The sequence below is a fragment of the Syngnathoides biaculeatus genome, chromosome 19 (assembly GCF_019802595.1).
Source record: "Syngnathoides biaculeatus isolate LvHL_M chromosome 19, ASM1980259v1, whole genome shotgun sequence".
Classification (NCBI taxonomy): Eukaryota; Metazoa; Chordata; class Actinopteri; order Syngnathiformes; family Syngnathidae; genus Syngnathoides; species Syngnathoides biaculeatus.
The window spans coordinates 5,754,909-5,968,600 of NC_084658.1; the positions used below are offsets into that span (position 1 = coordinate 5,754,909).

Genomic DNA, 213,692 nt, shown 5'->3' on the forward strand with positions numbered 1-213,692 from the left:
CTATATATATTACGCAATTTAAAAATCTTTCACAGAAAGTTGCCGCATCCGAAGCTCTTTCGGTGCATTTTAAAAATGTGCAAGAATCTACTATCACTAAGGGATTAAAAGGCTTGACTGCCACATGAGGAAACAGCACAACTTCAGCAGTAACTAAACATGAAAGGACATTGGGAACGACAGAGACTGAAATGATATGCGAGACTTTCTGAGGTGGTTGAATCCCAATACTTTAGTGGTTTCAGTGAACAGAAAGAGGATGGATAAAAACAAAAAAATAAACATTTACAAAGTTTTTCTGTGTGAATATATAATTTTTACAATGTAGTTGTGTGTACAGTATACCATCAGGCGTGGCTCGTGTATGGAAAAAAAAAATAAATAAAAGTGCTACAGATACTGGGGGAAGTCGATTAACCGGTACGTACTGTCGTCCAGAAAATACTGTATATCTAGTTAGAACTTCTCAATCTCACACAACAGCTCGGGGAACTTCCCTGGTAGAAAGATCACCAAGGTCCCTGCCTTAAGCAATTTATATTAGTCATTATAAGGGTCTTTTTGCCATTCTTTGTCTGGCCCCTCACATAGGAACCGTTTGTCATGGGTGACCCAAGCAGAGGCATGAAGCCCCCAACAACTTACCCCCGAGGATCATTGGGAGACAAAAACCCCTCAGTCACGAAAGTGTTCAGTTAAAAAAAAAAAAAAAAAATCTAGAGTATGACAAAACCACCTGTTGCAACAATTTCTTAAAACTTCAATTAAAAGTCACAAAAAGATATCATTGCTGAGTCTCTTGTGTTCAGTTAAAAAAATCTAGAGTATGACAAAACCACCTATTGCAAAATTATCTTAAAAGTTTAATTAAAAAAAGTCACAAAGATATCATTCCTGGGAAATGAAAACGCACCAGATAGACTTTTGTTCAACCCACATGCTTTCCTCATATGATCAAAGTAGACCAAGGTCCACTCAACTTCAATAAAATCTAGAAATGTCACCTGACCTTTACACGATTTCCTCCTAAGTCTGACATCATAAACACTGTCTGTGTGCTTTCAAGTGTGCTTGTCAAGCTGTTTAAAGACGTCTGCCAGCTAATCTTTATTTCATTTGTAGTGAAATAGGCAAATGTTTGATGCTATATATATATATACACACACACACACACACACACACTGTACATACCTGGACCGCAATGGGTGGTGTACATATAATTTTGAGCTGCAAGGCTGGTTTGACAAGAATTCAAACATTATGAACATCAATTTGTGTGAGATACAGCCTCCGCTGAACTCTTCAGCGTGACACACCCTAATTCAAACAGAACTACATGGGACATTTTCCATCCTAGAGGCAAAATACTCACATTTGTCATCAAGGCTGCAAAGGGACGATGATATTTTCTGTTTTAAACATTTGTAAACTCTTCTTTGTGAGTCATTTTTCATCCACGCAAAACCCTTAAGACGGCAGCTTCCTGAAAGTGAATTTCCATCTAGATGAGTGGTTCTAAACCTGGGTTAATTCAAACCCCAGGGGTTGGGTGAGTAAGTCTCAGTGGGTCGGCAGTGGTCACAAAATAAAAATTTTTCTCAGTGTGTGCATCACCTCCTTTTACCAGGTCGTACAATTTGTGACAACTCTCCAGAACAATAATGCTCTATGTCATTTGGTGTCAACAATTCATAGAAAAGTTTTGAGATATTCACACTGTTCGCAATAAAGTATCTTTGCAAGCAATGCTTTTTGAGGATGGTAGACGTAAAAATGAATGAAAAGACCAGTGCGCAAATTATATGAGTGGCACTAGCCAAGGTCAAGCCGAGCATTCCTGAACTTATCTCTGGAAGGCAACAGTACACAACAAAAAATTACACTGTTTTGCAGTAAATATCCATTGAGTTAGGGTTTTTAAAAATTATTTTACACTCATGATTTGCTTTTTTTGTTCTTTAAACACACTTTTGTGTGCAACTCAGCACACTTCATTTGCTGACAAATGTACCTTTGTTTTGAATTTGGGATTTTTTTATTTATTTTTTTAAATCAAATTTTTCCAGCAACAAAGGATTTAGTGAATTAACATATGAAACTTGCAGGCTTAGTATCTTCTAAAATTTAAGAAGTATTGCTCTAGAATTCAATGATTCTCGAAGTGTGGTACAAGTACGTCCTGTCTGGTGCACAGATGTCAAACTCATGGCTAGATCAGACTGACTGAATCATTTTATGTGGCCTGCAAAAGCACAAGATGTGTGTCAACTAATGTGATTCTGCTTGAATCAATACCCAAAATTCATCATATGCAATGAAGAATAATGTTGCGATTTTTCAAGCCAGTTTTTTGTTACCAAACACCTGCTGACACTAACTGGAACAATAGTTGAATCATCTATTATCCTTGAATTCCTCTGATTTCAAAATTAGTTATCCATCATTGTGTTGTGTACACATAATCGTATGAGTAGGCGATTGAACATTTATATAGTTTTACAATAACATCCCTCTGAGGGAAACCATTACTCCAATGTGGCCCATAACATTTAGGCATAACTTTAAAATCCCTAAAATAGTGGTAGATTCACTACGGAAACATGACGGTAAATACATTTTTATTCAACTTTATTGTTCAAATTTGCAAATCTCTGCCGTGCTTATGAAAAGTCATTTAATTCATTGGTTACCGAATGTTAATGTTGACCATTGTGGTGGTACTTGATGGAAAAAATATACATGTATTTGAGAACCACTACTCTGTAATTGTGAATTATCTGTCCTTTTAACGAATTACAATTCGTGTCTAATTCATGTCATGTTCAAAATTAAAATGTATCAGTATAAATCGATTTTCTGAAGCGTATTTTGGATAAAGGCGCATTGAATGTTTACAGTGCAATGGTGAATGATGTTTTACACTAAATGGCCACGTTTAAGTATGTTATCGTATGATTATAATTGCATCATTAGTGTGAAGGACACGAATGTATACAATTAGCCGAATGGCTACGCTAGCTTCAACAGGTGGCTCATCGGACAGGTAAAGTCGGCTGCTCAAAGTTGGACGGCTTCGTTGCAAATGATAAAAGCAGCAGGTGTGAGTTCTGTACTAGGCGGCTTCCCCTTAGCCAACTCCGGAATACCCGCTGAGGTTCGCTAAAGTCGGCTTTCCTTATTCCGTTGCCGTGTTAGCATCCGCGAGGTCCAGGTTAGCTTTTACATTTCAGCAGGAGCACCGAGGTCGTGCTCGCAAGTAGCGGGGACTTTCGTTGAATAAACGGTATGACCAAAGTATCACCAAAGTAAAACTAGAGAATAAGGAGGGAAGCTCATCATTAAAAAAAACAACAACAAAAAGTATCGTACCTGTACTGTTGGCTGTGTGTGAGGTTCTGTGGAACTGAATCAGCTGCCTCGCACCGTTCCTGCCACAGCCAGCCCCACTTAGGAACTGCCTCACCATAACAACCGGACTTGGAACCTCGCCTCCCGCTCTACGCCTCCGCTAGGCGGCGTCAAAGTCTCCGTGTCAGAAGGAGACAAGCGATAGCACAGACAAATAGCATCATCTATTGGGGAGATTCTAGAACTGAAAAAGAAATATAATGGGGAAAGTTTTTTTATTTATTTATTTATTAGCACAGTGGTGCCTCGTTCTTGACCACAATCCGTTCCAGAAGGCCGGTGAAAAGTGAAACTTTCGAAATCCAAACCACGTTTTCCCATTACAATTAATGGAAAATGAAATAACGTGTTCCAAACCCAAAAAATACTTTTTTAAAAGTTTTTTTTTTTTAGCTTTTCCTGATAATAAACTGCATAGTAGAAATACATGTATAGTTTAAATACTTCCATCAATCAATTTTCTTTTTCTGCCTATCCTCACGACAATCGTGGGGAATACTGGAGCCTATCCCAGCTGTCAACGGGCAGGATGGAAGTTTGAATATTTAAAGTTTCGTGGAAAGTTTAGACTCTTCCACAAATGTATAATAAGAACTGTTCCACCCCAAATTGGTGGTGCAGAGCGTAAGCCTACACCCTCGTATCAGATGGTTGCCAGTTCTTATCACTACCCAAACGAATGTCATTGTTGTGATTGACTAAACCTACTTTCTCTGCAAATGGATTGGAGGATCTGCAGGTACAGAATGGCAGCCACGCTGCTGTCAGACTGCTAGGAAACTGCAGGGAAACTGAATTTGCATAAGTAAAGTACTTTATCACTATACTGTGCAACTGATTAATGCATGGAATTTTAAAGTGTCTTTTAGTCTCTAGTAAAGCTTTATATACTGTGAAAGCATTATTGTTATTATGTTTCATCTCGGGACAAGCAGGATGCATCCCTGGATAGCTTTAAGGGGATTTTTCCCAAACACAATCGGCGAAAACTGTTGTTCAAGAAAGACACTTTCCCATTCATATAGTTGCCAATTCTTTTTAGGAATAGCCAATCCAGGCTGAAACTATCTGCGACACTCCAGAACACAGGAAGAGATGGAGTGGCCGTTTGTATTTAAATCACTGAGCACTTCATGGTGCATGCAAACAAACATTATGGCTTGTGAATGAGTGAGAGTTTTGCCTGCATGTTGGATTTCAATCTGACACCAAATGCTGCACATCAAATCCACCACATGAGTTTTTTGGGAGAGTTTTGAAGAACTGCATTAAAAGTGTTAAAATACACATACTGAGTGGAAACCACTAGAGGGAGACACTTTTGTGCGTGTGTCTGTGCAGGAGTTCAGAGAAGTAAATCACCAGCAAGTTGCAGCAGGTGATGAAGGTTAAGGAAGTTTTCAGAAAACCACTTAAGACTGCAAATGTCACTAAAGCCGCAAAGTCATGTGGTAAGGCCTACTGAATGAGTTTCATATGAATTTTTAAAAATCACAGGAGTCTGTGTACAAACATCATCTTCTTCTTTTCCTTTCGACTTGTCTAAAAAGTAAATAGTTGTACCTCTATCTTATGAGGCCTATGAAGTGGGGTCAATTCGTACAAGAAGTATTTACAAGAATTACTAGTCAGAAATTGGTATCTATTGTCAATATTTGGCATGTGAGGCATGTAAGGTGAGGTTAAATTTAGACGTTTGAATAAATTGGTCAGTATAAAAATATTTAACAAAAGTAACCACACTGGTGTGGCCATGGGTCAACCTCGGAAAAAGTTTGACTGAAGTAGCAATGTGCCCCCTAAATAGTATTTTTTTATTGCAGGGCTGTAAAGTGAGGTAAAAGATGAGAAGAAATGTTTGAATAAAAGGCCACTTGCTGTAATTGGTATGTATTAATATTTTCGCTCTAAGGAATTTAATGTGAAGTTATATGACCCTAGTGAGGATAAGCAGAACGGAAGGCGAATGAATGAATTTTGGGACATTATGAACAACCACTTTCTTTGATGTATTTATTGATTTGTTTTGCGATAAAATGCTTCAACATGTAATATTTGGGAGATTTCTCTGAATATGTTGCTGTGCCTTCTTATTTGGTATTGTGTTCCATCACTACTTGTTCTCTTGGATGAAGGGCGCTCTTGTGAATCTTGTTTCATCTCAACAAGGGTTTTTAACAATTTATAGAAAAATGTGTCAGAAGAATGTCGGGATGACAAAATAACTACTTGCCAAAAATTGTATAGATGTAGGTTTAGTCAAGATTTGCCATTTAAGTGCTGGAATGCATGAGAAATGTTATAATAACCACTTGTTAAAGTGAATTTGACCATTATGTACAGTGTGATTGATTCAAAGCATAACCACGAATATTTGATTTAACAGCCGTGTGAAGTCAGAGGAAATTGAGATTTTTGTTGATTCGTGGCTTTTCCAAGGGAATATTTAGCCCCTTTGACAAACCACTACAAGATTGTCCTTGTACAAGGTGTGAATGTTCTGTCCATCCCGAACACTTCGCAGCTTGTCAGCCCCCCCCCCCCCCAAAAACCCACAAATGGGTGTTGAATGGCCCCCCAAATCCACTCAGATGCTAAGCAGCTTCTCTACTTACTTGGTCGTCAGCCTGCCGACGGGGTTTCTCCTAATCCAACTTGTTTTCACTGTCTTGCTGGGAAACAAGAGTCGGCACATTAGCACTACGTTAATTGGAACAAAAGACGCGCATTCCCGAAACTCTCAACTTTCTCGGTTGAATGACTTACTGCAAAGTCCCCCCAAGAAGTCCAGCTGGAAGCAAGATCTCTGCAAAACTCGAGCCTTCCTTTGCTGCATCTGCTCATTCATTTAAGAAATAATTTGCGACGTATCGAGCTGTGGAACACGTTTAATTGTAAATATTGGAAAACAATATCAGAAAGTGTGTGATTTTTAAAATTGTACTAACTTGGTAATATATTGGTGGGTGTTATCTGCAAATTAGAGATTCCCTCTGGAAGAAATTGTGTATTGGGTGTAAGCTTCAATGGAAATTTGTACCCATATATACATATATTCGTCCTTTATAGAGAGCCTCCGGTATCAGTTTCAGTACAAAATTCTATTTGAAATAAAATGTTCATTATTTTTTGCACTTTCCCTGACGAAACGCACCGGCTGCGCGTAAATCTTTACGCGCATCTCCAAAATCCGCATCAGTTGTTTTGAAAGTGGGAAATTATTACCATAAAGGTTATATACAGGTTCTTAACATACCCCCCCCCCCCCCCCCCAGCAATCAGTCATCCTGCTCTCAGATAACGCGTCATTCTCTTCTCGATTACGCAGCGGGATTGACATGAAACTGTTAATTGTTTGCTCTTCAAATAGTCCGCCTGGAGCCAGCAGTCTGCCACAATTTAAGGACACACATCTTTGGCCGCCCTCCCCCAACTCCCCACCCTCTGTCCTCCTGTCCGAACGTGCAGGAAGCATCAGCATGACAAAGCACTGGCCAGGGCACAGCCCGATGGCACCGCCCGCTCGCAGCCACCTCGGAGACCACCACCTTGACTTGAGTTGTCCGCCCGGCCACGTAGCCCGGAGCTCCACCGTCCTGCCCTGGAGCCACCAGCACCATCCGGCTCAGATGGTCCCCCGGCACCCGCCACCGAGCTTCTCCAAGCCCGCAGCATTCCCGCCGCAGGAGCACACCAGCGGTGCATTCATGGATGATCATGTCGGAGCATCAGAGCCGTCGTACGGGAACGCTCGCGATGCCAACCCCAAACAAGAAGCTGACCCCCGGGAGACGTGGAGCGGCGAGCGCTCGAAGACCGGCGCAAGAGGCCCGAAGAAGAAGAACTATCAGCGGTACCCCAAACCGCCGTACTCGTATCTCGCGATGATTGCCATGGTGATCCAACGCTCTCCAGAGAAGAAGTTGACTTTATCTGAGGTAAACACAATTAGAATACAGGACCCAATGTCGCTTTGGCCGTCTTACGCACGTTGGATGTTTGAGTAAATGACTCAGGACAAATTGAAAGCATTAGAAAAAAAGATGTAAATGTTATGTCAATACACGGCAAGACAGAAAACAACAAAGCTTGTTGACACAATGCCAGTCGTGGCATTATTGGGTTTGCTGTGATAAGCCCAGTTCCACTCCACTGAACCCAGATGCTGATATGTAGCAAGGGGAGGATAAGATACAGCACTCGAGCCTCAACATGTACACTTTATCAAATAGGAAAGTAAACTGCTAATAACGCCAAGTTAAATTCGACATTGGTGTCATCTCATGCTATAAGTGATTTTAGAATGTGTTTTGCTGGTCTTGTTTCAGATTCTGAAGGAGATTAGCACCCTCTTTCCATTCTTTAAGGGGAACTACAAAGGCTGGAGGGATTCTGTGCGACACAATCTTTCTTCGTATGACTGTTTTGTTAAGGTTTGTATGGGAACACAATTGAATAATGCTCTCAAATTCCTCTGGAGTTGAAGACTACTATAATATTTTATCGGCAGTGCCTGGATTAATGTAACTGGACTGAGGTTGACAGTGTGACAAGTGTTGCAGCGTATTACCAAGTCACATTCAGTTGATACTATTACACAAAACATGTTTCATATTGATCTTCTGAGTCAAAAATAATTCATAATGTGGCCTAATTTTAAATTAGAATTATTTTAGTTTGGAATGACATATTAGTTGTTAAGAGATGCATATGGTTTAAAAAAAATCTTGTCTAAATGTCAAAATAATTCAAAATGTACATACACAGTAGTTGATAGAATGCTCTAGATCAGTGATTCTTAAATACCACTAGTGGTACACAGGCTCCCCCAAGTGGTTTGGGAAACATCTATTAAATTAAATACAAACAAAATGTATCAAAATTTAAACATGTGACACTCTATTCGAATAAACCTTGTAACTATGCATACTATGTGCCTCTTCAAAATTTCTGTTCAATTCACTACCAAATATAAAAAAATACATTCATTTGTCGTTAACTTTTAAGCCAAAAGGAAAAGTTGTATTAGTGCATTACATTTAAATTTAATCTCATTATTTGTAATACATTTTTCATTGAATAACAACGATAGTTTTTCTAGTTGTTCTTTATAGAAGTGCAGTGCTTAAAAGTGTGCAGTGGATTACAATCATAAATATACTGTCTACATGATCTTTATAGGATAATATATTGTTTGAATAAGTGCACTGTTTGTGTTCAAACTGCGTAACGTGTCTTGCAATAACACTTTTTACAGATTAAACCACTTTGAACTAATACATTACTGTATTATAATGTTGGTTATTTTGTGGTGTAAAAGGTTCACAACCGCTGCAATAGATTATGCAAGAAATTATCAAAATGTTTCCTCAAACATGGTCTATTGTTTTGCAATGCTTTTATGGAAAAACATCATGCATTCCTGCTCCAATTTTTGAAATCATTTTCTGCCATTTTCATGTAGCAGGAGTTGTTTAAAAAAAATAAGGGATCAGTTGACTGAGGTCATGGTCAGCATAATAATAATTTTTAGCATAACTATATAAATACGGTGCTTCAATTTACACATTCTTAACTCTTGCAACAAGATTGTTTGCTGGTCTTTTGGCCGAAACCTCAAACCATTTTCAAGATTCTATTCAGTTACTGTGAATAAATGTGAAAGGGGGTCAGCCCAGCCCAACTGGGTTGTCAGGTCCGAATATTCATGATTCATTTATACTTCCACCCTTGGGCAGGTGTTAAAAGATCCCAACAAACCTCAGGGCAAAGGTAACTTCTGGGCTGTGGAACTGAGCTGCGTTCCTATGGAACTCTTAAAGAGGCAGAACACGGCTGTGTCTCGCCAGGACGAGACCATCTTTGCTCAGGATCTGGCTCCTTACATCCTGCAGGGCCACAAGCCGGAATCCCAGCCAGCGCCCCCCACCGACCCAGTGACAACATTCCCTCCCACGAACCTCTCCCCACCCCAAGAGGACTTGTTCCGACCCAAGCTAGACTCATCCTTCGCTATTGACTCTTTGCTCCACAGCCTTCGCCCCAACAGCGGCTCAGGGGATGTGGACATGTGCTGTTGGGGTGAGACGGCACAACCCCAGCTGTCGTCCCCTCCGCGTCCCCGCTATGCCTCTTCTGCCCGCAGTGCTTCTGCCAGCTCGGCTAGCCCAGCCTCAACGTCCTCATCTTCCTCTGAGGAAGACTGGAAGGGGGGGTCCCTACATGGGAAGCGTATCTTTCCTGATGGTCAAGCCGTATCAGACGGTTATGAGGAATATAAACCCCCACTACATAAGTCAGCGCGGCGGGATGCTCATGCACCACCTTGGGAGTTGCCCACCTCCTACGCCAAATATGCCCCACCCAATGCAGTCGCCCCACCAAGCATGCGGTTCAGCAGTGGGCCTCTCATGCCCCTACATGGAGGACTTCCTCTTTATGGCTACGGGAGCTCTCATGTGGCGCCGGGTCACTTTCTCAGCCATAGTTACTGGCCCATCCTTCCTACCGGACGGGTTCCTGTCCAACCCCCACCGCTCATCATGGACCTGGACAACATGCTGCAGTCTGTGCCACCCAATAAGAGTGTTTTCGACGCACTAATGCCACCCAATCAAAACTCACATTACCAGCCACCCAGTCAGTACACCTTGCAGAATGGGTCATCCTTAAACCTGTACCCCCAGTACTGACTCCAGAGTTAGTGTCTTTTATGAACTGTCACTTTATTGCATGCAAACGATAATGACATTTCAGCCACTGAGGGCCAACTCTTAAACATGGACTTGCAGCTCCTTAAAACTGTGCAAAAGGTGCAAAAGTAAACAACCTTTAACTGTACAACCAAACATATCTACCTCAATCTTACACGGAAAATTTGCATTTTCTCACACAAAGCTTTCTCTTTGCACCTTACTTGCATGTTTTTTTTTTTTAAAAATTGGTAAGATTATCTTTATTGGACAGCGGTATGTTTTGTACAAACTTTTATGGTTGAGTGGAAAGGATAAGGCAGTAAATGGTGCATAAAATGAAAACCAGTGGTGCTACAAACTCATTTAATACACAACTTTTCTCCTGTTTTAATGGTGCATCGAAGGCACAGAAGGCCAGAATACATTAGACAGAACTTTTACATGCAAAGATAATTTATGGATTATAGAAGTTGTAATGTTCATTTAAATATTGCTCAGGGTTTTTATTTTTATTTTTTTTTTTTTTTAAAGGAGATGTCAGACCAGTACCTCATATTTGTGTTATTGACAACGTGGAGTTTGCCCTGTGGGGTTTATTTGCACTCTTTTGAAGTTGGGATTGTCTACCAAAAGAAACTTTGTCTACCTGTATCGACAGCTAAATATTTTTGTTTTTAAAAATAGATGGTCACCCTTCAGCCTCAATTTTGTCTCTGGGGCTGAACTGTATCAAGAATGTCATGGTGCTGAACAGGGTCTATAATAAAATGCTGTTTTAGTCAGATTGTCATTTTAGTGTTAGAAAAGGTAAACCTTTTCCCTCCCCATATTAATTAAAAATCTGACATTTGTTAATGTATTCTATGAATTAGAACTTTTTTGAGTAAAAGATGAAAAAATATATATTAATAGATTGTTGTGAGATTTCATCCTCAAGGCTTTAAAGCTATGGAAAATTTGAATGTTCTGGTTGCTTGCAAAATTATTTTGTCTTTTTACCATGCAGAGTTTTTTTTTTTCTATTATTACCATAGTTTGTTCTGATTAAACTGAAAATGTGTCTGCATTTTACAGAACAGTCTTGTAATTTTTACTTTGTCCAAAATTAGGCATGTTTGGTGTCAATGAGACCACAGCTCTTTCGAGCTTTGAACTGATAAACCAAAAGGAGATAATTGTGGGTAGGCTCAAAGGGGGGCACATCTCCAGTCTTCATCGTGCCACAGATGGTGTTTCAGTACAGGAATTGTGATCCATAAACAAGGAAACTATATCTTTGATCAACTGTCCACGGGCTCCGGATTGGAATTTGGAGCTCATGCAAAGAACCCATCTGATTTACATCCAAAATCCAGGAGCCGTCAACCTCCTGCTGCTTCCTCCGCAGTGGTCGCTATCTCTTTATCAGCAGCCTACGCATGCCTGCACTCCCTCACCATGCGTCCCTCTGCATCATTCCTCACCCAAAAAAGGGAGGAGGTGGGGGGGGGGGGCGGAACAACAACACCACCCCCACCTACTCCATCCAAGACAATGCTGGGCTACACCTCAGCAATCACACACACTTTTAGATGGATGACCTTTCCCCATTGTACTTGGTTACAAGAGTAACCACAATATTCAGTTTTTTCAAACCCCAGTTAGGGGGAATAAAGTGTTTAATAATTTTGGACTGTCCTATTTTTCCCCAAAAATATTCTCTAATACACAAACAGAATAAATGAAAATTTTATTCAACATGGGTCATGGACCAGGCGGCCCAGTGGAGCAGCTGCATTGACCTCACAGTTCTGAGGACCGGGGTTCAAATCCTGGCCCTGCCTGTGCAGAATTTGCATGTTCTCCCAGTGCCTGCATGGGTTTTCTCTGGGCACTCCGGTTTCCTCCCACATCCCAAAAGTATACATAAATTGGAGACTCTAAATTGCTTCCTCCCCGATGACAGTTGGGATTGCCTCCAGCACTCCTCCAACCCTCGTGAGGATAAGCTGCTCAGAAATAAAAGGGTCATGGGCTGTAATACATCTAGAAGTGGATGCCAATAAACGAATAGTTGCAGGAGTCGTCCCCCCCACCACAATAGTTAATACACAAATGACTCATTACTTGAAAATGAAAAAAGGTATAAATGGTGGAAGGTTTGCTGGTGACCCTAAATAAGTTTTTAACGCCCTTCTGGAAGTTAATCCTGTATATAATTAATGTATTTCAGCAATGTGCATACAATGTTCCCTCCCTTTATTATAGTTCACCTGTAGAGTCCTTTGTGTATTTAAAAAAAAAATACTAGCCTAAAACATTAAAACTAAAAAAAAAATGTAAAAAAATCTACAGTGTATGCATACATTATTTTCTAAGAGCTTAAAAAGTGTTTAAGTGTATACAAAGTGTCTAAGCGTATGGTTTAGGGTAACAGGAGGTTCATACGCCTTTCAAACAATGTAAATAATTTGATAAAAACGTGGTCGTCATGCGGTAGATTTCACCTATCGGGGGGGTGGTCCAGAACCTAACCCCCATGATAAACAAGGGATTACTTTACGTAATTCACTCACTGAAATTCTCGTGGGTACACCAGCCTTTAAAATATGTGGATGATAAACAATAATACCATTTCAGTGAGAGATCTGACTTTAATGTCTCTTCAATGTGCCACACGTCTTTGAAAGTCCACATTTGAACACAATTATGTAATTGCTTCAAATCACTCCACCTTTCCACCTGTATTTGCTTTACTTCTTCTCAGTCACACTCCCTCTTGGGCCATGCGGTATTCAAAGACGCTGCCTCTCTCAGAGAAAGTCTCATTCAAGCGCCTGCGCTTGGTCTGTGGTTTTCTATTTGTTTCCTCCTCCTTCCCATACCCCCCACCCCCAGGGGTATATAGGCAGAACATGTCCTGTAGAGGGAAAGAGACACAGGTAGTGTTGATTTAGCATAGGGATGCGAACAGAATTTTTACCAGGGGCCACATGAGAAAACCAGAATTGTGTCAGACTGCCGCACCATTGATAACTTGAATTCTCAACTTTGTCCTGGAAATCCTGAATATGGTCTCTCAGGACCCAGACGCTTTTCAGTATTTTGCCTTAGGCGGAGCCATCTGATGTCACGTACATCGGAGATCTTATCCAACATCAGAGAAAAATAGTCCTCAATCCACCTCGGGAGAGTGGAACGTTCTCAAATGCTCTCCTCTTTTCTTGAGACATATCAGCGCAACAGAGTCCAATAAGCCCTCGTTAATAAATTCACCGTCAGAAAACGCTCTAGTTCTTTGGGTGACATTGTGAGAAATGACATAATTTGTCCTGACGGCTGCATCTGTAGGTGTGCAACGTTTTATGGAAAAAAGACAAAAAAAATGTTGTTGTGATTGCAGTTTTGTAAGTAACGCAACAGACTCCCTTGCGCGCATCATGATAGGTTTCGGTATTCATCCTCATATTTGGTCATGTAGTGGTGATTCAAAGTGTAGTGTTTTATCACAGCGATCTCTGTACCACAAATTAAGAATACGCTTTACCTATGACTTCTGTAAAGAAGTACTTGGCAGTCCATCACTTGCTGCTGTTTACCGACACTCATGGCTCATGATCGCATGTGCGCCCACACTGAGTAAACACTAACGTAATGGTTTTCAAAATAAAAGCAACACAGTTGTACTGCCTGCACGGCATTCATATTTTTAAAATGCATTTTCTAGTTTATGATTGGCCTCACACGGACCAGACAGGTTCAGCCCTCTGGCCAGATGTAGAATGCCCACGTCTGATCTAGCACATGGGTTCCCAACCATCAGGCTGACACAGTTCAATGTCTTTCACACAAAGGAAAATTTCCTTGATCAGCTATGATAAACTAAGAAAAAAAAGCAACACACCAAAATGAAATTTATGGACAAAAACCCAATAGTCAAAACACAAGAAGTCATTATCAAAGTGAATGTGTAACCGCTATTCGTACAAAAAAAACAAAATTCCAACCCACAGCACTATACAATTAAAATATCAAACACATCAAACCGACAAATTATTATTTAGAAAAGTACGCCAATTATTAGTAAAATGGCATTTATGGCCATGACTGCAGCTCTACCAATCTATGGAAATTCACTCCCGTCACAATTTGTTTGAACATCCATATTTTTTTAAATTGTGTGAAAAACATTACAATTTATTGTTGCAAGTTATATAATAGGGTGCAACTAATTATCTTCAGTTTGTCAACATAATTATTACTCTATAATTGTAATGGTTAAAAATCATGACTTCAAAACATGTCAGTTCACTGCATTTGTTGCATCAACTGTGCACTGGTTGAGCCATTTGCAGCCAAATGACTTCTCTTGCATGCTCTTTTTGTGTTTTTGTATCCGCTATTGCTGCCAAAATGATACAAATTCCCCATTGCCGGACTAACAAAGGTTATCTTACACTATTAATATTTATGAGATTCATGTACTTTTAAATTTATAGGCCGATTTACTCAAGTGACATTAATTCATTCCAGTTTCTGGGCCCTGTGTTTATGTACCTGCATAGTGTTATCATATATTTCAGTGTTGTCCTCTTTGAACATGGACTAATTTGCCTGATTTTGTGCTCTTCAAAGTTGACTAATCTCCACTATAATGCGGATCCAGCGAAACGATAACTTAGCAACGGGCTTCCCCTACATCTGTTTCCCACCTTATCCTCCCTCTGTAATGGTTGGTTCTCAAAATGTAGTTTTTTGATTTTTTTTTTTTGTGGCGTCGATAATATATACACGATAGAATTATTGTCGTACCCCCGGTTGAAGGCTGACACTGGTCTTGCCACCCAGACTGAGCACTCTGCCATCAGCTCTTTGGAGCATGTTCAGTCCCGTGGCACCATCTTCACCTCCTGACCAGAAGAGAAAGAGAACACTGTCCAAAATGGTCACACAATTTAACATAAAGCCATTTTGAATACAGGTTCACTGTGTTTACCCTCAAGGCCATAGGGGCGCGTGGATCGCCTCTCACTTAGTACAGAAAGGACCACATTGTCCCTGAACAAGAGCTTCCGAATCACACCGTCTCCTCCACGGTATTTCCCTGCACCTCCTGAAGCGGGTCGCAAAGAAAACTGCTCCAAAATCACTGGGTACCTTATGGAGATGCACAAAACAATCAAGAAATTCACAAAATGATTGTTCCTCTTCACTTGTCTGGAGTGAACTGTTGATTATTTATGTTGTCAAACTACTGATAAAAACAAAGTGCTTAAGAAAGCTGCAATACTACATTATATGATGCTTTGATACTTGTTACACAGAATTTAATAAGAATATTATTATTGAAATAAGTATACCTATGTGAATGTTTTTCCACATTTCCACAGGTTATTTCAAGCTTTAGCAGGGACACCCAGACTCACTTTCCCCAGCCACTTCATTCAACAATTCCAGAGGGATCCCAAAGTCTTCCCAGTGTAGCCGAGAGACGCAGTCTCTTCACCATGTCCTGGGTCATCCCAGGGGTCTCTTTCCGGTGGGACGTGCACGGAACAACTCACCAGGGAGGCATCCAAATCAGATGCCCCAGCCACCTCATCTGGTTCCTCTCAATGCGGAGGAGCATCGGCTCGACACCGAGCCCCTTCCGGATGACCAAGCTTCTCCCCCAATCTCTAAGGGAGAGCCCGGACAAACTTATTTCGGCTGCTTGTATCTGGGATATTGTTCCTTCGGTAACAACCTACAGCTCGTGACCATAACTAAAGGGAGGAATGTAGATCGACTGGTAAATTGAGAGCTTTGCCTTTAGACTTAGCTCCCCCTTTGCCACAACGGACCGATACCAACTCAAGTCCAACCCACTGCCTGCAATGCGGACCAAACTCTGACACCGGTCGTACAGGGACCGAATAGGACGCATCGGGGGTTCAGTTCCCCATACTCCCAAAGAACCCCCCACGGGACTCCCCAAGGGACACGGTCGAACACCTTCTCCAAGTCCATAAAACAGTGTAGACTGGTTGGGCAAACTCCCACGCAGCCTCAAGGATCCTGGCGAGGGTGTAGAGCTGGTCCACTGTTCCAGGGCCAGGAAGAAAACAACATTGCTCCTCCTGAAAGAGATTCGAGTTCCTGACGGACCCTAATCTCCTGCAGCCCTGAATAAACCTTACCAGGGAGGTTGAGGAGTGTAATCAACCTGTAGTTGGAACAAATTCTCCGGTCCCCCTTCTCAAAATGGGGGACGTCCACCCCAGTCTGCCAATCCAAAGGCGCTGTCACCGATGTCCACGCGATGTTGTACAGGTGTGTCAACCAGGACAGCTCCAAAACATCCAGAGCCTTTAGGAACGTCATTTGTTGGACATAGCTGCTACATGCCGGCGTATCCTCTTCCCCTGTGCTTTGCGCTCCCGCTTTGGAATGCTTGGGCATGCAATTTTAGTGACAGTGAACACACATACCAGAATATTCCTCTGTCACAGCTGGAGGATCTGGGGAGTTAGTTTTGGTTTGGTGACAATGAGAGACAGTTTTCTTCTGAGAAGTTACTGTGGCAACGAGATTGAAGCAAATATGTTGTCAGACTGTGTTCTTGGTGCACCCACTAAGTTGAAGTGTGAACATAGTGGTATTGGGTCATCGTGGCAAGAATGTATGGCTTGTGCAGTTATGTCATCCAAGCTTCATCTCCATTCTATCCTCACATGTCCACCTCCCATGTACATTTTTGTTCTACAAAGGCCAAATGTAGACCATAAACTGCTGAAAGAGGCAACTACAGAGAGCCTTTGGTTGAAACCGGTGGGTTCTGGATTCGAGCAGAGGATCTTTTCAGCTGTGGTAAACCACATCATCATGTGCCTCCTCTGTCTCTGAATCAGCTGCTCGGCCTCCGGTGGTGAGTCGATATATTGTCCTCATCTACTAAAAGAGAAGAATCAGCAACTGGCTGTTTACTCCTCATCGTCAACTTCTGGGGAGGGAGTCACTTCTACTTGGGTATAAGTTGTCTTTTCTTCCAAGGCAGGATTTCTCCACATATTGTCTCAATGAAAATGACCTACTTTGCCATTTTGCCAGAAAGAAACAAGTAACTGTCAGACTTACATGGCATTAGAATTGAGTGCACCAGCATAAACTCCAGATTTACAAACAATGTGTCAATATGTGTCGATCTTTGTTAGGCAGGATGTCTTGAATTCTTCTCCTTGTTAAGCAGAGAGTAACTCCACTTCTTAAGATGACACAAAAAAATTCATTCAACATTCATTCCCTCCTTTAAAGTGCATAAAATCGTCTCTTTCGGAAATAAAGAAACTAAGTCTATTATAAAAAAAATGTGCCATTGGCCAAAAAAAATGGATAAATATTGTAATTCAAAATGGAAAGTATTTAGAATCAAAGTACAAACTCCAAATTGTGTTGTATAATACATTAAAAACTAGGAAACACACACACACACACAGAGGGTGCTGACAGGATTCAAACCCCCTTAAATTTTCCCACTTTTTTTTTTTTTTGATATTGTAGCCATTTGCTAAAATCATTTAATCAATCATCTGCAAGGAATAATGCCAGAGGATCCTCAAACCCTGGTCTGGAAAACTTGTTACATCATTCCTAAAAAGACTCATGGATGTAATAACTTAAAAGGGTACATCTCCTAAATACTGAGCAAAGGGTCTGAAAACTTATGGCTGTGTAATATTTCAGTTTTTCTTTTTTAATAAATCTGCAAAAACTTAAAGAATTCAGTTTTTTTCCCTGTAATTATAGGGTGTTGTCTGTACATGAATGAATAAGTGCAATAGAATGCAATAGAATGAAAAATGTAAAGGGGTTTGAATACTTTTGGTATCCTCTGTATATACAGTACAATATATATTGATAGGTTGGTGGATCTTTAGATGGCCTGATCAGTCGATCCATCGATAGACACATAGTACATATGTAATTACTAGAATTATTGTTTTTCATCTCACAAGATCTGATGTCTTACCTCTTTTCTAAAATCTCTGGGTCAGTAATGCGGGTGTTGGTCATGTGACTGTGAACACCACTTCTCCCATTCCAACTTGGCCCTGCCCCAGCACCGCCGGCGACGGTCTCATAGTATCCAACCTTCTCGCTGCCGAATGAAATATTGTTCATGCAACCCTGATAACAAAGACATGGGTTGTCATATCGGGGTCATGTTTTAAAATCAATATGCTCTTATGAAGTGCCACCATCTTATCGAAGCCATCGTCACCTGAGAGGCGGCGCAGACCTCAAACGCTTTAAAAATGACATCCACAACTCTCTGCGACGTGAGCACATTGCCGCCAACCACGGCAGCATTTTGTGAGGGTTGCAGGATGGAACCTGGAGGGATGATGACTTTGATTGGGGCAAGACAGCCCTATATGTGCGGGAGGGAGAAAAAACAAAACAGGTTGTACTATGACGCTCCACTATGCACAGATAAATTAGATGGAGGGAGAGAAGCATCAGACCTGATTGAGGGGGATGTCCTGACCCACCATGCACCGGAGGCAGTAGATGAGGGCAGAGAGAGTAATAGCTCGAGGAGCATTGCAATTCCCCCAAACCTCTGTCCCAGTCCCGGTAAAGTCAAACACCGCAGTTCCCTGTAGTGATTAAAGGCTATAAATGCTAACATCTTCAACTTTGGGGCCGATTCCATGACAATGCAGTGAAAGGTTAAAATTGTATTTTGGTCATGTGTTAAGATGGCAACAGCTTTTTGAAGTTGGAATATGTGTTTCAAAGTGGAGGTTTTTGACAACAGTGTTAACGCTTTCCTGCAAACTCTCAAAACAGTTGTCAGTGAAAGAAGACATTTGGGGACTTAATTTCAGTGTCACCATGTGCGATTATGTTACAGTCAAAATATTGGAATTAACTTGCACCATCTACTGCACTGTTATGTCCAGACGTTTTTTGTCCTTTGCTGTCTTTTGAATACCCTTCATCAGCAATATAAATCCATCCATCTTCTAACCCGCTTATCCTCACAACGGTCGCAGGGAGTGCTGGAGCCTATACCAGCTGTTAATGGGCAGGAAGCGGGGTACACCCTGAACTGGTTGCCAGCCAATCACAGGGCACACACGGACAGACACCAGCCACACTCACAATAACACCAGGGGCAATTTAGAGTGTCCAATTAATATTGCATATTTTGGGTTGTGGGAGGAAACCGGAGCGCTGGGAGAAACCCACCCAGGGACGGGGAGAACATGCAAACTCCACACAGGCGGGTTCGGGATCGAACACAGGACCTCATAACTGTGAGGCCAACACTTTCCAGCTGATCCAGCTGGTAATGATCGTACTGAGGAGGAAATATGACAATAGATAATCCATTACGTAAACCTACAAAATTTATTGAAATCCACCAGAAGAGCTCGATCAGATTCTGCATTAAAGTACCCAGCAGTATAAATATTGTGCAAAAGTTTTAAATTTGTTGTTTTACAGTGGCATAATGACTATATTTAACGAGAATGCCACAAGGTAGATCGCAGACCTCCAACGTGGCTGACCTCTTAATAAAAGTAAAAACAGTTGAAATAACTTTATATTGGGGTTAGTTAGTTTATCTGGGGGCGGCACAGGGGAGCAACTGGGTAGAGCGTTGGCCTCACATACTTGAGTTCTAATCCCAGCCCCGCCTATGTACAGTTTGCATTTTGTCCCTGTGCCTGCATTGGGTTTCCTCCTATGTCCCAAAAACATGCATTCATTGGAAACTCTGAATTGCCCCTCGGTGTGGTTGTGAGTGTGAATGTTGTCTGTCTCCACATGCCCTGCAAATTGGCTGCTTCCTGCCAGAAGATAGCGAGGATAGACTTCAGCACTCCCACGATCCTTGTGAGGATAAGCAGCTCAGAAAATGGAGGGATGGATAGTTTATCTGGTTGTTAGTTAACATGCAGACTACTTCCTTGTTTATGGAGGATAGACAACAGATGGGAGCATCCCTGTGAATATTCTCATTCTGCCAGAGTTTAGTACAGTACTCGATATGAATTTAGAATGCAGGCAGAGTAAGTCATAAAATGCAGTAGTGATGTAGTAAATGGACACTGTACTGAAGAAATATAAGCATGAAATCCACAACATTTTCAGGCATTGTATTGTTTGTAATCGTGTGCAAATGTCTTCTGTTTAAAAGATGGCTGCAAGGCACAACTTTTAAAGTTATCACTTAAAAAAAAAAGTCTCATGGCATTGTGCCAAGCCATTGACAAGTCATTATGTTGGCTTCAGTAGATTATCACCTCGTCTTCATTAATGTTGACCCGCAGTCGGATTGGGGTGCCATCATCCATGAAATCCTCCGACTCCACTTCTAAGGAGCCTGTCTGTTGCCGTCGGCGACGCGCAAAGTCTCTCAGCATGTCCCTCACTGCCAGCTCTGCGTTACTCTGCAATAAGCACAGGCCGTGTCATCACCGGGGGGGTCAACTTTCTACTGTTTGCTCTCGGAGCCATTATTACCTGGATGTAGCCCATATAGGCCTGAACTACAGCCAGCCCGTAGCAGTCAATCAACTCTCCCACCAGCTGACTGCCTCTCCGGTTGGCCGCGACCTGAGCGCGCAGGTCCGATAGGTTGTCGTGGAGATTCCGAGTTCCAGAGGACTCTGGGTATTGGGCTGGAGCCATTAGAGCCTCAGTCACAGCTGATGTTGGGAAAGTGAGGATTGCCAAGCAACACAACAGAAAAGTAATGTAAAATGTGCAGTTGCAAATACTTCATCTGATGGTAGCATGTGGGTATTTTATAATTACCAATATATTATTTCATAAAGCATTTTAACCTCATGAAATAGAAGATACAGTAAATGTTCTGGAGAAACATTTGCAATGGTATTAGTGAAGAAAAAAATAAATATTGTCACCAGCATGATTATGCTAAGGCATATCCATAGCACAGGAATGGGTCTTGAAATAAAGAGTCTTGAAAAAAGACATTTCTTATTCATGAGTCATACGTAATTTGCTGACTAAATGAATGATGTTAATCCTCTTGCCAAAAAATGTCTTGAACTCAGGATTGTGTGGATGATTTTAATTTATACTTCACATTGACTGAAGCACCATAGAGACAAGATTACATCCCAAATGCTAGAAAAAGTTACTTTGACAAAATACGGGAAATATTAAGTCATTTATGTAGCCACATTTTAGACCTTTGGATTTCTGTTACCACAAGTTATATATGACAATATATATTTGCTGTAGCTTTGTGTAGATATGAAATGTTGTGAAATGAATATGCACAAATACAACTGAATCCCATAAAATGATTTTTAAAAAAATTACAAAAAAAATGGCCCAAATGCGGCGGCACGGTTGGTCAGCTGGCCTCACAGTTCTGAGGTACAGGGTTCAATCCCGGACCCATCTGTGTGGAGTTTGCATGTTCTCCCTGTGCCTGCATGGGTTTTCTCCTGGGACTCCTGTTTCCTCACACATTCCCAAAACATGCAACATTAATTGGACACTCTAAATTGCCCCTGGTTATGATTGTGAGTGCGGCTGTTTGTCTTGATATGCTCTGCCATTGGCTGGCAACCAGTTCATGGTGTACCCAGCCCCCTGCCCGTTCACAGCTAGGAAAGGCTCCAGCACTCCCCGCGACCCTCGTGAGGATAAGCGGCAAAGTAAATGGATGGATGGACGGATGGCCCAAATGCTCTTGCCTTACCTTCTTCCTGGAAGACTCCACCCGTGACAAGTTTGAAGGAAATGAAGACGGCGCCCTCCTGTTGCAGAGAGGTGGAGTGTGGGGGCATGGAACCTGGAGTGATGCCTCCTATGTCTGCATGGTGCCCCCTGCTGGCTACAAAGAACACCGGCCCACTTACGCCTTTCCTAAACACCTGCAATTGAATTCAGAAGTGTTGGTGTTGGAGGGGAATGGAAGTAAAGAAAAAAAAAGCATCCACAGGACAGGGACTGACTGGAGTGATGACTGTGAGGTCAGGGAGATGACTGCCGCCGGCACACGGGTGGTTACTCAGAATCACATCTCCCTCTTTTAGGTCCCCCCTCAGAGACTTGATCTAAACAGAAGAGAAGAACTGAATATTTCTGGTTGAACCAGCTTGATGGGAAAGCTCGCAAAGATTCCATACCTGGTACTGGACAGTCTCCTGCATGGCACCAAGATGGACAGGAATGTGGGGTGCGTTTGACACCAGGCCCCCATCAGGTCCAAACACAGCACAGGAGAAATCAAGACGCTCCTTGATGTTGGTGGAGATGGACGTTCTTTGAAGTACTCTGCCCATCTGTTCTAGAGAGCCACAAAGGTGGACCACAACAAATCAATTTTTTTGCATATGTGACTTTGGAGGTCTTTGCAGATACTGTTGTCAGCCAACCTGCTATGCTCATGAAGCGATGGGAGAAGATGGAGAGTTGTACTGTGTTGAGCTCTGTGCCGACTGCGCAGTGAGGGTCGGAGCCTACCGTCATGCAAACATCACCCCCTTCTGTCAAACAGGCCTCACAGCAGGGTTCCACCAGGATTGTACTGGGGAGGAAATGAGACAGTAGATAATCCATTATGTACACCTACAAAATCTATTGAAATCCACCAGAGCTCTATCAGGTTCTGCATTAAACATATTAATACAGTACTTATGGTTGATGAAATATACTTATTATTGTTTATACTGAAGAATACAAATGAATCACACTTTTTATATTTTGGTTACTTCATTAGTTACATGAAAGGGGCAAACTATTATAAACACAAACGTGAATAACTAAATTGAATCAAAACTGACCATCCTTTTCATAATTTTTTATCCAGATTTCATCAGATTGTGCAGATGAAGCTATTTTGATGCCAAATCATGAGTTATATCAAGCATAAATCAAGTGACTGTGCCTGTTCTTGTCAATGATGATGGCTGGTCCTGTGATGGTGTGACCACAAAGAAGTTCCTCCCACAGATACACGGATGTGTCATGGTAACCATCCTCAAAGTAACATTTGGTCATCTTGAGAGAAGGAAAAAGATGACACATTGCCATTAAGCAGAGCACATTTCCAAAACACAATTGTTTATGATTTGTTTTCCGATCAAGTGAAGAGTGTAGAATGAAAAGCTGGGTAAGATAAGATAATTGAACGCTTGCATTGGGCTAATTTTCCATCCGCACATAGGCCATTATTTACTCAAGGTTTGTGTGTGCAAAAACAGGCTCAAACTTGATTGCACACGAAAACAGATTTGGAAGCTGATCTACTAACCGGGGGTACCCAGGATTTTCCAAGATCTGTCAAACCTCCTAAATTGTCATACAGTTCATTTTCTTCATTCTGGTGGACTAACAAGGCGAAGTAGTGTGCATTGCGTTTACTTGTGATGTTTGCTTGCGAGCGAAGTCCTCATTGTATGTACAGTACCAGCAAATGCAAACTCACTATGCAAGAATTGCATAGTTGTTAACTGCAATAATTAACAAATAATTGTCAACCGGACTGATCTAAACCGAGAACCATAACCACAAAAACTGTGATATGAACTGAACTATGAATTTTGTGAACCGTTCCACCCCGAGTGAACACCCACCTGTATATTAAAAAAAAAAAGCTAGTAATAATTAATGTTTCAGAGCAAAAGAAAAAAGTAATTTCATCTACATTTCATGTTTCTGTGGCAAATGAAAAGGGGGAAACAGACCCGGGATACTTTAGGTTTAGGAAGTCATTTACATTCAGACTGAAAGTATGAAATTTTGTGTATTCTTATTGGTGTCCAATGTCCAAACAAGTCAAATGTGACCCAAACAATATACAAAGGTTAAAATGAACAAGCTGGGTCCATCAAAATGAATGATCAGCTCCATGTTTGTGTGTTAGCAGTCGGGATATTATTTGCTTGAGTATTTTGCAATGAAGTCAGAATACCGTGACAGGTTTAGCCTGACCGCGTCCCTTCTTTGGTTTGTACATCACTTTGATGCCAGACTTGCCACAGCCCCTCACTCTGATGTCATCTACCATGATGGGCCTCTCTGGGATGGTGAATCCAAATTCCTTCAGATACCTTGACAAGAACAAAGCTGAATGTAACACTAGCAGACACGGTTTAAATCTTATGGCACAAACCTTTGAGTAAAGGCACTGCGGAAGTCACCAGCTTTCGAGGTCCTCTCATTTCGGGGATAATCAGCTGCTGTCACCATGAGGGCGCAGTCTGTGCCCTCATAGCGCAGGTGGAGAAAAACCTCAGTGCTTATTTGGCCACTGAGAGGATACAAAAGACTACTTTTAATGCATCTAACACATTCATCTTGCAAGAAGCAAAAGTGGGAACAAGAGTAACAGTATGAGACAGAACTACAGTGAAGAAAAACGGTATTTGAACACCCTGCTATATTGCAAGTTCTCCCATTTAGAAATCATGGAGGGGTCTGAAATTTTCATCGTACGTGCATGTCCACTGTGAGACAGATAATCTAAAAAGAAAAATCCAGAAATCACAATGTATGATTTTTTTAACGATTTGTGTGATACAGCTGCAAATAAGTATTTGAACACCTGAGAAAACCAATGTTAATATTTGGTACATTAGCCTTTGTTTGCAATTGCAGAGGTCAAATGTTTCTTGTAGTTGTTCACCAGGTTTGTACACACTGCAGGAGGGATTTTGGCCCACTCCTCCACACAGATCTACTCTAGATCAGAGAGGTTTCTGGGCTATCGCTGAGAAACACTGAGTTTAAGCTCCCTCCAAAGATTTTTTTATTGGGTTTGGGTCTGGTGAACGGCTAGGTCACGCCAGAACCTTGATATGCTTCTTACGGAGCCACTCTTTGCTTTTCCTGGCTGTGTGCTTTAGGTCATTGTTGAAAGACCCAGCCACGACCCATCTTCAATGCTCTGACTGAAGAAAAGAGGTTGTTCACCAAAATCTCACAATGCATGGCCGCGGTCATCCTCTCCTCAATACAGTGGAGTCGTCCTGTCCCATGTGCAGAAAAACACCCCCAAAGCATGATGCTACCACCCCCATGTTTCACAGTAGGGATGGTGTTCTTGGGATGGAACTCATAATTCGTCTTCCTCCAAACACAGTTAGTGGAATTATAACCAAAAAGCTCCATTTTGGTCTCAACTGAACACAAAACTTTCTCCCATGACTCCTCTGTATCATTCAAATGGGCATTGGCAAACTTGAGACGCGCCTTGAGATGTGCTGGTTTAAGCAGGGGAACCTTCCGTGCCATGCATGATTTCAAACCATGACGTCTTAGTGTATTACCAACAGTAACCTTGGAAACGGTGGTCCCAGATCTTTACAGGTCATTGACCAAGTCCTGTTGTGTAGTCCTGGGCTGATTCCTTAACTTTCTAAGGATTGTTGGGACCCCACGAGGTGATATCTTGCTTGGGGCTCCACTCTGAGATTGACCGTCATGTTTAGTTTCTTCCATTTTGTAATGATTGCTCAGTGGACCCTTTTTCACCAAGCTGCTTGGCAATTTCTCCGTAGCTCTTTCCAGGCGTGTGGAGTTCTACAATTTTGTTTCTGGTGTCTTTGGACCGCTCTTTGGTCTTGGCCATGTTACAAGTTTGAGTCTTACTGATTGTATAGGGTGGACAGGTGTCTTTATGCAGCTCATGACCTCACACAGGTGCATCTGATTCAGGATAATACATGGAGTGGAGATGGACTTTTAAAGGTGGACTAACAGGTCTTTGAGGTTCAGAATTCTAGCTGATAGACAGGTGTTCAAATACTTATTTACAGCTATACCACACAAATAAATCATTCTTAAAAAAAAAAAAAAAAAAAAAAATCATACATTGTGATTTCTGGATTTTTGTTTTTAGATTATCTCTCTCACAGTGGACATGCACCTATGATGAAAATTTCAGACCCCTCCAATGATTTCCAAGTTGGAGAACTTGCAATATAGCAGGGTGTTCAAATACTCATTTTCTTCACTGTACATTGGTGGTAACCTGTTGAATCCGCGCGAATGTAGTGTGTCGTGGCAGCGTTGTGAGAGCAGGTCAACTCTACGGTCAAGCTCGCCGAAAGAATTCTTTTCGTACTGAAGCGAGCACGGCTCCTGCACCTCCTCGACAACGTCCGCTAGAGCCAGACCGTATGCTGACAGAACACCACTGTACCTAAAGATGTCAGCAAAAAATATACAGCATAGCAACCATTTGATAACAGTGCAAGCGAAAAAGTGTTTTGTGTTTTTGTGCCACTTCATTTAACACACACGTTAGGTACACTTGCACAATCTAAGGCACAATCTACTAAAATAAGAACAAGTGTAACAATTGATGGGACAATGGATGGGATGGATACGTGTTATTTGCTCACATTAAAAGTGTGTAGCTAATAAACTGTCTCATGAGTGCAAACGGAAACAAGAGAAAATAAGTTGTATTTATCGTTTTTACTTGTGTATAAAGACTGTCTTCATCCCAAGGGATCGGGCGATTGCACAGGCGTGCTGGCCACCAGCGCCCCCGAAACACGCTAAAACATGCTGAGATGTGTCATGGCCCTTTGCCTGAAGTGCACACATGATATAGTTAACATTCGACATATTTTAAACATTCTAATACAAAAGAGTGCACCATCACTTCAGCACCTGTGTCAGGGCTCTTATTGGCCGACACATGGCCTCATTTGCCACGCGGATGAATCCCATGGCCACATCTTCCAAAGTCATCTCAGATTGGCTTTTGGACAAAGTAGCGCTCTTTGATTGGTTTGTGCCATTTGCACCAGGCTGAAAAAAAAATAATTCAATTCTGCCTCATATATTATGCTCAACATTTAAAATGTAACCTTTAGCAAGATAAAGCGGAATTTTGATAAACACTTATTTTTCCACTGCAAATGACAACATAATATTAAACATTTTGAAACTGAAAAAAGGTCCAAAAATGTGGTATCAACATAAATATTAGTACTTGTGATTTGTTAGAGGACAGGAAATGGTTAATCTCTTGGGTCAGATGACGGAATTGCGTCATCGTCTGGTCGAGGGATAGAGGTTCATTCTCGCCAGGTCCAAATATCTTTGGAAAGAAGGAAGGGAGGAGGCGGCCTAGACCTAAGTTAGCATCTGTCACAGTCAGCGGACCACCTAGGAAAATCAAACAGGAATACAAAATATAGGTTACAACGTTTTACCAGTTCATTCCACATAGTTTTTTTTTTTATGTCCCCCCCACAAATGACATTATTTCATGGTCTAAGAAGATACATCCAATTTTAAAGAAATGTGCAAAAACTAAGTCAGACATTCATATTTCAAATGATATGAAATTTGTTGGAACACCCTGCATTTTAAGATGTACGGATGACTGAAATGAGACCTCTCCGAAACAAGTAAAACAGTGATGGTTCTGTACAATACCTTTCCGATAGCAGGCCGGTCCTGGATGGGCACCAGCAGACTCCGGCCCAACCACAAACATCCCCGACCTGACAAGGAAAGAAGAATGAGAAGACAATCACCCTCCACCAAAGAGAGAAGACGTTGTGCCAATATTTACAACTGCATGTACACCTAACACAATCTCATGAAACCCAAAGTACAGACTGTACTTTCTTTCACTGTGAATAATATACAATATAAATTTGGATTACTTAGGACAAGAAAAAAAACACGGCCAAAATCTTTTCCCTCTTTTTTTGTTTCCTGTTTCTCCATCATTTTTATACCGGAGCAGTTTCACTATGTCACAGTGGAGTTTTTGAGCTACCTCTGTGATTTCTTAGTATATTAACAGAGAATTTTATTGAGGATCAGAGTAGATCAGTTGAACAGAACAGAATTTCTAGAGGGGTGAAAGAGACAAAGAAAAAGCGCAAAGACAGAATGACAAAAGTAAATCATTCCATATTTACAACAAAGAAACAGTCTGTAGCAGTACAAGGAAGGAAGGAAGACAACATACAAGCCAAAATAGGAGAGGACAAGGACAAGAGAAAAAGCATAGAAAACCAGGATAATGAACCCAGCTATACAACTGAAATGTGGTGGGAGTAAGTGAATCATAGAAGTCGAAAGAACAAGATTATAAGTGGGGGGATAAGCAAGCTCTTCATGTACGCTTGAGTTATTGTTGCAATAATTGAGTAGTTCCACACCCAGTGAAAGAATCCAAAGCGTGTGTTCCTACAGACAAATGCAGGAGAATTCACACCATTGTACATACAAAAAGACTGACAGAAATGTCCTATAATTGCTGTGTCCACAATTTGGAGGCTAAGGACCCCATCCAATCAATTGACTCCTCCGTGGATATTGCGCAATCCGCGTCACTGACCAATCAGAGGCCAGAGATCTGCATAGCCCAAAGCCCGTTTTTGCTCCCGCCATTTTCTCTGACAACATTGAATGGTCCAGTATAGGTTTAGTTAGCGTTTTATCGCGTATTTGGGTTATTTAACAAATAATATGGTTAAGAGGTGTAGTAACGGACTTTGTAATAGTGACGACAGGTATCCTGAAAGGCTAGTTGGTGGAGTTCGATTCGTACCCTTTCCAAAACCGAAGACCCAGTACGAAAAATGCCTTCGATGGATCAAACTTTGTGGAAGACCGCATCATCAACTAAATCCATCTAATATCAACCGGAACACATGTTTGCACGAAGGTATGCCCTATATTTGATTTTCAATACATGTCTCGTATAAATGAATTCGAAGTTCTTCGCTAGGATAACACTGCTGCGTGTGAACGATTGCCACACTTATTCTTTGTTGAGCGAAATTTAGCGATGATCGGAATGCACAAACGTATCGATTTCTTGCTGGCTCGCGGCCGAAGCTTAACCAGACTGTGTTTGCACGAAGATATGCCCTAAATTTGATTTTTAATACACGTCTCGTATAAATGAATGAGACGTTCTTTGCTAGCATAACATTGCTACGTGTGAATGATTGAAATCAGAAGCATGGCGTCTCTCTCAGTTAAGAATGTATTGTATTTCAAATCTATAATATATCGTTGATTTGAATGAAATCAGAAGCATAGAGTCTGTCTCAGTTCAGAATGTATTGTATTTGCCATTTTTACTGTTTGTCTTACGTGAGCGCACGTGGCGTGACGTCACTTCAGGAGGCGTGGTTAAGTGCCCTGTACGGAGGGGTCAATTGAGGACAGAACCGGGCCCAGGGGTCCACCCGAGAGCAACCCTGTGGACAGGACACATCGCAAGCCGAGGGACCCAGGGTGCACCGTTGACCCTCTGAGGCACCCCGACAAGAGGTCACTTTGTGGTGGTTACAGGGACCCAATGCCCTCCCTCTTTATCCTACTTTTATATTTCTCAATAACCATTGAACATACAGTATGTGTTTAAGCCCTAAATGTATATTTTGTTTTAGTGTCTTTTTTGAGCAAGTACTAGCGAGACTTCAACTACTGGAGGAAAATTCCTTGTGTTTTAACATCATTGGTCAACAAAGACAACTGATTCTGATGTTGTCATCCATAGAGGAATCAAAGAAATCAGCCTAAAAAATAATCTGCTTTTAATATATATATATAAAATTGTCAGAAAGTCCAATCCACAATCCACAGATGAAGAACCTACAAAGTATTTGTGTTTTGTTGCTTCCTACCAGCGGTCAAACGATTCCCGTGACAGACCTGAAGAAGAGTCGCGACCCCCCGCCTGCCGCCACAGTGTTGATGTCGAGCTGAGGCGCTTGCAGGGTGACTCCAGCTGTGGTCGCTTCAAACACGTGCTCAAACTGGCCCGCGTAACGACTCACATCAGTCGATGTTCCTGCAGGAGTACAGAAGGCGGCAGTTTTTATTTTTTGTTGTTGTGGACATAGAGAGCTGTAATTTTTTTATATCAAATATTTGTATACAGCTCTGTAAATATACAAGCACAGACTTACCACCCATATCAAAGCCAATCACAGGTCTCTTCTCCATCTGGCTGTAAGAAGTGACAGCGTAACCCACAACTCCCCCGGCTGGCCCAGACAAGACGGCGCGCGAACCACAGAACTGCTGCATGGGAGTCAGACCACCGTCTGACTGCATGAACAGGACATCCACATCCTGATGACAGAAGGTAACATAAGATTAACCTGATTCTGTAATGCAACAATCATATGAAAAATGATCCATCCATCATTTGATCTTACTTAAACATGACATAGTCAATATACTGCATCTGAAGGCGTAATGTTTTACCATTGCCCAACCACATTCACCAGAAGTAAAATGAAAGGGTGCAAAGTGCGCTTTTCAATTTGTAAAAACATGTACAACGTAGTAGTATTTTTACGACCGTGTCAGGGTTCCAGATTCTTAACGGACTCTGGATACTGCAATATTATACTTTAGAGTCTCAGTTTTACTGTAGCACCCCATTTCTATAGGTCCTCAGTGTCTTTAGGTTTAAACCTGACTGTGCCAAAAGACACTTTTCCAAAACTAATATGAGACCTTCATTCTCCTTCACTGTGGTTGTTGTATGTTTTCATCTCATATTCCAACTAATGCACATTCATTGCAATATTTCTGCTATTGTCTCAGGTGCTGTTGTTCTTTTTTTTGTAGAGTGGCGTGGGATTGAAACATGCAGTAGAGAAAACCAACATCGAAGAGCACTGCTCTAAATGCAGTTTTTGTAATGCTCTACCTTTGATGCCAGAGCCACCTTGTGATACACACCTTTCACAATAAATAGGCCTCTATGATAAAAGACAAAAAGAACTAGACAGGTTCAAAGTGATGTTCCTGATTTTGCAACGAATGTGAAATTAACTATCGTTCGTGTCACAAGTAATATAGTAAATTATGATGTATACAAGCGGCCGAAATCAGTTTCCTCCGTAGGGTGTCTGGGCTCTCCCTAAGAGATAGGGTGAGAAGCTTGGTCATCCGGGAGGGACTCAGTGTCGAGCCACTGCTCCTCCGCATTGAGAGGAGCCAGATGAGGTGGCTGGGGCATCTGATTCGGATGCCTCCCTGGTGAGGTGTTCCGGGCATGTCCCACCGGAAAGAGATCCTGAGGACGACCCAGGACACGCTGGAGAGACTATGTCTCTCAGCTGGCTTGGGAACGCCTCGGGATCCCTCCGGAAGAGCTGGAAGAAGTGGCTGGGGAAAAGGAAGTCTGTGTATCCATGCTGAAGCTACTTACCCCGCGACCCGACCCAGAAAAGCGGAAGATAATGGATCGATGGATGGATGGATGATGTATTTTGTACACATCAAATAATCACTACACACGTTCTGTTAATGATGACAATGACACTGAATTAAAACTGCATACCTTCAGGGCACCCTTAAAGCCAGAGGTGAAGCCTTTAAGGTACTCCCGGATTTTGGGAGTGAGGTAGGCATCGGCGCAGACGGTGTACCCTCGGGGGACTGCCCTCACCATGGGCATGACCTCAGAGGACAGAGACACTTGGGTGAAGCCCAGCTGACGGGCCAGGGCACCTACAGCTTTCTCATGCTCAGACCAACTGAGGGGTAAAGAAACAACAGAGACTTTGGAATTAAAATAAACTACAACATTTTAGTCACTATGATGCACATGCGCAGTTCCAGCTAACTTGTGTCATCAGCTTACAGCGCCCAAACCAGTTTAGAAAGAAAAGTGTGCAAGCAATAGGTATGTCTTCAAGGTCATGTTAACATTATGAAAAACGAATTGCTGAAACCCAACAAAGAGAGCTTGCCATTCGGAGGCTCAAATGAACTTAAGAACCGACGAAGGTAGTATCATGTATAGTAATCTTCTGGACCTTGGAGTCCATGAATGACCCCACATAGTATCAAACAAGCCACTGCACTGACGTGTAGGAGTGAAGCAGAAGCACCGCTAGACTGGTGATTCCACGGGATAGAACTCCTCTCAGATCCTTCTCCACACGTTCCAGATCAAGCTCCCGCCACACCTCCAGACTATCCCCGGTGCTGCCTGGCGATAGACACCCAAAAAAGTAAATAAACACATTCGTGAGTCACATGCTCATCTGTACAAAGCGAAGGAAACACTTAAGGAATCTTGACATCTGCCCTGCTAGGTTTGATTGAAGTGAACCATAGAATTCACACCTGACTCCCACCGGATTAAAATAAACATTCTGACACTATTTAGAGGTGGTGAAATGCATGCACAGATTTCTTTGATGTACGTGTGTGAAATTCACGTTTATCTTGTGTGCAACTACTATTTGCTGTTGTAAAAGCATAACTCTCGTTTTAGGAGTAATAAATGCGTTTTCCATTCGAATGGTGCCAGCACACATTCTATTGAGGTCTTCTGCTTATGAAATGAAAATTGACATTCAGACACAGTAAAGATGAAGTAGTGATAATGCACTTGAACACAATATCATGCGCTCATACTGTCGGGGTTTCTTCTCTCATATGGATTCTTCTTGCCTCTGCTCTGCAAAATAAATACATAGATAACATTCGAAAAGGGAATATGTAGAGTTTTTTTTTTTTGTTTGTACACCTGTGACAACACGCTTAGGATCCTTCCTGGGGAGCCGGCAGCCATCTTGCTTGAGGACAACACGCTCGTCTACCTCGATAACCTCCTCGTACAGCACATCAGGCACTGACACCTCCTGCAAGTGAACGTATGCACATTATATGAATTGTTATATAAAAGTGGATAAAGTAAAGGAAGTAATAAAAGACACTGGACCGATAGGAAGGCGCATATTGTTACTGAGGGCAGAAGCCTCCCACGTCCAAATTTGGAAAATGTAATATTTGTTCAGGCAGGACAGTGGAGTAACTTGTTAGAGCGTTGCCTCACAGTTCTGAGGACTGGGGTTCAAATCTGAGCCCCGTCCGTCTGAGTGGAGTTTGCATGTTCTCCCCATGAATGTAAATTCTCATGTCACTATTTTCCATGACTTCTGATTTTAAATGCAATTATGAATAATTGATATATAGTAAAACAAAATAAACATTGGGGAAATGCAATATGAGGGTCGGGGGTCATACATTTATTTCTATGATTTTTACGGTCATTACGGCCAACTAAAGGACGCCATAACTAAGATGTGGCCCGTGCTGAAAATTAATTTTACACAACTTGCTCTCAAGGACAGGTGTCAAACTCAAGACCCGGGGGCCAGATGCAGCCCGCCACATGATTTTATGTGGCCCCCGAAGGCAAATCATGTGTATCAACTTCCATGGTTTTTGTTCAAATTTGAACCAAAATCTCAAACTGTTAAATCATTAATGATGACGTTGAAATATTACAAGCATTTTTGTGTTACCAAACATCAACAATAGTTGAAAAACCCGTTACCCTTGATTTCTGGCTCCAAAACTAGTTGATAAACTTAATGTGTAAATATGATGGGTCAATTAAAGATTTTCGTGGTTTCATTCATAATGGCCCTCTGACAGAAATCGTAATTACAATGTGCCCGATAGAAATGAGTTTGACATCCCTGCTCTAAAGTATTTAAAATGTCTTGCTTTCTTTGGTGACACAATGTTAATTGCTCAGCAAAGAGTTTTGTTTAGTTTTTTTTTTACATGAAGAACCTGCCCAAGAAGCTATATGTTGTAAATAATAACTTCATAACAGAAGGTTTACAGCTCTATTATGTTTTTACACAGCTGTAAAATATATGGACGGCACTTTACATAAGCACATAAGACTTCTGTTTACAGGCCCTTATAGATAAGGGACCGCTTAGCCATTAATGGTTCACTTGTTAGAGGGCAAACTCTAAGACAATTGTTTGAAAGATGACAAAATAACCCTGCTTATCCCCTCCCTAATGCTTCCAAAGTACCACAGATTCCCTTCAAGGTACAAACAGTAGTTTGCCTGTTTGTAGCAGTGTGAGATTGACCAACCAAGTCAAACAGCTTAGGCCTGGCCTGCGTTCCAATGTGCAGCAAGTCTTTGAAGCCTTTGGTGACAAGCAGAGCTGTCCTTTCCCCTTCTCTCTCCAGCAGCGCATTGGTGGCCACCGTGGTGCCCATTCGAATCCAGCCGATCCGAGATGTGTCGACGGGCTGGTCGCGGGGAAAAGCACATCCCGTTTCCTGCCCGTGGAAGCAGACGTGACGTAAACTCAGTTCAGAGACATCACATATGTACAAAGCAATGACATTGGTGAAAAATACAGTATCTTTAAAGTAAATTTGTGGTTTTTTTTTTTGTTTTATGCAAGAGCATCAATGAAATCCGATACAAGACTTAGAAAAAGATTTTATCATTTTTGATAGACGCAGTCTGAAAGATATTCTTTTGACAGCATGCTTATTACTGTGGTTGTAGCAATCACTACACATGCTCAGGCATGGTTACCTCCTCCATGACTCTACGGATACCCTCAGTGGGGGCATCTTTGTAGTTCTGAGGGTCACGCGAAAGCAGTTTGAGGACCCTTTCCCGGCCGTCTGGTAGTCGAGCAAATACGTCCGTGAAGGTTCCTCCTCGGTCGATGGCGAAATCAAACTTCCCTTGAGTGTGGGCCATGCTGAGCACTGTGGATACCCGGTACAAAGTATTAGTGGCACAGAGTACAACGGCGACACCTAAGGCAGTGTTGAGGAGTAACTAATTACATGTAATGAGATTACGTGATTTAATTACTAAATGTATGCCTTTGTAATCCAATACAATAATGGGGGGAAACATGTTAAGAAATTACAAATCAGATACATTTGAAAAATAGTAGCAAAAGCTTTCTTTTTTTTTTCCACCTGTTTCTAAAGATGAAGCATGTGATTGGCTCGCTCCGGCAATTAACCATTCGATCAGTCTCTAACATGGCAATGTTTTTGCCAAATATGACATCAAAATGATCCTTTGTGGGGCAATCTATTAGTTTGTCTTGAGATTTTGAAAAGGTTAAACCAACAGTTAAACTTTGCGCACATAAAGGAACACAGGCTTTTGAACAGGTTTGTCAATAGAATTGTTCACATTTATAATTGAATCAATATGGCATGGCGTGGTGGGTTTCCACATAATGTAATAAACACATTATGCTCATTTCATCCTGTTTCGTTATCAGTTTATAATTTGAGTAAATAAACATTGTGGTTAATTTCAAAACAACGACTTTTAATTTTAATTCAGTTTTTAATCCATATCATTATCTTGTTGATCCATATATACAAAATTAAGTACACATGCAATCAGATTTTATGCACTATGCTTATGATTTATAAATGATGCTCAGCATTTGAAAACAACACTGCAATTGTAGCCATACATTGTATCATTTAAATAGGCAAACAAAATATTCTTCAACGGGAAGTCTGGACAAATATGACACGTGTTTAAGCGAGAGTAGCACATCCAAAAACCGAACAACTGTACATCTTGCGGTGAAGGCAACCGTTGAGGATAAGCGGCTTGGAAAACGGATGGGTCGAACGCAAATGTATCACTTTACGCCGTCACGGGAGTAAGCACGAAAGACTTTCAACCTGATTGTAGTGCAAGTAGTATTTTTGGTTTGGGATTGGAGAGGGGTCTGTCTCCGGAGATACTATTGTGTCCTTGCGTGTTCAGTGCTTTCCTAACAGTGAAATGAAAGGAGATCTGCTTTAACTTACCTGTCAGTCGTGTGTTAATCGCCAATAAGTCGATCTGTCAACTCTGAGTGTCCGACTCCCCAGTAGCTTCTTATTCAAACCAGCAACACACACCAACACGCACACACACACGAAGTTGGAGCTCCGCCCCCAAACAGCAAATTAACGACTGTTAGGGACACAGCGCGTTTAAATGAAATTCCTTAAATACCAAGTCTTCATTGTCTTTTTTTTTTTTTTAATAATAGGACGAGACAAAAAGTAACGTAAAGTCACAAAACACGTTGAAACTTGGGATTTACGAGGTATTTTGAACGTACCACAAATGCACGTTACTCACGCAAACCTTTATAGTAAAAACAGAGCAAATATAATAATTTCGTGACACATCATAAAAATTGTGTCTTTGATTATGGACAAGATTCCATGACTGAAACCGCACACTTCAAAATTAAAGAAATAACTTGAACCAAATATTACCATAAACTTAAAGTGAATTTCGATTTGCGAGACCTTTGTGCCGGCAAAGCTTTTATATATATATATATATATATATATATATATATATATATATATAATGCTAGCGTCAAAAGATGATCAGAAGCACTGTCATAGATTTACAACATCAATTATAATATTTATTCCATAAATTTGTCACAATGAATTAAAAAAAGCGCATGCTTTTCTTTTCGTACTAGTTCCCGTGGTGAACGTGGGTGTTAGGAGTTTATGTCCAATCAGATTTCACCTTCCATGTCCTGGCCGGGGTCTCTGACATAGAAAAACGTTCATAGATAAATCTGGTGAATACAGCAGTCTGGCAAACTGACGTATCTATTTGGCGGCCATGTTAGGAAGGTTGGCGTTCCCATAGAAGGCAACGCATGGACACTGAAATCAAGTAATAACATGCTTATACCGCAATTTTTTTTCAGTTTTGTCAACAGTTAAGTCATTCCAGAAGTCGTTTCGTATGCTATAAATAAAAATTTTTCAAAACATGGTTAAATATGCTAAGGATTTTTCCTCTGGTTGATCATGCCAGAACCTGGTACAGCTTTCAAATTCGAGCAAAACACAACCATAGTAAATACCATTAACGTTTGTCATTACATGAATATGTAATACATGAAGCTGCATCGACATGTATGCTGTTCTATTCCGTTTTTGTGTAGTATTGATGTTTTTTTCCGATGGTGCCATCGGAGTGCTGAACTGAACCCGCTACTGATGCAAGTGTATATCTCATACAGTATCAGTAATACTATCCCGAGTATTCATCTGATGACTGTAAATTCCAGACACCTCATGAACATCATTGTCTTTGTTCAGGTAATATTTTATATAACTTGTATCTCCAGTGATTAGATTGTACAGGTATACCTTAATAGTTAAGTGTTCTTCATGTGGATTAAATTTATTGTCTTGCCTAATTAACACTTCGACATTAGTAACATATAATTAACACCAGATATCAGTTGAATAGTATGTACCGGTATCCAAGGTTCTCCCACAAAATGTCATTGTTTAAAGGGTATTTAATGAGCATTAAGGCACACCAGACACCACACATTGATGACATTTGATTACATATTAAGACAGTGCAGTATTTTGTATGGCTTGTCAGTGCAGGATAGTCATCTTTCTCAGGAGGAACCCTGTTTTGGGTGAGGACTTTTTTAAAAGACTACCTACTGTTCACATCATGCATTTGAAGCGAACAGTGGCTTGATGGAAGGAAAGGATCATTAGCTTATTTTACAGTTTACAAGTGACAAGCTTCCCGATTAATATTACACGAGTAATTCATACGCTACTCACTCAGTACACTATGAGTTCCACATTAACTTTATATGCTTCTTCATCAGCTGCTAAAAGTATGTCAAACTGAGACATTCAAAGTTTTCATTCAGCAGGCAGAAACTCAAATTATGGAACAAAGCACACATGCTTACAAGAACAAAAAAGTATATATAAATACAGTGAAGAAAATAAGTATTTGAATACCATGCTATATTGCAAGTTCTCCCACTTAGAAATCATGGAGGGGTCTGAAATTTTTTTTTTATCATAGGTGCATGTCTACTGTGAGAGAGATAATGTAAAAAAAAAAAAAATAATAACCCAGAAATCACAATGTATGATTTTTTAAATGTTTTATTTGTGTGAAACAGCTGCAAATAAGTATTTGAACACCTGAGAAAACCAATGTTAATATTTGGTACAGAAAGAGGTTCCCCAAAATCTCAGAATACATGGCCACTGTCATCCTCCTTAATACAATGCAGTCGTCCTGTCCCTTGTGCAGAAAAACACCCCCAAAGCATGATGCTACCACCCCCATGGTTCACAGTGGGGATGATGTTCTTGGGATGGAACTCATCATTCCACTTTTAAAGGCGGACTAACGGGTCTTTGAGGGTCAGAATTCTAGCTCATAGACAGGTGTTCAAATACTTATTGGCAGCTGTATCACACAACTAAATAGTTTAAAAAAATCATACATTGTGATTTCTGGATTTTTCTTTTTAGATTATCTCTCTCACAGTGGGCATGCACCTACGATGAAAATTTCAGACGCCTCCATAATTTCTAAGTGGGAGAACTTGCAATATAGCAGGGTGTTCAGGTATTTCATTGCACGGGCACAAGGATGAACACCCTGATTGAGAGTTTGTGCAGAAGTAAAAGGCAACTTTGGTATAATGTATTGCATCTTGGTACAGTATGTCAAATTCACACATCCCTGGAAGTCTACATTTGCAGGAGATTTTTTTTTTTACTGTTATCAATGATAATTTCTTTTATGTTATTGTGATTGTGTCAAACAATTGACAGTGATTTTTAGAAACAGTCGAAAAAACGTATGCATTTCATGTTTCAAGCATTTAAAGTCGGTTTTTGGCTAAATCGTTCTTCTTGTACTTCATATGACAGACAATATTTGGTTTCTAGGTCAATCATTTCCACACAAGACGACTCAGTGGCAGTTTTGACATTTTGGATGGCATTTTTGCCGGTTGACATTGCAGCGACATCCTCCGCTGGTGTCACCGGGACCCTTGAAAAACACAAAATCGGATAAATTAATATTGTTTCAGTTGCTATACAAAAATCGCGTGATCATAAAATGGCATTTACGAGGGTGTTTATTAGTGTCATAATTGTTAGAAAAAACAACAATAATAAAGAAATGACTACTTTTCTAATCCTGATTTATAACTCACACAGAAATATGGACCATAAAGAACGTCACAGATTACAGTGTAACTAACCACTCAAGTCGAACACTCCGGTTACTAATCATAAACTTCCTTGGGGGAGCGCTCAGTAAGCTTCCAAAGTATAAACAGTGTGAGTTTTTCTTTTTTCTTTTGATTTTTGCATTTCGGTGATGGTGGGGAACCTGTTAACTACAGTAGAACAAGTAACAAAACTTTATTTATAGAGCACGTCACTCAACAATCATGGCTGTAAAAAAACTGCTGTACATAAAATCAAACATAATATTTGTACAGGGTATTTCAAAGGTTACTTTGTATTGTTTAAAGGAAATGTAATAATGTAGATGACATTCAAAGGGTAAAACCTACATTGACTGAGAATATTTAATTTGGAATCCATCCATGCCTTTTCTGAGCTGCTTATCCTTACAAGGGTCCTGGGAGTGCCGGAGCCTATACCAGTTATCATTGGACATGTGGCGGGGTACACCCAGAACTGGTTGCAAGCCAATCTCCATAAATTAGTGACATGCCTTGACGCGTCTACACAACAAGGTTGTGGGATCTCCCAAGAATTGAAGAACCCATCACAAATGCATATGGTTTTATGATGAACGAAATATTATCAGAATGTATGTGGAAAAGCTGGCTTGCTACAAAAAATGTGATGCACAGGTTGTTCCACTAAATTATGGATGAATCTGAATCATTCATCATTCCAAAACAAAGATGGTACCACAAATAGTTGGTTAATATAGGTTTTATCCTGTGAATTTCATTGACTTTGTTACAATTAACATTTCAATAACTGTAAAACCACCACCAAATTGACTTTAGAAACACTCGATATATAAACCAATGAAAATTGAAACGTGAACACCTTGGAAATAAACAAGTGCCTCAGAACGTATTGCATTAGACTTTGAAGTGTTCCCTATATACGGTGTAGCGCGTCAGCACATTTTACCTTTGGACCCCAACGGTGCCCTCTGGTGACCCAGCAGATTTCTGTATGACAGACAGTACAGCGCACCCAATCACATCCATCCCTCTTTTGCACAACGATGCCACATTGGGGACAGTGCATCGCCTCCCCAGATTGCACCAGAGTCTGTGAGTGAAACGCAAAATATGAAATCAATATGAATACATGCTGATAATCCTGTACATTTAGCTAACCTGAAGTAGATGAGTTGTCCTCCGTGCAGCATAGTCGTTAATAGCGCGGGCTGCAAGATCATCCTGGTATTGCTTACAATTCATTCCATCGTGAATCGCCTGAGAAAAGCAGTGTTATTGTATTATTATTATTGTGCAGGCATACCTCATTTTTTGGCCAGTGACCATTTATTCTCATAACCCAGAGAAAACCCTTGCGAGGACGGGGAGAACATACAAACTCTACACAGAAATGCCTCTCACTGTGAGACGGCTGTGCTCACAACCAGTCACCAAGATACTCTTTTCACTAGTAATCAAATATTACAGGGGTGCCTTGAGATAAGAGTTACATTCTTTTTATGACAACATTAATAACGCAAAAACAATTGTATCTCAGATCATCTTGTGACCCAGCAGGAATGGAAATTTCATGAATCCGTTCCAGCCTGCTGCCTCCCCCAAAACAGGAAAATGTATATTTTAATGAAGAACAATGGTAGTCCACAATATTGTAATTATACTGTAATTATAGCGGGGTCTGAAATTAGGAGTGCCATAAAACAGCTTGAAGCTTCTTTCCTCCTTGTAAGGTCGGTTGAGTTCACTGCACCTATAAAGTGCTCATATCTCAAGTCTCTGATCACAAATCAAAGATATTGGTGAATGACGCCTCGTACTTCAAGGCATAATTTGATTTTATTTTTGTGCATCATTTTCAGTGCTTATTACCTTGCAAATGAGGCAATTTTGCTTTGTGCAGACGGGGCAGTGATACACATTGACAGTGTCCTCGTACACACACCAGCCCGGGCAGTCTGCAGTGGCACAGTGGTAGCTGCCCTCACATCGGGACTCTGCCACGGACAGACTTCTTTGCAGCCAGCGTTGATACTCCTCCGGTGTGACCAACTTACAAAACAGAAGGAGGAAAAAAAGGTCAGAAAAAGGCAGTGCAGCACCTCTATAGGTGAACATCTGAGAAGTGTTGCATAATGTGACACAAAACCCCATCAAAATAAAAAAAGTAGGCACCAGTTGACATGAGGCTGCGTTGTTTTCTAATTCATGCATTAATATTTCAGCAAAGCAAATGAGTAGTTGTGAGCAAGGCTGGACCACGGCCAAGAGGGGCGTGGCCTGGCTACCCCTCCAAGCGGTTTCATCTCTGACACCTGTCGCCAGTCACAGCTGTGTCAAATGAGGCACTGTGATTAGACAATGATTAGACAAAGTTGGAGTTTTGTCACTGGTTTTTGACAGTTCGTTGAGTATGCTTTCCTGCATCCAGGGTTACTCTGCCACTGCAGCATTATAGTCCAGTCACGCTTTTGGTTATGCTCTTTAGTTAACTCATAGTTATCGGACATTGTTTCTTGTGTTTTGGATCTTGCCTTCTTAGACTGTGTTGTCATGCACAACCTTTGTTTATAATAAAACCCACTGAACATCATGTCCTCGTCTTGGAGTCCTCCATTTGGGTCTGCCTGTGCATCGTTGGTTCGTGACAGTAGTTGCTGTCGAGAAAAGTTAAGATGCCGAAACATTGTGTGGCTGTAGGATGTTCCAACAAGAATAGAGAGAGTTTAAGCAGGAATGGACAAGACCAGAGAACATGGGACAACTGGGACCCCACAGCCTACTTGACACTGTGCAGTGCACATTTTCACTCTGGTGTGCTTCAAAATGGTACTGGCACTCCCAAGAGTGTGTGTGTGTGTGTATATATATATTATTTTTTTTTTTACATTTTTATTTTTATTTTTTTAAATATATCTTGCACCAGGAGTGAACGTGTTATCTGGGCACATGACCTTTCTATTATTCGATACATTGTGGAAGCCTGCTGACGTTTACTGGAGTAGAATACTCATAGCCACTAATGGCCTTAATGTGATGCGTTTCATTGTTTTTACTCACAGCTTTGATCTCCCTCTCTTGCAAGGAGCATGTACAGGCATATGTGTCATCTCTGTAAGGGCAGGAGACTTCCGGCTCCTCACTCAGCATAATGACTGAGCGCAAACAATCTCTGCAGGAAAATACATACACACATTTAATTTCTATTCTTGAATGATCAATACAAGAGCCGCATTAAAAATAATCTCGAGAGATAATGCTCATCGAATTATACAGTGTTACCTCTACTTACAAAATTAATTCAATCCAGAAATCTTTTCGCCATGTGATTTTTTTTTTTTCCCAAGTGGAAGCACTTTTCACATGTAAATAGCCTAATCTGTTTCAAGCCCCACAAAATACACATTCAAAGTAGGTAATGTAAAGAATAACAATGCTTATTGACCTTTGGGGTTGGGCAATTATGTGAAGAGAAGGGTGAGTGAGAAGCGAAAGGCATGGTGGACAACAGATGAGAAGTGGTTGTTTCCAGATGTTTCGTAAAGTATCAATCCAAGGACATTTGCCTTTGACGGCTTTTAATAATCTTTTACAAATGTACGAGGCAAGCGTCATTGAAGTGAGTGACGGCCCAATTAGTGAACACTTTGTCCGGATGATTCTTTTTGGCGAATTGTTATCCTGAAATTTCCTTTGTAACAAGACATAATATTTTTCCGCTGAGGCGTTTCGTAACCTGAATTTTTCATTACAAAAGATGTTCATAAGTAGAGGTACGACTGTACATCCATCCATGTTGTATACCACTTGTCCTCATTCAGGGGTTTCTGGAACCTATGACAGCTGATCCGGCACTGGTACCAAGACAATTTTGATTCTTCAATTCACCTTGTTTTTATGGAGGAGATAATCAGAATAAAAACCACACAAGGACAGGGAACATATGCATAGTCTACGCTTAGATGTTCTACAGAAGACAGGAACACAGATCTCAACTGTAAGGCAGACATATTAACCACCATGCTGCGGCGAACTAAAGCCACAAAACTTGGAACACAAGATCAAAATGTATTATTGTTGCGAGGGTACACTAATGCCGAGGCCGGTGTCTGTGGAATGCTTTCCCCTTTTAATATCCCATTATAACGCATTTCAAGGGACCTAAAAATGGATTGTCTTTCAACTAAAGAATCCAGAAATTCACATTTTGTCTCTGTGCCCTGTTATCGGCTGGTGACCAATTCAAGGCATACCGCGCCTCTCAAACAAAGTTAGGTGGGAGAGTGTTCAGCTCATTCATACCCCTAGCGAGGGTAAGTGGCACAGCGGATGGATGGGGTACACATTCCAATTCTCGTCCTTACTTGCAGAAGCAATGGAGACATTCCCTGAGCATGGCGCCCTCTCCTGCTTTTAGCTCTATATAGCAGATTCTGCAGTCCAAAGGCTCAGGATTCGGCACTAAGTCCTGGCCGTCCATCATAACCAGCTGGGCAAAATTCTGCTGGCGCTCCACTTCTCTTGCCTGGGACAAAGGGGTTTTCATTGGGTGTCAACTTCTCCCAACATTAATGGCCTAACTTAAGACACAGATGGTTATATGTAGTAGGACTTGTACTACACAATCTATTATCAATTATCATATAATAATACATTACTATTGTACATTATCTAACGTACATTTTTTATTGAGATTTATTTGGTTGACAAAATATGTAGATACACATGGATAATGTAAGCTTAACATGATCATCACATGGTTGGCCATTAATCACAATGATTAATGGGTGAACTTGATATTTTGGTTTGGACTCAAATGTTTGCATTTGCAGCAGCTCTCGTGGCAATGAGCGCAATGAGCCTTGTGTTTTTTTTTTTAATGTAACAATGGTATGAAATTGAAATGAATGAATTTATTGTACAAAATTTTTAGATGCCCAAAATGACAACTTCAAATTTCAAAAACGTTTATTGTCAAAAAACTCGTCACAGTTAATGATTCACTGGCGCCTGTGTATGCCTTTGAGTGTGTGTTCTGGTCCAGGTTTAGAGTAGTAAGTTGTTTTGAGTGCCTGCACTCCTCAGCGCTCTCTTCTCTCCTTCTCCTTCAAGAAAAAAAAAAAAAAAAAAAAAGAGACAGAAGAGAAGAGAGTCAGCCTGAAGTTTGTCAACTTGCCACTTCCTAATCATGAAGTGTTTTTGCTCCGAAATATACAATATGAGCATTTGCATTGATAAAACTTTACTATGACTTATGCCTAATTGTACAGCTGACTTTTCTTTTCAAGGGCAACTCCTACACGTTTGGTGTTATACTTTCACAGAAGGAATATTCTACCTGCTGGTACTGCATAATGGCATCCTTCTCCTGCTGGAGGCGTCTAAGCTCCAGTGAGTCGGGCTGGTATCCGCCCGGAACAATGTAGGTCACAGGGCGGTTGGTACTGCAGATTTCACAGCCAGGCCGCAACGGTTTGTTGATGTAAGTACAAGAAGGACACGCCCAACCCTGAAGGAAAACATGGGCACTTTTATTATTTATCTTTAGCTGTCAATTTCAAATCCTTATAAATACAGGTCATCACTTAAATTAAACATCTCAAAAATGCCTTTTCTTCTGATTGGCAAACACTGTGTTGCAATAGTAGTCGCCAATCAATACCACAACGCCACACGACTTTCAAAGCATAGGTCTGTAAAGCTCGTTTACAATTAAGTTTGAACCGATACAAGTCCTTGCTGCTATTTGAGGATAGACTTCAGTGTAGACCCAAACTTAATTAAGCCAAGGCAAATTATTTTAAATTGCACAAATGTCAACACTTCACCAAACAAAAATCGCAAAAGTCACATGGATACAAAACATTTACACACCCTTGTTCAAATCAAAGGGAAAGTGATAAATCACTGAATTTTCTAACAAGTTGACTAAAAGTCCTAAATGTCAATAGTTGAGACAGACGCATGAAACCTTTTAGCCAATGAACAGTATGTCCTAGCTGCACTTGTGTCTAGCTGGTCATATCATCATGCATGTTTATGTGGCTAAACCTTTAGTCACACTTGCCAGTCCTCATCATTGGGAATTCGATTTAGCATTTAATTTTCAGGGACAAGGTTGCCATTTAGAGCAATATTGGCTAAACAAGAAGTAAATTAATAGAGACTATGGCCAACACAACACAGGATATAGCTAAAAAAAAAAAAAAAAGCAAACAGCTTTCCTGGAAGCTGGGCCTAAATGGTGTGATTAATTGATAAGAATAAATTTTTATTTTTCTATTGGACTGGAAAAATAAGAACCTTGAATCACAAGAGAATATTGACTTATTGATTTTAACTTCATACCTTGTAAAAATGTAATACGGCATGCCAGTAGTGGTACCACTGCCATCTTTGTCAGGTGAGTATAGAGATAAAATGGAGAGGGCCACAAGTGACACTTCATCACCATGATGTGAGTATAAAAGTGGTTGACATGGTAAACTATATTAAATTTTGATTCATGTTCTTATCAATTATAGTAAATGTGTTCAACTGATTCACTGATTTGACAATCCTCAAAAAGGATCTTAAGGACTTCATACAGATCTTTCTCAAATTCAAACTTTTAAGTTGAAGATAATATTCGAAATCTTCGGTTGTAAATGTTAGTAGGCTAACTAGCTGTCAGATAATTTTCATTTCAAAAGACAGGACAAGCTGGTCTAAATTACACAACGCCCTACTTCGTGCCACTGCCACTCGACATTCCGATCAAAGTGGGATTAGTGGCTCGTGTATTGAAGGCAGCTAGCTAGCTATGAGAACTTCTGTGAATCACAGGATACATTGGCCATCAACACTTCAAACATATGTCGTCTTAATAAATATACATGCTTCAATTCAGCCTCAAGTGTCATTTCCCCCGATGCGCCGCTCCCCACAACTGGGAAATCCTGTGAGCCTTTCTGTCCTGTTTTGATTGGGCAAGGTCCTTCACCTCCGCGTTGCGGACACAGCAGTTCGACGACATTTTTGTCGGTCTTATTGCATGCACGATGGTGTGAATTCAATTACATGAGTCCATAGGCACACACCCTTGGGATTCTTTCATTGGGTGTGGGACTACTCATGTACTGCAACAAATAACTCATGTATACATGAAGAGCTTATGTATCACCCCACTTATAGTCATTCATCTTCTAGGCTTCTATAATTCACTTAATCATTCCCACCACATTCCAGTTGTGGAGCCTATTCACGATGGTTGTCTTGAATGCTTCGTCATCTGTCTATGTCCTGTGTCCTGTTCTAGCTTGTCTTGTTTTTCCTTCATAAGGTGTAGCGCTACAGTCTCACGCAACATCCATATATAATGTTTTTGTTGTAAATATGGAATGATTTCTAATTCTGTTTACAGGTAGCGCTTTGTCTTTCTTTTTCTCTCTCTCTCTCTCTCTCTCTCTCATGCCTCTAGAAATTCTGTTTTGTTTGATTGATCAACTGATCCTCAATAAAACTTCAATTAAAATATAAAAAAAAAAATCACAAAGGAAGCTGAAAAACTCCATTGTGATGCAGTAAAACTTCTGGCATAAACGGGATGCAGATTCACTATTCTGCATCCAACAGGCGAACAGGACAAAAAAAAAAGATTAAGTCATGAAAGTTTTGGGGCCATCTCACACTTAAAACTGTCAACAAACTCATACAAGAATTGGGTGTGCTTTTATTGTGAAATAGTGGCATGCAGATCACAGGCAAGATCCCATGAGTTATAATGAACTCTGATTCAAGGACATATGCACTGTGGATGGGTGCATTGGTGGACGTGCACGTGTCATAAATCCAGCATTGGTTTTGTGTGTACCTTGAATTTGTGTGCAGACGAAACACATTTGCAAGCATTAACAAATAACTGTTCCATCCATCCATTCTTCCTAAGCTACTGTGTAGAGGGGTGTTTTTAGATGAGTTTTAAAATACATGCAGTTCTTGTTGTAGACTTCATTAGATTGCTGCACTTACTGTTGAGATTGAAAGTATCTTTCTGGTGTGTTACCTGAAAGGAAGCTGGATTTTTGCCCAATTCCCCATCTAGTTGCGGCAACTCTACACTGGGGACGGTGACTTTTAGCTCACTGGGGTTTCCGTTCTGGAACCCTATGCAGACAAAAATGACAAATATAAATACACTTGAGTCGCATGTCCTATGACCGATGCAAAATCAGTGGTGTCACTCACCAGCGTTGGTGCAATTTAATTTAGCTGGCAGGGTTTTATAAAGTTTCCCTTCTTGAGATGCGATACTGTTATGAGAGGGGTGATGGAGAAAGGATGCACATGGAAAAGAGTTGTGGAGGAGTGCACTCTCCTGGTCTTGTTGGAAGAGTTGGCGAGTCAAGTGAGCATTGCATGCTGACAAGAGGTACAAAAAAGCTGTGTCGCCATCCTGACGAATGCCGTATGAAGCCAGGGAACGCTGATTAGTGCACAGGCACTGGCCAATGACCCAGCGCTGCACCCATGGGTGAAAGCCATACTCTAGAAACATCTGAGGTGTTGGACATGAAACAATCAAAGGGGAAAAAAATTGATTCACAACAACAAGGAAAGGAAAGCACATAGGACACTAACTTGCTGTTTCAAAGCTGCAGTAGTCATTACAGGAGAAACTTTCATAGTGATGCAACATGATGAAGAAGAATCCTCTAATACAACAGCCAAACTGTGAAGAGAAAACAGACAACACTAAAGAAACTCTCCCCCTCAGGTCAATACTGACACTCACTGACTGACTGCATCATTAGGGACAAAAACAAAATATGAGATCTAATACAAGAGTTGCAAGTTGCTTTTTTTTTTTTTTTTTTTTTACAAAGGCCTCTTCTCCACTTCCTGTCAGAGCTGGCTTTTTCCAGGCTCTCTGTTCTGTGTGAAAAGTATCTATATGGAATTGGGAGTTGGGATGTTTGACACAAACAAAGATTTTTCTGAGGTAAAGCCCAAGCATGACAGTGGTGTGGGACCAGCAGCACCAAGGTTAAATAAGCTACATCAATTAAACATGATGGTACCGTCTTAAAGGCTTCAATGTAGTATCACAAAAATGGTCCACTAAAGGGCATAAAGGACCAGTCTCTTCATAATAGCATTTTATCCATCTTTTTCATATATCCATTTTTTGATAAAGGGTTTTGAGCTGTGCTGTTCACAATGTGCATCATTTATGGCATGAAACATCATTCCTATAAATCAGCAAGTCATACTATTTAGGTTTCTTGTCCAGACCAATTCTGTTAACAACCAACCTACTTGATTTCAGTGTCTTCACATTGTCGTATGGAGGGCTGGATCTTCAGCGCAGCATTCTGCCAGGAAAGCTCGGTAGCAAAGATGGAGGCCAACTTCAAGTCACCAGCCTTGATGGCTCGGGTCAGCTCGATGCATGAGTTTTCTATCAATGTTTACATACATGCATGCATTCACATCCAAACACAAAAGGGCCAACATGAGGTAAAAATCTAGACAAATGTATGAGCAGGATTGTGCTATGAATGTATAATGGAATGAACGCATGGTGAGTTCCTTTCTCGATCTACCAGACTGCTCAAATGAGATTTAAAATGGGCCGCACACACCTAACTGCTGCAAAGATGAGGTGTTCTGAAATTGAAGACTCTCTCTGTTATCTTCACCAGCTCCACCTGAAACACAAAAAACAGTGACGGAAAAAAGAAGCCATGAAACGACAGGAGCAGTAAAAAAAATTACCACCAAAAAAAGTCCTTTCATTCCTTTCACATTCAGGTAACTGCTACTTTAGCTTCTAGGTATACCAAAAAAAAAAGTACAATTATGAGAAACAATTTGGCATATTACAAGAATAAACTAACTAGAATATCTGATTACAACGCACAAAAGAATTTTTTTATTTCTGCATCCACAAATGTTGAGTTGAAAGAAACAGAACAGTAACATAACATTTATTCATTACTGTATTTCCTCTCAATGAGTCTCATATTTCATGTGCCAGTACAGTTTTAAAATGAATACCTAAAAATATTATCTTGAAACTAGGTAAATGAATACAAATGTTTGTATCTCAGGGGCAGGCATTCCAGAAAGTAAGTTCAACACGCTTTAAACCTGAGCTCCCATAAACCAAACACAGCTGCCACCCATAAACACTCTTTGTAGTGATTCTCAACCAGTTAGTGTGTCACAAGAGATCATCAGGGTCACGTCAGAAAAGCATACAATTTCACTTAATCAGTCTGAAATATATTTATGAGTAATGTGCCTTTGTTAAACTATTTAGTAAATGGTGCCGGTCTCACCTGGAGTAGTATTTTGTAACCTGTGGAAGTGTTTAATCTCATTGTATGGCAATGACTAAAGGGGTCCCACATGGGTCAATTCTTGGACTCCTCCTATTCAGTCTGTATAAGATATACTTGGGCCAAATTCTTCAGAACCTTAATGATGACTTTCACAGCTATGCAGATGACACCCAGAGTTATATCTACCAGTGTCTTCAGATGACTTCAGTTCATTTGAAGTGTTGTGTCACCGTCTAAAACAAATAACTGGATGAGTCAGTTATATGAACAAAGACACAGGAAGTGCATCATGGGTGACGTCCCTCCTAGCCAATGGGATGCCAGAACAAAGCTACGGCGATATCCAATGGGAGACCAGCTCTATCACACCAAACAAACCAAGATACAGGATGTTTATGTTCGGAGGAATTTGGGGAATCCAGCAGCAATTTTTTCCCTTCCGTATCCTGAATTTCCTTCGTGACTTGAGACAACATTTTTCTGAGAAGGTGTTTCGTAACCTGAATATTTCATTAGTAGAGACGTTCAGAGGTACCACTGTAATTGTTTTTGGTAGTAAAGAAAATTGGATTTCTGTTCCTAAATACAGTGGTACCTCTACTTATGAATGTCTACAGTTAATTTATTTCAGTTTGACCAACATAAGGAATACATTTCCAAATTTAAATTATGCAGTAATGACCCCATATTTTTGAGTGTGCATAAATTTTAAGACTACTGTATTCATTTTTGTACTGTTAATCAAGGTCACCGTAGTGACTGCAAAACAATAATTAGATAACATGGTATTAATTCACAGCATCCTGCTAAGTGATGTGGCAGTAAGCAGTTAGCTCAACTCCATATACAGTACACCAGATGTTTTACAAAACAGTGAGGTGGAATGCAGTGCTCTATTAGTGTTCCAACATTGACAGGACTCGAGAGAAAAGCGGTCTAAGCTGAAGAGGGACATGTTAGCCGCTCATCCCCAAGTTGCCACGCACACACATGGATAGTACCTCTTTACAACTCCTTCAACTAGGTGGATTGTGGGAAAAAAATATTTTGCATTTTTTGCCAAGGTGTGTGTTAAGTAGTCTCAGTCTCAATTTGATTTTAAAAAAAAAAACAACTTTAAAATAAAACTTAAATTTATGATATAATTTTCAAAACATTTGAAATACTTAAAAAGTAAAAAAAATCCTCACAACTTCACAAAATCCCAGTGCCTGTGGTGGAAAATGCCCTGCTTAGAACTCAATTGGGAGTCTTAACATGTCGGCAGCACACTGGCGGTTGCAGACACTCTTTGAAGACAAAAATCCGCAAATAAATACAACAAAATAAGCTATTACCGTGCATGGACGGTGTTAGCGGTGTGGGTAATTGCCATTTTTAAAATGGTGGGATATTGTCAAAAGGGGAATACCAAACAAGTTGATTCAAACAAAACATTTCTTCTTGAGTAATATTTTTTTTAAATTTACAACAATGTAAAGTAAAATGTTGAATTGTCATTCTAAAAGGTTATTTTTAAAGTAAGAATGAGAATAAGAATAATAAGATAATAATAAGAATGAAAGAATTAATTGAAAAAATATTAAGTGCATATTTTATTGTATTACTGTTCAACAAGTCAACTAATTAGTCCTTACAACCAACCTATTTCAACAAGAGTGTGAAAAGCGGATATGAAGTGTGCTGTCATGCTTTATTCTTTTGTATTTTGATGGAAGAATAATTGAGTAAATTATTCAAGCAATCAGACTATTTAAAGAGCAATTTTCATACAATGACATAGAACCTTACAACAAGTGGTTTATACATACAGGTAAAAATAAAAATGTATTAATGTAATGGGAAAACTAGGAACGGTTTTTAACTTTCACACAGTCTCACTTGCATAATAAATTCAAATATGCACACAAAATCGGACTATTTTGCAATAAAAATGTGAACATAATTTGGAATATAAATTGTGGGTCAAAGAAAAAAGCAAGGGTTGCTGACCTTTGTGTGCTTCTTTCAGTGAAGTCATCATTACAGTGGCCCACTGCCGGGCCTCTTGCTCAGAGCCGAAGTTGAAGCTGATGCGATCATGCGGAGGTGCTGCCAGACTGAGCTCGTGGCATTTCGGTGCTTTTACACGATAGTTCACAGATCTCAAATTATACTCTGCAATGGTCTGGAGAAAGCGAGAACAACAACAATGAGAATAAGACTACAAAAATATCTGATCCAAGATGATGCCATATTGCCCTACTCCAGTCTAAAAAATTTCACTTTCTGTTTCTGGAAGCTGTCACACCCAAACACACCTTGATTGTTACATTGTGAATTCTTACTTTCTGTGGCTTTCAATGAGTCACTGATCAAGACTTCAATTTAGGTCAAGAATCAACTTGATATTGCATGACACTGGATCATTCTATATATTAGCTCAATATGTAGTGTAGAATATTCAGATTTTCAACACCTTGACACTCACTCGATATTTATATACAGTATGTACAGAAAGGGGGTGGAGTTGAGATTGTTTCACAGCAAATCTGCAGCCCAAGAGAAACTTGGAACTCGGCCCACTGAAGCCATAAAGCGCAACCAAAGCAAAATCAAGTTCCTCTGTGATGAACTCACCAGGCTGCGACCATTCCCGCAGCAGTCTTGGAGCGAAAGACGGAATTCCCCGGACTTCTCCGGGTCCACACGGAGCTGCAGGCGAAGGGATTCGTCGCCTGCTCCCGGAATACGCAGCGGTCGAATAGCAGAATGGCACAACGACACTCGAACCGACATGAGGACGGTTTGACAGTTGGGTTGTGGGGGCGACGCTCCATACTCGACAGGCGGAGGAGGTTCCGTCACGACATTGGCGGTCCAACCGCCCGAACTTAGAGACATAGTGTCAAGGAACGCATTTAGAAGGGACGCGAACACAACCTTGTCTGTTCTTGTTCCACCTTGCAATGTTCTTTTCCTCTTTTCTACATGATTTGAAGCATATCACCTCCTCACCGACAAACAGGAAGCAAGTGCGTGGGCCTGTCAAATGTCAGTTCGTCGTGACCCAGATGGTCTCCTACTCTGCTATATTTTCTAGCTCCTTTTGCGGCAGATTGCTTGCTGAGGAGATTACAAACTATAAAACGTTTTTTTCCTCAGAAGTGTCAGTTTCTTTTGGACCGTCATGTTTTACATCTTCTTCGGGTTGTTTACTTCCAGACAAGGCTAAATGTTAGACACTGCCACCCATTGGAGAAGTATGTAACTACACCTTAAATTATACCTCATGCTTGCATCCAAAGTGCTTCAAGTTGCAAATTTCCTTCATAACATCTTTCTCCAGGTGCAGGGTGGCACATTTTTATACTTTTTTTTTTTTTTGCATGGTAATATTGTCTCCAACGTGACGGACTGCAACAAACGACAACACAAACTGGATGTGCCACTGCGCACGGTAAACTCCAATCTCGTCAGTCACACTGGATTTAAATGGCAATAGAGTGATGCTTTATGAAGTATCGAGGATCCTGTTCATGGAAGTCATCCCTGCGATCAACACCATCATCCCCGAACTCCTCTCCTCCAAGCTTCTCCAGCTTAGCGTCTTGCCAGGCATCTGCAAGTGGATCTAAATTTTCCTGACGGGCAGGACATCGCAGGTGAAGCTGGGGGACACCACCTCATCCACACGCACCATCGGCACCCCAAGGTTGTGTCCTCTCCCCACTGCTCTTCTTCTTTTACATGAACGACTGCACCTCAGAGCACCCAGCTGTCAAACTCCTGAAGTTCACAGATGAGACCGCAATCAAAGAGCTCATCAAAGATGGCGACAAGTCTGCATATCATCAGGAAGTGGAGTGACTGGAGCTTTGGTGTGGCCAACATCAACACACTAAAGAATGTAGAAATGATTGTGGACTTTAGGAGGCTTCCTTCACCACAGCTGCAAGTCATGCTGTCCAATTGTTCTGTGTCAACTCTCGAGACCCTCAATTTCTATGGAATTAGTCTCACAGTAGCTGAAATGGGAGACGAACATCAACTCCATCCTCAAAAAAGCCCAGCAAAGGATGTACTTCTTGCAGCTTCTGAGAAAGCACGGCCTGTCACAAGAGTTGCTGAGACAGTTCTCCACAGCGGTCATTGAATCAGTGTTGTGTACTTCCATCAGAGTCTGGTTTGGGGCTGCCACAAAAAAAGGACAAATTCTGACTACAGAGGGCAATAAAAACTTGTGAATGGATTGTTGGCACCACCCTACCAACCCTTGAGAACTTGCACTCCACTCGAATTAGGACAAGTTCCTATCAGACTCTCCACATCCTGGCCACCAGCTCTTCCAACTCCTTCCATCGGGTAGGCGCTACCGATCACCACATACCAAAACTAGTAGCCATTCCAGCAGCTTCTTCCCTCTTGCAATTAAGTCATTAAATTCCTAAATTAACCTACAATTCCACTTCCAGTTTTCTGCTTTGAGTTGGTGGTGTCACAACCTGCATTCAGGTAAGAGGACAGTCGAAACACAGTCAACTAAGCCCACAACATGTTTTGAACACAATTTACGAGGCGATTAACAAAATATACTGTAGCAGGTAAAGGTAATGAGTTGGCACACACGTTTGGCCCGGCCAAGTTGTGAATCACTCGCCTAAGCTGGTCCTCTTAATCAATAGCACATTTCTCAATGGCTTGAAGCAGCACAATGGAAAGATGCGGGGGTATCAAAAAAGTCATTGACAACGCAAATCACAATTTCTGAACCACACTCGATTTGGAGAGCTCATAGCTTCAAAAATAAAGAAAAAGAATGTAAAAATCTTACATTGAAGCAATTATCTATTATAGGATTCCATTTTTAGAGGTGAGGTGAAGTCATTCAATCAGCTGCTGATGACAGTTGTGGTGATGTTTTTCAAGATCCAGACAAGACAAAGTATTATGGCACGAGGGAAAAAGATTCTTCCAATTTAACCTTTGGTTTCCTTATTCTAGGAAATGCTAATGATTTAAAAATTCAGTTATAAACAGATGCAGACACATTCCATAGTAGTAGTTTTGTTTCCCCCCCAGGCACACAGGGGTGATTTCAGACATTTTTGGACTTCGTGAAATGCAAAAAGGTGTTTACACCCAAATATGTTTTGGTTCAAAAGCAACTCTAATAAATGACAACATTACCAAATTTACATTTTAAATGGGGTACTTTCCATTCAGTGGACACTCAGGTCACAAAACAGATTTCCCTCTAAAGATGACTGTGTCCTGCCTTGGACAATCAAAAAGATTGATGAAAGGGCCATGAAAAGACACCCACTACAGTTGTGGATCACAGTCTGACAGAGATGTACTTGAGGTGCTGGGTTTCCCCATGTCGACTAATTTAAAGTTGTCTTCACGTCATCAACTTGCTGATGGACGCCTATGCTGCGTGACAGACGGTACGATGACTCCAAAAGGACACGTTCATTTGCAAAGGGCTTACATCCAGGAGTGGGAAGGTAAGGGCATGAGTGGGTGCGGGGGGGATGCATCCTGTGTGTGTGGTGTTTGCGTGTGTGTGTGTGTGTGTGTGTGTGTGTCTTTATTCATCATCCAACAGGCACATGAGAAGCACAGAGATATATAAGATGCTGCACACCTGCATAGCTCTGACTACGGACATTGCCAGCTGACCTCAACCTCTTACCAAAGTTCAGGGTAAGCTTCAATTGCTCTTTTTAAATAATGTTACAATTAATAATCATTTACCATTATGTTAGATACTTGGAAATGAGAATTTCACTCCATTCATTTGTATTTAATTTACTACTCTAAGCAATGTATTTTTCCCCCACAGCATGAGTTTATTATTGTATTAAATAATTGGATTCATTATCACGAGAAAAGTAACTAGTAACTCATGTGACTATTATTCAAAGGGTATTATGAGATATTAGTCAGAAAGCATACATTTTGTCCTGAGTTGATTGTGGATGCAAAGTTCTCATCTTGAACTAAATTGTAAGAAATGTCAGAAGACAAATTTGTTTGGATCTGTGCCAGATTTGACATTATGCCAAATTGGTGTTCTTTGAGATTTAGTCAGTCAACATTTTCAAAAAGAGTTGTATCTGTAATTTCTCAAGCGATAAAATGATGTAACATCAAGCGCGGTTGCCCTGGACACAAATACATTTTAAATTGTGCAGTAGCAAGTGCAGAGGAGAACATGATTTAGTCAGCAGAGCCTCTCACCACCTGTTTGAGCATGCGAAGTGTGTATGAGGTGCCTGACCAGCCCCTTCTTGCAGTGCCTTCGACTGACTCCTCAACATGTTGCTCAGGAGCGAGACCGTCCGGGAGCATAGCAGACTGCCGGCATCTCTGGCTCTCTTCCTCGTCCTCGTGCTCCTCCTGTTCTCCTCCTGCAGCCTCAGCAGCGCACACAGCACCACGGTGGAGCACGACTTCCACATTGTGCACAACGTCGACAACAGAAGTAAGCTTCAATTGAATTTCAGAGGCTTTTCATTTCATGCTTTAATAGTAATGATATTAAATCTTATTTTCATTCGTATAAAACTCATTTAAGAAAGTGGCATAACATTTTAAGACATGATTAAAATAGTTTATATCACAACTAGTTTTTGTAGGCATAAAAAATTAGATTCTAAATTGTACATCTATTTAAAAAAAAAACTTTTCGAAACCTTTGTAGTAACTTCAAACAGAGCTATACAGCAACTGTTCATTCTTAAATGAAAAAGCCTGAGTTGAAGCATGACAAATTTATTTTATTATTAACTGCACTGGTCATACATTTTGTTACTAAATATAATGTAGAATATTGGAAGATCATGTATATACCAGTTTTGACATGGACTTTCATTGACCTTTTAGAGTTCCACAATTTGATTAACGTACATGAAGCTACAGGTGTGAAAAGTCCCTCCTGTAAACTTTGATCCCAAATGTATATCATACCGTATTTTTGATAGAAATGATGCACCTGCTTGTTGTCCAGGTCCAGAAATCGACCCCTTCTGGTACGTGGGCCGTGGCGTGAGACCCATCGGGCGGTTTGGGAAGCGACAGAGCGCTGTTGAGACAATGGGTGATGTGGGGATGCAGCCTGTTGTCAGGATGCTGGCGCTGCTCTTCAACAGTCTGCAGAACAAGGAGAACCTGCAAAAAGAGCTGCATGGAGAGACCAGGGACTGGCTCCCATGACAATGTGCATCCCTCGCTTGCATCAAACCAAAAAAAAAAAAAACTTTGCTTTGCTTTACACAACACGCTCATTTGGTGTTTCTCTCTGGTGATTGTAAATAAAATCAATCTGCAAATGTGTTTGTGTACATTCAGAATGACTAATAAAGGAGAACTTAGTGCTTAGGCATGACTGACTTATTGATGCAAAACATCACACATCCAAAGTGTTTCAAGTTGCAAATTTTATTTCCTTCATAATACATCTTTCGCCAGGTGTAAGGTGGCACATTTAATGAATACTTTTTTTTTGGCATGGTATTATTTTCCCCAATGTGACAGATTGCAACAAACAACTGGACATAAAGTGGATGTGGCACTGCGCACGGTAAACTTCAATCTTGTCAGTCACACAGGATTTAAACAGCAAACGAGTGATGCTTTATCAATTGTACTATTAACGTGGGACATAGTTCCATAAATTCCCGTGTGAAGTCAGTGTTATACTACATTGAAAAATGATTAAACTATGATTGGTCAATATACACATTATAGCATATCCATTTTTTTTAGTCCATACATATACATACTGTATATTAAATTCGGAGATGAGATTTGTACAAAAATACAGGACACAGATTGGACCCTTTTAACTGTGCTTCTCATGGCATTTGTACATCACAAACATGCTTTTATATATGACTCCAAGAATGGCAAAAGATGGGATTTATGTGCAAAAATACATGAAAAGGTTGCAAGGAGGTGTCGCTCACAACAAGAGGTGGAGCAAGTGCACAGAGGCAGATGGATTGCGCCCTATTTTTTCCATTTTCCACCCGCCAGTCAAGAAATCAATGCTGCACTCGTGAAATTCTAATGGCTGGAATGAGGAAAGAAAAACGAAAAAAAAAAAAGCAATATTGTCATGTCAAATAAGAATCATGATAGCCTTATTTCCCCATTATAACATTGTCCTCAAAGTTTTAAATGCAGGCATACACTGAAAGCACTTGGAATCTGAACCACTGAGGGGAAAATGAAGCTCTCTTATTTGCGATATGCATTTAAAAAATGTCCTAGAAGTACAAAAATAAATTGCATGAAACAAAAACTGTGGTTTCATGACTGGTAAAATCTGCCCGCTAAAATCTAAATGTGACATGAAAGTTCGGACAGAAAAATATCCCGCTCAAACAAAAGGCCACTAAGTTGAAAAGTCAGAGAAAATGAGAGTAGAAGAAGAGAACACTGCAATGGATGGCTGGCTCGTATTTCACCTTCACACTAAAGATGAAGGCCAGACGATCGTAGTTTCTTGTTGATTCATTAACGTGATAGTGTGCACCTTCGGTAATCACTCATTAGTATGTCACCTGCGGGTACTGTTTAATTAATCTTGAACATTTTGGTAAAAACTCTTATTTGCATTCTAGAAGAACATTAGATGAGAGAATGTGGTGTCACAAGATATTACATTAATAGACTTCTTGCTTCTCTCTTAACACAATGTGCTAACAATGAGAAAATAGAATAGAAATTTAAGCTATATATGTGCACCAAGCTAGTAGTTCAATATTTAGAGGAATATTTTATTTTGTTGGTTTCAAGAAGCTAAGCTACTGGCTAGAACTCTCATCTAAAGCTCCACAAAAGATAAGAGATGAGCACCAAAATGCTTTGCGACTAGTTTGTTTTTGCGATATGATAACAATGACAACAGACCCTTTGGTCATGGATAAGATGCACATTTCTGACCTTGGAAATGTGTATTGGAATGAGAGTTGAGTTTGGAAGAATTTAGTGTACAGGTACACTGAAATGTGATATCACAACTCCGGCGCCCATTGTGAATATCAAACGCAATGGCAGTGTTACCCCCTACCTGTGAATTGCTTCTCCTGAATGGATCTATTTTTGCAGATTTTTTTGTTATTCACACAAAAATTAACACCACCTATTTGTTATTTTTGGAGTTCAGGCCAAAGCCTCGTCTAATACAAATAATTACTTTGGGGCCATCTTGTGGTGTCTTGGAAGTGTGTTGAAGTGAGGAGAGGCGCTTCATTGAGACAGACCAATGCACCCCATAATAGAAAAGTAGTGGTTTGCCACATTCTTGTGGCTCATGTGCCTATCAATAATTATTAACTTATTTAGTGGCTGTGTCAAAGATTTTTTTTCTATCTAGGACCGGGCCTGATCCATAGCCTCTGCAAATAGGAAAAGATTACGTAAAATATATTTATCTGCAGTTGTTTGGGTCATCAGTCACATTTATTTATTGTTGTTACTACAATGTTTTGATGTCAACCTCGGAAGGTCCAACCAGGATATTTCCCACTTCCTGGAATGATGATAAAATGCTAATTGTCCCCCCGGAATGGGAATTATCATCTGATAGCTGCGTGTGTGCAAAAGAACAATCATTCATGAAATCTTGAAGGGGGCTTCATACCCAGGACCCATGGGACATTCCAGCCTGAACTGTGGGTAAATGTCTTACAATTGTTAGTATTAGATAGTGTAATGACATTGTCTATCCTAGTCACGGTCGATAATAAAGTTATATATCCGCACACAGAGTGTTATTGAGAGGTTTTAAGGCAGAGACACAGATTGTCCACTTATCTTTGCTATAACATCCCATCAATGGCATGAAAGGGCTGAGTGCTTTGGGGGCCGCAACAGGGCAGGTGGAGGCTCCTGTTTGGGGTGGAGCTGGAGGCGGACGCTGAGTCAAGGCACTGGATGAGTGGGTGAGAGGGAGGGTGTGTGTGTGTGTGGGGGGGGGGGGGGCCTTGTCCACAGGGCTCTGGTTTGTGGCCCTGAGGGACTTGTGCTGCTGCTCCTTTCTGATCGACACTACGGCCGAAGGACTTTCACTGACTGTTCTGGCTCCATCTTATCTGAAATGGGACAATTTTAGTATATGGTAAAAAGGGTGGAAAAAAAGAGCACAAGACATGTGAGTCACTTATATACAGAAATTCATTAATGACAGTAGAAATGTGTTCAATACCCCACAAAACCCCATTTGATTTATTTTACAATTTTCAATCAAACTTAAAAAAGGAGGAAATTAATTTCTCTATCCAGAGTGACATAAAACACTTCAACATGTCAATACTTATCCCACTTTTAATATTGGGGTGGAGGATACAAAAAGAAAATACTTTTTTTTTGCAGAAAGCTCCGTAATTGATGGCAGATGACAAAAATAGCTTTTTTTTTGTGGTAGGAAGAAAGTTACTTTTACCCATCAAAGAGCACAAAAAGAAAATGAATTTCTCAAGTAAAAGTGGTAACATGGAGATTTGAATTTGAATTTTTCCTTCTGAAGAACATGATATTATGCAAACAGTTGAAGTCTCCAACCATGTGCATTCTGGGGCTCTGATGTATTTTTTTTTATTACTGCAAACAAAAATCAATAAATATTAAACAAAACATTTTGCCTTTGTGCTTTCAACGGTTATTCTAAAATTAGCGACTTGACTATAAACAACATAAATTCTTTAAAGTCTTTTGTTACTCCATGTTGATGCGACTAAAGCAAATCTGAATCAGTAGCATATGAGTTGATGCTGGTGAGGGGGAGGGGGGGATCAGAAAACAGAAAAATAAATAGCTATTCAGTGAGATTAAAAGGAGTCTACTTCTTATTGGTTGATAAAACAGGCTTGCTCTCTTGTTGTGCAAGTTTCCATTTGGCTGCTTTACATCTAATGGAGCTTTTCAGCTAATTATCCCGCCGGCCAGCAGACATATTCACTTTTACTTCCATTCAGCTAGCAAGGTTTTGTCTTTGCACAATAAGGGAAATGCGTGATATTAAGTAAAAGTGAATAAAGTGTCTCTCCCTCTCGCACACTGACACAACACACACACACACACACACACACACACACACACACACACTTTAAGGAAAATATACTTCTTCAAATTAGCTATTATTTTGTACATTTTTTTTTAGTGAGCTATCGAACAGATCTTTCACTAAACAAGAATCATTTGGGATAACATGTTTTCTTCTTACTACTTTTTTCCTTAAAATATATAAAAATCTTGAAATTAAAAAAAAAAAAATTCAAATACAGTAAGACCAGCAAGAGCATGTTGAATTATTTATACTGAAATACAAATCTTTATTTGGTACCTTTGAGTGGAGGGGCTGGCAGCTTCCTCCTCTGATGGCGTGAAGAGTCCAGGGTTTGTGGCTACATTGTCAGTCAAACAACAGACATCATCATAACTCTACTAGATATGCTCTATATAGCAAATTTAATAATGTGTGCTACATGATTAGGTACCTTTGCTGTTGGCTTGAACTTGGAAATGTGATTGCACACAGTCACATTTAACCCTGCTGTTTTAAGAGCCGATATCCTGGCCTCAATGTTGGATATCTAAAAGTAGAAATAAAATGCAAGATAATTGATTAGTTTGTAAAATTCTGCACTGATTAAGACAACTTGGGCACATAGGGATTACTTGTATGCATGTTTATACAGTTTGAAAGTAAAGTAAAGGCTCATTTGGGGTAGAATGTTTCGACATTATCATCCAGAATTCCCTCTTCCGAGCCAGTTTGTTGTGTTCTTCCAGAGAAGAGCCCAAAGCATTTCAAGGCCAGTCAGATCATAGTTTTCCTATTGGGTTAACACCAGGGGACTACTCCCGGTGGGATATGCCCTGGAAACTCATTTCGGCCACTTATATCCAATTTAGCTGTTGATCTCTGACTTCATTCCTCCCTCACTCGTGAACAAGATACTTTAACTCCTTCACTTGGATCAGGATCTCATCCTAGACATGGAGAGGCACTCCACACTTTATGCTCAAGAGTTGGAAATTGCCGCTTGATAAAGTCATAAAATGTAAACACCAGACATACTTACTGAGCCCACCAAACCGGACACACACAAAGCCTTGGCTCTGCCTCGAAATATCTGTCAATTAAGGTTATGAAAACAATTAGTGCCTAAGGGGCAGCCTTAGCAGTGTCCAACCCTAATTGGAAATTAATCTGACTTACTGACAGACTGCATTCGGACACCAGTTGGAAAGGAACCAAAAAAACCAAGACAAATCTGAATTTCTCCAAAGCCACCCAGATGTTCAATAGCCTCACATAGCATGGGAGCATATTGCTAAATTCCCCCACCTTCACCAAGCAGTCAGCTTGAATTCTATTTGATCTGTTCCATTACTAACTGTGATGACCAACAAAGAATTTTTCTCCAGTACCTGCATTTCAGATTGTTGGACCTGCGCAGCAGCAGTAGCCACCTGGTCTTCCAGGAAAGCCAGCTCTGTGTCAGTGGTCCCACTGCTGATATTGCGGGCACACTGCTCCAAGTCACCAAGTGCACCCTCGAGGCCATACACGGCACCAGCAGCCAGGTAAACCTTCAAGGTGACAATCATTGCGGTGCGATTAGCACTGGAAAAACAACTTTAGGTCATTGATGTGAGAGAAAGCATTGAGAGTTACATTCTCCTCCATTTTGGTGAGCCTCTGGTCCAGTCTGCGGGTCTCAGAGCTGCTGGAGATGGTGGACAGGCTCTGAGTGTCTGAGGGCGTGCAGCTATCCCCTCCTGCCTCACTGATCAGCTCCTCGGTGGCGTTCAAAACCTTCAACACCTCTGTGGTGATGCTGCAGAGAGAGGCCGCCGAGTACTTCTGTGTCATTTGAAGAACACAAACAACATAATTTTACTATGAGCTCTACCATGAATGTTATACAGTGTGTCCACAAAATATTACATGATACAATATTGGGATGTCTAAACTAATTCAAACAATGATAAATATGACCAAAGATTGTCATGTGTAATGGTGAACCAGTATGCATGATCACTCAAGGCAAGATGGAGGGAGGGGAAAGAGCTAGATTATTTCATCAATGTTTGCAGTGTAACTAGAGTTACCCTCATTTTAATTTATTATTATTATTTTTTGGGGGTAACCCTATCTACCCTCCTTCCAACAAACAAGGGACACTCTGGCGCCATCGGGTTGGATGAGGGCTGCCTGCACAGCAGGCCCTGCAGGTTGGATCGGGGGTCAGTCCCTACGGCACCCACCAGGTAGAACAGGTATCAGGGACTGCCCTGAGTCCCTCGGTGTGGGACGTGTCCCATCCAAAAAGCTGCTCTTGGGTGGACCCATGGGCCCCATCCTCACCTTCAATTAATTGGTTGGGTTCCTCAGCCTCCCCCTTGCAGGCACAGCAACTACAGCAGACTTCTGTCAGTCTTTGTGCATATTCATTTCACTGTATCCGCAGTCACACACCCATTGGACTCTTTCAGTAGGTCTGGGGCCACTCACTTATTGCGAGAACCCATGAAAATGCCAATTTTTCACTTATCTCATCCAAGAGAGTTTTATAATTTACATAATCAATCCCACCACACTTAAGTTGTGCAGAGGGTTCATGAACGTTGTCCTGGATGCTTCTTCTCCTGTCCTTGGCCTGTATTATATCTTGTCCTGGCCTTCTCTCACAGCCCCATTCAATACTTATATTTAAAGTTTCATTGTTGTAGATGTAATGACTTACTTTTCTCATCGTGTTTACAGTTCGTGCTTTGTCTTCAATTTCTCTCTCCCCTTGAGAAATTTTGTTCTGTTGGACTGATGATCAACAAGGATTCTCAAACTTCAATTATAGTACTAAGAAACTACAACGGAAGCATAAAATCTCCACTATTAGACAGTAAAACTGTTCTGGCATAAAGTGATACAGATACTCCAATCTCCCTGAGCTACAAACTGAACAGGACACAAAAGTCTCCAATCAATGTTACCTTAAATGTATATTTTTGGATTGTGGGAGAAAACTCCTAATTATTAATAGTATTAGTAGTCTTTCACTGCTGCATTATTGTATTAGGAGTGGCGACCCCTAACAGGACAAGACGAATGGAAAAGTAGTAGTAGTATAAGACGTAGTAATCTTTCTGGGTTCAAATTTGTAAAACAGTGTTTTATGTATTTCAGAAAGTGCCCGGTCAAAGCTTAATGATGTTAAGGGTGTAAGTCTGAGTGGTATATATTCTCAGAAGTACATTGACCATGAAAAGGAAGAGACAGAGCTGTTCTCAATATGAAATGAATCACTGGCTGAAGCTTTAATTAGTAGATGTATTGATCCCTCTTCAACACATACTAATAGCGTGACAAAACAAAGAGCTTGAGCTGCTAACACCAAAGAGGATGTAGCTTTTATGGTTTTGTCGTTGGTTAATTAATGACATTTTTCCTGGACTAGAAGCATTGGCTTTTATATACATTTTATTTTCAGTTTTACAGACGGACCAAGTTTTTAAACCGATAAACAAGGGTAGGATTGAAAAAAAAGTCAAGCATACAGTAAACAATTTGTAATAACCGTAACCCTAATCATGAATAAAACATATTGACAATTATGTTACATAGATTTAAAAATATTCTCCCTGTATCTATGTGGGTTTTCGCCAGGTACTCTGGTTTCCTTCCTCATGCAAAAACATGCATGGTATTATTTTATGTTTTAATTAAATCACTCTTGTGGAAGCATTTCATTAAAAAAAAAAAATTATATATGTATATATATATATATTAGTTGCTGAAAAAAAAAATGGGATTTGTAGGAACTCTTAAAAAATGCTTCTTCCTCAATGTCTTGGCACTACAGTGTTAAATGGCAGATTGAGAATCTTTTATTTCATCAAGGTCCAAGTGGCCGATGGTGCTTCCTAGAAGAACATCTTTGAGGTGGAAGACCTAGATGTATTTATAGACACTGTACTGTGTTACATCAAGAACTGCGTGGACATCGTCACAGTGGAAAGACGCAACCGGGTCTACCCCAACCAGGAACATTGGATGACCAAAGAGGTGAAGCAGCTACCGAAGGAGAGAAATGTCTCCTTCAGAACTGGCGACAGGCCTCACTATAGCTTGTGCCAACCTGAAGAGAGGCATCAGGAAAGCAAAGGAGGATTTTAGGAGGAAGATCGATGACCATATGGACAGCAACAACAGTAGGCAAGCGTGGACGACAGTCCAACATCTCACCAACTACAAACAAGTCATCAGAGCTGCTGAGAGCAATGCTAAGCTGGTAGAGAAACTGAACCTCTTCTATGCTCGCTTCAAGACTGATCCACCAGGAGAAGTTACATTGGCATCAGTGACCGCAAGGAGTCCTGCCCTCACGGTGGGGGTGCATGGGGTATGGCGCACACTGAAGGGGGTCAACCCACGGAAAGCATTGGGCCCCAATGTCATCCCAGAGCAGGTTTTGAAAGATTATGCAGACCAGCTTGCTGAAATGTTTACCACGATTTTCAACCAGTCACTGACAGTTTGCAGTCCCATCCTGCCTGAAGACTTGTCATCCCCGTAACCCAAGAAACAAATCACAACCATCCTAAATGACTACCGGATGGTAGCACTCAAAAAACTGGTTAGGAATCATCTCATATGACCTTCATAACCTTGAGCTTGGTTCCATACCAGCTTGTCTACAAGGCAAACAGATCAGAGGACACCGTGAATACAGCACTCTACACAGTTCTGTATTCACGGCGCCCTCTCCTGGAAAAATAAGGTAATTATATCCGGCTTCTTTTTGTGGATTAAAGTTCAGCGTTTAACACAATCCGACCACATGGCCTAGTAAGAAAACTCCTGAACTTCTGTCTACCACACGCCTCTGGATAAAGGACTTTAACAACGCTCACAAAAGTTCAGGATTGGCCTCCACACCTCCAGGCCCCTCACACACCTCAAGCTGCGTGCTGAGCCCCCTGATTTTCACCCCCTACACTTCATACTATCCCCCTATCCGTACCAGCAACACCATTAAGTATGCAGATGACACCACGAATTGGAAGGAAACCACCAAAATAACTGAGATGGTCATTGGGAGTCCTCTGTCCACATTGGAGGATCTTAACAGTTCTTATTGCCTCAGGACAGCCAATGCCCTCCTAAAGGACTCCAACCACCTGGGCCACTCGCTGTTTGTGCTACTGCCATCGGGAAGACTGTATAGGACCAATAAAACTGAGACAAATAGACCGCTTCTTTCCAACTGCTGTGACAGGCCTAAACAATCCCTCTAATGTGTGAAATACTGTATACCAATGTAACAACTCCAGTTTTCAATATAGACATCTATCTTGTAGTAACTCACAATGCGCAATATTTAATTCAAACCTGACTCAAGTTTGACACATATGCAGTTCATACAGATTGTATGCAATAGCCGACGACACTCAAAAGGCAGCACAATGAGCCCATCATATGATATTGTTTATTCAAGTACCTACACACTTTGTGGTTGGGACCAAACCACTCAACTTGAGCAAAATAGCTGAGTGATCATACAGTTTTGTCTTGGCCAAAACTAAAACTTTTGCATCAACTGCCAAACTCGGTGGAGTTCAGTAATATATGGCTTTGATTTGAATTGAATTGTGCTGCATTTGTGGTCAGAATTAGGATGTATCTCACCAACCTTCATGATTGCTTTCGTGACATCATCATCTATGATGAATGTTGTGAATGCTTGGCCACCACAAACCAGTTATCCCTGTGGTGAATTTTCCAATCGTATAACCCCCTGGCTATTATGATTATAGGCGTAGATAAAGTGCTATTGAAGTGCACACTATTTACCATTTACAGTACCATAGATATAGTGCACTATGAATTAGAGGAAAGCTGTTTTCCAAATTTAAATTAAGGAGATCCAGTCAGTGATCCAATCAGAGCAAGAAGTTATTTACACATCAGATATTAATCAGAAATCAAGCAGTCTTCTCTGTGAGCCATTTTGGATCAATTACAATAGCTCAAAAAAAGGTTAGCCTGCAGTGTTGGACATTCCTGTCAATTATAGTTATATACCACACATCATACAGTGAAGTACTTTAAAGTGATCATAAAGTAATTACAGTTTCCAATGCACCAAGGTATTTTGGTTGACGTCACACAGAGTTACTGTATTTTGCAGAAGAAGCCTCATGGCTCCCAGCATGCACTGTTCTGATGCTGATGCTGATATAGACCCAAGGGGCTCTAAAGTGTGCACGAGTTGTAAATAATTGACTTCGAATTGTCACCTTGAGTTAAAATAGATTGTCACCGATTGATTTCTGAGGAGTCATGTGAAACCCACCAGAAATACTGTAGCTCACACGATTACATGTCACACATACTGTCAGGGCCAAGTCTTACTGGTGCAGACTTGTTACTGGCAAGTCTGGTAAATAAGTCTGACACTGCTCACACAACACCGACACAGGACGTGTATTTTTAAGACTATTGAAAAAAAAAATTGGGCCTCTAGAGTCCTTGTGTTTGCATCAATACCAGCCACAATATTTGATACAATTGCAAAATCTAATACGATTCTGTAGTTATTTAAAAAAAAGAAATCATCAAAATGATGTACAGCAAGAACATCTGTTTTTTAGCTAGGTAAGGGAAAGTAATTAAGTATCTGAAATATGGGAATGATATTTGTCTGTCGGTTTATACCACTGCAAATTAATGTACAATAAAAATCATGAAAGTACTTTTAAAATCAACAGCTTCGCTGACAGTATCGATTCTTGAAAAGGCATGTACAAATACAATAACCTATTGTGGCTGGGCTAGCAAATGTGCAACATCTGTTCCTGTAGTCGTTCTTTATGAATTATTAGATAGCTTTGTAAAGACAATGTTTCATATTTCTTTAACTGTTTATAGTACGATACTATTTATTACGCATATACATATTACGCATATTGTGCAGGTGGCCATTGATGTTATTCGAAATACTTTTTCAATAAAATTGAGTTTCACTATTGTGAGAATTAAATAACATTACCACCCAAATTATATTGTATTTACCATTCAATATATTTTTTTTTTCATTTTTTTCCTTTTTAGTAGAAATAATTTTACCATGGTCTTTGAGATAACGACATAGAGGATGAGTGAGTGCCCAACAAGTAGTACAGCTTATGACGGTTGTTCTTTCTCTCAGGTACAGACAAAAACCATGATGACACTCCCAAGAATGGACTATGGCACCTCCTCCTCCCCCCTGTGAACACGTAGTCTACCACAGGACTACATTTGAGGGAAGGCTGAGTCATTGCTGCCTGAGAAATGTCACTAACACCACAGTGTGAATGATAGAGACATAAGACTCATTGGTCGGAAAAGTCCAAAGTAAGTAATAGATTTGTAATATGCACGTAAACAAATGTGTGAGGATTTTAATCAATATAAAAGCTGCACTGGCATATTTTCTTAACGTCCAGATATCTCACCTGCCGTAAAAGAGAGGAGAGCAATTGAAGCTTCTGCCTTTGCTTCAAGTCATTATATGTCACTCCTGACACACGCACACACACGAATAAGGAAAGATACAACCAGGCCAATGAAAATCAGAAGTTGAGAATTGAGAAAGAGAAGTAACAATGGTTGCATCTCATTTGTTGGTATGGAGTAATGGAAAAATAAGGCTGGCAAAATGAACAGGAAAAAACAAATTTGAGGAAAAAAAAACAAGCCAAGCAGATAAGTAGCATCCTAAACGTCCCTTCTGTCCTCTCAACTCCTTACCTGGTTGTCGGACAGCACCACATCCTGGGAGGATGGCGTAACGGCAGGTGAGCTGGCAGCACTGGAAGCGCTCCTCCATTCTGTCATCTCCTTCTCCAAATCTCGCCTGTGCTGTCTCTTGTTTTTTCTTCTCTCCCCTCTTTTCTGCTCCTTCTCATCTGCAACCTCATCCAAACTGCCCCCTCTCCTCTCCGACCTCCTCTCCTTCACCCGGCCTTCTCCACTCAGTGGCGGACTTTTTATTGACCTCTCACTTATCTCTTGACCAGTCACTTGACCAGCTGGTTCACCCGCTTTTTCCCTCAATCTAAAACTTAACCTTGGATTCTCCCTTTCCGAGTCTTTCAGCTTTTGTCTGCCACTGTGTTTCTCCATGAGCTCCTCCTCAGACGAGCTGCTCTCTCTGCTGTTGGTGCGGCTCCTGACCAGTTTACTAATCCTAGATTGGAGTTCTTCCTTCAGAGGCTTTCCAGACATGGGTCCCAAAATGGTCAGGTGGGGCCCTGGAGCCAGAGAGTCTGGTGAATGTGGGCTACTCGGGTCCTTTGAATTCAGGATGACTTTGTCCAAGTCTTGGGATTCGGGGGTGATGGCATCGAATTTGAAGGCTTCCGGTGCGGCTATGCTCATTGGCGCAGAGTCAGGAACAGGTTGGTCTTCACTTAGCCCCCTTTTCAGTAGATCATTCAGAAGAAAACCACTCCTCTCCTTCAGGAGAAAAATATTCACACAAAAATCAGAACATATTAAATACTCAACTATAAAGACTATTTGGTTGACAACAAACAACACAGATTCAGGAGTTTTAATAGTAGACATGAACAAGGCAGTGCAATAGTGCTTAGCACATCTCCCTCAAACTTTTGGGATTCTGGGTTTAAATCTACTGTATATCCGTTTGGTTCTTGGCACCTCCAAGAGCTTCTGGTCGGGTGAATCTGAAGCAATGTACAAGAGTGTAAAGGTGGAGCAACTCAGAGAGGGAAATTGGAGAAAAACCTTTCAAGATTAAAAAAAACCATACAAATGGACTCAAAAGTGCACAGGAAGTAAGGGAAAGGAGGCCAGAAATAGGGGAATGTGGTCCCTAATACATGCTCCAGTTAGGAAGTGAGGTGAAGAATTCTGCGATAAGAGATGTCTCAGGGAGGACCAACTCACTCCAACAAAGTTTTTACTTTAGCCAACTGCCTAAAATGAAAAAAAAAAAAAGATGGCTTGGGCAACTACACTAATTTGCCAATTCAGTTTTAAAATCAATGTCCATTAAAAAAAAAAAAAAAGTTCAAGACTGTTGGGTTTTCGTCGTGTGTCAAAGTGTCCAAGTCAACAGAAGGAATGGAGGTGAGGGGTAATCAAGGGGTACTGGGACCAAACACGATAACCCTTATTATCTTATCATTAAAATTCAAAAGCTTCAATGGCATTCAGGCTTTAATGTCCTTATGATATAACAAAAGAGGCTTCAAGGAGAAGGCATTCTTTTCTTGAGTGGGGCATAGATCTGTCATCTGCATAACAATGAAAAAAAGAAATCAGAAATGACATGCTTTTGCAGGATGGAGCAGAGTGGCAGCGAATATAATGAAAACACCAGGGGCACCAAAAAAGAACCTTATGTGGAACTCCATAAGGGGCAGAGTGGGACTTCAAGCCACGAAGGCTTCCAACTCAAAGTTCTGCCTGCCAAATTGGACCTAAACCACTCAGTAGCCTACAACTAATGCCCACTATGTGCCTCAAACGAGCCAGAAGAATACTGTGGTCCACAGAATCAGATACTGTAAAGCTTGCGTGTGCCAATCATCCATCAGCCATTTCTTTTTCCGAACTGCAGATTTGCTAGAACCTAACCCATCTGACTCTGGGGAAGAGGAAGGGGACACCCTGGAGTTATTGCCAGCCAATCTCAGGGCACAGACAAAAACAACCATTCAAACCTATAGGCTGTTTAAAGTTCTTTATTATAACCAGCATGCATGTTTTTGGGATGTGGGTGGAAACCAGAGTACCCGCAGAAATCCCACGCATGCACGGGGTGAGCATGGTAACTCCACACAGATGAGACCGGATTTGAATCTGGGTCCTCAGAACTGTGGGGGCATGTGGCAACTAGTCACCTATCCTTCTGCCATGCTGCATCCATGTTAGGGCATTATACATTTGAAATAGTTTGGTAAAAATTTGCCTCATTACAATAACATTTATAAATTATCACATTAAATTGAGCATGAATTATTTAATATGTTTTAAAATATATTTTGCATACATGTAAAAACTGCTCAATCTGCTCAGTTTAAAATTCATGTCTGGTCCTGTAGTAAATATACAGTATGTGCCCTGCGATTGGCAGGAGACTGGGGTGGAGGGTGGACGCCACCTCTTGCCAGAAGTCACCTTGAATGGTCTCCAGCAAAAGAACTCTGCTCGAACCAAAGACGTTATGCGCCTCCCAGTGGCGAATCAAGGTTTCACAAAAACATTTTAAGATTACACAAGTAATAAATGTATGAATATAATGTAATATAACATCCAACCCTAATGCTGCGCTCCACCCGTTTCTGTTTTAATAGCCTGTGCTTTCTTATGTATTGTATTGGTTGCTTCAAATGAATTGCCTCGCAGGAGTACCAATAGTGGCGTTTCAATTGAATTTTTAAAAAGAGCTTTTTACCACTGATAAGTGAATATTTTTAAGGTCAGGAAAAAAATTAATTCTGAAATATCTGACTTTTTCAGGAAGGCAAGAAAAGAGTATAAACAAGTAATGTGGCAACAACATTTCACTGTTGTTGGAAGATCATAGCAAAGACCCCTCTTGCACTTTTCGTAAGCACACAGTTTGCACAGATGCTATTCATACCACCCTATGATATACAATATAGGAATTGGTATTACTAAATTATGTAGTCAGCTATTCATTTCTTTGGCTTTTTGACTCGAGAACAGCATTTCTCAGCATTCACGTGTAATCACTAATTTGTATTTGGTACAATACATTACCTGAATGGACTGTTTGTAGTTCTGACTCCCGGGCCTGCTCTCATTGGATGAATCTCTCTTGCTTTTACGGCGCCGCCGTGACCTTCTGACCGGGTCATTTTGCCTTTCTTCCGCCTCGCTGCTGTCACCCATTACCTGCAAACGTGGATGTTGGTTAAATAAGTTATTTACAGGCCGGTATTTGGTAGGTTAAAGCTTGACTCAATTTACTGGAAAGGGTAAATGCAGAGTTTGTACTACAGTTACACAAAAACAATTGACAAGCATATAAATGAGATCCAATGCAGATAATGCTCAATTTAGTTGGAGAGGTATTAATTCAACCATTTACATTAAAACAATATTGACTGCACTTTGCAATGGCATGCAAGTACCATGTCGTACTCAGAGGTGCTTCTCATAATCTGGTTACTTTAGGTAGTAGCAATAAGAGTAGCATCTCTGAGTACGATGTAATCCAAGTTGAGACCACTGCAAAGTACATCTATAACATTTTTTGTACTGCATCAGAAATTGGGCAGGCATACCTAGTACGACTGATAGTGAAAGTGTTTTTTTGTTTTTTTTTAACAATTTTCATAATCTAAAATATATAATAACGTGAAGGCAACACACCTGGGGGTTAAAGTTCACATCCAGCGCCCCTGAGAGAAGCGGATATGGAGAGAGGTTTTGGTGTAGGTTTTGGTGGTAGAGTGGTTGGTGGTAAGGGTGAAGATGCGTGTCTGACAGTCCTTTCTTCCTAAGCAGACCTTGAGGCGGTTTCTGGGGACACGAGGACCGCGCCGATGACGCCTCTGAGTCAGAATTGAGAGTCTCCGTGTTGGTATACTGGCCAGAGGAAGGTGAGGTCACGGGCAGATGCTGCGTATATGTCCATTCGGGGTCATGCTGGGAGTCCGTGTAGTAGGTCTCATCGGACAGTTTACGGCGGAACTGTTGCAATGCTGCTCCCCAGCTGCCTTGGTCGCCCTCCTCAGAGTCAGAACCCATTTCGTCGTAGGCAGAGATGACGCCGGACTCCTTCTCCAAGACGCTGAACACCAGGCTCTTCCTCTTGGTGAGGAGGCTGGGACGAGACAGTTGAGAGCTGTGGAGAGCGAGCCAGTTGCCGTCTGGACTTTGGAGGACTGAAGATGCACCTGGTTAAGTAAGACAAATCATGTTTAATTACAAAAAACTTTCAAAGAAACTAACATTTGCAACACTATACATTTGTTTTCCATTTCCTTAGAAATGCATCGTAGATGAACAAAACGGAGCACCCAGTGGCTCATCTTTTCTCCTATGAAAGGCAGTTGAAGAAAAAAAAACAAAAAACACATGGGACACCCTTTGGCCCCCTCCCCAAAAAGTCAAATAATCAAATGAAATACCATTTTGACCCAAGTAAAGTAAATCATTAATAGATGACAAAATAGTTTAAGGTAAAAAACCAAAAGGATCACAGAAAATCTAAAACTCAAATGAAACACGAGTGGGATGGGATGAATGTAAAAAAAGTAGCTTTGCATCAACAGAACCCACTTACCCCTAGGGGCAGTCTTACTCGAGTTTGCAAACCATTTTTATTTCAACATTTCGATTTTAACATTAGTTGTGTATCCTTTTACTGAGCATTCTTACTCTTTAAAGACAGAAGAGGATTGTGGAACACGTTGTGTTCAATTCACAAATAAAGACGTGTTCTCAAAAAAAAAAAAAAAAAAAAAAACACTACCTGTATTTTGCACACCGAATAAATGCGTTAATCATCTGTAACCTAGTGCGATACAAGAAATAAACTGTCATTACTGGAATTGTCCAGACGGTCGACGCTCTTCCAGGTAGGCAGGGACGTGGCTTTAGCCTCCCTCTTCAGAGAGGAGTACTCTTGTAGGCTACCACCCGCGCCGACAGCCTCGTCTTGAGGAATTTTCTCGGGAGAGTCGTCACTGGTGAGGGAGAAGGCTGAGCGTGAGCGCTGAAAACACACACACACACACACACACACACACACACACACACACACACACACACACGGCAAGAAATGTACATAAAGGAGCATATCATGGACTAATCCCAATAGATCCACTTGATAGTTCTGTTTTAAACCACTAAGGAGAAACCTGAGCTGAAAATGTAATCAGTAGGTGGCGCTAGAGGAAAGTCAATGAAAAGCTAATATTGAGGAAAGAGGTTCAGTAATTGTTGATGGATGCAACGCTGACATATCCTCGAGCACAGGCCACATGGAGCCCAGTGTGTATTTGCATGCCAGTGTGTGTCTAATTGAGTGTGTTTGAAGGGAAGCTGATAAACAGAGGCTGTCCCGTGGCGGGCTGAGCTGCCGAGGAAGGATCCAAACGCATTCCACGGAACTTTGATCTCGACACTGTAAAACAGCAGGAAACGAAGCAGGGAGACGCTGGGAGCTCAGCTTTGATACTTTGCTCGAGCACAGGATGATGACAAATGTCACTGATGACAAAAAAAAAAAAAAGTCCCTGCCGGCGAAGTTGTGTGACTAACAGTTGATGTGTAACTGATGAATAGAAATATGCAGCACATACTTTATCAATTTCGTTGTCTGCAAAGATAATTTGGTGTTTTTATTTTTTATGAGAACTTATTTAGAACATATATAAAGTGAATACAACAGGTATTGAACACTTAGCACGTAGCTTCATTTTGTTTCTACCCTCAATTCTCATTCTTTACGGGTCTGTCACAAAATCATCCAGACAATAAATGAACAACAAAGTCACACACAGTCTTTTTCCACTTCGAATGTTGGCTGTATGGTGCGTTTGTGCGGTGCCGTTGACTAACCGAGAGGCTGAAGGATGACTTGAGTGCGTCCGAAGGTCCTTGTGAAGACGTCTGGGGTTGTGAGGGTGAGGCTTGTTCACTGGTCTGAATCAGGGACTGAGGCTGAGGCCAGACAAAGTCATACTCTGTCTGCATCTCTGAGCGCTTCCTCCTCTGGATGATCTTATGAAAACCAGGCAGTAAAAAAAAAAAAAAAAAAAAGTTTAACATTATTGTACATATTTACTCCACAAGACATAATTGACAACTGAATTCTAAGTAAGACTACTGCAGCAATTCCGTAGGTCAACAAACCAATAAACAACTGAGACAAGATATAAATATTTAAGCTTTAATTGCTCGATTTTGAATGGATTTGAATCCTGAATGTGATACGCAACTGCAATCCAATCATTTTCACATGAGCAAAAGTATTGGAACATGTGATACTGTAGGTGTGATTTGTCCTATCCAACTGTGTCTTATTACAGTGAATATTCAAACAATAAATAGTACTGTTTCAGATTTGAATTTGTCCCTGTGAAGATTACATTTATAATTGGAGTATAGTAGGAGTAACCAACGTGAAACCAAACAGCTACGGTGGGGAAAAAAATGTAACCTCACGGAAAATAAAAAATTAATCAAAGTCAACTATTTGGAATGCCCTAACGGAGAAATAAACCACTGACACATTGTCAGCAATTAAAAGCCAAAAACAATGTTATGACATCACGCAACAACCTCAAAAGGGCAGGAATGAAAGTATCACATTATAATATTTAGAGGAGACTATGAACCAAAGTACAGTGGCTACAATAAAAATATGCAAACCACACATTATCTCGAATAAAAGAAAGGCAAGGATGAAATCTGTTGATAAGCAAAGAAATCAGCCTAAAAAAAAAAAGTACTGTACTGTAGTAGGTTATTGAACTGATGAGGCAAATATTTCCCAAATTGACAGAAGGAGAAATATTTGGAGAAAGAATCTGGTCACGATACCAAACATCCAAGGTCATCCAGGCACGTGTTCATTCATCTTGATGGATAATGTATCACAATGACAGCAGCACAATTAACTTAAAGGTCTACCAACATGTATGGCATGATTTTTAGAATTTTTTCAATTTAAAAAAGGCAGCCGGAATGGACCCATCCCTTTTTTTTTTTCCCCCCACCACACGGCATGATGTTGTCGTATATGAATTTTGGTATCTCCCGCCATGAAAATCCTCTCGGGGCATTCGTTTTGGAGAAGAAGCAGGAAGTGAATTTTTTTTCCCCCCCAGACGCCCACACTGGCGGGTTCGTGTGTTTATACCAGATTTACTGGTGGGAAAGTAGCTGTTTTTTTTTTTTGTTAACCAAAATTTCGTCTCATTGTATTGCTGGATATTGCTTGAACACTCAGGACGATGGATTCACTCTTCACACTTTTCCAAAAGACACGGTTAATCGGTAAAAATGAATTGCACAAGTGCAAAGGACGAGAGCTTTGTGGGTTCCAAATGCTAGGTAGGTGTATATACAGTTTAAATATTAAGAGATTAAAAAAAAGTAAGTGGGTTTGGTGGAGATTGGGTGGGGGACTGACGACGTAACCCTCTCAGAAGTAACAAAAGATCCGCGTCATAGTAACTTAAAGTACGTAAGTCAGGGGGGCTAAATGAGTCGTTGCTCGCGGCTGCGCCGTCGTTGTCGCCTACTCGGAGGTGGATCGGCCGGGGAGGTGGTTTGGCTTCGTGCGGGAGGAGAAAGGAGCTCCCTGCCCCACCAGCCAGTTACTTAGCCTGGCATTGGTCCTCCTGAGTATGCTACATACTGTCATATATAGTTTCGGGGAGTCTGTTGTTAGTTAGAAGTGATCATCATATCATCTAAATTTGGTTTGAAATGATAGGGTAATATTGCCCCGGTCATGTCACTCGAGTGAGAGATGTTCTCTTCTTCGAAAAGAGCTTTCCATGTAAGAAGGGGCATCGGAAAAATCCAAAAATCTCTGTTGTTCGTCTCCCATAGCAGGTGGCACAGCGTCTTTTCAATGGCAACTGTCCCAGTGTGACAGCTGTAAATGTAAATTTATAAATGTAAATGACATGGCAGGCAATATGGCTACCACTGGGATGTTGAGTGAAACTTCCGCAACTTTGCGCATGACACGCTCCGCTAATTTTTTTTTCATATAGACATTGAAGTGAATAATAATATATGTAATTTTCAAAACAATCAATTTTACAAATGTATATAGGGATGTCGGTAGACCTTTAAAGTTTAAAGAAAAGTACAGCCAGTCTGATTGGAAGATCTTTATCAAGCAGCAAGTTTGTCTTGAAACACATTGTTCAATGATGCAAAAAGTGGAAGATTTCAGACTATCCAAGTTGATCTTTAGACTTATACTTTATAGAGAATGCATTATACCTGTTACAAAATTAACTACTGGTAAAAGGATTCAACACCCACCACCCAAACAAAAACTAAAATAAGCTCCAGTGAAACAAAAAGGAGCAAGGATTTAAAACCAAATAACTTATTCACTTCTATCTTTTTTTTTTTAAACCATGTTTCAATACTCACCTAAAACGTGTTCTTTTTCAAAGAATACCATCTTCTTACTTGAATCAGATACAGGTATGAATACCTGGAAATAAAAGCTAAACTATTGTTCTCTTGTCTTTGACATTTTTTCAGTGTAAAGCAAAAACGAATGAATGGGCCGCAACAGTTCCAATTTTTTGAGATGGGAGCGTAATGTATAAGTTTGGGTAGAAGGCAATTTTATGTATTATATTTATATTCTACACAGTGAATTTACATTTTAACACAAGCGTGTGTTGCTTCTCTACCTGTTAGGGCGTTAATAAACATGAGGAAATCAACCAAGTCAAATACCTTTTGTACAATGGTTGTGGCAAGTTCTTCTATGAGCTCTTCTTTGTGATCCCGCAGATACCTAGCCTCATTTTGCTTCTCCTATATAAACACACATACAAGTATGGACACTCATTAAGAACAACAACACGCATGCTGTTTTGAAAACATTGTGTTGACAAGACAATAAGGCTCAGCTATGAAATAACACAGTTCGAAATCCACTGATTGAATCACTCGGTGTTCAACCGTACTGTAGGATTACAGAGTTTACTGATGTCCCTAATGTCATGTGGACTGAATGTGTACAGTAAGTGTGATTATAAAGTGATGGCTAACCACAAAGGCATCCTTGCAGTGATTGCAAGACTGGAAAATACTCAGCTAAGCGAGAGCGACAGAAGGGCGAGAGGACAGAAGGGAGTCAAGACCGAAGGTCTCACCAAACTGTCGCTGAACTCCTCTGCTTTGGCAATGGCTTCCTCTATGGCTTCCTCAGCAACGCGCAAGGCAACAGTGAGTGTCTCAGCCATGCTGTGTCCTGATATGACATACAAGATAAGTACACCTAGATTAGTGATGCCCAACTAGGATGCAGCGTACCGAGAGAGATCACCACGGGTGTCGCAGGAAATGATCAATTTTGAGTTATTTTGATGAAAAATTAATATTTATTGTAAGTATGTTTGTTCAGCTATCTATGCTAGCTACATATAGCGAGAGGAAGAACAAATGCTCCTCCATTAGTAGGTAACACAAACTCGTGGACTTGCTGGTATTCATTAAAAATATATAAGTCTATGATTCTTGTTAAAATACATTTGTGTCTCAAAACATCTTTCCTTATTGAAATCAATGACATGAAAAAATGGAAATATAGCAATTATAACATACTTTATTCAGACAGTAATTAGAGACGTTTTTGTCACATTTTCACCTTCAAATGTGAGTGCCTTGGCCTCCTGGGGCCAGTGTAAGACAGACACCTATACAGTGCTCTTCATTGAGAGGTCAGTCTCCTCTCAGCTAAGCAGTATGACACTGATATTGGTCCTTCACAAAAGATTATAAGCAATACATGTCTGTCTGTGTTTGAGCAACATTTGCGTTCAGGTATTTGTTTCTGAAGAGCGTAATAACGCCACCAAATAGATGTTGTTAGCCAGTGTACCTATGACATTTTCCATTGTATGTTAGCATTCAGGCAACTGAAAGTGTGTGTGACTGCTTTAAATACATAACGTGAAAATCTCTCTTTTATGCTTAGCTTGACAGAAGTCTTTAATCAAGAGTGCCGATAAACAGGTTGAATCCTCTTTTTGGATGAATATAAAATATCTGACAAACTGTAATAGAAAAAAAAAGGAGTGTATCAAGAAGGCAGTGTCTTCACCTTCACTCTGTTTGTAGAAGACCGAGTCACTGCCACATATGCTGCCATCGTTGTCATTGCCGAAACTTCCCTCGTGGATGCTGCTTTCTAACGGGAAAGAGACGTAGAATTTGCAAGTCCAACTTCCAATCTAACACCTTGTCACAGTAATGCAAACACTGTTTAGATTTAAGTCCACTATAATATTGCATGCACACAATGCCACAAATCCTGCCAGCCCCTCGTACTCCTCAACTGTATTCCTAATTACATTTTTATTATCTTAACAAAATGGCAATGATAATTCAACACTCAAACAGTCACTCATACAATTCAGGGCAGGTCTCTGAAGGAGCAGAGCAGCTATATTTATGTATAAGGCTCTAGGAAAATTCAGGAGATATTCATGTGACCTAAATGCAAATGTTGTGATCACAAATTTATTAACAGGGTTCCTGAAAAATTAAATGTGAATAACAAACAGGTTCTTACATTGTTCTGAGCCTTTAAAACATTCCTTTAGGGGATCATTACCTCCAGCTTGTTCCCATATTCTACAGTCTTTTCAACCATACGGGTGTAGAAATAAATATTACAAATGGATGTGCAATTTTAGAAGCATATCTGAATCAGCCACGGTGAATTATGTGTTCACTATTTCACCTCATACTCTCAAACCTAAATAAGAATTCCAGAGCAAACACAGTGAGCCATAATTGAGTCATTGTTACAAACCAAAACGTTTTTCAATTTTTTTGGGTGGGATGCAGGTGGGGGGAGGTGACACTATTGCATGGTTTTGGTAGGATTTTGCCTTTCCGCAGTCAGAAACACTTAATGGCCTCTGCCCAAACAAACTGTCACCCAGGCAGGAAGGTGAGCCAAACTTCAACATTGTGTTGCCATTTCATGAGAGATCAGTTTACTCAAAAGTGTTCATCTCAGAACCTTGTCCCATCGTTGCTTGTCTGAATCTGTGACCAGTTCTTTTAAGGTTGACGAGGAAGTGGTTGCATACAAACGTGCTAAAATAAGACCATAATAGTCTATGTGGGGGCATGTGTGTGTGCTTCCATTAGCATTTACTGTAGCTCTACACTCTTTGTACAGCCCCTGATTTGTGATATCCCTCTTAAGGTATATCATACCATTCCCATTGTCCATGGTGTTTTCCTGGGAGATACAAATTACTGTTTGGAAAAAAAAAAAGTGGGGTGTGGGGTCGCAGGAATTTTTCTTTGAGGAACAAAGTGTTATTGTTGTTAAAGGGCCAGCTACTGTACCAAAGTACAACTTTACAAGACTGCAACTATAAACTGCTGCTTCAAATGAGGAGACATTTATTGATAATTAATCAGAATATAATTATATTTCATTCTAACAGTAAGGACATTTATAGTAAACTGTAGGGCAATATTATGTATATGAGATTTAGTGTACTGAATCACTCAGATTTTAATTGTCTTGCTCTGTGGCCATTTCGCAGGAACAGCATGAAGGTTCTTGGTTCAAATTTGACCCTGGGCATGTTAAACTAGTCAAAAGTGTCAGCAACATGGGGCGCGCGTGTGTGTGTGTGTGTGGGGGGGGGGGTCCTAATAATAGTAAAATAATGAGTCTGAGCTTATCTGAGCCTTAGCTCATATAAGATGGCCTGACGCAAAGTCAAAAGGTAAGCTGTGGGCCGACTGACCTTTCAAATTGGTTTTTGTGAATCATATAAATGTTCTAGGTACATTTTTATATCTGTAAAGTTCAAAAGCAAGGGTATGTGAGGGGGTGGTATTTGTACCCGTGGAATGGGAAACATAAATGTATGGGTGAAACGTACATGCAGGTTTGGGAGCAACACATGCTACATGTGTGCCTTTGTAATAAATGAGTGTGGATAGGAGATTGGTCTCCCACCAAACCAGGGGCGTCATGTACAAAAGGTGCGCACGCACAAAAACGTGCTGTACGTTCTTTTACACTGCAACATTTAGATGTATCAGGATTGAAATGAGCATGGAAATGTGCTGTCCCTCACGCCAATCTCATGGATGGCGTCCACACATTTCTGCAGTTGTTGATGATATCTGTAATGCTTTCCTAGCATTAACATAAATCTGCATATCAGAAACAATTGGCAATGAACAATTCATATCCGGCAACATTTTATTTCAACAGTCAAATAGAGACAATGACTGAGAAATCTCGAAATGAATCACTGATATTTGTGAGGACACCTATTAATTGATTAAGGCAATCAAGTATTCCACCTATTGTCCTCACAATTCCGTCATGACTCCAAAACAAGAATTAAAAAAGTAAACTAAAAAATAGAATATATCCATTGGTTGCACCTGATTAAAATGTTAAAATTACATTTATGTCACTGTAACATTTTAATCACACGCAAATGATACATATTCAAATTAAGTAAATCTTTAGGAGTCTTTTTTATTATTTTCTTTTTTAAAATCAGTCTGTAAGGGTGCCACAGCAGCCGGTTGTCAGAGGATAATTGTGTTATTGTATGGACATTTGTTATAAAATACATGGCATTAACCTTGTAGGGTGATCAGAGTCAGCCATGTCACCACCAGCACCACCACCCCTGAGAGAGCAGTGATTGCAGCAACTCTTTTTATTTACATTTCGCACAACGTCCCAACTTTATTTGTATTGGTTTGTGTTATGTCAATGCCGAGTCCTGTGCATGGTGTTCAGTGCTGTTTAAATACACAACTATATTACAAAAGGCATCTGCCTTTTGTTATTATAGCCCTTAGGTGCGTCCAAACACTGTGGATATTGAGTATTATATGAAGAGAAAATAAATACAAAATGAGCGTGAACTTCCCTTCATGCTAAAGTACCCGAGGCGCTGCTAGCGTTTAGATCAGGCAGAAGAAAGCGGAAAAAGTCCAGACGCATTTCTTTCAATTACAGTGGAGCATCTGCCAGCAAATGTCTCATTAACAATGCTTTTCACAACAAGGGCTGGAACTTACAGGATTTCAACAATAGACGAGGAAAGTAAGGAAGCCTCCATGCAGAACTATATTAGTTTTCCGCTAAACTTTATCATACTGAGAGGTGCTCTATTATTTTACTACTACTTTTTCTTTCGGCTTGTCCCATTAGGGGTCGCCACAGTGTGTCATCTTATTCCATCTCAGCCTATCTCGTGCATTCTCCTCTCCAACACCCACTGTCCTCATGTCCTCCCTCACAACATCCATCAACCTTTTCTTTGGTCTTCCTCTCACTCTTTTGCCTGGCAGCTCCATCCTCAACCCTTCTAGTAATATTCTCACTCTCTCGTCTCTGAACATGTCCAAACCATCGAAGTCTACTCTCTCTAACCTTGTTTCCAAAACATCCAACTTTGGCTGTATTTCTAATGAGCTCATTTCTAATCCTATCCATCCTGCTAACTCTGAGCGAGAACCTCAACATCTTCATTTCTCCCACCTCCAGTTCTGCTTCCCGTTGTTTCTTCAGTGCCACCATCTCTAATCCGTACATCATAGCCGGCCTCACCACTGTTTTATAAACTTTGCCCTTCATCCTAGCGGAGACTCTTCTGACACATAGAACAACAGACACCTTCCGCCAAGTGTTCCACCGCACGTGTACCCGTTTCTTCACTTCTTTACCACACTTCCATTGGTCTCTGTTGTTGACCCCAAGTATTTGAAATCATCCACCATTGCAATCTCTTCTCCCTAGAACTTCACTCCTCCTCCTCCACCCCTCACATTCACGCACATATATTCTGTTTTACTTTGGCTAATCTTCATTCCTCTCCTTCCCAGTGCATGTCTCCATCTTTCTAACGGTTCCGCCGCCTGCTCTCTGCTTTCACTGCAGATCACAATATCATCTCCAAAGATCATAGTCCAAGGGGATTCCAGTCTAACCTAATCTGTCAGCCTATCCATTACTATTGCAAACAGGAAGGGGCTCAGCGCAGATCCCTGATGCAGTCCCATCTCCACCTTAAATTCTTCTGACACACCAGCGGCATACCTCATCGCTGTTCTGCTGCCCTCATACATGTCCTGTCCTATTCTAACATATTTCTCCGCCACACCAGACTTGCGCATGCAGTACCACAATTCCTCTCTTGGTACTCTGACATGGGCTTTCTCTAGGTCTACAAAGACACGATGTAGCTCCTTCTGTCCTTCTCTGTACTTTTCCATGAGCATCCTCAAGGCAAATAATGCATCTGTGGTACTCATTCTATGCATGAAACCGTACTTCTTCTTCTTCTTCTTTTCCTTTCGGCTTGTCCCGTTAGGGGTCGCCACAGCGTGTCATCTTTTGCCATCTTAGCCTATCTCCTGCATCTTCCTCTCTAACCCCAACTGCCCTCATGTCTTCCCTCACCACATCCATAAACCTTCTCTTTGGTCTTCCTCTCGCTCTTTTGCCTGGGAGCTCCATCCTCAGCATCCTTCTACCAATATACTCACTCTCTCGCCTCTGAACATGTCCAAACCATCGAAGTCTGCTCTCTCGAATCTTGTCTCCAAAATCCAGCTTTGGCTGTCCCTCTAATGAGCTCATTTCTAATCCTATCCAACCTGGTCACTCCGAGCGAGAACCTCAACATCTTCATTTCTGCCACCTCCAGTTCAGCTTCCTGTTGTTTCTTCAGTGCCACCGTCTCTAATCCGTACATCATGGCCGGCCTCACCACTGTTTTGTAAACTTTGCCCTTCATCCTAGCAGACACTCTTCTGTCACATAACACACCAGACACCTTTCGCCAGCTGTTCCAACCTGCTTGGACCCGTTTCTTCACTTCCTGACCACACTCTCCATTGCTCTGTATTGTTGACCCCAAGTATTTGAAGTCGTCCACCCTCGCTATCTCTTCTCCCTGTAGCCTCACTCTTCCCCCTCTACTTTTCTCATTCACGCACATATATTCTGTTTTACTTCGGCTAATCTTCATTCCTCTACTTTCCAGTGCATGTCTCCATCTTTCCAATTGTTCCTCTGCATGCTCCCTGCTTTCACTGCATATGACAATATCATCTGCGAACATCATGGTCCAAGGGGATTCCAGTCTAACCTCATCTGTCAGCCTATCCATTACCACTGCAAACAGGAAGGGGCTCAGAGCTGATCCCTGATGCAGTCCCACCTCCACCTTAAATTCCTCTGTCACACCTAAGGCACACCTCACCATTGTTCTGCTGCCATCATACATGTCCTGTACTATTTTAACATACTTCTCTGCCACACCAGACTTACGCATGCAGTACCACAGTTCCTCTCTTGGTACTCTGTCATAGGCTTTCTCTAGATCCACAAAGACACAATGTAGCTCCTTCTGACCTTCTCTGTACTTTTCCACGAGCATCCTCAAGGCAAATAATGCATCTCTGTGGTACTCTTTCTAGGCATGAAACCATACTGTTGCTCGCAGATACTTACTTCTGTCCTGAGTCTAGCCTCCACTACTCTTTCCCATAACTTCATTGTGTGGCTCATCAACTTTATTCGTCTATAGTTCCCACAGCTCTGAACATCCCCTTTGTTCTTAAAAATGGGAACTAGAACACTTTTCCTCCATTCTTCAGGCATCTTTTCGCCCGCTAGTATTCTGTTGAATAAGTTGGTCAAAAACTCCACAGCCATCTCTCCAAATTGCTTCCATACCTCTACCGGTATGTCATCAGGACCAACTGCCTTCCCATTTTTCATCCTTTGTAATGCCTTTCTGACTTCCCCCTTAGTAATCATTTCCACTCCCTGGTCCTTCACTCTTGCCTCTTCAACTCTTCCTTCTCTCTCATTTTCTTCATTCATCAACTTTTCAAAGTATTCTTTCCATCTATTTAGCACACTACCGGCACCAGTCAACACATTTCCATCTCTATCCTTAATCACCCTAACCTTCTGCACATCCTTCCCATCTCTATCCCTCTGTCTGGCCAACCTGTAGAGATCCTTTTCTCCTTCTTTCGTGTCCAACCTGGTGTACATGTCTTCATATGCCTCTTGTTTAGCCTTTGCCACCTCTACCTTTGCCCTACGTCGCATCTCGATGTACTCCTTTCGCCTCTCCTCAGTCCTCTCAGTATCCCACTTCTTCTTCGCTAATCTCTTTCCTTGTATGACTCCCTGTATTATGGGGTTCCACCACCAAGTCTCCTTCTCCCCTTTCCTACCAGATGACACACCAAGTACTCTCCTGCCTGTCTCTCTGATCACCTTGGCTGTCGTCGTCCAGTCTTCCGGGAGCTTCGGTTGTCCATCGAGAGCCTGTCTCACCTCTTTCCGGAAGGCCGCACAACATTCTTCCTTTCTCAGCTTCCACCACCTGGTTCTCTGCTCTACCTTGGTCTTCTTAATCTTCCTACCCACCACCAGAATCATCCTACATACTACCATCCTATGCTGTCGAGCTACACTCTCCCCTACCACTACTTTACAGTCAGTAACCTCCTTCAGATTACATCGTCTGCACAAAATATAATCTACCTGCGTGGTTCTACCTCCGCTCTTGTAGGTCACTATATGTTCCTCCCTCTTCTGGAAATAAGTGTTCACTACAGCCATCTCCATTCTTTTTGCAAAGTCCACCACCATCTGCCCTTCAAAGTTCCTTTCCTGGATGCCGTACTTACCCATCACTTCTTCATCGCCCCTGTTTCCTTTACCAATATGTCCATTACAATCTGCACCAATCACAACTCTCTCGCTGTCTGGGATGCTCAGAACTACTTCATCTAGTTCCTTCCAGAATTTCTCTTTCAACTCTAGGTCACATCCTACCTGTGGTGCATAGCCGCTAACCACATTATACATAACACCCTCAATTTCAAATTTTAGTCTCATCACTCGATCTGATACTCTTTTCACCTCCAAGACATTCTTAGCCAGCTCTTCCTTTAAAATAACCCCTACTCCATTTCTCTTCCCATCTACTCTGTGGTAGAATAATTTAAACCCTGCTCCCAAACTTCTAGCCTTACTACCTTTCCACCTGCTCTCTTGGATGCACAGAATATCAACCTTTCTCCTAATCATCATGTCAACCAACTCCTGAGCTTTTCCTGTCATAGTCCCAACATTCAAAGTCCCTACACTCAGTTGTAGGCTCTGTGCATTCCTCTTTTTCTTCTGACGCTGGATCCGGTTTCCTCCTCTTCTTTGTCTTCGACCCACAGTAGCTGAATTTCCACCGACGCCCTGCAGGTTAGCAGTGCCGGGGGCGGGCGTTGTTAACCCGGGCCACGACTGATCCGGTATGGGATTCTTTAGATGAACGCTCATATTTGTTTGGCACAGTTTTTACGCCGGATGCCCTTCCTGACGCAACCCTCTGCATTTATCCGGGCTTGGGACCGGCCTACAGATTGCACTGGTTTGTGCCCCCATAGGGCTGCATTGTGCATGAAACCGTACTGTTGCTCGCAAATACTTCTGTCCTGAGTCTAGCCTCCACTACTCTTTCCCATAACTTCATTGTGTGGCTCATCATCTTTATTCCTCTAATTGCTCTATTATTTTACTGATTTTATGAAATTGAACTAGGTAATCACAAAAAGAGAAACAACATTGTGATCCACTGCAGTTCCATAATGGGGACAATTATAAACAAGCAGTCATTGACATTCGTGCAAAACGGAATGTTTACAATGGTTCTTGTACAATAATGGCCATCATATATTTTGGAATGGTGTATGTGATATTCACATTTACAGGGGACAATAATGGCTTACAAACACAATGAGCAAAATACTTTCATGTTAGATGGTAGTCATTAACGTGATTATGGTCAAAAGGATGGCGGGAGTCAGGCCTATCAACCCAACACATGACAACAAAACATGGTTCTTGAAATGTTGGGTTTATCCTTCACTTACTGGCTGGGAATGAGTTGAGTAACTCGCAACATGTGTAATTCATCCTGACAGCGACCGTCAAGTCAGAGTAAAATCTGCCTCATCTGACGAAGGTCAGAGTTTCAGTTCACTCTCCTCTTATGTTCATATGTCCGCAAATGCGGGAGAGCAGACTTTTTGTCCAATTACTGCACCAACTGTCACTTTTACTGCAGACATCCAAGACAGTGACTGTAGGCTTCTATTTAACATTCTGCCCATCATGCATGATATTCTGAGGAACAAAGCTTTCAGTTGAATGCACAGACATGAGAAATGATGACTTCCTTCTCAATGTTTCAGCATCTCCCGTCCAATGAAACAATCATGTCAAGCCCTTTCTTTCACTTCCTTCTCATATAATTGTGACATAATTGAGAATGGAAATGTGACTTTGCTTGCTAGTTTCCTTCCTTTTTTGATCTTTTTTCCACCTTGCACAGTATTACTCACAATGCAAGTGATTTAAAGGAGCTACAAGTTTTCTTGCCTCGGTTTGTAGTACAGGAGTCAGTATTTCACTTCAAATGACGTAGCCAAAATTAAATTCAAAAGGAAGTTGAAAGTGAAAATTTTGAGAGTGGAGACTATGAAACATATGATGTGGTAAAGAATTTCCAGTGATATACAGAAATCTCCCCCTTTTTTTTTCTATATTTATTACCAGGTCGCTTGAAAACTGAGAAATGTGTGATTGTAGCACAATTTTCATTTTTACTGACTTTTTTAATTCACAGTAGATAAGTACAATATGCTAATGATGGTTTGGCTTATGCTATTATACATAATAAGTACCCTACATGTACTTGGTTTAAAATAAACTTGTCATAAGTAATATTCTCAGGTTTTTGGCATCGGCAATACATTGTTTTGGAATTCACAACTCTCCAAAATAATGAAAGCGCAGCATGATTCCACACCCCTGCTTCCTTGCTGTTTTTGTCTATATTTACAAACTGAGAAAAGCACATTTTTTTTTTAGGTGATAGTAAATTTGGACAATTCCCAAGTTTTTAAATCCCTACTGGAGGTGGAGGAAGTGGAAAGCCACCCACAGATGTTTGCCACGAATGGAGAACAAACAAATGTTAAGAAAAAAAGTGGGACAACGATAATCCCTATTTGAAACAAATGTGATTTGACGGGAAGAAAAAAAATCCTTCCTGCGTGTTACACTTAGACTCATCGCCCTTGCATCTCATGGCAACCCAAATAAAAGTGGTGCAATATGAGCAAATATGCATCTACAGAAGCTGATACATCTACTTTTTTTTTTTAAAGATATGCTAAAACAAAGAGGAATAGACAAAAGTATCAAAATGCGCTTCTCCCAGTTTTCGGGCTCACTCCCACAGGTCCTCAAATAAACTTATGAACTCTTTGAGGGGTTGATTAACATTCTGCAGAATGCAATGTGGTGTGAGGTGAGAAAGTAAACCCAAAGTTGGCACTTTCGTGTGGAACAAGGTGCGCCTAGCTGGTTTTGATAGCTTAGCATAAAATCGATCTGCCACCTTGAATGCTCGACTTTGCTTTTTGCTTCATAGAAGTCTTCCAAACTTGAACCTGCAAAAAGCATTTCTCCAAGTCACTCAGCAAAGAAAAAAAAAAGTACAGTAAATTTTTTTTAATGAAACAAGATGACCAAGTTGTCCTTGGACGTGAATGTGCGCTTGTCTATTCATCCCCTGCGATGGGATGATGACCAGTCTGTGGTGAACTATCCTCTTGCCCAAATTCACCTTGGATACCCTGCAGTACACTCACAACCCGTATGACGGTAAGCGATATAGAAATTGGATGGATAATAATCATACTATAAAATCTCAAAATTTTGTTCCATTTTTTTATTCTTCAATTATTTGAAAGAAATATACAATAGCCAGACGACTACAATTGTTGAGTATATTTGGAAAATTATGTCCCTTCTGAGGATAAACGGCTTGAAAATGGATGGATGAATGTTTTAGCTCACAAATGGGTGACCTGCAAAATAATCAGATAAACTGCCTTAACTTTTTTTTTTTTTTTTTAACTATCCTCCACCCATATAAAATCCTACTTAAATGTCTTGAGGGCATGGTCATGATTCTGTTTGCCCAATGAAAGAGCTAAAAAAATATATAGATTTTGGTCAATTTAAACTAGCTGCATCCTCCTGTTCTATGACTGTAATTATAGTTGAAATAATAAATCAGAGATAGGTGTTGTATTCATCTTCTGACAAAATTTGAGCCAAGCTTGTACTTCTAAAGATTACTGCATAAGGCAGATATTTGTTTTTAATATTGTAACATCCTACTTTATATTAATGTCCAAATTTGTGTGTTTACTTACATTTTAGTGCAGCATTTAGAAGAAAAATAAATTCAATAACTGTCATTACATAACTTTGTTGCTCTCCTTCCAGAATGTGATTTATGATGTGACACAAAAAACTTGAAAAAATGGCCTCTGATGGAAATATGGGCAATACCTCAGGCATATGAAACATTCTCAAACTCTTTCCCATTGACTGCTGACACTTGGGTACATTTTATATGTGCTGCAGGTACAATTTTATATAATTTCTTTTCTCATCACAAAAGGACCGATCTTCACAGAATCATTTGTCGAGTGGCATGAAACGGCGCTTGACGTGACGGTTGTCAAAAGAGCGGCGGTTGTTTTACATTGATCCCGTGCCCACAGTGAATGTGTGACCTTCAAACCGACAGCGAGCGGGAAAAGTAGGAGAGCCATAGTGGCCTTTATGTACATCATCAGTGGAAGGAAATAATTGCTGGAATTTAAAATTAAACAAGATACATTAAAATAATAATACACTGGATATTTTTGAAACAGCATCTTAATTGCTCTATTTACTACTCCTGCTAGTACCACTACTAATAAACTTCATCACTCTGGCCTGCTAAATAATGCAGACAATGTCTCACAGTCCCTCCGCTGCCCAGAACCTTCCCCTCATACCAGTTTAGCCCAAAGTCTGACCTGATTTATCCCCTCAGTGCTTCCTTCATCCATTTAATCCCGCCTACTGGGGTTGGAAATAATGCCCAGTGGAGACAGACTGATCATGTTGCAGCCGGGGTCAAAACAATGCAATCCGGAGGGGAGGCAGAATGGATAAAAGCTTCCCTGCTGCTGCCCACTACAGAGCGAATCACTGAGAACAAAAAAAAAAAAAAAAAAAAAAAAAAAAAAAAAAACACATACACAGATGCAGCCCCTTTCACGTATTAGCCAGCAAGGCATGGCTGCAGGGAAACCAACGCCACATGGAAACGCGCACAGCACACGCTGACAGGAAAGAATGAGCTTACCTGGGAGATCAGATAGCGCTCCTCTCTCTATAATGTGCTTCCTATATAGTGTCTTCAAAACCTTAGCGCTGCCGAACCTCTTGAAGCGCCTCTTCACATTGTTGTAATACCATTCCAGGGACTGTGTCCTCAAAATCCTGCAGACATAAAAGATAAACCCAAATGATTTTTTTTGGATTGATTTCTTTAAACCCCTCCCTCAGAAAAACTACTTTCAAAGGCAGTAAATATGTCACCATTAACGTTGCGTCTGGATGAAAAGAGAGCAGAATGCTGCAAGCTTACACTCGACTGCGTGACCAAGTCAGCTTCAATCATTATGTAAATGTCTGCATATGTATATATGCAGTAATTTTTCTTTTAAAGATAATGGTGAAAAAGTGACATTTCAATCATAAATGATTAAATACTTGCACGAGGACCTCAGCTTTGACTTTTCAAGTCAACAGAAAGTGAACACAAGCAAAGTGGTAGATTTTATGAATCAAATCCTCATCACCAACAATTGGCATACATTTCTAATTGTCATCATCTTTGTCATTGTGTATAAAGATCTGACTAACGAGACCTGGTAAAAAAAAAAAAAAAAAAAAAAAAAAGTCCTGCAATCTCAACAGCAGCAAGCTAAAACTGCAACATGTTAAATCATCTAAGAAACTGTCAGTGTCTAAATTTGCATTACATTATGTTAAATCACCATCTTTTAACATTCAATACATGTTTGGGAAACGAGGACACGAATTGATGAAGCTTTGTAGTTGAAATTCTTTCCCCATTCTTGCTTGATGTACAGCTTCAGGTGTTCAACAGTCCAGGGTGTCCGTTATCATATTTTACGCTTCATAACACATTTTCAGTGAGAGACATGTCTGGACTGCAGGTAGCAGGCAAATACTTGCGCTCTTTACCATGAAGCCACACTGTTGTAATACATGCAGAATTTGATTTGGTATTGTCTTGATTAAATAAGCAGCGGGGCTCATGAAAAAGACGTTGGTTGGTTGGTATGTTGAATGTTTCCCCAAAACCTGTACGTACCTTTCAGCATTAATACTGCAGATGTGTAAGTTACCCATGCCATTGGTACTAAACACAGCTCCATACCATCACAGATTCTGGCTTTTGAACTCAGCATACATAATAGTCCGGATGGTTCAGTTTCCTCTTTGGCACAATGTCTACAATTTCCAAAAACCATTTGAGATGTCGACTTATCAGAGCACAGAACACTTTTCTACTTTGAATTAGTCCATCTTGTATTAGCTGAGGCCTAGAGAAGCTGGGGTCATTTCTGGATGTTGCTCATCAATTGATTTGATTGCATAGTAGTTTTAAGTTGCACTTGCAGATGTCAGTCTTAATGAAAGCAACAGATTTGCTGGCGTATAGGGTCTAAATGATTTTGGAAGTATACTTGGTGACGTCCCTTCTCCACGATAGTTGTTAGTGACAAATGTGTTAGTGAAATGCTTACGGAATACAAATCCAGTAGAGCTCTGAGATCGACTGACTCAGGTCAAATAGTGGAGTGCAGAGTCCAAAGTAAACATGGTGAAGCAGCATTTAACTATTATGCTGCACAGAAAAGAAATAAGTTGCCAACAGAGGTGAGGTCAGCCCAACTGTGAATGTTTTTAATTCCAGGTTGAAAACTTTTTTTTCCCCCCCTCATGCTTTTTAGAATATATATATATATATATATATATATATATATATATACCCACACATGTATGTACACTTTTGATCATATTACTTGCACTCTATGCAGTTTTAATTGTCTTTTTCTAATATTCTGTCATTTTTATGTCATTTGAAATGTTTTATCTGTTTTCAATTTCCTTTAATCATGTAAAGCACATTGAGTTACATTGTGTATGAAATGCGCTATATGAAGAAATTTGCTTTGCTTTTGTGCCTGAAGTTGTCTTGTGATTACACATTAGCAATGAAAAAATATGGGTGTAATATATTGGTGAGGAGGCCTCGTAGCTCAGTGGTTAGAGCACTGGTTTGGTAAACCAGGGGTCGTGGGTTCATATCCCACTGGGGCCTCCACTCCCTGAGAAGGGTTGCGTCAGGAAGGGCATCCGGTGTAAAAATTGTGCCAAACATATATATGCATTCATCTGAGATGATACGCTGTGGTGACCCCTGTGGTGACCCCAAAAGGGACAAGCCGAAAGGAAAACAAACAATATGTGGAACATTTTAATTGGTTTTGCCCATCCTCAATAAGAACCAGCATGCCATTCAGTTTGACTGTACTTTTATGGTATTTTTCATTTGTCAATAAAGGAAAAGGCAAGCGAAAGCAGGAGTAAAAGAATAGTATCCAGAGTGGCCCCGAGGGCTCAGTGGCCTGCCCCCTTCCCTCTCAAACACCCTTTATCCTTCTCAGTGCATTTATTATCATATGAATCTTTGTATCGATCTGTTTGATGAGCCTTAGCTCCTTAATTTTCTTCCTCACCGCTTATTGCACTTTTCTGGCATGTGCAATATATGCAGCTGCACAGAGCGGCATGACTGGTGTGTGTGTGGTGTGGGATCACCCAGAACACAAACAAATCTACACTAGCAAAGGCTTCACACTTACTGACATCTGAACTAAGAAACGAACAAAGTAATGTATGGAATATTAATGATCATGTAAATCAACCTACACCCCCAACACATGCAGTCATGTGCACAGAACAATGAATGCATTCCATAAGGAGTCTATTTTTGTTTAAATTGTTTGCATATTCTAGTGCTGCTTAAATTTAATACATAAAGATGGACTGCTGAGTATGCTCAAAACAGAAAAAAATTATAATTTCTGTACAATAAAAATTAGCAAGGCATCGAGGAGCGCAAGGGATTTAGGATGAAAGAAGAAAGGCTTTGCAATGAATGAAGCCTGAAATCACTTCCCAAGTGAGGTGGTTAAAAAAAAAAGAAAAAAAAAAACGCAAGAAGCGGAGAGAATACAAGCTTTCAAGTGTTGTATGAGCTGCACGAGCTTATGGGAAAAACCTGCATAATGAGACTGGGAGAGTCCCATAAATTCTGAGATGCTGCATGAATAAGTGAAAGGGATTTCTATGGATACTCTACTCTCTGGATCTACATTTTCTCCCATCATCTCTCCCCTCTCATTAGACTGGCTGCAATGCTGGGAAACCTGCTACTCATCCTCCTTGCAGCTCTTTTGCCTTCTGAAAGAGCTCTATTGAATTATATTTTGGGAAAACGTAATAAAGTTTGACTGAGGTTCTGCTTGCTGGAGGAGTGACTAGAAGAATAACGATCAACCCATCAAACCCTCATTTAATCAGAAAATATAAACGGTTGGAAAGGACAGCGAAGATTGGTGAGAGTGAAGAACAACTGTCAGAATACCAAGTGAAGTATTCCGTGGGATTTCCATGCATATTATGGTTTCCATCACCAAAAAAGTTGGGCTAATTAAATATTTAAAGAGGGAGTTCTCAAATTAAAAATACATTCATACATCACTGACATATTTGTTAAACTTGTCAGCATAAATCTGACAGTCGAACAGTAGTGAAATAATGTGAAAAAAAGTCATGGCCCTATGTTGTACCTCTAATTATTTTTTTTAGAAACCATAGTGCCTGAGGAAAAACAATCATAGACAGGTGCTGTGACAGACTATCATTAAGCCAATCAATGTAGTCATGGGTACAGCTCCCCAACCTTGCACTGAAGTGTTTCTTTGAGCTTTGCTGAAACTAGCCAAAGGCAACTGAGAGGATTCAGAACTGATGTGAAATTAGCATAATTTCTGCCTGACAGGAAGGTAGTTTTCCTCTGATTTTGAATTGATTGTACATTCTCAAAAAATAAAGCTTAACTTGGTGAAACTCTGAAGAGGCCCAAATTTGTAATTTTGTACACCAGCATACCACCATCTTATTTAAAAAAAAAAAAAAAAGAATGCTGAAAACCAGATGATTTCTCCACGATCCCACGATCCCAGCCTGGCTTCTGCGCATGGATCTTTTTAAACCATCTGGCAGCAACTAGACGCAAAAACTGGCTCGTGACCTCAGTGGGAAGCCGGTGGAATACTGATCACCTCCCCCGTGGTGCTCTGATTGCCATTCACATAGGACGACGAATGAAGACAGAAGCCTTCTGCAATTTACAAGGATGTGAGTGAGAGATCCAATTTTACAAGCATGTGTGCCAGCATTTTAAAAAGGAATACTACAGTACATAGGTACATTACTTTTATTTACCCATGTCATTAAAATTTCTGCATTTCAGAGTAAGAGCACCTGGCAACAATTAAGTACTTTTCCTTTGCGAACAAAAGATCTTTATTACAAAACCCCAAGCTGTTCTGCCTTAGGGATAAGCACACGGACGACTATCCAGAGTACATTCATACTACACTTGCAGAATTCTGAAAGATGCTTCAAAGTGAAATTCGAAATCTGTTGAAACAGTTCGGAAGTAAATTTTGTCATGACCCACAAAAGTGAGATAATTTGCACAGCCCTTGGGACCCAATGCAATACTTTTTGGAACAACATCTGGAGTGCCGGAACTGCAGAAACTCACCAGTGTGGGAAATCTAGATACACAATAGCCTGCAGTAACATTTACCACCAAACCTCACCAGCAGGCTATTCTGTATGGATGATGAAACCTGCAATTCCCATTGCAGGGGGCGCAATCCACTAGGGGGCTTAATAATAACAACCTCTTATCAACATTTGCAATGTTTTGTCCGTGTAAAATGTCAGTGCCCCCCGCCCTGCCTTCCACTCAAACTTGAACAAAGCATTGCACTGCATACACACCAACATTTATTGGGACTGGTGTATCGATTAGGATCCATGTTGAAGTGCAAACCGTCGCTTCATAATGGAGTGCGCGGTGAGCTCAATTGATGACAACAATGATGAAACAGCAGATTAAATGTCTTAAACCTGATCAAGCTCGGACACTGAGGGTGTAGAGTAGCTGTCAGAGCCCACATTGGTAGCCTGTTTCAGGCATTCTGACAAATACAACAATTTAACTTTTATTTTAGACATAATGCTTAATCAACTTCATTGACATTTGAAAAACATTGACATTCTACTGTGGTGGTTGTTTGTGGTGGGTGACGTCACCAATGAATGGAAAGCAGAGGGAGGCCAGAGGGTGGAAAAGGCAGTAGCCATGTGAGAGATCCAAAGTAAAGGTCATTGCAGTGACTGGCAGCATAAAAGGCATGGGAAAAGTGTCAAAATTTCTTTAAAGATATTTTTAGAAGTCCTTGGCAGAAGCACACCCCCAGTCTATATATTATAGCCCCTCAAAATCCTTAATGGGCAAGGAAAAGAGGCAGCAAACTGTTCTCACCTGATAAGACAAGCAGCTCTGTGAAAGCGATTATTTCACTTTGCCGGTGCACAGAGGTCCACGGAATAGCTCCAGACATTGAATTTTGGCATGTGCACCCAATAACTTCCAAATTCAACAGGTAGACTAATCAGACAGGAAAAGCTCTGTCTTTATGTTCTTTACAAAGTGCAAATTGTGCCTTGATTTGAGACTCAGACAAACCCAAGAGTCAAAAGATGCGAACAGTGAAAATTGGATTACCAAAATCACAATTAATATTACAGATGACCAGCTATAATCAGATTGTTCATCAGCTGTTATGCATTGATGTATATTTTGTTGTGGGATTTATTTTATTTTATTCTTTTCACACAACTTTTGAAATGTTCACAACAAAATACATTTAAGTTCAAATCAGAAATACCAGTTTTAGGCCCATGTGAATATGTAGTAGTCAGGGCTTAACTAACATTTTTGCTCACCAACCAGTTTGGTTTGTGGTTTCCCAGAGTTACTAGCCACTCAGCATTATCACAAACCACAGTTTTGCTGTTGGATAGCAGGGGTTATGTGCAACGAACTTCCACATTTGGTAAAAGAGGTTCAAGCAGTTCTTTCTGATTCAGGTTATCAGACATTTATCACCTACAGTGTTCTTTGTTTTACACAAGTTGTCTTCAAGAGCTCCGAGAGATGACAATATCTGATGTTTAGGTTTCATGTTAACATACTGTATATATCATAAATGTAAAAGTAAATGAGACGTACGTATTTAACTTTTGCCCATAGACACCAGCCACAGACTTTTTGTAAATAAACCCTGTATAGACACACACACACACACACACACACACACACACACACACACACACAAGACTACATGAATGGTTAACGCTACAGGTCATTATCAAGTAGTCAGTTTGTAGGGCTATGCTCCTTTGTGTTTTTATTTCCTTTTTTCCCCCTTTTTGGAATGAACAATATAAAACATGAACCAGCCTTATAGGAGTTTCTGAATACGTCCAACTATTCTTTTTACCGCATCCACCCTGGACAAAACAAATTGACTCATGTTCAGACGAACCCACCTTTCTCCCCAACTTAATAGATGGTGGAGGTAAAGTTTGTCAGACTATTCGTCACAAATATCCCAACAGAATACACCCCTTCCTTTGAAATTGTGACCCGTATCATTCAGTACCCTGAAGAGCATTTCACTGGAGAAAAGGCTGCAAGGCAAGCCAATGAAGACAGCTGTGTCACTGCACTCCGAGCAATTAGGAATAAAATGAATGGTTCAACAGGCCTCTGGATGGCCCCGCACAAGAGAGCATAAAGTTAGTCACACAACACAAATCAAGAGACAAAAATCACTCCAGCCTTTGTCCTCAGTGTCATTGCGGCTTCATGTCCCTCCATCTGAGCAATGTGGTTAAGGGGAATTAGTAGAAAATTATAGAGAAGGTGCACTGTACACTTTTCCAGTAAAATGAATTGTGTATGCGCAAAGACCCAACATAGCATGGTTGACATATTGTGCCAAGAAATATAAATATAGATATGCAAGTATCATTAATCCTAAGTCAATTATGAGATCAATATTTAAAAAAATTATCACAAAGGGATTACATTTAATGCAAATATAAAAGGGGAAATATAGTGTATGCTAATGGGAAAGTTTTTAGCCGTGTCGTGCCACAAAAGCCTAAATGGTGTGAGAAGTGACTGCTATGCACAGTGGCAGGCCGGGTGGCAATGAGTCAAAAGCACTCAAGCACTCCGCCGCACACAAAATTTCACACTGGGGCTGAGAGTCACAAAGTGAATCCCTCTGGATCAGACCAGATGGTGACAGAAGAATTGGGACTCATGTTGGTTGATTTGTGAGGTTCAACGAACAGATGCAGTTTGGGCAATGATACACGAAGAATGGAAAACGAAGCCAATGTTTGACAAGTACTGGAGACATCATGCATGAAGCTGTTATTGACATTCCCATGCATAACTGTCCGATTCTACACCGCTGTGGCAATATCCCACCTCACCAGGATCTTCTGTTACAGATCTGATGAAGCTATTTAATCATCTTTGAAAAATACCATTTTGTAAATTGTTATCCTTTGCTCCTTGAAACATTATCAAATATCAGCCTTTAAATTGCTATCTGAAATCGGTTTAAAATGTGAGGAAATGAAATCTCAAGAACAATTCATAGACTATATGGAACAAGTTGTGTTGGTGAAAAACCAATAGATTCATTCATTCAATTAAAATTTTACAAAGATCCGGCAGCCTTGTGATCAGAGTTCACGGAGTAAGTCAACATATAATTTGCAGGGATTGCCACTTGAGCTGAGGGATGCTGGTTTTGGGCGTAATGACACCCTTGTTTTGCATCTAACATGGCCAGAATACATAGTCGGTGCATCACTCTGACAGATGCTTTAGAAAACGGTCTGTTCACTGTAACATTTGACAGCAGAGTTCAGGGAATTCTCATCGGAGTGAAGGTAACTGCAAGCATTCCTTTAAGCCATCACATGAGCCATGATCCAGAGAACCCCCCCGCTCAGTCTGGCAGACAGGGCGTGGGAGAGCGATGGCGATGATGAATCAGTGGCATTACGAATCACAAAACTTAACACACACATTTCAGCACAAACCCCTATCGCTTCTCTCATCCAGGCTTTCCCATTCATTGCACGTGTGTTTCCACAGGATTTTAAAGACAAAGACAGATGGCAAGAAAGATGGGGGTGGGTGGGTTGCTTTAAAAAATACATTTGTAAATGTTCTAGGTGGACAGTACGTAGAAGTACGCACGGATTAAAGGGTGATGTAAAATGAAAGCAAATCCAATGATCCTTATAATTCAGTAAGCCACTAAATGATTTACTCCACTAGTCTGCTTAACTTTTGCTTTTTTGTGATGGAACCACCATCAAGGGTGATTCTAGGGTGACAATGCGGGAGCTTTATTTATGTTACACTATTACGTTTCAGTCAAGTCTGGTATTATTAAACACTATTTTTAGCTTATTTAAAAAGGAGCACACTGCAAATTGTATCTAAAGTGTTGGGGGTGCTGAGATTCACTCTAGGGGTATACTCCCAAAAAAATGGACTATAAAAGTCTAGGAGTAATGGTAATAAAGTGTGATGACAACCATAAAAAAAAACAGAAATGGAACATGCTGCACTAGGAAAGGTTATGGCTCCTCAGAGGGCGAGTTGTTTGACTATTTTTGTTACGTGGTTAATCAGTATTACACTTTTATAATAATTTTAAATAGTTACCTATGACACTGAATGTAGAGTTAAGGTTTTGATGAGTCAAGAACAACTTATTTCCCATGGTAAGCATTGTTTTGAAGAAGGGAGAAAAAAAAACTGAAGCCAAATACACACCCCAAAAGGATTGCTTTCCACTTTTGAGGTGTCACGGTGACACTCACGACCATAATTGTGATTTTTCGACTTTGGATTAAATAGGTACCTTTTTAAATTCTTTCCTCTAGACACGTTTCTTTTACAAAGCGTGCTAACCACGTCCTTGTCCCATAGCTGGTCCCCACATTCTTGTCAAAATGAACCTCATATTTAATAGTGTAGACACTGATAAATACTGGAAAACTGGTTTTCCGTGATACAAAGTGCTCACGCACAGATGGCCACAGTTTTCGTCACCCTGCAATGATGAGAACATTTCATGTGGAAAAGGTTGTTGTTGCTACCTATAGGAGTGGGCATAACAGATTGCCTATGGAGAAATTAGCCATACAGGTGAAATCCCGCACCATCCATCTTCTGTAAACTCCATTAGACTCTCGACCCAATCACAAAAAGAATACCCTTTCAAGTTCCCTGTGGAGTCAGTGCAAAGAAACAAATGTTGTTGAAGGAATCCATTTTCTCCGCTAGCAGATATGGTTCACTTGATGTCCTTTAATTATCCTTGGCACGTGTTAAAAAAGTTAAACGTACCCACTGCCGATTCAGACAACATGAAATGCTGCACGGTAATGACAACAAAACGCAAAGATCACAGGTTGCGCGTTGAGCATCGGCATTCAATGCTAAACCTCCCTCCGGTTGACAAATTTATAACATCTACCTCAAAATAAAAAATCTACTCTGCTTCTCAGTTCATTTGCCCGCTCGCTTTCAGATCAAGCAGCATGTGTGTGCAAACATCTCATTGCTGGCCAAAGCAGGGGAGCACTGTATTATTCATACCAATGCTGTCATAGTGAGCAATTCCAGCCATGACAAGTAGAAGAGGCGAGATGGGGGGGGGGGGGGTGTAGACACCAACTCTCCCTCACTCTCTGTTGAAATTCTTTTGAGTATTAGCTCATCTCTCAGGGTGATGGGTCCTATTGTGGTGGGGATGAACAGCCATTTCATGAAGTACATCAGCACATTCATATGAGATCAAATTCAACAGCTGTATTAAAATGTCAAAATAATACTTGGTATTGACCAACACTGTCAGGAAACTAATTTCTCCATGAACGCAGGAAAAGAGACTTCTCACTGAGAATTGATTTGACTGCTAGATCGAAACAAAAACTGCTTAAATTACAATACTCTGGGATTTGTGAGCTACCCCCGACCGTAATGTTGCTGTGTAAACAGCAAAATATTGGCACCGTCTGTTTCGTCCCACTGGTTTCTGCTGATAAGATGTCAGAATAGCTGAGTTGGTTTCAGAAGGGAGAGGAGACTGAGGTGAAACCACTGTGCAGAGCTCGGCTGGTAAATGAGCACCGATTGTGTTGATTTACACATACTCTAATGCACTTTGGTAATGAACCAAAGCAAGTTTGAACATTATTAAATTAATAATAGACTCAATTATGCTTTAGCAAAGATGCTAATGTCTCCAAACTGAGAAGCCATGTTTGGTCGATAGAGCTACACCATATGGGATCAAATGTGTTGAATCAAGAGACCAGCAAGTATAAGCTTTACACCTCACAGAAAAACTTTCATCACTTAAGAATGCAGGGAGTAATTTGTGCTACAAACTAAAGCATTGAGATGAGTACCGCTAACACGGTCCTCCCTTAACCTTCATTTCTCCTCTTGAGTAAAATTTACCGTACGCACTACTGCTTCCCTGCCTGTTTGAGAAAGCTTCTAATCCCATCTATGCACCAAGTGTCACATACACAGAGGCAAAAGCTATTTACACACTGGATTCCTCGTAAATTGGTGCATCAGTCGCATACCAGTAGAGCTGAGATTTATTTACCTGACCCTTTCCAACGGGTCCCACCCAAGCATCTTATTTTGTGAAATGTATGCGCTTACACAAAACAAAGACAAAACCTCACTTTTAGATAATTAGATTTGCAGCAATTACTTTAAAGATCATGGGCGTGGACAAGGATTCTGCGGTCTGAAACAACACATTCAGGTCGTCAGCGTTTACGCCTCGGAAGGATGAAATTCACCAGGTTGACAAAGCTGCTTTAGTGCCTTGCACGAAGACTCGCAAGCTGTAAGGTTGGAAGAATGCTGCCTCATAGAACGTATTGATTATTAAGAAAGGGAAACTGGTCGATGCATTGTGATGTCATTTCATGCATGAATGCAGAAGTAAATGGGATTCCACAATCTATCCATACAGTTAAATACCCACAGTTGTACAAACATATTTTAATATATTAGTATCCCCCTTCAAAAGACATTAGTCAACGAGTCTGTTGTAACAGAAAAACACCTCAAATTAATACCTGGCACCACCTTTATGACCCTGCCTCAACTGCCAATTCTGTCCACATTTCCCAGTCGCATGAGTATCCCAACCACACAGCTGCTTCTTCTAAAGAAGGAATGACGTTCCTTTGAGGACAACAATTTCCAAATTCTGGACTGGGAGGACTGATTGTCTGACAGAGGTATGAAAGAAGCCAAACAAAGCGCTCTCTCTCAAACTGAAGTTCACACTGTTACTTAATCATCTGCATATAAAGGAATACCATGAAATCCCTCCCCAAAAGATTCTTCCAATTCTATGGGAAATGTGTTCAGCAACTTAAATATTGCTGCCAGGCATTTAAAAAAATCCACTGCTATATAAGATTGTCATTCACTAGCCACACCTAGCAACAACAATTATTTGATGCACCACCAGAAACATAAAATAGAGGCCCCGACAAGCATTTAGAACTATAGAAGCCTTTGGGGTACAGGTGAAACAAAAACCAAGAAGAATCCAGTTGCCTAGGTTAAATTTTTGCGGCCCAAGTGAAGTATTTTAAAATACACACAGCAGTCTAGATGATGGATGCATTAGAGGGACAGCCAAAGTTGGATGTTTTGGAGATAAGATTCGAGAGAGCGGACTTTGATGGTTTGGTCATGTTCAGAGGAGAGAGAGTGAGTATATTGGTGGAAGGGTGCTGAGGACAGAGTTGCCAGGCAAAAGAGCGAGAGGAAGACCAAAAAGAAGGTTTATGGATGTGGTGAGGGAAGACATGAGGGCAGTTGGGGTTAGAGAGGAAAATGCAGAAGATAGGCTAAGATAGAAAAAGATGACACGCTGTGGCGACCCCTAACGGGACAAGCCGAAAGGAAAAGAAGAAGAGAAAGAAGTCTAGATGATGGTTGCATTGGGACAAGCATATTGGGTGATGGCCAGCACAGAGCTGCTCATCTCAGGAGGCCCAGGACTTAACACACCTAATAACATCACATTCTTTTAAACTTAATGAGTTCAAAAAGCTCTCATCACTCAAGCGGAAAATTGCAACGAAACACAAGCTGGCCTCTCTGCAGCGAAGCCTCATTTTAAATGCTGCAAAATTGGAGAGGAGGTGCAATGAGGAAAAGGCCCAGAGCAATGCACAAGCATGCATGTTGATGAGGAAATGCATGCAAATGAGTGTGTGCTAACTATTTGAAGTACCATGGAAGGGTAGAGAGCATATTGTTCAGATTGTAGTTAATTTAAAGCAACTTTATTTGAATATGGGTGAGTAAGTGGAGCAGATTACATGGTAAATGTTTTGGGACACAAATGCATGAAACAATTGGTGTTAAGGCTCGGCCTCAGTTCTCTACCCCCCCCTCCCTCCCCCCACATCCATACAGTTGCTATTCCGCTTATCCTCTTGAGGGTCGTGGGTGAGAAAGACCCTATCGCAGCTGACTTTGGGTGAGAGGTGGGGAACAACAGAAACCGGTCACATATAGACAAAGGTTCATACTCACATTCACATCTATGGGAAATTTGAAGACAAACTGCATGTTTTTGGAACGTGGCTTGACGACAGAGTAACCACAGAAAACGCACAGAAGCGTGAGGAGAACATGAAAACTACATGCAGAAAGGCAGCAACTGAAATTCAAACCAGAATCTCAAAACCTTGTAGAAGAACTTACCACTCACCAATATGCTGCTCATCTTACCCAACACAGAGTTAATTCTTCATCTTAAAGACATTCAGCACTGCAGTGCTTCTGATTTTTGCAGAATAGGCCATGTTGGATGGGTTCAGTCTACTCACGCGCCCTTCACTCTATTGCTTTTGCATACAGACCAGTGTTACACAAATGTCCGTATGACTGTTAAAAGTGACGTATGATGGCTAAAAAGACTGGAAAGTTATCGGGGCTCATTAGATGAGGTTTCAAGAAACCAAACTGTGCTTTGATCGACAATATCAACCCAAACACCTTGGAGAAACAGCCACAGTTGTTGCCGTTTGGTTGATAATTGATCATTTTTCTCGTACTGGTTATTGATCACAGCTGGCAGTCAAAAGAAAGACGCTTTACAATGCTCACTTTTGTTTGAGCAACTGATAACATAGCAGTACACCCCCATTCATACGCCTTTCTGAAATGATTTCTGGTTAGTTGTGGTTTGTTTACTTGAATTCACCCATCCAAAATGGCGACCGCTTCCTAAACCGGAAGGTGTGTGACGTCTGTGGAAAACTATCTATAGGTTGGAACTCCATTCTGCCCCGACAGGACTGTGCCCAAGTGTACACAGTAAAGTCAATGACATGCTTTGATGAGTTTGGTATAGAAGCGCTTGAGGACCAAAACTCTATCAAAACAGAAACCCTTCTGTTTAATATCAGACCAATGGATAAATGTATTAAAATGCCCAAAACACAAATCTTTGAAGTTTTACCAGGAAAGTGAATTACGGCATATGTCATATTTTCAAAGGGGAACAACTTTTGGTGTCTTTCATTTCAGTTCCTGTCAGTCTCACTTCTCAACACTTTTGTCCTTCTTCCATACTTTTCCAACGTCAAGAATCAGCAGTCAGCATAAAGATAGAAAGCAATATACTTCACTCTTATGAGAGCAGAATTTCAAGTAGATGAGGGGAGAACGTTTAATCACTTTGAAAAATCGCTGTCAGTTCAGTACTGTACTTCTAAGGAGGATTGGTATTGTGGTGAGCGATCAGAGAATGACTTGGATGGGGAGTATGATGAAATATGATTGTCCATTCAACACATTTTAGTCACTGCAACTATAAATTATTAGAACTATGCGAGGAGAAAAATTGTGCAATTATAACCCCCCAACCCTAACCCAATGACAAACACTGCATTTATTTGATAATAAGTCTCAAGATTGTATCATTTCTTTAGAAATGCTGCTAGCCTATCAGGAAATGAGACTGGCCTCACTCCAGTATGCCCCCGCATGAGAAGATCAAATTAATCTTTCGGCTGTCGTAGAAACACAGAGCAAACGGTGCAAGAAGGAAAGAATTTATCGAGCTAAAACACACCTAAATAATTCTTTTTATTCGATGGCTTTGTTTTGTCCATACTTTATGACTGCACAATTACAATTATGACATTTTTGCTGCATTAATTTTTAACATCGAAGATGGGTCAAGTTATTTCTGGAAAAAAGAAAGTACTTTCACATGAATCCCAAAATAAGTTACATTGCCTATTCCAATTGTGCCTTTACAAGTATTAACTAAAAACAGATAATGGATTGCTACTAGTCCATTAAAAAAAAAAATCCATGATTTATCATTCCATCAGAAAGCTTTGAACGTCGATAAGCTCTCCCACCAGAAGGCCAAGAGGTGAATCCATCTACTAGTTAGATTCAAGTCCCCATCTGGAGGAGTATAGCATTCAAAAGCAACAAAGTCTTTGAAAAAGATTTTTAAGTGTTAATAGAATAGTTAGAAGTTTGAAATGGTTTAGAAAAGAGAAACATCAATGGGATTATAAGTAGATAGGGATGGAACTCTTTGCCAGGCAGTGTTAAGTAGGTTTTTGCCTTAAAGGAAAAAAACGAAACAAAAAACAAAAAAACAGGGGGTTTTGTTTCTGTTCTGCCTCACTGGTCATTTATACCATAAACCGCTTTAAGAATCATGAGAATTCCAATCACTTGCCTGAGTACTACCAGCCACAGAATCACCAGATCATCGACTGATAAGAGGCAAGGCTGCAATGACTGAGCTCATAACTGGACCTCAGATTATAGCCCATTCAAATCTTGAGCCACAAAAATCCACATATACTGTGCGGTATGTAGTAAACCTGTCCGGGTGACACATGAGCAATTGGAAAGACACAAATAAGTTGGAGGAAAAACCTGCAAAATGCCACATATATTTTATCAGGGCCAAAATTTGCACACCCACAAGGAGCAAACAGCTTCTCTTTGTGTTTAAGAGCACATTCCTGCTTGCTTACCTGGACAGCAGTGATTTATCACCTGTAACATAACCTTGCTCCCTATCATGACTGGCAGGGGTTCTCACAGCGAGGAGCACTTACAAAACGGGAATCAACGTACAAACTCTCGCTGAAACAATTAGGACAATGATGGATTGCTCGGACGTTGACAGACAATTAGCTTTGAGCAACGTCTTCCACGCATAGACGCTCTGGTGTCAGGCTATGTTTCAACAAATCGCATCACGGCATTCAAATGGATCGGCAAAGCAAAACGTCTGCATTCTCAGAATTTAAATCTTCAGTGTGCATAGTCTGGGTTCAGCAATCCTCTGTGTGCATTTTGAGTCACAACTAACTGTGCCAGCACCAGGAGATACAATCAACCCCAAAGAATGATAAAGAGACCAAAATGGTTGTGCTAACAGCAGTTGGATGTGGGAGAGAATGTGATCTTTGATGATGCTGTCTATGCTGCACCTGGCAGGATGAAAAAAAAAAATTTAAAAAAAAAAAAAATTATATATATATATATATATATATATATATATATATATAATATATATATATATATATATATATATATATATATAATATAAATACGATTTATGATACTAAAGAAAGAAAACAAATTGGCAGTGAGAGTACACTATCTGTAGTAATGCATGACTCTGTGACCAAAAATCAGGCAGAAGTAGAAGGATCTATGAAGGCAAATAATAGCTGTATTTGTACCCTCAATAGTGTAATTGACATCAAAGACTTCTCTTTCCCTGTTTTGGTGAAAACAATTGTTGCAGTATTTCATTTGTCACAGATTTTGACACTGTCATCATGAATCCAGGCAATGAGTCACCATCTCACTGTATAAAAGTGGAGACAAGTGTGGGACAATCCCATTTCATTGGATTCTGATAAAATAAATTCTGTGGCACCATTTGTGTGGAATCTGTGTGTCTATTATCTTTGTGCAAGGGTACCGAAAAAAGGGTCCAGGTGTTAAATTGGATCTACTGAACATTAGAAAAATGCGTCTCCATTGTATTGCAGTTCCTTGTTTGCTATACAGTTAAATTTCTTCCAGCCTTGATTTTTCTTTATGATTGTTCTGTTAAGGGTTGCCACAGGTTGTCAACCTTCATCTAATGCCTACATTTGAATACAAATTTGGTCTTTCACAATGGCACTATGTCAGACTATTAACCATAAAATAGTCAGAGATGGGAAACACTACACATATTCAGATATTACCATCTTTTGTCTTTTATGATCAGTTGGCTACATCTCAAATCAAATACTTACACATACCCCAAGTAGGTGGGGTTAAGGTGTCACTGCTACCGGATAAAAGTGAAAGCCTATCTCCAACATTCTTCCTTGTAATAAGTCCTCATTTTTCCTCACTGCATCTATCAACCTCTTTTAGGTCGTCTTCTCGTTCTCCTACCTGGCAACTCGATCTTCACAAACTCATCCTCTCCCCCCTGGACATGTCCAAACCATCGAAGTATCCTCTCGCTAACATTGTCTCCAAAACATTTAATCTTGGCTGTCTCTCTGATGAGCTCATTTCTAATCCTATCCAATCCTGGAGAGAACCTCAACATATTAATCTTGGCCATATCCAGCTCTACCTCCTCATCTCTTCCCCCCCCCCCCTAAGACATACATCACCTTTCCAAATGATCCTCAACCTGCCTCATGCAGATCACAATGTAGAAACTCGAACCTGCCAGTTTATCCATCACCATTGTCAAGAGGAAGGGGCTCAGAGCTGATCATTTATTCAGTTCCATCTCCACTCTAAACTCTTCTGGACAACCACAGCACACGTCCCCCCTGTACAAAAGCTTTCGTATGCCCTGTATTATTATAACATCCTTCTTAGCATCTAACATCTTCGTAGACTAAAGAATACACACTTTTTCCACGCAATACCAGAGTTCCTTTATGGGTATCCTGTATTTTTTTTAGTTCCTCATGTGCACTGCCAATGTAAATACTGCCCCTGTGGTCCTCTTTCTTGGCATGAAACCTTAATGCTGCTCACAAATACAGTACTATACTCAGTTTTGTCCCGAGTCTAGCCTTCTCTACTCTTTCTCATGACTTCACTATATTGATTTAAACACTACAGGCAGTCAACACCATCTAATCCTTAATCACCCTAACCTGCTGCAAATCATTCGTCTCACTATCTCCCTGTTTGGCCAACCTGTAGAGATCCTTCTCTCCTGCTGAACTGTCCAACCTGGCATAAATGTCATCCTGTCTCTCTTGTTTGGCCTCTGCCACATCTGCCTTCATTTTACGTCTCATCTTCTTGAAATGTTATCCTCTCAGTGCAGTGGAACATTTACCTAATCCCTGTATGATCATTTGCACTGCCTGGCTCCAACACCAGAAGTCATTCTTCCCTTTTCTACCAGAAAATACAACTCCCCCCACCTGTGTCCTTCATCCCCTTGGTAAAAGTGGTCCAATTCTGGAATTCTGGAAACTCTTCCTGCCTACCAAAATCCAGTCTCAATTCTTCTCTATCTGAAAAACACCCTTGCTTTCTCAGTTTGCCACACATTGTTCTATGCTTTGCCTTTGTCTTCTGCAGCTTCTCCTCAGCCAGGGACATCTATTTACTATTTAGCCACATTTCCTGCTGCTATCTTGCAGTCACTGATCTTCACATTGCATTGCCTGAACAAGATGTAGTAATTGTGTGGTTTTATCTTTGCTCTTGTGGGTAACCCAAAATTCTTGCCTCTTCTCATTGTAGACGTGTTCACTACATCCTTTTGAGTACCGCCATTTGCCCCTCTAGGTTCCTGTCCTCTGTTAAAAAAAAAAAAAAAAAACAACTTCTCACTCACCCTTCATTACAACTGTTGCCATCGCCAACACGGCCATTGAAATCTGCTCCCAGAACTAGCCTTGCTACTGTGTCTCCTTCCAAAATTCATCTTTCTACCTGTGGCCCATAACCACTGATAACATTAAACATAACACCATCGATTTCAAGCTTAATCATGTAGAGGAAATTGTGTTAAGTTGTCAAAGAAATATGCAATATAAATAAATTCAAAATTCTTTTCTGTGCTTGAGTCTCACTCAATCTGACACCCTAACCTCCAGGACATTGTTAAACTCTTCCTGTCCATACCATGGAAAAATGTGAACCCTTCCACTAAATTTCTAATCTGACTGCCTTACGACCTGCCCTCCTGGATGCACCACGTCGACATTTCCTCATGTAGACCAACTGGTTAGCTTTACTGACTATGATGTTCGCAGATATTGTGATCTGCAGTGAAAGCAGGGAACAGGTGGAGGAACAGTTAAAACACTGGAAAGGAGAGGAATGAAGATTAGCCGAAGTAAAACAGAATATATGTGCTTGAATGTGAGGGGTGGAGGGGGAGAAGTGAAGCTCCAGGGAAAAGAGATAGCGAGGGTGGATGACATCAAATACTTGGGGTCAACAATACAGAGCAATGGAGAGTGTGGTAAAGAAGTGAAGAAACAGGTCCAAGCGGGGTGGAACAGTTGGCAGAAAGTGTCTGGTGTTATATGAGATATATGTGTCTCCGCTAGGATGAAGGGCAAAGTTTAAAAAACAGTGGTGAGGCCGGCCATGATGTACGGATTAGAGACGGTAGCACTGAAGAAACTACAGGAAGCAGAGCTGGAGGTAGCAGAAATGAAGATGCTGAGGTTCTTGCTTGGAGTGATCAGGTTGGATAGGATTAGAAACGAGCTCATTAGAGGGACAGTCAAAGTTGGATGTGAGAGATTGCAGATTTCGATGGTTGGGACATGTCCATAGGCGAGAGAGTGAGTATATTGATAGAAGGGTGCTGAGGATGGAGCTCCCAGGCAAATGAGCAAGAGGAAGACCAAAGAAAGGTTTGATGGATGTTGTGAGGGAATACACGAGGACAGTGGGTGTTAGAGAGGGAGATACAGGAGATTGGCTTTGATGGAAAAAGATGAAACGCTGTGGCGGCCCCTAGCCAAGCCGAAAGGAAAAGAAGAAGAAGAAGTCCCAACATTCAAAGTTCTTACTTTCACATTTAGACTGCACGATTTCCTATTCTCATCCTTTTTTCTTGACTGACAGTAATTGAATTTCCACCGGTGACATGTAGGTGAACGGCAGTGATGGTGGTCATTGTTCTGGTGTAAAATTTTTGGGATGAAGACCTAGGTGCTCAACAAAGTTCCATACAAGATGCCATGGATGATTAGGTGGCATCATTCTATCGGGCTGCAATGTTTGCTTGCTTTTGCACTATGGAGGTGGAAATAGCCTTCGAGGGGGGGGGAACTACGCGCACATACAGTGGGACAGAAGAGAGACACAGACATGTAAATTATTAAAGTTGAGTCGTGGGCGCTGGCTGCTTTGTGGCACTGTAGGGCACAGCCTCCTTTTCCAAGAGCCCAATTTTGCTTGCTGGTGCTGATCAGAATACTCTCTAAAGGATGACCAAAAAAGACCACCCTGCCTCACATAACTGCAGGTGCTTGTCTGCAGGCAGACAGAAAGTTCATGGAGGTGCTTAGCAGGGGCGTATAAACATACACTAACAAGTAACTGTAGTAGAATTTTTCTGTGGTGCTTCAATACATAAAGAAACAAGCAGGCAGGTGAAGATCATCGATGGGAATGCTTCAACAGTAACTAAAGGGCGTTATATTTTGTCACATTGATCCATTCAAAACAACACAAATACAACTAGTTTCGTGCCAAGAGAGTTGCGCTGTACTATATGGTCGAAGATTCCAAAAAAAAGAAATGTAATAGAAAATGATGTCGCTATGTTGGGTGTGAAAGCAGCCATAAAGACCCAATGGTGCACGGTACTGTTACAATATGGGAAGCCATAAAAATTCAGTGAAAAGTTCCATGTAAACAATTGGGGCAGCTGAATGGTGAAATACTGTGCAATTTCCAAGCTTACAGATGTGGAAAGGAATGCTAGCAAAAGTGCCAAATAGCTAATAAAAAGCAATTTGTATTTACTGTGTTATTAGTGCAAAGCCTGTGCTCAAACTGGTAACCTCATAAAAAGAGGGCTGTGTGGCTACTTAGTCGAGTGTTATTAGAGGAAAGCACATTTGTGAGCTTTCCTACCATTGAAAATTCTCATAATAGGTGGGCATTTGACAGCACGGTGGGGTAATGTTTAGCACATCTGCCTCACAGTTTGGATTTGTATCCCAGTCCTCAGAACTTTCCTGCGAGTGTGAAGTTTGCATATCCTTCCATCCCTGCTTGGGTTTTTTCCCCCCGGTACTCTGTTATCTTCCCATGATCCCCGCGTCTCGCCTGAGGATTTCTGGGATGAGCTCCAACACAGCCGTTACCGTAGTGAGTATAAACTGTACAAAAAAAATGGATGGCACACATCTGTAGACCAACATTTTCAGTTTACAGATGATGTCTTCTTAATGAAAAAGGCATTCACCCTAAGTAGTGTTAGGTTGGGACAGAGACAAAAACGTGGGCTGGTGCTTAGATAAGTTAATAGTGTAGAAATAGGGAGCATATCATGGGGTCGAATACATTGCATTAGTGAGCTAGCTCATGCACTAAGTTCTGCTTTTACATGCTTTTTGACTTGAGTACTATTAACACTCATCCCACAACTACTCAGCTATTAAAACAATGCAAAAGCTATGATTTAATTAGTGTTCTGTCTTGTGTGTGAGCATTACTGTGTTACACCGTCGTGACAGGGTCTCACCGGTTGTGGCGGTTCATTTTCGTCTCCACATCACACTGAGTCTCTTGGAAAGTGTCAGTCAAAAGTGAAGCCGAATCTAGTTTTGTGGTAAGTGATTGTGTTCTGTTTATGATGCATGTGTGTGTGTGTACTGTATGGTTCTTTTGTGCCCTGCACAATGCCATGTTTTTCTGCAAATTAAGGATGTTTGTAGATGCTGTAAATGTAAATGTGTACAATGTGCAACATTGCTAGGTAGATAAAAAGAAGAAAGCAATTCAAAATTTGAACTAGAAACAAATGAAACAAGGAAAGCAAATAAATCTGAGGGTCTAGCATAGGGAAAACGTAAATTCAGAATTTAAAGATGCTTTTGACCATTTCTTTATTAATTAGGAAGGACTACTCACACATCCTTCCCAGTCCGGCTGCCCTTTCTTTCTCCTGCTCTCACTCTCGATCGCTCGCTCTCATCTCACTTAATCATCTGGTATTTCTCTTTAACAGTTCCCCAACTGCTTGCAGCTCGGGGCGTGAATGTTGGGCGTGGGGGGCATGCAGTTCGGGGTGGGGGTGGGGTGAGGGGGAGTCTTAAGATTCCACAAAAAAATATTTTGGCTTGTGTGTGCTATTAGTAGTCGATGTGACACGAGGGTTCTTAATTGATCCAGTCTGCAGACAGGAGCTCGCTCATAAGTGAAATTGGTTTTTTCAATGTTCTATTTTTACTATTTATAACACCCTAACCACGATTAGTGGTCAGAACAAATATAAACTTCAGTCAAAACTTCCCTCAAATTCTTCAAGCTTCTCAAAAATAAATTATTTTAATCAATACAAGTGTTTGTCTAAAGATGCATGTTAAGTCATTTTTAGTAAGGTATATTTATTTTCTGTAATGTGTTTTTAAATGTCTGCTCATTGTTTCAAAATGTTTTTAATTACGTAAAGCACATTTATGTGTCGTATGATTTGATGGGAACCGGTTCAGGGTGTATCCCGCCTTTTGCCCAAAGATAGCTGGGATAGGCTCCAGCATGCCCGCGACCCTAGTGAGGATAAGTGGCTCAGAAAATCAAATAACTTTGTCTTGCCTTGGCGTCACAAAAGATATAGGGCAAATGAAAGGTTCTATAGTTTGTAGCCCGTATTTTTAAAATAGCTTTTGTGACACTAGTCCTGGAACTTTTCTGACACACCTCTACGTAATGAAGGTGAGGAGGCAACTTCAGCCTCCGAGAGGTGTGCATGTTTGCTATTATTACAAGTCTAATTGATAGACAGACAGACAGAGACAGAGCGAGAAAGAGAGAGAGAGACAGAGACAGAGAGAGAGAGAGAGGAGAGAGAGAGAGAGAGAGAGCGAGAGAGAGAGAGAGAGAGAGAGCAAGAGAGAGAGCAAGAGAGAGAGAGCGAGTGAGCATTTGGCCTGTTCCAATGGGAATTGGATTTACATTTGGATCCTGCAGAATGCCGTTTGGAAATTGCAAAGCTATAAATGGGGATTTGATATGAAGGGCATGATTTTTAAAGATACAGAGCACGTTTTTATCGCCATGTGTACAGAAATCCCTCCAATTTAACCATTTTACAGTAACATGAGTCTGTGACTTGATTCCTCTCACCCAAAATTCATTTGATGTATAGGGTCCGAAAAATGTAAACTCATCTAGGGTTATTCGTCAATAGTTACCCAAAAACAAACCCAAAATTGTCTCTTAACTCCTGTGTGACATCACCAAATGTTCATTTTTAGGGGGTTGGACGAGATTTATGAACAATTGAATCATCTTTCTGAAAAGTGAAAATACTTTTTAAGCCTCTAACTCTTGTATAAGCTTTACATCATTGTTTCTGATGGCAAACCACCACCTGGAGAGAATAATTCTTGCTAAGAGCAGATTTAAGCCCGCTTAATGCGGTAATGATAAGCGCTGCGTTTACATGATGCTGGTCGACGGCAATGTTGTGACATCGGGCCCATCTGTGACAGAGTCTAAACCCCTAATGAGAACATTTCTGAGCCCCTTGGAAGCGCAGCATTCACAGATGCCAAGCTCCAGCGAATGCGAGGGTATGGGAGGGGTGAGACGAAACCTTGCCCACCTTATTCGAATGTCATATTTCTTCCTCCTCATACTGTAGTACCGCCTGCTTCGACATTTCTCTCGTGTTTTATAAACCAGCACACGGTTAGCAGAGCTCCCTCAGTATACAGCACAAAAAAAAAAAAAAAAAAAAAATCAATGAAAGACAAAAAGAGGCAGTGTCAGGGGAATGGATGGAGAAAATAGGGCCAAGTGGAGGGGCAACATATTTTTAGACAGCATCCTGTCAACTACTAACATCCACATCCTGACCTCTCCAACATCTGCTTTGAAATAAAGTGATAAAGATGAAGGACATGCAACATTGTGCATAAATATCTGATGCCTAACAGAACTTCTTACACCCCTCCTTGCCTATTCATCAAGTAAGAAGTGGGTGCACTAATAACCAAAGGCATTGGGGAACAAAACACACGCTTCGCAAATATTAGCTGCCTTCAAGTTTAAATGCAGACTGTGCTTGCATGGATGTGATAAGACATATACAAGCATGAGTCAAGACCAATAGTCCAACTATATGTCCCATCACCTTAATATTCCGAATGTAAAAAGAGAATATGACAGATGGATGTCAATAAAAGGCAAATAACATTTTTTTAAAACGCTCATAGTGGGGACGCCCTCAAAGTCCCCAATGTGTCACTTTACTACCTTGCATGCCTCTCCTCCTTTAATCATCCCCATTTTCCTTTCATAATTGCCACCTGTGTATTTTCAGCCGCCATCCATTCTCCATTCACCCAATTCTAAAAACAGCTCCCATTCACTTAAATCTCTCTTTTTTCCTGCCCGTGTGGGTGCATGAGTACCAACCTGCCCTTCTGGCATGCGGAGCACAGCCAGGCTTTGTCCTTCTTGTTGTAGTTGCAGCAGGTCTTGCACACGTTGTACTGGCAGTCCAGGCACTCACGCTTGGGGTTGAGCAGGAAGGTGAAGGGCACGCAGCAGCGGATGCAGCAGTGCTCGTTGAAACGATGCTGCTTGGAGAGGATGGAGCATCTGCTGCCTTCCTCCGCCAGCTCCTGCTTCATCTCACTAGAGCCGAGCGAGCAAAAGAAAGAGAGAAAACGATAGGGAGGGGGGGAGAGGAGGGAGGGAATAGAGCATCTGGTCAAGTGGTAGAATATGACTGCGATGTGGAATAATAAGCAAATTTAAAATACGTTAACAAGGGAAGGTGTGCAGGGGGAAGTGGACAGCATTTACCACCTTCCTCTTTCTATGTCACTCTTTGTACGCAGGTTAAGTGAAACAAGGACTGACATTTCAATTTGGAAGGCCCTGTCATGCTATGCTTGCCTACCGCAGACAGGAAACAGTGGAGGGGCAGTCTGTGCATCATCACCGCCCCCCCCCCCTGCATCCTCAACAACAGAATGAGCCACCTCAATTAATTAAGGCATAGGCAGCATGAGAGTAATGATAATGAAAAGGCATAAATAATCCTGCTTTGAAGGTCACTTGCAGAAAGGGGGCGGGAATGAAAAGATTAAACAGGGTTTAGGCTTTCGCAGCTTCAAGAATAAAAAGTACCCCACACCCTTTTGACATTAATGAACAGCAGCTGCCATAAATACTGACAAATTAGATATTTTCCTACCTTTCTGTTTTTAGAACAGAACCAAATTTGATACACTTGGCGTTGATGTCATTACTGTTGGCAACTTATTCAATTTGTGTCCAGCATAATAGCTAAATACTGCTTCACCATGCTTGCGGTGGACTCTGCACTCCATTCGATCTCAGACCTCTACAGATACTTTTCACTGACGTCACGATGACAACGTGTTTGTTTCTTTTGGACGGCAACATGAGTCTACATATCATGGCTAGGAAGCGATAAATGTATACTGTAATATTTTGGCTATGGTTATCATTTGATCTTTTATCTTGAAAGTCCTTTGACAAACGAACACTAATTGTGATTGAGGCACTGGCGTGAGGAATAAAGAAAGAAGAAAGAAGGCAAGAAGCCACATGAAACTCGAGAGCATTGTGTCGATGTCAGCGGGGTGTGACGAGACAGGACGATAAGGAAGTAAGCTAGAGAGGTTGGGGGCGGGGGCCGAAATAAATATCACCCACATTAAAAAGTACAGTTGGACTCACGTCTACGTTATTCAATAACATGACAGCAAGATCATAAAATGGTGTCAAAGTGACGGTAGTATAACGACGGACTCACGGGAAAGAAAAAATAAACGAACGAAGACAATGAGGAGGCATTCGGTGTTCCAACTCACCCAATTTACCAGATGCGTGGCAGAGATTCAAGCAACATGGGAATTAATGTTCATGGGACCGCTTAAAAAGAGCAGGAGAGGAAAAGTGCAGTTTCCTCCTGCTGTAAAGGACGGGATGTCGGCAATACGTGGACACTGACCGGAGACGAAGAAGTTGCTAAAAATTTATTACGAAAAACTCTCTGATTACCTCACTCCGAAAGCAAACCCCATATTTGCTAAATATAAGTTTCGCAAGAAGGCACAAGGTAACTGAGTCATGTGAGCACTTTGGGACTGAACTCAAGCTCTTTGTTAAAGACAAAACTACACAGACCACGATGAAATGGTCAGAGACCGCATACTTTTTGTTACCAACTCACCGAGTCTGCGCGAAAAGTTACTCAGCCAGGGGAGCTGGCACGCTCAAAAAAAAAAAAAAAAAAAAAGGGGATCGACACAGTCAGTTCCCATGAGTTAGCAAAAGTTCAGCTAAATGCTTTGGCTAGCGACAGCCACGAGGTTCACATTATCCACCGCAAAGCTGGAAAACAAAGTTTCACTGCAGGTGCTAGTAGGCATATTGACTGCCCAAAGACCTCCGTAAAGATATGAAACAAGTATGGAGGATACCACAGTAAATTAGCTTAATGCCCAGCAAAATGTAAACAATGCCTGAAATGTCAGACCCCTTTTTCTGTCTGTTCTTACAACCATAAGCCACACAATGAAATACCATAATGAAAAGGCTGTAAGACGCTTATAAGCAAGCCAATATTCACAAAAGATCACAAAAACACACAAGTTGAATTGTAGTTTTGCCATTCAGCAGGCGTGGTAAACAAAAGTCATGTGACTCAAGACGTCACGTGAAAACTATATTGGGTTTGTACTCTGTAAGCATTTGTTTCATCTATTCAAGACCTCAACAATTTTGTGATTTATAGATCAGTAGCAGAATTTTAAAATATATTCTAAACCTGACTGGAAGACAATGTAAGCACGAGAGAATTGGAGTTATTTGCTCTGACCTCTTTGTTCTGGTCAAAACCCGAACTGCAGCATTCTGAATGAGCTGCAGCTGTCTAATGCTCTTTTTGAGGAGTCCAGTCAGAAGAAAAGGCAAGATGCATAGTCTACGTATTAACACATTGTAAATGGATGCAGGCTGAAGGTGAGCTGGAATTCAAGGATTCATGCAGCACCTTTCTACTTGCATGCATATATATATATATATATATATATATATATATATATATATATATACACACACACACACACACACATACATACACACACACACGCACAAAGTCACTGTTGGACAGAAAGTCTAAATATAATCAGTCTGCCCCCAATTTGTTTGTTATTATTAGGCCATGTTAACTAACTTAAAGTTGTGAAAATAGCTTGAGGGAAAAAAAAAAAAAATCAGGCAAGTGTAATACTATTTCAGTTCTGTGGAAGCCATGCAGAATATTTATTAACTGTATTGAAAATCTGGGATTTTTTTTTTTAAACAATAATGAGGTTAGAAATATTTGAGTGGGCCTCTTTTGTTAAAATCAATTACTGTAATGGTTTGTTGCAGAAGAAAGCTCACTGACCCATGGAGGTACACTAAGTCTGAGTGCAGATTAAATGCCTAATACATTGGTTTAGTTTGCTTTTGTGATGTATTAAAGACTTACTATGGTTAGGGGCTTGGTGTGAGCACAAAATTTGATGCGAGGTTATGGGTACACAGTGACGTATCCTGCAATTTGAATCAATGACTGGGAACTCAGGTTTTGGATGTTTGAGGATTCCACCCCACAGCTCCAATTTATAGTCAAGTAAAGGCTACAAGGTGTGAACAGAGAAAACATCGTTTATCGAACATGCAAAAACATATGCAGCTATATTAAGGACAGACAATGGACAGACAACCTTCAACATCAGTCAGCAGTTGATGGGGTGCCTATGTGGGGGCGGGGCTGCTGCTGCTACATTATTCAATAAATTATAAAAGGTTGCTCCTTAACAACACCCGCGCCTGACTCACTGATTGCTTTTCTTGCGCATCAGGAGATGTAGACTATTAACAAGATGAGAAAATCATTTCATGCACTGTGTCAGAAGCTGTGGGGGTGGATACAAGCCAACATGTATCATATCAAAACAATGTACTGTATGTGCAGCTCGCACCATGCATCAACAGGCACTTGTTTGATTACCAATATTCAAGGACAAAAATCTCCTTCATTCCTTCCCTTTGTGCTAACTTTCATCTTTGCCACCAAATTTCTCATATAAAATCATCATTTACGTACAATCAGCGGGAGCTTGATGAGTGCTTGCCTAGAAACATGCAACCATTCAGCCAGTGCACTCCGAAATGTTTACAGAGGGTCATATTAACGCCGAGCCTTAAAAGAATAAAGTTGTGACAGCGGTTTCTATTGTCACGCATGAACTTTGTACTTTGGCTTAAAAGTTAACACGCGGGAGTCCTTTCAAGCCTCATGAGCATGCAAGTTTAAAGGGCTTGGGGTGGTAAGTTTGGTTTGCCCTTTTTGGCTATTTAGCTGAATATTTCAACTGCTTTATTTGATATGATTTGTTCCTTGACTTGACTCCTTGATGCACGTTAGTCTACATGTATGCTGTCCGTGGTGCTGAAGTTGTGAGGCCAGCTTTTTCAGGTTTGCCTCTTCTGTTGGCCTCACCGAGTTGTTGTGGACCAAGTAAATAGCAAGAAGTAATACGCAGTAGTTGTCACTAAAGAATTCGTTTCATTTGGAGCAATGTTCTCATCTTAGAGTATCTCACTATTGCACATTGATTATTAGGGTTGCTGGAGTCCTGGAGCCTATCGCGACTATCATTGGGCAGGAGCCGGGGTACACCCTGAACTGGTTGCCAAACAATCGCAGGGTACATGGAGACAGAAAGCAGCAGCACTCACAATCACACCTTTTGGGATGTGGGAGGAAACTGGAGTGCCCGGAGAAAAACCATGCAGGCACCATGCTAACTATCTACAGGCAGGGCTGGGATTCGAACCCCAGTCCTCAGAACTGTGATGCCAAATCGCTACACATTTTCCACCATGCCACCTATCATGAATCCTTGAAAACTAAATGTATCATAGATCATGATTAAAAAGTCACGTTCTTGTCACACAATGGATCTAAAAAAAATATATAGTAATGCCTGTAAAAAAAAAAAAAAAAGACCTCATTCCATCCTGATCATGTTTAGTATATATTGCTCCTAAATTCACTGATTTAAAATCACTTCGTGGTCATGCCAGCTCTCACACTCGACCTTCTCACTCACTGCAACTCTCAACAACATCTGCAGTTCCTTGGTTGAGTCTCCAAATCCCTTTTTGAAACCAAAAAGAATTACAGGACAGCTTTTTGAGAACACCACGTTATAAAATAAAACTGACAACAAACGATACTTTTATCACACAGTCTCAAACTCCTCTACTCAATGCGCCAGGCTGCAGCGTATCACCTCCTCCGCCACAGACTCGTGACAGTTTTGCATCTGCATTGACAAGAGCCAAGCAGTCAAGACTGGAAAACAGGGCTCTCGAGGCTCAGTGCTCAGACAGCAAGCAACCATAGCTTGCAGGGCGCCCATCTCGTTTAATGTCAGAATAGACTTCATTACCTACTTTTGCACTACATAATTTACAGTCCGCTAACAAAATGTAATCTTTTTTAACTCAAAGTAAACTTCACCTGGATCCTACACCCCCTGCCAGGAGTTGCACATACGTCAGATTGGTAAAGAAGTATTGTGGCGTAGTGATGGAAAAAAAAATGTTTAGCTCGAATACAGCAAAGATGCCTCCATGTGTACTGGATCTAATTATCATCATTAAATGTTATCATGTACAAGCTCGAACGACATCAAGAGATGAAGCATAGAGATTTAACAGTCCTTCAACATGTGTAACGTGCGTGCTTCAAATCGATCTTGGATACGCGCTACTTTGAGGAGTACAGTGGGGAAATAAAGGCACTTGGTAATTGTGAATTGATCGTGAGCTTTCCAACAGCCTAACAGAGCAATTTCAAAATGGTACTTTGATTTCCGGTGTCCACCTGCTACAAAAGCACAGACCCTTTCTCGTTTTTCCTGCGCAGTCATATGAAAATAACCTCCAAATAAGCTCCAAATGAGAAGTTTCTTGAACTAAAGCATACACAAGGTAACTCAATCCGCTTTACGTGATTAAAAGCAATCAAACGCAAAGAAATACATTTGAAAACAGAAGTAGGCAAGGTACAGTAGGTGTCTGGATTTCAAAGTACGATTGACAAATCTAATACGGAAAAGGTTTTATCCAATTTGGAACGCTAATTCTAAAAATAATGCTCACAAAAAAACCTAAGGTGCCTCTCATAGTCTGACTCTACAGCACAAATATACATGTAACAACACCTTTTATTCCAGTTTGGCCTGCCCTTCCTCTCTTTTACACAGCGGCGGGGAGAGAAAATATATCTTTGGTGAAATGATGGAACCATGTAAAAGCTTTCAGGAGTTCCCAAATGGTCACCTTTTGGACATTGTACCAGCCCCTTCTGCATTGACTCAAAAGTGGGTCAGTACGGAATTGCGACTGACACACACTAAACTGATTATTCACACAATGTATGCCAAGCTTAGTGCAGCCAGCAAAAGTAATTACAAAAGCGCTGTGATCTTGAAATGTTTTTTTTCTTGTATTGTTAATTAGATTGTTGTGAACAAAGGCATCCAATTCCACAGAGCATAAAAGAATTGATAAGGAAACATTCTCAGCTGTTCATGCAATGCATGAAATATTCAAATTAGAGCAGAAAAGATGTAAATAATGTGTTTTTGCTGTATTGTCCCAACGGTAGAGCCGGTCGCACAACAGAAGTATTTGTTTCTGCAGTCTGAACTGTCTTTAACCTTGAGCTGTAAAAGTTACAAGTCCCAGTGTTGTATGCTGAAAGGAAATGTGGTTCATTTCTGTTATATACATAATTAATCATACTCGTTATTCTGTGTGACCGTCTTCAATGCATATGTATATAAAAAGCCAACATATTTCATAAAAGCTTCATGTCTCTTTTTGCACCTTATTTTATTCATCTCTCCTATACACTGTACTTATAATTCCACGGATAGTGGAAAGTTCAAGGTGATCACACAGACAAGACATTTCAGTAAATAAAATCATGAAAATAAATAAATACCGGAATGGAATATGCCTAAAACTTTAAGACAGAGAACAAACGAGGATGACAACTCTGGAGACAAAGTCAGGACGCGTGACAAATATTTTTTTAATCACAAGAACTACAAAGCTGGAGGGCATTTTATTTATTATTTTTTTTTTTAAACAACACTAAGATCAGCACGGCACCCAAGAGCCCTGAAGTTACTAACAGGCCGAGGCTCATTAAGACATATAAAGTCAAAAAGGTTTTAGCGTAAGCGTTAACACATCCGAAGCGGTTCTTTAATTGGCTTGTTTCTCTAAAGATGAAAATATTGATCAAAGCAAGAATGCAGATTATGTCCCCCCGCATTCTTTTATCTTTCTACTAAATTTGACTGTTCACCAAATTGTTCCTCCAATGCTCCTGCTCGAGTTCCTGGTAACTTGTGGAACGTGATCCTTATTTTTTAAAACTTTATGGTGGACACAAACGCTAATATGTTAAAGAACAATATATTCAAAGAATGTGTCATTTAATGTGTAAGTTGTGTAGAAGCCCATAACATAATAAACACCCCATGTACAGGAATAGATTTGTCCTTTTTAAAATGTGACAGACCCATAACGTGATAACTGTCCAATAACGTAATAAGTCATGAACAAATAAAATGCTAAATTTCAACCAATAATTGAATAACCTATCACGTTATTGGCTGATTATTATGTTACTGGCCCAGTTAAAAAAAAAAGGGGGGGGGGGCTCTGCAAATGTAATAGCTGCATAATCTGATATTGCATAGTATACTTTATAGTTTAACTGTGAAAATGCATATTTTCATTGTCCATCTCTCAATTTACTCAATCATTCAACTTTGTTTGCATGAGCTCGAGCTTTCTCTGCTGCTGCTTAACCTTTCAAACGATCCAAATGCAGTGGACTTTACAGGTTTAAGACTCATTACATTATGGGTTTGTTGTTATTACGTTATGGGCTTTTGCAACATGTGAATTAGATACTGTACACAGAAAATGGGCGTAGACAACCAAATTTTATTTTGCCGGACCCATTCAAATACTATACTATCCCTAGTACATACAGGAGCAGGGAAGATGGGTAAATTACCTTAAAAATCAGCCTTTCAATCCTATAGTGGTTACAACTGCAAACAGGCCATAAATAATGCACAACACTTGTGAGGATAAGCAATACCAAAAGAGATCCATGAGCAAAAAAGTCTACAAAAATTCATTGCTTTTCTAATTTAAAAAAAATGTCTACTTTTCTTTAACTACTACAGTAAATGCATTCTCTAAGATTGGGACTTTTTGTCTAGCGAACAAAAAGCAACTAGCCAAAAATGAGCCCTCGCTCTGGGAAACAATTCTTAATCAAATGTGTGTTCTGCTGATAAAATTTTCTCAAATCAGCGTGGCGGAGCTGCCATAGGAATTATAGCCGGGAAAAATGAGCGATAAGGTGCCAAAAGAAAATAATGTGCATTCTCAGCAAGGTGAGCTCATTTAGAGAATAAGGGATTATGTTCCTCATTCGGATAATAACGTTTTGACCCTCAAATTACTTGAGAGAGAACAGCCTCCCTATTTAATTTGCGTATCTCGTCTCGGCGATGGGTGGATTTTAATTATAATCTGGAGCAATCTGAGATTTGGTCTCAAGACATATGAGTGGAGAGTTCTGGTTATTTTTGTTTTCTTTTTAAGGATGAAAAGATTGGGGCCGATATTGGAAAGAGCAAGAATGAAGTGCAGGGAAAACACACAAACCCCAAAACAGAAGGGGTGGAGCCCAACTCAAGTTCCAATTGATCAATTAATGACTTCTATCCCTGTGGCTTTGAAGGTCTTTTTTTTTGGTTAAACCAACTTTTTCTATTATTTGATTTATGGTGTCTCAGTCAACATGTAGAAAATGAATTAAAATCATCCACGCATTCCTCAGTGCTGCATTAAAGAATCACTCTATGGAGGGTTACATATCCAAAATATTGCGACTTTTAAATGATGGATTGAAAAAAAAAATTTTCAAGTGATGTCATCATGTGACTGCTTTCGTAATGACATTCCCTGCAATAGCTTGGCACATTATCTTCAAGGTCCAGTAAGCTCCGGGCTACAAGTGTTGAGTATGAGAAAATGTGCTGCTATGTATTAAGAGGAGAAGGTCTGTGATAGCCGCCAGGGAAGAAGAGACTATTTCTGTGGCAGCAAAAAAAAAAATAATAAAATAAAAAATAAAAAAAATGAAGAGATCACAAATGTGAAATGTTCACTGAATTCCTGAGTGAGAAAGATTCACCGCAATGTAAGACTGCTCCAAAACAACAAAAGGACAGAACCTACGAAGTTGGACACATATTGATTAGATTTAATTTTTGCAGGAAGAGGATGTTTTGGATTTGGAGGCAAAATTATCCAGGAAAAAGGTTTGCTCAAACTCCAAATTGTACATCAGTTGGGGTGTTTGAGTTTGGCGCATCCACTTCATCAGCATCCATGAAAATCACGCAGTTGCATGAAAAAGTATGCCAGCCACTTGAAATCATCCAGATTTCTGAAGTCAACAGTGTCAATGATCTCATACCTTTGCACGCTGCACTGTAAATCTCAAATTTCTCAAAAATAAAAAATTATGTTCAAAACATCTATTGTTGTGACTGAAATGATGATCAGATCACATTTTATGACCAGTTTATGCAGAGTAATTCCAAAGGGTTCATAGCAATAAATCATCAAGGTACATGGACAGACAACCATTCACAGGAGAGTCGCTGAGTGGGAAAAGAAGACTATAAGTTATCACTCTTTACCCTGCTAAAAGATCAAAACGTAAAAAGCCCAGATGCAAAAATTATCCCTGGCTAAAAGTAAAGAAGGAAGGGTGAACCAAAAGAACAGAACTTGGGCGAGAGTGGATTTGTTGGGGCAGAGGAGGAATGGGGTTTCTGCCGTGGCCTTAAGGGACCCCCCCTTAAGGCCCTCAAACTAGCCAGCAACAAAATCAACTCCCTTCTCTTTAATGATGTGCACATCAGTGTGTGCACACTATTGAGCATGTACGCGCGAGTTGGGAAGGACCATATACAGTATAACGTGCAGAGCTGCAAGTGCACCCGTGCCCACGTTACATAGATTCATCTTACATGCTCACCGCACTTAATGAACATTGACAGGAAGGCGGAACTAAAGACGTGCACAGCAACTGGAGATTCAGATGGTTTTTTTTTTTTTTTTTTTTTTTTAATCAGAGGTTAAAGAAGAAGAAGAAAATATCGCTCTGACCCACTATTATATTGATTCCATCATATTCGGGTTAGGGTTAGGCTAACCCGTATCCCATCTGATGAAGCGATCATTAAAGGGGAAATCCAATAGGTCATGTAATATGGACCCTATTTTGACAATGTGATGTAAAATCCTCTCTCATTTAATAGTGTTTTGAAAATGTTTTTTTAAACTGACAATTACGAGTTTTCAGGGGCGCTGCCATTTTCGCGAGTCACATGATCTACGTGGGCGTATGTGACGTGTACCGCGCCGCAACAAAGGCTCGTTTACATGCCCAGGGCTGATTTCTCAGATTTATCCTCATCTGGTGAAAAAATAGCAGTATCAGTTGATTGGGAAGACTGAGGAATACATTCATACGGATTTGAACCTGTGGCTGTAATTAATGTTGAATATTCGGATGGTTCTTCGGGCAGAATGATGCCGAGTCTTTCAACAAATTCCAAGCATTTTTTAGAAGACTGAATGAAAATTGTATGATTTAATGTTTATGGTAGGAAGCATACAATGTCAAGAGTTCTACTGACAGCCCAAGGAGGCACTTGAACACTATCCCAAAGGCCTTAAACACCTAACCAGAAACTGGCTTCAACTTTATTCAACAATAGCTTTCTGATAATAGCTGATGTGAGCTGCAGTGAACCCCTCTCATGTTCAAGTGCCTTCCGATGACCCACATAGAACCACTCATGAATTCATTCACCTCCGCACAAACGCGCATGTGATATCGGGGGAGGTTCTTCCACAGGAAGTTGCCTTGTCCTTTCAAACCAATCAGCATTATTAAACCCTATTAACAACAACTGTGGATAAAAGTATGTTTCCTTTTGCTCCGTGGAAGAAGACTGAGCCTATGGAATAAATACAAAATGGTGTATGATACATGAAAAAAAAAAAATACAGTCAGGAGCCAAATTATTCAGTACTCCCTCCACAAGCCAATGAATGAAACCAACAAAAGTACAGCAGTGGAATATGTTCAAGATCTCATCTAAAAACTAATATATTACCATTTCGCGACATAAGATGGGCAAAATATCAGATCGCCACACTTATACATAAATGTTTTTGACGTGATACATTTAGATTGTCTGGATAAAACGAAAGACTTAAAGAGCAGGCAGGTACACAGACATTTTTAGGCCAGGCGCTCACGCCAAAAAAAAGGGCAGGCATCGGCAAAATTATGCATACACTTAAGGGGGGGAAAATCCAGTTTATGTATTTATTTATTTTAGTTAACACATCAATAGTGAATACAACTATTGACAAAAAAGGTGAAGGGAACCTACACTAGATATAGATTTTTTTTTTTTTTTTAAACACCCTTGTTTTTGTGATCAACAAAAATATAAAAATGTAAATGAGAATTTCAAACAGAACTATGAGTTTACCTATAACAACTCAGTAGAAAAATAACAGGGTTGCACAAGTGGACACACCCTTTTATAAATAGGGATGTGGCTGTTCAGAATCACATTCAAACATGCTAAATGGAAGTCAACACAGAACTGCTACCAAAGTGACTGTGATTAACCCTGTTTGAATTTCAGCTGTTCTAGTTGACTTTTCCTGACATTTTTTGTAGTCACATCTGACAACACAGGCCATGGTCCGCAGAGCACTACCACGGCGTCACAGGGGTTTCAATATTCGAAGGCATTAGAGAAAGGGTACAAAAACCAAAAAAAAAAAAATTATATTGTGTAAGTATAATTGCCATAAGTGCTCAATTAGATTAAATACTTTGCTTGTAATTCAAGTTTGTTTAATATTGATGAAGAAAAAAGGGATGCAGCCAAAAGGCCAATTTCTTCATCTAGAGCGAAAGACCAGGTTCCATGAGCACCACTGGGAGTCTGTGTACACATTTCTGCTAATTAAGTGTATGTATATTTTCCATTTCATGTACAAGTTCAAAAGTAAAGATCCTGAGATTTGAAAATATACAAACACGAAAGAATCCGACAAACTCCAACCAAAGGTCACCTTGTTTGTGAGCAGAGTCAAATATTCCAAACATCCCTCCTTACTCTGCAGCTAGGAGCCACATGCAGTAGAATAACAATAAAATTGACAATGCAGCCAGACTAGGTGAGCCATAGAGATTTTTCAGGCCGGTCAGCTATTGAGGCAAACTACCTCAATATATAAAAGCAACTCTAAGCCATCCACGTGCAATTCCAAATATTTCTCCATTATGCAGCATTTAATCCTAGTAATTTGTTCAACCTGTTTCACTTGGCTTGGAGTGGTCTTGAATGCAGCTGTGGAACGGAGATGTCCCTGGCCAGTCATCTCGTCAATAACTCATTTTAATGACGCATCCAACGCCATGACAGTGATGACAGCAAGGAACACTCACTCATCCAGTCGCCTTTCATGCCAACCTGACTGACTCAGAGAGTACATTGTGGGATGTTGTCAAAGTTTGATGAAATACACCAAATCCAAAGCTGGCACGAGCATTAAAGACTGACAATGTAATAAGCAAAGCAAATTTAAATTTGGACCCTGCGCTCCACTATTTGAGTCTGTGAATTTTTTTTTTTTTTTATATATATATTATTCAACCAAAATCTTTATATCGCGATAACTCCTAGTTAGAGCAGGTATCGGATGTATGTACCTTATATCACAGTTCATCATTGTTAACAAGGAGTTGAATTCAACAGAACAGCACTGCGTCGTTATTGCAGTACAAGAACGGTGTCTTCTTGCTCCTCACACATTTTCACTCACACACACAAACACGTCTTATGAATGATCCCAGATTTTGGCATTCAGAGACTTGGCAGCTTTCAAGGCAGCATGCATGCAGTGGAAGATGAGTGTTTACTTCAGCATCAGAGAACGTGTCAACCTTCACAACTTCGACTCTTAACCCTGCAGACAGCTTCCATTGCAGACATTTATCGCATCATTGGAATGCCTGAAAGCCCTCTCCAACGGTCTCAGAAGAACGATACCGACAGTGAAAAATTCAAGACAAAGGATAAAGTATTTTCCAGCTCCTGCAGGTCACAATCAAAAGTCATGCAGGAGAGCGAGTGCAGGAATCGCATAATGGAGGGGAGAGAACATATCACCCTGCATTAGGAAGATGGTCTCATTAGTTTCATTTGGTTAATTTGTTTGCTTGTTGGTTTGCTTTATGGGCTCATCTGGAAAGAATAATAATTTTGCCGCATTCACAGCTAGGAAGACCATTAATTCTCTTCTAGATGAACCCAGGCCAAATGGCAGGCAAAAACTGCCTAACAATTTATACACTAAATCTACAACATAACGCACACCTCAAAACTTTCGAATCGCTTTACAAATATAAAAATTTTAAAAATTATTATAGCTAGGCCAATGGTATTGTTTCATGTCTTGCTTTAACAATGATGGAGAAGCACAAATGTCAGAATTTATCTCTTGGTCGATCAAGAGCAGTGGTCACCAGCCTTTTTTAAATTAGAGCTACTACTTGGTACTGATTAATAGAAAGAGCTGCCAGTTTGATACTTCTCAAATTGTTATGTTAATGATGATTTATATGCCTTGTTATTGAAGACAGTAGTCATGTTAAGTATCAGATATTCTTTAAGTCTCTGCAAGTGCAGGAAATCAGTCACATTTTCATTGCCATTAACAATTTGTCTACAATGTTTGTTCAAATATATTATGAAACAATGACATACTTTCAGGTTTTTTTTTTTTTAATCTTATCACTTTTGGAACTTGGAGCCGAGTCAGAAAGAAGCATTTTAGAGAATTTTTCAATATGTGCCATTCTAAATGAGGCTTTGGTTACTTTTTCAGTAGTCTTGTGGAAAGAAAAAAAAAAAAAAAGACTGCTATTTGCACAAAGCTGCTTTTAAGTCACAGACTTGGTCAGCTCCTTGTCACGAGCAGGGGACAAGGGCTAGGACCCAAATGCATGACTACAAGCAAGGGTGTGGATTTATAAGGGTGATTTAAAATCAAGCAGAAGTCGGTATACAGGTAGCAGGCAAAAGGCAGGGTCTAAAAAAGATGAAATGAGGGTCAAATGATGGCAAGGCAAAAACATGAAACATGGAAAAACAAGGCTATGATGACTATGAGGCACAAATCCCTGGGACGTGGCAGCAAGGCACATAACTAAGACGAGAAGCTCGCAAACTCACAACAAACTTTGCACTTCAGTTACCTTGTGTGTGAAATGCGCTATAGAAATTTGCTGTGCATCAGTGAACAATTCTTAGAACGGGTCCCCCAGGGGACCGCATTGGTGAGGTCTGATCTAGAGCAACCCTATGACAGAATAGCCAGAGAGGAACTGACCTACTGCAGCATGCAAATGTTGAGATAGGCAGAGAAGCATGTTAAAACAGTACATAACATGTTTGAAGGCAGGAGAACAGTGAAGAGGTACGCTGTAGGTGTGACAGAGGATTTTGAGGTGGAGGTGGGACTGCGTCAGGGATCAGCCCTTAGCCCCTTCCTGTTTGCAGTGGTGATGGACAGGATGACAGATGAGGTTAGACTGGAATCCCTTTGGACCATAATGTCAGCAGATGACATTGATCTGCAGTGAAAGCAGGGAGGAGAAGTAGGAACATTTAGAAAGCTGGACGCATGAGTTGGAAGGGAGAGAAATGAAAGTCAGCTGAAGTAAAATAGAATATGTGCGTGTGAATGAGAGGTGGAGAAGGGTAAACAGTCCAAAGCAATTTTAAGTGTGGTTAGGAAGTTAAGAAATGGGTTCATGGAGGTTGTAACAGTTGGAGGAAAGTTTCAGGTGCATTATAATACTGAAGAGTGATGGAGGTGGTGGGAATCAAGACTATGAAGCTCGCTCTCTTGGAGTGACCAGATTGGATAGGATCTGAAATAAAATGGATGCTCATCTTTGGCCTGTCCATTTTCATTTAACTTCAAAATATTTTGAGTTTCTAATGTGATTAATGTGTCTATCTAACCTGTCATTTGACATACAATACTATGGTAAATATTCACGACACTCTGTAAGACACCACATTAAATAAGTGCGTAAGGGTTGTTCTCACACTTTACATGCACAGTAATGACAATGATCCCATCGGTGTATTAAAGATGTTAATGAGGATTAAAGTGGCTGACAGTGCTTTAATGGTCTCCGTCAAGGGGAGATACATTAGCCCAAATATTACTTTTTTTTTTTTTTTTAAACTAACATCCCACTGACAAGATGTCCTTGCTGAACATTGTTATTATTCTTAATTCTAGGCTACGGTCACCAGTTTGCAATTAAAAGCAATTTGAGAGGTCTTTCATTAACGTGAATAACAATTTAAAATAATAATGTAGAGCTCTCATAATGTAAGGAAGACTTTACGTTAAGATCATTTAAAACCAAATTTCTGCATTGACGAGAATATTCTTTTAGAGTGTTTTAGTGATTGAGTCCAAGTCTACTCCAATGTGATTGAGTCCAAGTCAACTCCAATGAGATAATAAATTGAAAAAAATGAAAAAAAATTGGAAAATCCACCTGCGTGTGGGTGGGGAGGCATGACGATGCAGAGGGAGCATTTACGCTCTGGGGCTGTTACTAAAAAAAAAAAATCCTTATCTAGACTTTAATCCTTTTATTAGGCTTTGCTCTATTCCAAGGATACTTTGGAGCATAGACTGTAAACATTAAGCGGATGAAAACACTCATTTCTATGATATATGGAGAGTTGCTAAGAATGTAAGCGCAGTATTTTTCCTTTGATACGATCAGAGCCCCCCCCCCCCCAAAAAAAAAGGTAGAAGACAGAGAGCTTCAAGAGAAAATAAGATTTATCATTGAAAACCGCAACTGCTGGCTGTTAAGGCAACAAATCACTTTTCACTAAATGGGGAACAGTTTCTCTACTGGCAAATTCATGATTTTATTCTGAAGGCAGTCCACACGCAAAGGGGCTGGGGGTGGGGGACCTATAGACCTGAAACCTGACAGTCGTGGAATGTGTTCCACTATGAATCACAAATGCAGCAACACTTGTGTCTCACACATTTTCATTCAAGCAAAGCCACAAAGCTAAAAGCCCTTCTTCCACAGTCACCTCCAAGTCTTCACAACTCGCAAATCTCCCAGTTAGACACAATGAGACATCCGGCCATGCAGTCTCCTCACCAGAACTCCATTTGAACAGTTCTAGGGTGCCGCTTTTTAGCTATAGAGGACCGTGATTAAAATTCTTCACAGGGCTTCATCTCTTTTGAGACGAAGGTAAAATGACTAATACGGCTGCAAATAAGAGTGCAGTATCTTACACAATCACTGGGCTCAAAACCAAGATACAGTAACTCTGCAGACATAAGGAACAAAGGCAAATCCAATTAAATGCTAAATAAGAGTTGTGTGTTTGCGTTCAAAGTGGATAATGTGTGGAAAGGTAAAACTTCTTTATACATTGTATTAGTGTTATTACATTGTGCGACTGTTCCCAATCTTGTGGCCAGTGAATCTCAAAAATATAGCGAAAAGAGCTTGTTCAACATTGTGAATGTGGGCCACAGCTGAAGTTAGACACAATTGGTCCTTATTATAGATTCATTAATTTCACCAAGCAACAAACATGCCAATATTATTGTGCACACAGTCTGATTTTAATTGTCCAAATGAGGGGAAATAACGGTGCTTTACTATTGCACAAGATATTTTATATTATTGCCTCATGTACCGTAAGTATCATCATGATGTCTCGATGGGAACATTAGGAATAACATCTTTAGTCATGTGATGCTATTTTGCACATTAAGTAAACAACTCGCTCAGGCATATGAAAAGGTTTAATGAGATCATGTAAATGGTTGGCTTTTTTTGTTTGTTTCACATTTTATACAGTACAGTTTCCATTATCATGTAACTTGACATGAAGTACGGAGAGAGAAAAAAAATACAGCAATCCAGAATGATAAATTTTTAAAAATAGGTACAGAATCTCTTATTAGCATAAAATGTGGTGCAATAAATGCAATGCAGGGACTTGCCAAAAAGCAGTTCATGATTCATAATGTATTAAATCATGACTGGGTCTTGTGTACAAACCTTAAGGCGTCGGCCAGAAGTAGAACTCAAATGTTATGCAATTCCTTGTTTGCATAGATTCTAAAGGGTAACCATTTTCTTTATCTTCAATCGGACAATTATTTTAGGAATCCATCTTTACAATAAGGGTTATTTTTTCATCAAGTATCAATCATTATTCACACAGATTTGCAACTTTGGAGGTAATTAAAAACATGAAATGTTCAAAAACATGACAAGATTATTGGATTGTTTTTGTTTACCAAAAAAATTAAAAATAAAATTATACAAAACATGGTGGACACGTCATTAGGGAGACCAACACAAGTGGCAAATATTCAGCCATTCCTCTGCTAATCAAGCACAATTTTGCTTGATAATCAGAGGCAATGAAAACACATTATGGTTTGTGGAATCAATGCCTCTCTGACCCCATCTGTGAAAAAGTCATTTGATGTCTTATTCGGGGGTCGCAACATTGCATAATCCTATCTTGCTGTCCTGTAATTTTGATCAAGTATTTGAAGTCATCCACCTTCACTGCAAATGATGCATCTGTGGTATTCCTTTTAGGCATAAAACCATACTGTTACTCGCAAATACATCTGAGTCTAGCCTCCACTACTCTTTCCCATAACTTGATTGTGTGTCTCATCAACTTTATTCCTCTATAGTTCCCACAGCTCTGCAAGTCGCCATTGTTCTTAAAAATGGGAACAAGCACACTTTTCCTCCATTCCTCAGGTACCTTCTTACCCACTAGAATTCTGTTGAATCAGTTGATCAAAAACTATGCTGCAACTTCTCCAAGATGCTTCCATCGGTATGTCATCAGGAGCAACTGCCTTTTCATTTTATCCTCTTTGGTGTTCTGACTCTCTCCATACACATTGCTACTTCTTGGTCCATCACACTTCTCTTCTACTCTTCCATCTCTCATTTTCATCATTCATAAACTCCTTATAAAATAAATACAATATATAAAATAAAATAAACTCCTCAAAATATTCTTTACATCTGTCCAGCACAGTACTGGCAGCACGCAACACATTCATCTTGATCCTTAATCACCCTAACCTGCTGCACATCTTTTCATCTCTTTCGCTGTCTGGGCAACTTTTAATAGCTCTTTTCTCTCATTCTTTAGGGTCCAACCGAGCATACATGTCAATATACAGGTCGTTTGGCCATTGCCAACTCTAACGTTGCCCTTTGTTTTACCAACATGTATTCCTTTCTCCTCTCCTCAGTCTTCACAGCATTCCACTAATAAGTTAATCTTTCCATTTATGATTTTCTCTAGTTTGAGATTCCACCACCCTGTCTCCTCCTCCCCTTTCTTACCATAACTTACACCAAGTACTCTGCTGCCTGTCTCTCTATCTTGGCTGCAGTAGTCCAGTCTTCTGGAAGCTTCTCCCTTCAACTGAGATCCTGTTTTACCCTATCTCAAAAAGCCACAAAATACCCTTCTATTCTCTGCTTCCACCACGTTACTTTTCTCTGCCTTTATTTTCTTAACTTTTCTCCCTACCAACATAGTCATCTTGTACGCCACCATCCCATGCAGTCTAGCCACACTCTCCTTGACCAATTCCTTATAGTCAGTAACATTCAGACTTAGATCTTCCCATTCAGAAGATGTAATGTGTGCTTGTACCTGTGTTCGTGTGTGTCACCTTATGTTTTTGCCTCTTCCGGGAAAAAAAAAGTGCTCACTACATCCTTTTATTAAAGATCTAGATACCACCATTTGTTCCTCCAAGTTCCTTTCTAGAATGCTGTACTTACCCATTGGTTCATCATCATGCCGTTTCTTTCATCAACGATAATTATAACCTTCACCAATTATGAGTCCCTCGCTTGCTGGGATGCTCAGAAATATTTCACTTAGCTCCTTCCAAAATGTCTCCTTCAGCTGCAGGTCACATTCTACCTGTTGTCATAGCCAGTAATCATATTATACATAAACACCCACATTTTCAATTTTCAGATTCATCACTTGATTTAATACCATTTTCACCTCAAACACATTCTTAGATAACTTGCACTTTAAAATAAAATTCTCACTCATTTCTCTTCCCATCCACACCATGACAAAATCATTTTAACCCTGCTCCCAAACATTTTACCTTACTCCCTTTCCGCCTGCTCTCCTGGACATATATCAACCTTTCTCCTCATCATCATGTCAACCAACTCCTGAGCTTTTCCTGTCATGGAGCCAACATTCAAAGTCTCCAGATTCAGTTCCAGGTTCTGTCCTTTCCTCTTATATTTCAGCCATAGAACCCATTTTCCACCTCTCTATGATCCTTGACACACAGTAGCTGTATTTCCGCTGCCGTTCTGCAGGTTATTAGCAGCAGGGGCAGACACTGTTAACCTGAGCTATAACTGATCCTTGATGGAATTCTTTGGATTTGGAAATTTGGACACTCAAATTTGCTTGGCAAAATGACGTGCCCAGTGAGTCTTTACAGGAGAGTGGGAGTAGTGTAGTTTGTTTCCCAAGAATATTATTTCCACCTCTGAAGGTCAAGCAGATAAGGAGCTCGTGGATTCTCCTCCATGTTCCATTACGTTACAGTGACTCATCCTCACAAGTCACACTGTGATGAAAATAAACAGTCCACCCATTTAAAGCCACATAACCTATTGAACACATCTCTGAATTAATGTTTGAATCTGTGTAAATACAAGCATAGCTATTTGCTGTCCACTTGTTCCTGCACCTACAACCCCCTGCGTGTTCCTTATACTGTGCTTTCAAAATAATAAATAAATAAATAAATAAATAAAAAAAACAAACAGGCAAAAAGCTTTTTTTTCCTTTTATTTAAACACTTAATCTAATTGGAATATTGCCATTGTCAAGAATATATTGATGGATATAGCGTACACTTTGGTGCAATTACATTTGAGTCCAGAGGAGGGCATTCAAAGCATTAACTCGTATTGCGTGTAGTACTCTGGTACTAGACTGAAACAATTTCACATTTACACAATTATTAGTGTGACTCGCGAAAGGGTAAAAAGAGGCCTTCAGCTCTAAGGTTGTTTCAGAAATTGCTTTTAAAAAAAAAAAAAACTGCAAAATACAATGTTAAGTTCAAGTTGAATTTAATATCTTACCAAAACTCCATATTAATGATTTCTTGACTTTGTTTTTAACCATTTCTTAAACCATGGCAGACTAGAACAATGCCCATGACAGAGAATGTGGATTCAAGTCAGGCCATGTACAGCTTGGACAACAGTGCTCCCTATGGGTCTTTGTACGGAAGAAATGCAAAACTATATCCATCTGGGGTAAAGAAAAAGCATTCAAAGGTAAATCTGAGGATTTAAACACAACCTCTGTTTAAAAAAAAAAAAAAAAAAAAAACTCCCACAGTCGTTTTACTGCAAATACCACCACCACCACTTGCTACTGATGGATTTGAGTTCACTCCACACATTCATTATGGCTCAATTAAAAAAATAGCCAAATGAGTTTGTCAGCTATGGCTGTAGAAAATGAATAATTTTACACTAAATCATTACTTCCTTTGCTTTAAATTCATGTAAGGGGACTTTTCAACCCCATGACAACCATAAGGGCAAGAGCGCCATCCAAATATTTAAGTAGGGGTCTCAATATATGGCGCACAAAACCAGTTACCGTTTTTTATAAACATTTAAAGATGGGAAAAGCAGCCGGATCTGCTAACTCATTGTTAAATCACGTGCATTCTCAGTCTCTTTACTACGACTGAGAACCCTTCCTGGCAGGATGGAATCCCCGCTACTGTATACTTAATTGCAACTAAAGATGAATTATGGTTTTCCTTGAACAACCATAAGAAGACCTCGTTGTATCCCGTTCGTCTCTAGATTTCACCACTGCTGTCCTTCACTTGACCACAGCTGCAGATGGAGACTTTGGCAGGCATTCAACAGAGTTGAACAACACATGGGAAGTGTGCACAGGGCTTGACGTTGATGATAGACTTAAATATTTAGAGCACATGCGTTTAAATCATCTCAACAAAAGGCAGGGATTGTACAGAACTCAAACTGAGGAAAGTGATGCAATAAAACACTTTTTTAAAAACTCCTTTCACAAAGGATTTTTTTTTTTTTTTAAAGCATTATGGTTATATCTGGCAGCACAGTGGGTGACTGGTTATCACAACTGCCTCACAGTTCAGAGGACTAGGGTTCAAATCCCGGCCTTCCCTCTGTGGAGTTTGCATGTTCTCCCCATGCATGCGTGGGTTTTCGCCAGGTACTCCGGTTTCCGCCCACATCCCAAAAACACGTACAGAAGCTTGAAGACTCTAAATTGCCCGTAAGTGTGAATGTTAATCCAAATACTTGTTTATACAGTATGTACACTGCAACTGTTTGTGATCAGTTTAAGGTATACCCTTCCTCACGGCCTAAAATAGCTTATATAGGCTCCAGACCCTGGTGAGCAGAAGTGTTACAAAAAAAAAAAAAAGTTATTTTCCACCAGCATAAAATTGCACTGCATTACAGCAAGAGAAGTTTCTAATATTTGTTACCATGAATAGCAACAAGCAAGACATTTAAAAAAAAAAAAAAACTTCAGTATGATACCGTGCAGTTCTACAATACTGAGAACACCCACCTAAAAAATACAAAATAAAACCTCTGACAGTTTCACTCAAAAGTGAGCAATACTCACACTAAAAAGGAAAATGGCTACTGCATTAGATCTCATTAGGTGATGAGGAAATGTGTGTGAAGAGGCACTACTACCCTACTTGAAAAAACAAAATGAAATAAAAACACCAGAGAGGATGGAAAATGGGGAAAGTGTCACAAAATTTTGCAGGAAGCCAGAGGATCAGGTGGCCTGAATGAATCCAAAAGGCAAGCACAAGCATCTGTCTGTTTTGTGCACAGTCATCACCGCAATTTGGCCCAACTTGCAAATAGTCCGGTTGCCTGACTCAGCGAATAAGTGCAGGATTCACCACTGCAGCGTTGAACTCCTCCTTCCTGGCAGTGCTCCTGAAACTAGAGTGGATTGGAAGAACGAAAAAAACCAAAAGAGGGGAGCCTTTATGCAGGGGGTTGGTGGATTTTGACAGCAGATAATGTCTTTCGGCCCCAAAACACAAGCATGAACTGCCATAGTGAAGCAGTGGTGACTCCCCTGAGGACATAATGACTCATCAACCATAAGCCATCATGATAAGGAGGCAGCAGATATACAGCAATTTATGTAATTCCACAGACTTGAAGCCAACTCTTCAGTGTGTGCACTAAATCATACAGGGAGGGTTGAATGGTGCACTAAAACCCACACACTGCTTCCTCGAGCATATTCAAGATGCTTGATATACAATGCTATTACGTTATTTATGCAAACTTAAAAAGCATAAATCTATCCCCCGGCCCCCCAAGTAAGTCCTTGTTTTTTCAGCCATCTGCAGATAGTCATCTTGAGTGCATCATCGTTATTGCTATTAAACATTCCATGAGAAAGATCCTGACACACATGACTCACACCTATACAATCCCAACAGATTGGATTTCATTAAGTAACACAAAATCCTGTTTTACATGGAAATATAGCTCAGTTTGTCTTTGTTTGTTGACTTGCAAAAAAACAACCCAACAAAAACAAAGCTGTGGCCTGGATCGACATTCTGCTCCTCAGGTAGGGCTTTAGTAGAAAGAAAACATCGTATGTTGTACCTGTTCATTTCTGCCACACTGGGGGGTGGGGCGAAAAAAAAAAACAGATTCAGTCTCATTTTATAACATGATAATGTTCTCCTTTAATAAGATACGTCAAGGTTATATCGTGATACTTGTCACTTTCACATTCAGCAAAACCAAAATGAAGCAATTTTTTTCCAGTTGAGGTCACTAGCGGAGCATTACAAAGGTATGTATGTCTTTATGGCTCATAAATCATATATCTACGCTGCTCTATTAAACAGTTTAAAAAGAAAGAAAAAGGCTAAGTGTTTCAAAAGATTCAAGATATCTTTAAAAAGACAATGCACATACCTTATTTGGGCACCACCAGTGCTCTGAACCGGGAAAAAAGTGCTTCATTTTGTTTTAGCTGAATGTGGAAGTCGATTATGCCATATTTTACTGACGACATTATAACATGATACTGAATGATTTTTTTGTCTGGTGTGGCAGCAATACTCTGTCACAGTGCGTGTGACCACATAAAAAAAGGTCATTATGACATTGACATGAAAAATGAGCCCTCACACTGCCTGTGCGCAGACAAGGCCGCCAAATTAGCATGGGATGATAATGAGACAACAGGGAAGCCACACACAAAAAAAAAAAAAAAATAAAATAAAATTAAAAAAAAAAGTACACTTAAGACCTAATAGCATAAAACTGCCGGTACATGAGTAGATGTGACACATTCAAACGGTAAGCAAGTAGATGAGCGGGACAGTATTTCTGCCACAACCAGCTATTTGCTTCGAACTAAAAACAGCACTTGACATTTGGCCAGCAGCGGAAGTAATCACTGCAGACCTGAACAAATAGAAAGGTAACAGCTCAGACGATTGCTCTGCGGCTCCAAGGAGATCGCGCCATGGCATATTGGTGGAAATATTCTGGAGAAGGAACAGTGCTCTTTTGGAGACAAACTGCTGAGACACCTCCTGTGTCTATACAGTCAGTAGGGACAGCTAAAGAGGTGTCTGAGGCATCGGGGGATTATTTTTCCCCCCCGATTTCACCAGCACAACCCGGGTGCAGATTTGTCACAGTCGAAGTAAGAATCTTCCTCCCTCACACATCATAAACCACTGTGGAGCTTGGGAAAGATTTCAGGGTAGGGGTTGCTCATGCTTGTCTTCATAAAGCAATAGTAAGGAATAATATAGGTTTTTGCTCCCATGATTCCATCTCTTCTGTGTAATTTCATCAGATGTTAAAGTTGGCCTGTCATGAAATGGATGCTTTTTGCTATATTATTAATGAAAAACCCACAGCCAATGTGGTCCCATGTGTTTTTTCACCACAAAACATGATTTTGACGTATCCAGCTTTTTGTAACTCCCGCCATGAAAATCCTCTCAGGGATTTGTTTTTGAGAAAAAACAGGAAGTGATGTAAAGGACAGCGGCGCCCCTAGTGGACTCATTTGTTTCCATCAGTTTTACCTCCGGGAAGGTAGTTCATTGTTCCTTCGTGTTAGCCAAAATGCCGACTCATTGCATTGCTGGACATTGCTTGAACACTCGGGAGAATGGAATTACCCTTCATAAGTTTGAAAGAGACCCTGTTTGTTGTGAAAAATGGATTGCACGGGTGCAGAGGACGAGAGCTTTGTGTGCTCCAAATAACAGATAGGTGTGTATACAGCTACTAAAAAAAAATAATAATAGTTTGGGGCGGACCACATAATCGGTCTCTCTCATAACGTAACAAAAGATCCTTGTATGAAATGTGTCGATGTGCACGTCGACCATCCAACAATGTCTCACTCAGCCTCATCTCGATAGTGTTCATCGCATACTACAGCGGCTTTGAACATACCCCTAAAAGCAGCATGGCTCGGCTCCACCTCCTCCTTATATACCATCACAGCGCCAAAAATCAGCCAGACTGGCTGAGGCTGCACGTCGGGCTTTGCGACGGGGGCAGCTCTGAAGATCCCAGCCGAGAATGCGTTACTCAGTCGCATGCGCGCATAAAGTGCCCCGGCTCGACTGTGAACACCCCCCTAAAGCAGAACCACTCGGCTCTGTCATAAGCCACACCGGCCGGCTGCGATGAGCCACGATGGCTCATATCCGCCGCGGAAGTGGATCGGACGGGGATGTGGTTTGGCCGTGATCGCATATCATCTGAATACGGCTCGAAACAGTGTAATATTGCCCTGATGGCTCAAAACAATAGTGTAATATTGCCCCGGTAACTTCACTCGGTTGTGTGATGTTGTCCTTTTCGAAAAGAGCTTCGGTGTCAGAAGGGGTGTCGGAAAAATCCGAATATCTCTGTTGTTCGGCTTCCATAGTAGCAGGCACTGCGCGTTTTCAATGGCGAAAGTGACGATGACGTCAAGGACAGAGGACACTACTAATATGGCGACCACTTGGATGTCGAGGGACACTCAATTGCGCAACTTTGCACATGTATGACGCACGATCCGCTCACATTTATTTTTTCGTATAGACATTGAAGTAAATACTGTTATATGCATTTTTCATTACAATATCTATTTTAGAATGTTTATAGTGATCACAGTCCCACTTTAAATCGAGTATTACAAAATGTTTGTTTGTCCGTTCAATCATTGCACAGAACTACAAATTAAAAACACAAACATGAAAATGTATCTTTATTTTTTAATACCAACAAATTATTGATGGAAAAAATATATTGAAGGTACAAATAACTTGTGTATCTCTTGCAATTTAACAACAGAAAATCAGATCAAATTTCACACAGTAAGTAAAATTGCAAGTAAATTGAGATATCTTTATTTTGGTTTGTATAGCATAATGTGTGATATTTGTTTTTTTTTTTGTTTGTTTGTTTCTGTGCCATGAGTTTTTAGTGTAATGTTAACTATTTAAACCTTGGCTCAATAACTGTAGGGGAAAACTGCATGAGTGACCTGGGGTGTCATGACAATTAATTATTGTTCGTAAAACCAGTGCGTTATTCAAATGATTTAGAAACTTATTCTATAGTCAAATGCTTACAGATGAGTTCTGGAACTTGACCTCCAAATAAACAAAATGATAATAATACACTTCTTGAATTGATCATGTAATCCCCCCCCTGCCCCCACCCCTGCCCCCAAGACACACACACACATACACGCACAATGGCACACTAAATGAAGAGGGGCTTCTATGACCCCAATACTGTGACTGAAACGTGTTGCGCATCATCAGGATTCTAGTAATGATATTTCAGGTGGCCTTGATTTACTAAAACACCTTCAGTGATGTTTAACTTTAAAAAAGAAATACTTCAATGTGGTATTGTTAAAGAAATAACACTACCCATAAGGACAATGCATGAACACTCCCGGTTTCTGCGTGTGAGTGCATGTGTCGGAACATAATATGCACAAGCATGCCCAGTTTTAACTCCTGTGGCATCTTTATTCCCATTAGCTAATTAAGTTTAATTATAATAAATATTATCAAGTAGGAGCCATATCAAACGCTAATTAGAAATCTCATAGTCTGAGGCAGCTGGAGAGCCGACCCCAGCCAGCCCAGTGATATTAAAGCTTACAGTTCCTTGCTTTTTTTTTTTTTTGACTTACTTAAACAGTGAGAAGGACGTCGCTTCGTCATATCACTGGCTGAAACGCTTTTCCCTGCATATCATTTACATTTTTTGACCTTTTGAATGCTTCCTTTCCTCTTCACCAACATGCTCCATCCTGTGTCAAAATGACAGGATGACTTCGGTTAACATCTAGCGCCGAAAAGTCACACCGTCACCGGAGCACAAGGGCAGCTTTGATTTAATCAAACGATGAGAATAAACATCCAGCGGACATAGCGGGCACATCTCAAAATGAGATAATCGCGCTTAATTTTGCATTTGTGCGTGTGCGCACACGCAGACGCCCACACACAAAGACGACATACACATGCACTTCCACATCGACGTGACTCACGCAAATAACCCGTAGAAGAACAGCAATACTGTAAGTTGTTTCTCACAACTAAAGCCAGACCATAACGAAGCCAGCTTGGTTTCTATGAAAGTACATTGAAAGAACATGGAGTCCACCATACATTTGTGGGAGATGCGGAGATTAGGGTTAGGGTTATGTTGTTGAAGTTCTGGACTATTTCGTGCATATGTCTCGTGTTGGACCTTGTTTTCAAGCCCAAGATGAAGAATGGGTTAAGACACACGTACTGTACATTATATACTGTATATAGTATACTAAAGAAACAAAAAAGTATGGTATCCCACGAAAAAGTAGAGTAGAAGCACAAGTGTGGATTTTGACGAACTGAAGATAGTATTACTATGTCATTTATAGGGAACTGGGGCTCAGTCCATCCCCATACACAGTGAACACTTAATTCTTTACCGGCATGAATCTCTTTGCCTCCATACATTACTTCTACCGTTCTGCATATAGTGGAGCTAAACGTAAGAAAGTAGATAAAGGCAAATGCCCTTGGATGCATGAGTCATAGTTGACCAAAATGGATGCACTGTATCTGACTCGTGTGAAGAGAAGGATGAGTGACAAGCAAAAGGGATTGCAGGGGACAGAGGAAGAGGCAAATGTTTGATAGCTGAGAGAAAACATACATACGAAATATACACATGTACACAACTTAATTCCATTAAAGTTTATTAGGGTCCATGGTGAAGAAGCTTGTAAAAAAAAAAAAAAAAAAAAAAAGTTGTATTTTTCCAATGTGCCTTAGCTTGTGAGAGCGTATTACTGCTAGCATGATTTGGTGACAGTCGAGTTTCCAAGAGAATCAAAAAGCATCGTGGGTAAACATCGATGTCGCTCCTAGCCAATGGGATGCCAGGAAGATGCTACTGCGATATCCAATGGGAGAGCAGCTCTATCGCGCCACACAAACCAAGATACAGAAAGTACATCATTGGTAAAGATTGATGTCCCTCCAAGCCAATGGGATGCCAGGAAGATGTAACAGCGATAGCCAATCGGAGAGCAAGACTTAAACTTACAAGCCTATTTTCCCCTCGCTCCCCACAGATAAAAATCTTCTTTGTGTAGGATAGAGTTGTGTGAAAGTTACAACTAAAGCGAGTTTTGGGGCAGGATTTTATAAAAATCTGTCTTCCGCATGGAATATTGCTGACAGTGAGACGGCGAGAGCACCTGGCACTTTCCCATCTATTTCTATTGATAATGATTTCCCAGTCAGTGTCTCCCGGACCACTTTGGGGGAGATGTTTGCTAACCGGTCCCACGGCTTAACCCATGAGCATCCTGTTGTTCTATAATGAGCCTCTCCAAGTGGATGACTGAGACAGCGAAGGCCAGAGGTTGAGCTGCTCAGGCTCTCTAATTGGCAGCGTGACACTCCGGCACGTTAGTGCCAGAGCCACTGAGATGATTGGTATTAATGAGAGAAGATCACTTCAAATAAATAAATAACCACACTGCTGTAAAGTTACAATCAAGAATTTAAATTTGACATTTTTGGAGACAAACAAGAAGGAACTTTTGAACAAGGAAGTGAATGTAAACCATAATTGACTCAATCATTTCTGTGGTTGGGTGAGCATGAGTGCGCCCAAGAACAGATGTGCATTTTCCATCGTTTAAATGGTTATCAATAGTCCCTCTCCTCCCCCATCATCAGTCGGGATAATATGGTAATAACGCTGCAAAATAAAACCACCGACATTCAAGCGGTCATAATAACCATAATCACCGCGATGGAGGAAATCTATACATAGCAAGAAAGTGAGAGGGGAGGGATTCAGGATGGGAGTGGGTTAACTAAACACTGATCATTATAACCATGGCAACAAAAGTCAGCAACAAAACTCAGCAAAACCTAAAGGATGTTATCACTCATGATAAATTAGCATTATTAATCCTAAAACCATGTTTTCTTAATTCCATGACTTCAATGTAAATGCCACTTGCACATACACATGCAAATGACAACATGGCTACAACGTTTTTCATATTTACAATTCAAATAGAATGTCTTCCAAAGTTTATTTTAGCTTATTAATCATTCAACAGTTAGGGTCAGTTGTCATGTCATCGTTCAACATAGCTGTGCACATCATGTTATTTACAAAACATATTACAACTGTATTCATGGAAGCAAAGTGTTTCGTTTCTTATAATGCCGCATGGGGGAAATAAAATGGAGCATTAAAGTCCTGGCTGAGGCTTTTACACTTTTCAATGAATCCTTCAACTGGGTAATTGACAACTCTGCAGGCCTAACTTTATTCAGGCAAGCAAAGCAAATATCAGCCATGCACAGAGAAGAAAAACCCAGAGGGAGCAAAATACCTGCTGAAACACTCAAGCACATATGGCAGCAGTCAACAGCTTTTATAAATAACTCTCTGTTCATGTAGCATTTCTACAGTTGCGATTTCACTTGCTTTTGTGCTGTGCTTTTAAGAAATCCTATTTGCAATATTACCAGGTAAAGTCTGTTTGGTCTGTGTCTGAATTCATCTGACAACTAAAACGAACTTTTTGGGGAGACAATTTACAACAGGGAAGCATTAACAGACCAGTAATTTCGCAGAACACCATCTTTACTTTGAAATTGGTTCTGGGAAAACGAGTTAAGGATTAAGAAGCAGCGGCTTCTCTGTGGTTCCTCTGTTGTGTTTTTTAGCACTTCAAAGCAAAACACCAACTGCCTCCTCTCAAAAAAAAAAAAAAAAAAAAAAAAAAAAGACGTACGTGAACAGAAGAACATCGTCTAAATCTGAAGAAAAAGACATCAAATTTCCAAAAAGGATTAGCTGATGCTGGGGTCTGGTTCGTAGTCAAGGGAACATATTTGAGTTTAGGAAAATTATAGGGTCTAACCAAACTTGAGAACTGCAAATTACACTTTGGATTTGTTTGTGACAAAATAGTCATTTTAATGCGAAGCCACCCCCACAGAGTTGCTTAGACATTGCATGTAGACACCCTCAAATGACCACATATTTGGCAGAACCCCTATGGGAGGGGTCTGTCAAAAGTGAATCCCCCTCTGAATTCCGCCTGACATGAGGAGAGAGGGGGGGGAAAAAAGTGACAGAATGGACCAACAACTCCTCATATGTCAAATGAGAAGCTGAGACAACAACAGACGGGACGAGTGCCAATCAATCTGAGAGTCACAAATCCAAACAAAGCGCTGACAAACAAAAGGCCCTCAAGTAAAAACAACAATCTACTGCAACAAACCAACAAAACTCAAGTGTTACAACAACAAATTTCAAGGAAATCCTCTCGCTGACTACAAATCAAGGCAATTACAAAATAAATAAAAATGTAACCAGCTGAAACAGTACAATAAGACTAAAATGAAGTAAAAACACCTCTCATCCAAAGTTAGCTGGGAAAGGCTCCAGCCCACATAAAAGGATAAAACTATAAGACGTTACTCTTTGAAGATGCCTGAAAGACACATAAGGGAAAGGGAACGCAAATGTGTTTGCACAGGGATAACGACCCTTAGTAGTGTTTAATTATTCATGATTTGTATTGTTAATATTGCAATGATCAATCAGACGATGCACTAAGTACAGTTTCTATGCCTTCTCTCATTACAGGTACCGTTCTGTGTCGAAAAAAAAAAGCCAAAGGAAAAGGAAAACCTCACCAAACCGAAGTCTTATAAGACTTGCCGACATCCTATATGTCATCAGCAAAATTCTAAATTTTGTTTGAATCTTGAGGGACATTCTTGTTTGTAGGTTTCACTGCATTTGAAAGTAAACAACTTCAGGGGGGAGTTGACAGTCTTACCTTAGCCGATCCTCCTCCTTTTTTCTCAGCTTCATGTCCCGTTGGACAACTTTTAGCACATGTTCAGCCTCGTCATCTGTCAGGCCTGACAAGTCCAGCCTCCGGCCCATCTTTACTGGCCTTGCCACACCAGGATGCTTGTGGTCCAACACAGGATGATGATGATGAGGAGGAGGAGGAGAGGCACTAGTGTACTGCAGACCTGTACAACACTGAAAACAAACAAATGGATAGGTTTAAAATGGAATCTGGATTTCAAATATTTTATCATTATTGGAGCAAATGCAAGGGAAGTGTTTCATAAATGAATCCATCATGGTAGAAATGCACTCACTGGGCATAATGTTTGTCACATCTGTACAAGTGAAAGAAATATTAGCTGATAAATTGCTTTAAAAAAAAAAAAAAGTTTTAGACATACTGTATATAAACATCCAAAAGATCTTACTTGATTTACAAATGGTTTTACATGAACGAAGAAAAGATACTAAATGCTCAAACTGATGAAAGTTTTTTTTTTTTTTTTTGCAAATATTTTGTCATTTGAGGTCTGCAACACATTCCAAAAAAGGTGGGACAGGGGGAGTACAAAAAAATGGGAAAAAAAAGTTGAGGAATGCTCAAACACACCTGAGGATCTTAACTGAAAACAAGTGTCATGATTAGCTATTAAAAAAAAAAAAAAAAAAAAAGGAACATGCCAGAAAGGCTCACTTGTTCACAAGAATGGATGGGCCGAGTTTTAACACCTTGTGGACGCACGCATGAGCAACTAGTCCAACACTAAGAACATCTCTCAACATACAATTGCAAGGAATTTCATCATGTACCATCCATAATATCAAAAGTTTGAGAGAATCTGATGAAAAAATAAATTAAAAAAAAAAACTCTGCATATAAGTGGCAAGGCCAAAAAGCAACAATGAATGCGCGACCCTCAATCGCTCATATGGTACTGCATTAAAAACTGGCATCATTGTGTCAAGAAGATTGCTATGTGAACTCGGGAATACTTCAGAAATGTTTGTCGATTTAGACAGTGTGTCACAACATCTGCAAATGCAAGCTTTAAAATTGACCATGCAAAGTGAAAGCCATACATAAACAACACCTACAAACGTTGCCTGAGCTCATCTGAGTTGGACTACCGCAAAGTGGAAAAATGGGCTGTAGTTTGACAAGTTCACTTGTCATTGTTTTGGAAATTATGGCCATCGTGTCCTCTGGGCCAATGAGGAAAGAGACCATCTGTGTAAAGTTCAAAAATCAGCATTTGTGATTTTTATCATTAAAATTCATTCATTCGCAAAGGCACAGTGTCATGAAAAAAGTATTTGCCCCCTTCCTGACTTATGTTTTTTTTTTTTTTGCACATCACATACAGAGGTTTCATGTCATCAAACCAACTTTCATATCAATAAGAGACAATCCAAGGAAATACAAAATGCAGTTTTTAAATGACAATTCTATTCATTACGGCACAAAAAAAATCCAAAACTTTTTGACACCTCTGTGAAAAAGTAATTCCCCCTCTCCTTGTCTCTGTGACTAACTAAAAATTTGGGAAAGAAGAGCTCAATTTCACATGCCCCACTGAAACCTGATTACCACCACACTTGTTGAATCAAGAAATCACTTAAATAGAATCTGTCAGAGAACGTGAAAAAGGCTACAAGATCTCAAGAACCAACGAATCGTGCCATTATCCAAAGAAATTCAAGAAGAAAAACAGAAATAAGGAGGAGGGCAAATACTTTTTGACAGAACTGTGCATAGATGCTGTATGTTGCCATCCAAGCAAAGTCCTTTTCCAGAACATCCTTGTTTATTTCAGCAGGATAATGCCAAGTCACTTTCTGCCTGCCAGCAGTCCAGCCCGTCTCCAATTGCATTATGAAGTGCAAAATACAACAAGGGAGACCGCAGACTGTTGAGCAACCACAGCCGTACATCAAGCAAGAATGGGAAAGAATTCCACTTGCAAAGCCTCGACAATTAGTGACTTTAGTTCTCAAACACTTATATGTTGTTTAAAGGAAAAGTGATCTTGAGGCCCAACCGAATTAATCCCCCTTTTCAAACCACCAAAAAAATGGCCGATTACCTTACAAGACATTACAACAACATAAGAGAAAGAATAACAGTCAAACAAATATGAGCTATTTTTGCCAATTATTCTCGATATTGGAAAGTTAAACACTGAAGGACAATTTAGTGTAAAACTGTGTGGGTTTTTTTGTGAGGTATCAAAAAAAAAAAGCTAGTGTCTATTTTCCAATTAGTTATCAGAATGTTAGTATCAGAATCAACCTTACAAAATTAATTTGATGGGATTTTAAAGGAAAAAAAAACTGTGCTCATCCAGAGCCAATCATGTAATTTATCAGGTTATTTATCAGGATGGGAGGAGATGGATTGAAGAAAGAGGAGGAAGTGAAGGAAGGATGACGACAAGCACACAGAAAACAGACAAGAGGAAGGGCGCTGTAGAGACCGATGATTCCATGGCCAGAAGTAGAAGGTCCATTAACCACTGTGTCCAAACAAGACGGGAGTGCACTTGCAGAGTGATGATGACTCAGAAGGCCAGACAGTTATGCCTGATCTATTATTGGGCCTATAGCTTCATCGATTGAGTGCCTCCCCTATAAACGTATGTTACTCATTTCCTAAAATTGTCCAATCTTTGAGGAAACTACGGGCTTTTTTTTTTTTTATAAGTAAAACTGAAGATGAATACTTGACGTAGGTGTATTTTGCCACTTTTTAAACCTTCCCATCTCTATTCATTTTGTATTAAGCCATTAGCCTCTAATGGACTGTGCGGAGCATCTCCGCACTGAAGTCAAAATGTTTTAAATTGACCAAGTGGCGCCGTTTTTCAGAGAAAGCATCTCTAAATATTGTTTTTAAAGCCATCATCCCATTTCAGCCTAACCGATTTCTCCACCGGGGGCTTATGTGAGTCATTTGTTTCGGTTGGGAGTATTAGCGTAATGGCAAACCCACAAGGACACGCACAGAGAGTAAGGGAGCTTTTGTCAGCTCTGGAACAGATAAAAGCAGCAACATCTCAGCATATCGGGTAGTGCGCAGTGTAAATAAGGACGGTCACAGTGGCGCGCACACGCGCGCACACACACACACACACACACACACACACCACACACACACATGCACGCACACACGCACGGATGAGACTTTGCCCTTTGCCTTGGGAAAAGGCCAACTCTGACACTCATATTTCACAACTGCTACACACTCAGTCATATGTGCATGTAAACAGCTAGCTAGGACTGCTGCTACACGCTGCTGGTTTATTGTAAAAATCAAGCTGCAGCCCGTGACGTCATGAAAAAAAGACCAGTTGGTGACATTTTATTCCCGGGAGGAACCATGATTGCTTTTAATAGTATAATCTGTCAGAATATTTGAATTGTTGATGTAGCTGAACCTCCGCTGGCTGATATTTTTTGACAGTTAACAAGTAGAGAGTAAATCAATCGCACATTTAATTTACGCTATCTGCTCCATCTTGAAATCGGTTCCACACAATGGACCAAATTCTTAAAGATCACTGACTCAATTATCGCTCCTATCAAGATTAACAGCAAATCGCTCTAAAGTTCAAAGTGATCAATCAGAAATGCCAAATAATCATGACTAACCTGAAGACTATTAATCTGTCTGAGAACATTCAAAGAAATCCCCACATGAAAACGTAGCCCCTAAAGGCTGTGAGCAGTACAAGGCATGCTGACGGATACTTAGTAAGTGCTATGATCCTCAAACAATACCATTACACCATTGCCTTCCTGCCTGCGTCTTTCCTCTGAGCATTTTTCATTGAAGATTAGCATTAGTGTCTAACAGCATTGTTAGCCAAAGTAATTAGCTACGGATACTGCAATCAGTCTTCTCTAGTGAAGTATACATCGATACACAGCAGTCTCATAGAGTAATGAGAGGACCAAGCAGTCCAGCAGGTTACCGTCACCATGACAACATGAAAGGATCATGTTGGAAGAAGCGATAGCAAGTCTGACAACTTATTCAAATGAGTGTGAGATTTATATAACAGGTTTAAAAGGAAGAATGTGGATTCCCCCCCCCCCAATATGTCTACAGAAAAGTCAGAAGCATCTATCTTCTATACTTTCTGCTAACATAAAAAAATGAACATTGTTTCATAACTTCATTTTGGTGACCATATTTCAGTACAGAATCCAAATCAAGATTCATGCTGCCCATTCACCACCTGATGCGGCAAAGTAAATATTGGCCACGTTCTCCACACTGGCGAATAATAATGGACCTTTCCGACTGGTCAATCACTTGTACAATAATCGGCAATCAGATAGCCGCATTGTCTTAACCCCTGGCTTGACCGACCCCTTTTGTTGTCATGTCCCACAAGCAATGCTGGTTATCGGTCGCGTGCGCTTAGAAAAGTTAAATGTTATAAACAAATTGGTCCTCAGATGTTCTTGGGGAACGTGCAATTCTGATGAACGATATCCTGCTAGGTTACTAAAACAAAGTTGACGAAGTGGCTACGATGGATTAAGGCTTGCGGAAGATTGCACATACAATTAAACGTGGACAATAACAAACACAAGGCTGTATGTTTGAAGGTAAGTGACAGAAATATCTTCTCTGAGTTTGATTTCATTATTATCAGGGCTTTATACATTGTAGGAGAACAACTTTCACTTTGATAGTGTATCACTGACCTGCTGAATGAAGTGTGTAATGTTTTATGCAAAACAATCACGTTAGTGATACGTAAATGCATGATGTCATGCAAGAGAAATGTCTATTGGCCCATTTGTATCACATCGGACTTTTAAGACAGAGCACTAGGTTCGATTACGAGCCAAGTCAAATGAATACACCCATAACTTAGAAAGAGTACAATGATTATTACTCATGATCGTTCCAAGTTAAAAAGTACTCATCCTGCTTTACATGCACAGTACGATTCCACTATTTTATACTATTGGATTTCAATATAAAGTTTGTCAGGCGTCGAACTCTTTTGCATCGATCGCCAACATTTCGCTGTAACTCACATTGCGTCCTGCTCCGTCCAAAATTTTAATTCCGTGTACATATCCTTGTGTGAAATAGCTGAGACCTCTCCGTAGAACTCCCTTGGACAAGTGTAACGCATTTGGCAAAAAAAACATACCCAGTATTATCTGGAATGCGTGATAGAGAATCCAGTTCAAACGTGTTATGGGGGGGAGCGGAAGATCGGCAGTCGGAAAGGTCCATTGCCTGAATCAAACTCAAAAACCTTTCCTGATAAAAGTTAAATTGACAGCGCTCATTCTGGAGTGTGTGAAGTTGGGAATGTTCTTGATGGTTAATGAGAAAATTCTATTATAAAGTCCCTAAATACTTTTTGAGGCTTATTAAAGAACTTTTACTATCACCACTTAGATCATTAAAATCAACATTTAATATAGTTTACCATTTTGATCTCACACTCAGATTTTGGTGATGAAACCTCAATTTCCACTTTTATCTCTTTACTTGGCCAACACTGACAGCAATGCTACTGCTACTAGGAAGAGCATCATACAGTATTACAAGGTATTACATTAAATCAATGTTCTGTGATTGAAGGTTTATCTTTGTTCAATTCAATCAGAAAATAAAGATTTTTTCTTTGTATCAATTCATAACATTTAGGCCTGGCCTACAGAAGGTTATTTGTCATCTACAACATATACAAAGTTGTTAGTCATAGTATAGAATAATTTAGTTATTGTGTTTAGTGAATAATCTTAAAAATAAACTGCCCCCCCAACACACACAAAAAAAAGATGCTAAATTAGGATTTGTTCAAAATAACACACTTGCAATTAAGAGTATTTTCCCATAATGTTCAGCCCCACTCCTGATTGATGACTAGGTTGTTTTAATGGTACCCACATTATTTAATCTTATCGGACTGGCTGAGTGTGGCTAAAGTTTTAGCCACATAAACGTGATGTTGTGGCTAATTACACACACAAGTGAGGCTAGGAGATTTTTAGACTGTTCACCCTCAGTGACTAAGAGTTTTTATCCCTCAGATCATTTATGCCTCAGACTCATAAGTTATTTCAAGTTTTGACTCTACGCTAAGGACAAATGCTAAAACACATATGACACTTGTCTGGAAAGTAAATGAAAAGTCCCATCAGGGATATTAAATTCACTACATTTCAATATGTGGGTTAGAAAGGATGCCAACAATACACCAGTGGCTGGCCAGGAAAACAATGAAGAATGTTAGACTCCCCCCCCCCCCCCCCCCAACGGCTAATGTTGCAGGAGACCCAAAATTTTTTTTTTTTTTTGTTTAAAAACAACAAAAGATCAAGTCACAAGTGCTGACATTGCACTCTCTCCGATTTGAACACACCATTGAATTGAGCACTAGTGATTCCACCAACCTCAGGACAAATTAATATTTTTTATTTATTTATTTATTTTAAATCATACTTGCAGCCTGACAAGCCCGCCAGTGAGGGACAGATAAAATGAGGTCACACTGAGGAATTTTCCCGGGAGGCAGTACGGTTGTTAATGGCTTTAAATAATGGAGAATTCACACAAGAAACACCGGCCAAAGCTAAACCATACTTGGGGTGCCAGTCCTGATAAAATGGAAGGTGCAGCCAAGCACTAAATGAACTGCTTGTTTGGACTGTCTCTCGGGTCAGCTGGCAAAAGTCACAGGGTTAGTAGTACATTGAGAGGACTTCTTCACACTTTCAGGAAAATGACTAAGATCCTATTTACAAGAGATGCAAACTAAAGATTTGGGAGCAGGATGAAATGATGGGATTATTTGAGGAATCATCCAATACATTTTGAACGATATTCAACGCTAGGATAGCCAAGGTAGATGACTTCAAAGGTTGAACGGTACTTGAAGTCCATTACCATCAAAGCTTGAGAAAATAGTGCCGTCTCAAACAAACCGTATGGTGGTGAGGAGGTCAAACTCTGGGGTGTTAGGGCCGAGTTTATGTCAAGTGTTATTGACTTTGTGTCACATTTCAATACACAGAGTATTGCTATACAGTGCACAAGATGCAAAGATGTAGTATGTGCATATCCATGAAAGAGTGGAATCTTGTCTTTTCCATCGTCTCCACATGTGTTGAGTTTGCATGTTTTCCCTTGTTCGGCTAATTTAAGATTCTCAACTGTCCAGATGTATAAATGGTTTGTATTGTGCCCTCAGACGAACAGACAACCAGCAAAGGGCGTAACCAGCGTCTCGCTCAAAGTCAATTGGGATAGGCTCCAGCTCACCAGCAACTTTAATGAGCACAAGCTGTCTCCAAAACGGAGGGACAGATGTTTAGATTTTTTTGTTTTCAATTTGAAGTTAGTTCAGATCAAAAGGACAAATCACAACATGTGTAAGGCAACATTCAAAAAAACTTTCTAGTCCCAAACCAGGCGTCAATGTATATCTTAAGCAACAGCCCAAAAGATTGATTTTATCCAATTATAACTTCTCACATTGCGTTGGGTCTTTTTTCAGCAGTCTGCAATTAGTGATGTCAAAAACAGACACTTTACAAGCCCCTTTATCTTCACTTCCTTCCACCCGCCTGGGATGGCGCACATTGATCAAGGAACCATTTGGCTCACAGTCACCATCACTTTACTCACCATGACAAGTCAAAAAGTTTGTTGAGAGAGGAAAAAAGGGGCATTGTACCTATTATTCTTATTAATTCCACCTAGGAGATTATGTCATGCACACACACACACACACACACACACACACACACACACACGTCTGCTGCTTTCCTTCTTTCTGTTGGGATGTCTGCCGGCGGGATTACACCAAAACGGATTTCCACAAAACTTTGTTAGATTGCAAGGGCCAAGAAAGAATGTAATCAGGTTTTATGCAGGTCAGTCGCAAAAAAACAGAACTTAATTTACACTCACAACATTAGATAAACCTGCACAATGGATTGTAGCAAAAAACGGGCCACATTGAATTTATGCTATCTAATGAAATAGACTTGCTCTCTTCCCTCCACTGTTTATTAGTTAAATTGCACTGCACTCTCGCATACATACAACATTTAAATTATATTTTATCTGAAAATGTTATTGGAGTCATGATGCAAGTGATAACGACCACAATATTAACGCAAGCTTGCTAATTGAATGACAAATACTGCGTGTGTAGCCAAGATGCCGTGATGGCAACAGGTGCACAACCACCACAAACAAATTAACTGTGTGCCTTGCTCACCTAAATCTCCACAAACACTGCGTGCACCGGATTTCCAGATCGCATTCCTGAGGGATGAGGGTTTACTCTTCTGAAACAGAACATGACTTTGTTTTACTTAAAAACTGCAGCTCATTAAACCAATTTGGAAAGCAATCTGGAAATGCGTCGCTCCACGCCGTGCGTATTTAATGGTTATTTTTACACGCCCCTTTGCTAAATGACGCATTTTTAATCTTACTTTTTTTTTCAAGCAGCGTTCGTGCAATGGATCAACACTTCCATGTTGATCTAATGAGAGCATGGAACATCGGCGTGATTTTACCTTGAAAAAAAAGGGAAACGTCAGTGTGCTCTATCGCACTTAAAAGAGTGGAGGGGGAGTAAAACCATCATCACTGATTTTCCATGTATCTGCATGCAAAGCTGCAATCACAGGGTAGAGCCCAAGCTCTTGTTGCAGCCGTGCTAGAAAGCAATACACACAAACGCTCACACCTATGCGACTTGTTGTGGATCACTTACGCGGGATCAGCCGGGACCGGTGGACCGCCAGCCACAATCTCCCCGCCCGCTCTTCCTGGCCGGTTTTAACTTCCACAACACCTGCCTGCCCCCCGCCTCGGCTCCTCGCCTTATTATTTCCCAAAGAGGCAGACGCTTGCAGAACTGAATGGGTGATCACGAGGTTTGTATTACGCAGAGGAGGCGGGGGTAAGAGGGAGGCAAGGCGAGGTGAGAGTGGGGGCTGGAACACACAACCTGTTTACCGGTTCGTTGAGTGGTTGTGCGCCATAAAGAGACAGGAAAGTACATGCTACTGGTCAGAAGAAGGGACTGATGTGATGGATCTTGGCACCTGTGTTGGCACTGCATAAGGAAGAGGGGGAGGGGAAAGAAGGAGTAGGCTGCGTTGGCTGGATGTTCCATTCACAAAGACAGTCACAGTGCAATTAGCCACCAGGCAGGGATGAAAACATCCCAATTAATCCTGCCCCAATGTGTCACTTTTAGATCAAGCTGGGGGGGAGTCAGGTTTCAATGAAAACATCAACTCACCGTCTGCCTACAACAGACAGACAGACAGACATACGACATACTATCAATCCATCTAAATCCGGAAATTAATCCCAGGGTGAAGGCTGACAACTATGTCAAGCTCTAGGAAATGACTTACGAACAGAGGTGGGATCAAGTCACATGTGTAAGGCTTTACCCTCTGATCTCATCTTCGCTTGTCAAGTTAAGTTCCAAGTTATGAAAAGTCAAGTCCTATGATGCATCAAGTACCAGGCCAAGTCATGCTTCTTCAACTGAAGTGGATCATTCCCCCAAAAAAAAATGACTGTTGGTGATTGTTTGCCACACATCAAGCAACCCGTTGTACATATGCAAAAGGTCACATGACCAAACCCAGTTAGCTGACTTCCTGTGTATGCTTCGCAACATAACATAACATGCTATGTTAACTGAAGAGTCTTAATTGCACGTAGGTGTGAATGTGAGTGCAAATGGTTGTTTGTTGAGATGTGCCCGGCGATTGGCTGGGAACCACTTCAGGGTGTACCCCACCTCTGGCCCAAAGAGAGCTGGGATAGCGCCAGAACACACACGCAACCCTAGTGAGGATAAGCGTTTCAGAAAATAGATGGATGGATCTTATTAAGTACCTCACCCTTTGCTGCTGAGTCACTTACAAGAAATATGAACCCTTTGGGGGAACTTCATCTTAGTTGAGAAGAAGCAAGCCGTGATTTATATGTTTTATTTCTATTTGTGTGAAAATCGGACAATGGCGCACTGTATACATATAAAAAGCTTCACAAGCCGTGTGAAACTTCCAATTTTCTTTCTGATGGCCTGTAGGGAAACATCTTATTGAGTGACAAACACTTGTTGTTTTATATCATAGATGTAGTTTTATACAATACTGATAAATATGGAACATTCTGACAAAATAGCTGAAATATATGCAGGTGCAGCACACTTCTCCTCCAACCTTTGACATTTGAGCGATGACTGTAGTGATCCTATGTACTCTGTATTGATGTATATGCACACTCCAACTGGTGACAGGCTACTGTTTTCTATCCCTTCCCTCTTGTGGGAGGGGGTGGGGGCTTTTCAAGGCTGAATCATTTCCTCTGACCACTGAGGTCAGAGGAAAGCACACAGACACTCTTCGCACCTTCAAACTCCATTTTAAGTCGACAATTTAAAAATGAAATTTTCTCCCCGTGTCTTTCACTGTCCCTAGAAAGTCCTTCAGTATAAATTCTGCCTTTACAAAATAATATTGTGAATTTTAATTGACTGTCAGTAAGGTATTCATATGACAATCTGTTTACAACATCTGAAGTTGTGGAGTACTGCCCAATACAAGTCTCAGAGAAACAGACCATTAAACATATTTTGGAATGAGCCTGTTAAGGTCAGGATTTGAGATTATTAGTTCTAAGTCACTTTTCCCCCTGCACAAATTTCAGAATTACCATAATTACTGTATAACCTTTACCATTTTATTCAAGGTCTTAGACAACAGGTGGAAAGCATTTCGTATGTGATTTTAATCTAAATCTACCAACAATGTGAGTTATATTCTGTTATATGTTGCCAGAATTGCCAGACCCAAAAAAATTACATTGGTCGTCATAGTGAAGGAAGAATATATTTGTATTTATAGGTTTACAGTCGAACCTCAACATCCAAACTTCATAAAAGTTGTACAATTCGAAACAAGAAAACATTTTTGGAGCCAGCACCGTTTTGGAATAGTGTGACAGATTATTATCTGGCTCGTATTAAACTTTCAGGCATATTGCTAGCCAGTTCAAATTAAGATGTCAGATTTGTTTGTTTGCCAGTTAACTGTGGGTCGCCGCTAGCCTTTAGTTACCTGCCGACATTATTTTGGGAGCCATAATTACAAAGAGGAAAAAATGTCAAGCAATGCACAAATATGATGGGAGCGCAGGACAGGACTTCTTTTGAAGCCTCTTATGTGAGTGTGAGGAATTATATTTATGTTGACAAAATTTGAGTGGCGGGGGGGGGGGGGGGGGGGTTGGAATACCACGCTTACACTTGGTGTGACCGTTTGACTGTAGTATAGATTGATTACGTTTAAGAACAACTATTTGGATTTTGGAACAAATCAGAGGTCAATCAGAGTCCCAGAACGGAATAAAACACAGGATAGACTCAAGACAATTCCTTTAAAGGATTGTGTTAGTAATGCAAAGCTCTCATCCAGAGTTCCCAGTCTTTACTCACCTCCTACTAATTATTTTTTTCTTCCGAAGAGGAAAACCCACAACATATAGTGTGGTTGTGCTCCACATCCGGACTACATTAGTCACACTAACTCCTCCGGCATTGTCTGTATTTTATGAGTGGTTGAACTGTGTGAGTAAATCTGCCTGCTTCTCTTTCGCAACACTTAAAAAGGGAGGTACGTGTATGTGTGTTAAAGGATTTATGAACACTCACACATATTGCCAGTCATTAGATCCTTCCAGCACCCTACAAAAAGATGATAAAGTCATAAAAATAAATTGAATGTGATGCTTAGAACTAAAATTACTCCAATCGATTAAAACACTCAAAGCAAAAAGAGCATGTTAACAACACAAATGCAAAGCAGGCAATACCTTACAGTATCAAAAAAAGAGCAAAAAGGGGCAGTTCATTGGTGAAGAATTGAAGATTCATTCAGCGCACCTGATTGTGGATTAATCCTCGTCTCCCTGCTGCCGCAGGAAACGTGTCCACACCCGTTCTCATCCAGACGCATCTTGCTCCTCTCCTAGCCCACAGTGGCGTTGTTTGAAGACAACTGCTTGCTGCCATGGTAACCGGAGCTGAGAGACGATGGGATATAAATTAGAGATAGGGAGAGGCCGTGACCTGTGCTCCACAGTATGTGACGTTTGTTCCTGACGTCATTGTCAAAACGCCAAATTGACTTTAATTAGAACTTTCCTGCTGAATTCACTGCCTCATTAGCATCTTCAAGTATGCATAGAAATGGTAAGGTGACACATCTTAAAGATCATTCATAATTAGTGTGCTCAATGGTCCAATCCCTCTCAAAATGATACGAATGAATGGTCAAACCATCAAAAGTATGAAACCCTTCACACTGCATCTTAGCACTTTATACCTTCTTGTTTCTCCAAAATGTTCAAAGTGTAGCCAAGACCCCGTAATTCCAACAGTCTCACTTTTCTATTTCAAGCCATAATCACACCGCTCATGACCCACTTTTAGCTTTCACAGCATATGATTGGCTCCCCTATACTATTTTCAAACACACTGAGGCGTTTATTTCCCACCTACCCCCCCAAGTCACTGTCACTTTGAATCTAATTGATTATCCATAAAATGAACAGGCTCTCCCGGAGGAGCATTGTCGTCTATATGATGTCAGACATGGACAGTTTTGATTATTAAAGCTCGTATAAGTGCTTAGACAACTATTAGTGATTTGTTCAATCACACTGCTGCACTCTTTCCACATCAATGCATTAGACCACCTTTTCTCATTTCACACCCACCACAAATGTGTAAGAACTTAGGTACAAAGGAAGCTTCTGTGATCCGTGTCATTTGCATCACAATATGAGCTGTAACAATTTTTTTCATCTGATTTTTTGACGTGATAGGTATAGTGCTATGAAAAAGTATTTCCACCCCCATAGATTCAAATTTTTGGCAGAGTTTCCCAATTCAATGTTGAAGATCATAAAACAAATATAAATATCAGACAAAGCTCATCCAAGTAATATTTGAACAGAATCTAAACTACCTGGCCATGTGTGAAAATTTCATTGGCCCCTCAACCTAATACAGAAACTGGTTGGGCAACACTAAGCAGCAACAAATAAAATAAAGTGTTTTCTATATCTGGCATTGAGTCTTTTAGATTTCTGAATTGTTTGAATTCATCAACAATGGAGGTTTTTATAACACAAACGGTCTTTTCAATATGGCACAGGATTTCCATCAGATTCAACTCCAGAATTTGACTAGGCATCATCAAAACCTTCTTTTTTTCCTGTCTTTATTTTTTTTTTCTCCAATCAGAAGTTTACTTGCCTGTGTGTTTTGGATTATTGTCCTTCGGCAGAACTCAAGTGTGCTTCAGCTTCAGGTCACAAACTGATGGGCAGACAACATCCTTCAGGATTTTCTGGCATAGAGTAAAATTCATGCTTCCATCAATCACAGCAAGTCACCCAGATCCCAGAGGAAGCAAGCAGCAGCTCCAAATATTCTTTTTCTTAAATATAGTGTTACATTTACACCAGATTTAACAAGACAAAAACCTTCCATAAAGTTCAAATTTCACATCATCAGCCCATAGAACATTGTCCCAAATGTTTTGGGACTCATTCCGATGTTATTGCGTAACATGAGTCTTTGCTGTTCTTTTTGGCCAGTAATAGTTTTCACCTAGCAATTCCAGCATACATATCGTTTTTGCTCAGTCTTATTATTAAGTAATAAACACTTAACACCTTAATTGAGGGCTAGGAGGTCTGCAGTTCTTTAGATGTTGTCCTGGGTTCCTTTATGGCCTCCTGAATGAGTCATTGCTATTTTCTTGGTGTAATCTTTCTCGGCTGGCCACTCTTGCTCTATGTTTTCTCCTTTTGTGGATAATGACTCTCATTGTTGTTTGGTGGAGTTCTAAAGCTCGAGAAATGGCTTTGTAATCTCTTCCAGTTTTTAGATCTTAATTACTTTATTTCTCATCTGTTCTACAGTTTATTTCCAACACGTATTCACTGAACATATCTGGAGGTAAACATGACATGTCTGAAACATTAACATTTGGGGGGTTGGGGGTTGGGAAGGGGGTCAATACCTTTTGATGGCCCTGTAGATAACATGTTTAATTGTTTAATTACAATATTTTTGGAAAATGCTTTCAAAGGAAGCTGACAAGCTACAATGTCAGCATACAGAAAACTGTATATAGTATTCCAAGCCATGTGTTTTTCCATGCAGTCTCAAATGGCAGTTTTTCATAGGCTTATCAATTATGTATGATAAATGAATTTGCTTTATCCAGAGACTTCCTTTTTCCCCAGAAACCCCACAGTGATGAAGACAAAACTTTACTGCCCCTGTTATGAATTTTCATTACTGAATATAACATGATAAAGAACGAATGATAATGTGCAGTATTTTTTTTTTTACTCAATTATAGTCTCACATGTCGTTTTTGCCACCAAGCAGTGTGGGATTAATCACACTAAACATCTTTAGAGCACTTAAAATTGTACTAGTCTGTGCTGTTTGAGATAAAATTGTGGCTGGTTGGGGGTAGGTGGTCATTTATGTTGATAAATAGACCAAAAAGGGGGTGAAATTTTATAATAGAAAATGTATTTATTTCGACACAGTGTTCAATTTGATGTAAATACAAAACCAGCAAGGACTCCGTAGCAAAAGATTTTTCTTGGTTGTATAAAACGCACACACAATTAATACAAATTTAAGATTAATGATGAATCCTCATATTTAAGTTAAAGAAAAAATTGTTTGACTCAGAATCAACATTAGTGTACAAATTCAAGGTAGAAGAATTACAGTATCAAACCATCTGATTAAAAAAAAAAAGGAATATAATGTAAAAAACTAAGCCAAGATCTCAGCAATTGCCCATGACAAATCCTTGATCAGTTAACAGGGTCAGAACACCAATTAAACCAAAAGCGCTCGAGTTCACCCCAAAGTCATTTAGTATATTAGAGAAAACCACGGACAAAACATCCGCAAATGAAATGAGAAATGTATTAGTAATTAGAAGCAATGAAAAGCTAATTCAAAACATCGAGAACTGTGTGAGTCATCGTCGCTTCTGACCCAGATGTTGTTTCCTAAATCGTTGCCAAACAGCTGTGTTGTGTCTCCCCACCCTCACAAAGACATACGCCATGTCTTTCTGTTACACACGTACTTTTGCTGCATCTTTGATCAGAGCAGACAAGTTTTGTTTTTTTTTACCTCGGCCAATGGATGCTAGCCGCAGAGCATCAGCAGCAGCACAATGTCGTGAGCTTATTGATGTGCAGGCTATGACGCCGAAATGATCCGCTTAGTAAAATCACTCACTAGCGGTCGTCCTGAATCCCTTTTTGGCTTGACTGCCAAGAACAACCATTGTTTACAATGTTATTTTTCCACTCTTCCTCTCCTCATCTCTTGGCTTAAACATCCTTCCCTTCATCACCTCCGCAGTTGTGCTTGTGCTTGTTAGACATTTGCAGCAAGAGGCTCCACAGAACTTTGAGGTTGTTTTAGGAAGTCATGGGAGTTTGGTAACCTGCACACATTTCACTGACACATTAGGAAACTGTAAAATATACAATTGGCTTAACCTGAAGAGGAAATTAAAAGTTTCATCCCAGCCATTCCTGCATTTTCTCAGCAGCAAATGTTTCCAACACCAGCAGGAAACAATTCCTCTGTAACTAGGTGCTCGAGGCTTGAAGACATTAGCCTCCTCTCCTGCTCTCACTCCCTCCCTCCAAGTCACTCCTTCCATCGTGGAACACACCTTTAGACAAGCTCCCTATTCATGCACTACTTGCCCCGTCCAAGAGATGCATTCTTTCTGGGAGGCAACATTGTAAAGACTTGAAAAAAAAAAAAATCTCTCACATAAGGTGTGCTAAATGGTTCCTCAATGTGTATGTCTGGTTATGTGAGCCACACTGTAACCAGTAAAACAGTTTATGTGAGTTTCCAAATGGTTACTGGGATTCCTGAAGTGAAATTAAGCCACAGGCTTGTCTGCATGTGCCGAGGGAGAAAATAAACAGGGATTTGTCATTTGTTTGAGCAAGGGTGTCAAAAAAGTCTGGCCCTTGGGCCATTTGCGGCCCGCCGCAACGTTATTGGGCACAGGGTGAAAAGTGTGGGTGTCACCCCTGACAATTACCAAGAAAAAAAATAATAAATTGGTTTCATATTGAACTTTTCTTAGCTCAGTAAAGAAGCAAAGACCCTATTTCAAACTAAAATAGAAACATTATTGCGATACACAAGATTATTCAATTTGAAAAACAAAAATGATTCGGATCCTATTTGTGAACATATCCCATTAACACCCCTAATGTATTTGTATTCTGAATTTGGAAATCTGCTGCTGCTCAATGCAGGGGCATGAACCCAAAATGCAGTAAAATCCTAAACTATTTGCCTCATTATTGTGATGCATCATTTTAATTACTGTAACATATTTTTTGAAGTTGCTTGATGGATTTGTTCTAACGCATTAATACATCAATATTAAAGAATGCCAAAGTGGTCCCTTCTCCTTTAGTTTTTCTGTCGGTGACAATTGGTGGAAAAAAACTTTGGACAACCATGGTTTAAAGGCTACTCATTCAAGTTTCCTTTCCTTGTACTCATCTTGCTCAGTTTGGCGACGTTCAAGATTGATGGACTTAGTGTAACATTGTATTTCAACTCATCTTTTGGTCAGTGAGGTTGTGAGCTCAGAAGGGTGAAGGTGGTGGTCGTGAGGCTGCTCCAGAAGATGTCTTACATGTTTGTGCAGGACCGCAGGCTATTGGCTGCAGGCGTGGAGCGCCTGGCTTGCGGTGGGCTGCGTGTCTGTGTGAAGCTGGCGTGGACGCACATTTCCCCGCATCTGGTCCTCATTAGAGGAGCCGAGAGTATAAAGTAAGGAGCTGACAGGGGCTGGGAACACTCTACTTCCAGACTGGATCATGGGCTTTACTGTGTGGCTGTGTTTGCTCTGCCTGCAGGCGAGCCTGCTGTCTCATGCGCTTGACTGCTCGGGAGGAAGCTCAGCCGACTTGTGCGTCAACACACAGACGGCGGGCGAGCAGGTAGGACTCTTCTTCTGATGGATGTCTTGCGAAGACCATTGCCAAGATCCCTCATCACGTTGTACTTGATAGCACTAAACTGGAAGAACTTGCCTTCCTTTTAAAGAAAAGGAAATAATTCATCACTTACTATGGGGATCAACACTTTCATCCCTCAAGATTATGTTTTGATGTTAAAATGTTTCATTGATTAGTCATTTTAACATTTTAAAACAAGAAGACACATCTAAATCAGTCATTCATCAATGACTTTTTAAATCACTAAATGCTTAAAAAAAACGGGAATGTATCTATTACAAAGATCACAAAATATATGTGAATTTGATTATTAAATAGAATGTATTGTAATGTGATAACTTTCATGCAATTTACACTATATGTTCAAAAATATTGTGACACACCTCTTCAAACTGTGGTTGGGCCGACTACCGTTTTTATGCTTTTAACTTTGAGGAGGAACAGTTCTGTTTGCCCACAAAACCTAGCCCATAAAAAACCTTTGTGGTGCCCTGCAACATAGTTTGTTAGCCAGTCCCTCTTTCACGCCCAGTATCAAAGTGATATGCATCAACATACAGCAGTATTTTCTTCCATATTTGTAGGTTCAAGGGCCATGAATAGGGCTTGTGTCCGGATAGTATTCTTTCATTGCGGCTCCCGGGAGAGAGGCAGCTGTGTGTGACAACAGTCGCGGTCGAATGTGTTTCAAGATTGCAGCAAACAAAATAACCCTGCGCAGCAATGACATATAATTAGATTGGCCAACTGCAGCAGCATCTCATTGTAATGGTTTTTTCAGCTATAATACCAAAAATAAACCCAGTGCGGAACAAAAATCCCTCTGTGTCCTTTAGTGTTGTTGTTTCATGTGGCCGCAGGCTGTTTAACTTCAAACGTGTGGTTAAGCATTTTCGTCAAAGTCGTGGTGTTTTGTCCATAATAATCCTCCTACTCTCTGGACTATGCATTGTACAGCTGTACGAGTTGAAAGAAAATCTCTTCCTCACAAGAACGAAACAAGAAGGAAATGTCTTCTAAATCTAAGGATGTTTGTGCCACATTGTATATGTGCTTAACTTTTACTAATTGGAAAATGAATTCCTCTATTTGCAAGTGATTGTGAGCTTCATATGTAACGTTGGCTCACATCATCTGTAGCGGTAACTCATATCTAGAGGCAGAATCATATATAACTTTAGTTTAAGTGGGCTTTGACAAAGGTCATTCGCACGTGCCAGGCAGTGAAATATCTGAAAAGGGAGTTTATGGCAGTCTGACTCATAATGCATACAGCAGAATGCAGCACGATGGGTTTTAGCTTCTGTTAAATAAAGCCTGTAGAACTCATTTGGAAAAGTGCATGATTGACCCACCATGTTTACAATTTGTTTGGAAGGGGCAGGAAAAATATATGGCCACAACATTGGGTCCTCCTGCACATAAAGAACAACACAAGTGCTCCAAAAATACTGTTTTATAAATTGCTCACTTTGATTGATATTACCATAGAGGTAGTAATATGATATGCTCATTGGGTGACTGTTGTTTGGGTTTATTCAACTACTGAACATGAAAGTGGAAATGGAATTGAGGGATGCTACACTGCAATGTGGTGATTCAGTGAATATGACACTATAAATGAATGCACTTCCCTTTAGTGTGAAAATGAGGTGTCAAAGATACAGAATAAAATGTTTTAATGTCTCTTTTTATTCTTAGAGGGGTGACAAAGGCCTGGAAGGACCAATGGCTTCAAATGAAGAACAGGTACAGTATGTGGCACCTTTTTAGAATCATCTGGCCATACACAAGTGGGTTGTGGGGTAGCCAAAAAGTAATGAGCCCAGTTTGATTTAGGCTATTTATTATTGAGTTGATTTTTTTTTAATCTTCAGAGTATATAGTTTTCATCCTGTTTGAAGTTTCTTTTTAAGCCTGTCCTCTTCGTGTCAGCCATTTTGGAAACAACATCATTGTTGGATCCCTGTCAGAAGCAGAGACGTGTGACTGAATTTATTTTTTTGGAAGGGGAACCACCACTAAACATTTTCAAAATGTTGCCAAATGTGTATGACGAAACTATGAGAGTCCCACAGCATAGTCAATAAATGGGTGTCCAAGATCAAAGCCGACGTACGAAAACATGCTTTGACCTACCTCCATGACAGCAAAACCACAATCCATCTCCCATACCGACACAATTTTGGACATTTAAAAGATGGAGTTCAGGGCCAAGCACTTCTCTGATGATGAACAAATTGAGCAAGTTGAAACAACTGGTTAAGATGCAGCCCAGTGAATTTGATGAGGCTAACATACGAGCCCCCGTTCATCAATGGAGAATTAAAGCTGGGGGAAAAGGGAGATTATATTAAAAAGTACCCATGAAATCTGCGTTGCTAGGCTTTATTTCTGTCCCTTTCTTTTGCAATAAACGAAACTATAAGAAAGTTGGGCTCATTACCTTTTGACGGCCCTCACAGAAGACAGTCGACATTAGCTCAAAATGGTGGTTGTTTGTGAGGAAGGCAGCAGCCACAGATGAGTAAGGAAAATAAAATTAAGGATAGCTTGGTTGCTGATTTTAATCTTCTGCACACCGTAAAATGCAAAACAGCTGCCTGCTTCATTCAATGTTATTAAGATTAGATCAGCGATACATGTTGTACTTGTAATATAGCTATAGTTGTGTGACCATGGAAACATGGTTGAGCCCAGATGAGCAATCTGGTTTACTGGCAGCTTGGAAACACAGAATGACACGATGCGTGTTCCAATTATCTGTCAGTGCCAAATAGTCACATGCGGCAATGTGATGCAAAATACACAGAATCATTGCAATATACAGTTAGGCAAGCGCAATCACTGTGAGCATTGTGAACAGCATCACTAATAAGCACAAGGCCAATGTTTTGATTTCTTTAATTTCAAGTGAGAAATGGAGTCAAGAAGGATGAAAAGAATGAATAGATCCCTCTTTTCATTATTATTCATCTTGGGAAATGAATTATTGATGAAGTCAACAACCTGCAGAAATGTCATAAATTGATCACAAAGTCCAATTTGGAAACAATGTTGCCTCTCATCCAGACATTCCATTTGTTAGGCCACACAGGCGCAATCAATAACCTTTCCTTGTTTATGTTCAGATCAATGAGAAATGCAGAAAATGATTTTTATGATCATTTGAAACCATAAATGGATGACGCTGGACTGGTTATGAAACCCAAGAAACGGGATTGAGATTTAAATGGACGCCGCCATCCCAGTCATCCATTTTATTCCACTTAGCCGAGGGAGAAGAGACGCCCGGCATGCCCTCTTCCTATCCACGTTCTTCAGCTCTTCCTTAGTGATCCCAAGGCATTCCCAGGCCAGCTGAAAGAAATAGCCTCTCCACCCCTAACCCTAACCCTAAGATACCAAGATGGTTGAACTCCTCCACTTGTGGCATGATCTATTCCCCAAACCTGGAGGGTACTGGTATTTGAAGTCATTCTCCATGGTCTCACCAAACCTCTCCCACACCTGAGTTTTCGCCTCGGGGACAGAAAAATCTGGATTTTGGCAAACTCGTCAGAACCTATCAACTTCCTCCCGTCCACTAAGCCAAAAAGGTCATATAGGAATCCTTCAGCATGATGCGCATACTTTACTACTGATGTCCACCAATGGGTTCGCAGACTGCTGCCACAAGACCAACAACTTAATGCTCACCACTTCAGTTGGCGACCTTGACAATGGAGCCACGGAACATGTTACACTCGGACTCAATATCACCCGCCTTCCTGCGACATGGGCAAATTTCTGTTGGAGGTCGAAGTTGAAACTCCATCTGAAAAGGGACTCTGCTAAACGTTCACAGTGGACCCTCAGAATAAGTTTGTGTCTGCCAGATTAGACCAGTATTCTCCCTCACCACTCGAGCCAACACACCACAGGTGGTGATCAACTGACAACTCCATCATACTCTTTACTCGAGGTTCAAATATATTCGGCCACAAGTCCTATGACACAACCACACATTATGGACAGTCCATGACGACCACAGAAGTCCAAGAATAGAACATACCACATGGGTTCGGATCGAGGGTGTCATTCTTCCCAATCATGCTCTTCCAGGTCTCACTGTCATTGCTAACATGAGCATTGAAGTTCTCCAGCAGAATGAGGGAGTCCTTAGCAGGGAGCCTTCTCCAGCACCTCTCCAAGGACTCCAAGAAAAGTGGAGTATTCTGAGCTGCTGTTCGGTGCATACTCACAAAAACTATCAGGACCCGTCCCCCACTCAATGATGGAGGGAGGTTACCCTCTCATCCACTGAGGTGAACGTCAATTTACAGCGTGGGAGAGTCCACCCCCTCTCAAGAAGACTGGAAGCTCAAGCTTTGTGCCAAGGCAAGTCCGACAATATTCAGGCAGAATTTCTTAATCTCATACAGCAGGTCAGGCTCTTTCCATGCAAGAGAGCTTACGTTCCACGTCCCTAGAGCCTGTTTCTGTAGCCGGGGATCAGAACGCCAGGGTCCCCGACTTTGGCTGCTGCCAAGTTCACATTATACTTCATCCACTTGGACCCTTCTACAAATGGTGAGCTCATGGGAAGGAGGACTCATGTGGTCTTTTGGGTCTACGCCCAACTGGGCCCCATGGGTGCAGGGCTGGTCCCCAGGCACTTGCCATCATTCACCACCTCAGGGTCTGGTTACAGAGGGGGACACGGTGACGCACATCCAGATGAGGAAAAAAGAGGTCCAATGTTTTTAAGGGGTCCTTGAGTGTGCATTGTCTGGTCCCTCATCGAGGACCTGTTTGCTACAAAGGAACATGTAGCCCAGGACAACTTAGCTCCTAGGATCATTGGGACACATAAAACTCTCCACCACGATAAGGTGTTGGCTCCAAAAAAGGGTGGGGGGAGGGGGGGGTTGCGGAGGGTCATCATTACGCGTCATGTGAAACTTAATTCTTTGTACAGTCACAGAGACCTCTGCCTGTGTCATTGTGCACGACGACTGTGACTTTGTCATTGTAGGTCCTGCTCAGGCGTAAGAGACAGTTGGAGAAGAGAGGCCACGCCCATCCAGGTCATGCTAACCTTCCTGGAGCAATTTCTGCCAAAGGCTTTCCAAATAGTCTTATCCAGGTAGATCTACACACATCACAAGCATGAGTTTGGAAGTATGGATGTTTCTAAATGGCATGTGGATCCTCCTCCAGGCTGACAGGCCCAGGCGACACTTGGCTCAAGCAGCGAATAAGAAGAAGAACAAGCGTAAATCCCGTGTCGGCTCCTTTTCCCTCCTTAGCAACGATAAGAAAGCCAACCCCCTACAGGTGTGTCTCCATGACAACCCTCGAGCAGACAAACAGCTGGGGCAAAAGAGCCTTGTTGTGTAGAGTAGATCAATGTGCAGCCGGCATCGATCACACACGGGGCTTTTAAAATGAATCAATAAATCAGATATTATCATTGTGTCTTAATGTTTAAAAAATAAATCTCCAGGTGATCAGAGCAAGAAGACAGGTGAGCGATGACCAGCCCAAATAAGGCAAGTCCGGTCGGTCCAGGGCTGTCTTTGTCCTGGTGAGTCATCTTGTAATGCCATTTTCTCCTCTGTCAAAAACCTCCTTTCTCATAAGATGTGTTTGATTTCTGTCCAGGGAGATCCACAGAATGACAGACACAATGGAAGACCTATGGGTAGCATATAGAAGACAATACCAACATAGTGCAATGTTATTATTATGGTTCAGTCAAAATGATGTTGACACTAGATGTGTCTAGATCTTAGAAGGAAAGTAGCACAAGCAGTTTATTGGTTTGTGTGTGTCTCACATTACTGTTTCAGCTGTAAAATAGTCGATTGAACAGTTAGCAATTACAATATATGCTAAGGTTCTAATATGTAATGCCTGCATGTTGTGAAAACTTAGCAAAAAAATAAATAAATAAGGCATTCTGGTCTATTATAGTATTTTATCAGATGGTGAGGGTTATATTTTTGCAGAAATGTTTTGTTGTATTATTATGTGAGATTTCAATAAAGACAAAGTTGAAAAAACTCCAGCTTTGTTGAAGATGTTTTTCTAAATCAGTACACATACTCTTTAAGATTCAATATGAATACCATTTAGCCATGTTTTTTTTTATGCTGTGTCATCTTTCCCTCTCGCTTTGCTTGGTTAATACATTATATTTGCTACTCTGGCACCTGCAAAACTGTCGATGATTGACTCATAAAATAAAATAGTAAAGGGTTCAGTCTCCAACTACAGATGGCAATGCTGCAGGTACACATTATGCTTTGAAAAGAGGGTAAAAAGCTTACTAAGTGCAAATAGTATTTGTGTGAGTGAAAGATGCTGAGGGGGGGACTCTAAATGTAGATTAGACCATCTGTTTCTTGCATCATAATACGACCATTCAAATATCTCATGTCACTTTTAATTCATTTCCCCACAAAATGGAAACACAGTGTGGTCCAGACCAGCAGATTAGGTTGGAGTGCTTCTGCAGGACACTGACGTCAATGTGCGCACATAACCAGAGCTTGAACAACAACTCTGCCTATTTACAGCATCAGGGTGAGCGGAGTTTCAATAAATTACCGAATGAGTGATGGGTTGGAAATAAAAGCTGCAAGACTAATATCTCAAATGGTTTTTATCAGAAAACCCCCAGTAAGAGGCCATCTGAGTAGGAGAACAAGGACATTACAAGGCAATCCAGATGAACTGCATGACTCATCCACCACTCATTTACCAGTCAAAGCATGTACAGTAGCTATTAGGATGTTTTTTTGGAGGTGTTGTGGATGCAAGTGAAGGAATAAACTGACAATATTGTCCCCAGCAGAAGCATTTTAGTGATATTGAATATGCTCTGTCTGGGGAAATATACAAGTGGCACGGTGGACGAGTGCCATGCATGTAACAATTCTGAGGACCCGCGTTTGAATCTGGCCTCGCCTCTGTAAAGTTTGCTTATTCTCCCCGAACCTATTTTGGTTTTCTCTGGTCACTCCGATTTTCTCCCATATCCCCCCAAAAAATGCATGCTAGGTTAATTGAAAAAATCCCAACTTCCCTGTATCTCTCTAAAAAAAACACCTATTTAGCAATATACCCATGTATCTATCTATCTATCTATCTATCTATCTATCTATCTATCTATCTATCTATCTATCTATCTATCTATCTATCTATCTATCTATATCTATCTATCTATCTATCTATCTATCTATCTATCTATCTATCTATCTATCTATCTATCTATCTATCTATCTATCTATCTATCTATCTATCTATCTATCTATCTATCTATCTATCTATCTATCTATCTATCTATCTACTTACCTGTCAACCTACAACTATGGATTTACTTACCTACCTAGCTTCCTCTCTACCAACGGTTAATACCTATGTACGGACCTCTGAAACAACCCATGTACCTGCATACCCGTCTACCAAGTGTACCTCTCTTTTTTGCTACCCTTACTTATTTATCTCCCTAGCTACATCTCGACTTAAAAACCTCTCCATTTTAACAGAAAGCAGCAATGACTTGTGCAAATATTCAACCCAAACATCAACCCTGAATTCTTCATCACAGAGGGTAAACATGTATCATGACCCACAGCGTCACATTCAGAACAGTTTTGCATCAATGGAACAATATGATGTTCGTGTACGACCCACAACACACAATGCTGTGCCTGGAAAACACCTCATAATGTCCCACTGATGACCAAATACTACAAAGGTTGCTCATTCCGTCATGATGGTAAATGTGTTTAAAAAGTATGATCTATTACAGCATTTGTCACACACAAACAATTTTTCTGAGTCATAATGACTGCCAAGTAGTGATGTGTGTAGAAGCCAATGGCAGCCAAGAAAGTGGCATCGTCAGAGACATATTATTTGACAGTTTCCCGTATGGCATGTATGTAGTTAGTGGGCTTTATGGTCAATGTGCTCTGCAGGCACTAGAAACCGCTGCTCTAAGTGTCACTTGTTGATGAGAGCCTCTTCTCATAAACAACATGCAAGTGGGACGAAGAATAAAGTTGAAACCAAGTCCGGGTCGTCTTGAAAACAGAAACACTGTGATTGTTTGCCAAACCATTTAGTATGTGGTTAGTTAACATCTCCTAACTGCCACATGACAGCTCTTATTGAATGATGGTAGCAGGAATAAGACTTATTTGTCATTGGTTGAGCTCCATTTAAATGGAAGGCTAAACCAACCCAAGTCGCACTATACAATCAAAATCTTGCGTTCATTTCATCTCGTGATCAAAGTAGAGAATGTTTTTAGTAAATTTCCTGTGTGATTTTGTGGTGATTGAAAGTGAAGACGAGGTATTCCCTTTCTAGTGTCCCCAATGTGGATCCTTCTCATCTATTTTCAAGCTAACCACATACTGTGACCACCCTTTCAGGCTGGATTCGCCTCATTCCCCTTTTTCATCTCCTGCCACCTCCGATCGGATCAGACAAGAGCGGCTGTTGTCTTCCCTTACCTCCTGTCCCTTACCCCCCGCCCCTTCATCTCGCCTGACAACACCCCTTCCAAAATTGCTCTGGGCCCGCCAAAACCATCCTACAAGTATTGTCACAGCAGCATCACTCATGCTCTAGCAATGAAAATATAAAACGTGAGGTGGGAGATGGTTGTTCTGTTACTTAATGTAGTACTCCTCTGCACGCTGACCTTACAGCATGGATGTGTGTGGGAGTCTTTTTTTTTCGTGGGACTTTTTGCTTATATCATAAACAAATGCTTTGTTTGGCAGCCTCACATGCCTCCCGATGTGCTTCTCCTCTTGTAAAAAAACAGAACACGTGACATTACATGCACTTATCTGTCACATTGTTGTGCACAGTGACGCAATATAGGTGCTTCAAAAAAATGTTTGGTTAATTCAGTGCTTCTCAATTGTTTTCCGTCTCGCTAAATCAGCTTTCCCACTGTTGTGGCTAATGGGTCAATCACAGCAAATATGCTGTCCCTCAATGTCCTGTGCAGAGAAGAAGTTGGCGCATTGCAGGTATTTCATCCATGTTCCAGGAAGAGCCGTCAAGTACTGAATCGATAAAATGCAACATATGTCCATTGCACACCCAAATAAATTGCTGTCCATTTTGGAAATTCTTGTGGTAATGTTATCACCAAATCATTAAGAATTTATTGGCTGAAAAAATGCTGACTTTCATCTCCAGCTGTCTGCTTTGTCAATATTACTTTCGATGAAAACAGCAGCTCTCATTCCAAGAATGAATTGTGTGATTATCCACAATTGAATTTGCTCATCCAATCGGAAACAAGTGTCAATTACAATGTTTACACGATCACCTCAATTAATCTGAGGAAGTGCATCTTTCTCCCAAAAGATTCTTCATGAGAGCAGGTGTACCCCGCCCCTCCTCCCAAAGTCCCCTGCAATAAACTCCCGCTCACCTATGACCGTTATAAGGAAAAGCGCTACAAAAAATTGATGGATGGACTTTCATTTGTTCCATCCTTCCATCCATTTTCTTCTACTTAACCAAGGTCAAGTCGCAGCAGCAGTACCTTTACCGGGGACACCAGGCATCCCTCTCCCCTGCCACTTCATCCAGTTCTCCCGGTGGGATCCCTGGCCGTTCTGAGGTTGGCTGGGAGATGTACTCGGTATCTTCCCCCACCATTGGAGCCCAGGTGGTGATCAGTGGACAGCTTCGTCCCTCTCTTCACCCGAGTGTCCAAGACATGCCGTCGCAGGTCCGATGACACAACTACAAAGTCAATTATCAAATTGCGACCTATGGTGTCCTGGTCCCAAGTGCACATGTGGACACCCTTATACTTGAACATGGTGTTCGTCATGAACAGTGATGAGCACAGAAGTCCAGTAACAGAACACCACTCGGGTTCTGATCGGAGGGGGGGGCTCGGTTCTTCCCAATCACGCTCTTACAGGTCTCACTGTCCTTGCCCACATGAGTATTGAACTAAACCAGCAGAAGGATGACAGTCGCCCGAGGGAGCACTCTCCAACACTCCCGCAAACTCCCAAAAGGGTGGGCAGTGGGCACTCTGAATTGCTGTTTCGTGCAAAAGCACAAACAACAGTCATGACCCATCCACACACCAGAAGGCACAGGCAGGTTAGCCTCTTATGCACCGGGGTGAACCCCATTGTACATATGCCGAGCTGAGGGGCAATAAGTATACCAACACCTGCTTGGCGCCTTCCAAATGGAAGGGAGTCCAACCCTTGGCACCAGAGCACAAGCTGTGTGTAGAAACAAGCCCGACTAGATACAGTCTGAACTTCACGACCCATCACATCAGCTCAGGCTCCTTCCCTCCCAGAGCTAGCTCTGTAGATAAGGCCCTGCCTTCGGCTACCGCCCAGCTCACATTACACCCAACCCCTATGGCCCCTCCCATAGGTGGAGAGCTCAAGGGAAGGTGGACTCATGTTACTATTTCAGGCTTTGCAACATGGGTGCAAGCCATGCAACCCACCAGCCACTCGCCTTCAAGCGTTACTTCCATGTCTACCTCCGGGGGTGGAGGTGACCTGCATACAGGCAAGGGAAACCTGAATGCATTCATATTATTCATCATAGGGGACTTTTAGGTATGCTTTGTCTGGTCCCTCACCTAGGACCTGTTTACTATGGGTGACCCTAACAGATGCGTGAAGACCCACAGAACTTAGCTTTCAGGATCATTGGAACACACAAGCCCCTCCACCACCGTAAGGTGATTGCTCCAGGGAAGGGGAAGAGACTTTCCTTGGTTGTTGGATAGAAACAAATAACGTACAAAATATGGAGGTGCAAACTTTGCATTGACCAGTAGTTTGTGTTTCTGTTATGCAGTACTTGTAATTTGCAGAGGTGTACAAGTGCATTATACCACAATAACAAAAATTCAAATTTTCACACTCAGTATACACCAATTTAGTCTAATGTATTAATCATTTGCTTTTTAAGACATAAGTTCATAGGATAGATTAACCTGCAGTGTATTTTTCATAAATTACTGCTTTAGTTAGTTGCTTATGTAACAATTGGATGAAATACATCTAAATGAAAAAAATATGGATGTAGGAAGTGGAGGAGTGTTTTGGAAGAAAGCCACTCGTTCCCTCCAGATTAATTGAGGATCCTGTGTCAACATTGTAATTGAGCCTTGTCCTTGACAATCGCCACTTTTATACACCCATCCATCCATTTTCTGAGTCACTTATCCTCACAAGGGTCACAGGAGTGCTGGAGCTTATTTCACCTATCTATGGGCAGGAGGCAGAGTACGCCCTGAACCGGTTGCTAGTTATTCGCAGGGCAAATATAAACAAACTATTTGGGTAGATTAGAGTGTTCAGTCATCCTACCATCCATGTTTTTGGGATGCGGGAGGAAACTGGAGTGCCTGGAGAAAACTCACGCAGGCACAGGGAGAACATGCAAATTCCACACAGGCAGGGCTGGAATTTGAACCCCAGTCTTTAAAACTGTGAGGCAGACACTCTAACCAGTCGTCCATATGCACTTTCAATTGTGGTGAATTGAAACTATTCAATCTTGAACCCCAAGGAATTGTTTTCATTTTACCTAAGTAAAATTGACAAAGCAGCCACCATGGGTCCAATCAGCAATTTTCAGGCAATCAATGCTTAACATTTCAGTGTTCAGGTTGGTCCAGGAATTTAAAAATGGATAAATGTACAATCTATTTGGATATGACAAACGTTATCTTTTATCAAATTCAGTATCTTGGAAACTGATTTTTGCTCCAGGATGACTGATGACTAGCACATCCCATGGGCCAATCTCTTACCAACACAATACACTTCAGCACAACAATTTTGCTGAGTTTGATTGGTACAGGAATTGACAGATGACTACTTTTAAAACATAACCCTCGAGTACTAAGAAATCTGGAGCTAATTATTAAAATAAAATACTGGAAAAAGATCACAGCTGGAGCCTTATGTGATTCAGTTTAGCATGATCTCATAAGGATTTAGTAAGAAATGTAACAAGAAAAAAAATCATTTCATTTCAATGATAATGTTCTGTGACGGGTCTAAAGTGACAGAGAAAATTATGGCTGAATGTGTGTGGGGCTGTTGTTGCACCACCAGACCCATAAGGATCCTCTCAACTGTGAGGCAAAAGTGCTAATGCTTGATCCCAGTTAAGTCTACGTAGCAATAAATCATAAAACCAGGAAAATGATCCAAGTAATTCTGTTGATTGCTGCAGACCGTAAGGTGACACCAAAGTGACTGCCGCGTGGAATAGGAGGAAGATGGGTGGGTCAGAGAAAAGGAAAACAGGGAGATCAGAACTTGGAAGCATGGCAAGCGAGGCGGAATTCCATTGACCCTGAGGTATTTAGGATGGAGCCATGAAGTTAAAAAACTTCCTATATACAGTGCAGAGAGGAAGGACAGCGGTCAGAGGAGACAAATATGGGAGGGAAGCTTGGGTGGTACAAAATGTACCTCGTCGCCTTCAACCACCATCTCGCTGACATGTTTTATACTGCGTTTTAAATATGATAATGTCTTTATGTGCCGTTGTTGAAAACAAGGGTGGAACATTAAATTCCTATAACATTCCTCAAAGGCAAGAGACTCATGGGAAATATTACGAATAAGAAGCAACGTGAGGTCACTGTCTGTAAGTCTACAAACCACTTCAAGGACCTCTGGGAAAGAGCAAAACTATATAGGGATGTGGCCACAAACGGAACCTGCTCTGCTTTTCTGAGCTCGACTTTCCTTAGAGGCCATTTTAAACCTGCAGCAACATTACATGTGATTACTACAGCTGAGAGAATTAATGCAGCCCTATGGGGGCACAAACCAGTGCAATCTGTAGGCCGGTCCCAAGCCCGGATAAATGCAGAGGGTTGCGTCAGGAAGGGCATCCGGCGTAAAAACTGTGCCAAACAAATATGAGCGTTCATCTAAAGAATCCCATACCGGATCGGTCGTGGCCCGGGTTAACAACGCCCGCCCCCGGCACTGCTAACCTGCAGGGCGTCGGTGGAAATTCAGCTACTGTGGGTCGAAGACAAAGAAGAGGAGGAAACCGGACCCAGCGTCAGAAGAAAAAGAGGAATGCACAGAGCCTACAAGTGAGTGTAGGGACTTTGAATGTTGGGACTATGACAGGAAAAGCACAGGAGTTGGTTGACATGATGATTAGGAGAAAGGTTGATATTCTGTGCATCCAAGAGAGCAGGTGGAAAGGTAGTAAGGCTAGAAGTTTGGGAGCAGGGTTTAAATTATTCTACCACGGAGTAGATGGGAAGAGAAATGGAGTAGGGGTTATTTTAAAGGAAGAGCTGGCTAAGAATGTCTTGGAGGTGAAAAGAGTATCAGATCGAGTGATGAGACTAAAATTTGAAATTGAGGGTGTTATGTATAATGTGGTTAGCGGCTATGCACCACAGGTAGGATGTGACCTAGAGTTGAAAGAGAAATTCTGGAAGGAACTAGATGAAGTAGTTCTGAGCATCCCAGACAGCGAGAGAGTTGTGATTGGTGCAGATTGTAATGGACATATTGGTAAAGGAAACAGGGGCGATGAAGAAGTGATGGGTAAGTACGGCATCCAGGAAAGGAACTTTGAAGGGCAGATGGTGGTGGACTTTGCAAAAAGGATGGAGATGGCTGTAGTGAACACTTATTTCCAGAAGAGGGAGGAACACATAGTGACCTACAAGAGCGGAGGTAGAACCACGCAGGTAGATTATATTTTGTGCAGACGATGTAATCTGAAGGAGGTTACTGACTGTAAAGTAGTGGTAGGGGAGAGTGTAGCTCAACAGCATAGGATGGTAGTGTGTAGGATGACTCTGGTGGTGGGTAGGAAGATTAAGAAGACAAAGGTAGAGCAGAGAACCATGTGGTGGAAGCTGAGAAAGGAAGAATGTTGTGCGGCCTTCCGGAAAGAGGTGAGACAGGCTCTCGATGGACAACCGAAGCTCCCGGAAGACTGGACGACGACAGCCAAGGTGATCAGAGAGACAGGCAGGAGAGTACTTGGTGTGTCATCTGGTAGGAAAGGGGAGAAGGAGACTTGGTGGTGGAACCCCAAAATACAGGGAGTAATACAAGGAAAGAGATTAGCGAAGAAGAAGTGGGATACTGAGAGGACTGAGGAGAGGCGAAAGGAGTACATCGAGATGCGACGTAGGGCAAAGGTAGAGGTGGCAAAGGCTAAACAAGAGGCATATGAAGACATGTACACCAGGTTGGACACGAAAGAAGGAGAAAAGGATCTCTACAGGTTGGCCAGACAGAGGGATAGAGATGGGAAGGATGTGCAGCAGGTCAGGGTGATTAAGGATAGAGATGGAAATGTGTTGACTGGTGCCGGTAGTGTACTAAATAGATGGAAAGAATACTTTGAGAAGTTGTTGAATGAAGAAAATGAGAGAGAAGGAAGAGTTGAAGAGGCAAGAGTGAAGGACCAGGAAGTGGAAATGATTACTAAGGGGGAAGTCAGAAAGGCATTACAAGGATGAAAAATGGGAAGGCAGTTGGTCCTGATGACATACCGGTAGAGGTATGGAAGCAATTTGGAGAGATGGCTGTGGAGTTTTTGACCAACTTATTCAACAGAATACTAGCGGGCGAAAAGATGCCTGAAGAATGGAGGAAAGGTGTTCTAGTTCCCATTTTTAAGAACAAAGGGGATGTTCAGAGCTGTGGGAACTATAGAGGAATAAAGTTGATGAGCCACACAATGAAGTTATGGGAAAGAGTAGTGGAGGCTAGACTCAGGACAGAAGTAAGTATCTGCGAGCAACAGTATGGTTTCATGCCTAGAAAGAGTACCACAGATGCATTATTTGCCTTGAGGATGCTCGTGGAAAAGTACAGAGAAGGTCAGAAGGAGCTACATTGCGTCTTTGTGGACCTAGAGAAAGCCTATGACAGAGTACCAAGAGAGGAACTGTGGTACTGCATGCGTAAGTCTGGTGTGGCAGAGAAGTATGTTAAAATAGTACAGGACATGTATGATGGCAGCAGAACAATGGTGAGGTGTGCCTTAGGTGTGACAGAGGAATTTAAGGTGGAGGTGGGACTGCATCAGGATCAGCTCTGAGCCCCTTCCTATTTGCAGTGGTAATGGATAGGCTGACAGATGAGGTTAGACTGGAATCCCCTTGGACCATGATGTTCGCAGATGATATTGTCATATGCAGTGAAAGCAGGGAGCATGCAGAGGAATAATTGGAAAGATGGAGACATGCACTGGAAAGGAGAGGAATGAAGATTAGCCGAAGTAAAACAGAATATATGTGCGTGAATGAGAAAAGTGGAGGGGGAAGAGTGAGGCTACAGGGAGAAGAGATAGCGAGGGTGGATGACTTCAAATACTTGGGGTCAACAATCCAGAGCAATGGTGAGTGTGGTAAGGAAGTGAAGAAACGGGTCCAAGCAGGTTGGAACAGCTGGCGAAAGGTGTCTGGTGTGTTATGTGACAGAAGAGTGTCTGCTAGGATGAAGGGCAAAGTTTACAAAACAGTGGTGAGGCCGGCCATGATGTACGGATTAGAGACGGTGGCACTGAAGAAACAACAGGAAGCTGAACTGGAGGTGGCAGAAATGAAGATGTTGAGGTTCTCGCTCGGAGTGACCAGGTTGGATAGGATTAGAAATGAGCTCATTCGAGGGACGGCCAAAGCTGGATGTTTTGGAGACAAGATTCGAGAGAGCAGACTTCGATGGTTTGGACATGTTCAGAGGCGAGAGAGTGAGTATATTGGTAGAAGGATGCTGAGGATGGAGCTCCCAGGCAAAAGAGCGAGAGGAAGACCAAAGAGAAGGTTTATGGATGTGGTGAGGGAAGACATGAGGGCAGTTGGGGTTAGAGAGGAAGATGCAGGAGATAGGCTAAGATGGCAAAAGATGACACGCTGTGGCGACCCCTAACGGGACAAGCCGAAAGGAAAAGAAGAAGACTACAGTTGAGAGAATTGTTGTTTTCATCACTTTACATTTTGTCTCTTTGTGTCAAGGATTGTTGAAAAACTGCTCAGAAATCAAGTAAATATCTAAAACATGAATAATTCACAAGGTTAAATATCTCGGTGGCCGCTGTGTTGACAGGCTGGATGCTTGTTGGCCGGGGGAAGTATGAACTCCCTGTGAATTTTGATTCCTGACCGCAAAGCGGGTGGCGCTTCAGATGTCCTGGAGGGCGATCAATCATCTCATAAGCCCTCAAAGCCACAACTCTATTAGCATCTCTGTAACCACGGTAACATAACCGACAATTTGTGCGCAGTCCAATTCACAGGCATAAAGCTTTTAAGCGCTTACAAGCACTTGCCATGACGCAAAGGGGGGGGGGTTAATAATTGATCTATTCTATTGGACATCATGGGTGTAACTGAACTTGTAATGAATTCGGCCGTTCCACGTCGCTGTTGCGTTTGAGTGTTGTCTGGTAGAGATGGCTCTCTAGTGGTCATATTGACAAAATACAACATGAACGGTGACCCTTTCAATAGATTCATCTTATTTATTTAAAAATGGCGAAATCACTTCTTTGTTACAACATACATAAGTAAATTATAAACGTCTCAAAAGTTAGATTTTACTCAAATCCAAGATGTGAACCTCGCATTCGAGATAAACTACACACGCTCTGAGTAAAATATTTTCTTGTTTTTTACAACTTATACGTATGATTTTGATGAGTATTTCCCAAAGCACTTTATGAATGTATATCATGTATGAGAAGTACAGCAATAAATGAACTTTTCTCCCACCCCGTAACACATTGTGATGGACCTACCGGCCAAATTCTGATTTATATATGAAGTGTCTCATCTTTCTGCAATTCAGAGCATTTTCCTATAACTTAACCTATGTGAGCTATTGGCGGAGCTGTGAGTTTTCTGTGCCTTTTCTGCTTGGGCTGTGTGTGGACGTGGTTGACTTTGAACAAGGTTGACCACCTTGTCCCTCTCCAGTGCCACCCGCATGGTTTGCTCTACAACCACCTGAAACTTGTCGTCCATTTTCCTGATTGCAGGTTCGTAAGCGTGGCACTGGTTCTTGAGCCTCCTGCTCTCCTCCGCCAATCTGTTCTTCTCCTGGGCGACACGCTTGCTCTTCATCCACTGCACGTCCCGGGCCTTCTGCGCCCTCCACAGCGTCTGGGCCGATGCGGACGCTGCCAGCCGGTACTCGTCTCTCTCCCGCAGCGCGTTCTTCAGCTCGCTGTGCAAACGCTGATTCTGCACATAGACGTCCGGAACTTCGCCGACCCGCTTAGTATTCAGCAAGCCCTTCCACGCCATCTCGGTCCACTCCGTTTGGAAAGTGTCAAGAGTTGCAGTCATCCTCATTTGACAGAGAAAATTTCGTATAAAGTCGTCTGCGGTGACATGCAGCTCGGAGACGACAGCGGAAGAAACTTCGTGGGCTCTTCTCGCGCGCTCATTGATGCTTTTGACTGTCGCCTCCAAATCTTCTTCTCCTTCTGTCAAGCTATCGTCGTTATCATCGCCGTCATCGTTGACACCATCGTCTTCTTTTTCTTCTTCATCACCAGCGCTCCCAGCGGCACCATCGTGATCATCATCACCATCACCTTCACCATCATCGCCATTTCCGTCTCCACCGTCAGCGGCATCATCGGGCTCCACTTCATCTTCAACATCATTATCGTCATCACGATCATCGCCGTCAGGATCACATATTTCCTCTTGGTCCATTGCGTTTACGTCTGTGCTCATAGTAGGACGGAAAACTTGGCACTATTACCCCCCCCCCCCCCACCCCTTTATTTTAGAGCGCCAGCCTTGGAAATCCGCAACCAAAATACGGCAACGTCACCAGCTCTCAATTATATTAGATTTTAGTAAAGAGCCGTGGTGACCTATGTATCGTTACGCGTCACTGCCAACTACTTGATGTATTTTTCTTTCGTGTTGTTGTTTCCATGGAGACGACTGCGCTCGCGAGAATTCGCAAAATCGCGTCGCTCTCAACTCAAACAACGCGAGAGTTCAGTGTTCTCGCCGTCGACAGTAAACTGTCATGGCGGACTACCGAGAGGCGCCCTTGGCTACGCGGCCGAAATCATTGGACCCAAATGAATATTTTAATGTTTCACCGGAGTATCGAAGGGCCGAGGAGGCCAGGGCTGCGCTGCGGGCGAATCTCAAGAGGCAATACCAGTTGCAACTCAACAACCCTCATAGAAAAGAGCTTATCGTAAGTGGCTACCGGCGAGCTGACAATGTCACCCTTGGCTTGTAGAAGCAGTCTAGCTAACATCATGCTCACCTTACACACTTGTAAACATAACTCCTAACAGTCCCATTTATTTAATATTCAACTCCAAGACTTTTAACTGTGTGGCGTGTTGTTCTGTGGGCACGCTAACCGACTATATTTAAGACTAACAATTTAGTTATTTGAAAATTAATGTTTTAATTCAAGCGTTGCACACACGCTCTCGCATGAAGACCACATCAGTAACAAACCAAAATTATGTTCAACTGCTAATTTAATATTTTGTAAAACTGCCCTTTAATTAGGCTGTCACTAATTAAACATTACTCTGGTAAATGACCTTTTGACATGATGTCCTCATTGAGTTACTGTGCTACAGTGGACATCAGGAGCAATTGAGGGGTTAAGTGTCTTTATGAATATAATATTCACAAAATCAAACGCTTGTGGAACGTCATCGTCCAGAAACGTTTTTTTCAAGCGTACAAGACTAATAAAAAATTACAAATATGACGCTGTCTTGACAGCCAGCAGTACCCAGTAAAGTCTATGGTGTCGTACGCGACTGATCATTAAGAAATGTTTTTCAATGGCAGGCAATGTAGTCAACCATAGAAAGCTTTCAAAACTTATGAATACAAGCAGAAATTAATCACTCACCCCCAGGTGGCAACTCTACATAGAATGCCATTACAGTGAACGGTTTCACTAAAACAAGTCTACACAAATTTATCTAACCTTTTCAATTTACTGTGTAAAAAAAAATAGATAAAAACTTCGAACATAGTTTTCAGTCTTCTTGGTTGAGAGCCAACCAAGTACATTAACTAGTATGGGTGAATCAGACCTGTTCAGGTGCTTACAAGTAAGGTTTTGGCTGAAATGTGTGTGGGCCAAAGTGTGTTAAAAACCCTCAGAGAATAGTCTTCTTTATTTATCTACAACACCTTGACTAATGGATGTCAAGTTGTTAAGAAAATTGTCACCTACATTACTCGTGCTCCTGAACCATCAAATAAACTGATTTCTTTCATTTTTTTGTTTTTACATTTTTATTGTGTAACAGGAAGATCCCGCCCTGACTCGCTGGGTATATGCTCGTGGCAACCCCTACGCACACTTCAAACCCACCTACAAGACGTCTCTGTTGGGCGCCATGTTTGGGGTTTTTCCACTCTTCTTCTTCTACTATGTTTTCAAGACGGACCGGGTATGTGCGCTAGTTGCTTGTTTTTTTTTTAATTGTGTGAAGGATGACAATAGTTAACCCGGATACAGCAGTTGTCATGATTTGTCATAAATAAATTTAAAAATTGCAATGCAAGCGTTGTACTCATTTTGATAGTTTCTCTTTCGCTAAACAATTGTCAACTTAATGAAATTACAGTTCATTCTGAAAAGGCACCTTTCTGGCAGAAATGCTCAATTGGAAGGAAAAAATCTAGGTAACATTACCGATTTTCTGCATGATGCGAGAGACACCAAACGTGCTGAGGATAAAAAAAAAAAAAAAAAAAAGCATTTCTTTGGCCATTTGTGTTTGGCAGCAGCGCAGCCTTCAGATCACTTCCTAATTGTCAATCATTCTTATTCAGGTCTCAATCATGGAGTCTGTTAACTTGGCTGAATTTGTTTATCGACTGCACTTACGCTAGATTTGCAGTCATGACTATTGAAGATTAAACATTTCTGATTGTCAGCCGATTGGGAAGGAAGAATTACTCTGAACATACCCCTCACTACTCAGAATAATCATTTAGGACCATGTGATGATAGCATCAAAATTAGCCCGAATATCTCTGTGTACTCATTAACATCATATGTACTTTTTTTTTAAACAGGACAGGAAAGAGCAGCGTATTAAAGATGGAACGCTGGAACGCAAGTTCAGTTTGTCATCATGAGGTCCACTTTACAAAAATGAACCTGCCTCTTTTTTCGGTGTGTGTAATAATTAACAAAATAAAACTATGCTGTCATAATCAAAGGTCTTGTGGCTTTATATGATATGGTCAGAAAAGTTTAATGCTGGGGGAGAATCTGTTGCTGTAATTTTGTACACATCAGGGTGGGTGGGGTCAGTCACAAAACAATTGACAGGTATGGGATGATAAAGTTTGATTTCAATGTGTGTACAGTTATTCCAATTTAAAAATATATCAAACTGTACCGTGTTCAATGACAAGTACAGAGTAGTAAGTAAATATGTTAATTGAAATCTGTTCAGCTTTTCATGGCTATCGCATTTCGGCCGGGTTCTGCTTTGTCTAGTGTTTTGTGGGCTGCCAGTTGGGGTTAAAGTGGCTGCGTAGATGTTCCCAGCACTGATAATAGTTCTTGTCAAGCTTCTGGCACGTCTCTAGTCCCCACTTGGTCACAGCCATGCTCAAGGATGATTCGAACATGAACGCCTGCGGGAAGCAAGATGTAACAGATGTGAAGTTGTCTTATAAAATTACTGTATTAGGTTGTACTCGTCAGATAGTTGTTTTTTTTTTTTTTTTTTGTACCATGGTTCCTTCAGCCACCCTCTCTGGTTTGAGCTCAGCTAGACTGTTCTTCTCAAAACACTCAGCGTCAGGGCCGTGTGGGGTCATGATGCTGTGGAGGCTGGCCCCACCTGGCTGGAAACTCTCTTTGGCTTCATAGTGCCCCTTTATAAGCCCCATGAATTCACTCATGCAGTTACCTTGAAACACCAGCAGGGAGAGCTGTTACACAATGTTGTAATAGTTAAGATGTAATAGTGTCAAATTACACTAAGTGGCCTTACAAATACAGTACAGTCCAGCATAAGTTAAAACGCTATAAACGCCTCTTTCACATGTTACTTGAAATCCCACCCTTATCCAAAATTAACAAAAGATTAAATCCGGTCGAGAACAGAAATAAGTGTTGAGTCTACTTTAGAAGTCCATAAATACCAATCTATCCTGATGTATATCTTATGGCCCCGTCACACCATAACGTTGTGGTCAACGTTCTCTGAACATTTCAATCGTTCTATTTTTCAGCGTTCTCAAACGCGGATGACACATCTGGCGTGTGATTGACATGTGTCTAACTCATGACTTAACGTGTGTCTAACGCACGAGAAGCGTGTAACAGCGACCAAATAAGATACCACTAAAAACCATTAGCGTGTGCTAACGTGTCACTGGCGCGCGACGAGCAATTTGTCAACGTTAGACGAGCGTGTTGAGCCTGTGACTGAACGGGTGAATAACGACAGAATAGCGTTTTGCTGGCGTGTAATTTTTACAGTAGAACGGGAACGAAAACGTTGGAAATTTCATACTCACTTCAATTGTTCTCGTGAGTTTGAACAGTCAGCATCATGCCGCCTAGAAGAAAAAAAGGTGGGGTGCGGACTTCAGCAACTCGCGCTGCAAGTAAGAATGCAAAGCATCGGTTTATATACCCATATGCATGGACGTTCGGGAAACGCTCGAATGAAATGCTCAATGAACGCCCAAGGACGTTCATTTGACTTTAGTTACACGCTCTGTGTGCTAGGAGATTTTTCAGTGGTCGTTGACAGGTCGCCAGAGAGTCGTTCACTGCAAAGCAAACGATTAAGTAACAACCAAGTAATGCTACAGTAACGACTGACTAACGACAGCCAAACGCGGGCAACGCTCGGCGATCGTTAGTAAAACGTTCCACGAACGTTCTTGAACGTTCTGCAGCGTTTAAAATTAAACGTATCAACGTTGGTTCGATGAGAACTTTTGTGCATGTTGAAAACTTTTTTTCCGGACCGGCGTTCTCCGTCGATTCCCAGCAATCATTGATGTTCACTAGCGTTCAAAAAACGCTCTTCTGGCGCTATCCCGGCGACCATGGGTGACTACCAACGTTTCCTCAAACGCTATAGAACGCTGACCAGAACGTCATGGTGTGACGGGGCCATAATGTACACACTAATAACAGGCGCAAATGCAAGTAAAGAGCAATGTTTAGGATGATTTTACCAAACCTATCAGCAAGATTGGATGACTCGATCAATAAACAAGGAATATAAGGGCAATTGGCTAAAACTGACCATAATTGTCAAAAGTTGCAATTGGATGTAAGCCGTACATATAACTAATGATGTGTAAAGAGTTGAAGTTGAAAATCACAAACTCAGAAAAAGAAAGCAATGGCTGGCATAGAGCCCAGAGGAAATATACAGATTGAAATATATTCCTATCTTGTCCATTTTTTTCCTCACTTCTGTACAAATGTCGTGCCTTACGGTGATAATAAGGTGGACGGAAGGTATGGTCAGCCACGCCCCAGCGCGGGGGGAAGATCACAAAGTCGGCAATGGCCACACCCGGTCTCGTAGATTTGGCCGTCAAAACAGTAAAGATGGATGGATCCTAAACAATAGTAGAAATTGAAAAAAAAATAGAACTCAAGAGATTGTGCTCATTATTATTTTGTTGAGGAAATTGTGGATACCAATCAGACTTACTGCATGATCAAAGGCCACAGAGTTGATGACCATGAATTTGTTGAGGTTGTACTTGTACGGTGTGTAGTTGCCGTGCCAGGCGACCACGTTGAAGGGAGAGAAATCCTAACCCAACATAACAAAAATGGGACGATTTGACCATAAGCAAGTAGACAAGTAACAAAGGAATCAAGCTTTTTACAGAGAGGAAAAACAATGATTCATGTCGTTGTATTCTGCTTGATAGAAAGGAGGGAGGGGGAAATGCTCATAATGAAAAGGTTTTGTGAAATAAGTTGTACTTCTCCTCCTCCTCCAGCCCCCTTGTTCTTTGTCAGCCAAGTCTGCAGGTTTTACTCAGTAATTGGCGTCAAAATCAAACTTTCACAAACTTTCATCATTTCGACGCTCACTGCAGTGCAGTTAAGGGGTTGTTAGATGTAGGGAAGAGGGGGTGTGAAATAAAGCAGTAAAAGTGGCTACAGAGGTATTTCTTTATCTTGATTGTTAAAAAAAAAAGCAATTTTGTAGCGTTCCTCTGTTCTGATAATGTCACAGAGAAAAAAAATACATCAGCAGCTCTAAAATCGATATAGTTCATTACAACTCGAGCTGTCTTCGTACTGACCTTGACACTCTTTACACACACATTATCGCGTAAGCTTCCACACACTGAAAAGAAGTCATTGCACGCAGTTCATTACATAACCTAGATGAACTAAATACACATAGAGCTGCTGCTAAAGTCAAAGATCTTTGGTCAACCCGCAGGACAAATATTCCTCAGCATTCACTTGCGGTAGTTCTGCTAGATTCGATTAAAATGGAAAGTAGGAGACAGTTGCAAGCACACACACGGGGGGGAAAAAACAAACATATTGGCCAAGTCAAGCAAATAATAAGTTAATTGGAGCAGTTTTGGTACTCAGCGGGGGGACAAAACAGCAGGGAAAAGATGGGAGCATCTTCCCTAAAATGAGACCTCCCTTCCCCACCTCCAATCTTATTTCCTGCCCCCCTTCTCTGCCTGCACTCCAGGCATCAGGAAAAAGAAACTGCCACCTTTAACCCTCACATTTAAAAAAAAAAAAAAATTGAAGCAAGAGGGTTGAAAATCTTCGACCGTGTGCTGGCCTCTGTGTCAGTGCCCACCTTTGCCAAACATCTCATCCAGTGCCCCCCACCCCCACAGGCAATTATGTCCCTAACAGGATATTTGTAGGACGTGGTGGGTATCATTCGCTCAGTTGCAATTAATGCTTACCTTGAGTTGTTTTTCTTTTGGTGCAAGTCTGACCGCCTTAACTCATTTTCAGCGATTAAAACGCACAATTGAGGCGGAAACATTTCGATAATAAATCGTCAGGGATGGTAAATCAATCAGCGGTGGCGGCTAATGGATCAAATGCGTCCCTTGGACAGTTTCCTGACTGTTAGTCATTGTCACGCTTCACTGGTGTTTACTGAAGCACATGCAAACTTCAAATGGGGTAATAGGGCAGATAGATTGGCCTTACGTGGGAGATAGGACACCTTTAGAGTACAAGGACACACACAAAAAAAGCACACAAAACACCTGTTGGCAGGCGAAGAGCCTTCCTTGGTACTTATTGATGACAGTGTAGCCTGTGGACACTTCCCGATCCTCGTACCACGCCACTGGACACAGGAAGTCTCTCGGGTTGGCCAGACCATTGGCTCCTGCAAATAGTTACACAAGCTTATACTTGCATGTACCTGTTGTAAAGTTTAACACAAGGAAACAGGCTCTGCAGTATTGTGGAGCAGCAAGAGAACATACTGTTATTGACTTTATAATTTGGTCATCGCTAAAAACATACGCACAGACTGGGAACAATGTTGTAATGAATTGTGTAGTGTGAGACCGTTTTTCACCAAAACAGCGGGCCATGACTCACTTAGGGGCCCAGGATGTTTGTTTGTTTTTGTTTTTCCTGTTCATAGACTGGCACCCACCAATAGGCCCGAGGTCAGGCAGTTCAAAATGTGCTCCATACACTTCCAGGATGTAACCTCTTGTTTCCCCAAACACGTCCACGCTGAAGCGCATCCCTTGCTGGAAACACAGTGAATATGGAGGGACGGTATTAAGAGGAACACGTAGTACAAAATTCAACCGCTTACATTCTTTTTAGGAAGCCTGTCTACAAAAAGCACATCAATGTTTTCACACCACGAAGATGGAAAATGACAGAAAGTTGTGTCTCATTACTTTTTTCCATACTGTGCAGACGCGTAGGGTGCTTAGCTAACACTTCTTCTTTTTCTCACTTTTGTAAACTTCCCAAATATGGCAAACAAAGTGTCTGAGCAAGAAAGCGTACCTGAATGACACATATCTCATTCGGCTCCACTGTCATCTTGCCAAACTCTGTGGTGATCCTGAGCTCGCCCTGCTGTGGCACTAAAGAGGCAAACAGCACAAGGACCAGCAAAAAGAAAATATCAGGGAATAAGCGCACTCTGAACTGAGCAATCAGTGTGATAGATAAAGGTGCAAACATCCCTCCTCCTTATTTTGCTCACCAATCAAAAAGTCTCCATCGGAGTTGTTGAAGCATCTAAAACATGCGAAACAAAAAACAATTTTAGGTCCACCTTCGCGATCTCATGCTGCAATCGGCAGGGTGCTTTTTTTCCAAGATAATAATGCGCAGTTATGATTGACACTACACTGAATCTGTTTGACTCTGGTATTTCCGTCTTGCCACTAAAGAGGGTATTGATCGCTTTAGATGCAAATCTCAATAATAAACACAATATACACATCAGTCCGTTCTCACTTGTTCATCATGGAGGTGTTGCAGGTGTACACGTGGATGGCGATACCGTTCCGAGATTTCGCATCCCCAGCGCCGCAGATGGTCTGCAGACCCTGCAACAGTTACCCAAAATAATCAACTGAAAACTTTTGACGTCAAGTTTCAACAGTGAAAAGGAGAAAAGGGATAAACTCACAGCCACAAAGTCCACTATCTTCTCTGTAGACTTGGGGATGGAGAATGGCCGCCATCGCATCTGTGGGAGGAAACCAATAGAATTGCAGGATGTATCGCAGTTCATTATCCGCACTCAACTATATTGCAGATTATTCAGCCATCTTTTTTTTCATAAATTATGGGCAAATATATGGCTCCATTTCTTTAGACAACTAAAAAGAACATTGATGATAAATACAGTATATGAACTCTTCACAAATACCTTTATATGTTCTGAATACTTATTTCCATGCCAGTGTATAATAGACCGGTGTTTGCGTGTTACCTGGTTGGGATCAGGCTCCACCTCATCCCACTTCTCTGTCAGATTCTCACAGGGGACAGGCACGAAAGGTTTGTGCTTGACAGACGGGAGAATGCGATAGAGCCAACTGCAAACAAGCAAAATTACTAAAGTAGCCATCTAATTTGACACAGAGAGAATTCGACAGTGTACAGGAGATATACAGACAGACTGTACAGTAATGACTCGCTTTATCGTGGTTCACTGTGCCAGTTTAAATCCATAAATACCAATCTATCCTGGTGTATAGGTAATGTACAGACTAATAACGGGCACAAATGCAAGTAAAGAGCAATGTTTAGCTCGACCTTACCAAACAAAAACACTGTAGTTAAAAGGAGCTAAAGTTATGCCTTTTATAGGCCTTATATATTGTGCGAAATTGTGACCTTAAGTGGACAAATGAAATACCTGCACCTCTCTAAAGTGTCATGTAGGAACATTGAATTATATATATGTGAATCTTGTAAATTTATATAAATCTACAATAAATAATTAGCTACTCTGTGGAATTCATCTATTGGAGGGCAATGGTTTAGCCACTGGAACTTGATCCCCGTGATGAATGAGGGATTACTGTATAGTGTTAGAAAAGATGGAGACCTCCTCTTATTGGCCGGACGTGGGCAGGTGAAGGCCGAGCCAGAGAGCTGTTCAGCGTAGAGGCCATACGGGCAAACCTGAGGATTATTCTAAAGAGACGCGGTGGCGTATTCAGGTGTCACTGTGAAAATGTCCATTCTTTATGAAAATTCAACTTCAACCTGTCATACCTGTCCTTCGGGTAAAGAACCGGGACAGCGAGGGTCTTCAGAGGAGAATTCATTCCCAAATCCACACAAGTACTGAAAAACAGACGTTCAACATGCACATTTAAGCGGGAAAAGACACACACTCACCACGCAGCTTCATTGTCATGCAGAATTAAGGTGTTCACGCTGCTTATGATTAAATTTGAAGGCTCGTCATTAAGTGTTTTTCTTAATTGTTGTCACATTGATTCACATTAGATTTGTGATAAAACAAAGCACAGTCATCCATTATTTGGTGTTCCAGGAAGAGACTAATTAAACCGGCACCCTCTAGTGTACACTTTTATTGATATTTGAATCAAGATTGCTTTATTAGACACAGCTACTGACTTTCCCCACTGTATGACCACTTGCATATAAAGAAAAGTTGCTGAGTCATTGGTATTGCCCAAACAGAGGCGGAAAAGTGTTCCACAGGGGTGTTTTGGTCTGTTTTCTGTCTTCTATGTCAACACAAAACTGAACAGATTCCTCAACAAAAGAAAAAAATACCCGTTCCCAAAAAAAAACAAAAACAACCCTATTCTTTAGGCAAAAGAGACGTTTCATATATTGTAGATTTATGGCACGGACATTGCTTTGTTTTGGGACTGCTACTTTAAAAGTTTAGTGTCCCCGCTGTAACATCTGGGCAGCTGTTGAATGCTGCATCCCGATTGGTCAGCAACAACATCGCCCCCCTCTCTCAGCCTGTTTGCTTCGGCTGTAAAAATTCAAGCTTGTTTGTTGCACATTGAACTTTATTTATCAATGATACGAAAAGAGGAAACGCATTTCTCCATTTTTTTTATTTCCACAGTGACATTGTTTGGATCTGTACGTGCAAGTTTTAATAAGCTCGCGGAAGGAGATAAATGCTGGCTTACCTTGAGTTCAGCCATTCTGCTGTCTGTCCTGGAGGCAGCTGCAAGTGTTACACAAGCTATAAATGAATGACTTTTGGCAGTCTCCTCGAGCAAACTCCCTTGCGTGCCCACAGTGTGTGGACGAGTGGGCTGGATTTCCACTCTTTGTCAATATGGCTTCAATTAGGCCTCCGTGATGCCTCCAAGTGACGCAATGAGAAAGGGCCTATGGCAAAAGGGGAGAGGACAGGTCAGAGGTGGGACCACGTGCAAACAAAGATAAGTGTCCAATGCTCCCAGGACAAATAAGTATGATCTTTTTCTGTAAACCTCTGTACGTAACTGGAACCCTCTGAAATTATATATGTTAACGTCATGTCAAATGTTCATGTTGAATCAGTAAGTCTGTGAGTGTGACTGGAAACTAAACCTGATTACTTTTTATACTGGCGCTTATTACTTTGTGAAAGTGTATCTCACATTGCGGCTGGAGTGGAGAGTGCACCAAAGATAAGTGATTTGTGCTAAATAACAACATTCGGGGCTGCAAAAGCTTATGCATAAGGCAATTTCTTCCATTTATCTGGGAACTAGATGGTCAAATGCGGGTCTACCCCAGGTGCACGTATCAAACCGAATCAATTTTGGCTTTCCCATTCACGCCTCGCTTGTCTATTTCGTTTCTCTCGCGAATGTTGACGGGGAAGGGTAAATGAAGGCAATTCTCATAGCGAGACGCAAATAAACTCACCGCGGCAGAAGTAACGCTTCCTCTGGCGAAGCGTGCAGCCAGGCCCGGGCCTCCCCGCTGGCAGGCAGTTAGGGTGCTGTGCAAGACGAGAAAGCCCAAATGGCGGCCAAATATCAGATTCCCCATTCCCGGAAATTGATCTGCAGCCTGCATGGAGAAAGGAAATGGGTGATTTTAATTTCATCCCAGAGTCTCATGATAGAATTCTACAGTATTTGGGCGCAATCTGGATGGTGCGCCCTGTGCAAAAAGAGAGGCAACCAAAACTGTCGACAAATAGCTTGTATCTATGCATGTATAAGTGGTCCAGAAATGTCTTGCTATTACTCAGATGCCTGCTGAGCTGAATCATTCGATGATAAATACTACACTTGCTTGCCACACTCTCGCAATATGTATAAACAAGCAAACGTGCGGATGTCCAGAAGTACAAAATTTCATGTTGACTTCTATATACAAGACTGTCAAAGTCTTTGGCCATCATGCTTTGCTGTGTTGAGTACCTTTTTGCACCGCAATAATTATGACATAAAAATGTGAATCAGTCATCTTTTGCAAGGGCAAGTGGTTTCAATGACGTCAATTAGGCCTCCATTTCAATTTAACCTTAAGGACTATAAATCATTGCGATTGGGTGACATGGGTGGGGCGCCGACCCAATTCTTCCATTGTTTTAAATTGTCCTTTCAGGTATAAGCAGGATACATAGTGGATCAAAAGAGCCTTTTGCCACACCTGGTTCCATTCACTGTAGGCAAACTATGAACATGGCAGAAAAAGAAAAACACCTACTGCCTACCTTCTACTACCACATAGTGATTGCTCTGCTAATGTCATTCTAAGATTGAAAATTATTTCATTTATCGATTCTGTAGTATATATAATACTTATTCATTTATAAAATAGATTGTAATGTTTCTCTGGTGTATGAGCCCTGGGTACAATATCATAGAGGCACACATAGGGCTTGTCACAGCTCCCCCAGTAGAACAGTACGATTATTAATATTTCATAGAGCATAAAGAATATCTGGCTATGAGTACTGTCATATTGTCTGTCTACGCATGTTGCTCCACCATCTGTGTTCAAATTAACAGTGTGACACCAAGACTTTTTGTTAGCCCACCTATGACATTTTGCAGACAGAATAGGAGTCAAAACAGGGGGGAAATTCTCTGTATGTTTTTGACATACAGTCCTTGGCAAAAAAAAAAAATCAGAATCTGACTACAATGACTTGCAAATCTTTTTAAACCTATGTTCAGTTTAATACACAACAGAGAAGATATTTATTGTTGTGCCATATTTGTCCTCTTGATGATAACTGTATAGTGGAATGGTGTTCAACTGGTTAGAGCGGCTGCCTCACAGTTCTGAGGACTGGGGTTCAAATCCCCGGACCCGCCAGTGTGTTGCTGCATGTTCTCCCCGTGCCTGCGTGGGTTTTCTCCGGACACTTCGGTTTCCTCCCGCATCCCGAAAACATGCAACATTAGTTGGACACTCTAAATTGCCCCGAGGTGTGACTGTGAGTGGGGCTGTTTGTCTCTACGTGTCCTGCGATTGGCTGGCAACCAGTTCAGAGCGCACCCCACCTCCTGCCCGTTGACAGCTGGGATAGGCTCCAGCACTCCCGCTACCCTTGTGAGGATAAGCGGCTAAGAAAAAGGATGGATGGATGGATGGATGGATGGATGGATGGATGGATGGATGGATGGATGATGGATGGATGGATGGATGGACTGAATTCAAGACAAAGACAAGATAACATCAACTGATAAACTGTGGATGACTGGTCACCACATCCGCTTCACCGTTCTGAGAATCTGAGTTCAAATCCAGCCTCGAATGTGTGGACTTTGTATGTTCTCACGTACTTGTCCGCAATCCCAGTGGGCAAGCAAGTGGTATGCAAAATGAGTGAATAAACTGGCATGGAACTTATATTCTTTCTATGTTATTTAATTTACCTGAACCAAATTGTAGATGAACATACCAAACATGTCCCAGTAACGTGGAACCACTCTACCCATCATGGCAGTGACCTCATCTTGTGTCTCACTCTAGCAATATTCACCATGAATTCTGGATCTAACAAGAAATAGCTTCAATATTGTCAGTGACTAAGACACTACAGCAGTGGAAATGTGAAATTAGCCCTGACACGAGACATGTCTGCCGCCTTTCCCACCCAAATTTGACAGCTCCATTTAACACTGATTAGATTTGCAAGGACATGTAAACGCAGCCTCACAGTGTCTCAGGCACCCGCGCTCCATGAGTATCTTCTGAATCCTATCGATGGCCTAATTTTATGCAAATGGCTTAATATGAAGATAGGACTATTGCGATGTGCGGCGCTCTCGCGGTTCATAAGCCTTGTGTTTCCAGGACGATAGCTGTAACAATTTAGGGGTCATTAAACGACGGCCTCCCTGACACGGCGCCCACTCCCAACCACCACCGCCCGCCCCGCGTCGGCCATTAAAACGACTCACACCCACACCGTGATGCGTGCTGCAAATGCCTTTTAGCACCAGCTCCCAGGTTCTTACACATCACAGTGTCACAGAATAGAAAATTACACTCTCCTCCCACAGAGAAAATTGCTTTGGAATTGCTTGGTTATAAAGATGCGCCTTAAAGAGAGACGGGTCCTTACAATGAAAAGAAGACACACACGTGCACACACACACACAATTACTAAGGCACTCAAAGGACAATTCTTCAAGTTAATCAAAGGATTTAGCAATTATCGATGTCATTTATGTTGTGAATTTGTTGTTTCTGTGCATAAGATGTTCGACAAGGTCTTCTATTTGACTATTTCCTTACTATTGTTCTGTACGCACATTGATATATATGGTCCATGTGAATAATCATCAGATTTAACGATCTTCACTGACATTGACATCATTTGCTAATCTGTGAATACTGAGAGGTTCCCTTTTGCCCCTCCTGTAGCTTAATAAGCGCAGGATAGCCCCGAGGATGAGAGCTTCAGAGGTGCCAAACTCCCAGCCAGGCAGGATCAAATTCAACGTTTTGAATGCCGTTTCCATGAAAGAAAAGCATAACTGATAAAGGATATTGAAATGGTTTAGCCACAGCAACAATGGAAATAAAGCGATGAGATTTATAAACCAGAGACAGACGACAGTTGCACTCACAATTACATGTATAGCGGTAGTTTAGAGTCTCCGATTGATGCATGTCTTTGGGGTGTAATAATAATAATAATAATTATTATCAAATAATGAGAAATAATAAGAACCTCTCAAATCAAAATGGGTTTGAAAATTCAAATGAAGTAAGGTCAATGAAGAGAAACATGTCTTAGTGTAACATAACATAGTTCTACAGCCTTGCCAAATCCTACCACAATAGTGAACACCTCCCTGTGAGTGTCTTTCAAAACTGTGCATTGTTTTTGTTGTGAGAGCAGAATTCAAGACACAAAAAGAGAAATAAAAACAAGCAGATGTGGCACCACGACTGGGCCACGATTGGAGGGATAAAGAGTGGAAGGAAAAGGGAGAAAGTATCAAAAGGGGAACATTGCAAAGATATTTGGAAGTTAGCCAGTCGGACAACACCAGACCTTGAAGCCATCAAGGATATACTGTAGGTATATACAGTGAAGAAAATAAGTATTTGAACACCCTGCTATATTGCAAGATCTCCCACTTAGAAATCACAGAGGGGTCTGAAATTTTCATGTAGGTGCATGTCCACTGTGAGAGAGATAAATCTAAAAAGAAAAATCCAGAAATCACAATGTATGATTTTTTAACGATTTATTTGTGTGATACAGCTGCAAATAAGTATTTGAACACCTGAGAAAACCAATGTTAATATTTGGTACAGTAGCCTTTGTTTGCACTTGCAGAGGTCAAACATTTCCCTTAGTTGTTCACCAGGTTTGCACACACGGATGGAGGGATTTTGGCCCACTCCTCCACACAGATCTTCTCTAGATCAGACAGGTTTCTGGGCTGTCACTGAGAAACACAGAGTTTCAGCTCCCTCCAAAGATTTTCTACTGGGTTTAGGTCTGGAGACTGGCTAGGCCACACCAGAACCTTGATATGCTTCTTGCAGAGCCACTCCTTGGTTTTCCTGGCTGTGTGCTTTGGGTCATTGTCATGTTGAAACACCCAGCCACGACCCATCTTCAATGCTCTGACTGAAGAAAAGAGGTTGTTCCCAAAAATCTCACAATACATGGCCGCGGTCATCCTCTCCTTAATACAGTGCAGTCATCCTGTCCCATGTTCAGAAAAACACCCCGAAAGAATGACGCTACCAGCTCCATGCTTCACAATAGGGATGGTGTTCTTGGGATGGAACTCGTCATTCGTCTTCCTCCAAACAGTTAGTGGAGTTATGACAAAAAAGTTCCATTGTGGTCTCATCTGACGACAAAACTTTCTCCCATGACTCCTCTGTATCATCCAAATGGTCATTGGCAAACTTAAGACGCGCCTTGACATGTGCTGCTTTAAGCAGGGGAACCTTCCGTGCCATGCATGATTTCAAACCATGAAGTCTTAGTGTATTACCAACAGTCACCTTGGAAACGGTGGTCCCAGCTCTTTTCAGGTCATTGACCAAGTCCTGTCGCATAGTCCTGGGATGATTGCTCACCTTTCTAAGTTCACTGAGACCCCACGAGGTGATATCTTGCATGGCGGTCCACTCTGATTGAGATTGACCGTCATGTTTAGCTTAATCCATTTTCTAGTGATTGCTCCAACTGTGGACCTTTTTTCACCAAGCTGCTTGGCAATTTCTCCGTAGCTCTTTCCAGGCGTGTGGAGTTCTACAATTTTGTTTCTGCTGTCTTTGGACCGCTCTTTGGTCTTGGCCATGTTACAAGTTTGAGTCTTACTGATTGTATAGGGTGGACAGGTGTCTTGATGCAGCTAACGACATCACACAGGTGCATCTGATTCAGGATAATACATTGAGTGGAGGTGCACTTTTAAAGGCGGACTAACAGGTCTTTGAGGGTCAGAATTCTAGCTGATAGACAGGTGTTCAAAAACGTATTTGCAGCTGTATCACACAAATAAATCATTTAAAAAAAATCATACATTGTGATTTCTGGATTTTCCTTTTTAGATTATCTGTCTCACAGTGGACATGCACCTATGATGAAAATTTCAGACCCCTCCATGATATCTAAGTGGGAGAACTTGCAATATAGCAGGATGTTCAAATACTTATTTTCTTCACTGTATAACTGGTTTGGTATTTGTGACACCAAACTGACTAGTTTCTTTGCGTTGGACTTGGTCGCATTCTTAGTGCACTTGGCTTGAAGTGAATCATCCCTGTTCAAGGGCAAGAACTAAGGCCTGTTGTGTTTCTGGTCCTCTTGTGCAAAATGTACAGCACATCGATCATGTGGAGTCTTACCGCTATAAAAGGGCACATGCAGCTCCACACATCCGTCCCCAGTCGTGTCATTAGATCATAGGCAGTTTCAACTTTGGGGGTGTAGCTCAACAGATCTCTCAGAGCAATTTGGAGTAGTGGAGGGGGTGTCTCTTCGATCCTGGCCTGCAAGTCTGAGGGTCCCCAGCGGGAGGCAACCCAGCGCCGCCATCTATATTGGATTTAGGCCTTTCCCATCGACAGGCCGCACGCCCCACAGAGAAGAAGGCTCGGCTGCAGTGGCTAAAAACAATGTGTTGTTATGGTACACACACAAGTACACACACAGTCAATCTGGAAGGCGCACTCCCTCACAGCAAGGAAGTTCTAACGACATATTTTGTGTCCCAGCGGGATTGCACCTAGGTCAAGGTATATAGGCTACATGTTTTTGGAGGGGATCATTTAAGCCTATCAAGGAGTCCACACACAGAAAATATGCAGTATAGGCCCAATGTGTAAAATACATTTTTGATCACATCAAAGCGTGAAGGAAAAAAAAGAGCATTTACATAAAACTCAGACAAGGTCAGGCTCTTAATTTAGTCTAATCAACTGTCATTTGCATGGTGCCATTCGCTCAAGGTATTGCCGCTAAGTGAATAAAAGGACTTCTTCACATTCGTGGGGGGTACGCAGGGGTGGGAGGGGTGCACTCTGGTTTTGATAAGATGGCAACAAAACTGATTTGCATATGCTACTTTGATTATCTCATTACTCAGATGATTCTCACCGAGTTTTTTTTTTTTTTTTAACACCGCCGCAATTGAATTAAAATGAAGGCACGCAATCAATAAAAGGGCAGCGCAACTGTGAAAACAAACAGCGCCTCTTGGTTTGAATGGTCAACTGCCCGTGACGATGATGACGATGATGACTTCTTCTCCCTCTCTTTCTCTTTCAGATAACCTTTTAACCCACCATGAATCCACATAGATGACTTATGAGTCCCCCACCTCCCGCCCCCTGGTCGATAATGGCACTTGCATCTTTCCTATAATTCAGCCCATCTGTAGAATGAGGAGGTCATGCGTGAAGATGCCGTCATTTTGCACTAGTGGGCCACATTGAGCTTTAATGGTGTCACTTTGGCCCTGCACAAGTCATTGCTGCATGTTTGATTTCTTTCTTTCATTTCTCTTTAAAACATCTGCATGTCCACCTTGTTGCTCGAAAACTGAAATATTTCCATCGTGAGACAAATAAAAGCTCATTGTCTTCTACTTTTGGCAGAAGTTACTTTATTGTAGCTTGTGATGGGGTTCAAATCTCGGGGGAACACTCCAAAAATATACAAAATAATTAAACAGAATGTAAAGAATTAAATAATTTTTGCAACATGATTTATTATTGCAACCCAATTAATTGTGCTGCTCCCTCTGGTGTGCCGGTCTTGGACATCAGGAAGCAGTATTATATAAAACAGCCACACACACACTATTCAATAAGTTGCTGTAATATAATCAATATGTTAGCGAGAATAAATAATATATGCCTGTGTGTATTGTTATATTGTGTTTACATGTGTTGCTCTATCATTTGTGTTCATCACTGGCAATTTCCATCATGTTAGGATTATTCTAGCGAAAGCTGTTTATATTTGTGGTTTTAAAACAACATGTGATTATCTTGATTTTATGTTTAGTTTGACAGTAAATTTCAACAGGGAGTAGCAGTAGTATTATACAGGTTGAAGCCTCTTTTTGATAGCTTTTCATGATTTGCCAAACTTACTTTTTGTGACGTTAGATTTGCTGCCACCATATCGAGCATGCATATTTCAATATTGTGCTTGAAAGTCAAAGCAAAACAATCAGCCAAACAGCCACTCGTATTTCAAGGCACTAATGTAATCTAATTCCATGTACCACAATCTTTCATTCAGCACAGAAGCGATGTTGCTTAGAACTTCCTGCAAGAGATGAAATCCACAAAGTATCAGCCGAGAAGATAAGTTTGCATCCGCCATTGGTTACTTGCAGGTGTGACAGCTTGTACTTTTATCATATTGTTTAACACAAAGCAATTGAAAGCACAACACCGGCTGTTTCCATCGTCTGTCGTTACCAATACTGTTATGATCACAGTTTGTTCTGAGTAGAGCCAGAGGTGGTAAGGTATATTCTATTAGTTAACAATGTTTACTTTACCAGAGAGGAGGGGTTGAGTACTGACTGTGCTGGCCTTTTTTTTTTTTTAAATGCATGATGTACTGAACCCACAATGAGTAAACTACAATATAAGGTATTGTCCAAAAGTGACTCCATGCAGATTCCGACTAAAATAGAATAACATTAATTGATAAGAAAATATGAAGATTTTTAAAAATCACCAAACTAAAACCGACTTGCGCCAAACATTTTGGATTTTTATTGTTCAGGTTTGGGGACCTGCGCAAGTTTTTGATCCATTGGGAGGGGAAAAGTGCGAAGTGACAAATTTTTAATTTGAAACGTATGACCCAAAATAATTAGAGGGCTGCAGTCCCACATGACCTTCCGTCATTAATATCCGCTTCCTTGTCCCTCCAAATAGATAGCTACCCTCCTGTTGACACATTATGTCATTCCTTATTTTCCTTACATAAGGGACAAATTATCGAGTCAGTTGAATGAAATTAGAGCCCTTTGTTTCCGATCAGAGCGCATTAGGGCTGAAAATTGCACATGATGGCTGCGTGCCTTTGTTGTCTCGCTCAGCGCCTGCATGTCGCTCTCGACTCGGTGCTAACAAAGTCATTAAATTGACTCCCTCTCGCACTCATTATGCGGCCTGTTAATAACCGCTAATTAACTTTGCCAACGCGCGCCTCCGAAGGCCTCCCTCATCCCCTCCTCAAGACACTCACACCTTCCTCTCCTCGGCTTCCTGCGTTGGCAGCCACAGCAAAGAGGCAAGTGTCCAATGATGTCATGAACAGAGGATGGGGTGGCCTGAATGGCTGATATGACGTCATCAGGCATCATTCAATTGGTCCAATTTGGAACAGTCACGTCCACATTTTCTTTGGCCTTATATTAATATTAATAAGAATAATAATGTATGGAGATGTTTATTTCCTCATTTATAGCTAAAATTCTTTAAATATAACAATTATATATTGTAGACAATAAATTGTAAATTTAATACTGTCCACTTTTGACCAGTTGAATACATGAAAATTACATTTTAAACTTCCATGTTATCTACTGGCTTGAGTCAGCAATGAAGTATATAATACTTTTCTAATTGTTTGTATACTGATACGAATTATAATTATTATTCTGGCAGCACGGGTGGGCTCAGCTGGAAAGCGTTGGCCTCACAGTTCTGGGGTCCTGGGTTCAATACCGGACCCGCCTGTGTGACGTTTGCATGTTCTCCCCTTGCCTGCGTGGGGTTTCTCCGTGCGCTCCCAGATCCCAAAAACATGCAACAGGGTGTACCCCACCTCCTGTCCATTGACAGGTGGGATAGGATCCAGCATTCCCTCGACCCTCGTGAGGATAAGCGGCAAAGAAAATGGATGAATATTATTCTCAATTGTTTGTACTGTATTGTGAGTTTTCCGGGAAGTTACTTTCTTCCAGCTTCTGATTGGTTTAAAGAGACTTGCATGGGTTTTCGATTGAAATGTTACTTTGGCATGTAGTTCACAGCCTCCAAACGTACCTTATTATATTCTAATCTTTTTTTTTTTTTTGTGTGTGGGGGAGCCACAGACTTTTTTTTCCAGATAAAATAAATGTATAGGATTATTCAAGCAAGGGGGGCCACTCCTAAGGGACCCGTAGAGCACAATAAGAAATTTGCAGGACTGTTCTCAAGAGAGCTCTCAGGATGGGATATTGTGATTTCCTAGGAAGTGATCATTTCAAAAAGCAAACACTAGCAGAGATTCTAGAAAATAAAGTGTTGCATGTTTCCTACCTTATTTTAAAATCATTTTTTGGTAATTACTATGAGAACTCATTAGTTGTCTTCATATAGATGAGTCATTTTTGGGCGATTATGTTATTTCAAAAGTCTGTGTCGAAGTGGTAGCCCTCGTCAGCAATGCAGACCCATCCAGGAGATGGCGCCAGTTGAAGGGCAAACAGTTGATCGCCTGTAGTCACGCCAAAGAGTTCCACATGTATGCAAGTTACAATATTAGGTACAGGCCAGATTTGTCTGGAAATAAACAATATAATGACAGTAAAAAGTAAAGCGAAATAAAGAACAAAATTAAAAACGCCTCTCAGCAAGATGCAGCGCAGTAAAAAAACCCATTTATATTGTATCCATACTGGAGATGAACACGTTTTTTGTCATTGCCAATTAGAAGTGTATTTTTCTCTTTGGGAATGTATTTCATAAATGTTGTGCGTTCCAGTATATTTGCTGAAGCGACGTCCAGGCGTCTCCTCTCCACCTGCATGCCAACGAGACGGAAAATGTGAAATGTGAAAATTGCAGGCGGGCGGGCAGGCTATTCCTTTCCCCTCTAATGTATGCGCGTAATTAGTGCATTTAAACAAAGCGCGGATGTCCTGCTGCTCGAAATGGCGGCTGACATCTCTTTTTCCACAGGGTTAATAACAGTGCGCGGATAAATGAATCAAATTGTGGACTGCAAATTACAGAGCGACTCTAAATACCCGTCTGCATAACGCACGTCTGCTCGTGAGCGCCAAGAACATTTTATGGGCCTATTGTTATGTCGTTCATCGCATTGATTCGCCTGCAAATAAACAAGCTCGGAAGTTTAAAAGTTGCGGATTATTTCCATTGTGCCACCAGAGGTGACGTGCGCACGCGAAGGCCTGTTCCGGGAAATTAAGATGACATGCATCCTCATTCCAATTTTGTCTCCTAACAAATTGGAAGAGGCCGCAGAACGGGGTTGTTTGTTTAAATGCCACGTTGTATCAGAGTCCGAACCTTAACTAATCTGAGCAATCATACATACACACACACACACAAAAGATAAAAATATGACCTGACATGAAGGGAAGATTGGGAATTATGAGCAATTTTCTGGACATTGTCCCTTCTTTCTTCAGATGCGGAGCTATAGACAGATCGAAGGGGAAGAAGAGAGAAAGAAAAGGGGGCATCGTAAATTGCAGCTTGCTCAAGTTTTGGGATTGAATTCTGAAAATGATCCTTTTAACAGTGATGGGCTCTGAAGCGAGGATCGGGGTCACACGCCATTCACAGCGGGCTAAATAGACTTTCATTTAAAATTACATTCTCCATCCAAAGTCTCCCCCCCCCCTCCCCCCCCATCCCCCGACCATGGTGAAGTCCCCGCGTGCAATCCCGACTTCCCTTGCGGCAGCTCATCACCTTTACTTTATAATAATTCCGCCCTCCCACCACCACCCCTCCATCTTCTCCAGCAGAGACCATGCAGAGTGACAGCCAGGCTGCACGCACGACCTTTTGCACAACTGACCTAAACTGTATGATTCCAATAATGATAATGAAAAAAAATAAAAAACGTCACGCAATAATTACGTCCAATTGCATCTTTATCCGGGTCTCGAGTATGAAAGAATACAGCAAAAAAAAAAAGAAAAAACTGGGAAATTAGAAATATATGATTCACATTTGAAGTTATTTACATTTATACAAAAACACTTTTTAAAGTCGTGCTATATACTCTGCTTTTTTATGTGAAAACCTTTCATTACATTTCTTTTTATTAATGGTCATGTTAAATTGATATTTTGGGCAGGCAGTTGTGCAATTGTCTAACTTGTTGGGCCCACAATCAAGAGAGGTCCTCGATCCAGATCAGCACCTTCTATTAAAAAAAAATCATATCACCATTAACTAAAACTATAAATAAATACTAGCAAATCAAATTACAAGATTAATAAAATACTTTAAAAATATCTATTATTTTCAAAAGTGTACATCCATTATTATTATTATAGTTGCTGATTATTTAAGAGCAGTTGTATTCGTTCTGCAGTTGAGTATGAAAATCTTTGTTTTTTTTCAGTTGGTGATGCAGACAAAAAAAGTAAGGAGCAAGAGTTATTTTCACATAAAATTATAAATTAGTACAACTCACGGTTGAGTTGGTGTGGGGTGGGGGGGTTCGAAATTCATCACCCAATTTTATCGAAATGTGTTGCCAAGAATGTTTCAGTCCACAATTTCCCAAAAACCTAATTTACTTTTTTTTTTCACAGTGCAATACTCAATTAAAAGCTTTTTTATTTCGAAATGAGAACATGTGCTCGAGGAGTTTCTACTGCGATGTTGAAGTTTTCCTTTTTTTTTTTTTTTTAGTGGGTCTCCGTTCATCAAAGTGGTCAAAACATTATTCACTGAATTATACAGAACAATAACAAACAAAATTGGAAATAGAAGGAAAGATTCAATCCGTGTGGTGCAAAGGAGTCCATGTCTGGGTTTGTCGCCCTCCCCTCAAATTAACCTTAATGTAAAATATATAAAGCGGCTCGTCAGAGTCTCCCTCGACACACGCGCACTAAGTCTGCCGACCAATCAGGAGGCGCCTCCGCCGAGTCAGCACGTGCGCGTTCGTGAGAGTGTCAGCGTGCGCGTGCGTGTGTGACGGAGAGTGTGTGTGTGTGTGTGTGTGTGTGTGTGGTGTGTGTGTGTGTGTGTTGTGTGTGTGTGTGTGTGTGTGTGTGTGTGTGTGTGTGTGTGTGTGTGTGTGTGTGTGTGTGTGTGAGGAGGAGAGCAGCGAGGTGCGAGGCGAGCCCCCGTCTTGTCCACGGCAGACGACGCAGCAAGTGGCCGGAGAAGAGTCGACATGAGCGGCCACTTCGACGAGGACGTCCGCGAGCGGGCCGAAAGGAAGGGCAGCAAGTCCCCCACCCTGCTCTCCTCCTACTGCATCGACAGCATTCTGGGCCGCCGGAGCCCGTGCAGGCTCCGGCTCACGAGCGCCCTGCCCAGCAGGGGCGAGCTTGACAAGGCGCCCGAGGGTGAGTCGGCGCAACTTGTCTCCAAGGACATATATTATATTATACATATATACAGTATAAGGTGGCAACTTTTGTTTTTGAGACGTTATGACTTACGCTGACTGAGACATCATAATTTGAAAATAATGTCCAACAGCTACACTGTTCGTGTAAATCATCTTTTAGAGGGGGAAAAAAATTCTCGCGTTTGTTCGAGGTAAAGACGGTTCAAATATATACAGCCTATACTTGTTCACCTCCTTAAAGGTGGCCAAGTCTTTACTGAGCAGCAATGTATTTATTTGATCAAAAAATAACAACAGAAATGAAGCAATTTTTCCACAATAGCGTTTAATTTAACAAGCACAAAATCATAAATGAGTTACCTTGATGTTTAAAAAAAGTCTTATTGTGTCTTTAGTGAGCTGCAGTGATGTTGTTTTATTTAAGATTGTAGCAAAATTGAATAATTGGACCATAAAAACATTAACATCTTTTTAACCTGTTAGTATTTTGATCTAATCATAAATTAGCTATATACATATATATATATACATGAATATGAAGCAAAAATTGTAGCTAAAAGTATTGGTGCTTTGCAAAATTAGGCTGGATAAAGTTGGCAAATAAATTATATTATAAGCTAAATTTCATTATCGCGCTGTGAGATGACAGTAGTGAACGTTCCATGATAAACTTTTGTCATTTAGATTTTTTTTAATCTATTATACTCAATTAAATTTACAGTCCTTTAAATTTGGTGTTTCGTACCACTCATAGAACCCAATTACACACGCGCAAAAATAAAAAATAATTAAAATAATAATAAATGAAACTAATAATAAAATAAAATAAAATAACGGGACCACGAACGGGGTGCGCAAACAGTATGCGGGCGTCGGGGTGGTGCCTTGCTCAAGGGCGCTGTGACAAGCACAGGCAGGCGGGAAACTAACACTTAATTGTAGTACATTTTAACACTGCAATTTATCAGATCAATACTTTCGGGTGTTTTCTTTATGTGGGAGCTTCGTGCTATAGATTCGGTTTTCGGAATGTAATGCGCTTTTCTGACCAGGGTCGACCAAAGAGCTTTCTCTGCGCGCGGACCTGCACCTGCCCCCGAAGCTCCGCCGCCTGTACGGCTCCGGTGGCAAATACCTCCAGGAGCAGGCAGACAACCTGCACGAACGCGAGCGGCTCCTCCTGGAAGGGGCCGCCGAGAGCCTCAAGATCATCCAGGCGCCGCAGGTGAGCATCAGCCGCAGCAAGTCGTACCGGGAGAACGCGGCCCTGAGTCGGCCCGAGAGCGACCGCAGCCCCGGGGAGGGCTCAGAGGACGGTGGCCCTGCGGCGGCGGCCCCGGTGGAACTCGGCGCGTTGAAGTTCGACGAGGACGCGGTGAAGACGGAGGACGACGCGGCTGCTAGTCCGTCTCCCAAAGACGAGGAGAGGGAGAGCTTGAACACCGGGGATGGGGACGTGAGGGACGGGGAGGACAGCGTGTGTCTGTCGGCGGGCAGTGACTCGGAGGAGGGGATGATGAAGCGCAAGCAGAGACGATACCGGACTACCTTCACCAGTTACCAGCTGGAGGAGCTGGAGAGGGCTTTCCAAAAGACGCACTACCCCGACGTCTTCACCAGGTAGCGTCCATCTTACTGTGACTATATTCTCATTTAATGCAAGTCTTGACTTTACACATATTCCACCCAAAAATAGGCGAACTCATTGAACCTTCAGAAATTTGTCCTGAAATGTTTCATTTTAAATAATGGTCATTTTTTATTCTATAATATAACCGTGCTATTTTGCTCTGTAATAATATATAGTCGCAGTTAAGATGATTAATATAAAATATGTAGCTGCAAGTAATGTTCTTACCATTATGTGCATCAATGCAAAAATACTGCATAGCTTGTGCGCTGCCTTTAAGTGAGCTCGTACAAGGAAGTTCTTCATACCTCGTTTGAAAAGGTGCATCGGTTGCACAAATGCCTTCCGTTATTTTGGAGAAGACGTCAGTTTAAGCACATTTGAATAATTTGCAAACCAATGCACCTGATTGCTGCCAAAGGAATTTAATGTAGGCACAAGTTCATATATCCTAAAATATGTATTATACATACATTTAACTTGTATTTGATTTTTAGATTTCATAGTCTCTTATCGTTTGAATTTTGGAATTTTATATATATATATATATATATATATATATATATATATTTGCGACATTTAAATTGGGATTACAGGATTCATATTTTCCCAGTGTACTTTGTGGGTCTAATTTGCGCGACATCTGAAGGGAGCTTCAATTGCTTTTGTGCGTTTGGATGTCATTATTCCAGCCATTATGTTGTTACAGTGACAGGGCTGGGGATGGATGGAGAGAGAGAGAGAGAAAAAATAATAATCTAACAATCACCAGGCCCATTTCCACCTATTGCAGACAGGGAAAATAGAACATGTGCATTGATGTCTTTTACTTCTAGCAAGTGGGATGAGAAGAAGAAAAATGAAAACGAATGGAGGCTATTTTTCCCCCGACGTGTATTGTTGACAAGACACAACAGGAGAGGACAAAACACAGTTCAAAACGATAATTTTTCTTTTTCTGTTTTTCTTCTTTCATTTTCAGGGAAGAGCTCGCCATGCGTTTGGATCTGACCGAAGCCCGAGTGCAAGTAGGGGTCTTTATCGCCAATGTTTGATGTCCTCTATAGCAACTGCCCCCCCCCCCCCCCCCATTTAGTCATTCGAGTCAAGACTCACATCAATTTGGGGTGGGGCGTGGGTCATTTCTATCTGTAAACCAACAACGTTTACTTTCTGTTTTTAATGCACAAATAGACATCCAGCATTTGCTTTTGCGAAACACATTATGATATCAAGAATATCGATTGAAATAGTACTGCGATATTAAAAACGCACGAAATAAATCAACCCACAGTTACATATTTCATGGTGAGCACCTGCACAATCAAACTAGATCCGAATAGATGAGGTTATTTAATAGTGTGTCTTGACCCAGATAATTGCACATTGTATCATAAATAAATCTGTTCCCAAAGCAGATCGAGTGGTAGAAATCTGTCTCAGTATGATGTATTCGCAACATATTACGATTTTTATTTGATGACGCCGATTTTGTCACTCGACAATGAGCGTCATCTCCCTTTTGAATGCATTTTATTAGACAGCTCTTGCGTCACTATTATTGTGTGTGTAAGTGGTCAGAAATGGCAGCTGTGTTTTTTTTGGTCAAATAGAAATATATTGAAAATTGGATGTCTATTCAGAACAGAAGTTATCTTTTTTTGACAAGTTGAAACCCACTGATATTGCTATACACCGATAAAAGGTTGTACTTCCGTTTAAATTGTAGTTAGAACATAATTAAAATGTGTTAAATGAACATAATACTTTCTGGAAGATGGGAATGTTACGTCCGTTTGCCACATTTTAATCATGTGCAATCGATGTACCGGACATGATCAAATCAAGTATTTTCCTTTAGCGCATGCATCATTATGGGGGGGGGGGGGGTGCAATTAGAGGCAGTCATTTATGACTGTAAACCGAGTTTAATGGGAGGTTGGGGGAGGGGGTGCGTGTTTGCGACAAGGGTCCCTTCCGGTTATTGGTGCTTTATCTCTCGCGCGATGGCTTTTTAGCGGCAATTAAGCGATTGATAAAACGCTCACTTAGCGCACGAGCAAACATATTGTCGGGACAAGCCGCTATTTGGATTCCCATCAGAAGGGAAAAGGGTGGTGGGCGGGGGGGGGGGGGGGATCTTGCGGTTTAATGCTATTTGATTTCCTATCCCGTGATTGCAGACTTGCATTGATCCCATGCTTTGCACTTGGGAGCGAGTGAGAGGCCATTAAAGGTGTTTGCTTGCAGCTCCTCCTCAGTCGCTTGTGCAAAAAAAAAAAAGCGTGGCGTGCACGTCCGACGCCACAGAGACAGTTCAAACACGGATGGGGGGGTCAATGGCCGACGGTGATCCAACAGATGTCTCTTTAGGGGCCTGTAGGTGAACAAATCACTTAGCGGGCGCCATCGGGAGGTGATAAAAACTCATAAATTCCCCAGTGGCTGTGTAATGCTAAACAGCCCTCTGGGAATTGTGCGCAGACTGTCCCCGTCGCTCAATCACTTTGCGCCTGTTGACATTTTTTTTTTTTTTTTGCTCTTAGTGCGTCAGCAGTGCAAACTGGCCAGCAGCGAGAGTGGGTGCGTGGGAAAGTTAAATACTCCCACTTGCTCTACATCGCTTTCAAGAATTTCATTTAAAGCGTATTAATTGCCATTGGAGCCGGTTCAGCGGCAATTTTGGTGGGGCCTTTAGTCAAACAGAGCTTTTAATTACCTCTGACGCCCCCAACCCCACCCCAGGCCGGCAACAAAAATCACGGATTAATTAGACAGAAAGTAGATTTAAGGGGTCTTGTTAGTTGGCACAGTTTACCTTGCACGTAATTACCGTAATGCTAGTCCTAAAACCTGAAAAGGACAACTGCGTAAAATATAAGCGGCAATTAAATACTGCTGTGATGTATGAAAAAATGTACCTGGAATACCTGCTTCTTTTAATGACATTCAATGTAAAATATGTTGAAAAAAATAGCACGTTTACAAGAAGATCATCTGTTTTAATTGGCACTGTAAAAAGTATTCATTTAAGGAAAGTGGTGTACTATTTACCTTCGTATTGAGAGGTGTTTATTAAATGAGGGGTAGTTCAAAAGTAATGAGCCCATTTACATTTTAAGTACTCATAATGGATCTTTTTATTATTTGAGAGTTTGTAGTTTAAACACTTGTTTGAATGCTGACTAAAAATATTTGGTTCAAGTCTGTCCTCTTCCTGTCAGCCATTTTGAAACTAAGTCACTGTTGGAGGCCCGTCAGAACCACAGAACTGGGATTGAAATCCTTGCTTTGGAAGGGGAACCACCACTAAACATTTTCTAAAGTTTGCAAAGGGTGAATGTGGAAGATGCAATAGGTTACGGTACTGCAAAAAAGTGGGGGTCCGGGATCAAAGATGATGGACAAGAGCTTGCTTGCTTGGAGCAAAATCTGGAACGAGTCAGTGCATCTTCAGGATCCTGGGAATCGAACATCTGCAATCATAGCGTTACCGTTGAGGACATCACCATAATCCACATTTTGCAGCATTTTCAGAACCTGTTTCTCCTTTGAAAGCAAGGAATTCAATCATAGCTGTTTCTGACATTCTAATTTCATTTCCACAACGGCAGAAACAAAATAAAGACGTTTAAATAAACCTTAAGACAAGTATTTACATTAAAAAACCCTAAATATTTCACTTACAAGTATCTAAAATAAAACTGGTTATATTCTTATTAGGGATAAAGCTTTTGTTGCACTTTTTTGGGACACAGAATCAGGCATTGAAAAAAAAAGTTTGCTTCTGTTGTATCTTATTTAATAGAGGATATAAAATCATGTCTGTTAAATTATTTGCCGTGTGCGTCCAGGTGTGGTTTCAGAACCGAAGGGCCAAGTGGAGGAAGCGCGAAAAGGCGGGTGTGCAGGGCCACGCGGCAGGCCTGCCCTTCCCCGGCCCTCTGGCGGCAGGCCACCCTCTCAGCCACTACCTGGAGGGAGGACCCTTCCCGCCCCACCCGCACCCCGCCCTCGAGTCGGCATGGACAGCCGCCGCTGCCGCCGCCTTCCCCGGCTTGGCCCCGCCGCACCACAATGGCTCCGCGCCACCACTCGCCACCCCACTCGGCTTGGGCACTTTTCTGGGCACAGCCGCCATGTTTCGCCACCCGGCTTTCATCGGACCCACTTTTGGCAGGTAAGCTTCACCTGTTCCATTTCTACTTTCCAGGCAGGTCACCCCTTAAACAGCAGTCTTTGCCAATAGCACTCCGACTAATGACTGACGCCTCCACACATTTGCTATTTATCTCGGGGCGTCTGATTAGAAATGCGTTTCAGTGCTAACTGTTCGCAGTGTGGCGTGTAATCACTGCCAAATGTCTTAATAAATTAACCAAATGTGTGATCTCGCAAAACAAGCTGTGAAGAGGGCTGACGCTGCAAACACCACATGTCACAATTAGCTCCTCATTTGCCACGAGGGACACCGAAAGCATTAATTAACAGGAAACTCTGCTGTCGCACTTTCATGTTATGATGGCAAAGGAGCTTCAGCTTGCTATGGAGATGAATTCAAAGCAATTTTCTCCGCAAATGCAGGCTCTTCTCCAGTATGGCTCCTCTGACCAGTGCTTCCACCGCTGCGGCGCTCCTGCGCCAGCCCGCCCCCCCTGTTGACGGCTCCCACGCGGGCCCCATCCTGGCGGACCCGACCTCTTCTTCCAGCCCCTCATCCTCAGCTGCAGCGGACCGCCGGGCCTCAAGTATCGCCGCCCTGCGCCTCAAGGCCAAGGAACATTCAGCCCAGCTCACCCAGATCAACATCCTGCCCCCCGGCGCGACCGGGAAGGAGGTGTGCTGAACAATTCAAGGCCCCACGCCCCCACACTCCCGTTCTACCATACCTGCCTACAACGATCCTCCCATAAAAGAGAAAAGCCACATGAAACGTTGGAGCCCTTTTACCTCCCAACAAAGTAGCACGACCAAAATCATACAAACACTGACTAAAAACAGATGAGACTGAGCATGGGTGACACATTTTCACACTCTGGCCACAACAATCTAATGAGATCCAAAACCACAAGTGTATCAGAAAAAAATAATCCTTACAAAGATGTACAGTGTCACAAATGTGATAATTTAATATTGTTTGTAAAAAATACCCTACTAATAGTTCGGCTACCAATCAGGTACACGGTGAAAATGGAGACCTGACATTTGCGGTAGTTTTCCAAGCCCATGCACATTGTTGCATTTGTAAAATACTAGCCATCCATCCATTTTATGGGCCGCTTATCCTCACAAGGGTCACAGGAGTGCCGTAGGTACTGAACTGGTTGCCATATAATCGCAGGGCTTTTAGAAACAAGCAACCGTTTGCATTCACAGTCATAACTACGGGAAATTTAGGGCCTCCAGTTAATGTACGTTTTTGGGATGTGGGAGGAAATCGGAGTGCCCAGTCAAAACCCACGCAGGCACGGGGAGAACATGCACACTCCACAGAGGTGGGTCCGGGATTTGAACGCCAGTTCCCAGAACTGTGAGGCAGACGCTCCTCCATTATGCCCGTAAAATACTTATTAAAAGGAAAATAGATGCATAAAATTATTCACTCGATAATCTTTATAATTTTGTACTGTCTGGTCATACATATTGGTTTAACACAACACCACTGTAACATTACACTATACTTCGACACCAGGGAAATTACAACTTCAATAATAAACACATTACATGCATTCCTGACAGTATCAATAAAAATTAAGAATTTTCTTAACAAAGCCTATTTATAAACAGCTCTTGTGCTGGATTTAGATTGTGGAGATACCGTATTGTTCTGGTCAAGACTTTACTTCAACCAGGGGAGAGGAACCTCGGCGCCGTGGGCCATATACATGATTGAGCCTGGCATGCACTTTTTCAAACAATTCGTTCGCTAAGTGCCAACGCAGATTTTCATCAATTTAGCATGGCCCACAGAGGACTTAAGGTTCCCCACTATTGAGTTAAAGGGACAGTTTGCAGTTTCCAAACTGCTGGCAAATTTGAATATAGCATCATTCCCCTTGCCAGATCATGTCCCCCAGCAGTTATGCGGAAAAGAAACGCCCAGCTCACAAAACTTGGAAACAAGGTTAAAAAAACATCCAGTCAGGGACGGGTGTATCGAGCTCCCCTGACCACCTCAGAGTCCACCTCGGTCAGCCGTGAGTGTACAACCTTACTGTGCAAGCCAAGAGTATTGCCAAACACAAAATGATACCGCCGTGATGGTGTATTTGTGGGAATGTATAACCGATTACAAATATAAGAGGTGATCAAATTCCATGATGACCCAGTGAGAATGGAGACGTGAGTGTTTTGCAAGGCTTCCATGGCTTGTTCATTTGTAAAATAGTAATTAAAATTAACTTACAGGCATAAAATGGGCCCAGAACGTTAAGTTTTTCAACAGATAATTTTAATAATATTCTAGAGTCAGGTCATACGTTTTAACATATATGACTCTTCCAAAAAAAAGTACTGCACAGGCCCTGGTGAAAAATTGCAAATGATGTAAAAAATATACCTGTAGTAGATGAGATGTAACAAACATGAAGCATGAATTTCAAATGACATTACAAAGTTTAACACACACAAAGGGTTGCTGTGCTACTGTAATTACATGAACGAATGCATCGATGAGGGTTGGGCCAGCCCCACCTCCCTGGCGACCCGCCCCCACCCGCTCTCCAGCCACCCAACCAAAACCAAAGGAAAACAGTCCACAGATCTGACTTGAGCAGTCCTCCTTCTCCCGGCTGCTCACCTGTCCTCAGGTCACATACGCCGCCCAATCGGACCTCAGGACACGCGAGCCCAGCTGGGACGTCTCTGACTGTGTGACGGAAAGCTGTAAATATTGTGTAAAGAGGGACGACAAAATACTGTACAACAACCCTAATGATCCATTTTAAAAACAGACGCTTGTGTCTATTTCAGGAGGACATGTGTTTTGATAATTTGCACTCGGTGTAGTGTGTGATGAATGTTGCCCTGTGTAGAACTCCATTTGTGTTTTATGAATTATTAGAGTTTTTAGTTCACTATTTATGTTCAAACATCACCCCTAAGAAATGAGAAGTCTAATCTGAATAAATTACCTTTGTGAAATGAGTTTGTTTGGCATTCACAAGTGAGATGATGTGAAATATAGAACTATTAATAAAAAAAAAGTGTTATGAGGAGAGTATGCTTTTTGATTAAACATTTTCAGAGAGCTCTGTCGGGATTGTTTTTAAATTGGGGATAGATTTTTTTAAAAATTTATTTCTACAACATGATGGGGGATGGGAGGGGGAGTGACATATTTCAGTCGTGTCTCTCCTCTTGAAACGAGTTGACAAAATAGAGGCCATATATTCATGAGCTTAATCCCCAACGTTTGAAAAGCGGCACAAAGGCGAGGGGTTTTCAATTAGATCCACCACTTTAGCTGGGCGGGTGGCGACAAAACTTCCTTGGAAAAAAAAAAAGGCTTAGCACCACCAAATTGGTCTTAACATCTGTAATGCCGTGTCGCTGGAAGTGAGTCCTCTTTGTCATTAATGAAGTAACAAACCACTTCATCAATCGGCTTTCACACACACATACACCTCGCATGGTTAATCCCCCCCCCCCCAATTCTCCCTCCTCCCAAGAGGATCTCACTTGATGTGGGGACTATTACAGCAATCAATGCGCATTCTCCTCCGTTTGACCCATCTTTGGTGCCCGTGTAAATCGCGTGAAATTACCCTAAGGATTAATTTAGTCCTCCTTTTGATTGAATGCCGCAGTGGGAAAAAACACTCCTTCTTCCCTTCAGCGGACTTGTTTTACAGGTCCGACACCTGTTAATCACTCAATTTAGTCCAAACAAGCGAGAATCAGAAGATAGCTGACAAGGCGGGGAAAGAGTTATATTGGACAAATTACTCATTTTGTCTTCACATATTTACACAGGCAGAGGACGCAGCTGCTGCAACCCCTCCCCCCCATATATATATATATATATAAATACAAAACACTGTTGTTATTATTGTTGTTTGAAATGAGCTTGATGAGATTGTGCAGAGAGCTTTCATCTTACGGTATTGTGAACAATAACAGTTTATTTGTTTCTAATTTATGGGGAAGGCTTAGGGGTGCTATGTGTGCACCTATGTTGAGATGGCCTGCTGGGAGTAAACTAAATCCATTCTTTTGTGGTGGAAAAAGCAAGAAAAAGGAAATGAGTTGCAGTGAAGGAGCCATCAGAAGGCTCACGCTTGTTGAATAATTTAATTCAGGATATAGAATCCCAGGATTAGCGCCCACATGAAATTCACTTTCAAACCTCAAAAGGAGGCAGGTTTGTATTATTCAATGGACTCAAAACAATTAACAGTGACCTATGTGGGGTGCAAGCACCTGGAGGGCTGGCCGAGGACTTCTCCCAACCCAAATCACCCTAATAACAAATACTTATTACATTGACTGAGATTTGAATTGAAGTACTGTACCATACATTCAATGCAACTATGACCCATCTTTCACATAATCTAGATTTCATCAAGATGAAAAGCCAAGGTCTCAATTTACCGGTGGATTTGCGTTCCTATCCTCAGTTATGGTCACAAGCTGTGGGTCATGACCGAAAGAACAAGATCCCGGCTACAAGCAGCCAGAAATTTGTTCCCTCTGGACTCTCCTTTGTAGATAGGGTGATAAGATTGGTCATCTGGGAGGAGCTCAGGATAGAGCTGCTGCTCCTCCATATTGAGAGGAGCCAGATGAGATGGCTGGGGGATCCGATTCGGATGCCTGTCTGGTGAGGTGTTCCGGGCATGTCCCACTGGAAGGAGTCCCTGGGGATGACCTAGGACATGCTGGTGAGGCTATGTCTCTTGACTGGCCTGGGAATGCCTCAGGATCCCCCCCGAGGAGCTGGATGAAGTGGCTGGGGAAAGAAAAGCCTGGGTATCCCCACTAAAGGTACTGCCCCGCGACCCGACCTCAGATAAGCAAAAGAAAATGGATGGAGTTGAAAAAAACATGCCTGGTCGGGAGTGACCAAGAGCCTCTCTCAGCAGACTTTGGGAGAGAAGTGTGATATTGCACCCGAGGTTGGTTGGCAGTCAGTCGCAGGGCACATGTAGACAAAAAACATTCTTCAATTAACCCCAGCAATCACAGGGATTTTATGCAAACTCCACACAGGCTCAGATTTGAACCAAGAACCCTTCAATAGTGATGTAGACCATGCTGCCAGTGCTGCCATACTTTTGTTGTTGTGACTGTCGGCTATCGCCACAGAGTCACTTGGTTGGTTTGGTTGAGACATTCCACTCATTTCAATGGGGAAAGATGATTTCAGACACCAGTTTTGAGGGTCAAGCGTGGTCATGGAATGAATCAAATTAAAATCTTAAAGCTTCTTCTTCTTCTTTCTTTCGGTTTGTCCCGTCAGGAGTCGCCACAGCGTGCCATCTTTTTCCATCTTAGCCTATCTCGTGCATCCTCCTCTCTAACACCCACTGTCCTCATGTCTTCCCTCAAAACATCCATCAACCTTTACTTTGGTCTTCCTCTCGCTCTTTTGCCTGGCAGCACGATCCTCAGCACCCTTCTCCTAACATACTCACGCTCTCGCCTCTGAATATGTAAAAAAACCATCGAAGTCTGCTCTCTCGAACCAGGTCTTCAAAACATCCAACTTTGGCTGTCCATCTAACGAGGTCATTTCCAATCCTATCCAACCTGTTCACACCAAGCGAGAACCTCAGCATCTTCATTTCTGCTTCCTGTTGTTTCTTCAGGGCCACGTCCCTAATCCGTACATCATGGCCGGCCTCACCAATGTTTTGTAGACTTTGCCCTTTATCCTAGCGGAGACTCTTCTGTCACATAGAATTCCTTACCACACTCTCCATTGCTCTGTGTTGTTGATCCCAAGTATTTGAAGTCGTCCACCCTTGCTATCTCTTCTCCCTGGAGCTTCACTCTTCCCCCACCGCCTCTCTCATTCATGCACATATATTCTGTTTTACTTCGGCTAATCTTCACTCCTCTCCTTTCCAGTGCGTGCCTCCATCTTTCTATTGTACCTCACCTGCTCCCCGCTTTCACAGTATCATCTGTGAACATCAAGGTCCAAGGGGAATCCAGTCTAACCTCATCTATCATCGTATTCATTACTACCGCAAACAGGAAGGGGCTCAGGGCGGATCCCTGATGCAGTCCCACCTCTACCTTAAATTCTTCTGACAAAATTACAGCACATCTCACTGCTGTTCTGCTGTCCTCATACATGTCCTGTACTATTCTAACATATTTCTCTGCCACAACGGACTTGCGCATGCTGTACCACAGTTTCTCTCTTGGTACTCTGTCATAGGCTTTCTCTAGGTCTACAAAGACACAATGTAGCTCCTTCTGATCTTCTCTGTACTTTTCCACCAGCATCCTCAAGGCAAATAGCGCATCTGTGGTAATCTTTCTAGGCATGAACCCATACTGTTGCTCACAGATACTTACTTCTGTCCTGAGTTTAGCCTCTACTACTCCCATAACTTCATTGTGTGGCTCATCATCTTTATTCCTTTGTAGTTTCAAACTCAAATCTTAAAGTACGACTGTATAGTAGTCTACCAACCACAATTCCAATTAATTGTTGTGCAGCATTGCGCACACAAAACTGTTGTTTTATTTTCTATTCCCTAAATATTTCCATGTCAACGAAAGGTTTAACAGCTTCGTCTTCACGCTGCACACGCAAGCACTTTCGCTTTTACCTCTCCCATAATCCTCAGCTT

At 41.1% G+C, this 213,692-nt stretch overlaps 10 protein-coding genes across 17 annotated transcripts; 5 read left to right on the forward strand and 5 right to left on the reverse strand.

The window, feature by feature from the left end:
- Positions 1 to 3,135: 3,135 nt before the first annotated feature.
- Positions 3,136 to 12,573, forward strand: foxh1 (forkhead box H1). 5 transcript variants are annotated; one of them, XM_061804952.1, is made up of 5 exons: positions 3,136 to 3,154; positions 4,750 to 4,859; positions 6,779 to 7,346; positions 7,737 to 7,841; positions 9,147 to 12,573. In XM_061804952.1, the coding sequence occupies exons 2-5, from the start codon at positions 4,855 to 4,857 to the stop codon at positions 10,098 to 10,100; spliced, it is 1,632 nt and encodes a 543-aa protein (XP_061660936.1). In that variant the 5' UTR covers positions 3,136 to 3,154; positions 4,750 to 4,854; the 3' UTR covers positions 10,101 to 12,573. The 5 variants fall into 5 exon arrangements, with proteins under 5 accessions (XP_061660936.1, XP_061660939.1, XP_061660937.1 ...); XM_061804955.1 differs by lacking the exon at positions 3,136 to 3,154 and adding an exon at positions 5,232 to 5,294 and having other exon boundaries at positions 4,719 to 4,859; positions 6,877 to 7,346; XM_061804953.1 differs by lacking the exon at positions 3,136 to 3,154 and adding an exon at positions 5,232 to 5,294 and having other exon boundaries at positions 4,720 to 4,859.
- oplah (5-oxoprolinase, ATP-hydrolysing) lies at positions 5,310 to 35,829 on the reverse strand. 2 transcript variants are annotated; one of them, XM_061804948.1, is made up of 29 exons: positions 35,685 to 35,829; positions 34,426 to 34,604; positions 33,969 to 34,160; positions 32,596 to 32,710; positions 31,929 to 32,052; positions 31,399 to 31,594; positions 30,011 to 30,176; positions 29,754 to 29,892; positions 27,510 to 27,577; positions 27,061 to 27,236; positions 26,736 to 26,876; positions 26,542 to 26,654; positions 26,089 to 26,259; positions 24,229 to 24,366; positions 24,028 to 24,166; positions 23,002 to 23,114; positions 22,490 to 22,641; positions 22,241 to 22,401; positions 22,067 to 22,168; positions 21,811 to 21,985; positions 20,598 to 20,782; positions 20,378 to 20,524; positions 18,587 to 18,721; positions 18,343 to 18,492; positions 18,091 to 18,248; positions 15,079 to 15,239; positions 14,895 to 14,992; positions 12,817 to 13,002; positions 5,310 to 6,283 (listed from the first exon to the last, which is right to left on the reverse strand). In XM_061804948.1, the coding sequence occupies exons 2-28, from the start codon at positions 34,594 to 34,596 to the stop codon at positions 12,850 to 12,852; spliced, it is 3,939 nt and encodes a 1,312-aa protein (XP_061660932.1). In that variant the 5' UTR covers positions 34,597 to 34,604; positions 35,685 to 35,829; the 3' UTR covers positions 5,310 to 6,283; positions 12,817 to 12,849. The 2 variants fall into 2 exon arrangements, with proteins under 2 accessions (XP_061660932.1, XP_061660933.1); XM_061804949.1 differs by lacking the exon at positions 5,310 to 6,283 and having other exon boundaries at positions 12,717 to 13,002.
- A 1,965-nt stretch (positions 35,830 to 37,794) lies between these two features.
- On the reverse strand, positions 37,795 to 52,123 carry shrprbck1r (sharpin and rbck1 related). The gene is made up of 14 exons (XM_061804779.1): positions 51,850 to 52,123; positions 51,223 to 51,397; positions 48,529 to 48,594; positions 48,203 to 48,344; positions 47,525 to 47,615; positions 47,132 to 47,441; positions 46,950 to 47,050; positions 44,244 to 44,414; positions 43,270 to 43,430; positions 41,966 to 42,077; positions 40,778 to 40,957; positions 40,067 to 40,165; positions 39,855 to 39,998; positions 37,795 to 38,724 (listed from the first exon to the last, which is right to left on the reverse strand). Exons 1-14 carry the CDS (start codon positions 52,111 to 52,113, stop codon positions 38,644 to 38,646), a joined length of 2,097 nt encoding a protein of 698 aa, XP_061660763.1. The 5' UTR covers positions 52,114 to 52,123; the 3' UTR covers positions 37,795 to 38,643.
- An 8-nt stretch (positions 52,124 to 52,131) lies between these two features.
- On the forward strand, positions 52,132 to 56,581 carry prlh2 (prolactin releasing hormone 2). Its single transcript, XM_061804780.1, has 5 exons — positions 52,132 to 53,574; positions 53,685 to 53,724; positions 54,657 to 54,918; positions 55,512 to 55,699; positions 56,225 to 56,581. Exons 4-5 carry the CDS (start codon positions 55,534 to 55,536, stop codon positions 56,428 to 56,430), a joined length of 372 nt encoding a protein of 123 aa, XP_061660764.1. The 5' UTR covers positions 52,132 to 53,574; positions 53,685 to 53,724; positions 54,657 to 54,918; positions 55,512 to 55,533; the 3' UTR covers positions 56,431 to 56,581.
- A 55-nt stretch (positions 56,582 to 56,636) lies between these two features.
- Positions 56,637 to 152,672, reverse strand: myripb (myosin VIIA and Rab interacting protein b). Of its 3 annotated transcripts, XM_061804777.1 has the most exons (18): positions 152,119 to 152,672; positions 151,615 to 151,684; positions 143,337 to 143,548; positions 112,942 to 113,163; positions 89,278 to 89,414; positions 78,084 to 78,170; positions 77,134 to 77,231; positions 76,712 to 76,792; positions 73,838 to 73,999; positions 72,821 to 72,989; positions 71,642 to 72,168; positions 71,027 to 71,161; positions 68,024 to 68,731; positions 61,904 to 62,092; positions 61,657 to 61,818; positions 60,720 to 60,815; positions 60,566 to 60,626; positions 56,637 to 59,315 (listed from the first exon to the last, which is right to left on the reverse strand). In XM_061804777.1, the coding sequence occupies exons 3-18, from the start codon at positions 143,444 to 143,446 to the stop codon at positions 59,272 to 59,274; spliced, it is 2,988 nt and encodes a 995-aa protein (XP_061660761.1). In that variant the 5' UTR covers positions 143,447 to 143,548; positions 151,615 to 151,684; positions 152,119 to 152,672; the 3' UTR covers positions 56,637 to 59,271. The 3 variants fall into 3 exon arrangements, with proteins under 3 accessions (XP_061660761.1, XP_061660760.1, XP_061660762.1); XM_061804776.1 differs by lacking the exon at positions 151,615 to 151,684 and having other exon boundaries at positions 152,119 to 152,671; XM_061804778.1 differs by lacking the exons at positions 151,615 to 151,684; positions 152,119 to 152,672 and adding an exon at positions 151,919 to 152,064.
- Positions 152,673 to 160,336: 7,664 nt separating this feature from the next.
- Positions 160,337 to 166,445, forward strand: si:dkey-12l12.1 (uncharacterized). The gene is made up of 6 exons (XM_061805876.1): positions 160,337 to 160,460; positions 162,180 to 162,227; positions 165,496 to 165,606; positions 165,681 to 165,797; positions 165,967 to 166,047; positions 166,125 to 166,445. The coding sequence occupies exons 1-5, from the start codon at positions 160,338 to 160,340 to the stop codon at positions 166,009 to 166,011; spliced, it is 444 nt and encodes a 147-aa protein (XP_061661860.1). The 5' UTR covers position 160,337; the 3' UTR covers positions 166,012 to 166,047; positions 166,125 to 166,445.
- Positions 166,446 to 177,036: 10,591 nt separating this feature from the next.
- LOC133492989 (sperm-associated antigen 16 protein-like) lies at positions 177,037 to 178,230 on the reverse strand. Its single transcript, XM_061805889.1, has one exon. It carries the CDS (start codon positions 178,228 to 178,230, stop codon positions 177,331 to 177,333), a length of 900 nt encoding a protein of 299 aa, XP_061661873.1. The 3' UTR covers positions 177,037 to 177,330.
- A 265-nt stretch (positions 178,231 to 178,495) lies between these two features.
- Positions 178,496 to 180,719, forward strand: ndufb4 (NADH:ubiquinone oxidoreductase subunit B4). The gene is made up of 3 exons (XM_061805890.1): positions 178,496 to 178,711; positions 179,799 to 179,942; positions 180,574 to 180,719. The coding sequence occupies exons 1-3, from the start codon at positions 178,535 to 178,537 to the stop codon at positions 180,634 to 180,636; spliced, it is 384 nt and encodes a 127-aa protein (XP_061661874.1). The 5' UTR covers positions 178,496 to 178,534; the 3' UTR covers positions 180,637 to 180,719.
- hgd (homogentisate 1,2-dioxygenase) lies at positions 180,705 to 188,352 on the reverse strand. The gene is made up of 14 exons (XM_061805888.1): positions 188,155 to 188,352; positions 187,250 to 187,321; positions 187,080 to 187,168; positions 186,459 to 186,564; positions 186,153 to 186,212; positions 185,978 to 186,069; positions 185,721 to 185,755; positions 185,519 to 185,598; positions 185,151 to 185,250; positions 184,750 to 184,874; positions 183,195 to 183,299; positions 182,973 to 183,099; positions 181,243 to 181,421; positions 180,705 to 181,143 (listed from the first exon to the last, which is right to left on the reverse strand). The coding sequence occupies exons 1-14, from the start codon at positions 188,167 to 188,169 to the stop codon at positions 181,000 to 181,002; spliced, it is 1,329 nt and encodes a 442-aa protein (XP_061661872.1). The 5' UTR covers positions 188,170 to 188,352; the 3' UTR covers positions 180,705 to 180,999.
- Positions 188,353 to 200,946: 12,594 nt separating this feature from the next.
- On the forward strand, positions 200,947 to 210,012 carry arxa (aristaless related homeobox a). The gene is made up of 5 exons (XM_061805257.1): positions 200,947 to 201,252; positions 202,310 to 202,877; positions 203,870 to 203,915; positions 206,742 to 207,067; positions 207,472 to 210,012. The coding sequence occupies exons 1-5, from the start codon at positions 201,078 to 201,080 to the stop codon at positions 207,731 to 207,733; spliced, it is 1,377 nt and encodes a 458-aa protein (XP_061661241.1). The 5' UTR covers positions 200,947 to 201,077; the 3' UTR covers positions 207,734 to 210,012.
- The last annotated feature ends 3,680 nt before the right edge of the window (positions 210,013 to 213,692 follow it).

Bases quoted from the DNA above. Each gene is read 5' to 3' on its own strand.
- foxh1 (XM_061804952.1), top strand. The intron at 7,347-7,736 runs GTAAACACAATT...GTCTTGTTTCAG, and splicing joins AGAAGTTGACTTTATCTGAG to ATTCTGAAGGAGATTAGCAC. The intron at 7,842-9,146 runs GTTTGTATGGGA...ACCCTTGGGCAG, and splicing joins CGTATGACTGTTTTGTTAAG to GTGTTAAAAGATCCCAACAA.
- oplah (XM_061804948.1), bottom strand. From the start codon at position 34,596: ATGGCCCACACTCAAGGGAAGTTTGATTTCGCCATCGACCGAGGAGGA. The intron at 27,578-29,753 runs GTCTGTCACGGG...TTTCCTTGTCAG, and splicing joins GGGTCGCGACTCTTCTTCAG to GTCGGGGATGTTTGTGGTTG. The intron at 21,986-22,066 runs GTCAGTCCCTGT...ATTCAATTGCAG, and splicing joins ACCTCACAGTCATCACTCCA to GTGTTTAGGAAAGGCGTAAG.
- shrprbck1r (XM_061804779.1), bottom strand. From the start codon at position 52,113: ATGTCTCTAAGTTCGGGCGGTTGGACCGCCAATGTCGTGACGGAACCT. The intron at 47,051-47,131 runs GTGAGTGACACC...TTGTCTGCATAG, and splicing joins ATTAAATTGCACCAACGCTG to GGTTCCAGAACGGAAACCCC. The intron at 40,958-41,965 runs GTGAGTAAAAAC...CTGTTTTGTAAG, and splicing joins AAGAGAGGGAGATCAAAGCT to TTGGTCACACCGGAGGAGTA.
- prlh2 (XM_061804780.1), top strand. From the start codon at position 55,534: ATGTTGCTCAGGAGCGAGACCGTCCGGGAGCATAGCAGACTGCCGGCA. The intron at 55,700-56,224 runs GTAAGCTTCAAT...CTTGTTGTCCAG, and splicing joins GCACAACGTCGACAACAGAA to GTCCAGAAATCGACCCCTTC.
- myripb (XM_061804777.1), bottom strand. From the start codon at position 143,446: ATGGGCCGGAGGCTGGACTTGTCAGGCCTGACAGATGACGAGGCTGAA. The intron at 61,819-61,903 runs GTAACTCTCAAT...GTCACCTTGAAG, and splicing joins TCACCAAAATGGAGGAGAAT to GTTTACCTGGCTGCTGGTGC. The intron at 60,816-61,656 runs GTACTGGAGAAA...TTCTACTTTTAG, and splicing joins TCCAACAATCTGAAATGCAG to ATATCCAACATTGAGGCCAG.
- si:dkey-12l12.1 (XM_061805876.1), top strand. From the start codon at position 160,338: ATGGGCTTTACTGTGTGGCTGTGTTTGCTCTGCCTGCAGGCGAGCCTG. The intron at 162,228-165,495 runs GTACAGTATGTG...TTGTCATTGTAG, and splicing joins TGGCTTCAAATGAAGAACAG to GTCCTGCTCAGGCGTAAGAG. The intron at 165,607-165,680 runs GTAGATCTACAC...ATCCTCCTCCAG, and splicing joins TTCCAAATAGTCTTATCCAG to GCTGACAGGCCCAGGCGACA.
- LOC133492989 (XM_061805889.1), bottom strand. From the start codon at position 178,230: ATGAGCACAGACGTAAACGCAATGGACCAAGAGGAAATATGTGATCCT.
- ndufb4 (XM_061805890.1), top strand. From the start codon at position 178,535: ATGGCGGACTACCGAGAGGCGCCCTTGGCTACGCGGCCGAAATCATTG. The intron at 178,712-179,798 runs GTAAGTGGCTAC...ATTGTGTAACAG, and splicing joins CTCATAGAAAAGAGCTTATC to GAAGATCCCGCCCTGACTCG. The intron at 179,943-180,573 runs GTATGTGCGCTA...TTTTTTAAACAG, and splicing joins ATGTTTTCAAGACGGACCGG to GACAGGAAAGAGCAGCGTAT.
- hgd (XM_061805888.1), bottom strand. The intron at 187,169-187,249 runs GTATGACAGGTT...GCGTCTCTTTAG, and splicing joins GTTCTTTACCCGAAGGACAG to AATAATCCTCAGGTTTGCCC. The intron at 185,251-185,518 runs GTACGCTTTCTT...CTGTGTTTCCAG, and splicing joins ATGAGATATGTGTCATTCAG to CAAGGGATGCGCTTCAGCGT.
- arxa (XM_061805257.1), top strand. From the start codon at position 201,078: ATGAGCGGCCACTTCGACGAGGACGTCCGCGAGCGGGCCGAAAGGAAG. The intron at 203,916-206,741 runs GTAGGGGTCTTT...GTGTGCGTCCAG, and splicing joins TGACCGAAGCCCGAGTGCAA to GTGTGGTTTCAGAACCGAAG. The intron at 207,068-207,471 runs GTAAGCTTCACC...CCGCAAATGCAG, and splicing joins ATCGGACCCACTTTTGGCAG to GCTCTTCTCCAGTATGGCTC.